Source organism: Struthio camelus, chromosome 3 (genome assembly GCF_040807025.1).
Source record: "Struthio camelus isolate bStrCam1 chromosome 3, bStrCam1.hap1, whole genome shotgun sequence".
NCBI lineage: Eukaryota > Metazoa > Chordata > Aves > Struthioniformes > Struthionidae > Struthio > Struthio camelus.
Genome location: NC_090944.1, coordinates 140,909,482 through 141,188,977, shown reverse-complemented (window position 1 = coordinate 141,188,977; position 279,496 = coordinate 140,909,482). Strand labels below are relative to the sequence as shown.

General features: G+C 46.1%; 4 protein-coding genes and 2 long non-coding RNA genes across 60 annotated transcripts; 3 read left to right on the top strand and 3 right to left on the bottom strand.

Moving 5' to 3' along the window:
• Window positions 1-9,504: 9,504 nt before the first annotated feature.
• LOC104151859 (uncharacterized) lies at window positions 9,505-13,545 on the bottom strand. 2 transcript variants are annotated; one of them, XR_011140586.1, is made up of 5 exons: window positions 13,172-13,545; window positions 11,737-11,922; window positions 11,429-11,643; window positions 10,811-10,883; window positions 9,505-10,414 (listed from the first exon to the last, which is right to left on the bottom strand). It is a non-coding gene; the product is annotated as an uncharacterized lncRNA (long non-coding RNA). The 2 variants fall into 2 exon arrangements; XR_695871.2 differs by having other exon boundaries at window positions 9,505-10,883.
• Window positions 13,546-40,967: 27,422 nt separating this feature from the next.
• Window positions 40,968-124,819, top strand: SERTAD2 (SERTA domain containing 2). Of its 38 annotated transcripts, none has more exons than XM_068940664.1 (7): window positions 102,502-102,796; window positions 112,352-112,449; window positions 112,993-113,280; window positions 113,755-113,973; window positions 117,406-117,568; window positions 118,298-118,835; window positions 119,486-124,819. In XM_068940664.1, the coding sequence occupies exon 7, from the start codon at window positions 119,490-119,492 to the stop codon at window positions 120,429-120,431; it is 942 nt and encodes a 313-aa protein (XP_068796765.1). In that variant the 5' UTR covers window positions 102,502-102,796; window positions 112,352-112,449; window positions 112,993-113,280; window positions 113,755-113,973; window positions 117,406-117,568; window positions 118,298-118,835; window positions 119,486-119,489; the 3' UTR covers window positions 120,432-124,819. The 38 variants fall into 38 exon arrangements, 35 of the variants coding, with proteins under 35 accessions (XP_068796789.1, XP_068796767.1, XP_068796771.1 ...); XM_068940662.1 differs by having other exon boundaries at window positions 102,535-102,796; window positions 112,144-112,449; XM_068940668.1 differs by lacking the exon at window positions 118,298-118,835 and having other exon boundaries at window positions 102,536-102,796; window positions 112,144-112,449.
• A 19,594-nt stretch (window positions 124,820-144,413) lies between these two features.
• AFTPH (aftiphilin) lies at window positions 144,414-194,238 on the bottom strand. 8 transcript variants are annotated; one of them, XM_068940647.1, is made up of 10 exons: window positions 193,656-193,910; window positions 179,830-181,684; window positions 167,879-168,030; window positions 167,234-167,360; window positions 166,845-166,901; window positions 164,239-164,361; window positions 157,468-157,528; window positions 155,719-155,802; window positions 151,594-151,717; window positions 144,414-145,658 (listed from the first exon to the last, which is right to left on the bottom strand). In XM_068940647.1, exons 2-10 carry the CDS (start codon window positions 181,651-181,653, stop codon window positions 145,514-145,516), a joined length of 2,697 nt encoding a protein of 898 aa, XP_068796748.1. In that variant the 5' UTR covers window positions 181,654-181,684; window positions 193,656-193,910; the 3' UTR covers window positions 144,414-145,513. The 8 variants fall into 8 exon arrangements, 5 of the variants coding, with proteins under 5 accessions (XP_068796748.1, XP_068796750.1, XP_068796749.1 ...); XM_068940649.1 differs by lacking the exon at window positions 193,656-193,910 and adding an exon at window positions 192,990-193,188; XM_068940648.1 differs by lacking the exon at window positions 193,656-193,910 and adding an exon at window positions 189,771-189,791.
• LOC138066901 (uncharacterized) lies at window positions 194,221-214,605 on the top strand. Its single transcript, XR_011140585.1, has 2 exons — window positions 194,221-195,107; window positions 211,596-214,605. It is a non-coding gene; the product is annotated as an uncharacterized lncRNA (long non-coding RNA).
• LGALSL (galectin like) lies at window positions 214,147-223,857 on the bottom strand. Its single transcript, XM_068940700.1, has 5 exons — window positions 223,729-223,857; window positions 223,553-223,624; window positions 223,329-223,417; window positions 222,743-222,920; window positions 214,147-220,007 (listed from the first exon to the last, which is right to left on the bottom strand). The coding sequence occupies exons 1-5, from the start codon at window positions 223,759-223,761 to the stop codon at window positions 219,864-219,866; spliced, it is 516 nt and encodes a 171-aa protein (XP_068796801.1). The 5' UTR covers window positions 223,762-223,857; the 3' UTR covers window positions 214,147-219,863.
• On the top strand, window positions 223,547-261,150 carry LOC104151855 (uncharacterized). Of its 10 annotated transcripts, none has more exons than XM_068940692.1 (11): window positions 223,547-223,630; window positions 231,198-231,378; window positions 250,243-250,305; window positions 250,638-253,116; window positions 254,768-254,879; window positions 255,539-255,683; window positions 256,836-256,949; window positions 257,518-257,662; window positions 258,764-258,912; window positions 259,748-259,887; window positions 260,958-261,150. In XM_068940692.1, the coding sequence occupies exons 5-11, from the start codon at window positions 254,774-254,776 to the stop codon at window positions 261,077-261,079; spliced, it is 921 nt and encodes a 306-aa protein (XP_068796793.1). In that variant the 5' UTR covers window positions 223,547-223,630; window positions 231,198-231,378; window positions 250,243-250,305; window positions 250,638-253,116; window positions 254,768-254,773; the 3' UTR covers window positions 261,080-261,150. The 10 variants fall into 10 exon arrangements, with proteins under 10 accessions (XP_068796793.1, XP_068796790.1, XP_068796796.1 ...); XM_068940690.1 differs by lacking the exon at window positions 223,547-223,630 and adding an exon at window positions 223,765-223,830 and having other exon boundaries at window positions 253,034-253,116; XM_068940691.1 differs by lacking the exon at window positions 223,547-223,630 and adding an exon at window positions 223,765-223,830.
• The last annotated feature ends 18,346 nt before the right edge of the window (window positions 261,151-279,496 follow it).

The window sequence follows — 279,496 nt, the reverse complement described above, 5'->3', positions numbered from 1 at the left end:
AGGACAGGAAGAGGTTGGTTTTATGTTTTCCTTTTTCAAGAAAAGCTTCAGTAAAGCTGTCCCGAAACATCCCAGCTGAGATGTTCTGGGAAGACCACAGTGTCCCAAGGGGCTCTACTACAGACTGGCCTTTTTCGGAGGAGAATACATGAAAAGCATGGGGGGAGAGCTTGTTTTCCGCAGCGCAAAGCAAAGTCCTGGGGGGAACCACAGCACAGCAGCCAAGGCAGGCGAGCCTCAAGCGCTTCCTTGCTGTGCAGACTTCAGCTTGGGAAGACGACTTTGTTTGGCCTGAGATGCCAAGCGATTTGGACGGGCTCCAGCCACATCAGAGACACTGTCTGTGCCATGGGTGTCCCTGGCAGGAGCATGACCATGTGCTGGGAGGGATCCCCTCCTTAGCTCTTCCCTTACTCCTGTCCTACTCTCCCTGGGACGATCGGACGGCAGCCACCAGCCACCCACGCACATTGACCTGGATTGCTTGAACAGGCCCAGTTTCAAGACGTCATGGAAGCAACCTCCCTAACCCACAGCAACGCGAGATCCCACCAATATTCTCCGGACCCGCTGCATAAAGGTTCCTGGTTCACAACCCCATCTCAGACATCATCCTATCGCAGTGTTACATGCAGATTCACCTTCTTTCTATGCTGCAAACGTTCTCACACTTGGTAGAAAATAGTCTGAAAGGAAAAAAAAAAAGCTTTTGTGAATGCATTTTCTAACAGCAGGGGCAGGCAAGGAGTTTTGCAAATGTCACTTGACTGCCCAAACTCTAACAAAATATAAACTCTGCAGACAGGGATGGTTGATCTGGGGTAAAAATTTAACTTTATTCTCTAAAGGCACATGCAGTTTTACCAACAAGAAGATGAAAAACATAGAATAATAATCCCCACAACCTCATTTACCGTAAAGCTCCTCTGAATGGCTCTGGAAACCAAGTGGAATTGAGCTAGGAGTAATTATAAAACTGAGTGCATTGCTCCCCTTTTCATAACCAGCATAGTGTAAAGCCCTAAATATAATATAACAGAGCGTACAATATGTATAAAAACAAATCCGTACGGGCTGAAAAAGAAGCAGAATGCTATTTCCTCCTTTGTAGGGTCTCTGTCATGTTTTGCAGGTAAAGGGGGAGAAGTGCTGGAAGAAAAAGTAAGAACAAGCTCAGACATTCAAGAGCTTGGACGTGCGACATCCTGTCATAGCAGGGACGCTGTCTCGAGCTCGTGGGGAAATGCAGGGTCAGGCTTTCCAAAATAAACCAATCTGATCTGAAAACAAGCCGGGTGATCTCTGCACACGATGAAGCCGTGCTGCCAGCGAAGAAAGAGAAATGAGCAGAGGAGTCGTTTCAGCTATGGGAAACGTTTGTTTTTGAATGAAGAATTTGCGAGTGCCAAGAGTAAAAGTGCCTGCCGGTTTCTCCTGTGGTTGTGGGTTGATAAAGTACCTCACTGGGGGTAGGAGGCTGGTACGGTGGACAGCTGAGGATTTGCTTGGCATGCAGGATTAATATGCAACAGAGCATGCCTTGATTTACATCAGCTGTGCGGCATATGCTATAAAAAGGCACACTATGGAGGGAAAAAAGCATGAGCAATTTTTGAGCTCTGGCTGTGATTCAGTGAGAAGCAGCAAGGGGAATATCAGTCCTTACACATTTCATTCCTGATGCTTTCCGTGGACGCAGCTTCCTGCCACCACACCGAGGGGCTGTGGGAGCGAGGGTGGGGATTGAAAAGGTCTCTTGGCGTCTTGAGAGGTAACTGCAGCCTCAGAGATCCCCTGGGCTATGCAAAAAGAGCAGCAAAATAATGTAAGAACGGTCATACTGGAAATAAATAATATAAGGATATGTGATATTTTGGGGGAACATTGTTCAAGTATCCAACAATCTGCTGCTCAGGAGTTTCCTGTGACGGAGATGGAGTTCTTGGTATTTAAAAGCCTTCCATGCATTTTTCTGCTGTGAACTTGTCCAGTGGTTTTTGACCCCTCAGTCATCCATTCTGCAGACTAAAGGAGTCCGGGTCCAGGCAGTCATTCCTGCGTGGAGCTCAGCACCTGCCTCTGCCGCCCTCCGAAACTTTCCTGGCCTTACCACACTCCCGGAGGGCAGAGCATGAGAGCTGCGGGTCACTTCCAAGATAGAGGCAAGTCAGGGATTTAAAGGACAGGAGGGAACTCCTCTCTCCCCTGCCAGTTGTAGCCGAGGCCACCACAGTCAGCAGGCTGGGGCTAGTGAAGCAGCCTGCTACAGCCGCGCATGTGGTTTCCCTACTCACGGCTGCACTTCTGCAGTAACTTCGCTGCATGCAAACACAGTGCTGCCAAGGCCCGTGGTTGACTGGTTCAGCCAATTAAGCAGAAAAGTAACCAGGGAGAGCAAACAGCAGTTTGCTAAGAGAGCTGGGCCTGTTTAGCCTGGAGAAGAGAAGACTGAGAGGCGATCTGATCAATGTTTACGAGTGTCTGCAGGGAGAGTGTCGAGAGAGCGGGGTCAGACTCTTCTCCGTGGTGCCCAGCAACAGGACAAGAGGCAACGGGCAGAAACTGAACCACAGGAAGTTCCATCTGAACATGAGGAAAAACTTCTTTCCTGTGAGGGTGATTGGAAAGCACTGGAACAGGTTGCCCAGAGAGGTTGTGGAGTTGGAGTCTCCTTTGCTGGAGATATTCAAAACTCACCTGGACGCGATCCTGGGCAATGTGCTCTAGAGGACCCTGCCTGAGCAAGGGGGTTGGACTAGATGATCTCCAGAGGTCCCTTCCAACCTCAACCGTTCTGTGATTCTGTGATTCTGTATGTTACAAAGAAGTAGAAGTGCTTAGGAGAAAGTGGGCATTTCCATTTTTTCAGATCACTGTTTCAGGACTACTTTGCCTGAGATTGTCGGGTGCAGAGTTGCTATAAACATTATAATTCTTCATCATGGGTATCCAAAATAATATTTATGCCAGTGATTAGTGTAGAGCCCCCCCCCCAAACAAGTTTTGGTATAAAAAGTGAAGACGGTTAAAGAAAACAAGTGACTGGACATTTATGCCAAGATGCCAGGACTGTATAAATCTCTTTTCTAAAGGAGAAAAAGAGACAAGTAGCTCTCAAGACCACACCTTCCTTCCTGCAGAGGGTGAATCACCCAAGACTAACCACCCATATAAGGCATCAAATTGCTAAAAACCTAGCATGTTCGCTGTATCTGTGAAACACATATATGTTTTCAGGAAAGCACTGTAGCACCTTTGTCTCTGTCCTCTGAGTCTATCTTTCAGTCCCACAGCACTACCTCCATAACAGCAAGGATTCGGCATTTGAGCCCAGGAGATACACAAGACCAACGCATCTAAGGAGGATGCGAAGTTGCTCTCCGTGCATTGGTGCCTGCTGTCGGTATCACCACGGAACAATCAAGCTCCTGGCAGAGCTGCTGCCCTCACCAAGTGCGATACCTCTGCTTCCTAGACGCCCTGTCCCCAGGCTGAGGGGCCTGTGGTCCCTCTAATAGCATAAATCTGCAGCAACAATATGAAATGGTGCTTTTGCATCCCTGTGAGAGTCTCTGGGTACGGCTGACGAACCCTTTTGTGCACCCCTCTCTGAGATTTGGCTGAAATTGCAAACGAGGCTCAAGAGCTGTGGCGAGGGACAGACGGAACCACATGGAGACACGTTCCCCAGCACGTGCGCAAAGCGTGACTGCTCGAGCCTCATTTCTTAGGAAGCTGGATCAACTTGTCTTGCGTCAACTGTTGTCCTAAGTCTCCTTGTGAATCACAGAGAAGTTGTCCTCATATCAGAGAAGAGGGGATGGGGTTTTTCTCTTTTATCCTAAAAAAACACATAAACATAGAGAAGAAAGGCAGATAGGTGATTTCAACTATTCACATACATAGGGAAAATGGAAATCACATACTGCTTGTCTTAGGCAACAGAATAAAGAGACAAAGTTAAGAGAAAGGGGAAACAGAAGCAGAAATCTCCCTACTATGGCTGAGGGTTAGTGTCAGAATAACCTCCAACACCCTGAGACATTACAGCAGCATGCTCCAGTGCTGCTCTCCCCCTGTTCTCCTGCGAGGTTTGTGTCACAGAAAACAAGCTTTTTAAATTGTCACACTGGTAAATACTGTCAATACACATCATAAGAGCAGAGGCTGGGCTTGTTGCTACTGAAGTCACATTTTCAAAAATGTTTCTAAGCCAGATCTAGAAAAGTACATAGGTACCAAACATTGTCTGGGTTAATATTGGTTATCTGGGTTCCTAATTCTCATTGATTGCAAAGCCTTTGGGAATCTGGGCTTACATGACCTATCATTCAATTTTCAAAGCTATGTAGGGTACCTGCCAATGTCTGAGATAGCTCCTGGGAGTCACCAGAGGCCCTTTTCTTAACCTGTCCAAATGAACTAAAGCAGATCTGGCTGCCTGATTAAGTAGCATCATTTCAAATCTGGAAGAAAACAAAACAAAACAAAACAAAACAAAACAAAACAACAACCATTGCAGAGCAGATTGCACACTACAGTGGCTGCTAGAGTCCTTCACTGAAGGTCTCAGATGTATGGCCCAACTGGGAACGAAGCAGAGGAAAACAAGGCAGAAGGAGCTTGCACGTTCTACCTGCCTTAAACCAGAGCCAAGACCTCCAGCATCAGGGAGATCAAGTTCAGCCCTCCGGTCTCTGGCACGGTGCAGCCACAGAGCAGGGTGTCAGGCCCAAACTGAAGACCCCAACCATCCACTCGGGCTGCCAACCCACAGGGCACAGGCTGTGCTCCTTGTGGTGGGGTGAAGAGGTCCTCACTCAGCCTCCTAATCCCAAGCTTGCAGAGGAGCTTTAAGAAAAACAAACAGAGGCAAAGGCATCCTCTACCCCTAACTTGCACACCACTTCTTTTCAAAGGTGAAAGAGCAGCTCTATTAGCAGCAGAAGATATGCTGAGCAGAGCCACTGCATTTTGCTGATGGATACGGAGAGGCAGCAGAGATGGCAGCTGGAGCAGGCTAAAAGCTTTCCAAGTGCCACAGGAAAAGAAACCATTATGCGAGCACACTAAAAGCCCATTCATTGCTAAGGAAAGGGCTACTGAAGAATGTGGGATGCATGCCGAAAGCTGCCCGGCCAGTGAAACAGGAACATTATGGAGCCCTTTGCAAAGACTCTGTCTCCTTCCTTTGGCAGTGGCACTCTTGGACGTGGAGTTGTTTCAGCTCGACCCTTTGAAATCCTGCAAAAAGCTGTCTGCAGGCACAGAGAAGCCAGGTTGTACCAAAGGGTGTTTCTTGGTGTGGGAACTGTAAGTGGAACACCCTTATCCAGGGCCAAATGCAGCGGGGGAGGAAAGCGAATGTGCAGCCTGGAAAAAGTCCCCTGCAAATACCGGCCATAACAGGGAGTGACTTCAACTTCGAAAGAGAGCTCTGCTCCACACTGCCCACTCCCTGGGCCACGTATTCAGAGGCAGGAGCACAGCTCCGGAGTGAGAATGTTGCTTCCCCAACTCTGGGAACAGCTTGGCAGGGAACCAGCACAAAGAGGAAGAGAGACAGTACCTTCGCGGGGTCGTGATGCTCTATTGACTACTCCTCATCTGCTCACTGCCATGTATTCCTGAGACTTTCGAGAACCTGAAGTCTTTGACCTCTAACTCTATGCCCATCTCCATTAAATTTGGCCAATGGGTTCAAGATCTGAGGGAACCCACAGGTAGATAGAAAGACCCACACATGCCCACACACAGCATTACTGAATATACCTTGTTTCCTTAGGAAAATAGGCCAGAAGTAGACATGTAAAATGTTACTGCAACTTTTTGGAAGGATAAAGCTAAATCTTCTCAAAGTGGAGGAGAGGAAAGACATGGAAACACTTAATGTGTTGGAAAAACAGCCGGGGGGCTGGACCAGGAGTCTCTCAGGAAGGAAGAAAGAACATTCAATAACTAAGCTCAGCTGAAGCAAAACCATAGAAAACAAACTGCTCGTGCCAGGAATTTGGGGAAAGGGCCAATACTGGGAAAGGGAGAGAAAAGAGCACAGAGAAATACTTGGTTCAAGCAAAAACGGAGACGTACATCTGAAGAACATAACAGGGAGGTGCATGTTACAACTGGCCAGGATGAAAAGAGTTTAAAAAGAAAGAAGGAGAGGCAAACGCAGCTTTATAAGTAACGGAAGGGAAATCAGATTTTCAGGCAGAGCTCAGACATGTCAGCTAAGTACAGCCTTGCGAGCACTGCACGATGCTTAATCCGAAAGGAATCCCAAATTCCACTAACAATATCCACTTCAAGCCAGCAGATGCACCGTCTCCTGTATGCCCTCAGGGCACTAAAAGTACTGGTGTTTCGGCTTTTGTCCTTCCTTCATCCCTCCTGAATCCTGGCTTACCCGTGCAGGGGCCACAGCCAGCCGCTGCTAATGAGGCAGGAAAGGGGACCGATGGCTGGACCCGGCTAACGAAGCCATTTGGAGCTTGGCCCCGCGCGGTGCTTGCACCTGGCTGCCACTGGGAGGGGGAAGGGATTGCAGGTCACTTCCATCTCCCTGGTTTTCCTCCCCAGAATTCGGTGACTTGTTTCTCCTCCATGGGGCACCTGGGAAATCCCCGCAGAGCAGCGGGGCGCTTCGGCTGTAAAAACACCTAAATCCTGCCTCGGCTGCAGCTCGAGCGGAGAACACAAAGCACACGGTGACGGGGATAGAGCCCTGTGGGTCTCATTACGCAGGAAAATTTCACTGCGGTGAAAGACTGCTGTCTCCTATTCACGCTCAATCCCAAGCGCCCGGTGAACGCCGAGGCACGGCCACGAGCCACCCACGGCGGCACGCACGCCGCTCTGGTTGATTCTGTTCAATCACGGTGGGGCAGGATGGGGCAGGATTTGGCCCTTTGCCTCTTAATGCACACACAGTCTGAAGGCTTGCGAGCAATGAACTGTAAAAAACGAAGAGCTGACAATTAAATGCTCAAAATCTGCTAGGACTTTGTCCAGAGTGGGCTAAGCAAACAAGTACAAATGTAATGACCTATGATCTGCACAGCTGAGTGCAAATCTACGCGCTACACTCTTCATTTGATTTAAATCATATGCCTTTATGACTTAGCTTTCTTGTTTAATTAGCCAAACAAAGAATGAAAAATAAATGCATAGAAGTAAGCCTAGACTTGTCCAGCTGGCCTCTAACCTCCTTTACTGAGCTGAGAGGGTTGTGTTGATCTGATGTCTGCAATGTTTAATGTGTCTGTTCATGTGGTACACAAAATGGGGAAGAATTGCGTGCAAAGAAGGGACTGAGCTGCCAAATCGCCCGTGACCTCAGGGTCTTGCAGTGAAGACAGAGGCAGTGACTATTGGATGCTCTTGGAAGGGTAATTTTGGGTGAAGGAGGACTCAGACCTCTGAGATGCTGCTGTGCATTACATGGCGTCTGACCATGGGTCTGGAGGAAGGCTCCCACTTCATCCTCAAATGATTGTCTTGGGAACAAGAGGCTGAGCACGGAGGTTTAACGTCTTTTGCAAGAGAGCATCGTCGGCTGATTCCAGTGGGTTCGGGGCACATTTTTCTTCCCGGGACATTGCTCATGGCTGACCCCACTCACGTGGAACAAGGAGACACCACCTCTCCTGTGCCACCAGGCCACTAACAGGGAATGTGGGGAAGACAGCAAAGACTCCTCTTCCCTGCGTCAGCACTTTTAGCCAGAAAATTGTTTTCAGAGATTGAATTCTGATGACAAGGGATGTTTTCCATTGTGAAACCATTTTATTTTTCTAGCTTCAAAGTTTTTTTTCTAGCTTCGAAGTTTTTTTTCCTTTCTATCCTGTCAAAAGTCAATAGGAAAAATACTCCAGAAAGATCTGTTGCAAATGCCTCGATTTTCTTTTTTACCCTGCTCTTCTTCTTTGTGCTACTTTTAATTTTCAGACTGGCTCTATTGTTGGATAATTACATTGGCTACTGACTCTCAAACAATTTCAACGATATTGGATAATTACATTTAGAGCAGTTGGACTGAAAACACACCGAATCCAGGAGAAGCATTTCACAAGAGGCTGAACAGGATAAGCAAGCAGGCACATGTGAGGTAATGTACGGGTATACATGCCCGCACACCCACGCACACGCGCTTCGGGTACACAGCCCAGACTTTGCAACAATGAAATGTTCAGGACCCTGAATCATTCCCTGCGACCTGGATTCCATGGAAAGCAATTCCGACTGGCAGCAGGGGAATTCCTAAATATATGTCTACACTTTAATTAACACAAGAGCAAACAACTCCCAAGGTGGAAAGCCTGCAGATATCTTAGGAGAGTCTCCTTGATGCACTTCAGAAGCCTCACCGGAAAATAGAGCTTTTATTTCTAAATGCATTCAGTCCGGTTCAGGTTCCAGATAAATCATCAGCTGCAACCAGCTGTGTAACTTTACTCCTGCTATTCCTTTTTAGCCAACAGCAATAGAAACATTCCCCTTTATTTTTGTGCCTACTCAGAAATAACTTTCTGGGAGCTTATAGCCCACCATGTGTGTACCAAGGGGCCAAAATGAAACCCGACAGGTTGGGGAAGTCTTACCTCCTGTAGGGTGGCTGTCTCCTTGTGCAGCCTGCCCCGCAGTGTGATCACTGCGCACATTTTCCTGCCCCAGCTCTCAAGCGGTCGGAAAGGCCAGTGGGCAACGCTACTGCATTTGGGGAAACATTTCTGGGCAAGCCCAGAGGCGCCCCAACCCCTTGGAGAGCCGGTAAAAGGGTACGAATTGCGTATGGATTTTCTACGCGTCCAGCCACCACAGCACAATTCTCGTCCAATCCCCCTGGCAGAAATCATTTAATAACGGGTGCCTGGGGGACAGTGGTATTTTTGGCTCTGAACTTGTTTGTGTTCCAGTTTCCTCGCTTGGGCTCCTATCTGCCCCAAGGAAGCTGAAGTGATGAAGATGTGGTGGAGAATGGAGCACCCTTGGACAAATGCCCTCTGGAGAGACGATGTATGTACAGCTGTTCTATAACCCCGCCACGTCCCTGACTTAGGCAGGGCGCTATATTATTTAGACAGCCCGAGCGAAGCATGAGTCCCTAGCACTGCACACACATTGCTTGGCTCCTACAATCTTATTTAGGGCTCATTCTTGTTTAGGGGGAAAACAGGACTTGCACGAATGCAAATATCATCTTGTCCTAGTTGAAGGCCCAAAAGGAAGTCATGGTTCCCCTTCCCACCTCCTGCGGCTTCTCGCTTTGCTCCGGGGGTCGGGGTAATTTGCTGCCTCTGAAACTTGGTCGCGTCGCTCTGCTGGAAACAGGGACAACTGTCCGTCTCATGGGTTCAGCTTAGCACCAGGGTGAATCTAATCCTAGTCACAGCTGTAAGTGCTAAGCAACCCCTGCCTTACACCTCCTGCAAGTGCGTGCGTCCAGGCAGCGGCAGGAGAGGCTGACACCTCCTGGTGAGGAGATTAAGTGCACGGATTCGTGAATATTGATCAGAAGACCCTTTATTAAGCGAAACCGCAGGTTATATAGTGTTGTTGTCTGTTCACGCGTTTAAGCCATCATTTGATTGGTTACTGCTGAATGCCACGCGCAATGCAGTCACATTCTATTAGTAGGTTAACAGACAGTGTCTAAAATCCGCATAATCGTCAATCCTCCTGTTAAGCTTTTGCTGAGCAGCCTGTCATTCTCCTCCAGATTCTATTTTCTCCCATAGACTTCCATTCTTCTTCCTCCTGTGTCAATCTTCAAGAGTTTCATAACCGTCGATGATGTCGCCACCTCCAAAGCCGACCACAAAGCTTTCCACATCCTGGTATAATAATAATATCACTGGCAAATGATTCACCATCCATCACTTGGGAAATGTGGATTTGGGTAGACCCTATACGCATGCTGGTTTTGCTCTGGCACATGGCCACCTTGAAACATGGCGATACCTTCAGCGGTCACAAGTGTCTGTATTTTTATCATGAATGCACAGCTGTTTTCCTTGCATATCTTTAGCATGCCACCGTTTCCCTGTGCAGAGTGTAGCTAAGGTTGAAAATATCATTCAGCTTGAAAATATGGTTTGCCAAATGTTTGCTGATATCACAGGACCTTTGCTAATGGCCCTGAGAATGTGGTTTTCATAGGGGTTCTGCAGCCCTTCCCAGCGTATCACTCCAGGCAAACGTTGCTGTGTCCTTTCTCCTAACGATGAATTAAAATCTGCCATTGCACATGTATGAAAATGCGATAGCACCCACCTGAAACCCACTGTCTCCCCATCATTTGCTTAAAATCGAGTCCGTTTAGCAGAAGGTTTGCAACAGTAGCTAATTATGGAGATCCGGCCTGTGAGAAAGTCCTAGAGCAGACGAAACCCAGATCCAGGTATCTTCCTTTCAACTCCAATAGAAGAGAAATGCAAAAGAAAATTATTGCAGCAGATGCAAATCAAGTTCCACATCTCTCATTACCAAGAGTGAGTCAAAACACTGGGTTCCAGGTATCTACCAGGATTTTAAACTTATTTGCAGGAGACAGACTGTCACAAACTAGCACATTCTGAAAAAGTAGACTGGCAATTATTCTCTGTTTCACAACAAAAAAGGGCAATAAAGTGGGAGCCATCCCAGCTTTTTCTAATCGACACTTCTTGTTTCTTGAAAAAAAAGAAAAGTTCTGAAGAGCACAACTCAAACCAGGCGCAGACTTTACAGTAACTTTTCTGTTTCTGTTTTTCTTGGGGAAGCATCACCAAGACAGCCCAGAGTTTGCCATATGAAGTCCCCTCTAACTGACCTTGTCTTTGAGATGCGATCAGAGATGGACCCATTCTCCCCAGTCCTCCAAAACCACACGGAGGAAAAATATCCTGCAGAAAAATGAGTAAATCAGCAGGCAGGGGAAGCAAAGCTATTTTGATTGCAGAGTGCCACCCACTGTTGGAGAGAGAGATGGCACCAGCTGCTGCTGGCGTGTGCTGGTGCTTCCTTCTCCAAAGGGCCATGGTTGCTTTTCAGATATCTAAGACAAACCTAGGGGCAGTCATGATAAGGCAGCTGTGCTGCTCTGCTAGAGATGCAAACATTTCTGCAGCCCAGTAGCCCAAGCCTGCGCTCAGAGGTGGCGCAGAAACCCAAAGTGAAGCAGAGATCAGGCTGGGAGGAGGCCTCAGCGAGCATGGAGAAAACTTGGGATACTTATGGGTGTTGCAAGTGAATAAATGGAGAACATGGCACTTGGACACCAGCCCCTCATGGTGGCCTGCACGTGCCGAAGAGGGTGAGGAGACGGAGAGAGGGAGACCCGGGACATACGTAGGGACGGGAAAGCAAAAGCCCACGCGCACCCTTCTGCAATGAAGACACTTAATCTGCTGTTTGGGTTTGCTACCCACTTTGATTATTGGTTACTTACGTGTGTTGGGATGGAGGGAATTACATGACGAATGTCCTCTGTCTAGCCATCGGGTGGAAAAAGATTCACCGGAAGAGTTGTACCGCACTCTGGGCTAGGACACTACGTATCTACAGCAGGGAAGATGTTTCCATCTGCCTTACGAGGAGCTCAAAGCAGAGAATCCTGACAGATCCAGCCAGCCTTAGCTCTCCAAATCTATAAAATGGTTTATTCTGGGAAGAGACAAAGTTATATTTAGCTATACAATCATCCAGCCCACCAAAGGCAAGTCAAGAAGTCTTTTTTAAAAGGGTAACAGGCCTCACCCACGTTGTTGCGGGATGGGATCTGCTCAGGCAGAGATGCCCTCAGAGCACAGATCTTTCGTCAGGATTGTCATTTGTTGCAATTTCCATCCCCGCAGAGCCTGCCTCCTCCGCAGGCGCTGTCCCCAGGGAGTCAGTGGTTGTGAAATATTCATACAGCCCAAGAATTGCATTTGCAAGTGCGGCCTGTGGAGAGACCATTGACTAGAGGAGCGAGGAGGGAGAGGCAATAGGAGAGAGGGGAAAAAAAGGGCAGAATCCAGGAAAGGAAAGGTGAGCTGTAACTCCCCACTGCTGCACTTGCTCTTCCCAGCATGCAAGCGAAGGCAAAGAGCCTTCTGCTCTGCTGGGATTTGTGTCTGGTGTCTGTGGGGTTGCTCCAGCGCTGCTTCAGGTAGGGAGCGCCGCCGGCTCCGAGCATGTGAAACTAATTGATTTGCTCCTCACTCGGGGATGGCTAAACGGCATTTGCATTCATGCTTCTGTGAGCCTGGAGAATAAGCTCACCAGAGCACCACTTCCGTAGGAAACCGAGGTAGCGCGTGGCCTGCTGAAGGGTCAGCCGTCCCGATGCCAAGCTCCTAGTGACGTGGTGCTGCTGGAGGAGGAAAAGGCAAGAAGGAACAACAACAGAGGGCAGGCCAGCCTGTGGCCTGCACCATCGTTTCTGCTGCAAGGCGGCACACTTCAGGAAAAAGCTGAATTCACCAGTTTAGGCTAGGAATTGTGGGGAGGAAGGGGATTTTCTACGGGAAGAAGAGCACGGTGCCAGGACGGATGGGCAGTCAGACAAACCGCCACGAGGAACGGCTGAAGTTCTGTCCATCCTGCTTTGGAGCAAGCCAGGAGAGCACCAAACCATTTCCAAAGACCACTGCAAACAAGTGCTTTGGTCACTGACCACGGGGCACCTCCAAGCTGCTCTGCTGTGGAGGCAAAGCTGCATTTTGCTGCCCTATAGCAGCCTGGAGCCCTTGACAGCTCTGGTATTGCAAAGCGCTCCTAAGTCAGCCAAGGCTGTGAACACCCTCCAGCTCGGGCTTCAGAAACCCACGGGCTCTGACGCTTCCCCTCTCGGCATTTTTGCTTCCCTGCTAGGTCTTGCCTAGCCTGAGTATAAGATTTTCACATGGGGATCGTTCTTCCCACGTATTTGTGCAGCGCCTGGCACATGAGCACATTTTCTATTTAGACGGCTTGGTCCTACTTTCAGCCACTTTATCAAAGTCTTAGTACGCCTGTAGTATTCAAAGGGGCTCACAATAGCATTACGAGGCGCAGAAAAAAGGAAATCAGATGGTGAAACATCCCAATAAACTGAACAGCAAGGGAAAACGCAAAAAAAAAAACCAAAACATTTAGACATGGCTGGAAGTTTCAGGCCCTGGGACATATTTGGGTGCTTGGTTCAGCCCTCCGGTATCTCAGCACATACCTGAAAATCTTTTGCAACACGATGGACCAATGTTGCTCCACAAACATAGTGCCAGAGCTGCTTGAGAAATGCACATTTCTATTCCCTCCTCAACCACCCAGTTTCTTTGCTTCCTGCGTATCACACTTAGTCGGCTGGGGCTCGAATTCCTGATCAGGGTGCGTAGGCCAGGACCTATAGCAGTGGCGACACTGAGAGCGATTGTCGGGATCCCCCAGTTGCTGCTGCTTTCTGTTGCGCGCGGCTGCTTCGTTCGCCCAGATGCAGATGTCCGGGGGACGTTTTTCTCCCCAGCAAAGGCGGGCGGGATGCTCGCAGCCCCCTCGGTGAGGAGCCGAGTCCCACCAGTTCGTTTCTCGCCCCCTTCCCGGGAAGCGAACGCACACTTGCAGAAGGCGGGAGCAAGTTTTGACTATTTTAGGGCCTGAAATTCTCCGTCGGCATGGCAACTTCCGACTCCTCACCTCTGACGGAAGCAGCTTAAAATAGCAGATCCAGAAAATCCACACCACGCTCGGCGCTTGCAAACCTGGCTCCAGCATCGCAGGCAAAAAGCCCTTGGTGGGGGGGGGCCAGGACCTGGCCTCTCGGGGCTTGCAAAACTCCAAGGCTACAGAGGACAACTTGTGGGCCATTGGCACCCACTGACTGAAGATGGAGGTTTTTATCTGGGGCCTCCCCAGGACAACGTAACTGCCAAAGTCCTTTGGGACAAGCAAACGAGAACCCAAATCCTTGCAATCTTTTCAGTCGAAAGGTATTGCTTTCTCTGTCACCAGGCAGTATCATCCCCTTCTTTGCTCAACAAAACTTTGATTTTTGTCAGCCCTGCCCATGGCCATCAAAACCTCCAGCTTTCCGTGGACCTGGCTCCATCCCGGATATATTTTCCCTTAGGCCTGCAGGCTCCGGGGCTTTCCAGTGTCGCGTGCCTGTCATTTTGAGAAAGCGGCTGCTGAAGTCTCGCCAACCCTTCGAGGTTCCTTTTTATTATTATTTTTGTTCACTTGGGAAAACCCATTAATTTTTATGACTGGTTTTTTTCTCAGCGCACATATAAACAATTCCGATTCTACGGGGCAAAGCAAGCATGTGGCGCGTCTCCTCTAATCCCCGCTTAACCTAATTCATTTTCTGTCTAAGAACAAAACTCCACGAGATTCATTCAAGGAGCCTGGATTATGTCTCCGTCAGCCTATAACACTCATGTCGGATTAGCGCATAAAAAAACCTAGAAGTCATCTGCAAGCCACTAAACCTACAGCAACCCAAACACCTAGCAAATCCCTTCCTGGGCCTGGATTTGAGTTAGGAGCCAGGACCCGCAATCAGCGCTGAGCCACTGGCCGAGGCCGGAGCGGAGCGGGGGCCGGGGCTCCTCGCAGCAGCGGGGAGACGGGTGGCACAACTGTGTCTGCCGCAGGAACGCCGGCAGCTGCTCTTGGATCTCATCACGCAAACGTCATCGGCAGTGCACAGCCCAGTGCTCAGAGCTATTTTTAGGTCTTTGAGGATCCGGACCTTGCTGCCTTGTTTTATTCCGCAGGCTTTTCTCTTTTCTCCTCTCTGTTACCCAGAACTGCCTGGAGAGTTCAAGGGGGAATCGGGATGCCTGTGGATTTTGATGGCTTTCTTGTGGGAAACGGAGGTGGTCTGTGATCAGGGATCGAGGGCTGGCAAAATACAAATACTCTCCTCCGAAGAGAAGGCGTGTTTTGTACAAGCACAATCTCTGCTGCTTGCTGCTGCTTTTAGAAGAGCTTGTTGACATTTTTCCATCAAAATACTTTCCACTCTCCCTCCAATTGATGTCTTCTTCTTTTTTCTTTTCTTTCCCCTTCCCTTTCCTTCCCTTCCCTTCCCTTCCCTTCCCTTCCCTTCCCTTCCCTTCCCTTCCCTTCCCTTCCCTTCCCTTCCCTTCCCTTCCCTTCCCTTCCCTTTGTTTTCCCTTTGCCTTCCCTTCCCTTCCCTTCCCTTCCCTTCCCTTCCCTTCCCTTCCCTTCCCTTCCCTTCCCTTCCCTTCCCTTCCCTTCCCTTCCCTTCCCTTCCCTTCCCTTCCCTTCCCTTCCCTTCCCTTCCCTTCCCTTCCCTTCCCTTCCCTTCCCTTCCCTTCCCTTCCCTTCCCTTCCCTTCCCTTCCCTTCCCTTCCCTTCCCTTCCCTTCCCTTCCCTTCCCTTCCCTTCCCTTCCCTTTGTTTTCCCTTTGCCTTCCCTTCCCTTCCCTTCCCTTCCCTTCCCTTCCCTTCCCTTCCCTTCCCTTCCCTTCCCTTTGTTTTCCCTTTGCCTTCCCTTCCCTTCCCTTCCCTTCCCTTCCCTTCCCTTCCCTTCCCTTCCCTTCCCTTCCCTTCCCTTCCCTTCCCTTCCCTTCCCTTCCCTTTCCTTCCCTTCCCTTCCCTTCCCTTCCCTTCCCTTCCCTTCCCTTCCCTTCCCTTCCCTTCCCTTCCCTTCCCTTCCCTTCCCTTCCCTTCCCTTCCCTTCCCTTTGTTTTCCCCTGAGTTTTGGCAGGAAAATATTATTAATGCATGTCATTTTTTCAAACAAGTTGCGCACTTTCACTTCAATGTGTTTTTGGAACAGCGACAAATGTCCAAGCATTTTATCCCTTTCTGCAACTGGGCAATGAACGTTTAATGCAAGGAAGTTCTTACTGGCCGGCTGTATTTTTTTCATTTCCCTCCCTTCTCACCTCTTCCCTTGCTTTCTAGCTCACAGAAGCCTCTCCGCTTGAGGAAGGGGCATCGTGGCTGCCGCGAGTCTCTCCGGTTTCCGTAGGGTGCTCCGTGGAGCCGTCCCGCTGCGATGGCAGAGACTGGAGGGTTTGGGGGCGAGAGCTTCCTGGCTCCTGGGGACCGGGAGGCAAAACAGTCTCTCCAACGCAGCAGTGAAGCTCAGGGATCAGAAGAAGCGGTGAGGGGACCCACGTGCCGTGGAGAATTGGGAGAGCGGTGGAGACATTTTCCTCCTGGAAACGCCAGCGTTCGGAGTTTCAGCTTCCTCGGGGCCTGCTGATGCCTCCAGCTCACCTGTGGCTTCCAGGGTGGGTGTTTCGGGGCTTTGCTGCCCTGGGGAGTCGGGGGATTTTCTCTCTTCAGGAGAAAACCAGACTCATGCCTGTTAGAGGATTCCTCCTCTCAACTGAGCCACCTTTAACGAGGCCAGAGCCTGCTGCAGGCTCTTGGCTCCAGGGGGAAGCAGGAGCCAGCTGGGAGCAAGAGCTATTTCCAAGCCTGGCAGCGCTGAATCAGCGCCGGCCGCGAGGAGCAAGCCGGGGCGCTGCCGCCTGCCGGCTGCCGCTCGCCTTCACCCAGCTCCGGCTTCTGCGCTGAGTGCAAGGGGGCACCGAGTCCCCCATGCAGCTCTTCTCATCCTTTTCGTGCCATACAGACCCCCTTTGCGATAGGGCCCTTTGTATTTTACCTGGCTGACATTAAACTTGTTTTTCTCCATCATGGTCCCTTAGAAAAAAAAAAAAAAACAGATGCCCAGGACTAGTATAGAGCGCTTCCCCTAGCCGGCTGGAAAACCAGGGGGTTGCAGCCCTTATGCCTAACGCCCGAGGAGATTTAAGGCAGTGCAACCAAGGTGCGCTCTGCCTTGGCCGAAGAGGCAGCAGGTCAGGGCTCCTCTGGCAAGGCACCGCCTGAGTCTCGCTAAGGCTCACACGTAAGCCCAGAGGCAGGCAAGCTCTTGCAGCCTCTGTTGCCACTGAGAGGAGACTTATCCTGACTTACAGTGTAATTCCCAGGCTGTCGTGGTGTGATCTCTGCCAGACCAACAAACCAGCTGCTCAGGAGCAATTTCCTGGGATGTGCTGCCTCCAAACACAAGCGCTCCTCGAGCCATTGAACGGTGATGCAAAGTTAACACATGTGAGTACTTGCATTTATATATGGGTCTATCACACTATCATTAATCCTGTCAACTCCCAGGAGCTTTTTTTATTGATTCTTTAGACATGAGTGTCAAGGCTTGAGGTGCTGCAGGCACGAAGGCCTTCAGGGTCAGGCTCCGGGTGGGTTCCCACAGGGGCTGGAGGGCTGCAAAGGGCTGCTGTGCTCGGGCTGCTGGAGCCGATGGGGCAAACCCTCCGGCCCTGCTCCTCCAAATCTCCCAGAAAAAGGCTAGCTTACACCCCGACTCAGTTCCCAAGGGTAATTCGGCAGAGGAGCTCAAGGTCCTGCCCCGCTGCTGCCGAGTGCGTGCGCCTTCACTGCGGCTACAGCCAGCCCCCTCCGAGCTGAGCCAACGGGACAATGTCGCTGCATTAGCAGAGGCAGTAAAAATTCATGGGAAACACATCAAAGTTATAGATCTAAAGTGCCTCCCTGGTTTCTAGCTTCTCCGTTAGCTGCACAGCCCTGCTGGCTCCCCAAGCCCCAGCCACACAAGCACTTGGGTTCAAGCTTAGGTACAACGGATGGGGTAGAAACTCGGGGAGGGTGTGTGTGTGACCAGAGCAAGGGGCTTAGGAAAAGACAGAACTGAAGCAGATTTGCCCCTGGGAAGAAAATATACGTTCCTGCGCTCTTCCCCCAAACCCCCCCCCAAAAATCAGGTCGAAATCCAAAACAGCTTTGAGGGCTCAAGCTCTGTCAGAGAGCACAGAAACCTGGCCTGAGAAGCACGAATGTTGGGATAGGGGAAGAAAGCATCTCTTAAAATGGTCATTAAAAGGCAGGCTAATTGCTGTTTGTCGATATTGCCCCTGTAAAACGGTGGCCCTTTTGGGGCACTACCGTTTACAAGCTCCACTATCCTCAAAGTGCCGGGCAGCGTTGCTGGCAGGGGGAGGCAGGCGATTTCACGTTGCCAAATGTATTATACCTATGGGAAAGCAGGGAATAGATAATGCTGCAATTTCTGGGCTAGTAAAACCAAAACGAAGGGGTACTTCTTGGACTTCAGCCTCTGCCGAGGCTCTGGTCTCTGACAGTAAAACCGCAATAACAAGAACAGGAGGCCAAATTTTTCAGTGACTGGCCCAATATGTCTCAGGCTGGAGTAATACGACAGGCGGATAAACTTCATAATTCAGTATCTAATTCTTCAGTGTAACAGGGAGCAGAAAGGCCAGGAAGAAAAAGCAAGCTGCCACCTCTAAGAAAGAGAATAAGCCCCAGGGAGCTCGAGTGAAAGGCTGCATTCAAACAAGATGCCTTGCTTTCCAGTGCTTGGGTTTCTTGAAGGATATTATACTTTTTAGAGCTGTGTTTTTCAGTCTCTTTTCATCATTCACGAAGTAGGGGAGCTGTCTCCCTAAGCTACACGATAAAACCCAGTTTGCGTTCATGCACTTAATTTCTGGAGAACAGGCTATCTAGATAGCAAAGGGTGGGCTTGGCTGATTCAGGCCTAGCTTTTTTGACAGGCTCGCAAGACACATGTTGCTTCTGTCCATCTCACATTTAGCTGGCTGCAGGTTTGCTTGCGTCCTGGTGGCACTGCAGGGCACGGGACTTGCCTTCAGACCCTGGGGGCAACGATTCGCTGGAGGAACGAAGCTGCCGTCTACCACATCCAGGTTTGTGAGTGCAGGAGAGGCAACGCAAGTGGCACCTGGACTCAGCTATTGCTTAATTAAGACCTACTTCTGAAAGAAATTCCCTGCATAAGTTTTACAGGCTACTAAAAAGCCTCTCCCATATCTCAGGGCTAGCCTAATTATTTAAAATCCACTTCGCCCCCCACTTTCCCAAACACATACCTGACTAGCTCTGGTCATAGGACATCTGCCAGGGAAGGAGGAAACAACAAAGCAGCAAACATAAATCGCGGCCGCTAATTGCGGAGCTGCGTGTATCTGTCCTTGCCCTTTTGTGCCTTCGCCGTCAGTCCGTGCTTTGCCCGTTCTGTCCATCGCCCTGCCGTTACTGCTCTTTTCGCATCTTTCTGTAGCAACCCCCTATGCTGCGTGTTGAAGCACAGTCTCTTCTTCTCCATAATCAGCTTGGCTTCTCAGGTCTCTGTCCTTGAACACCTCTTCGTGGTGTTCTTTGCTCCTCTTACTCTTTCCTTTCTGCTCTTGTGTACTCTGACATCTCCACCCCTCCTTACCTTCACGTTCGCCTCTACAGACGGACGTGCGTAACACGTTCAGCAGTTGTTGCAGTGCTTTTCAAGCATGAACTAATTAGGACCCCACCAGCCAGCAGGTCGTTGATATTATCCTTATTTTTGCAGCAGGCAATTTGTGGGCCTCCATCCCACTGTGTCAGTGCACACATTAATGCCCTGGGAGAAGGGAAGAGGCTGTTTCGGGAATTCGGGTCTGTTCCAGCAGGCTGAGGACCTAGGGCAGAAAGTTTAACTTGAAAAACTGGAAGACTCGGGTCTGCTCAAGCAGACGGCTTTAGGTGATTAAAAAAGTATCGGGGTTAGATCGTAGTGAGTGGGAAACAGGGGAACCCCTTAGGGAAGACCAGGAGCTGGTTTAGTGCTTCCCTGGAGGTGGGGAATAAATTCCTGGGCAAACTGGAGACTGATTGTCTCTGGGGTAGGGTTTGAATACCTGCAGCAAACGGTACGTGACATTTGCTGTCAGCGATTCATTCAGTTCTGAAGTGCCTCCACCAGAGCGAAGGCCTTCCACAGACTTCGAGGGCTGAAAAATCAGGGGGAAAAATACAGTTGAAACATTTGGAAGAACCAAGTGGAAAGGAAAGGTTTTTCTTTCAGCAATGTCTCCTCTGCTCCTTTTTGCTCAGCATTTTTGGCAGTTTCAGATATGGCTCGCGAGCGTCAAAACGCAGCGTGCCAAAACGTTGAGGAATGCTGGCAAGCAGGGTCACTATAAAACTTGCTTTGAAGGTTTCCGGTTTTCGACTGTCTGTACTTAAGATGCTGTGCCTTCGTGCACGATGTCACCCTGACACAGATGTGAAGGAATGAAGCTGCTTCAATTAATTGCTTAATACTCTTTGCTTTCTGCAGCGAAGAACCAAGGAAGGAGCCCGGACACAAAGGAATCGGGGCTCCTTGGGGCTGGGTTGGTGAGGCTGCATTTGGGGCTCTTTCCATCTTTTTGTGCAAGCCAAACACCGTTACGCTCTGCAGACTCGGGGCGGGAGCCTTCGGGGCTGCAGGATCCCAGCGTTACCAGGGCTTGTTAACAAGCCGCTCAAGTGTTCCCGTCAAGCGCCAGACTACGGCGCTACACGTCTTATTGATTTAACGACAACTATCACCGCTAGGAATTGACGCTTTCATTAGACGAAGCCCATTAACAACAGGCGCGTGGACGTTCAGCTAACTCAGGAGCTGGCGGGGTACAAATTGTTTCCCCTATTGAAATATAACTCACAGGCAAGACTAAACAGAGGCAGACCCTGCTAATACCATGCTGCTGCAGCACAGCCCTTGGCCTGTTGCATCAGCTGATGCCCACTGAAGACTACGGTTATGATGCCAACCCTTTGGAGAGCAGCAGGGAAATGCCTGACGAAAGGTAGTGCTGGGTGCCGAGTATCTGTTTGTCTGCACAAACAGCACAAACAGACGGGACCGTCTCAGCTTTGCTGCGTTTTCGAGTAAAAAAGCTGAGCGGCGGATGGGTGTTGTGATCACCAGGAAATCCCGAGGGCTTGTCCAGTGTCCAAAGCATCCAGAGGCCTACTCAAGACGGCTGGGGAAGCCGTGCAAAGTATGTGTGCAATCTTTGCTGGAGCGTTAATCATTTCAACGTGACAGCGTGCCTGAATCCAGCAGCACCTATCAAGTTTTATGTGCGAGGAGAAAGGAAGCTTGCAACGGCACCAACCGCTGTATTTCCTCTTAGCTCGGGATCATTTACATGTATTAGCTATGTCAGCTAATAATTACACGGTTTAGCTTGATAATGTTAAGGAAGAGAAAGGGAGAAGAATACCAACTAAAGATCTACATCAAGGACAGCTTGCCAAAGAGGAAAACGCCATAAAAACTACCAGGCTTATTGCTGCCGCTGGGGAAGAAGGCTTTTCAGGTACAGTAATAGATGGTTGCAAAGGGACCAAAGAAGGAACAAAAGATCTGTTTGCAATGAGCCCTTAAAAAAATTCCTCTCTCTTTGCAGCGGTCTATGCGAAGTTTCACTTTCCGGATCCTTTCTGAATGTTCTGCGTAGCCCACTGTACCCGGCACAAACGTGATTAAGTTGCTCCTCTAAAATCAGGAGGTCTGTACTAATTGACACCCAAGTAGGATAAGGTCCCACGTAGGGAAGAGGTTCCGGCACTCACAGGTTTCACATGATTTCTGGGTGCTGAGCACCTCCCAGGCAGGCTGTGTCCTCAAATGATGGAACCGAGAAAAATAAGCGCTCTCCAAATACGAGTAAAACATGCTTCCGACGCAAAACGAGTGTTTGGCAGAGCAATGACTCACAGTGACCGAAGGCTTCGTGCGTTCCTCCGCTGAAGCATCCAGCATCTTTTTCGGGCTCGTGAATCACCAGCAAATAACGTGCCGGCCGTGCCGCGCTTGCGTTTCACCGGGCTGCGGGGGGCCTCGCCTCAAGGAGCCTCGCTTCCCATAGCGTGGAAAAATGGTGGCGATGAACCTCTTTTTTCACATCAGGTACAATTAAGTGCCAGCTTCATTATGGCTGCCAAACCTCCTCCTCTGTTAGCAGGGAATTCCCTTTGGATGATTGCTCATGATAAAATCATCCCTTCCCAAGCATCCTTCATTACTAATCCCTCTGGTCGGTATTTCCAGGCCTTACCTAGTGCAATAATATCATCAGGCTGCTGCTGCGGTTTAATTTGAGCTCACCTTAAACAGGCCGGCTCAGAAAGCTCTGGGCAACTATGTCAGGCAAAAATCTCAGCTGTGCTCTTTCCTGCCGCAGCGGGGGGTACAGCCAAAGCCACGTGGGCGCCGGGGCAAGCGGCAGGGTAAGACCTCCAGGTGCAAAGCCCGGTTTTGCCACTTGCGCGGTGAGCTCAGGCAAATGACTTCATACGTAAATGCTTCTGCTCCTTCAGGCTCGAACGGGAGGTGAAAATCTCTCCCCACGTGCCGGCAGAGCCGCGCGACACTGCTGACGAAGGGGCACCGCGGAGGAGCCCACAAAGGCTTTCCACGAGGATGACGGGCAGATGCTGCCTGCTCTACATTTCTGTCGAGGGGCAGAAGAGCCATTTGAAAGCATTGCGGGGCCGCTGGCACACGTGAGAGCACAGAAAGCTGCCGTAGCACGACTGCCGCGTCGCGTTCTTCAGCTGAGCAGCCCAGACAGGCGAAAAAGGAGGAAAACTCAAACACTGCCGTTGCTTTCATGAGAATCAGCGCAGCATTACGCAGAAGGATTTGTAATTTTCTGTGAAGGCTATGATCTTCTGGCAGCCACCACAACTAAAACAAATGTCTGATAGTCCCAGGGGCTCATTTTTGGTGCCTTTGACAAGAACCTTACTGCAATGAGGAGCCCAAAGAGAGGGAAACCTTGTTCTGCAGTCTGTGTCCACCCTGGTGCATGCACTGTGGTCGTCCTTAGTTGCTGCTTATTATACTTGGTGCCTCCGATACGGCTTTGATGTCAACCTTACTTGAAATGTCTTTTGCACAGCAATAGAAAAAACGCACTCCGTGGATTTTGCTTGTAACGTTCCCGTTCTGTTGCTGACGCGAAGTGCTCTGATTTAGAGAGCAAGCTGTGATAAACTCTACCGCCAGACCCAGCTATGACATGAAGCAAATTCCAGATATGAACAAGTAAGGTCAGAAAAATGGCTCCTGCTTAAGTGGAAACATTTATTTTTTTAAACACCTTCTAGTTGGACGAAGCAGACAGCAAGTGCCTGGGTGATAATTGATTAAATAATGCTTCAGCTGTGCCTTCCGGATTGACCTCCAATCTTCTGAGCTTCCTTACTGCTCACATCATAAACCGTGGAGAACAGGAAAGCAAGAAGCATGAGAGAACACAGAGAATGAGAAATGCTCTATTTTGTCTTGACTTCTGTCCTGTCAAATTCTTAAAAATCCAAATCTTGAACTACGTCAGCAACTGGGAGATCTTCAGACTCATGAACGGGTCTAGTCAAGGACTGGAATAGGACCAAACACAAAATGGGATGAGGCTCCGGATCTGGAATTCCCCAGTTTGGGTTCATTCACAACATTAATGTTTCTCATGCGATGAGGTCTTCTTCCTTCAAGCTACTTGGGCTGCTTGGGTTCTCCCAGCCACCACCCAAACACCCGGTCACCCCCAGCGATTTCCTATACTGCTGTTTTTGTAACATAAGAGCTCTTTTAGGAAAAAGAGCTCTTCAGACAGTTTGAATCAAAGAGAAACTGCTTTGGTCAGCATTGCATCATCTGTGTCCAGCCAGAGCTGGTCCAGATCTGGATGTTTTCAATCACGCTTTTCATTAAAATTTCTAGTCTCTAGTTTGATAGCAGAAGAAGAAGGACTGAGTATACTTTCTAAGAAAATTTTGTAGCGAGACATTTGCATTTTTCCACCACCCTTCAGGCAAACCAATTATCATTTGCCCAAAGCTGCTCCACGCTCACAGAACTTGTTTGGTTTGTGTGGATATTTCTAGTTTTGTCAGGCTACTTCTGATAGTTTCTTTAAGGTGCTATTGGCAGGAGCGAGGCATTTCTGGGCACTTTTTTAAAGCTTGTAAAGTTTTTGCTTTTATTTTGGAAGCGTTTGTGTGCCCAACAGCTGACAAGCTGTTTCCAGCTATATCGGCCTGTCCAATAAAATATATTAACTTTCCCTACAGCCTTAATACATTTCTGTGATGCTTAGAAAAACAAAAGGCTGCCATTTGGACCGGAAAGCCTCTCACGCAGGGCCTGTGCCAGGTGCTCTGCTTGCTATGTAAAAACTCTACTCTCCTGAGATTTAAAGAGGAGAGTTGAAGGGGGTATAATGTGTTATCAACTTCAATTCATATCAGGCCAGACTCAGAGCGATCTCCCAGCAGTTGCAGTCTGGCACAGCCCCATGGCCTCGCTGTTTCTCATTTCCTGTCCGAACATTTTCGAGAGCCACCTCCAAATGAGATTGGAAGATCTCATTTTCTGCACATTCGGTCGCTCGGTTTTGCCGGAGCAAATCACCCAGTTAGCCAAAAGCCCTTTTCTTTTGCCGTGCTGAAGGGAGCTGACCCAACGTAAGGCACCTGAGATGGGGGCAGCTTCCTTGAAAGGAAACCCTTCCCCTTTTCCAAGGAGCCTTGACGAAGGCACCACGGCGTGGCCCACCCCAAACTGTAAGTCCCTTTGGAAAACCTTCCCTAGTAGCGTTCAAAGCTCTTTTCTTTAGTCCACAGAAAGACGTTCTGCAAAGTTTTCTCTGGAAATGCTTCATCGGGGTCTTTTCAGGAGAGAGAGGGTAGGCGTGAGCTTCTCAGTGTGGTGTTGCGTCCTGCCAAATATATGAAAATCAAAGTAAGCCGTTGAGTAGCCCTGCATCCCTCAGGGCAGGGGGACAGTCCCCCAGACAGCTATCTGCAGCCTGTTCCTGGCCTGGCCGTACGCTCAGATAGACAAAAATGTTCTTCTAGCGCAGACAGAGAGTGGCACAAAGGAGCTAATCGAACCTAATCATTTGGTTTTGTGGATAAATTCACAAAAACCGGAAGCACCTCAGCTATTTCTCAGGGCTTTTGCTGGTCCTAAAGCCGTAAGCGTTGGGGACGTCCTCAGCACCACGTTTCCCAAGTGCTTTCTCCACCCGTATTTACAGGCCCGCTTCCTCATGCCCGGGCGGTGCTGCTCCAGCAGCCCCGCAGCTTTTCCTGACGGACCTTTCCCAGAGCCACGTCGCTCTCGGCCATCGCCCAGCCCCCTCCTCCCCAGCTCTGTGCAGGGCCCAGGGGTCCTCTCATGTTTGAGATCTTCCTTTTGATCTCAGCGTTAGCCTTGGGAAGAGTAAACTGCTGGCAGCCTGGCTGGAGCCGGGCAGAAGTTCCTCCCCAATAAACATCTTGGCCTTTGTTTCGGGCTGGGCTGTTATCTGGGACATTGTTTTACCTTTCCTGCTCGGCTCCTGCAACAACCCCTCTCAGCCCAACAGCAGCCGGGCCCCACAGAAACGTGCCCCATATTTCCCAAGGATCATACCAGCAGCTCCCAGTTTGCAGGCTCCGTGTTTCCCAGTCCTTTGCACACCTACCTGGGATGCGCCATGACATTTCCCTCCGCAGCGGCAGATGGAGGTGAGCGGCCCCAGTCCCACAGCCCAGCCGCTTCCCGGCATGGAGGAGGGAAACATCCCAGGTGGAATAACACCCTCCTGGCTGGCTTCTGGCCACCCCTCCTGTGCACAGGGCATCTTGGAAAGGAGAGAAGGAGCAGCAGCTGCACCCATGGCAGGTGCCTCCTGGCACCACTCAACGAACCCGTGTCCTGAGGCTGCATGGGCAAGTGGTCTGCTGGGCATCCAGCCCCACAAGTCTTCTCCTGTGCAGCTGCAGCAACGTCGGCAGCCCCATCCGCTCTCTCCTCAGCAGCATGCTGGACCCTTCCCGGCAGGAGTATTAGGGGCTGGCCAGGCCTTTAGGACGGAGCCAGCAGCTTGGACTGTCTTTCAACAGGACTTAGCTCAAATCTGCTACTCTGGCAGCTCACAGAAAATGAAGATTTCCACCAAAAAGACCACAAGCTATTCTGATCCGATGCAAGGGTTGCCCCAAGCGTGCAGACAGCCTGGGCCAGCGGTTAGGAAAGAGGTGGGAATGGCCCCTTTTATCTCAGCGAATTAACTCTGAAGGCAAAAGGAGGTGACAGATCTGAGAGCAGCTGAGTTTATCGCAGCTTTTAATTTAGAAGAAACAACCCACTAATGTGTGCGCTGAGCAGATGGATGTCACAGAAGCCAGCGTTTTGGGAAGCATTCCCAATTTTTCCAGACTTCTCTTCTTAAGACCTTCCCATTACTTGTATTTAGTCCCCTTGGGATCAGCAAGGGCAGAAGTGAGCCAGTGGTGCAGCAGCCACCAGGGAAAGGTCAGAGGGTCCGGCTGGAGCCCACTGAGCCTGCAGGAGCAAGACGGGAAGCCCATGAGGCTGGCGCAGCCACTGCCCCAGGGAGATCCGCCATGGATGATCCTCTTCCACCAGCGGAGGGGTCACTTTTGGAGCCCTGCGCTCCCTTAACATTTTTCTTTTCTCACCAGGAATATCTCCTCTTTGAGAGAAGAATCTCACTTATGAAGGTAATAATTTGGCCTCAGAAGATAACTGAGAGGCTAAATTTGTGAAAGCCTCTAAAGCATTTTTCATTCCTTGAGGGGAGCATAAAAGAGCACTGCCATGTTTCCATCTTATTTTTCATGCCCTTTACTTCTGTTTACCTTCGTTTCCAAAATATCCAGCCCTACAGGAAGGTTAGCAAGGGCCTGCTTTTCACCCTAAGATTACAAGGGGCTGCGAGTGGGCACACAAGTCAGGGCCTGCTGCTTGGCTGCTTGCTGACGAGCGGAGCACGAGGAAGAGGGTTTTATTGCCAAGCAGTCTTTCATTCTTGAAATCCTCTACCCCAGCACTCTGAAATATCAAGTGATAAACGCTAATTTCAGCGATTCCCACAGCCACATTCATGAGGCTTTTACACAGCATTTATCCATACCATTCCAGCCAAAAATTGTCATAATACGTTTTCTTTGTAATTATTTGAAAGAGCCATTGCGACGTACCACCTGCCCCTCCACACAATGTTCCTGTCCTATTCTGTCACTGGCAGCTACAGAAACCAGATGCCAAGGTGCGGAAGATAATTTCCCCGTGGCAAGGAACATCCGGCTCTTTGGGCAAACTCAACCGACCATTGTGCCCATCGACAGCTTTGGAGCTGCTTTTGGTTGTTCAATGAGGTTCTACGTGAGCTGGCAGTAAAGTCTTGCTCTTCCAGACACCTTCTGTCTTCAGGTGACTTTTAAAGGCAGAGGATTTGTTGCTTTGCCCAGTAGACCTGGTTCCCTGAAAGCTCCTCATCTTACCTGTGTTGTCCATGTTTCTCAGCTGGAGTTTTCTGCAAAGCCCAGACCTAATCGCACTTCCAGTATTTACAGCAGCCTTTGTTCCATGTAAAAGGTTCGCATTCTGTACTATACCAAGATTTACCAGCCCCATTTTGCCCTGCAAATCCTCACAGGGTACTAATGGAAACTGTGTTCTTCACCTCACCTCTGGCTCGTGTTTCTCTCACCTCACTTTAAGCATTTCTCCGAGCAACCTGAATTAGGTGTTTTGTCATCCTAGGTTCCCCCCGTAAGCGATGGCCAGGAGAGGCAAGAGAAATTTCTCCCAGGAGGAGTTGTCACAAGGGGGGATTATTTTCTATGGGCTCTCTCTTCCTGCTCTGTCTAGAGGAAGCCTAGAACGACCACAGCCCTCGCGGAGACAGCCTGGCGATATGCCTCTAGCTAACCTGTAATTCACGTGTAGTGTGATAACACCAGGGAGGAGTTTCCCAGATCTCTGCCAGGCACTGGCAGAAATATTTAATAAAACACATTCAAATCAGGTGAAACACAAAGCAGACTAAAAGGCCAAAGAATCTCATGATCTAAACAGACCTGTGCAATAAGGGGTCTTCTGTCGTGTCCCTGTGGGTGGCACCTCTCTACCAACACAGGGGTTGAGTCTCCTGGGTTCCTGCCTGTGCAGGGTGCAAAGTCCCTCCACAAAACGGCAGCTGCGGAAATCTGGGTCTGGGGTAGGCTGGATTCCCGGGCCCCAAACCAGAAGGACTTTGTGGAATATCTGCTTCGGGGATGAATCACCAGTATGAAATTCAGCTCAGTTTGGTGGTGCGTGTGGGGCTTGGCCTGAGTGTAAGCAGCCGCATGAGGTGCAATGCAGTGAACAACATAGGCTTCCACTAACAATATTTTTTGGCTGATGAAAAACATGCCTTCTGCCTTATATCAAACGTCCTGGAATGTAGAGGCATTACATTAAATAATTTCCTCCATTTTTTTCTTTAATACCTAGTAGGTTTTTTTCATACATTAACATTTGCTATAGCAGCGTGGTGAATTATTGTGGCAGGACTAAACTACTGTGGCTTGAGCAGCTTTGCAAAAATAGTTGTTTTATATTAGACAAACACGGAGTTTTGGTTAATCTGAGGTAGCAGCAAATGGGGCAGAAATAAAAAACTTGGACAGTCAAGAGGCTGCTTTCTCTGTTTAGTTTGCTACTGAAGCAGGAGGCCTTCTTGATTTTGTAAGAAACTTTCTTTCTGTTGAGGAGGAATTGAGGAGCACGACCATCCCGCCAGAAGTCACCCCAACCCCACCGAGACCCTCATGCTTGGGATTTCTCCAGTGGGGCTTTCATTTCGGCAGCTCCAGCTGAGCGAGCCACTGCGGACCTCCATGGGAGCTGCCCGCCAAAACCTCCAGAGAACAGGCTTGCGCAAAGCTAGGTGTGGAATAACTTTCCTTCATGAAATGGCCGCTGGTTAAGTGACTTTCGGAGTGGAAAAACTTTACTAAGAGGTACATTGTGCTGCCTAAAAATAACTACCTCTTCTTTATCCAAACCACATCCCTCTGGAGAGCTCCAGTGTTTAAGCGCATTTGGATGCTAAGAGGAATCCTAATCAGTGAGACATTTCAATTTGGCCGCAGCCCTCTCCGAAGACCCTCAGAAGCGTGTGCAGATCCGATGGGAGGACTTGGCCTTCGCCCATGCCTACGCACTGCAGCGGCGCGTTTGCTGTTTTAGTGGTTTCAGTTAATTGGAGCAATCGCTTTCATGCAAGGGAACAAATTAAAATCTCATGAACAGGGCTATATAAAGACGCTCGCTGCTAGACTGGCATGAGGCAGGAGGTATCACTTGTCACCCCCTCTTCCACCCAGGGGAAAAGATCCACTCCAGGCACAAATTTTGCCTTTTCAAGACTGTTTGCCAAGAGAGAAGCAGCTCACCGGGCCACAGTGTCCTCCTGGGTGCTGCGGGCGGCTTCCGGGGGAAGGACACCCCAACCTGCAGCACTGAGCCTGGTCTCCAAGCTCGCCTCTCACCCTGCAGTGGTGCCAGGGGGATTTCCCAGTCTGCCGGCCCGGCACGAGCCAAATCTGAACTCACACTTAAATCTGTAGACGATAAAAAATGCAAATAAACATGACACTGGGCACATTCCCTAAGGTATGCGCATCCCGGCAGAGCAGACAACTCAGGCGCTAGGAACAAAAAAGAAGTGTCCCACAACACTTACACAGAAAGCACCTCTTCTCCCTTCCGAGCGACTTGATTTCTTTAAATTTAAGATATTGCTGGTCACCTTTGCTCCAAAAATATACAAAGCTGCTGCATAACTATTTTCCAAATAATTAATCTTTCCAGTGGAATAACTTAAAGCCCCCCGTTTCCTGTTATGCTCTACAGCTGCAATTTGTAACCAGAGATCCCGCACTGTGTTACATGGGCAGAGGGCCAAGGACATGGCGCTTTACCTACACAAGAGCCCTACATAAATAATCCTTAACCACAAGTTAAACAGTTAGGCACTGTTCAGTGCAAGCAAAAGGACAGGGAAACAAAAACCTTTCTTGTTGCTGTTGTTGCTGTTGTTGAACAATTCGGTGTTAAAATTTCCGCGGTATTTTATTTGGTAAGCTTCGGCGGATGGAGACGCTCCTTTCTCGCGTGCCCTGATTTGTGTGGCAGGGAAACACACGCTCTGCTCTGCCACCAAAAAGGGCTTTTCTTGATCAATTCGTGTTTCCAACCAGTATTTTGTCTGTCATATAGATTACAGCCCTCTACGCAGCTGCGATCGCAAGATGCGCCAAGTGCAAGCGTAGAGATCTGCGTTTTTTGTCCACAAGACCAGGATCAATTTTCATGTCGGGAGGATCTGGCCCATCTCCAGCGTGCCCGGGAGCACTGCTGAGCACTGCCGGGAGGTTGCAGGGGGGACTTGCTGCTGGCCGGACACAAGGGATGGCGAGGGACAAGGGGAGTGCCGCTGCGCTTGGGCAATGCCTCGCTGCTGCTGGCAAAGCCCTGGATGGGCCACTGCGACCAGACGTAAATCAGAGGAGCCCCGAGGTGGCGAGAACGGGTGCCAGGAGCCACCCTGGCCCCCGGCCAGCTGCGAAATTGGGACAGCATAAAGATGATGGAAAGGCTCTGCTGGCAGGCCTTGGGCCCTCCTCTGCCTGGCGCGAAACCCAGCGCTGCCACGCTCGAGCACGTGGGACCTGGGCTCCGGAAGTGCGGGAGTCTCATTTGCCACGTGCATTTTACATGCCCACGGGAACAGAAACACGTGCGTTGGTGGGGTGGGGGAAATGCAGGGCTTAGCTGTGACACTAGCAGTATTTATGCTTATTATAAATCATCATCATCATCAGACTCATGCATACTGCTATTATACCTTCGCGGTAAGGGTGCGAGAGACTGGAGCACGGCAGAAATCAGTGGTTTAGCAAAGTCATCCTAAGTCTTCCTTCTGCAGCCGAACACGGATGCATGGTGGGTCCCTGCGCTCGAGGCTCACATCCCCAAAGCGACTTCAGGCGCAGATAGGTGCTCACCAGGAGATTGCTGTGGGCTGGAAAGGTCCCAGAGCTTTTAAGCCAATTCAGTATCTGACTCCACGTGCCGTCAATGGGATTTAAGTGCCTAATGAACACAGTCCTATGGGATGCTCCCATTAGGCGTCTAGCAGCACTTCCAAACCCTTAAATATATTTGACCCAGCTAGCCTAGGACAGTCCCCATAATTTCTTAGGCCAGCTTCTGCCTGCGAGAAAAAAGCAGGCATGCAATGGTCAGGAGCAACGCATCCAAAGGGAAGCAATCTGAAATTAGGCAAATGGGAAAACAGCTTCTGCAAGGCGTGAAAATTATCTTGTTTCATGCTTAGAATAACCTCATTACCGCAATATCCTGAATGAATTATGCCAAACTTTCTGTGCACACACACACAAATTCCCTCTTTGGGCTACTTAACAACAGCAAGGAAATTCAGAAGTGGAAGCTCCCGAAAAGAGAGGATTTGAATAAAAGTATCCTTTTAGTAGGGATCCATTAGGATACCTACTCTGCGGTATCTGCTGCAAAGAAGCTATGCTAATGCTTTGACAGTTACAGTGGAGGTCGTTCTCCTCATTGTGAAATCCATTCCTCTTGCACTCAGCAAACCCCGTCGGAAGCAGGGGCATGCGATGGGGGCTGCGTGGTCCAGCCCCGCTCATGCAGCCGCGGCCGGCAGACTCCGACCATGGTCTAGATGTGGTCACAACATGCATCCCTTCTGCACAGTGCTATTAAATCTTCCCACTCCCCACTCCTCCTCCAGAGTGCGGCCAGTCTAGCATAAACTTTAAGAAAAAGAATCTTTTTTCAACAGAAACGAACATTTTCACACTACCCTTTGAATTTAAGGAAAGCATTCTGGTTGTCTACGAAGCTTTTCTCAAAAGGAATTGATTTTTTTCTTCCTTTTTTTTTTTAATTTAGTATCTTCCTTCCTCTTCCAGCAAAGAAAGCTGAAGAGAGGGAGAGGGGGCAAAATGGGGTGAAATAACAGAAACCAAAATGCATAAGGAAGCATTTAGCGAACATTTTTCACTTCAAACCAAAACGGGCACAGAGTAAGATACTGGACCAACATGAAATCCATGCTTCTTTCTGATTTTTGGTGTTAGCTTTTTTCATCGTGTGGGTCCGCTTTTTTGTTGAGATCCATCCCGAGAAGCCTGGGAGCAGGCGGCCGCACGTGAGCTCGGCTGGTATGAGACATCAGAGAATCCCTTCCAACAAGTTGTGCTGGGATTACCCCAACCCTGGGAAAAACTCCTTGTGTATCAGTAGACACTAAAGAGATGAAAATCCAGGGGAAATTCGGCATTGCTTGTTCCATGACTCTCAGAAATAGATACATTTTTTTCTTGTTTGATAGCTGCAAAACTGAGCACAGAGATCCATTTGCTTGGGGCAAACGGACAGAAGGGGCAGTGAAGGGACGGTAAGGGCACGACGAAAGATGACCTACTGCTCAGGAAAAGTGACAAAGCAGGAAAGGGGATGAATTGGGGAAAAAAAAGCAAAGCAACCCAAAAGTGAAATAAATTTACAAAAATGTGGAGGAGTTCCAGAAAAACGGGAGAGAGAGACAATCTGGAAGCGGCATCCGGCGATGCGGACAGTGTATTTGGCTAAGCCACCGGCACTTTCCTCTGGTGGGAAAAGCGACAATCGCAGAGCTTAGGTCTTAATCCAGCAAGGCAATTTCAACACGGGCTTATTTTGAAACGTGTGAGTAATCCTCACGCTTTCGGTCCAGAAAGGTAGATCCCAGTTTGTAGCAAGCCTTTGCCAGCACAGACCTCGATGTTAAAGATTTTTTTTGACCCTCTTTCGTTCCTTTTCAGTCACACGTCTCCTTTGCCCTGGTCAAAAGGCATATACAAACGCACACTAATAACGGGGGTATTACGAAGATCAAGCGTTCAAGGCCTGAAATGCCATGGCTATATGCAGCGCTGCTTAAAAAGGCGTCAGGCCAAAGTTTCCCTCGAAGGGGTCCTGGCTGCTGCCCGGGTGCAGCTCTCCGGGAACAGCGGATCTGCTGGGAGTGGGGCCAGTTTGCAACCCCCCCTGTTGTGCCATCCACGTTGAAGCAGCACAGGCTCCCCCGGACCGCCCTGGATCCTGACTTCGAGGGCGTTGTGATATATTCAGGTATAACGTGTCCCAGGGACCGGGAAGTTTATGGATCCTGGTGCAGCCGGGTTTCACGGGGGGGCTGATTTCTTCCCAGGGGCGTTTCCCCTGGGACAGCACCGTGCCGGTGCTCAGGGAGGGCCCGGAGAAGAAAACGGCTCCGTGAGAATTTCCTGTATTCCTTGAAAAGCGATGCATGCCATTGCACCAGCTCGGAGGAGAGGCCCGTGCGCATCAGCCTGGCAACTTTGCATTTGACGGATCGATTTTTGTACAAGTTGGCAAGAGAAGACACGGACAGAGGCACAGCAGAGGCCCCGATCCTGCGAACCCTTATGCATACAATAAGCTGATGAGGCTGTTGTTAAACAGCAGCTTGAGCGCTCGGGAGCTGTGACCTGAAAGATCGAGGGAAAGAGAAGTAAGTGCCGCAGAAGCAAAAAGGAAGAGAAAAAGGAAACGGCAAGATGTTAAAGAACAACTGAGTGGCAGTCATCGTCGTCCCCCAAAAAAAAACGGGTGGCAGCAGCAGCCTTGCTTGCAACAGTGGCATGCGGCGGCGGTGACAAGGATGGGAAATTTGCATGAGAAATGCCCTCTAGCATGTCCCAGACTTTTGCCTTCAGTCGCCTTCAGGAGCAATATCTAATGCCGTGGGGAAGGGAGCCGTGAAGTCCTGCTGGCCGATGGCACTGAGCTCCCCTGAGTTACACTTGCAGCACTTCCTCCTCCTCCTCCTCCTCTCACTTCTCCCCTGGCCTCTCTGTACCCCCATCCCGGCTCGCGGAGCAGGGGGAAGCTCGGTCCTCAGCCTCGGGCAGGCACCAGCCCTGGGTGCTCTTGCAGCTCCCGCCTCCGCTGGCGCGGCCTCGCCGGGCTCACGGAGGGCCGTCGTGACGCACCCCGTCGGTATTAGAAGACTTGACGGGCTATTTATAGGCCCCCGCCGACCGCAGAACGCGCTCGGCCGCACGCGTTCGCCCGCCCTGCCTCCGTCTCGCTCCCTGGCCTCGGCTCAGCGCGGGAGGGGGACCGAGAGAAATGCTGTAAATAAATCGGCGCGTCCAACTGCGACATTCCCGAGCGCGGCCAGATTGCTGCCCCTCCGCTATCAAAATCACCCGGCACGTTCAGGCTGAACAAGCTACTTGCAGCACGCTGGCTTCTCGGCGTTCGCTTCTTTTCTGCAGCTTTTCAGCTGGGATTTCTCCTTCTTTTTTTTGCTTTCTTTTTTTCTCTCTTTGCACAGTTTCGCTTTCCAGTTCGGGGCATTGGCTCCTGTGGTCCTCGGCGCGGCTGCGTAAACGCAGCACCGCGCGCGGCGGACGAGAGGGAGACCTCTCCGTTAAGCAGGGCACATCCCTGCTTCTGCCAACCGCTTGCCGTTATATCGTGTCTTCCCCGCTCGGTCCCCAGGCTGGCTCACGGACCCTCCTGTTGGCCTGGAGGGGCCCATCCAGCCCCGGTTTAACAAAATGATGCTGATTTTGGCGATTATTTAGCGTCAGGATCGTTTCTAGCAGAAGCACTCCTGCATGAACGCGGACTCTCGGGTTTACGGTGGGGGTAAGAGAGGGTGACGAGCGAGCTAAATCTGCAGACAGAAGTTTTCCTGTGCTTTCTTGTTAAAGCAACCATCGCCCTACCTGCGAGGCTGCGCTCCTCGCAGCTCCGCCAGCCGTGCAAGGAGAAAGCAATCGAGAGGCAGCAGAGGCTTTTCAGGAGAGACGAGCCTTATCCTTAAGTAAATCCCGTCGTCTCTCTGTTCCCACGTCACCCCCGGACGGCGGGCTCCAGGGCTGCGCAGCACCAAGCGCTGGGGGCTCCCGGCGAGGCCAGCAAACAGCCAAGGGGGGCCGTGTCTTTTTCTGCTCAGAGAAACTGCATGGGCAAAAGGAAATAGCTATTACCAAAACTAGAGCACTGTGTGTTTTGTGTGTGTCTTAATAAATAAATAAATAAATAAAGCTTATTGGAAAAAAAGATACCGCTATTCCGGGAGCTAAATTTGAACTTAGGTACGTTGCTTAACATTTGGCCCTAAAAGAAGGGGACGTTGCCCTCTCCTCACGAGTTCCTCCTTTTACAATTTTCCGATCACTTTTTCAAAGCTCTCTGTCTACAGCTCCTTACAGAGGAGTCTGTGAGCTGCGTCGCGACCTGGTTTTGTGGGCTTTGCGGAACTGGGCTTGAAAATGTTGTAGAAGAAACTTCTTTTCGCCGTTAACGCAGCTCCTTTAAAGGTCTCGCAAAATTGCTTTAGCTGTCTGTGCTAAGGACGGTGAAGAGGTCGCCACCGGCTCCGCTCATAAGAAAATGAGCTGATGGAAAGGGAATAGGCAGTGTCCTGGAATAGGGAAAGCCCCCCCAGCTCTCTGGCCATGCTGGAGAGTATATAGAGTGCTAAAGAGCAGTGTAACTCTGCCCTCCCCTCCGGGTTTTCATCCTCCTCAACCGGGAGGTGCCCCCATCCTGCCCTGAGGACTACGGGCTCACTCTTGGCATTCGGGATAAGCTAGTAATAGTTTGTGTCACCTTTGGAAAGCAGTTTTAAAACTGTGTCAGAAGCGACGATCTACACAGGAAAACTTTATTTTATTCTTCAGTTCTCAGCTCTTTAGTTTTGGAGACGTAAGTTCATAAACTGCAAAAGCAAATTATCCCTCCACCAAAGGCTTGACCTTTCTGTAGCATAATTAAAAAAAAAGGGGGGGGGGCTTTGCCAGCTTCACATATGTCTAAAACTGTTCCTTTCATTTATGTCCCACTTTGTGCTCACATCTGTGTGTAAGGAATTGGTGGTCTCAGCTCACAATAAATGGCTGATAGTTTTCATATGATAAAACCCTGCTTTTGAGGGTCTTGCAACTTGAGCTGAACAAACATTTCATAGGATATAATTTACTCTTGAATTTAGCTTGTTTATTTGTCCACGTGCAGTTTAAGGTTTTCTTGAACCTTTGTGTTTGAAAATTTTTCGCCATGCATTTCCTAAAACCAAATCTTGGCCTCACGGACGACACGAAAGCATCCCTGTTCCGAGTGTCCGATGTCCAACAGGGGAAGCAAGCATAGTTTGTTATTAGTTATCATATTGTGTTGCTGTCCCAGCTCTGCCGTTCTGGCCTCTGCCTTCTTTCCTTCATGGCCTCTGCCCCAAACACCCTGCAGTCAGGTGGCAGAACTGGCAATCCTGAGGTGTTGCTGGGAATATTAATGCTGCTAGCACAATTAGCTGTGGGGGTTTGCAAACAACACCAGCTAGGCGTTTAAGAGGCCCACGTAAAAGAAGTTGTTTAGTTTCTAAAATAAATGTAAAAGAAATGTAAAAAAATATTTAAACAGCGGTTGGACATTGGACTTAAGAATGAAGTAAGTGTTCAGTGTTGTATTTTAATATTAAAAACATCATGTGGTTCCCGTTAATGGAATAATAAAAGCAACTCGATATGTTACGCTTTGGTGTGTTAGATCTGAAATGTTAGAGAACTAGGCAAGAAGGCTGTTTTAGCATTAAAAGTACTTACAAAATGCTAGAGGTCAGCTGTGTTTTCAAATGACCTGCAAATCTGGTGTCTGACAATACTGCGTGGGGACCTAGTGACCCAGGATGGCTGCAAGTGTAGGGTTAACTAGGGGAAACAGCACGGCATAAGGTGCAAAGCCTCTACAGAACAGCTTACAAATACCCATGTAAAGGGGATACTCGGAGGATAAAAACTGTCAGAGACTGTTTCAACTTTAATTAGAGGAGAGGCTGTTTCCTTGAAAAGAGAGCTTTGAAATATCTCTCGTAGTCACTTGCTAAGCAAAGGGATTGTGAATGTGATGCTAAACTGTTAATGATGTTACTAACGACATTAAAATTAACCCTGAATGTTTTCAACTGCACAAGTATACCACATGTCCTGTAATGAAACTGATAATTTTCATATGACTATTGAGAAAGATTAACTTAATTTAAGAAAAACAAGTATATTATACCGGCATACTTTTGTTCCCAGTTTTACCTAGTCTAATCTACAACAGAGAAAGAATAAAAGTATTTGAAGATGCAAGCAAAACGTTTAAAATAGCAATTTACGTTATCTCAGTACACAATATTGTTGTATCTTTGTTAAGTTCAGATGGTCTCCAAGAATCTGTAATCTTGTTGCAGCTGGACAGTGTTTATAGACATATGGCAGAAGATGGTTTTCAGAGGAATTTAAATATTGCAGGGAGTGGTTTTATATTCCAGGGCCCCAAGTTTGCTTTGTGATAGCGGTTTACTTTCACTGTTGCTCAAGAAAGGAGCTCTCTGTTCAGAGGGAAATGCAGAAGGTGTGAAGTGAACAAATAAAATGTGAAATTTTCCATCCCTGGCACGGCAGAGGAGAAGGAAGCAGCATGGCAGAAAAGGAGACTAGACTGGATAAACAGGAGAGATACATGACCTGAACAAATCAGTCATGTAATACTGTTTTACAGCCCCTCAGTCAATGAACATAAATTAACACCCAGTAAGATGACTGTGTTTCTAAGATAAAACTTTGCTTTCCATGAATACCCTCTAAAACAGGCTTAAAATTCTTTCCATAAACATTTCGAGCCACGAATCGAATTGACTGGAATGCTTTCAAAAAGCAAACACAGCTGAAGGAAATTCACTGCTTTTATTCATATATAAGTGAATATTTGCAGATTTTTAAAGGTATTCCCTAGGGTCAATACTAAACTAAACAAACTTATTTTGTAAACAACTGTAGCGCAGTAAAAACGCCAGGCTCTGAGGTCTTTGCATGATACTATGTGTCAAGACTATTTCAGTTAGTTACACACTCAAAAGAAAGAATATTTTTAGCATGCGTTTTCTTGAACATAGTACAAACTTTGTGATACTTCATGAAAGGCACAGTTGAAAGTAAAGAAGTTTGTGTCACCAGGGCACCTGCATAGGAATCAGAAGATTACCAACTGCCTCTGCAGGGTTAGAAATGTAAACGCTGAAGGCCAGATTTCCAAGTGCTTAATGTCCACAAATGGGGTCATGTTTTCAAAGGAGTTTGGAGTGGAGCAAGGTCTCAGGGTCTCGCTATTGGAGGGAGAGCTGGATCTGTCCTCCCACGAGCATCACTCCAGGAAGCTTGTTCTCTTCATCGCATCCACTCTCCGTTTCCCAAAATAATGCCGGTTTTCACAATATCTATTGTCAGGATCACTCCTGCATGAATGCAGACTCTTGGGTTTACAGCAGAAAAGAGGATGATTGTGTGACATGACAACATCCGTGCAGCCCCCCCCTCCCCCCCCCCCCGGCATGTTGTGCCTATGTCACACCAAGGGATCCTCATTGCTCACAAGCATGAGCAAAGGCCACGATGGAGGCGAACGAGGGGCAGGTCAGGCCCCTCTTGTCGGAGTCCGATTTGATTTTGGTTTTGAAACCACAGTTTCATCAGCTTCAGGGGTGTTACTCCTGACTTACAAAGGTGGGAGAGTCGGATCAAGCTTGCGGGACCTACTCCTGTGACGTGTACAGCACACACTGCCATAGAAGTCTTCCAGAGCAGACCAAATGTCAGAGCTGCAGTAGTCTCGTATGCCTGAGCTGCATTTCCATCTCTCCTGTTTCTTTTGGTTTTGTGGTTTGCTACTTTCTCTTTAATGACTTCTGTAGAAGCAGCTGAGGAAACCTTAGGGTAAAGCTAGAGACAAAACTCAGATGTGCTACCTTCCTCCAAAGTTTTGCACCATACAGAAATTAGGGAGGGTGCTCTGTTGAATTTCCAAGCCAGGGATAACAACTACCCTTGCCCTGATTTCTTTGTCTAAGCTGCACTAGTTTAGCTGTAAGTGGTTTTGAAGCCATTTGGTAGAAATGGTGCAATTTCCAATAGGTAACTAAGTTTAACTGAAGAGTAGCTTGACTCAGTCCAGCTGAAGCAAGCAAGCCCCTAAAAACTGAACCTAAACAGCCAAAATAACAAAAAGCAAAATAACCCATCTCAAACAGAAATCACCTTCGGCAGTGGGCCTTGTTTTCAAACTTTTATCTGCAACTGTGACATTGAGACTTTAAAAGTAAAAGCTGAGATCTTCATATAATTGCTTTATTGCAGGTACTGGCCCTGAAGAAAAACTGCTCTATATTGGGAGAGCTGCAACACTGCAATGCTACAAAATATTACCTTAGTTGTTTTCTCTGGGAGGAAACTTGTGAAGCCCCAAAGTAGGTTGTAACAGCAGAGCAGAACGATTGCTTATAGACTTTCACCCTCCGGAAGCGATTGTGCCCAAATTTGTGAGCTCGTTTACTGCCTAAATTCGCATAGAATATTACCGTTAAAGAACATACAGCTACGGAAAGACCATCTGTCCTGAAACACCCACCTCTTCTACTTATTTGAAGGAGTTTCTTTATATTTGTATCAGTGAATGGTGTAAATGCTCTGGTCGTCTTTTTATTTGCTAGACTGCCTTGAATCTAATGTTAAGCCACGTTTTGTGTGGTTTGCAGAAGTCACGAAGCAGGAGTAGGCATCTAAGTATTGTTAAAGTTCTCAGAACTGTGCAAATATTTTAAACTCTTAGTATGACAGAAAAAAATACACAAATCTTAAATTTTGTACTTTTGCTACCAATTCAAATATGGGGATCACATATAAAAATCCTTCATTACTCCCAATGATTAGCTTAAATAAATCCCTTACTCCAGGGTAACTGTCTTGTGTTTCAATGAAAACAGCCCTGTGCCAAGCAAAATGCATGTTCCTATTTGTAAATTTTAATGCAAGCAGACAAATCACTTAGAAGAATAACAAAATATGATACGCATAAAATAAAATGCTATATACTAACAATAGGGTGGATTCGGTTCATTCTAATCCAGTAGCAATTAAAGCAAGAGCTTTTACAGTAGCAGAGCTCAATAGATTTCAACAGGAAAGGACATATTAGTCAACAAAACCTCAAAGTTTTATTAAGATGCCAGTGAGGGGTTTTGGGGAAACCTTCAGATGCTTTCAAAGCAGACTCAAGAAACGGGAAAGACGGGGTAGTTACTAAGAGTTCTTTTCCCATTTTTTTTTCTTAAACAGAATCAAAAGAATTATGATTTTACATAGCTAACAAGCAGAGCTGTGCCAGTGCCCAGGTAACGCCATGGGAAGACACTAGGACCACCAGCCTGATTAAGACAGTGTGGGGAGAAACCTCAAAAGCCTAAAGCCAGGAATGTTTTTGGAGTATGTCTGGGCAAAATAAAAATTTTATCAAAAAGGAGAGCTAAATTCTTAAAATTTGTTGTGCTCTGTGCTAGTGCTAGATGCTCCAAAGCGTATACGATCCCACTTCTTTCTTTGATGAAAGGAAGGGGAAAAAAAGCACCTAACCCTACCAAATCTTTGTGCCATCACCATTTTTTTTTCTGGACATGTACTCATGGCCTTACCAGTCCTATTTTACTTCCTGTTGTATAGTACAGCAACTTAAGGATACTCAATCCACCCTGGATTTCTTGCAAGACAGTACGGAGTACGGGACAACTAGCAGGATGTAGGAGGCAACCCTGAGGACCATTTTGTTGTCATTTGAGATTCCTGTTTCAACTGAGAGACTGTGAAATCTTCACTCCAGCTCCCTAGGCCTCCATAAAAGCAAAAAGAAATGACTGCAAATAGTCCCACTACCTCTAAAGTGAAAAATAAGAACCAATTACTGCAGATGCCAAAATAACAACAGCAAAACGCATAGATATAGCATTCTACCAAGGGAACTAGTTTTTAAAGCAAACAGAACAATGTATTTCTGCAGGTTGGGAAAACGCCAGTGGAGACCCTTACTCTGATAGCATTATCTCATGATCTTACAGAAGCCTATCGGCTATTTTATGCTTTTATGTACTGCAAAAAGTCAGGTCTTAGCGTAGAAGTTTGCGTGTAAAGATGAAAAGGTGAAAGACGGTTTGACTATCTCCTTTCCTTCGCCGGGATTAAGTTTTTGGCAAGGCTCCAGCACATGTTGGAAACAACTCGCGGGCACTACTTCCTCCCTCCACCCAAACTCAGTTCCCCCAGTTGTGGTTATTTGCGAGACTAACGCGGCATTTTCACGCCACGGATCCTGCTCCCATCGGCCGATTCCTCCTCACAGCGCCGAGAGGAATTGCTGGTTTTAAACCCGACTGCCAGAGCTCTCACAGACGCCGGTAAATTTTGTGTTTTGTTTTTTCCACACTCAGCTGGTCAGAGCTTGACCGAACACCGGAACCCGGTGCTACCGCAGCCCGCTGCGGCTCCCCTCCGGCCCCCCGCCCGCTGCCCCGCCGCCGGCCCAGCCTCCCCGCTGCCCCGCCGCCGGCCCCCGGGACACCGCGCCGCCGCCTGCCCCGGCCAGACGCCGGTCCCCGCTCCGCAGGCGGCCCCGGCGCCTCGGAGGCGCCCCGCCGCGCTCCCTCCGCCGCCTGCGGTAACCCCGCCCGTCCGCCGGGCGCCGGACCGTTGGGGACCGTTAGGGCCGTTGCCCCGCCGCCCGCCGGCTCCCAGTCACGCTCCCTCCCCCACACTCCGCTCGCTGCGTGACCAGCTCCCCGCGAGGGGGCGGAGAACGCTCGTCTTTCCCCCCCCCCCCGCCCCCTTCTCCCTCTTGATTGGACGGCACCGCGCCGCCCATCAACCCCAGCCTCCGCTCTGATTGGCCGCGCCGGCAGGCCCGGGTGCAGTGCCCGCCCCGCGGGGGCTCTCCACCCCTCCCCGACACTTCGCGGCAGTGTCCTCAGAAGACTCATTGGGCCGGAGGGGCCGCTCCGGCGTGGGGGCAGCCCCGCGCGCTCATTGGCCGGTCGCCGCGCCAATCCTGCGGGCGGCAGCGTCCTATAGGCTAACACGGCGGCCGGTGGGCGGGGCGGGGCGGTCCTCGCCCCCCCCCGACCCCCGCCACAAACACCCGGGCCCGCCCTGTGACTAACTCGCGTGTGTGAGTCACGGCGCGGCCCGTCAGCGCCGTTAAATGCCGTGTGCGGGCGGGCGGCGCTGCCTCCGCCGCTGCCTGGGCTGCCCCGGCCCCCTGCGCGCCGGCCTCCGCCTCCTCCGCCCCTGGTCCATGGCTGGCGGGCCGCGCCGGTCACGGTGTCACTTCCCCCCCAGCTAGGCTGCCGCTGCCCGGGCCCCCGCAGCGGCATGGGCTAGAGCAGAGCCGCCACAGCAGCCGGCTCCCGCCTCCGCCTCTCCCCCGCTGGCCTGGGGGGTTTCTCTTCTTTCTTTTCATTTTTCCCCTTTAAATTCCTCACCTTTCCGTCTCTGCTGCTGCCTTTAAGCCCCTTTCGCCTTCCTCGCTTTATTTCTCCCCCCCCCCCCGTTTTGGTGTTCCCTCCTCAACCGGCTGCTGCCTGTCTTCCCCCCCCCCCACCTCCGCGCGCGCGCTCCCCTCAACGGTCCTCAACGGTGCTCGCCGCCGCGGAGCCCCCCGGAGCGGGTGAGTGCCCTTCCCGGGCCGGGGGAGGTGGGCCGGGGAGGGAGGGGGGGCCGGGGGCGGGCTGCCTGCCTGCCTGCCGCCGAGTTGGACTCCTGCAACTTGCTCGTGTTTTGGGCTGTGTGTCGAGGCAGCCGGTAGACGAGCCGCTGCCCAAACCGGACCCGCGGGGGGCCTGGCGGTGTCACGGCTGTGGGGCGTGCGCTCCGCGTTGCTCCAGCTGGGGGTCTGGGGGAAGGAGGAAACCCACCTTTCCCAGGTGCCTGCAGCTCGTTGCGCCTACAGCTCTTTGACTCTCCCCGCTCCCCCACCCGCCTCGCGGGGAAGCGAGGGGTCTCCGCGCTTGCAGCCGCTGTCTGCGGTGTGAAGTCCTCCTGGCGGACTGGGCTGAGATTGGGAGGGCTTAATGTGAAATAGCTCTCTCTCCCTTTCACTGCCATTGATTTTCTTAATGTATTTTTAGCAATGTGAACGTGGTGTACGTTCTTATGTGTTGTGCATTCAGAGCGGCTGAAATAAAACAGATACGTGGAAAACCCCAGCAAGCAGAGCAGTGTTTCCATGTGCAGAACTTCTCGAGCCTTAGCACTTCGCTGGGTTTAGCTATTATTGTTAATTGATAGATCTTCATAATCCGTGTTACGAGGAGACCAACTATTGTGTTTACTAGACCTCACAGCACTCCAAAACCGCCTGTCTCAGAAATCTGAAAAATAAAGAAATGTCTGTAAAAGTTCTGTTAAAAGGCCAGTACCATCCTGGGATCCTGCACATGAAGTCAACTTTTTTGTTGTTTTTTCCTTTTCTTTTAAAGTAAACACTCTTGTAAATAAGAGGAAGTGAAGTATGACTGTAGTCAATGACTACTAAAGTGATCTGTTAGTATGTTCTAGAGAAAATAGTCTTTAACAAATCTTGTCTTGCTTAAATCTAGAGAGAGAGGCTGGGAAACAAAAAAAATTAACCTTGAGGTGGCAAGGATACTAAATACAAAATCAGCTTTTAGCCTTATCCCAAGGTTTACCCCAATATGGCTTAAAACTTCCTAAATCTCTGTTACTTTTACCCTAATGAAGAGTCTTTTAGCTGTGGTCTCTTGAATCAACGTGATGTGGGCCTGCATCTCCTCTGGTACTAGTTTAACACTAGTGAAACTTCATTAACTGTAATGGAGCAGACTGACATTGATGTGAAAAGTAATCAAGAATCCCATATTTTCAGAAAGCTCCAATATACTAGTGACGTGACAAGCTCTGATTCCTGCTCTCATCAGACCCAATTATGCCACCCTTACTCACGCTGAATGGTACTTCACTGCATAAGTAGTCCCTGTGATGCTTGTGTGACTACTCCTGTACTGAAGTACCAATGTGGGTGAGTAAGGATGGCAGCTAATTCTTTTAAAACTTTTTTTTTCTTACCTTGAAATAAGTGTATATTGGATAACTATTTTTCTTGGGACCAGAAGAAAATTTCTGAGGATTAAATGTAAAGCTGCTCTGTTAAATGACCGTACCAAAAATAGCTGTTTAAGACCTCTATGCTACCAGTGGAAGAAGAAAGTAAGTTTTCTGTGTATTTAGGTTTCTTTTGTTGCTATGGAAAATAGAAAAAAGATTGTGGCAAAAGTACTTATCTTGTCCTGAAATTCTTCTGTGCCTGAGGGAATCTATACCTACATGCAGTGTTCAAAGTTTTGTTTTATTTCTGTATTTAAAAAAAAAAATGCAAGTCACATTGTTAAATGTTTGCTGTTGAAATTACTGGTAGCAGGATGAAGCCCTCAGTTGTTTTTCTTTAAAGCAGTTGATAATGGCTTGGATGTGATGTTGTAGGAAGATAATATTATCTGAAGTGTCCACAGCTCAGATCCTCTCTCTTATTACAGTCTCAGTAGAAAGCTTTGTATTAAGCAGACTGTAGAGAAAATATGTCTAACAAAGCAGAACTGTCTTCTGCCTTTATGTTCTTATTTATAAATCTATTGAAAGCTTGGCTGATACTCTTTCCGAACGAGACACAATTCTTTCATGTTTGTTTCACATTTTCACTTCCTTGTGTGACTGTGTTCATTGCTAAGCTTTTGTGTCACTGATTGAGATGTTATTGTAATTAACATTAATTATGCAAACTAGATTGTTTTTAGAGGCTCTCCTCTAAACTCCGTATTGATACTGTCAACTTGTTTGTTTGTTAAGCAAAAATGCACACGTTTCATGACGCTCAGAGGAAATAGATCAACCACTTTCAAGGTAAAACATGCATAGGAAACCGTAGTAAAATTAAGTTATTTTAACTCAAAAGGCACACTGAATCTTGGCAATGCTGATGAATACAGTGTGACCGGATCTGAAATATCAAGGCAGAGTTAAAAGGGGAGGAAGGGGGGACTAAAAATGGGAGTAGGTACATCCATTTGGGGAGCATGTTTACACTGCAGACTCCCACTGCATTCTTTCCAGGTGGACAGTACTATATTAATTGGGCCAAATCCTGCATACCCTAATTGAGCAAAATTCCCACTGAGGTATACTGGATCTTTTTGCTTGTTTATGGACCTCTGAATTTTCCAAGAAATGGAGAAAACTAGCAGAATTTACTTTAATTGTTTGGGAAATTTGGGGTTTCAGATCCAGAAAAAGGTAAGTTCTTTTATTTATTTTAGCTTAAAGTGTTTGAGGGTATAAAAACCTGTTTAAAAAAATATTCTTTGAAATATGCATTCACTTATAAAATATTCCCTCTAGGAATGGTAACACCTTAAAATAATTTTTTCCATGTTAATTATAGTGACATTCACAAAAGTCTTTGCATCTGACTCTCATCTTCAAAACACTCCTGAGCTGAGGACTTTAGAGTCTCTCCTTAGAATTCGTAATTATTGCAATATTTATATGTTGCACTGTTATATACTCTCAGGAAGAAAGGAAAATAGGCATGGGAGAAGAATTTAAATAAGAACTCCTTGTCACGATATCAAATCTGAAAATGTACATAGACTGGCAATTATTATTCCCTGTCTTAAAAATTAAGCCTCTCTAACTTCCCATTCAAATAAGCAAAATTTGATTTGCAGTTTGTTTTGAGTAATGAAGACTAGTTTTTTTTTTTTCTGTTTCTACTTTCAACTGCAGTGGTCCTCTGGAAAGTTGGAAACAGTGCCCTGGGGCTCAGCGAAGAGGAAGATGTATAATAATATGGGACGGTTCCATAGCATCTGTGAATTAGCGTTAGCAGCTGAATGAGTTTGTTAAGCTGTGGAGATGGTATTATGGAAATCAATAAAATGCTGATTTCTTTTTCCTATTGCAGATTCCATGTTAAAGGGAAAATATGCTGTTTGTTTGTCTGCTTGCCAAAACCATTAGTTGATTTGGAAAAGCAGGTCTTTCAGTTCAGACAATAGGTAGTTTTTTTTTTAAACTCTTTTTCATCTTTATTTATTAGATTGTCTTCCAGAAATCACACTAACATCCTGGCCTGCAAGTGGCTTCAAGTGTGCCTGTTTGTCAGCAGAAGCAAGAGTGAAGGTCACTTATTTTTCTGATGACATGCAGGCGTGACATTGTTTGCTGAAGCCCAAGTGCTGTATGTTCCTTACATTCCAGCTTCTGCTTCAAATTAATTTAAATTCAAGTGTTTAGAGGGTTCTGGTGAAATCCACTGTTAAAAAAAAAAAAAGGGCTGAGGGTGGCAGGGAGTAGTGACCTTAACTGTTTCAGAGATGGGAGTCAGTGATATTAATCACTGTGAGATCTGTAATGTGTGTTGGCTTTTATTGCTTTGTCTCAAAGCTTCTCCTGCTTTTATATTAGAAAGACAAGTAACCAGATCATTTATCACATTAAGTACTTGCAGAGAGAGAAATGACACATAGACAGTCTTATGCTGAGCACTCTGTAACATGTATGATGCATTCAGTTCTGATGAGCTATATGAAATATTTGAATTGGGAGGAACAGTAAATGGGAACCGTTACCGCCTAACCCAAGGGCTTTGTGTATCTTTTTCCTTGTTAAAAACAAATTTAAGTCCCTAATTATTTTATTTTAAAATCTCCATGTTTTATGACCTTTGAAATAGTACTCCAAACCATTTTATTCAAGTGAAGATATGCTAAGTGCTTTGGGGAATCCCAGGAAACCTGGCTCCTGTCGTGGTGCATAGCATACCTGATGGCATCCATGGACTTCATGGAACTAAGAAAGTGCAACTCGGCAGCTTCTGCAGGAACACTGCAGTGAAAATCTGTTTTGTGACATAGGAGTAGTATACATACAGAGTTCAGAGATCGTGGGGCTTACAAAGCATGTCCTTGTATGAATAGGAACAGTTCAAAATGCCGGATTTATGATGCAGGCAACAGTAAAGGTCAGCAACTTGGAAAATTAATAGTATGGTTCATGTTGACATTTCAGAGGGAATTCTGATGGGGGCGTGGCTCCAGCGAACGCAAACTTGCCAGGCCGGCCCCACAGATAAAATAGGCAGCCTTCCTCTTATCTCTTTCCTAGCCCAAATCTTTTTAATAAGAAACTGGCAAAATTATGTTTATATTTTCCCTACGCTTTATTGTTTCTGCTAATCTGTAATTAAATAGAACCAGTGAGGGCCAGCATGGCGCTTTTAATGCTCAGCTACAATTTAGAAATGGCACTGTTGTCTAGTGATTGTGAGCAGGTGAAGTCGCAGAAAGGTCGAGGAAGTTGGAGTTGACCTAGTACGCAACCTAGTATGCAAGAAAATTCCTGATTCCCTAAAATATTTGCCTGTAATTGTGATCCTCTATGCTATCCATCTTAGGCATTGCTATGGGTGTCCAGTTAAGGACAGTTTAAGAACACAGAAATGAACAAAACAGGGCTGAAGAGATCCCAGCTGAACCTGAACAAACCTCTTCAGCTCCTTCAGTGGAAATAGGGGTCATAAGAAATAACAAAGATGATATTTTTCATAACTGCAAAATTGCACTAGTGACAGTGACTCTGAAAAGGTGACTTCTAAACAGAGAAGGAGTCGTAGTTACTTAGCAGTCTCTGTTTCATAAACCATTAGTAACATGGTCAAAGTATTGGTTCTGAGACTGAGTGTATTGAGAACTTGGAATCTTCCTTTTTGAAATTTAAATTTGTATCATTTATTCATTCATATATTTGCTGGGGGGGGAAATAAAATACTGACTTTGATTATCAAAGCTCAATATTCTCATAAAATTATGCACCCTCTGTGTTGAAATTAAGTCAGCTATTCATGTTCATCTCTTTCACTCTTGGTTCTCTTCTTTTATTTCTTGTGAGAGTTTTTTTTATTTATTGTTTTCCTTCTTTCTCTGTCTTGCCCAGTTTTCTTTCTCTCTTTCTTTTTTTGATTCTCTCCACTTCTTTCTGGCCAAGTTTTTCCCCATTTGCTGTTATTCTTTCAAGTCTTAACCAACTGTCAATATTGCTATTTGCTTATAGAATGACATCAACATTGGAATCCCAGCTCAGAATATCATTGCTCTAGGCAGGGTACAAATTAATGGGCAGCAGTTCCTGTCCCAAAGAGCTTGCAGTGGGAATGTGAAATCTGGGGGACTGGCATCAGCTCCTGTTTTCTGTGGGCCACGCTGTTTCTTCTGGATGCGGAGAGTGGTTGCGTTGCTGTTGCATGGTGCTAAGGTACATGCTCAGGTGTGGGCCGCCAATAAGGTCTAGCGTCCTCTGCCCTTGGCAAGGAAAAGGTTCATGACTGCTGGCAAATGTGAAGGGAGAGCTGGTTGGAGGTGAGGCATGAGTTAGTGTCTTCATAGAGGAAGAGCTGGGAGCAAAGCTGGGAATAATACCCAGGTGTCCTCAGCTTCAGATGTGTCCCCTGTGCTGTATGTAACAAAGCAGGTTTTTTTCACCTCTGGGTTTTTTTGGTTGTTCTGCTTCTGTTTATTTGGCCATCTTCTCTGCTTTAGTCTTTTATTGTTTTTAATATGCAGTGGGTACTTGTTACCTCTCAGACTGTATCTCAGGGATGATATTAAGCACTGTCGGGCTTTTCTCTCATCTTGCATTGGAATATTTGGCTTTGCCAAAGAAATTGAGGTCAGAATCATAACCTCTTGAGTACCAGGTGTCAGCAATTATGTAGCTGTATTGGAGGTATCGAAATACTCTTTTTAAAAAGAACAGATTTCATGAAATGAAAAAGATAATATTCAGTTTGCAATGTAATGTGACAAGGAGGGTATGAAACAAGGTAGGATTTCTGTGGTGATGCGAAGGTAAAAGGGGAAAACTTTTTTTAAAGGAACCTTCAACCTATTACACCGTTTTAAAGGAACTCACCAATCCTTCTGCTGAAGCTGCTAATTTGAGTGTTTTGTTTTAGGAGGTAAGTGGTCCTCCTTTCTGTGGGAGGGAATGCTTATGATAGTAAAGTTTCTAAGCAGAGCTGAATTCTTTAGGCCTGTTAGCAGTGGTCTGCATTGTCTGATACCAGGACCTGCAGTGAAGAGGCAGCAGCCAAATGTGTAATGCCCAATAATAAGTGCACAATAATAGGGCATCCTCCCAGCAGTCAGCCGAAACAAGAAGGCTATTTCAACTGCTCTTTCGTTTTGAATATTTTGAGTTCTTCCCTGTTTTCAGATTTTTTTCAGTGAAATTTCTGGGGAAAAGCAGTTCCTGCCTTTTCAGATTTGCAGATTATTGTGGTGTTCCTACCCTGGAAAATCTAGAGGGGGGGGAAAAAAATCCCAGGTATAGCCTTCCACTCCCTCCTCTGCCAGCACATTCAAAATGAGAAGTTCTTCCCTTGGTGAGAATATAAACTGTGATAATCCATTTCCATTGTGGTGATAATCCATTGCCCGAATATCCTGGTAGCATAATTTGATTGGGGTACTTGGATGGCTAGTGTATCACTCCTATAAAACAGCAGCATTTGAAATCTTACAGTCCAAGAAATCCAAAGTTACAGTACTTATAGCAGAGATTAATTGCATGCTAGTATGCATTACTGTTTTTTCCCGATTTATGTCCCTCATTGTCCAGGGCAGTCTTGCTGTTGAGCTCATAACATATTATTTAAAAAGACAGTAGTCTTCTGAGTTTAAATTGTTGATTTTCCCTCTCCCCTCTCCCTGCCAGTTTGGGGTTCAGACCTCCTCATTGGTTTTATGTGAAAGCCACAGCTCCAGATTCCTTCTGGAGCTATTGCGGCATGAATGAGCAAAGCGCGTAGGGGTTCTTTGAGGAGTTGCAAAAATAGCCTGTGCTTCTTACCCAAGGAACGTTAAAAACCCTTATTATTAGCTCTGGGATGTTTCTTTATATATATATATTTTTATATATATATATATTTTAGTTTTTTCATTCTTCCCCTATTTGAACTGCAGTTCTAAAGGAGCTGGAACAGTTACCCAGCCTCTTGCTCCTTTGCATTCAGGGGATGGAGGAGGAAAAAAGGCCTGCACTGGACTGCAAATGTTCTCTCTAGCCCTTTCCCCACCCTCAAGTCACACTATCACAGTCTGAAAAACAGCAGAGGAATAGTTCCCATTTGAACACTTTTCCCTGGCTTTAACAAGAGGTTAAGGAAAAAAATCCTTCTTTTACAAAGAGAAGAAATAGCATAGGAGGACGTATCTAAAACCCTTTAGGAAAGGGTCAGCACCGCAGAAGTGCTGTTGAGAGAAGCGTTGCCAAATCCTCCCAGACCCTGTACCAGTTTATCGTCAGGGAGAAGTCCCTATGAAATGAAGAATTGTTATAGCCTGTCTTTGCATGTGTATTTTTGATGGTTATGCTGGATTTCTGCCATGCCACAAAACTGATTAGAATAATTTATAATAAAAAGGGGGCACGAATCATTTCAGAGATGGATAACATGATGTGGAAGTAAGGAAGTGGGAGCAGGGAAGGCAAATCTGAAGTTTTTCTTGGTCGGTGGATGTACCCCAAAGCATAGATTTTTCTACCGTTGCCTGTAGGAAATGGCTACTGCCCTCACTTTTGTCAGAGATGACTGACTGCTTTGTGTTTGACTTAATATCCGTTGCATGCATGTGCATTGCTATTTGTTTATTTACCTGCAGTAAGACTTGGGATATTCCCGGTACTTTCTAAAGGCTTAAGGATAGTCTGTGCTCCAAGGACTCCACAAATTAGGGATGAGCTAGAGGAAGGTAAATGACTGGAAACTTACAGATGAGATTCACAGGAAGCAAAGCCCTTGAGAGGAGTGTATGGTGAAGGTGCTGTGCAGGTGAACTGGGAGAAGGAGCTGCGTAAGGAGCTCTGTGAAGGAAATAAGTACCATGCAGACAACTGTTCTGACCACTGAGCCATCTGTCTATTCTGTGTTTATCAGCCGTCTAGGCTAGTAAACGCTTGCATTTTGCTCACCAGTAAGTCTAAAAAGAAAAGGGATAGTTTGCTTTGCTTCTGCATGACAAGTCAGTCCCTGGTCAGTTTAGAACTCTTGACACCTGATCCATCTCTTGGATGCTTTGCCCCTGTAGTTGTCATTGCCTGGCATGATGGCAGTGTAAGCGGAGTTATTCTGTCATCTCCTGCGCAGAGAAATGCTGTGAAAATGAGAAAGCAGGGGAATAAGGCGTAGGGTTGGGGGGGAGAGGTGTATGTGTGTCATGAAGCTTGACAGGGCCAGCAAGAAGTAGCACTGGGGTTTTGAGCGTGCATTCCTTTGGGCAGGAAGTGTTTTCTTCTTAAATGCAATCTTTGCTGCGATTAAGGCCCCTGAACACGTCTGTAACACAAATAAACAATACTAAAATGTTTTCTTTTCGGCCGTCACTCTAGCATTGCTTATGTGTGTGTGAATCACTCCTCTTCCATCTGGAAGCATGAGACGCAGAGCTCTTTTCTAAGGAGGTATCTAACGTGCATCCTCATAGCAGCCAGCAATTGGCATGACAAAAGGGTTATAGCAAGTGGCTGGCACTTTTCCCATCCATCTTGCCACTGGAAACATAATGCTTTTGCAGTGTGCTGTTCTTCAGGCACCAGTGTGCATAGCCAGTCCTCAGGACACACGAACAGAGCAGTTGCATGTTGTTTGCTTTTGTTTGCAGTGCCTCCTCAGTGGCCCAAGAACTGCAGAGCAGAAGTAACTGTAATGAACTGCTTTGCTTATTAGAATGCGAGATGGAGTGGATGAGAACAGTGGAGTACTTGTAGAACATCCCCAGGTGTGGGAAGATGAGCAGCAAGGCATCTAGCACTGCCAGTATAACAGCAAGTGTGGCGGAAGCCCCTGTTCTGCTTCGAATCTTGTTTTGCACAGGACAAGGCAAAATTGTAGCAGTACTGAGTATGCTGAGTGCACAAGGGTAAAAAATATTTTTATTTTAAAGTCACAATTTTTGTTCTTGTAAATTGATCACCTTGCATATATTCTCCTCCACTTGATTTGCAAGAAGACCAAGCCCTGGCTCGCTTACCTTAAACTCAAGTGTCCTGAGAAGCCAAGAAAGAATTTTACTGCCCACTTCTTTCTAGATGGGGGTATAAAGGTGGTGTCAGAATGAGCAGGAGAAAGGTGGTCTCCTTAATCTCAGTCCTTTGCTTTAACAAGTCTTTTGTTCCAGCCGTCTTGCTAAGCATGACTGGAGATGTCAGTTCAAACCTAGATGCAGGAACTGGACGTTTCTCTGCTGAAGCTCCTTGAGGCGCTTTGGAACCACAACAAGTACATGCCAGTGAGATTGAACGCATCTGGGTTGCTGCTTTCTTTTGAAGGATGGCTTCAGTTGCAGAGCCCCTGTTATGATAGAGCCTGATAACAAGAGCACACCCTCTCTCGCAGTGTCCTGGGGTACAGGAGAGTCCAGGGTAGGCTGCTTCCCCAGGGCCCTTGATAGGTTTGATAAGGGGGCTCTGAGAACAGCTGGTCCAAAGTTTGAGACTGGCAGCTCTTCCCCCCCCCCAGCAAGCACCATGGGAGCTGGGCGAGCAAGGAGAGCCCTTCCACTCCCCTTCCCCGCTCAGAGGAGAGCAGTGCGTTTTTACCCACTGTTTGCCCCTCCTTTGTGGGTAGCCCGTCTGTGACTCTTCTCTGCAAGGTGGGCTCACTTCCACATAGGACAGTCTGGAGGTTTAGGGCACTGATCCTGCAAGATGTCAACTGCCTCAGGATGGTGTGGGAATGGTGGGGAGGGAACCCTCAGTGTGCCTCACCTGAGGGAGCCAAGTCCTGGTCTGCTGCATGGAGGACACAGACCTCTGGTTGCAATGGCTTGTCTAAGAAGTGAGGAACTTTGGCTTTGTAAGAGACAGGCTTCTATCTTAGTGCATGGACAGAGGTACCTTCTTCCTGCTGCTTTGTGATGGGGAGGGGGGGGGGGATTTAAGATGCAGCCCTGTTCCTAATGTCTCCTGTCAGCTGACTCTAGATAGTGATGTGCTGAGCTGAGTAATGTGAAGTACTGGCCTGTTCCCTATCATGTGTTGGTTTTGAGGGAAAGGGAAATGTTTGGTGGCCTCTGTAGTCTTTGTATGGCAGAGTTCCTATTTTGAGGTGAGAAGAGCTGCGGCCATCTCTTTCAGAGCTGCTGTGACAGTAGGTAGGGACTGTAAAATTCTCCTGTGCTGCTGAAATTGAAGACTATGTAAGATAAAAGTTGATCAGTCTACCTCCTCCCAAGGTGCTTTTGGGAGGACACTGTGGAGTCAGGGTAACAGCCCTCAGCAAAACAGTGTAGTAAAAAAGCCGTGATATCTGCCCTTGAAAGTGAAATATTCCTGCACAGTAGTGCTCTGTGTTAGTCTTTGTATCCGTGGAGAGCTTTTCTCTTACAATGTCCCAAGCTTCTGCTTTTATCTTTCCTCTGATATACATAGTAGCCTGGAGAAGACCCTTCAAGTAAAGATGCATGTTACTTTCTTTAGCTCCATGATTGGTGTTTATACTAGAGTGTAAAAAATGCAATTAGCATTTCTGGCTTATCTCAGGGTGTGTGCTTGTGTGTGAAGAAGACTTGGATACACTAACATCTTTCTTACCTGTGCCTGAGATGCTATCTGTGTACAATCTTTCCTGATACATAACAGCTAGTGAAGGGAAATAACACTCCCTCTGCTCTTGGAAAAGTGTCAGTATCTTGACTTTGGTAAGCAGTACAGTGGTAATAGGGATTGAGGGGTGATATGTAAAGTGTCTTGCTTTGAGAACTGGCTTGCAGATCTTGCAGCACAGGGTTTCTTGCATGGCACACTTCACCTGCAGTGTCCAGTTGCAAGATGCTCCATGTACATAAAGATGACCAGAGCAGAATTTATGTGGCAGTCCAGAGTTCAAAGTCTGGACATCCCCACAGCAGAAGAGTTGTGTTTGCATGTTGCATCTCATCAGGTATATTTCTCCCCTGTTATGTGTTCAGTATCTCCCAGCCCGAGTCATTTGTGGGTATTTCCACCTGCTGAGAGGCCAAAGACCAGATTCTCATGGCCTAAATTCTGCCTAGGGCTTTGTGCTTGAATGCCAGGAGTCAGCTGGAAGGAAATAAAAGATATAGAGACTTAGCTGCAATTTAGGGCATCTGACTCTGGTTCCTACTCCTTCTGTGATAACACTCTGTCATAAGCATCTAATGTTGGCTGGGCCAGTGACCATATTCCCATTTTCTGAAGGGTTCCCAGACACACCAAACTGGACTCCTTAGCTCTAACCCAGACCCAGTATGAGTTTGCAAGCCAAACACTTGAGTGTTATGCTAAAAACCTGATCCAAGCAGTGCAGCTTACTCCTTGAAAGGGTCTGACATCTCGCAGCATTTATCCTCTCCCTATAACTGGGATGGTGGGAGAGAGGCCTGGATGCTGTGCTGGCAGATATGTTGCTTTCTGCTTTGTCTTTTAAGCTCCTTCAAAGTTTGAAAGCTTGTGTTGCAACCGTGTCCCTGCCGGTCTAGACAGCCTGGGCTATGCTCTGTTATCTGTCAGCAGCAGGCTGCTCAGGTGTTGAATGAGGGAGAGACTTCAGCCCTGGGACAGGGGGCACTGAGCGTGCTTTGCAGTGTTCCTAGCTTGCTTGGCTGTGGGGGAACTGAGCCCTCCCAGGCTTGCTTGTGGCTATAAAGAGTCTAATCTCTCACTATGTTGGCCCTGGTAATCTCTGACTATCAATCATCCTATTCTCTTTAGGAAGAACTTTGACTTAATAATAATGAGAGATACATCAGCTTGAGTAATTTCTGTTTGAAGATATTAAGCTCTGTGAATACTGAAGAATATCATATCCTAAGCTTTTGAGCAGTTCTATCTGTAATTCAGTACTGCTCTTGAAATGATTTGTTTTAACTATAGGGCCAGTTTAAATAGAGCTATTTAAGTATATGTTGCTGTTCCTCATACATCAAAAAGTGAAGTTCAGTGAGTAATGAGTTATCATGAGGTACCACAATGAGATAAGAACTCATCATAGCTTTGCAATAAATGGCAATGTCATTAAAGGAAAAAAGTCTTCCCCCCCCCCCTCCCCCCCCAAGCTTAATTGGAAAAGCCAGAAGTCCTGAGCAGAGATTTTTAACATGCTGGCCAGCTGGAATGCATTGTAATAGGAGCAAACTTCTGTGTGCAGAGGGTGCCCAAGATTTTGATTGCTGCATAAGCCACGTGACTGACTGTGAGATATTTTCTTATGTGCCTTTTATGCAGATAAGTGACAGTGCCTGGTTTCTGGTCCTGGAGGGGAAATGTAGTGCCTTATTATTGAACAGCTTTTCAAGATGTGGCAGTTGTCATTAAAAGTCAGCAGTGGACAATGGAGCGGTACTTGGCAAGTGTTGTCTTTTTTCTTTTTAATGGAAACTGCTTGCTGTTATGTCAAGCCATAGTTTTAAACTGTGCAAGGGACTTTGCCTCATTTATGTTCTCATTCAGGTTTTTAAAGTGCACACAAAAGAAACTGGTTTCTGGAGTTGCTGATGGTGGGGACTCAGGGCAGGGATGACAACTCCTGGCATACGTGGGTTTCTGGCACTTGCTCTTCTTGTAACTGTTTTGTAACTTGAACAAAACCACCAAGCTTGAGATCCCCTCTCTGTAGAATATGGGTCCATCCTGCAGTCTATACAGAATTCTGAGAGAAATGATGTGCAAGATCCATGCCACTCTTTTCCCTTTGTGCTGCTTACTTTAACTTATTGCTTTTAGCAAGTACAATCATTGTACTGCTGTGGTCTCAGTGATAGTTAGCAGGACACCTCTGTCAGCCCATCTGCAAAAGCTCTGCTGGAAAGGTCTAATCTGCAGGAGCCCTTGTTTGCTCTTAAGATGAAATGCAATTGAGCATCTGGAAAAGTCTCCTCTATGGTGGAAATGAATGATAAATACATACCTGGGGATTTTTTTTAATCATTAGGCTTACATTGATCATTTCCTACCAGTTGTAGGACTCTTAAAGAACTGCTTCTTATCCTTCCGCACGAAAAATGTCAGTTCAGTGGGCAAATGCTGTGCTGTAGGGAAAATGCAGTAGCAATAATGTACGAGCGGTGTGAGGGAAAGGACAGCTTCCTGCCCTGTGTTGCTTCTGTCTTTTTTTTTTTTTTTCCCTCCTCTTCCTTCTAATTACATAGAGTTAGACGAATGAGCTATAGGACAGAAATGCTGCCGTCCCATGAATAAGAACTGTGGCTATGCGCCCCATGTATGCATGAAGCTGCAAGGGATTGGGATATGCTTTGAGGAAAGGGCAGGAATAATTCAGGCCTGCACATGGTTGCCTCAAGTAGGGGATAAACTCAGGGAATGTCTACAAAGCTAGTGCCCCAAGCTGGGACTGTGCTCCCTGCTCCAGTTAAGCTAATAAATAAACCAGTTCACTTGATGTTGCCATTAATTTGGACTGCTTACCTTTCCAGTTTTTCCAGCTTGTGATTTGGGCAGAATGAGCCAGTAGGGAAAATGACGTTCTGGAACTGGCTTGACTTGTCTGTGTCTCCCTCCAGAAAGACAGTTTCTTTTCTACCACCAATATAGTGACCCGCTCCACTGCTATTGTCCAGGACACCTGAGACCCAACAGTAAAATCATCTGCCGTTGCTTAGAAAAGAGACAGCAAAGGAAAACTTGCAATCCTTTGCCAGCTCCTTCTGTGCCTCTCTACCTACTAAGGCTTTTCTGCACTGTACAAATGGTGTAGCAGCTGCAGCTTTAAAATCACTGGGGCTTTTTCCTCTGCCCTGGGGTATTTGACTGTATTCAGCCCTGGCACCTTTACAAGCACAAGCAGCAAAAGCTGTGTGTGGAGCCAGTACTACATCTGTGCCAAGTACACCAATTCTGACAGACATGCTCTCCCTGTGTCTCCTTCCAAGATGACCACAGCGCACAAAGTGGGCTAGCTCATCTTTCTATTGACAAGTGCCGCTCTTCTGACTTGGGGCCTTAGGGCCTCTTGTCCCTGAAAATACTAGGGTGTGCCTTGGGGGGGAAATGGGGGGAAGCCTTTTCCTTTTTATTGGTGAACCAAACACTTTGGTTACTGAGGGATCTCTAGGACAGGATGAACTGGATTTTCCCCACTCTGTGTGTGTGTGTGTGTGTGTTTGAGAAGGTACACATTGGGGAGAAAGAGATTGGATACTCTGTATGATGTTTAATTTGGTCATGTGATTCCACCACAGCATGCTCATGAGCTGTATTTCTGACTTAACCGAAAACCACTGAAGGTGCGAAGCCCCTTCATGTCCTCCTTGTTGTGGGAGGTCCTGACAGGCTTCTGGCTAAGCAGTCAGCAAGTCCTCAGTATCACTTTGCTGTTTTGATTCCCGTGGAAAGCAAAAATTGGAGATGGGAGGTTTTCTGGCATGTGTGGCCAACTATGCCAAAAAATCAGCTTTCTTGACCTGAATCAACACTGAGGCTGTGTGCAGGCCTGGAGGAGGCAACATGGCAATGGTCTTCCTTCATGCATCTTTTGAAAGAGATTTCCTTGGCATCAAAGTAGATTGTAACCTTCACTTGGATATCCTGGTCGATTTGGGAGGTCTGTAGCTGAAATCATCTGAGGCCTGCCTTCTCAGCATCACTTCCCTGTCAGCTTGTATGTCTCTGCTTGGGCAGTAGTATAAACTAGGACTGGATGAGAATACAGTACAAAGACCTCCATGCCTTTGTATGCTGACTTCGTATTGGTGGATGTAGCTGGTAAGCTCACCTGCTAAAAGTGGTTTTTTTTTTTGTTTCACTGACGTTACTAGAAGCCATGGTCCACTACGTTCTGTCAGAATAAAGGGACTGGAAGTAGAAACTCCTGAATCTCAAAAACCTGGAAGCTGTGAAGACAAAAATGAGGGCAAATTGAATTTCTGGCAGTGCCCGGGCACTCTGATGCAAAGATCACAGCCAGGTCTCTTTGGAGATCTCGATCTCTCGTTATATTGAAGGTTGCCTGTCTCTGACCAAAGTAAAAACCAAATGGAGCGAGGGGGTAGAAGGGAGAAGAGTTGAGTTTTATCAGGAAAAAGGGATGTACTGAAAACCTGTAAATGAATCGTCTGAGGGCTTGAGCAAAAGCTTATGACTGAAACACTTGTAGTAATTGGTTGCCATCTACTATAATGTTCATGCATTGTACTGGGGTGGGTATTTTGTTTGCTTTTGGCTTTCCATTTAGTTTTGTGAATGCATGGAGAGGAGGGAATAATGCATCAGGTGACAAGAGGCAGGAAGCAATCTCCTACATGTGCTTCTAAGTGGTGGACATTCAATGAATGGAGTTGGGAGTAAACCACATCTTTGACCAGAAAAAAACAAACCGAGCAAATGAAGCCACTAGAGTTGTTTAGTGTGTGGAACAGAGCCTGGCAGAGAAGAGGAGCTGGCTGCAGCATTGCAAATCTTCCTGGACTGAGCGATGTTGTGCAGGGGAATTGAAGAGGCTGAAATCCTCTATGATGGTTCTGAATCTGGCAAGTGTGATTATCGAGATTTACTGTTGGCTCTGGTGGGAGAGGATTGCAATTTCCTCAAAGGTTGTTTGAATGCTCCCCTTACTCTCATGAGAATACTACTTGGGAATGTATGCCGCCTTTAGAAGGAACTAAAGATCAGCTGAGAGTATTTTCTATAGCATTGCATAACAGTGTCAAACTCGGTCATGTGATTTTTATTTTTGAACAGTTAGCAGATTGAGGAGTAATGATAGAACTGATTAAGAGCTGTGATTAGCTGTGGTGCTTTTGATTTTGAGGCTGTACCAAAAATGTGGGTTGGTTTGACGTGAAACATGAAAAATTTCTTTTGTTAACATCAAAATAAATGAAGATTTCAGGTAATCCTGGAACCAAAGTGTTTTGGATCATTTAACTCTCTTAACCTTAAAGAGGAACTGATTGAATACAGTATCCTTGTTTCAGAGAAAAAGGAATCTTAGAAGGCTGTTTGAATTAAAACTGATTTTGGTCCTCCTGAATCCACGCTGTGCTGAACTGTACATGGGGCAGATTCACCCAGGGATTCTAGGCCTCCTCTTCTGCCTACATTAGCAGCGAGACTCTCTTCTCTCATGGCATATGATCACAATTGTGCAGCTCCCTTATTCAGAACAGTGCTGTGCACATCCTTGAAATAATCCTCCAAACCAAGAGCTCCCCAGCATCTATAATTGATAGACAGATAAAACTGAAAGCCAGTTATAGTGAGAAATGGAGCTGTTTTTTCCCAAAGAGCAGTACGCATTTGTAGGGCTAGTGAAAATGATTCCCCAATGAAAAAGCAGTAAAAGAGCTGAAGGGTGCAGCTAAACAAAGGTCAGACCCTGTGGACAGAATGCAGACAGAGGCTAAACTTATTTTCAATATATGCGGAGGCCAGTGCAGCATAAAACAAAGGTGGCCAGCCCAAGAAATATTACTCTACATAGATAAAGTATGCATAGATGATACGTATACGTACCTAATGTGTGCAACAATACATTCTGAAAGCCTGCCATCAGCATAAATGGCAAAGCACAGAGCATACACAAAAGTTCAAAAACACATGGCTGGAGAACATAATAGCAAGATCACCACAGAAACAGTGTTCCTTGAGGGTCACTTTGTTTAAAGCAACCTTTTAAGGCTTTACTGCGCATTGGTTAGCAAACTCACAGGAAGTGAATTTCCAAATAGGTGCTAGAGCTAGGTACAGTGAAATTTCAAGCACATGAATGCAGAAAGAATTGGTGCCAGCCTTACAAAAACAAAAATTAAACCCCCTCAGTTTCACATGCTGGGCACAAGATCAACCCATGTGGCAAAGCCCATGCTGGCACGTCTATGCAAGTTTGATGTTATTCAATAAAGCTTTATATGGAACAGAAAGTCTCATGAGCCTGGCTGACAAACACTCTGCAAATGCAAATTTGCAAACATATGTACTGATTAAGGTTTTTAAAGAATATGAGGAAGCATTTCAAGGATAAGTGGATTCAGGAAGTCATATGAGATAAAGGTTCTTGTGTACCAGCAATGTATATGGTCCATACTAAGCCCCACCTTGGTCCTGAGACACGAAGCAAAAGGTGAAAGTCTTTTTTTTTTTTTTTTTTTTTTTTTAAAAAAAGTCTTGCTGATTGAATGCAGTTATCAACCAAATTGGGATGCGGTCCCTGGTTTAAAGAAATAATTGCTATATTTGAACTGCTGTCTATATACAGAAGATCTAAATGAGGCCACCTTGAGAACTCTTTACCCCAGTGTGGTTACATGAGGAAGGTACAGATATGAGAAGACTTCCAAAAGAGGAAATCATGTCTAGACTTCAAAATGCCAGTTCTCAGTTTTGTTTTAGGTGATGATATCCTGTCTGGTATCTTTGAGCCTGTATGGAGGAGAAATAATTGTCTGAGGGAAGGAAACAATAAGTAACCTGAAGAGATTGTATGTGTTATTTCAGAGTAAAAGTTCCCAAACTTAAGTACTGAAGATTGTCACCACCCCTCAAAATTTGTCATAGTCTAGAAAGGCAGCATGTATTTTACTGTCTAACGTATTAATTTAACACTACTTGTCAGCAGTGAGGGAAAGTGTTCTTGAGAAGGCAGTCTGCAAGGTCTTGGCTGCCTCGCGTGCTGCCTCCAGTGTGCCGCCGCCTTGCGTTTTGTGCTAAGGTGTAAATATTTTGGCTTCCTTCATGTTTTACCTGTCTCAAGGCTTTGGGATGGATGTGCTGGTTCCCAGGTTTGTTCGTTTGTTTTTTATCTTGATAAACTTCTTAAATATAGAACCCTTGGACCTGTTGACTAGAAAAGTTAATTTCAGTAGCTTTTCAAATCAAGTTCCCCACACTTTGCATATTTTCTATTTACACTGCATTACTGATGTTAGGGGAATCTCAAACTCATCAGTTTCCTAAACAAGGAGAAAAGCAATTATTTATATTGTTTGTGGTTAACCTAATGATCTGTAAAACCTCTTCAGGTAGCTTGCTCATTAGAAACTTTTGAGAAAACCTTTAAATTTGAAAGAGGAGTCCCATCAGGAGAGGGGATAAGATGGAGTTAAAATCATCAGGAGAGTGAGTTGGTGTCCATATGAAGATCTTCTTGTGATACACTCTTGGGAAATAAAGAGTCAGAGGAGCATGCATCTGGGCTCTCAGAGGAAGAAGCCATTAAGTGGCATCAAAACTTTTCAGTACAATTACTTCTTTCACTTGGTTTATAGCATTGTGCCATGCTTGGATGTAAATACTGGAAACTTCACTTGATGTGCAAATAATTGCATTGTGTATTCCTCAAATAGACTGGAGTGTGTTTTTTTTTTTTTTCCAAGTAGAATTGATAGTTAAAACTTCAAGTGAATCCGTATAGCTATTGAAATAATTAGATCTATAATGAATAAAAGTTGTACTGGAAAAGAGGTCTTGATACTGTCTTGTGTCTTCTGTCCTTTCCCATCAACACACACTCACAATTAAAAGTTTGCTCCGTTATTGGGAATATCGTAAGTGAAAAAATGTCATGAAAAGTTCAGACTCAGTTGGATTTTTTTTCCCCTCTTGGCCTGGTAATATGTTTTAGCATATTTTCATGCAGCAAACTTTACCTAAGTAATTTTACTTAACACTGACCTGGGGATTTCCTAGCCTTCAAAGAGGAAGGCAATGCAGTTACTCAGGAAACTTAAGTAGTCCCAGCAAAACTTGACCGTTTCCTGCAGAAATCTATTATGTCAATATTCAAATTTTCACCTCAGCCCTTTTATTGATGGGCAGGCATCAGTTTTGTTTCCTTTAATTCCATAAGCTGCTGCTTAGGGGTTTTATGGCTATCCAAAGTAATCTTTCGCGGCATTATGTTTTTGTGGTGATTTTCACCCTACTGTGATAATCTTACAGCAAAATGGGTGATGTTTGTCTTTCTCTCTTTTGCAGTTTCTCAGAGAAGAGCGAGTGTTGAATTTTTTTGTTGTTTTAGTTCTGGTGTTACAGCGGGAAAACAAAAGCGAGCTGCTTTCTCCCCACGTTTGTGTGCGCGCCCACAAACAGACCCGCACGCATGCAGACACACACAAGGAGTTTGTTCTCGCTTGTGCACAGCCAAAAGAGGCCGGACACTGCTGTCTTCAGCCCAGTGGAAATTGGCACTAACCCATCTCCAGTAAACAGCAGTCTGACGTCAGCTTGCGCAGCGCTGATAGCAGTATAACTTGAGAGATTTTTCAACTGGCCGAGCTGTTGAAAGGCTATCGCTGGGTTTGATAATCTCTGGCTACACTTTAGAGGGATCGGTGCAAAGGTGGGGGGAGGAATGGTCGGTTAACGACAGAAATAATAGAGCAATTCCTGATAACTTCACATGAGGTGGAGAGGTGATTTTAAGCACTGCACTGAAGGGTATTTTGATTCCCATCTTGGTGACTGCAGTCGTTCTCTTTTGTTATTCCTGGTTCTGAAATCCTGACTGCTCTGTAGAATTCGCATTAGTACTTTATTGGGAGTTGGAGAACAATTAAAGTGTGTAACAGTCAATCAAGCAGATGATGAAATTTGACTTTTCTATTGTGTCGAATTAAGCACTTTCATTATGATTTTAATTTGTGATATTTACTCTATTCGGTGTAGCTATAGTTCAAAGAACTGAGGCTGGCAATACTAAGCTTTTTACTAGGTTCTATATGTTCAATTTCTATTGCTAGGATACAAATGCATAAATTGTTGAGGCCCAAAATTTATACCACAGCATCCAGAAAAAGCTTACTTTCAAGATATTTAGTTATTCACCATTATCAAAAAAGGCTGGGATAAAGGGACCACTTTGTGGTGCCGCTTTCAGATAAGGTGGCTGTTTTCCTGTAATGCTACAGATGTGTTGACTGCAAAGCTAGTGAAGCTTCCATTGCATTTCTGAAACAGAGCCATTTGTGACTTAAATTTAATAACAGATGGTTTTCTTCATAACCCGACAGTTGAAAGAGACTTTTCTATTGTTCAGTACTACCACTGAAAACACATTTCCATTATGAACTTACAGTACTCCTATGCCAAAACCAACAGTTAAAAATGAATGGTTTGCTCTGGTAACAGGACAAAACAAACATGAAAAATCATTGTGTTGTGTGACAGAAAATCAGAATATTAAAGCAAAGAAGTAGATAAACCTACCAGAACAGCTCCTTATGTGATGGGCTATGCTTGAATCAGTCACTCTTCTAAGCGAGGCAAATATTCCAAATATATAAACAATAGTACATTGACTTTTGCTTTGTTTCTTGGACTGCTGCGGAGATAGCAAAAAGCCCATATTCCATCTAGGTTCTGTCACAAGGGGTTTAGAGTTTTGTGAAATTCTGGAAGGGAATGTGAATAACTGCCAGTATTAACATTTTCTAATGTACAAATTTTTACATCTGTTTTTAGGGTATATTTAAACTAGGTTAATAATAAAATCAGTCTTGGTAGGGAAGGGCGAGAGAGAGAGGGAAAGAAAAAGTGGTCCTCTTCTAGTATGGTATCTGTCCTACCTGTCCTTCTGACCAGATCTGATGGAGATGCAGAAGCCTCAGAGCTTTGCAAGTTCCATGAAAGTGGGCAAGAAAGCAAGGGTCTGTTCAAGCACAAACTTCTGGGTGAATTCAGAGGTTGAAAGCAAGTGTGGGATACATCTTGTTAAAGGAAAATGATATAACTGGCTCTTTCAAAACCAGGAGCGTCCTCCTGACCTGTTGCAAGTCTCACTGTCCTTGGAGACTAGTGTGGCTGCTTGAAATCTTGCTCCCCAGGGGGGCTGGCATGTGGCAGCACCTGACCGTTCTTGATTTATGAGAAAAGCCCAGGACTGTTTTAGAGAAGACCAGAATGAGCCGAGCTGTTGGATACCTTGTGCTTCAGAGTATGCAGTAGTGTTAAGTGATGACTGCTCAGGTGAGGAATCTGCTCCGGAGGAATTGGGTGGAGCAGAACCTGCCTAAATTTCAGGCTAAATAGCCAGGCATGCCATCGGTGAGCCAAAGAGTGGCTGTGGGCAGGACCAAAGGGCCAGAGCTTTGCTGTGAAGCATGTGACACATGAGGTGGGGCTCTGTGGCCTTTCCCTGGCTGCAGACTTCTTAGGCTTCAGGGCCACCAAGAAACTCCAGCATCAAAACTTGGTTTGGCCCTGTGCAGATGTGAACTTGGCAGTGGGTAGGAGAAAGGCAGGCCTCTTGAGCTGCCCTCCCAGCAGGTGTGACGCAGGCTGGGCAGCGTTACGTATGTGTGACGTTCAGAGCAGGTTGCCTCAGGTCTGTTTGTCACCCCTGGCTCTCTTCTTCCCTGCTAGGTTGTCAGTGCCATCTCTAGCCTGCCTTCTTTTTCTGGGGTCGGGCTTGTGTCTGTGGAGGGTGAAATTGTGACCTGTAGGACTGCAAAAGTCCTACAGCAGACTCAGCTGAGCTAGGATCTCCTCCAGGGTCACTTCAGCAGCACTCTATTGTGTGGAGCTTGTCACAACCCCCAGCAGCACTTCCCCATACAAAAACTGTACCAGCAACCAGCAAAGGCAGTTAATCTTTCAGCTGCAGCCTCACTGAAGATCTGTTATGCCGTGAGTGGGAGGAGACGTGCAGTAGGAAAGTTCCTTTTTGTTCCTTTTCTTCTCCTTCCTTTGCTGTCTCTCATCTTGTCCAACCAGCCTGCTACTGCTCAAAGCAGGGGGAGGAGCTGGTGGAAAAGGGCTGTGCACTTTGCCTCTGCCTCCAAGCAGGGTAATATTTGCACTTGCTGCCGGTGGTAAGAGTTAGCCAGAGCCGCTCACGCTAGCCCTGGCCTAAACCGCAAGGCAGAAACATGTTGCAGCATGTTTCCTCTTGCTGCAAACCTGTAGAATGGCCCTTTGGATTGTGAACACCACAGCTAGCCCCGCTTTGCTCTTTTCTTCACGTGACAAAGTTTATTGGATGGCTGTTGAGGTTATGGCTCATGTTGTTTATCAAGCAGCATATTAAGTTTAGCTTTAATTATTGGATCTCTGGCTGCATATGGTACAGTAATATGGTTGGAAATTTAACCAGTTTTTAAAAATCTTGAATTTACTTTTGGTAGCGTTGAGATAATTCTGAAAAGGTTCACAAAGAGATTGGCCTGTTATCAAGGTATAATTTTGATATGATTTTGTTACACTTCTTAAAAGGAATTATCATCCCTCGACGGTTCAGAAAAATCTTGTGGTCAGTCCCTTCAAAGTAAATTTGCAAGACTTCTAAAGAAGTGATGCTGGATGCTTTCATTTGCCCTCCGATTATTTTTTGTTATCCCTGCAGCTTGACGTTTCCAAGATTTCTCTATAACGTAAAGGGCTAAAAACTAAACGAAAAAAGAATGAAGCTAGAGATCTTCATCACTTGGCTCAGGGAGCTGCAACCTCTTACAGCAACAAAACCCTATCCTTCCTCCCTGCTCCCCCAAAACCCCCTCTCCTCAAATGAGCAATCAAATATGGCGTGAATTCTGGTGAAGTCTCAGTATTGGCAACACTGCACAACTCTGGCCTTGCACCTTTCTGTGTTTCTATAATGGTGAAAACTTTGCTGAATAGTAAAGAATCACCATAAGGTGTTTCTCCGTGCATGATTGCTACATGAGATGGGAGCAGCCTGCACAGAACAGCTCTGGGCAAGAATGAGTTCTGGAAGGAGGATTTCTTACCGGCATTTACCACCAGCACTGTGCTGCTTTGTAAGGCCAGAGCTGCTCCCTGAACTGTTCTGTGTCTACACTACAGCACTAGTGTAAGTGAGTTTAATGAGGTGCAGGAGAGTCCGCAGTAGCTATTGGGGACTTAGGGTTTTCTTGTTTGTTTTCAAGACACTCTGGCAAAGTGAAGATGCAGAATAACAACTCTGCAACTTGCACCAGCTCTGTCTAAGCTTAAAAACTCAAGAACAATTCCCAGGTCTGGTTTCACGCCTTGGCCAGGTCCTGACAGCTTATTGGCAAGAAGCCAGGGTTTCCAGCAGAAGAAAACCACCAAGAATGAAAAGGAAGGGAGCCCCAGTGCTCCAGTCTGCTTCACAGCTTAGACCTAGCCACCAGGACCTGCTCCGTCCTTGTTTCCTCAGTGGGCACCTGGCCCTGTGCAGCGTGTCGTGCCCCTGGATCTGCTCCCTTTCCCATGTCTTGCTCAACAGAGGACTAGGCCCTGCCAGAGGCATCCCAGAGATCCCCATTGCCTTTTTCTCAGCCTGGCAAGGCTTTGTTTGGCCCTTCGAAGGGCAGTATCAGGCGCAGGAAATTTCCTCATCTCTCCTTGTCGGCAACGCCGCAAAAACCCAACAGGGAGGAAGAAATCGGGAAAACCAGAGCAGAGAGCGGGGATCACTGATGAACAGGAGGGGTCAGAGTTTATACTTCCCTGTAGAGGCCCTCCCAGTTTTATCTGTGCAAATGCCTCGCGGACTTTTTCACCCTGATTAGAACAACATGGTTTAAAAACAACAACAGAAAAATCTTGCAACTGATTACTTGAACCTGAAACCCCCAGCCCTACCTCTCGATTCTTGATGGAGAAAACAAGTTGCTCCTCCTCACGATTTTTCTTTTCCTTCCCATGGGGCACAGGAGCAAGTGTCGGTAAGAGCTGGCGGCCCAAGCGCACTTCCTGCGGCAGCGCCAGTCGCCGAGACGGGGTCGCGTGCAGGAGCCGGGAGCCGCGGGCGCCCTGGGCCGAGCGCCCGGGGCAGCTTCGCCAAGCCCAGCCTTGGGCAGGACCGCGGCGCTACTGGCCTGCTCTGCTCGCCGGGTGCTAACTTCTTAGCCCTCACTCACACTTTTTATTTTTTTTTAATCCCGAATGTTATTTTAAACAAAACAGCCAAGAGGGATAAACAGATCAACATGTGGATCTGAAAACATTTTCTATTAACTTTGTTTAACTCAGGAAGTTACTATAAATGACAGATATTACAGAGAACGCTTTTCTTTCACAATCTGTTTTCTAGCTTCTTTCTGAGTTTCAACAACAGTTTGTGAGTCACTAACTGTTTTTTGTTTTTTTTTTGGTCTTTTCTCTGTAAGGTTTCTGTGATGGTGGGAGTATTTTCCACAGCAACTGGGAGGGAAAATACATCTGTATATATTTTAATGAGGACATAGTGTTTGTAAAAATTGCAAGAAAATGAGCGGACTGTAAAGTCAGATGTAAACGCTGCTTTATTTATTTTGTAGTTGTTTGCTCCAGAATTGGCTAGATTTCCCTTTGGATGGAAGGGACAAGGCATATTTTGTTTTATGTAGTTGGGTTTTTTTCAAGTAAGGCATAGGTTTCTCAGCTGCCTCCTAAGGCTGGTTGGCTGTTTACTTATTTTTATTTTTTCCTTGAATTAAAAAGAAAATTGGAGATTTGGTCTATTTCTTGTCGCGCGTGTGAAGTCAATGGAAAACATTGAGATATACATCTAAAAGTAAAACTTAGCTCAGACTTGTCAACTCCAAAACAAGTAGTGATCTGAATGCTCGCTCTCAGGTTGTGCGGTGCCTGCGATACGCTGAGGAAAAATAGCCCGTAATGCAATGCTCTGCTTCAGATCTGTTTATTTTAGGAGTTCCTGAAGTTATTTTATGTGCAATTTCCTGATGTGAGAAACTTTAAAGATACTTGTAACGATTTATCCGGAGATCGTCTTCTAGTAACATCAAGAGGCAGCCTGAAACTGTGCTTACCCTATACTTCACGCAAATCAGCCTTATACAATAATCCAGTTGTTTCTTCCTTCCAGCTGCACCTGGAGCGTGTGTGGCCGTGGTTCCGCAGGCTGCAGGCAGCCCCAACAGAAAAGGACTTTCGTGGTCTGCTTTTGCTTTCTGTTCCTGCCCCCTCCATTTTCATATATGTTTTTTACACGGCTGAGTTTCTGAAGGACTGCTTGTTGCAAGATCAGTGGAAAATGAAACTCTGGAGTGTGTATGTTTTGGGGCTTGTTTTGTTAACTCTCTTGATTTTTACATAGCACTCTATTGGAGGCACTGTTCTTACTATTAAAAACAACCCAGGGTACTGAGAAATTGAAAATGCTAATTGATAAAATGAAAATCTCCCAGCTTTATCTACTGGAAGTATTAATGAAAGAGATGCTGAGTATATCTCCCCCCAAACCCTGCCCCCCAGCAGGTTGCTAAACATGGTCACTTTGCATCCTTTAGGAGTATCTCCAAATGCCTCTAAGTAGCTGGAAGTGAAAAGATTAGAAATCCAGTTGCTAATACAGCTTCTCTTCAAACGCTTCCTCTAAAATGTTTTTAATACTGCATCCCCGAGGAAGTCCCATTATTAAAGCTGCATGACTATGGAATCATTTTGACTCTGAGGGTCAGATTTTCAAAAGAGTTTGGGGGATTTTCTTCATCTGACTCTTCCTTTCTTCACTGCAATGATACAAAGTCCTTTGCAAAACACATCCCTCACAGTTTATACCAGCACCAGTCAGGTCAAATTCACAGGGGATGCAGGAATTGCCATGTGTACTCTACAGGCATACAGAAACAATCACATTACTAGCTGAAACTAAAGGCTCCCCTAAACTTTTCCAAAAGGTTTTAGAGCTTGTTCCCAGATAAATGCTGAGGAAGTGTTTCTATGCCTTTTCAGATGCTTTTTCCCCACCATCATGTTGTACTAATAATGCTAACAAGAATAGCTCAACAGTACCTAATTCTAAGCTAATCGCAAAAGCTTCTGATGCACTTTGCAACCGATATGCATTTGCATGCAGAAACTGTTTCACTCTCTCCGATACACAGCCTAGCACGGGGTGGAACGCAGCAGCTGTTTGACAGCACGATGACACATGAGGCATTAGCACCGGAAGCAGGAAAACTCCACTGCATCCAGTAGAAACTACAAAGAATTTAAGGTAACCCAAAATGAGAGCTGATCAGGACATGAGCGTTTTAACAGTTGGCTGGTTGAGACATTTTATTTCTGTACAAAATGCATACTATATATATATATATTTTTTTTTTCCTGGGCTATGAAAGCCAGCTCATTTTTTGGCTCAGTGTTACTGACTCAGGCTTGCTTATAGGGCAGTTAGCAAGCCAAGGCACAGAGCATGCAAGGCGATTGTATTAGGCACTCTGCCTTAACCTCCTTTATGGATAGAGTGGGACCTGCTTTGAAAGTGGAGTCATCTGTGTTGCAGAAAGGCATGTTATGCCTCCTTCAGTACTCACGTAAAGAGCTGTGAGGATGTAGCTGTGCTGCGGATACACACCCGGATGCCCATATAGCAGCTTCCCTGTGTGTAGGCAGTCCCTGAGAGAGAAGAGCCCTGCTGCTACATAGCTACCAGTTCCAATATCTGCAGCACTTGGATTTTTCCCTGGGGGCCTCTCCTTCGTGTATTGACCCAACCTGACCTTGCTTAGCTTGCAAGAACTGCCTAGATCACGGCTAAAGGTGGTATGGCTGTAGGCAGTAAAGTGTAAGGTTTGACACTGATTATATCAATGAGCAGGAAGGCTTATGCGTGCTATATGTGTTCTTAATGAATGCCGAAGCCAAAACATTCATGCCTTTCTCTTTTCATCTGTTATCCATAGAGCATATTTAACAGTTGTTTGAAAATGAACCGTGATCAGAAAAAAAACAAAAATCCAGCAAAAACCCCTTAATTAAACATGGTTTCCAAAGCCTTCTCCTTACTCAGAACGGGTATGAACGTGGGCAGAATATCCTCATGGTTTTCTGACAGGATCATTCAGCCTGAAATTGAAGTGAGCTCATTCTGGAGGGATGCAAAGACCTCAGTCTCTGAATTTGTTCTTGCCATGAATGCTGATGATTTTTATACTTTTAGCAAGATTTTTGGTGAATGCTACACCAAAAAGCTTGCTAGGACAAAAAGTACCTCTGAACTTACCAAAGGAAAGCCAGGATGTGTCGTGTAGGTTGTCAAGGGAGGAGGGTGTCTTTGGATTTTGGTTATTTCAGTTTGGACTGGAGTCAAACAAGCATTATGATGGCGTGGAGGTGCAGGCTGGTTCCCTGAGCTGCCTCTCCCTAACAGTTAGTTCACGTTTTAGCTTTCTTCAGTTGATCTGATTTTGCATGATGGATCACAATTTTTCCTTAGTTATGATCAGATAATGCTGATAGGTTTAGTAGGGTGTTTTCGGGTGTAAATGAAGATATAATAACGGCCCTTTGTGTTTAGGTATACATAAGCACAGAAATATTTTTAGTGTGTGCTCCTACTTGAAGTGCATGCTCTTCTTAAAACATTGGTTTTGCGTGGTTGTTTATACCAAAAAAATAAGAAAGTACTCAAGAACATTTTGTGTTCCAGAAACTAACTGGTCAAGACCAGTCTGACTTCAGGTTTTCTTTTTCATAGATTTTTCCATTACCTTAACCTTTCCTAGGGGACAGGGCAAATTTCAGCAGTGATTTGAATGAGCCTGGGATATAAAAGTTAGGCATAAATGACACTAAATTTGATGTCTGTGCATGATTTCCAAGTAAAAACTCAGAAGCTTTCTGTCCAGATCTGGAAATATCTCAAATTGCAAGGCAAAGCAATATTTTTAATGCTGTTGAAGTTAGTGCCGCTCCTGATGCTACTGGCCGTTGAAACACGCACATTGCTCCAATGAGATTACGGTGGTTTTGGATGAGAACTGAACAACTGGTATGAAACCCAGACCCTGGAAAAACAGCTGCCACTGGCTCTAATGGAGTCAATCTCACCTACAAACTCTTTTTCAAGGGTTTAGACTTGCTCAGGGTTTAAACAGGGTAGAAGACAGTTTCCTTTGCATAACTGAAGATGTGGGTGTGTGACTATAAGAGTTGCCACTGCCCCAAGGCAGAGACTTGGGATAATTAGGCAAGAACACAGACACCTAAAGAGCGAGAGAATTACCAATAACTAGACATACAAAATTAAAACAAACTGGTGATTCTAGTTTTAAGTAGTGACTCTACTGGTTTCGCATGGCAGAGACAGTGTACACAGGGAGTGTTGTGTTTTAGTGCCAGCAATAGCTTTCCAAGTACCACTCAGACAGCCACAACTGATTGATTTTGCTCCTCTAATTTTGATTCCTTTTGATCAGTGGGGAAAAACAGATTCCTCTAGGCCAAGGCACCAAACCCCACTATCTTGCAGTTGCTGCTAAAGCCTGGTTCTCTCCAAATTACAGTGTGAATTGTTGTATTGTTTGTGACTCATGGTTTAATTAAACAGTCTTAAAAAGAATGCAATCCCAACACTAGCTGCATTTTTACTAAGCATATCCAAGTATTTTCTATCTCTTGGAAAGCCAGATAAGCGTTGTTAAATCATCTGCCTGTCTGGCATTAGATTGCCAAAGCATAAGTGATAGCTGTCACTGGTGTGCAGAACTGCGTTGTCCTGTGAGCGTACTGGGTAGTTGCCTGGGATGGTTGAATTGGAGTGGGATATTTCTAGGGCTTATCAACAAGTACCCACACCCAAGTGTTAATTGGGCCCTCGCTTCATAGATGTATTTGTGTGAGTGCATGAGAAAAAGCAACCATGGAAAGTAAAGCTTCCAATTCTCTATGCGAGTATAATGGAGGAAGGAAGCGGCAAAATGCATTTTGCATAGCAGAATGAAGTGAGGAGGCTCAACCCTACATATTCTGTAAACAGCTACATGGTAGTGAAGTGAAATAATGAAAAACTTCAACTTTTGGGGTGCTGTGCATTTGAAATGCAACATTTTGGCATACTGATTCGGGTGCTCCAAGGGATGCATAGCCTCAGCGCATTTATGATTTTTGGATATGTTGCTTGGTGAAAAGACAGACCTACTATGTAAAATTTCTGCCTGTAATCTCACTTCTAACTTGGTCGAGCTCTTAGATCTGCCAGCTTGTAGCTCTGAGTTTCTGTCTGCGGTGCGGAACAGTTTGTGCATCTTGCGCTCCTGTTTGTTCATCAAAAACCAGTTGATGCCAACAGAAATATCTTTCCAGGCCAAGGTGCTCTTAAACTGAACACCTGATTTTTATTGCTTGGTACTTAGTGCTTTATGACTACAAAATGTTGTGCGAATATTGATGATTTTGCAAAGACTTTCATCTCTTTGAACTATCCTCTTTTGAGATGTGCTTGTTTTAACTCTCTTCTATGTTATATGCACTTCTAGCTTTTCTCTGCTGCCCCAAATTTGTCATTATTATACTAAGCTAATATCTTTTTTTTTTTGCTTTTAAAGCTGTACTGCATTGTGTTTTGTTTTGTTTTTTTTTTCATTTGGGTTTCATGGCTTCTTTAGAGAAGAAAATTTGTTGGTTAATACTTTTAGTGCCCAATAGTTTAGGTGCTCTCCAGAATAGTTTTCAAAAAGCCCCCCAAAGCAGGCATCTTCCTTGAAGAACTCTTCATCTAACAGACAGGAATAAGGGAGAGCAAAGCAGGGGGTGTGCGCGATGGGACTGGGACCCAGGAGACCTGAGTGCAATGCTCAGCCCTTCTACGTACTCCCTTTACTGTTTCGAACAATTTACCTAATACCTCTGCTTAATTCTCAGTGGTAATGTTTCCTTTCTCCATCCCTCTGCCTTATCTGTCTAGCTGCAAAGATATATGGCCCAGATTTGTGTGTCCATGCATGCATGTGTTTGTGTAGAGCAGGGCCCGGTAATAGCACCCAGTGAATTTCGCAACTCGAGGCAGAGGACAGCAGTGTCAACAGTCCCGTCCTGCAGCTGCTGCATTTATATTCCCATCTTGGGGACTCCTGTATTTCTTGAGGTTGCTTGTCTTTAGGTGACCCTGCAGGGCAGGAATAAGCAGAGCACAATCCTCAGCCTTTTGCTGCAGCATATATATCCAAGAGCATCCTACCACACGCAGCCCTCTCCGCCCCTGAGGCTCTGTGGTCGCTTTGGCCTGTGCTACGCGCACAGCCTGAAAAGGTGCGGTGCTGGTTATCTGGTTCGCGAGACTCACTGGGGTGACTTTGCTGTCACCCTTTTCCTGGTGATGTTCTGGGGGTTTGCTGGCCTGTCCACAGGTGTGAAAACATTTTGCTGCTTCACTTCCGTCTGAACAGATTTCCCCCTTGAAGGGATGTATCACTCGAGCTGCATCTGGCTGAAGCTGGTGGCGCCTAATCTGCTTGCTGCTGGGAAGTCTCCTGGTTTTTGCTTTCTCCACGAAAGCAACCTCTGTTATAGTAATCCACTGTATCCGATGTACAGCTGCAGGATGCTTTTTTTTCTTCCTGCTGCATCTTTCTCACCTTTATTAAATAAATTGACAGTAGGTGCTTTTTTTTTTTTTTTAAGCTGGTGTTTTCTTCTCCCGTTCCCTTGCTATCAAATGCTCATCACATGATAGCGGGCCTCACCCAGACCCCAGCGACTGCCTATCACAGTGTGTCGTCAGCTGGCACCGTTCCCAATTCTCCAGAGCTGGCAACTGTCCTCTTTTCTTTGAGCTCCGATAACGGGAACAGATTAGCGTCGGGAGCAGCCTGAGCGCTGCTTCATGGAGCTTTACTCCTGTATACCTCCGGTTTTCCACAAATCTTGCCAAGTGAGTTTCCTGATCGTGGGCTATGTCATTTGCTATTCTCCCCTTCCCTGCCCCCACCCATTTCCTGACATCACTTTTATTTTAAATCCTTCTGTAGCAGTGGTCCAGTTCTGCCGGAGCACTCCACCCAGCACTTCCGAATGCAGTAAATCTTGCTGATTGGAGGATTTATATGGTGTGCAGAGCTAGGAAAACTACACAGCTTTGTTCTACTGAGAAAAGAAGTCCTCATAAATTGAACGTTATTAAACTTTTTGTCTTCCCAAACTGTATAAACTTAACTTGGTGATGCGGCTCTACCCTAAATAGAAACAGACAAACAAAAAGTCTTAGTTTTTCTCTTCCACGTTCTCCTGCAGTGATTTTTAAATGATCTGGTGTAAAGGAATAGATAAAATACACTCTCATTGTTTTAAAAGCGGCCCACTCACAGTGCCTGTGTAGACTGTCACTGTCATCTTATAAAACGCAGCAGGCAGCGTTTAGTTTTACAGAGGTTATGGCACCAGGCCTCGGGTGTAGGAGCTAGTCCTTCCAGGGTGGAAACTGTCCGGTATGAAGACTGGTTTTGCAGCGCAGGTGATTATGATAATCTCTTGGCAATCTTGCCAGCATATACCATGCTCTGTCAGGTTTTTTACTTGTAAGGGGAAAGCTGGGGTCTGCACTGCTGCTGTTATGGCCAGCTACTCTTTTGCTGAAGTCCCTAAAATCCAGTGACTTGGGGTTTCCTTACTTTCCTGGCATTTGGACTTGTCCCATATGCCTGCTGATTCTAATCATGAAAAGCAGACACAGGCTGTTTTTGTTTTTCAGTGAAGCATAGACACTGGGAGCAAAAAAACATGTCAAATTTTGAGCATCGTTTTTTCCCAGCACAAAGTCAAAGCCTTTCCAGCTGCCTAACTAGGGGAGGGATCAGGTGGGTTTTGGAGTGAGGTACGTTTATAACTGGTCCCAGCATGTTCCTGTTCTTAAGAAAACTAATTTATTTAAACAGTGGGCAATTGATACGATATATAGCCCAGTCCTATGTGCTATAGGATTAATACACATTGCCCTGTAGGATACCTGCAGTCTACTGCCCTGAAGACTGTTTGAGAAGCAAAGTCTTTCTGCCATATTGTCCATGAGCTATGGATGGAAACCAGACACTGTTGCAGCCTAGGAGACATTTTTGCTGCTCTGGCCCCGGTGGGGTGTGTGGGTATGTGTGTAGAGGAGGGTTAGGGGGAACTTGTATGTGAAATGCCCTCAGGTCCGTCTTCCCAGTTCTGTTGTCTGACAGGAACATGGCAAAGTCTCCAGGAAAATGAGGAAGTGCTGACGAGAAAGGGTCTTCCTTCTGCTGAGGACAGCACACCTCCTTGACTCCTTGACTTTAGGCACTAGTTAATTTTTGCCTGCCTCCTTGACTTTAGGCACTAGTTAAATTTTTGCTCACCTTGCATCTGTCTAAAGATACCTGCCATCACAGTGTGGTGTCAAAGCCCTGGAGATGATGTCCTGTGTGGATTTAACTGTCTTTGACACATGCCACAGGAGGCGTGATACTTGCTGGTGAAAGAAGGGAAAGTTTTGAGGATGGCGCAGGCTCACTTCTGGCAGAGGAGACCCTGCATGTTCCTTGGCAGGGGATCTCAACAGTTAGTTCTCCTGGGTTCTCCACCATGATGATCTGGCAAATGCTCCCTTTCGTCTTTGTCTTGCTGAGGCTTTTGCACCTTCTTCTGTGAAATATGGTCAGCTCCCTCACTTGGGGTTCAATTGTAGCATGGTACTTGATCTGAATTATTATTATTGTGTGCTATTGCAGAGCACAGCAGTCCACTGTGAGCAGAGCATGTTTGCCTGGACATGAGACCCTTGTCCTCCGCGATTTATCCTGGCTGTTTGGTTACTTCCAGGGGCAATTCCAGGGACTGGCAGTTGTGATTTGTAAAGTTATGAATAGGCTAGGGCCAGTCTGTGTCCACAGTGGTTGACTCCTGTGCATCTTCCCTAGAAGATGTGCTCAGCAGGGGGGAAGGGGGGCGGTGGTTCTGCTGTGGATGCTAATTGCACTTGCAAATGATGCCGAACTGGGAGGAGCTGTGAGCTCTCTGGAGATTACTGTTAGGATTCAAAATTATCTTGACAAATTAGAGAAACCACCTAGAATAGATTCAGTAAAGGACAAGCACGAAGTTTTGCATGTACATGGTGGGGGGAACGGACTGCCCGAATACAAAACAGGAGATGGCTGACTAAGCAGCAGCCCTGCAGAAAAGGGCTGGAGTGCCTGGTGGATTACAGGCTGAACGTGAGTCACCAGGGCTGTACAGCTGTGAAAAGGCGAGCTGGGGTTTGCAAGCAAGAAGGCTCAGTGATCCTTCCACTCTGCTCAGCACTGGTGAGGTCTCCGCTGGAGTCTTGAATCAGTTTTGGGCTCGCAGCCTTCAAAAACAACAAAACAACCCCAATGTGGGCCAGTTAAAGACAGTCCAGAGGAAAATAGCATGACTGATCAGAGATCTAGCAGGCACGACCCACGAGGAGAAAATGAAGGTGCTGGGGTTGTTTAGTCCATAGAAGAGAAAAGTGAGGGGGAGGGACAACCGTGATGACAATCATCTCTCATGCAAAAGGTAGCTGCAAAAAGGAGGGAATAAATTGTTTTGCATTTCCCTCAAGAATAGGCCTGTGTTCTTACGTGTCTCGTGGGAGCTGAGTGCAGGGCAGTCCCAGCATCAGACTTTCACCACAAATCCACTGGAGCCTCTTTCTCTTTTTAGCTAATATCCTTGTCTGTGTTTCTGTGGTTATGTCCCTTCTCTCTCATTTCACAGTGACCAACCTGAGAAACGCACAGTGCGCAGGGAGCCTGTGCTTCCCGTTGCAGGAGAGCTGTAAGCGGTGGAGAGCAGGCCAGCTGCAGAGCTGGCCCGCGCCTTTCATCAATATGTATAAGAGCCAAGCTCACCCTCTGCTTTCATGCTGAGGAGGCCGGGGATAAGTGTCCAGGTGCGACTCCACAAATGCCTGGTTAGAAGTATTTCCTGACATCATATGATGAGATTTTTGACTCCTGATGTGGGGGAAGTTTAATATTTGGCTTTGGCTTGCACAAGAAAGCCAGTCGTTTTCCTTTGGGAATCCAAAGGCAGGGGATGAGAGCTTTTAGGGTGACCAGAGTGCAAGTAAGAATGCTGCTGTAGACCTACTGCATGAATTGGTGGTAAGAGCACACGGATAAAAGCTCCCAGGGCATGACAGATGAGACAGATGCATCCTGACAGACGGCCCTTTAGCACCAGCAGTCAAAGGGTGGTGCTGGTATGGCTGCAGGGGGTTGTTTCTATATCCTGATTAAGATTTTTGTCTTGGGGACAGGCTCTCTCTCCTTCATGGTGTGGCAACTACCGCAGCAAAGCAATATTAGGAAGTAACGTTTTAGCTGTCTTCCATGTGATTTAGTCCTGCTCAAGGGAGGGGGAAGGGCCTCACGCTCTCTATTAATCATTTCTTCTTCCCTCCTCCCATCTGCTCGGTGATTCTCTTGCTCTTGCATACACCACTAATATCTGATCACTGTATTTTTTCTCCCTTTCTGTCTCTCTCCCCCTCCTTGTCAGCTCTTTGAGTCTCTGTCCGCCTTACTCCCAGCCCCTTGCAGAGATGCTGCCCAGTGACCTGATTCTCTCTCTTAGCTGCCTCTAAAAAAAAAAAAAAGAAAGAAAGAAAGAAAAAAAAGCTATCTAATGTCTCATTCCCTCCTTCCCGGACATTATGCCTTTTCCTAGTGGTCAGCGCCTTCAGCCAAAGTTGTGGAGCACGTGTGGGCAGTGCCTGCTTTCCTCTCCTCCTCTTCACGCTCTCCCCAGAGGCAGCAAGCCTGACTCCTCCTCCATCTCCTTCTCTTCCAGCTGCTTTCACTAGCCTCCTAGCTCTTCTTGGCAATGAGGAGCCCGGACATCTGTAGAAGCAGCTGGAAGCAAGATGGAGAGCCAATATCCTGCAGCTCACCAGATCTCTACAAACCTCAGCTCAGGAACCAACAGCCTAAGAGAGTGTAATGCTTAATTTGCTGTGCTTTTGTACTGTTTAGTCTGCACTGCACACTGCTTTTTTCTCACCATCCCAGCGAAGGTATGCTTCTATTGATGTGCAGTCATCTCCTAGCTAAAACACATTGTTCTACAAATCCTGTAGCCAGTCTGTAAAAATGAGTGGCCTTATGCTGTAGTGGAGGAAGGCAAAGTTAGGCTTGGTTTCCATCTGGATCTGTAACATTACCTGCCAGTATCTTCAGATAGCTCTAAGGGCAGGATGTGAATCTTCCATTAGCTAAAGATGGATCTCTGTCAAACAGCCATGGCTCAGTGGTGTCACAAATTCCTATTCCCGAAAATGGAACAAAAATATTTTGCCTGTTCACTGTCACTTTGCCACCTGATTTGCACTAAAACCTTCTCGGGCAAGTGACTGAAGTGGTGTTCTGTAAGGAGAGAGAGTTATTTTTCCATGTAAACAGTGGGAGCTGATGTTAAATTGAGCTCAGCAGGGAGGTCCCTATTACAAAAGTGAGCAAAAGAGGGACGGGATTGCTGCTACTGTTAACTCAGAGGTGGAGGAAGTCTCCTGGTGTCAGGGGTTGCAGCACTCGCTGCCGCAGGGCTCTTGGGGGTGGGCCCCCGAAGGAAAGCTTGCGAGCCGTGTTGCCATGAAAAGCCTCACAGCACGTTACATGATGCAAACTACTTGGCAAATATAGTAATTGTGTCACTGAGATGGCTGAGACGCAGTGCTCAGTGAGACGGTTTTGCCTTGCGAGCGTGTGAACACACTCTACCCGTCACTGGTGCATGAGGGCAGCCCGTGAAAGCCCAAGCAGTTATACTGCAAATTGCAGCGAGTATGGGGTTTGGATGGGGTTTCTCGTACTCTGTTTTGGGATCTGAAATTTGCCGGTTGTGTGGCAGAGAGCACATAACAAGGTAAATAACTAGGGAGATGCTTTAAAAACCTTTTCCAAAGGACCTGGAAGATAAGCGTGATGACTGGGGACAACTTTTTTATTTATAAAGACTTCAGCCCAGCTTCCCATTTTATTCCTGCAACAAGCTGCAGTTATGCAGAAAGCAGCTATTGGCATTTTTAATGTCGAATTCCCTGAGCAGCTAGCGGGAGCTGTTTGCTTTTAAATGTTGTTATTTGCACCCGCAGCAATTTGAGCCGAGAGGTCCAAAGTAAAGGGACTGGCATTTTTCAGCCTTCAAACAACCAGCTTTCACAGGACGGAGCAGTGCTTTGCAGCACAGAATTATGTGTGGGTACATGCAGCCCATATGTGTTGTTCTTGTCAGGTGTTAAAGTCCTGTGTAAAGCAAATAGCATTTGCAAGTAGCCCAGAGATGTCTTTTCTTTGGTCTCTAAACCTTTGCTGTGAAAGAGAGCTCTCATATTTTCCATTCCTAATTCAAGAGCTGGAGGGATCACTAAAGCCAGGTATCAAATTACAGGAGAAAGAGTGAAGACATTTGGTTGCAGCTTCATCTGCTCACACAGTGCATCCATACAACCACTTTCGTCAGCCCCCAGGTCTGTGTTAAAATGATGTAAGGGAAATAGCTCATCTTTTCTTTAAGTTCGTCCTTGGGAAGCGCAGTGTTTGCAAGGAAAGTTCCCACCAATAGGTGTGTGTGAGAGCTGGGAAGAGGAGGAAGAAACTCTGTAATGCTCTAAAAAGCATCTTATCCATAGAACAGGAAATGTTGTTCCTGCTCATCTGAGCTACTAAAATAAACCCCCAACAAGTTTCAACAATAACAATTTTCAAATGAAATACTTTGGATGAATAATGTGTGTAGCTTAAAATGAAAATGTGACTCAGCCAGGAATTGATACTATTACTGGTACTGTTTTAGCTTTCAAATTGAGTCTGCTTCAGATATGTGGTGTGTCCTTGGTTGGGAGAGAAGGTGACTGGAGGTGGTGGCAGAGTGTCTTTTATGGGGCTGCTAATTCAAACCTGGATATTTTCTGCTAAATTTGAGATGTGACTCTCTGTTCTTGAAGTTAAACGTGAACTTGAGCAGAGATTGCAACTATGTAAAACAAGGCCAAAATCCTATACTGTATGTTTTCCCCCTTCTCATTACCTATTTTTTTCCCCTCTTGCTATCATTTATTTCCCTGCTGGTGTTTTCCAGACCATGGTTTTTTCTCAGATAAAGTTCATTCTCTTCTCTGTTTTGACACTTTCTTCAACCCTTCTTTTTTTTCTCCTCCTCTGAAATTGGGTTAGTTTTCTCTTCCATTTTTAAACTGGAGCGTGTGTGTGCTTGGGCCTTTCCTCTGTAGTTTGTCCCACCTGATAACAGAGCCTTCTCAAGGCTCTTCATCCTGTAGGCTTAAATCACCTCTGCTTTCCTTTCTTATGTGTTTTGGTTTCGTCTTTTCTCTGCCTGCTGGTTTTCTTTGTTACCTTTCCCTGTTGTGTGTGTGTTGCTCCTTTTTGTCCCTGAGCAGCACTTGGCTAGGTAGGCGAGATCTGCAAGCAGCTCCTCAGCCTCTTCCCCACTCTGCCCGAGCTCATGGGAAACGCAACGTTTTTGCCACCTTTCCCCCCCCACCCAATATCTCCTGCTCCTTTCTCCCTCTGCTATAGCCCTGTGAAAAATGCCTAATGAAAAGGACTTTTGCTCTCCTCCTTTCTCAGCCAACGGGGGTTATTTCCTCGTGTGCGTTTTCTGCGGTCTGCCTGTTCCTGTGAGCAGGCACCGCGCTCGGCCTTTGAAGCTGGATGTTCTTGGGAGTCGGTAGAGAGATTCCTTTTGGAAAGGGTAGTAGTGGACTGACGTTTGATTTCCTTGTTAAAGTGCGACTGTTACCCATATGCTGGAGACCACATGTGACTTACAGCTCCCTCTCTCTCTGCTTCCTCAGTTTTTCTGCCCGACCTTCACTTCACATTTTGGTGGCTATCTTCACCATGAAAAGAGGTAGAAATTGTGTTCCCTTTCGCACTGAAAGTTTCGATTAAAAGTTGAGCGCTAACAGAGTCCCAGAAGCTCTGGGACTCGTCTCCTACAACCCCAAAGGCCATTTTATACAGGGGATTTTCAGAGAGTTGAAAGGGGAATTTTAGTGTTGTACGCTGGCATTTTGCTTCCTGCGGCTTCTCGTGGCAGTCATGAAGGTGCCTGTAAACTGCAGTTGTTGTCAGTGCATGATCGCTGTATTGACACACTCTGAAGTACCTTCACCCTAAATGTGAACCAAATACACAAACGCACTGAGGAAGAGGGGGGAAACGTAAATTCATCTGTGTCCTTTCAGCTTATCTGTCTTTATTTTGACTGCACAGCGGATACGTATTTGTTGCGTGTGCCGCTTGCACGCTATGTAACGTGAACAAAGAACATCCATGCAATATTAAAACAAATTAAAATTGTCAGGCTCTTTCCCTCCTTCTGCCACTTTTTCAGGCTGATATTTTTCCTGTGTGGGCTGTGTGTTGCTTGTGTGCTCCCAGGGCTCAAGGAAACACGCAGCACTTTGGCATAACAGGCAAAACAGAATTAGGTGCTTTGCTGTTACCCATATGCCTAAGACCAAGGATAAGGAAAGACTTCTGTCTTCCCTCCCCCCTTTCTGCAGACCTCCAGCTCAAGGAGTCTGAATGTTAAGAAGTTTAGTAGAGACCTGACGGGCATCCAAGTCCTTCTGTACGTGTAACTCTTGGTGGGAGCGCTGTGATGTAACACTGAAGAGAGGCCTTGCGCTAACGCAACTTTGGACCTGGGCAAAAGGAAGAAACGCTGTGAGAAAGCTTCTTGTCAGGTTTTCCCTGCAGACAGGCTGACTGCAGGGTATTCCTGCAAGACAGGTCATATCCTGCCAGACGTTAGAGATGCTGAGGGAGGCTGTACAGTCTGTGCTTCCCAGGACTGCAGACTAGGTAGGCCTTTTGAGCCTTTGCCCGTGGACACGGGAAGGACAAACTATGAAAGGTCCTTTATGCAGGTGGCCTTGCATAAGCGAGGAAAAAGGAAGCCCAGGTAAGCTGCCTCCTCTTCCATCGTGGCCGTCACAGTTGCTAGCCCTTTCCTGTGGAGCGCGAGACTCTTCCTTCCCAGGGGCTGAGGAGTGTGGAGGCAGTGAGCCCTTGTGCCCTAGGGTGACATGAAGAGCCGAGTCTGCCTTTGAGAGTCAGAGAGGTGAAAGGAGGGTCCTGGGATGCCCCGTCATGCACTCTGGTGCTCAGGAGGGGATATTGCTAGAGCTCTAACAGGCAAAGCTCAAACGGACAAATACCTGTGTCCAGCCATCCAAACTGCCTCTTCCAGTAACAGAAGCATCAGAAGGCAATGTGCATCTGCGCTTTCTACAGCCCAGAAATGCAGCCCCAAACTCTTCCCCACGGCTGGCTTAGCTGCTGTGCCAGATTGCTAGTGTGAGGTATACGTGCACATCGTCTTTTGTCAGCGTGGAAGGCTCCTGTTGAGCGGTGGAAAGGATGCTTGGGGTGGGACATCTTCAGGCCTCAGCAGAGCTCAGCTACCCATGCTCTTAGCCACTGCCCCTCCTTTATTCCCTCAATATGTGAATTCAGGCTGCTGCAGCTCCCGCCCTGACCCTCGATGCGCAAGGCTTGCCTCCTAACAGCCAAATGGAAACGGCACCATCAGATCTCCTCTGTGCTACTTCTGGATGATTTCTGCACCAGCAGAGCGTGGCTTACAAGCCAAAAGTCTGATCTGAACTATGTAGCAAGCATCAGGTGCCATGCTACCACGGCATCTTTGCCTAGCCTGGGATTGTGCAAGCTGTGGAGCAGCCTGTCCCCCAGCAGGGCAGCCTCTGCCGGCCGAGCAACCCGCTCTTTCGTTAAATGTGAGCGCGACAGAGACAGAACAGTCAAGGGCAGAACTGCATTTTAAGCTTCAAAACCATTGTGTGCGCTGTTCAGATGTCTGCAGTGTGGTTTTTACTTCCAGACCCCTACAGAACGGCCGCATTGGGGTCATAATCATTTATTTTCCTAAACACGTTTGCAGATAGTCATAAGAAGAGCCTACAGGGCATGGTGCCTGCTTGCGGGCAGCAGAAAGTTGTTGGGATTATCTGGTAATGTTTCACATTTTCTGTAATTTAGTGTGTGTATGTGTGCGAAGGGAGCATTTAAAACTTCTAGACAATAGTTTGCTCGGTTGTAGGGAATGAAACCCCTAATGAATAGTCCATTGTTTACATCCATTTGAGTCTGCTTCTTTGCTGAATTAGTGCCATGAAACATGGCTTGCAACTCTTGTTGTTTTTAACTCCCCTCTCCTTACCCATCCCCCCTTCCCATTCCTTAGGGTTGCTAAATCCTGTTGCTATCTTCTCTACGCAAGTTTCCAAACTGCTTTTTTCCTCCTGATTTCCTTCTGCTTAAGCCTCTTGTCCAAACTGGATCATCTTCTGCTTCTAGTTTAGCAAATTTCCCTATCGCTGGCCTCTTGGACTCGCACCTCGGTCCTAATTATTTTTATCCAGATGAATGCTGGGGGTGGGGGGGGGAACCAGCAACTGTTTCCTGCTGATCTAGATCCCCCTCTTCCCTTTCCCTTTTCCCTCTCCATCCCCTTGCTTTGGAGGGCTTCTCTTCTCTTCCTGCACCCCTTTGAAGCTGTGTGTTTCTTTTCTTGCTTTGTCTTGTATTTGCCTTCAAGCCCCCTGCCCAACTTCCAGCCCTTCTTTCTTCTCTCTCCAGCCCTGATTTATAGACAACTAGAGAAGAGAATTCTTGGCTGCGGTAGAGTAAAACTCCTGTAACGAACACAGCACCTAATACGAAAACAGCTCCATGCAGTTAAGTCTTCTGCTTTTCCCACTGAAAAACCTTTCTCTTCCCTTTATTATTTAAACAATAATTTCCCTCAAACGGTGCTGTAAGGGGCATAGACACCGAGGCTTGCCTGCTTTCTCAGGACTTCCCAGAAATCGGAACTGGGAAAATACCCATAATCAATAGAGGGAATGGGATGTTTTGGAAAGTGTTGCTGGGGGGGAAGGAGGGGTGTTGTTCTTGTTTTTTTGTTTGGTTTGCTTTTGGCCACATAAGCAGCATACACATGCCATGTAGTCTGACACAACCAACATTGTGTCAGGCTGCTGCCCTCCACTTTGTTGGAGGAGTAGCTCTAAAATACGACAAAATTGTCAGGTGACAAGAAATCCAGGGATGCTTCAGCCCATGCCAAAGAGAGTTCTGCAAGAGGGAGACTTAGCTGTTGCTACGGAGCCCGTTTTGTTGCTTATATTGTGTGAGAGAAGAATAATTAAAGTAATATTGCACCTGGTAAATGAAGAGAGAATATATTTGCCCGCTGTTTACAGGACATAAAACCAGAAATGTCTGGTAGCAGTGCTGAGCAGGCTACTGTCTATTAATGGTCAGCTGGGGAAGCAGAATATTTTTAAAGGAATGAATGGATTGTTGGAAAGCAGTAATATTGTGGAGGAGGAGAAATTCCTATTTGTCTTTAACCTCTTTTCCTCTGTGTGCGGAGGTGAGGTAGTCGGGATTGTGGCAGGGAAAGAGCTGGGGGGAGATAAACATCCAAAATGCAGCTCCAGATTGATTTGGGTGTGCATCGCAAGGTAGCTGTGTACCCTGAAATAGCGCAGTTTAATGCACACAGTTCTGAACGGGGAGTTTTTTTTCTTTTGTTCAGATTTTGTCAAGTTTAATCACACAATGAACTTAGACTGTGCATCTTCACTGAATTTATACTCCTTTCCTTGTGGCTTCCATTTGGGTCACCTTTTGCCTCACCCAAACTTCACGATTCCTTAAATTTGCATCCTTCTCCTGCGAAAAACCCTCCTCTAAGCACCCTTGGACTCGGAAGCAGAGACACTGCGCTTTCATTTCGGCCTGACACTTCCCTCTGAAAGCACAGAGCCAATAAATAGGTTTCATTCCTGACTTGCAATGATTCACTCCTCCTCTCTCTGTCACTAGATTGCACGTTCCTCACAAAACAAACTTCGGCAGCCTGGAAATAGGTCACACACCAGCACCTGCACCCATTCGCGGGACTACCGGCCTTGCTTGCGTCATCTCTTGGCGTGACGTGCAGCAAAACGCAGAGCGTGCTGTGCAAAGCCTCGGTTAGCAGGACCGGCGTTCTCAGCGAGCGGGATGTGAGAACGCCCCTCGTGATACCTACCATATGGGCATTTATAGATGCCGGGAGGAGAACTCTGCTTTAAAAAAAGAAGAAAAAAACATATGTGTATATATATATATATATATATAAAAGCTAACTCCATCAGCGCATGGATTTTCTGCTGGCTGGTTGGGATGATTTATAATGGTATATACAGAGCTTTGTCACCTTTATGCTGACTCGTTCCAATGCTGCCCGGAGGTCGGCTCAGCGGCCTGGACAAAATGCGTTGCTGATCTGTGTTGGTTTCCTGGTGGCCACGCTGCCAGGGCTGCCCTGCTTGCTGCCGCTCCTGCTGCGGAGCTCACCCGGGGGGCCGCCCGGGACCTCCACTCGGCCTCTTAGCGCTACTTCATTTGTGAAGATCCTCATAATGTGACCTCCGCAGGGCTCAAACAAATCTCACTTTTACCTCGTGGGTAGAAGAGCAGCAATGTTAGGGGCCGGACTTCCAGCCTTTGCACAAGCACAGCAGTTCTTGTACACGGTGGTTACTTTGGGAAGCTCACAGGAGGGGAGCAAGCTTACGGTTTTTTGAAATGGGGTTAGCATGGGACATGCAATAGCAGTGACAGTTGCTGAGACAGATCGGATGCAAAGGGGATGGGCACAACGCAAGTAACAGCAGAGACAGAGGGGGGAAGTGCATGTGTGTCTGTGAGTGTGCGAACATCGTTTTCTTAAGACTTGTACTTTCTATTTTCTTCTTCATGAGAAGTGCTAAATAAAAATTGCCATCGAAATGCAGAATACATTCATTCTGTTTTGGGCTGAGAAAAGAAATGAGGGCCTTATAGCCTGGAGAGACGTGTATGAGTCTGCGTGGGGAAAATACACTTTATAATTAGACTGGTTGACAGATCCTGTTCCTCCTGCTCATTCCATAGTTTGCAGCATCCAATGTACGTCTAGGAAACGCCTCCTGAATTCCCCCACGAGTGTCCTCACGCTGGGCCTGGCATCCTGAGCTGGAGTCCCTCGTCCCGTAAGGCTGGATGCCGCTGAGGCCCGGCTGGCTACCCGTTTGGCTGGATGGCCCGCCTCAGCCTGGGAGAGGACCGCAGCAGCCCTTCCGCCCTGCGCCTGCCGCCGTGGGTAATGCCTCTTCCCTGGCACCTCGGCGGCACCCGGCGAGAGACCGCTGCTGGGGCCCGCGCCCCAGCCAGGGCTCAGCTGCCCTGAGCCCAGGGCTCTGCCGCGGGGGAGCTTGCCACCCAGCAGCGCTTCTCTGAAAGTTGCTTAATAGACAGGCTAAACTCCCCTTTATCTTGACAATGCACCCTTTTCTGGAGAGAAATGAGAAGTTTCAGTTTCAGTCACTAACCTGTTTTTCATTAACCTGTTTTAGTCAGCAAGTCGTGGCTTTACTGTGCCTCTCTCTCAAACAGCCTCTCAGAAGCCCAACGAGACGGTGGAGCAAAACTCCCGTCCTCTGCAGAAAACACAGAGAGAAGAGGCAGTTTTACCCCAAACGTTAGAGGAGACTCAGTTAAATTAACGCTACGCTAAATGTCAAATATTTGAAATTTATAGGGTATTAAAACCCCGAGTAGGGGGTGAGGGAGGAGGAAGTGTGTGTGGGGGGGAAGGGATTGGACTGAAGTTAATAAACCTTTTACAACTTTTGACTTAATCTTTTATTCAGTGTTTGTATAACTCAGTTATCTGCTAGTTAATACCAGTGTTTTTGATACCTCTCCAGAGCCAATACACTGCAAACCTTCAGCCCTGTTGGGTATTTGTGCTACAGCATATTTAATAGCCATGACAACAATTCAACAATTGTATAGCAGCCTCCCCTCCCTGTCTGAGTGTTGCAGGCACCAGAGTGTCTCCATTGGAAAACCCCTAAACATACAGTTTCAGCCAAAACTGGTTTAATGATAGTCTACTGAGAGCTTGACAGGCTTAAAAAAAAAAAAGCAACAAAAAAAAGCACGTTATTTCTTTTTCTCCCCCCCCCCCCCAATTTTTTTTAACAACTTCTTTCCGCAAAAGCTGCCACTGTAAAATACAAGGCAAATTAAAAAATAAATTGCTTTAAATTGCTTAACGGGCTTGATGAGACAAAGCCTGGTGTGTTGGAGCGGCTGCAGGGCGCTCCGCGGCTGCTTTTGTGTGATTTCAGAGGTGAATGTAGCTGGCTGGAAGATAGATGGGTGCCAGATGCAGCTTGACACAGATTCGGGCAGCTGCTCCTGGGCTAGGTTTCATCAGGGGCGAGCGAGCCGGCAGAGGAACTCCGGCGAGGCCCCCGCGCGCCCAGATGACAGCAGGAACAGCGCAACAATACAATATTCGCTAAGTGATTTTAATCTAGGAGATTAAATGACACCCAGTCGGTTTCCAGACTTAAAAAGCCAACGTGGTATAAAGCTGTTAATAGCGCTCGCTCTCTCCAGGCCCCCTCGCCACATACGTTTACGTTGTGTTTCCCCGACCTCCCCCCCCCCCCGAAGTGAGAAGAGGAGGGTAGGTTTTGTGTCGCAGTCATATTTTTCCATCACACTTGTATAATGTGTTTTTAACTGCAACAGGAAACATTGGCCCCACTTCTCCAAATGCTTACATTGGATTGAAGTGCTCGCGTGCCTCCTGTTAAGCACGGGCATAACTGTTGGAAAGATTAAGGCCATGGTCTGTAAAGCAAATGGCTTCCTTTTTAATAGAAGGGCATGTTCCAAAATCAGGAAGTCACTGGTATTTACAGGCTTGGGGAATTCGGTTTGCTTTCAAGTGTACTATGTACCAGTGTACTATGATGGATAACATGATAGAAATGGTGGTGGAGCTGCTGCTGCTCCCCAGGCGGCTGGAGGCTTATTTGTGGAGGGACGTTACAGGTCGGGGGGTTCGGCTGGGGAAAGGAGAGAATCGTAATCCAACTTATTTGCAATGCAACCCAGGCTGGCTGCAAGTAAAGGTCATTTTGGGGGGCTTCCTGCACTGTGTTTTGGGATCCCTGGCTGTGGCAGTGCTGGCACTTGCAAATGCAGGTATCTGTGCTGTGTAGAAAAAATAACTCTGTGTTTTTCTAATTGCTTTAGCAAGTGTATCCTTGCCTAGGGGAAGAGGTCTTCTCTTTTTTATTTGGGGGAAAGTAGAGGGATGTTCTTAAACAACAAAGAAACAAACAAAAAAATCTCCTCTTTCCTTCCAGTCATGTCATCAGATTATTGCCATTACATACTTAACTGCTGGTGTCAAACGACTGTGATCACTTTGAGTCATTTACTACCCTCCCAGCAAGCAAGCGACAGCTGATTTTCAGTGAATGCGCAAGTCGGATGTGCACAGGTTGTCTCCTGAGTCTCACCAATCGTTTGTTTGTTAATGTTACGCTTTGTGCTGAGATGCCTTCAGTAAGTGACCCGTGCAGGGCTTCAATGAAACTTTCTATATTGAGAAAGTATGCCTTAATTTAGCGGGTTAAAGATATCTCTGTTGCATCAGTTTGTTCACAGTGGGTTGTGACCTAATCAAGTAGGGATGTAAGCCATTTCGTGAAGAGTAATTACTCAATAACAAAAAACGTCTCCCCTTCCTAATAGCTGCGAGTGCGTTGGCTAACTAGAATCCGCTCTGGTAGTGGCAGGTCAGCTGTCAGGAGGGGACTTTCCTGGCCGGCTTCGTCCAGCCAGCTGAAGCTGAGACGCAGAGCTACGGCCTTCCCGAGGCCGCTGCGAGAGCTGCGCAGCCGCTCGTAGCGCTGACCTGCACCCGTGTGCTGAGCGTGCCGTGCTCTAGCCCGCTTGCTTTAGCAACGGTGCCACGACAAAGTCTGGTCCAACACCTGTGCTGGACGTTTTTGAGGGAAAGAGTTTGTGGATGGGTTTGAAACACCGGACCTGCTCTGCAGACTTGCAAAATGGTACTGTTCTATTATTGCTATTACTATTGTTATTATTAGGGGGAGAGGATTGCAGTGATGGCTTTATCATGTGAGTAATCTTCCACGTGGCCTGGTTAGGCTGTGGTCAGGAGATGGTGTGAAGTTTAGGGGTTTAGTTTGGCACATTATATCTCTATTGGGAATAACTCATGACAGTGACGGAGCAATTTTTTGCTTCCAGTGCTTCATCGCGTAGCAGCAGGAATCGCCAGTCCTGCCATCAGGATGCCACACTGAGGCATCTTTTAGATGACCCCTCTGGTTGCTCTCCCGTTTTTCTACTTCACCAAGAGATATATCATGGAGGTGCATTCTGATTTCCTCCCCGCCCTTGGTTTCAAATCTTGCTGAGAGGGAGGTGGAGAGGAAAATCCTCATGAATTAACATTATTTCCCTGGTGGGCTTTGCTGCCATTTTATCTAATTACACCTGCTGTTTTCCAGATCACATTGTAAGCATTTGCATGAAGGGGCTTTCACTTACCTCCTCAAGTAAATTAAATAACAGCCCTTACGCTGGGCTGACAGCGTAATGCATTTTCATGTGGGAGATCAGCAGCTCCCATACCTTGAGATGGGAAATGCTGAAATGACGGGGAGGCTCTGCGCTTTTGTCTTGAATTAGGGCAACTGGACTGAGATAGGGCTACTTTGCTACGCCTCCTAAGGAGTGTAGTAATGAGCAGGAAGTGAGGGACGCGTGGGAATTTGCAGCAAGGGCCACAGAGAAGAGACCACGGTTTTCAGCTCACTAAGATCCGTAGACTACGTGTAAGATGTGCAGAAAAGCTAGAGAGAGTAAGCCTGTTGTCAGCAAGTTTAAACGTACATCCCTATTGGAAAGCGTGAAGGGATCTGCAAACCAGGAAAGATTGAAAGCCACAGACATAAAGCAAATGAGAGGTACAGGCCCTGCCCTGAGGACGTTTACAGTGTGACTTTGTGGATGAAGAAAGCTGAACTTGAATCCTCTGGAAATCAAAACACACGAGTTTGATTTTCATTTCCACAATAAGCTTCTACTAGCCGTCCAGTAGTTTCCCTGTGCTTCATTTCTTCGATTTGCAAAATGAGGCTGTAGCGGTCTGTCCACTGAAGTGAGAGCCCGCTGCTTTCCTTGCCTATTCTGTTACTTCCAAGGAGTATCCCGCCTAGGAACTGCCCTCCTCCTAATGTTTCAGAGTTCCCAGAGCCCTTCATCGCATCAGACAGTCCCACAGGATGGTCCGGTTCCTTCCCAGTCATATATGGTATACATCTGATGTATACCATCAGATATACATCAGCCCCCTCAGCCCCCTCCTGGCTGTGGTCACTCCTCCATTTCTTTGGATAGAATTGAGAGCTTCTGAGGAGGAGAACAAAAGAAACACAAGGAAATTTCAATGTATTTCTTAAGTTCCTGACCAGCCCAGGCTATCTTGTCCTGACAGAAAAGAGAGGGTTGGTGCGAAGGCTGGTGGGGGAACTCCAGCTCCTCCAACCATCAGGTTTGAACAGGCCTGGAGTGGCCCAGAATTCAGGTGTCCTCTTGGGCTCTGCCTTTGCAGGCATGGGTAAGTGTGCTAGAGCCCGGGTCATGCGAGTAAGCAAGCTGGTGAGCAGCGAGGCCAAACGGAGTGACCCTCTAGTGAGTGAGGAGCAGGAGATGGGCCCCTACAGCAGGCAGGGAATTTAATCTCTGCCCTGGCTTGCTGGTGTTGATCATGGATGGGGGTCAGCAACGCGAGAGTCTGCGTAGCTGGCAGGTTTCTCTGATTTGGCGAGGAGCCTCGCCCACGTATTTCATGTAAATGGAGAAGGGCCTTATGTGTCCTCTTAGTTTGCTGTAGCTCTTTTCCCATGTGGTGATGGTGGCCCTATCAGTAATTACATGTCTAATGATGAAGCACCTTCTAGTTTTTGCTGCTGTTCTTCCTTCCTGGTGTCATTGCTTAGGGATTAAAGAAGTCATGCAGATCACCAAGATCTGCTTCAAGGAGTCTGCAGTGACTCATTTTTGTCTGGGGACTTTTGCTAAAGAAATACAGTTGACTTGTTTTTCTTTCTTTCGAAAATCAAGATTTCTCTTCCATCAAAACATAGTTCCAGGTTGAGGGTGGGGGGGAGAGAGTTAGAAAAGTTAGTGTGATGGGGGTGTAAACGCTTTTTAACTTGCACATTAAAGCATCTTGGCTCCTCTGAGTAACTGTAGAGCTACTTTGTAATGCATTTCTGCATCTGAGATGTATTTTGAATGCCAGTGAGATAATGAGATTTATCAAATAAAAAGCCTGTCTTTCACTTTGTTCAAGCTTGGCCTCGTGCCTCAAATACATGGAGTTTAGCTCAGAAGCAGCTTGTAATTTGTATCGCAAAACCACCACGTGTAACTCGTGATGGATAGTAGCCACTGGAGGCAAGAGGTTTATAGCTGCGACATGATAAAGGCCTTCGCTGGCATTTGTACTTGGTCAAAGTCACAGCAACAGGACAAGTGAATGGTGACTACAGGGTTATTGTGGGAGAGGCTGATGAAGTGTTTGCCTTTATAAATCATACGATTTAATGGGTCAGTTTTATTTTGCAGTGTGAACATGCATGATATTCATGATGGAAGACATTACTGTTTTAATGCGTTAGGTGAGGTGATTCAGGATTGATGCAGCCTCTTCAGTGATCCTGTACTATACATCCCATTATTATTGTTATTCACGCCCTGCAGATGTTAGAAAGCTTTCTAACAACTCATGGTATCTCCCATCCCCTTCTTTTTTTTTTTCTTTTGATATTATTATTATTATTATTATTATTATTATTATTATTATTATTATTATTCAGATTCCTGCTGTACACATCCCTCAAGCAGGTGGGAGGGTGAGTTGGTGGGAGATGACTTGGCTTTGTTGGAACTTCACTTAATGCAGGGTGGGGGCAGAGAAAATGAAGCTAAATTACGCAGATCCTGAAGGCACAGCGAGTGTGCTACATCACTTGTGAGCATGACTAGAACTGAAAATGAATCACAGCCTTGTTAGACACTGTATGTGTCAGTGCATGTGGGCAGAAATATCATTGAGTGAGAGAGAAAGAGCGAGAGAGACTACATCTTTTAAAGCGTGCTGGTTCCACTGAAATAGTTGTAGTATTTCACCTAACGGGTGAGACCTGGGAAACGGTGGGGCACCTTCTGTTTGGTACTTTGCCCTGTTGATTTTTCTTCCTTTCTGAAAGTTCAGGAGGAGTCTGGACCGATCAGCAGTGTCATCTAAGTCTTTCTGAAATCAGAAAAGGCTATAATGGCAGGTTCAGGTTTGAACCTACTTTTGCTGACTTTGTAATACAACCATGAAGACTTATTCTGGGCTACACTTGAATGTGGAGTTGCTTCAGTCTGCATGTTCATTTTGCATTACGAAGCAAATTTGATTTGGTCTTCCTGTAAACTTCTGGTGACACAAATGCACATGCGCACCCACGTGCCCGCAAAGTTAGTTCACGTATTCCAGTTGCAAAAATCCAGTCTGGATCTGAAACCTCGATTCTTGCAGCTGTATAATTTGTACAGGGCTTATTTTTAAATGGAAATTGGCTTCAGAGGTAGGTTGTAAGGTGATTGAATCATGTCAGGTGTTGGACAGAAAGATGCTGGAATCTGCTGACCTCTAAAATCTGGTACCTACATGTTCTTGCTCCGGAAAGCATTTGTCACAAATTCTAGAAATATTCCTAAAGAAGCTATAGGAAGAGTCTCCTCCTGTTTCTTGTAAACTACGGTGTGTCTGCAGAGTGCAAATAGGATGGTGGAACATGGTCTGAGTCTGCAACGTGCTTCTTCTGGAGTTGCACTCCTCCACCGAGGGGACGATCCCACCTTTCTAGGAGGAACTGTAGGCTGTTTCCATCGGGCAGAGTGGGCTTCATCGCCTTTCTTGAAGTCTGAGATCATCTATGTTCAGCCTAAACCAGAAGCTATGATAGGATTGAGATGTGTTCCCAAATGACAGCTAATGGAAGAACTAGGTTGTTGACAGCACCAGACCACAAATGAAAACTTGAAGGAATGAAAAAAAAAAAAGTACAGATTGCTAAAGCTTGTTTTCCTGAATGCCCTGTTACGAGAATATAGGGCTATTTGTGTAGGTATTGTGGGCAGTGTAGGCTAGACAGACTCCTGTGAAAGCAGCTTTAGACTGTATTTCACAGCCTGAAGTTTAACCAGAACAAACTCTTGTTGTGTTTGGGGTTTTTTTTCCACCTCCTCCTTCTAATATTCCTGTAGTTTCTCATCCATCCAGAGTTGGTATGTCTAAGTTTCTTGCTTGTTAATTGTAGGTTTATGTTCTCTTCCAGGCTGGTCCTTGCTCCTTTTGTTCCCAGCCTGCTTTCCAGTACCTCCTAAAGCCTTTTATCCTCGTCACCCTTCTGCTTGAATCCGTACTAGAAACGATTTCTTCCTAGAGCGTGTCAAAGCACCTTGTCTTGAGGAGAACAAGGCGTAGCCTCTTCTCGCTCTCTCCTGCCTGAAAAGGCTTGAGCACATTCAGCTCCAACCAGCTCTGCTAACAGCTCAGCTCTCCCACGTAGCCAGGCACTTTTGCTGTTTTCCTACCAAGAGGATGAGCTGCAGGCTGGGTGGAGAAGGAGGGTGGCAGAATGGCAGCAGTGGGGAAGTGCTTGTTCCCATCCGTTCAACCTGTGCAGCAAAGCAGGAGTAGCCCATCAGCCCCGGCAGGTTAATCTGAATTGTAGAAACTTCAGAAATCCTGGTGTCACAGCTGAAAACGTTTCCTTCGGAAAGTGCAGTCTGTGCTTCCTGTGCATTGTTGGCTGCAGCGTTTGTCTTACCGAAGGTTCAGATCCCCGTGCCAGGCTGTTCTGCTGCATTTAGGAAGGCTGTGAGAAGAAGGAGACGTCTCTGTAGGTAGTATTTGCAGGCATTGGCCCGTAACATCTTGTATAATTTAAAAGCAGACGATTCTAGATAGTAGCCTGAGTTTAAAACAAAAAAAGTGCCTAGAGATGTGTGGTTTCTCCTTTATCCCCCTCCCCGCAGACCAGGTGCTCTGTACTTGCTGAACGTTAAGTGGTTTCTGAACGTTAAGAAGCCTAGAAGCTATCTCAAGCTGAGCATGCAACAGTGCAAGACCCCCCCCCCCCCCAAAGTAAAATTTGAAACCCCTGGTCACCATGTGGCACTCCTAGAATGTGTCTGGTTATTAAATGACATGGGAATAGCTTCTGATTTTCTCATTCTTTGGCGTGACTATTTTGGGAGAAAGGCAGGCAAGGGAGCCACACTTCCAGCAAGAAAACGTTTAATTACTTAGAAAGAGCAAGAACATGTTCTGAAAAGTAAAGATTTTAGACTTAACGTGCATGGAACAAAAGGCCGTTGTGAGCTATGTACAAGAGTTGCTGAGAGTTTGTATTCTGCCCTTTTTTTTTTTTTTCTGTGGGAGTTATTTCCTGTTGTTGACTAGAGTTCTTTATTTAGAACCACCTAGCTACTGAATGACGGCTAGCTCGCAAGAAGAAAAAGTGTGATTAAAACTTGTTAAGGCTTATTTCAAGATCTCCCTGCTTCCATTTATTCAAGGTCAATCTTTGCTAAATTAAAAAAAAAAAAAAAGGCATTTTCTCCCCATTGTTTTGCCCACATCAGCTGTGACGGCTAGCAGAAGTATCTTGGGAGTCTGAGGTCTTTCACCTGAACATCTCAGGAAAGGCAATGTTTTCCTAACAGACGTGGTTAGTTTTACGTTGTTCTGGTTTTAAAACCAAAACGAACCAAAACAAATGCGGGGCCCCGGCTGTCGCTGGTAACAGCAATGTGTTGGCGTTCTTGGGGGCAGCTTTTTCTACGAACCGCACTGCTAGAGTAGGAGAGCAGCACTTGCACTTTCTTAGCTGCAAGTTTCCTCTGGAGAACGGTGCCAGCAAAAAGAGGTTTCTGGCTACTGCCTTGCATGGCAATAGCATCTGTGTGTGTGTGTGTGTGTGTGTGTGTGTGTGTGTGTGTGTGTGTGTGCATGTGTGCGCGCAGAGTCGAATTATCATCACCTGACGTCTGCTTAACTTCTACTGTTGCCCTTATGGCCTGGACTGAACATTCAGTTAAGGAAAGCTAGCAGAAGAGAGGATAGAAAAAAAGGTTTAGCAGGAAGATTAACACCACCGGATTTTAGGTGTAGGCATACAAAGACAGTATCTGGGGTTTGTTCTGACTTTTTGGCTTAGCAGGAATCACATGAGCAATGTCCCCTGGGTGTGGATGATTAGAAAATCCACTGGGGCGTGAGCTAGGACAGGGGCAATGATGCCTCATTGCCTTGGCCAGCCCCTGGCTGGGAGTCTCTCCCAGAAGGTGGCTATTTCTGCTCAGCTATTACAAATATGCCAGGGCCTTTGTGTGAAGTACCAGGTTGCTGGCCACTCTTGTGGACAGGTTGTGGAACAACCTGTCTTGAGCCATCACAGCCATACGCATCTTTCCTTCTTCAAGTAAAACTGCTAAGAGCTGGCTTGTGAAGACGCATCTCTGCAGGCAGGTGGATGTCAGCGTAAGAGAGGGGTTTAGGAGCCTTCTGATGATCCCTTTGTGATGGGAAAGTACCATGGCTGGGAGAAAAACAAGGGACAGCTTATGTGATTTACCTCATGGTATTTTCTTCTCCAGCTGCTATCCAGAGGTGAAACTGGAGAACTCACCAAACCGGGCAGCAGCGCTGCCAATGGGGATGCAGCTCTTCCCCCTCATTTGTTGAGTCTACTCCTTGCCCTTGGCCTTTCCCTCTCTGCATCCCATCTAGTCTCCCCCCCACAGCTAAAGTATGAAAAAGGGAGCTTTACTACTATTTGAGAGAGCTGCTTGTGCCTGCCTCCGAGAGCCACCAGGCTCAGGAGCAGCATGCCGCACGCAACATCTGCTTTCTCCACACCACCCTGCTCGCAACGTGGCACCTCTCCTTCCTGCAAATCCTGTCCTGCGCTGTGGTAGGAGAGAGACGGGGGTGACCAGACAGGGCAGCCACCTCACTCTGTCCTGGTGGTAGATCCAAAATACTGGGTGGGTTTGCAGTGCTTTAGAGTTTCATCTCTGCTTTGGAATACTACTTAGGGGGAAAACTGTTTCAGCCTTTGGCTAATGGTGACTTAAAAATGAAGAGGTGCCTTTAAAAGTGAGAGCATGAAAAAGGTTAGAGGCAAACCTAAATTAATTGGTACAGTTCCCTTTTTCTTTTGTAAGCTAGAATGTATTTCTGACTGTTACAGGGCTGGTTTTAGGTAGAGCTGCGAAATGCATACTTCACCCATGGTCTCTTTACCCGCATGTACAGTATGGGCTTTTGCTGACTCTTAGCTGTGCTAGTAAGGGAATGCAGAGAGGGAAAATGAATCATTACCACAGGCACAGTCAGTAAGAGCATCTGATGTACTCATTCACTCTTTTTTAATCTCTCCTTTGCACATAATTTAAGAAATTGCACATTTTTGTAAGGGTTAAAATTGAAAGACTTTTACATTCACTGCGCTGACTCAATGAGAGTTCAGTTCTATATGGTCTTCATTTATTTGTAGTGGAACAGAATGGCAGTGGGAGTTTATGCTACATTTGATGTTCTTGTGCTAGTTTTTTTGCCAGCTACTTTTTTTTCTCTTCTAAATTTGGTCCTGCAGATTCAACTTCTGTTTTTTTTTTTTTTTTTTTTAAAGGAGAAGTTGTGTAGGTCACTCAGTGTTTACTTAAAATTAGACCCTCAGAAAACTGTGTCCAAAAGGGGTACAGAATAACATGGGCAGTAAGAAATTTTGCACTTGTGGCAATTGGAGGAAGGATTTATCATTGCAAATTTGGACTATTAATAAAATGCCATATCGCACTTTGTAAGCATTGCTTGAATCTAGTGGCCTGAAGGAGTTGCGGAATCTAGTCTTAAACAAAATGCTTGTTTAAACAAGCCCCAAAAACGTTGTGAAAGCTTAATATGCTATACAGGTGGTATTCCTGTCAGCAGAAGCACCTAGAGATGGGTGCATTCATCTGGGTGTTGATGTAAAATCTCATGTTTTCCTGTACATGAGAGCTGAAATATATTTTTCCTGGTAATGCAGCTGAGCATGAACATACTGGACTCCAGTAACACGGCTTTAAGTACTCCATAACATTTTTAAGTGCTGCATAACATCCCACTCAGCACCGTAGCCACAACATCGTTTTAGTTGTGCCATCCCAGCCTCAAACGCGGTGATACTGTTGTACAGCTCTCTAACGTGACAAATCTGAGCAGGAGCGTCCACCTCTATAAACCGCTAGTCAAATCCTGCTGGTGGCCCCGTTGGATCTAGGAAGCTTTCAGCATTTCAGCAGGCTTGAGCAGGGCTAAGCATACGACGATGCCAGTGTAGACAGGCCCCTTCCAGGTTTCAAATGCACTTAGGAACAGTGCAGGGTGCATCTACGCTCCAGAAATGTATGGCTCCATTTAGAGGTCCGCTGGAGTAGCTCCGTTTCCGTAAAGGGCTGCGATATGAGCAGCGCCTGTGATAAACTGGATTACTAGAGCCGCTCTGCTTTGGTGAGCTGGGAGCAGGTAGTCCATGGGCGTACAGGAGATGACGATGACCTCTGTACCAAAGCGAGCGTGCGGCTCTCGTGTTTGACAGCCCCATATTGCTAAGATTTTCAGGATCGTGTTGGGTTTGTACGCAGGGCTAGTGGGTGGTCTAAGTCTTCTGGCTTGATTGCAGTGACATCTGTTTACAGCAGTGGTTAATTAGGCCTGAAGACTGGCCACTCTCTGTGTGTTTTTCCCCCTACCCTTTCTGTGTTTTTTTCTTTATTAAAAGTGTTCCCTCCTCGGCTGTAAAACAGAGCCTTCAGGTTTACCTGCAGATTTTTTTCTCTTCATACACTGCCCCCAGCATTAGATGAACATCAGCGTCGCCTCTCTTGAAAGAGTAACCAAGTGTTCTGGAAAAGAATGACTCGTGCTTTTGACAGAGGCCACAGAATGAGCCCTAACAGGGAAAGTAAAGCAAATGCATCATTTCACAGCCCAAAATTGCTTAAAAACTTAGCTCAATGACAAGTGCAATTTGCTGTATCTTGAGAAGCAGGGGAGCCTTTAGAGCGGGCAGCTGAGACTGCTTTAGGAGCGAGTGTGCCGTACAGACCGCTTTGGTGTGAACAGTCTGGCCTGGGTCAGAAATGAAGCACGTCTTGCAGGTGAGACGGCCTGAAGGGGATTCGGGAAAGAAAAGGGGGGTTTATGAAAAGGCAGAAGGATGTGAGGGGAAATAGTAAGGGCAGGCGGCGAGACCGTCTGTCGGAGGAGAGAGTGTTTCGGTTTGAGCGAGGATGGCGGGCGCTAGCAGTCTCCGGAGGCCTGGGAGTGCACAGGGAATTACGGAGGGAGGGAGTCATCCCCGTGAAGGAGGAATGCAGCAAAACCTCCTCTGACTAAGCCAGCTAATGCATATTGCTTTTTTTTTTTCTTTCCTGATAATCCTGTTCCAAATTATTTCCTTAATAATTCAATATGTGAAGAGTAGCACTTTTGAAAAGCACCTAAATCACCAAGTCTCATTTTCAGATGAAACCTTGCCACCTTTGTCCTTGACACGCTCTGGGAAGCTGTACCAGGTATGACTAGTTGAGTGCTATCTTGGAGGTTTTGAGTGAGGGGTGTTTTTTTTTTTTTTTGAATTATTTCATGAATTTACCGTATGGCACAAATCTTGGTACTGTCAAGAAACACCTTTCTATTCCTAGATTTTATGGGCCTGATCCTGCATTACTGAAGCCAAAAGCAGTATTTGGGAGCAGACCTTGGCATCAAAATCTGCAGAAATGCTTAGAATAAGTATACAAACGAGGTTAGTTGCACTTAGAATATTGATTCACAAGCTCCACGCTTTTTGCGTCTCTGTTCATTTTACCCAAGGAAGATCAACTGCCCAGTTGGACATATAATATATGATACTGCATTAGAACTAAGGCTGCATTTGGTCATACTCATTAATTAAACTGATTTCTCTTGTAGTTTTTTTTTTTTCCTAGAGAACTAACGGAGAATGATAATTAAGCATATTATGCGTTCTAGGGAATGCTGTTTCTCCTACTGCCACAAAAACATTAAAGGCGAAAAATGTGAACTAAAGCAGAAAGCTTAAATTAAAAAAAAAAGGCTAAAATTGGCGTGGGAAGGGGGAATGTTCCTTCCTTCTGATTTAACTGATGCTTCTGTGCCTTGGGACACGTGTGCCAGCCTCACTACAGTGGAATAGTTGCACCAGGAAAAAAAAACCCAAAAGCCAATAGAAATCTAAAGCAAAGCAGCCCAGCTTCCACAGGTGCAGCTTCCCCGCCTATGGACAGGTGCACACTGCACTAATCCATCACCCCAGTTTTTTTGGAGGCTTTTTATTCATTTATGATCAGATCTCGCTTGAGAAAATGGGTAGCGCTTTGTGCTTCCCGGCATCTGCTGCCTGCTGGCCCTGGCGGGTCTAGGGGCTGCTCTTGAGCCTTGCTCCTCGCCGTTCCTGGGCTGCTGCTGTTGCCCTGCTCACTGCTCCACGCCAGAAGGCAAGTACAGGTGCCCGAACTGGCCCGAAACGGAGACGGCCCCAGGTCCAGCGGCGTTTACTCATGTACCTTCTTCACATCTCACTAGTGAGACCTGCATTGCTCGGTGGGGACCACTGCTCCGGCAGAACTGCTCTCCCTGGCTATAGGCAGGCCCTTAGTTTAGCTTCTCCCGGGTTATCTGGGCTGACGGGGTTTCTATCTGCAAAAAGTTGCCACCTCTGTAGGCAGCATTAGCTGCTCGTCTGTCAGCTGCTGCATGCACTAAAGCAAAAACATTCGGAGAGAAAATGAAGATGTTTTGTTCTTACAATTACCTGGTGAAATCTCACTGTATTAATGTGTACTGCAATTAAAAGGAAAAAGGCTGAGGATGCAATTAGAAGCAGAGGAAGCATTTCACTGCTTCTTTTAGAAAAGGAGCGAAAGATGCCGACATTCCAGCAGGCTGAAGGTTGCTGTTGTTTCCTAATTAGCACACATGTTGATATCCAGAGATTACCTGACAGTCTGTAATATTTCTAAGGAACTGCTCCCAGAAGTCCTCTGTATTCCCCCCTCCCTCCCCCCAAATTTCTATTCTTTGTGACTTCTTTTTGTTAATTTTTTTTTTTTTTACTACAGGAGCATTTTTGAGTGTGGCGAAGGCAAGCTTTGACCGTCTCTGCTCAATGACAGCAGGGCAAGGCTGCACGCGACCTACGTCAGGTCAATTCCCCTGGAGGAAAACGCAGTTCAGTTCCTTCTCTTCTAGTGTATCATCTTCACGTTTTAGCAGACGGGCTGTTTTATGGCCTGCGTGAAGGCTAGGGCTGCACAGTCGCATCTGCACTAATGCCTCCTGGGAAGATCTTGCGTGCACCGATCTGAAATGTGATACGTTTTGGGTGACTCCTCCTTGCAGGCGCACAGCCGTTTCCCCCGTTCCTGCCGGTTCTGGGAGCCTCTGCCGACACACTTCCTTGTGCAGCCTTATGGGGCTCAGTTTCAGGCTATTCCTCCGCCGCTTAACCAACATGTTTGGGCAAACTGCGTTCAGGCCTTGTAGACAACTTCTGGCCAGATCGCTCTTGGAGCTGCAGCACTGACTTTCCTGGCCAAAAAGGTCTCATTAAATCACCCGCGAGGCGAGATGAGAAGCAGTCAGCAGTGGGATTATTTGCCTTGTGCAGCGTAGCCTCGTGCTGGCACGGTGGAGCCTCTGTTGTGTTTAAAGCGTGGGAAGGAACTCCCTTCATGTTGATTTGTACCATGACCTATGCTCGGTTGAGAGCGTTTCTGAGTATGGATGCAGGTTGCGCTAGTTGTGTTAGAAGGAACAATTTGAGTTACAGCGTGACTATAAACTCCTGCCAAGAAAGGCCCAGGGGAGTTACAGTAGGAAACAGAAGGGGCGTGAGTTTTCTCTTACGCTAGCGTAGAACTGGAGCAACCTAACAAAGTCGGGAGCATGATGCCAGTTCCAAACTGCTACATTAAAGGCTCAGGCCTTTTAGCGCGGAGTATAAAACGGGAAGACTGGGGCCTTGGGTAGGAGAATGAAGCCCAGCTGCTTGTTTAGCAAGTGTTTGTGATTATGCCTATAGCCTCAGCGACCGTGTGCGCACACCCAAGCGCGGAGACTGTAAGCTTGCTGTGGACTTTGAGCTCCGGGAGGCAGGCCTTGCAAGGCCAGATGCATCCGCAGCAAAATTGCTAGGGGGCCAGATTCTGCTGTGGTACAAATCCAGAGTAACCCCGCTGCAAACAAATATTTCCACCCTTGCAGCTAAGAATTTGGCCTAGTGGAATTGCTCCAAAATAATATATATACAGTTCCTATCAGAACTTGCTCTCCCTCTTTGTATGACAGGAATTATGCACTGGGTGCTGGAGGGAATTTAGCAGCTGTTGAGAGACTTGCTAGCTCCATGCATTGTGGCTTCCTTGTCTGAAAGATGCTGGGCAAATACGTGTTTCAAACGGTGAGCAAACTGGTGAGGTTTTACAGCAGTGTAACTGTAGAAGGCTTTATTCTGCTCTTCAGTATGCTGGGGTGAATGCTGAGCAAGCACTGGAGTTGTTCTACTTTGGTACCGGTGTGAAAGACAGCAGAACGTGGCCCCCAAATTAGGTGGATACGGCATGCATGAAAACAGTTGTAAAAATATTCTGCATGGCTTTAGAGAACGCTGAAGCCCGGCAGACAGATACCGGCTCCGTTCAGGCCCTCAAGAAAACTAAGCCTTTTTTTTTTTAATATAGTGATTTTTTTTAATGATTACTATAGTTTCAAGAAGAGACTTGTTTCCCTGAGCAGAAGGACCAAGTTTCAGTACCCTATCTGCTGGAAAGTATCCAGCCAGAGGAAATTCTACTTTTAATTTTTGCCGACTTCCCGATCGATTCACAGGTCACTTATCAAAATTCAATAAACGGTTCATGAATTGCTCTGCAAATCCGGCCCAGGGCTACCTTTGTATCACAGTCGGAGACGATCACAGAGTTTGGGTTTCCTCAAATTAGTGTCTGATAGAAAGGGCAGTCGGGGAAAGATATGAGGAGGCCTCCAGAATGTACAGCATCGCTGAAGTTGGACTCCAGCGCTTTTCGGTCTGCTGTGCTTTCCTCCCGTTTTAACGGCTGCAGCAGAGTAGCAGCCGAAGTACCATTCTGGATGTTTAAAACTCCAATTGTATGGGGCCTTTTCGATTATAATTAAAAAAAAACAACCCATAAAATCATCACTTAATCTCCTTCTGCTTTGGCAGACTCACTATGTTAATTGTTTTTTTTTTTTAGTTTAGATTTTAGACGGATACAATTTCCAGTAGCAAGTAATTTTTCCTCTGAAAGTATCATTCTTTTTCGTCATTCTAGTTGAAAATGGAGCCTAATTTGCAACAAGACCGTCAGCTTGATTGATCACAAATCATTACAGACCAGTTTGAGCATAATGCCTAAACGTGTCGTGATATTAATGACTAATAATCGCCTTTATGATAGGTCTTAAAGCTTTATTGTCCCCAAGTACCGCTGGTTTAGTGGAACATTAAAGGCCACAATGAGCCGAGATGCTGCTGGGGTTGCAGCCAAAAGCGCAAGGTGCGCAAATCGCCCTTTACAGCGCCGGCTGGCATCACAGCCCGTTTGGAAACACAATCATTTAGGGAACTTAAAAGTAATAATGTTCTTTTCGGGTAGCGCCTGGCTCAGCGCTCTTCTCCCCCTTCCCCCCCCCCCCAGCCCTGGTGCGTTTGTGAGCGCTTCAGTTTGGCCTAATTTCGTGCCTCGGTTGTAGCTGTACAGCCCAAATGAGCAGCGAGGCTCCCAGGTGAGGCTGCCGCCGTGGCGGCGCGCCGGCCCCTCGCCCAGCCGCCCCGGCGCGGCGGGAGGAGAGGGGAGGAGAGGCGGCGGATAGCTCGGATACTTGTCATATTTGCGGTCGGGCGGCGCGGAGGGCGCGTTGGCAGCCGCCTTTGTCGCGGCGGCGGCCCCCGCGCACGGGCACGCGTGGGCAGCGCGGGCAGCCGCCGCCGCCGGAGGAGGAGGAGGAGGAGGAGCGGGGGGAGGAAGGCCGGGGCCGAGGCGGGGCTTTGACGCGGGCCGGAGGGCGAGGAGCGCGCCGGAGCCGCCCCTGTCGTCAGCGCTGGCGGCAAGTGCTGGGAGCCGGGGCTGCTCCCTGCGCCGCTGCCTCTCCCCCCCCCCTCCTCCTCCTCCTCCATTGTATAATGCTGCGTGATCGCAGCCGCCGGGGCAGAGCGGAGGCTTAAATCCTCACGCCGCCCGCGCCTGCCTCCTCCTCCTCCTCCTGCTGCTGCTGCTGCTGCTCCCTCCCGCCCGCCCGGCCCCTCCCAGCGCGCCGACGGAGCGACATATGGAGCTGCTGTAGGGCGAGAGTTGGCGGCCGCCGGCGCCCGGGCTCAGGTGGAGCCGCATGCGGTGAGTGGGGCGCCGGGGCCGCGCGCGGAGCGGAGCGGAGCGGAGCGGGCAGCGGGCAGCGCCCGGCGCCAGCCGCAGCCCCGCCGCCCTCGCGGGCTGCCCGGGGCCGGCCGCGCCCGCCCCCCCGCGGGCCGGGGCAGAGCCGAGCCGAGCCGAGCCGAGGGGGCGGCTCTTGCGTTGCTCGCCGCCTCCTAATCCGCCGGGGCTGCATCCCCGCCTCCAGCGGCTGCGGGAGCCGCGGGGAGATGAGCAGAGCAGCATGAGCGGGTGAGTTGCTGTTAAACCCCCCTCGCCCCAGGCACGAGTGGTGCGGGAGGCAGGTGCGTGCGCGCACTTGGAAGGTACTTTTATCCCGGGCTCGTGTGCCTGCCCTGGCGCTGCCGGGCAGGAGCGTTTGCAAGAGCCATGTTTACATCTGACTTGAAGAAACCGTCTTTGCTCTAGTAAGTTAGCGTGCGTCGGGGAGTCCTTTTTGAGCCGGGAGGCTGCAGCCTTGCGTGTTCGTGCTCCGCTTTCCCAGCAACGGGGGCGACTTCGCAGCAGCCCCGCAAGTTTGTGCCTTAGAGCCAGGCAAACTGAAGGGCTTCGGGGGGGACTTTCGCTGCGTCGGAACAAGCCTGCCATATGGCTGCGCAGGAGCCTGCCCGGCCCCCCTAGGGTGACTCTTGCCAGGGCTGGTGTTAGTGCGGCATCAGGGCAGGGGATTACTGTGGCTTGTTCCCGAGCAATAGTGCACTTAGGTCTTCCTCGAGAGCCCTGCCGGCGGGGGGGAGCAGGCTTTGTGGTGGGGCGGGGGGGGAGTTTTGTGAACAGGGTTGCACACGTTTTGGAAACGCTGTAAAAATACGTTGACTGATATTTATTGGGAAGCTCTTCCCTCGGGGGTGCTGGGGGGAGACACTTAAAAAAACAACAACAACAACAACTTTTTGCCGCGCTCCCTTCATTCGGAGCGTTTTCTGCTTTACTCATGCCGGCGTTTCGTGATCTTGAACGAGCGGTTCCATGTAAGCGTTAAAAGCGGAGCGCGGTTACCTGCTGTCGCTCTGCGGCGCGCCGCTGGGAACCCGGGGACACTTCTGCTGCACGTCTACGGGGGGGCGCGCGTGCTGCCCCCCAGGACCCTCGGGTGGCTCGCTGGCGTGAAACAAGACGCACCTGCCCGTTTCATCCCCGTCTCGGGGGGGCTGGGAGCCCCTTTACCAGCGCGGCGAGTCGAGAGCCGTCTGCGTTCAGGCAAGTCCAAAGCTCTGGGGATCACAAGAGTCCAGGCGTTTCTCGCCTAGCGCCTGTGAAACCAGCAGAGCGCGGCTCTCGCTGCCGGCAGTGGGTGCTGCGCTTGGCCGCCGCCGAACGCGTTATTCCTCGAACAATGGTGACAGTGGGCTTGGCTGCCCCCTAACATCAGCTTTACGCCTGCACGTTGCAAACGAAGTAGTTTCCTTCTGTTTGCATGAGTTGAAATGACAGTTTGTAGCTTGCTTTCCGACGCGCAGAGATTTACCTGCGTGAAACATCCGAAACGAAGGTGCCTTTCTTGGAGGTAGATCTTGCGGGCTTCTCGCAGGGTACAAAATTTGCAGAGGCACCTCACTTTCCCTCTAAGCGCATGGGAAGCTTTCACGTGGTGAAGCAAGCTGTAGGAGTTAGCTGCATCTTTCTTAAAAGATGCTGCCGCTTATACACGTGTGGCTTTGGAAAGTAAGCGGTTGGTTAGGCAGGGTAAAGCTAAAGTAGCCTTTTCTGCTTGAAGTAAAAAGCCATACGTTTCTGCATAACGAGACGGTGTCTTTTGAATCTGATCTGACGTAACGAGCTAGTGGCGGTGTGAGAGACGGGAGGCGGGTTAGCAGTTCGTGCTGCCGGACAGGTATATGGGAGCGTGTGCTAGGGAACGCTTCCACCGTCCGGGCAAGCGTCGCAGCATCCAGCGTTCACAGCTGGAGGTTTTCCTCCTTTCGTGACTGGCGCTGCTTGCGTTTCAGTTGGTAGCAAAAAACACCCACTCGTTTTCTGTCGGGACTGGGTTGGACTCCTAACGAATGTGGCTGTACTTTGTGCATGTTAACAGGCCGCTTTGATTTTTTGTGTCAGGCCGCGTTCTTTCTCTCTGGAGCTGATTTAAAAACAAACACAAAGAAACTTGCTAGCCGTAGGTACTTCGGGTTTGGTCTGTGGATGAAGCAGTCTCAGGCAGCGTTAAATGTGTCTATAGGTGCCGAGTTATTAAGAAATGTAATTTTGTTCCTTTATACACTTGCTATTTTTTATGGGCAAGATGAAATAGTAACACTGTTTCTCAGTGTTTTGGTGGAAGTAACGACATAAATAATCCAAGGACTTGAATCCATCCGCCTGAGAGGCGTCAAGAAGTTTGAGACAATGTAATAATACCAGGGAAAACCTCAAATTTAGTATTCTAGATCAGCCTCTTTTTTTTTTAAACCTCTGTGAAGTGCAACAGATATTGTGCAATATCTAGTTTGAAGTATTTTTTACCATCATTTACACAAGCTGCTTTTATTTTTCAAATAAATAATTCATTGGGAATTTTTATTTATTTATTTTTTTTTTCAGGAACTCTGACTCTTTTCGCAGTGATGTAAAACGCTCCTGGCACAGTTCACCTCCAAGAGCGCTAACGCTAGACAGGTGATCCAAAATACTTGTGACTATTTTTGCTTTTATGTAACGTCTTAGTGTGATCTGTCAAGCAAGGAGAACGCATTACTTTGAAAGTGTAAGTAGTCTTCTGCTTGTCTACTTTTTATAAGGTCTGTGCGGCAGAGATGCGCCTTCTTTTAAGTCGGTTCTATACGTGTAAGCGGCTCAAGAGGAGACAGCTCTACTTGCAACACTTCCTTAGCACCCAGAGGGAAAAAAAATCCACCGGTGCCAGAAACAGCAGCCTTTGGTTACCCAGTCCAAAGATCATGAATGTACTAAAGGAGAGAGCAAGGTCCAGTTTAAATGTAAGCAGGTTGGCAGTTAGCACAGCTCTTTAGTGCAGGTGAATCTCGTGCTAATTAATAGTTTATAGAAAATGGAATTTGCCAGTCCGGGAAAGGTGCTCGTTTTCTTTAGAGGGACAATTGCATATCTTCTACCACTCATTTTATTTCTAAATTTCATCAGTCAGAAAAACTGGGTACTGTCATGCAGAAGTGCCTGTCCTCTGTAGACAGAGGGAGACCCTTAACGTGTCAGGTCTCTAATTCTTTTATAAGCAAGGTCAACTTGTATGTTTGCTGTAGCAGAGGCTTCGGGTTTGGGGGTTTGTTCAGTGTTACTAGTGCAAACACGCACGCAAAAGAAAATAACAGTGCTGACTGTTTCACGCAAGCGGGGAAAGAAATCCCTGTTTGCGACTGAGCCCTCGGAAGTCGAGCGAAACCAAATCCAAAGCAAACGCATGGCTGGGAGAAAGTAGAGGGTTTTGTGGAAGAAACAGGCCCTTACGTCCTGCGTTTGTCGCAGCGGGGTCCGTGTGCTAGGTGTGAACGGCTGCGTGGATGTTCAGTAGTAACGGCCTTGTGCGGGATAGGAGTTGGGTGGCCGTGGTTACTTGGTGGGTTATTCCTAGCCAGGGCGGCCCATGCTTCGTTTGGCGGCGCGGTGGCAAGCGGGAGCCGTGAACGCCGCCTCTACCTGCACCTGGGAGATTCCCCTTGCCCCAGGGGCCTTCCTGGGCCGGGGAGAGCCCGTCCTGGGGGCATTGCCAAGGGAAAGCTGGGCCAGGCTCCCTCCAGGGGCTTGGGGAGCCCAGGGTACGCCCGAAGGGGTGCTCAGACAGAGCTTGAAGTCGCCACGAGGGGCAGGGTAGCTCGAAAGGAGCCCTGGGATTGAGGGAGCCGTGAAGGCAACGGAAAGCCAGCCTGTGCTTTTCTTGTCCCCTCTCCCAAACGAGGGGCCGGCTTCGGGGCCTGGCTCTGCTCGGTACGTACAACCGAAGGTGTTGCCATACGACGTCTGGCGTTCCCAATCTTTAACGTGATCGGTGTTTTGAGGAATAGTGGGTTCAAAGGCGAGATCCTCATTCATATGGCTTTGGAATTGAGTTTTAAGTGGCTTTGAATGACATGTGCCCTGGTCCCTGTAATTATGAGGAGCCAAAGCCTGTTTGCCTTGCTTTTGCACCAGTAAAATGCGTTGGATTTCTTCTGACAGCTTCTGCTTCCAGTTAAGTTAGAACAAAAAAATCTACTCTAGTGTATTAAGAGTACAAGACAGAAAAGTGCGAGTGTGGGCTGTTTGGTGTTATTTTTAAAACTGGGCAGTGTATGGAAGTAGCAGAAGAAAGAAGTTCCTTTTTCAAAGGAACTCCGAGTTGGCGGAAAGATCTAAGCTCGCCCTAAACCTTGCTAGGATTATCTGTAACAAATAAGACTTCTTGCTCCAGAGTTTTCAATCCCCCGAACGGTTGTGCTGTTCTCTCCGTGCTCGCCTTTACTGGAAATGTGACAACCATTGAGTGTTTTCTTAGTAGTTTCTAAACTTTTTCTTATAGTAGCCTGTAACGTGAGTCTCTGAAAAGCTCCTGGCGTGCCAGGCAGGCAATAAGGTTGAGTGAACTGCGCTATAGAAAGAACCACCCATGACTAGAGGTAAACTATGCGGATATATGTCGGGGTGGAGGTGGAGAGGAGCGTGGAGGGCATATTTGAAGCAGACTGTACAACTGCTACAGCAGGTCTGACGAGTTTCAGATGCCTGGAGGCAGCTTTGTCTGAACTTCAGGTAGCTGCAAAATCAAGTTTTAGAACCTAATTCAGAAATACATCACCGTCTTCCGGTGTCTCCCTAAACTCTTTGCTTTTGCTGTGTTTTTACAGGCAGTCTTTCGCCCGTAGAAGAAGCATTTAATAGGTGCGCGTACACGTGCGTGCGTGTAATTTGCATAGTTTAAAAATATACGTTTCATCAAGATAGGAGACTGGCATTCATGCACAAGCCGCAGTGTGCTTTCTGAATAGTGGTAACATTTTGCTTTCTTTCCGCTGCGTGTGTGCGCGTGTGAGAAAGAATCCGCTCTGTTTCAGCCTTCCCTGGGAGCAGGATTTGTTGCCCATCCGTTCCTGCCTGCTCCCTGCCCGGGGAGAGCGACTTGGCCTGTGTTGTTCCATACTGCAGGCGGAGGGACTTTGACCAGGGCTACTTTAATGCTCGCTGTCCCGGGGGGGACGATGACTTGCTTATGTTACTCTCCCGTGAGCGAGCACTCAGTCTCTCTTACCCTCCGACCCCATCCGTTTGGGGAAACGGGCTCTTCGAAGCAAACTCCCTCCCTGCCCCTTTCCTGCCCTACCTACACTGTTGATTGCACGAATGAATAAAAGGGATGTTATCTGTGTGTGTGGGTAAAATACAACCTAAAGCTGTGTGTTGTCTGCTCAGCTTCTCTGAGCAGTCGGTGGAATATACACGCTAAGTTAGGTTTTTTCTTCCCCCCCCCCCCCTTTTTTTTTCCCTCTCCCCAGGATGCTGCAGTTGCAGAGGAAACTGGTACAGTAACATCTCGGGTGAGGTGAACGGGTTGCATCTGACTAAAGACAAAATGAAGTTTAGCACAGTTAGTTTCTGTTTCCTGCTCTCTTCTCCTTCTGTATTTTCCATCCCCAGTTCCCAAAGGCATGTGCTGTGATCGGATTTAGAGCGTTCCTGCTGACTGACCTGCACTAAGCATGCTTCTGAATATGGATTTAATACATACGTTGTTAAAGTGCGCTATAAAGAGAGAGTCCCCCCTATGACTTTAAATGACTTCTTGGATAACGTTTGCATTCAAGTTACAACTTGTAAAAGTTACACAGATCAAATGGTGACCCCTTTTTTAAGGGAAGTGCTTTGGTATAGTAGTTTTTCTTGTGAAATCAAACAGGTGCTACAAAAAACTAAATCTCTTCAGTCTCTAACTTGTAGCTGTTACAGGTTGAGAATAGTTCAAGGCTGGGCAAAGTTCCCTTTATCAGGCTCCTTCGGGGAACAGGAAAACACAGGCTGCGTTTCAACAAATGCGCAGGGTTTAGTACGTTGGCTTGAAAGACCAGCAGTTACCTTCTTGTCTAACATCACTTAACACTGGCTCGGCAAACTTTAACTACCTTTTCTTTCTGTCCTCATTGGCGGTAGGGATATGTCTAACAGCTTTTCCACCCTCTTCAAAATATGCTGGGGGCGGGTGTTTTTTTTTTTTTTTGCGGGATATACTTATTTGCAGGGCTGTGTTTGTCTTATTTAAGGAAAAAAAAGCTGAAAAGGACTCTCAGTGCAGCTGCTGTAAAAACGCCAAGGAAACACCTTCTGTTATAATCTTTTTCTTCTTCTTCTTCTTCCTCTTAAAACTTTCAGTAGTGAGAAACTGGTGAACATACAAAACCTGCAGGCCACAAACTAAAATGACTTGTCATTGCTGGGATGTATTTTGCATTTTCCAGTACACATTTCAGAATTTTTTTTCTTCTCTCCCCCCCTCCCTTTGCTGCTTTTCAGTTTGACTGTGATAATTTATTCAGCACTGTTTTCAGTGCAATAACCTACTTTTTGGCAAACCATTCAGTTCTTCCCACAGCAGCGTGGGTATCTTTTTCCTCCCCATGTGTTTGTTAAGGGTCTACAACACAGGGGAAAAACAAGGCAGCTTTGGGGAGAAGACGCGACGGTGCGTTTGAAAGTAAGGACTCTATGCAAGCAATTATAAATACGGCAGAAAAACTAGCTCTCATCGTACACAAAGGGGTCTAGTCTCCCTTGGATGCACACGCAGCTCCCTTTAACCTTTATAGGAATTGCATCCAGTGCAGATAGGCCTACTGTGCTCAGTGCCTATATGTGCTAAATATATTGCCTAGACCATGCGCCAGTGGCGATGTCTTGTATAATAGAAGACAACAGTGCCGTAATCTGTTATTTGGAGGGTCGCTGCAGGGGAGAAGGGATGCGTAGCCGGCGCTGCTGTTGCCTCAGGCCCTCGCCGAGTCTGACTGGCAGCCTCGTGTGATCACAGGCAGGTTCGTTCATCTGTGTCGCTTTCTGGTGGCTGCAGCAGCTCTTTGGGATTGTTTTGGATTTACTTTACAAGTAAGGTGCCTCTTCTTAGCCGGTGCTTTTGCTGTGCTGCTGCCTGCAGGCTCCGAAGCGGTCAGAAATAGAAGACGGTCGGCTCCTCGCTGGATCAGGCCCTCGAGCTGCACGCCGCCGTCTTAACTGTTGCTGCCCTGCTGCTTGAGGAGCTTACGGTGCCGGTTCTCGCAGCACGGCGCTGCGCGCGCCGGCTCTGGCACGGCTCCGCGCTGACTTGCGCGGAGGAGCTCGTCGTGCCGCGGGTCCGCTCCCGTGCTCTGCGGGAGCTTCTTGCCTAAAGCCCAGGGAGACTTTCGCATAGAAGCCCTGGCAGGTTTTTTTTTCAGGTGAAAACAAGCACATCCTACTGAATAATCAGCTGAGTGTGTAGTAAAGTCTGAGAAGCTGGCCTAGTGCTGCGCCTGGTTTTATTTCCTGCAGCTCTCGTTCCCCACCGCTGCTGCCCGGGTGCGCAGTGCAGCCCCTCGTCCTGGCGCTATCGATACTACTCTGTGCTGGCAGCAGAATTCCTCGGAAACAGCCCCGACCGTGTGCGCGCAGCGCAGTATCATTTGATTCACGCTTGGCAGGCCTGGCTGCCTCCTAAACGCTGCCACGTGGAGACCTGAATTTCGGAATAACTTTGATGCAGCTCTCTTGAAGTGCAGAGCCTTAGCACAGCTGATTGCTGGCGAGGAGGTGCTCCCGGCCGGTGGCACGGCCGCTAGTTCGAGTCGCGCGTGTGCACGGCCATCCCGCGGAAGGGCCCAAAGAGGATTTTGTGCAGAGGTGACCCGAGGGGAAGGTGGCTTTGCCGTCTACCTGAAGAGCTCTCCCCCGGGGCGAACGCTGGTGCAGCGGTTCCCGTTTGTAGGAAGGGGGAGTCCGTCACGCCAGCCGGTCTCGGAGCGGGTGCCGCGGGGGGCAGCAGCCAGGTCTGCACCAGGCCTGCCAAGGCTCGGGGTGGCATTAGCAATGGTAGAATGGCCGTTTCCTAAAACTTCCACCAATAGACAAGGCCAAAAAAGGGCAGGTTGAGGTTTGCATCCGATGGACCCTTTTGGCCGCTGTTGGAGGGACGCTACTGGGAAGCTCCGCGTGAAGCAGCGCGTGTGAGAACTGACGTTTTGGCTGTGTGAGAGCTCTGAGCTAGAAATTACTGTCGTCGGGCGAGTCAAACCTCCTCGTTTCCCAGCAAACAGGATCGCCTTCCTGTAAGCGCATAAAACTTATTTTGAATAAATGTTTTCTATCCTCAGGATGCGATGCAGCTCTCTCACGCCTCCTCCTTTGTATTGAGACTGGTAGTCTGGTCGAGTGAGTTGTGCTCGGAGCTCTTTCGCTCTCGCCTCCCGCTTTGCAGGGCGTTTGAGATACGCCCGGATAGCTTTCCACGCGCAGAACCCGTGTAGTCTTGTGCGCCTTTTAAGTCTGTCACAGTAGTTTTTAATGGTTTAACAAGCTAACCAAGCGCTAGTCTGATTTAAACTTGCATTAAATTCTGCTGCACCGATAGAATTCCTGATATTATAAACACCCTTAATAACACGGCTGTGATCTAGAAAACCTGTTCTCCTTTTTTTTTCCCCCAAACAATTACTTAACGAGGCAGTAATTCATTCTAAGCTGTATTCATTGGAGCCCATTCGAGCTTTATCAGACCTACTCTGTTTGGTGTGTGCAGTTAGTCAAAAACATTAAAACTGCTCTGCCGCTTCCAAGAGAACATGCTACGTTTAGCAAACTGACAGTATTAGAAACTGTTTCCAATTTAATAGAAGCATATGTTTCCTGCGAGACTTAACACACTACAGAGTTAGCGATTGCCTTCCACTGCAGCTTCGCCTTTTTTTTTTTTTTAGCGGGGTAAAAATGAGCTGGAGGCTGAAGACAGAAGTGGAGTTTTTAGTTGCGTTTTGGTTGTTTTGCTCGTTTTTGCATTTCAAGGGGCTCGGTCTTCTAGTCGGGCTCCGACAGTTGGGAAGTTGAAGAAACTATCAAGAAAGCGGTGTGGGTGGCGCGCGCCGAGCTCTCGCTCGAAACGCAGTTTCTGATCGTTAGCAAACAGCAAGAGCTTGCTTTGCCCTCTGGGCCTCAAATAGTACAGTATGCAACAAGGGAGAGCAGGCAAGGCACGAGGATGGAAACAGTAGGATCAGATTACAGTTTCAAAATATCGCTGGAGCACGTTGGCCGGCGTTACGCTATTGACTGGCTTTATAATTGCATTGCTGATTTGCTGGGGAAGGCTTCACCTTACTTTGTGATTAACATGGACGTTCCTCCAGGGACCGCGGCGCTGCAGGCGCCGCGCAGCCGAGTCACCCCCGCGAGAGCCGCGCGGCTTCGCGGCCGCCCGAAGCGAGAGCCTGAGCGGCCGCCCGTGCCTCGTCTCCTGCTCGCCGCGGAGGTTTCCTCGCGCAGCCCCAGCTAAAAGCCTTCTCGGACCGGCTTCCAAAAGTTACCCGCCGCCGTTTCTCTTTTTTTCGCTTGTAGACAGAGACTAGAAAAGACCGCTGTCGCTCAGCTTACTGACTGCTAAAGCACCATCGCTCCCGCCGCGCTCTTCGCTTGCGGGCGCCTAAAGCAGAGCGGTAAGGCTGCCTCTCGCTCAGCTTTCGGGGGGGGGGGGGGAGCTGCCCCGCACCCGGTTCCCGCTCAGCGTGGCAAGGGTGGGCGCTGCCCGCCCGGGCGCGGAGCAGCTAGGCTCGCCTCCCCGCTCCCGCTGCGAGAGCTGAGGCCCACCCAAGGAAAGGGGAAGAGTAGGGCCCTCTCAAATACGGGAGAGCTACCCGCCTTTTACAGTTACGGCTGGCACGGACAGCCTCGCGGAGAAGCCTTGCGAATGTAAAAACAATTCCCTGCGCTCTCTGGAAACGCGGAGCTACCCAGGAGAGCAATTTTTTGATATAGTTCTAAAGGAGGGTTTTGTAAGTGCTTATTAAACCTCATTCTGTCCAAAAATGGCAGCCAGAAGTAAAAGAAACTGTGAGCGTCAGGAAAAAACAGACCTTGCAAATGGGAAAGCCCGAGTAGCGGTTACTAGACACCCCAGCACGGTTCTGCTCCACGTACCTCACATCTTAGGGTGGTGGGGCTTTTTTTTTTGTTTTTGTTTTCTTTTTCACATGTGACAGAGCATGGACACGTTAAACTTGAACACATAAAATCCACATCTGACGCAGAGAAGCAGCCTTGCGAAAAGCCCGTCGGTGTCCAGGCCGGCCGGCGGCGGCAGCACACTGACCTCTGCGGCGCGTTGCTGCACGGCACGCGCTGTCCTGGCTCCCGGGGACGCTGCCCGGCCAGCGTCAACGGATGAAAGGGGGGGAGCCCTTCCATCACGTGGTGGCCGTCACCCCCAAAGTCCACGTTGCTCATTCGCTCGGATGCCGGCGTTAAAGCTCACCACCTGGGCCGCTGGGGTTTGTGTTGTTTTTAGAGAGGGCGCCAGATTTATCCTGGCGTTCCCCTTGACTGTTTGCCTTCCTTTCCAGCTTAAAAAGGGGGTGAGAGGAGGATTCCTCCGCGCGAGGAGGGCAGGCGAGCTCCCGGCTGCCGGGGCAGGTTCACTCCTCTTTGCCAGGACCCTTCGGGAGCCGCCTCGCTCGGTCCCCGGCCGGCCGCCCGCGCGGGGCTCTGGGACAGGGCAGCTTCTCCGGCGCGCTCGGGTGTTGCGGGAAGGGGAGGGAGAGGGTTACACATTTGCCTCCCTAGCGCTAGGGGACGAATCCTTTGAAGTCGTGGGGACCGGTTGTGAGTTCAGGTGGTCCCTCAGGCCGGGAAGCGCCCTGCCGCGGCCCGGCCTGCCTTCGAGCTCCGCTCTGCTCGCAGGAGCTCGCCCGGCCGATGTCGCCAGTGGAACCCAGCTGGCACAAAAGACCCTTTTGGTCTTGCAGCCCTCTATGCCAAATCCTCGTCGCGCTGCAGGCGGTTGCAAAACCCTCGCTGACGACAGCGGGGCCAGGACAGAGCCAGTGGAGCCCTCGGGGATGAGGAGCGAGGGACGGAGGAGAGGGAAGGAGTACTGCGTGCCCCTGGAGGGACACGGAGAGCGCCTGCAGGAGTCGCTGGGTTGAGTGGCCGAGAAGTCCCGCTGAAGTTCCCGTACGCCTGAGGTTTGGAGTTAAATACGCGAGTTCTGTACTGCCTTAATGCTCTGCGGTTTGGGGGCTGCTTGTGTTTTTCTGTGTGTGTGTGTAGTGGTGTTTTATTTTAATTCCTCTGAGTTGCCTTCCCCCCTCTTTTTTTTTTAAAAAAAGTGCTGTGGTTTTAATTATCCAAGATTTCAGGAAGTAAGCGCTCCTGCTTTAAACAACACTTTTCACGCCAGACCCTTCCGTTAGTTTCTTCCCTTCAGATTTTGGCTACCTGGGGAGGGAGGTTGTCCCTGGACGCTGCGGTTTGATGCACTGGCCTTTTTGAACGATTGTGGCGTTCATCCTAAAAGTGATCTTTGCTGTCTTAAGCTCTTCATCCCCTAGACTGCCTGATACGGTGGCATAAAGGTGCGAGTGGAACTGTGACTTCTTAAGGAGCCTTTTCCATTATCCTTCTCGACGTTCCTCCTTTTTTTTTCCTCTTCCCATCTGTCCTGATTAGCAGGGAGGGACTAGGGCGTTGTGGAGCTGATTTTCAAGAAAAGCCCTCAGTCTTGAGAGAAGTTTTAAACTAAACTGTTAAAAGCCTTTGAGAAGTAGCATTAAAGAATAATATTTTTATTATTGGTGAAATGACCAAATCATTTTTCCCCTCCCTTTTTGCATATCCAGTGCTTCCCTATGCCACGTTCTCTATCAATAAAGACCTCAGAAATAGCGCAGCAGTGGCAAGGCATAACGTCCTAAGCATGACTGCCAAATACAACACTTCTTCCGCGACGTGCGTGTGCCTCTCTCCTCTGGAGAGGGAAGGATCCGTCACTGAGTAGGCTCAGAGACAGAGGCAGGCACTGCGCAAGCTTTTTTGTGCTTAATCGATCATGTTATGGTTGACTCCAGAGAGCCACCCGCTCCAGGCTGATTATCTTTCCTGCTAAGCCCCAGTTGCATTTGTTTCCAGCTCTGTCTGAAGAGCATGCAGAGCCAATAAAAGGACGCTAAATAACATGCAAATGAAAAAAATTATATATTACTTTTGTTTTTTAATTAAGAAAAGCCAACTCCCAAACAATGCTAGCGTTTCTCTGGCTCTGAGGCGCGTGCAATCACCCTAAATGGGCAAAAACGCAAGTTGACTTTTTCTCAGCAACAATAGTTCAGCTTTTGGGTCTGGGTCTTCCTGATCGGGAGCCAAGTTTGCGGATAATATTGAGCAAAACCTCCAAGCAACTTCCTCCTCTCCCCCCGCAAATAAATTTTTCCGTTACCTTTCTTCAACTAATTCCATATGCACAACTGGCGTTCAAAACGAACTCGCCTACCAAAAACCGGTAGCAGCGTTTAACAAACAACAACAACGACAACAAAGCGACATCCCCTATCAAGTACAACGCTTAAGCGCGGCACTACGTTTGCTAGCGGACTGATAGAAAGGCAGTGTAAGGACTTAGGGCTAGGACTTGCTGGCCGGAAAGACCCCTCGTGGACGTGGCCCGTTGCCACCGCCTGTCCAGGTGGGCGTTTGGGTGGGCTGCTGCTGTCTGTCCATCCCCGTTACCGCTGGATGACTCAGGGGGCCGACTCCGACTTCCTGGATTTGGGAGGGTGCAAGCGTATCTAATTTTGTACTAATGGTTGCCCAAGCAGACCTGTTAGTTTGGCATCTTCGTTTTCTCCGCAGGAGCTTTGGCTGGAAAGAGTAGGAGCTGAGTTTTGGTTTGAGAGGAACAGAGCTGAACTAGCCCAAAGGCTGGCCTTGTACCACTGGCCTTTTTTTTTTTTCCCCCACAGTTCTCAATATCTTAACATGTACAACAGGATTTCTTAAATGTAGACGTGAAACTGTTGTTTGAAGGAGGGAAGCGAAGGTTGGACTGGTAGAGAATGGCAAAGCAGCGTCTGAAACTGTAAGAAATGCTTCGCTGGGACCCAGAGAAAGGCTTGCAAGCCTGAGAACATGTCTGTTTTTACCAGCTGTATCAGTCGGTCTAAAAAGATACCGCCTCCTTGCTTCACGTAGCATGAATAAAGTGATTTATGGAGACCGGGGAAAAATGGTTTTACGATTCCCCTTTGCGTTCCAGCGAGGAAGGGAATAAAATAAAACCCTCTAAAGCTGAGAGCCCAGCAGTGTTCACTCGAGCCCCCTGGTTGGGGGGAGAAAACCCCCTTGCTTAGGCTGGACTCCTGCTTTGCAACTTTAATAGTTAAAACTCTTCTCATGGAGCGTTTCTGGGCAAAAGAAAACTGAAAGCGGTGCCGGAAAGCTCGGAGGTGAAATTGGGAGTTACCTGATGTGTGTTGCCTTTTAAAAGGCCGAGCGGCGCTCTGAGCCTAGCTACGTGAAGAGCGAGCGAGATGTGAAAGCGCGGCAGCCACACGTACAGGAAACCTTGAATCATTTCTAGGCTTCCTGGAAAACGACGTAGAGAAGTTATCGTTTTGTTTACTAATGATGACCCTATAGCTGTTACTGGTCAACTTAAAAAAAATGCCCAACTACCAGCACCTCAGTCTTCGATGCAAAGCAGAGAAACCGGCTCAGCGGAGTTATAGAAACGCGTGCCAACGTCCCCCGACAAAAAATAATTAATAATCCGGTGCAGAGAGCAGCCGAATAGTCTGTTGGGTTGTTGTTTTTTTCCCCCCCCCCCCCCCCCTTCCTTATCGTGGGGGAAAAGGGTTGCTTTGCACGGTCGATGTTTTTATATGTTCCTTCAAAACTCTTGTAGTTCCCCAAGCCATTAACAAATTTCTCCTTTAAATAGAGCATTGCGGAAGGAGCGTTGGTATGTCTTTAGGAGAGAGCCTGTCTTTTTTCAGGGGGAGGAGAGAGCGGGAAGGGACAGAAAGCTGCTAGCTCTCCTCCTAACCCAGAGCTTCCTCGAAAATGTGCCGGGCTCGGGTAGGATTTTCCGTTCTTGCTGGCCTAGGGCTGCCGTTTCTCGCCTTCGCTGCGTGCAGCAGAAGGAAGCGCGTCCGTCGAGAGCGCGCCTGACGTGAGAAGCCCCCGCCGGTGCCCCGACCCCGCGTGCGCGGCTCCGAAGCAGTCCGTGACGGTGACGCTAGGGAGCAGAGGGAAACCAGGCTTCGGGGGCAGCGCTAAATCTTGGCGGGTTTGTTCGCTCGAGATTCCAGGCGCAGGGCTTGCTGGTCGCTGGCCAAGACGCTTGGATCGCAGCCGGCCGGCTCCTCCGCTCCGTGCAGCTTCGCTCCCCCCCCTCCCTCCCTCCCTCCCCCCCCGCCTTTCTTTTTTTTAATTGCATAATATGCTAGAAAACGATCTGGATTCGGGACTTATTTTTAACCAGAAAAGACTGCCTTTGCCCAATCTGATTTTGACTTTAACGTCCAACAACGCTTTTTGAAGCTGTTTGCTTTTCACGTTGAAGCCCGACTCCTTTTGCCCTTTCCCGTCTCTCCTGCGCTCTAATGGCCTTTTGCTTTTAGGTTTGCCAGACGTTCCCGGGGACGTTTGCGAGGCCTTAGCTACGTTGTCTGTCTGCACGACCAGCGTACGACGAGCAAATTGTGTTAGACCTGCCTGGTGCAGTGATTTCGCAGGCGCAGATCCCGCTGGAGGAACTGGGAATTGTACTCAAATAAGGAATAGGCAAGTTTTGTCTCCTAGACGATAGCTAGGAGATAGCTGCGTAATAAAGCTCGTATGAGAGGAGTCAGGTTTGGGGTTAAAAATCTATTTATATGCCTGTTGCAACTTTTCTTCTGGGTATCTGGGGCTGGGAAGCATCTTCCCCTTGTTAATTTCTTTTTTTTTTTAAGGCGAAAATCCTCATGCCATTTTATTTGTGTTTTATTAAACGGGATGCATGGCCGAAGGGGGAGCTGGCTGTGATTCTGGGCACCGATGAGCGATCCTCTTGAAAAGGAGGAGTGGGGGGCGGTCAGCCCGCCAGCGCCTCGCCACTGCCCGCGGGGGAAACGCGAGAGCAAAGGCAACCGGCCGCCCCAGCAGCCCTGCGCCGGGAGCCTGGCTGCCGCGTGCCGCTCCGCAACCCGAGCGGCAGCGCTCCCCCCTCTCCGCAGGATTTCTCCGAGGCTGATTTGATGCAGCCCGTGGGACGTGCCACAGAAATACTGGTGGCAAAATAAGGGCTGGTCCTGACCGGGGTAGAGGAGCATTTGCAGGCTTTTCCAGGTGCTCTGTAGCACCGTGGACGAGACAGTGCTGGGGACTGAAGTGCCCTGTTTATTCTCAGCTCAGAAATGAGTATGATCCCGGGGAGGTGTGCTCAAATTCCCCTTGTGACCAGCCTCAAAATCTGTTATCCGACTGTGAGAAAAGCACGTGCGTTCATGCTGATTTGTCTTTTTCGAAAAGCCCTTAGCCGTTCTGTGGTTCTCCACCGACCTCAAAAGAAACCGGACATGGAGGTAGCCCTGAGCGAGGACCGCGCTAGGACGGGAAGGGGAGAAACGGAGACAAACGGCGCATCTGCAGGGGCGGCTCACGCTCCTCTGCAAAAGCTGCTCTGCCCGGGGCCGGCGAGCTCCTTTAGGCGCTGACGGTCTTAACGGAGGACGTGAAGGCTGCCGGCATCACCTTGCCCGAGGAGAGGCCGAGCGAGGCCCGAGCCGTGCGTCGGGGCGGCCAGCGCCGCGCACCTTCGTCGGGGCGCAGGGCTCGCGGCCGCCGGCGAGGCGCAGGCAGGGCCCGGGGCTGCCGCAGCGGGAAACGCCGGTGCCTTTAAAGCTTTGCAAGGCAGGTGCTGCGGCCTCAAACTGAGAGCTGGTCGCCGGCTGCTTTTGAGGCCCTTGGACGCGGCAGCGCAACGTATTACGGAGCGTGATCTTGGAGAGGAGACTAAACAACCTGACGGATCGTCTTCATCTGCAATTTATCTAATTCTGTGCTGAGTGTAATAACTGCATTTCCTGCTCTAGTAGCTTAGTCCATATGTAATCATTTACATAAACCCATGGGGCCGGATACGCCTGTATCGGGAATGGCAGGGCTGAGTCGCCGGCCTTTGCCGTGGAGGTTTTTCTCAGCGCATGATTGCTTGAGCCTTGCTCCCCTGCTCCCTGCAAACACTTTAAAATAAAAAGGGAAATTCATTGTAAAAAAAAAAAAAAACCCTCAGCGTATTGTGTCTGTAGTCCCAGCCATAATGCTGCATCAGACAGGAAATTCAAAGGCTCATTTACTATAGTAGCTGTAGTTTGTCCGCCGATGTGGACCAGGCGCTTAATGCATGCCAGAGTGAAATTTGCTGCTAAAAGCGCGCAAGGGCTGGAGTTTTAGAGGTGCTGTTGTAATCCACGGTTGGGAAGTACCAGCTTAGCTGTACAGACCAGAGCTCTGCAATAACGTTGTTCCTGCTTTCTCGCCGGGCTGCCGTGGGCCGAGAGAGGGCAGCTTTACGCTGCAGCGTTGGAGGCAAGCGCGAAGTGGCCAAGCTGCCCCCACCGCGTGGCTTGCGTGCGTGGGGGAATAAGGGGCCCGGGGCTGACCGAGAGCAGACTTTCAGCGTTGCTGCCTTCACAGGTCTCTTCTCCTTCCTTTCAGATATATGTTGGGGAAAGGAGGAAAGCGGAAGTTTGACGAGCATGAAGATGGGTTGGAAGGCAAAGTGGTGTCTCCTACTGACGGTCCCTCTAAGGTGTCTTACACCTTACAGCGTCAGACTATCTTCAACATTTCCCTTATGAAACTTTATAACCACAGGCCATTAACCGAGCCAAGCTTGCAAAAGACAGTTTTAATTAACAACATGTTGAGGCGAATCCAGGAGGAACTCAAACAAGAAGGCAGCTTGAGGCCTGTGTTCGTCACTGCTTCGCAGCCCACCGACCCGCTCGGGGACAACTTCCGGGAGGCGCAGCCGGCGTTCAGCCATCTCGCCTCCCAGCCCCTGCTCCCCACTGACTTGGTAAGCACTACGCCCTTGGAGGCTTGCCTCACCCCAGCCTCGCTGCTCGAGGACGACACTTTTTGCACTTCCCAGACGGTCCAGCACGATGGTCCGACAAAACTACCACCTCCTGCTCTCCAACCAGTAAAGGACAGCTTCTCCTCAGCCTTGGACGAAATCGAGGAGCTTTGTCCGGCACCTACCTCCGCAGAGGCAGTAGCAGTAGCAGCCGAAACCGCAGCGGACGACTCGAAAGACCACCCCAGCGAGTCCAGCGTGCAAAAGCCCGAGGGCGTCCCGGAGAGCAGACCGGCAGAACCGAAGCTCATGGACTCGCTACCTGGCAATTTTGAGATCACGACTTCCACAGGTTTCCTCACGGACTTGACCCTGGATGATATCCTGTTCGCTGACATTGATACGTCCATGTATGATTTTGACCCCTGCACGTCTGCCACGGGGGCGGCCTCAAAAATGGCCACAGATGAGCTCCTAAAAACTCTCGCTCCGTACAGCAGTCAACCAGTAACTCCAAATCAGCCTTTCAAAATGGACCTCACAGAACTGGATCACATAATGGAGGTGCTTGTTGGGTCTTAAAATATAGCAACTCTCTCTCTTTCTCTCTTGCTTTTTCTCTCTCTCTCCCTCTCTCTTGCTTTTTTAATTTTAAGTACCAGTATAGACACTTGGTAGTATTTCCATAGTCCCTCCCGCCCCAGATTCACAGCACTGTGCATGCGTCCTTGCTTGCCTTTTTTGCAAAGAAAAGGATCACACTAGTTTTTGCTTCAAGCAGAGTTGGAGTGCCTTCATCCATGTATGACCACTTCTAATGTATTTTTTTTAAAGTGGTTCCTCAAGGAAGACCGAATACCTTGGAACAGGAAAGAATATGTATTGTAGACAATGTTACGTTATTACAAAAAAAAAAAACAAAAAAAAATTGTAAAAGCTAAGCACAAGGATTATGTTGGGGAAAGCTGTAAATTGCATGTGCATATTTGTCTATTTTTTCTATAAGTTTTATTGCAAGAGGTAAAAAAAATTTATTATTTAGATAATCTCAATACCATTTTAGCCCTGTATAGGTTGACTTAGCAATTCAGCCTTTTGGAGGCATTAACCTGCTCCTCTTTAAGTGTTGCATTTACATGGCTGTTTAGAAACTGCTGCCCAAATTTATTTTATATTTTTGTACAGATTCTGCAGTTTATGATATTGTTTTTTCTAAAAACAAATGCTGTTTATACACACAAAAAAAAATAGCTATTTTGATAGGATTTGCTCACATAGTTCCTGCATAATTCAGATGTACAAGAACCACTTGTACTTTTATACAGAGTTGTAATGTTTTATATGTGTATGGTGCAAAGAGAAAATTGGATCAAATAAGCCTGCAGTTGGTTTCCCTGAATGCAAACAAAAAAAAAAAAAAGTGCTTTAAGAAAGGGCTGGGAGCTGCTTCTGTAGGAGTGTCACAAGTGTTTGCTCCCTGCTGTACCCGCTGCGCACTACTGTGAGTCCCGAAACTTAGAGCCATGCCCCCCCTTTTTTTTTTTTTCCCAACACGTACGTGAAGCAGTTGGCAGGAAACAGTTGTGCAACTTGGCCCCGCGCGTCCCCGCACCGGGGGCCGCCACCGAGGCCGGGCCGGCGGGCTAGCAGCCCCCGCCTCGGAGGAGCTTGTTCGCCGGAGCGGCCGGCGGCACGGCCTCCCCCGGAGGCACCGGGAGCGAGTCGAGGGGCTCGCGATTCGGGGCGGGGGGGGGGGGGGCGACGTGGCCGCCGCGTCCCGAGAGAGGGGGAGAGCACCTGGCCGGGCGCTCGTGCCCCATCGCCGGCCGCCTGCCCTCTCTCGGGGCGGTTCGCCTCGTGCCCCCCCACCTCACTGTGCTAAGTGCTGAAAAACAAAAGGCAACTTCAGTATTACTGCAGTGAAGCTCATCTCTTATCTGCACTGGACGGACTTGCTTTAATAGCCGCTGCTGGTGAAACTGGAGCCAGTCGCGTTACATCGCTCGGCAGCTCGTGTAGGGCTGGTTTCTTGTAGCAACTGTGTCGCCTGCTTTACACTTTGTAGACCTGATTTACACCGACTGTACAGACACAGCTTTCTATGCATGGTCCCGTCCCCACACCGCCCGAGACGTCTTCTCATTACTGCACCAACAGCAAGGGTTGTTGTTGTTGTTTTTTTTTAAGTTCATTGTGGTGTACATTTAATTTAAAAACAAACAAAAAAAAAGTTTGCAATGTATCATGCCTATTGCTGAAGTTGCTATGGCATTTTTAGTTTGTTTTTTTGTTTTTTTTTTTTCTTTTTCTTTTTCCAATGGTACTTTAGCTGTTGCGCGCCGATTACAACCTATATTGTCGACATGCCTATGGCTTCTTTAGGAATAACTTTTATATTTATTTAAGAAATTTTAAATTATGTTTTACGTCATTTGGCAATATTCAGTCAGTTCTGCTCCCTTCTTGTCATGGATGAAATTGGGTCTTGTCTGCCTTTTGAGGAGGCAGCTTTTTTTTAATAAATTGGCACTTTAAACCAGGCCATATATATTTATTAGTAGGTAGGTAGACGATAGCTCTGCACACAGACACAGTAGAAAAGCAAACGCATTTTTTTTGCAATGAAGGACCTCCCAATTGCGCCGAAACGCGGCCTGTACCATTATGAAACGCTTCTGGCTTCTAATTAACCTGCCAGGATAAGACGGGGGGGTTGGAGGGGGGGCGGTGGAAGGGGAGAACGGGTTGGGGGGGGGGTTGGAGTGAGACTAACTCGATGAAGCAAGGGGGAGGCTGGCGCCGGCCTCCCCAGCCCGGGCGGGCACGTCGGGCGCCTCGCGCGGTAACTTGGGGAGCGCTTGCATTACCACTAGCAAAAAAAAAAAAAAAAAGACCTGATATGCAGTAAGCTAAAGCTGCTCTTTCTTTTCGGATTATTTATGTATTTAAACAGATACACATAAAATGCCTTCTTTTTTTTTGGGGGGGGGGGGAGCGACATGCTGTTAGTTAAGTGTGGTTGTTTGAAGTTTTTGTAGTCGCAGAACGGCTCCAAACACACTTTAGCCCGCCGAGGATGGCTGTGCAGCCTTGGTGCCGAAGCCAACGCCTTCAGTGGGCACTTGCTAGGCCACGGCCGTACCCGACTCCAGGAGCGAGGCGAGAGGTTAGCGAGGCTCACGCTGCGAGCTCGGGCGCCTGTAGCCTGAGGGGCCCGGCTGCGCCTTTCCCCCTGCACCGTCACTTGGCTTTCTCGAGCGTGGCCTTCGCCACGGCCCTAAGAGCCGTCACGAGGGGCATTCCCGCGCCCCGCACCAAGGGATGGAGAGTGACAGTAACGTGCAATGACGTGACAAGACGGGAGCAGAATAAAAGAGCTTTGGATTTGAAGTGATTTCTTTTTGTTTTGTTTTGTTTTTCATAAATTATTTATTCTTTTTTTTTTCCTTCTGTAAATATATTTATTTTATTGTGAAGCTAACAACATCTGGATTGTAACATGTACAGAATGTATGGTAGGAATGTATTCTCTTGTAGGAATGTAAATCTGTGTGAAAAGGGGTATGGGAGCCAGATCCAGAGCAAATGAATTGCGTTCCCGTCAGGATATGCATGGGTCATAACGACTTTTTTCCTCCCAGTCTTTTTCTAAGGGGGGGGTCCTGCTTGTTTGAAATTTGCAGGGAAGGTATGGATGCAGGACAGTTTTATGTCCAGTATTTGTCATAGTCGGGCTCCCAACCCGTCAGCGTCTCGAAGGGGCTCCCGCTGGGCTCGGCTGCGAAGGTGCCACCCGCGGGGAGCCCAGCCGAAGGCCCCGCCGACGGGCAGCCGAGGGAGCTGCAGGTCGGTACCTGTAACCCCCGAAGCCGCAACCGAGCTGACGCCGCCTCCCGCCAGAAGGTAAGGACGGACGAGCCAGGGCCCCGCGCCGCCGACGCTTTGCTTGCTCGAGCTCCGGTTTTCCACCCTGCCGCCTGGGTCTCATGGGCCGGTCCCGGCCCGGGTGGGTCCGGATGCAGCTTTGATCCCTCAACACCACGGGTCCTCGAACAAGAAAGCTTCCTTGAGCGGTATAACGTTCAAACTGAAACCATCCGTCGCGGTCCTTGCAGTCGGCTAGAAAACCAGGACAGTAAAGCCACCGGCTGAAGCAATCACTGTAAGAATAAATTTGGACCTTGTGAAAAGGTAATTTGTTCCCCCCCCCAATGCTGTGTGTTAATAGCCTGAATTGCTTAAAAACAATGTTATGAATCCAAAGTTTACACTTATGTCACAATTAAATGGAGTAAATCATAATGGGTCCTGCGTGACAAACGGTTTAATTCACTCCAGCAGATTGTGAACTTTCTGTCGTCGTTACAGGTTTTTTTTTTTTCTTCCTTTTGTTAAACCCATCAGGTTTCAGTATCCTGCTTCTGTGCAAGTTGCTTTCAGTGCTTCTGTTAATTAATGAGACTGAACATTTTTAAAGAAATTAGTTCATTTTAAGCACTTTTTCTTTTCCTGAAAGTAAGCCTAATGCCAGTTCTGGAACTTTTTAAAAAAACACAAATTGCAGCTAAAAAAAATCCCCACCTAAACTCCTGTCTAGTTCTGAGCGTAATCCGTACTAGCGCCTGTGAAGGCTGAGCTTCTGGAAAAGGTGTAAATAGTGTGACATGGTCAGTGCATGGTTGTTTGAACAGGGCTTGTTATTGTCGAAAAAAGAAACAAAAAAAAAAGAAAAAGAAAAAAAAAAAGGAGAAAAAAAGAAAAAAAGGCTGTATTTCCCCTTCCCCTTCCCCCCCCACAGACCTTAGAGCTGTGCCTTTTCTATGCAATATTACAGACATATACATCTGAAACCAGATTACTGTATTCACATGTAGGTATGGGCTGTAATCAAAACCAATTGGACAAATGTACATGGAAATGAGCAGTCTTACTTTTGTAGTTTTATATTATACAATAAACGATTAAAATAAGTTCTGGCCTCTTTCTTTCCCTCAATACAAGAGCGGAGCAAGGGGCAGCGGCGGCGGGGGACGAGGGGGCCGCCGGGTGCCCCTCGCCGCCTGCCCCTTTTTCCTCCTGCGGAGCCAGGGGGAAAAAAATCGCCTCCTGCGAGGGCCGGATCCAGCGCGACAGCGAGGGGCCAGCGGTGGCCGCTGCTTCGCGCGGCTGCTCTCCGGCTACGCGGGCCCGGGGACGCGCTGCTCTGCGGCGGCCGCCAGCGCAGGCTTTCCGGGCTCCAGGGAGGGGAGCTCAGAGCGGGATCAGGCCACTTTTAATACATATAATGCACCTTCCGTCAGGGCATTAAATCCCAGCAGGAAACATCTGATACCTTAATCCGCTGCCGCATTTCAACCGGTGCCCTCTTTCATGCCCCCCACCTCGAGGTGACGGGTATTTGTTTTCAGGGCTCGCCACCGGGAAAGCTCACGCCTCCCCGGGCTCCGGCGCTACAAGGCAGCAAGCGCGACCGCGGAGCTCGGCTCGGGCTGGCCCTGGCCGCGGAGGCTGGGTGCCGAGCGAAGGGATCGCCCCCGCGCATCCCCGGAAAGACGACCGCTCCATTTTGCTGTTACGGAGAACCAAAACCAGAGGGGGAAGGAATTAAAAAAGGAAAAAGAAAAAAAAAAAAAAAAAAAAAAAGGCAAGCGTCCCCCGGCCCAGCATGCCGCACATAGCACCCCGGCTCCAGCACCCCGGCTCGTGTTACGAGCGCGGCAGGCAGCGGCGGCCCGGCCGGCATGCGGGGGCCGGCGGCGGCCCCGCGCACCAGCTGCTGCGTCGCGCCTCGGCAAGGCCAACAAACGGCTGCAGGGCCGCAGGCAACGCGCAGAAACGAGACGTGGGAGAATTAATGCCCGAGAAGTGGGAGAATTAACGCCAGGCCAGGGATTGAATTTCTGTCTGCTCAGCAATCGCGGCTCTCAGACAGGTGAAACGCACCCAGGACCACAGCGCAAACCCTTCGCCCAGACTCTCGGCTGCCCCGCGCGCCCTCGCCTCGATGGGCTCCGGGCGCCTCGTCGAGCATCACCAGCTATTAGCGTACCTGCGGGATGCAGGGCACGTGGAGGCTGCTGCTGCGCCCCTAAAGCTGCTCCCATCTTGGTGCCACCTCCCTTTTCAGCATCGTGCTCATCTTTCTCACAGGTGACTCAGTCGAGCAAGAGATGCAGCCAGCCCAAAATCGCAAGGCTGCACGTAGGCTCCTATTTGCCCCTTGCTTAAGTTAATGGCTGCCACCCACTCCAAACCGTTCAGCTTTCCAGCTCAGCCAGGCAAAGCCATTCCTCTGGGCTTTTAAAATAGCTTCCCCGGGGAGGAGGTTACCTGCATCTCCCTCTAGCGTCGGCCCCGGGCCGAGGGGGCTCTGGGGAGCTGCCGTGAAACTCTGGCGGCAGCTAACGCTCTGAGCTGGCCTGCACCAGCGGCAGGAGGCCCCCAGAGTCTCAGGGTTTCAGCACCGGCGTTGACATGTGGCCTCTGACCAGCCTTGGCCAGATGCGCTTTCAGAGAAGGCCACAGGCCCGCGGTATCTGACATCCATCACGTCGGAGGAGTAAGGCACTTGCCTTGTTTCTCCAGGGTTACAGGAGGTTGAGGTGCCCTCAGAATTACAGTACGCTTCTGCCTCCCTTAGAGGTGCACTTGCCAACGCGTCCAGGTCCTGCGAACACCCACACAACACTGCCGATGCCGGAGCTGGGATGCAGGGTTGGCGACGCTACTGATGGACAGCAGGCTCCACCATCCTTTTTTCACTCTCTTGAAGCCAGTGAAGAGAAATCAGCCAAAAACAGGGAGTTGTGGAGAAGTAGCCCATCCCCTGGAAAGCAATCAAAGGTGAGGGGTGGTTTCCTGGAGTGTGCAGCACTTGTGAGGAGGAAGATCCCAAACTGGAGGGCCTTTTGACATCTGGGTTGTGCAGTGGGCCCAGCTCTGGCTGCCACCGTGGTTTGCAGCCACTGCAGCAGGTTTTGTGCCTAACCCCACTCCTGGCCCTGTCCAAACCCAAAGGGGTGCTCTCCTGGCACAGCGCTACCGGGCTTCCCTGGACCACGCACGTCTTGGGGTCGCCAGAGAAACTAGAGAGGAAAAAGGCCTTGACAAAACCTCCGCGGCTGGAGACAAGGCTTCACATAGCTTCTCTGCACCACAGCTGATCAGGCGAGACAGGCCCATAGGGATGCCGGCTCTCCTCGAGCCGTGCAGCGAGCCGGTCCTCCCTTGGCTCCCTGCCCCAAGGGGATTCTCCTGCTTTGCCCCTGACGCTCCAGTCCCTTGGGTTCCTCCACCTCCTCCCGCGCAGCGCCCGCAGCCCCACTCGCCGTCACTGGTGGTCGCCAGCTCCTCTCCTCCCTGCCCGGTCCTTGCGCACGTTAGCTGCCTCAGCTCCGGCCAGCTCCCTCCTTTCACAGCTCCTCTCCCCTTTGAAGGAGCAGCCTCAGCGCCTGGCAGGAGGCCAAGCAAGATCATGTTTTATCCTCCCACCTCCCCTCTCCTCCAAATAACTAGAAGGCCAGGGAGAAGGAAGGGGCCCGGAGGCCGCAGGAGGCCTGCGTGCAGCAGCGGGCCAGAGCTTCAGAAGCTGGCGAGCGTGCCTTCCTCAAGGACTAACACTCCAGATATGCCAAGGACTCTGGGGGTCCCGGCAGGGAGGTATTTTTTTGGTCCCCGTTCCCTTTCCCCCCCGCCCCCAATGACCCCCAAATATCCAGCTGCTCCCTCCCCAAACATCTCCAGATCCAGTCCAGAGCATGTGCTAGGGCAAGGCACATCACGAAATGAGAAGGAACAGGTTTTAAATCCCCAATTTCTACAAGGATTTCCTTTCATTCTTCCCTGCCACTATGGTCTTGCTTCATCCACCTCTTGCTACTCTCCCCTGACTTATTTCCTCTCAGTTTCCTCTCCTCTTCCCCCTATTCAGTGGGCTTCCTCCCCCTCCCACCGCTCCTCCCCTTGCTTTCTCTCCTTTGCGCAATTTGGCCGACAGCCTTCATTACTCGCTGCCTTTAAGTCTCCCTTCCTGGTGCGAGCTGGGATGACATGGATTTTGTGCTCGTGCCAAGCTCTGCATTTATTAGAGAGAAAAAAAAAAAAAAAGCCATGAAGCGCTGGAAGTTTTCTGCAAGACAATGCTTGGGCAGGATAACGTCAGACCCGCTTTCCCCTGCACGCTGCTTTACTGCTCGCGTGAGCGAGGAAGCGTTCTGGCTGATCCAGCCCACGCTTATTCTAGCGCTTGCGATGCCGCTGGCAGAGCTAACGCAGGCAGCCGGCCGGCCAGGTGCTGCTCCTGCTGCTGGGAGGAACCCAGCCCCTTGCCCAGACCGGCACAGGATGAAACCACCTTCCCTAACTTACTCTAATGTCACCTACCACTGCCTTTTCCAAAGGAGCCTGCCTCTGGCAGGCAAGAGGTTAAAGCTGTTGCATCCAAGGTGGCACATGACTCAAACCAAAGGTTTTATCCTAAATCCCTCAGTACTGTCGCATGTACGTAGTTTGTATCTGTTCTGTTTAGTGGGGAAACTGGCTGAAGCAAGTCTGCCTAATACGGATTTCAATTAAGGGGGAAGAGGGTCGTCCATTCTGGAAGCGGGCTGTGAAACCGACTTCCTTGTTGCAGGTCAGGAACCCAGAGGCCTGGGGGACGTGGACGAGAAGGGCTTGGAGTCCTGACTCTTTCAGCAGACGCACCAGTATTTTGCCAGGGGCCCTCCCCGTTTGGCTCAGCACACGAACGCGAGGGGCACGGCCCCGGGCTATCGGCTTGCATCAGCCAGTTGTACATGCAGCCTTCCGCAGGGCTGGGAGCGAGGTCGGCTGCGGCTGCCGGGAGGTCTTGCCTGTAACGGTGGCATTGGCCTGCGCCTGGGAGTCGGTGCCGGTCCCGCGTCAGCTTTCACGTCTTTCACCTTCAGCAAACAGGAGCCGCTTCAGGGCCAAGAGTTGTTTCGGTCCCTGCCAGCTGCCCCCCAGCTAAAGAAGAAAGATGGGTTAGTGCTCTAATTTCAGAGCCGAGGAGCATCGTTTCTCGACGTGGAAAATACGTGTCCTGTAACTCCACTGTTAAAGAGGGAGACCGTGTGGTGCGGGTGCACCAGAACGCTCTGCCTTCGACCAGGCTACGAGCAAAACCGAGCATGAAGTGCTGCGAATTGGATCTTAAGGACGCAGCTTTAGGCTACGCCAGGATTAGAGGAGGACTGGGTAAGCTGGACTGCCTGACCTCAGCTTTCGCTGGATGAAAGCAAGAGCAGAGCCTGGACCCAAACCCACATCAGGAAACACAAACGGAAGCAACAGCAGCACCCAAGAAACGCACAATGGCGCTAGCCAACACCTGGGGCACCGTGGCCCCGAGATAACCCAGCTCTGGCAGCAAGATTCAAGCCTGGATGTGGCACTTTGACCCTCGCAAGGAAGCCCCGGCAGGGCTGGGGTCAGGACAGGAGCCCTGGCCCCAGGCTGTCGCACTTCTCCTGCAGCTGCCCACGAGCTCCGACAGCTCCTGCAGCCTGAAGCTGCCCTGACTCCTGCTCCCTCGTGCTGTCGAACAGGGAGAAAGTAAAGCCCATGGTGTCTGTGGCCACACCAGAGATGGCCCTGCTCAAACATCATCCCAGGCAGAGCTCCTCTGACCAGTTCCTCCCGCCTGAGGAACCTCGTGAGCACCTTGACTCATAAAACACCTCTGAGGCCGTACTGGCTTGAGTTGTCTTAGCAGGGGAGGGAAACCTGGATTCTGCTGCTCCAGGAGCCGGGTTGCTCCCACCTTGCAAAGGCGAGGGGTTCAGGGAAGGGGCAGGGGAAGAGCTGAGCTTGCAGCTTGCTCTGTTCGTCGTCTCCGATCGTCGTGAATGCAGAGAGCAGGAGCAGCTCGAAGCAGAGCTGAACCACCACCTCCATCCAGCCAAGGCTTCACATTGCTCCCCAAACACCGCACGGCCTTGCCAATCTCGCTGCTGAGTAACCGAAACCAAGGTCTGCTGGTTACGCTTAGCCCATCTAAAAGGGTCACGCTAAAGCAACTGAACAGTCACCTCTGCCACGCAAACTGGGTTACTGAAAAGCCTCGGTTTAATGGGACGGGGATCACCAGGACAGCCAGAACGAGTTGCAGAAAATACGATTATTCAGATGACGGTTTGCACGTCTCGGCCACGTGAGCAGGCAGCACCCGGCGCATCGGGGGGACTCCGGGGACGGCAGCAACACCGAACGACAGCTGGCGCGTTCGGCAAAATTGCAAGCTGCCGACAGACGCTCCGGGAACAAAGCGAGGGCCGGAAGGCGTCCAGTGAATCATTTGCTACGAAGAATTGGTTCAACCGGTTCCAGGTCCCACACCCGAGAGCAACGACACACCGCGACTGGCTAATCCCAGGCAAAAGGGCGGAGGGGGGAAAAAAAAAAAAAAAAGGGAGAGAAACGTGCCAGGCAGAGGGACGGCCCTGGGGATGAGCTCAGGAAGGCAGCGAGTCCCAGCTTGCCTCCTCCTGCCAGAAACTCTTGCTCTCGCCTCCCCTCCCACGCGCTGGGCTCCTGCCGCGACCTCCCTCCGGGCCGGAGCTGGCGGCCGGAGAGCAAACAGCAGCCGAAAAAACAGGTCCCCGCGGAGAGTGGAAGCACGGGGGGGGGATGAAGGGAAGGAGAACGGGGAAAGGAGAGGGGCTCCAGGCAACGGGGCTTGCTGGAATTGAAGTTTCCTCAGAAAGGAGGAGAAAAAAACCTGACCTTTCCTCAGCGTTAGGGTGTCACAGGCGACAGGCTGCTCCTGGGGTAGCGAATCCCCTTGGCTCCAGCTTACTTCACTCCGTGCCTGGGGCCACGCCAGGGTCAACGCTCCACAGGAGGTGATTAAAAAAATTAAATGAGTAATAATAAACGTCCCTCTCCGGTCAATCCCAGCAGGCGGGGGGGAACGCGGGGATCACCTCTCCATCGCCGCCCGTGCTCAGCTGCACACCGCTCCCGGCGCAGCGCCCACCGCCCCTGCTCCTCTTCCCCTCGCCCTCCCGCTCCGGAGCCGGGGGTCACACAGCGGCAAGCCCGGCTCCACGGCACGCACAGCGGCTTCAGGCTTCCCAGCACCTGCCCCGTGACAAATCCAGCTTTACGCATTGCGGTTGGGTGCCAAAACGCCTCCTGCCTGGCTGAGAAGTTCTCCGGGGGACAGTGGCACCAAGGGGAAACGGCAGCCCCAGGAGCACTTAACACCCCGAGCTGGTTTCCTGAGGCTTGCTGTGCTGTCTCAACCCCTGACAGCCTTCACCTGAGACCCATCAAGGTTTAAGCTCACAAACAGCAGGAACAAACCTATCTGGTGCGATCCCTTCCTCGCCTGCAATCCGTACCTGGCAAGCAAGGCTCGTCCAGCAAAGTGTCCGACAATTTTTGGTTAGCGTTTTGTCTCTGCGGTGCAGGGACGGATCTGGAGTTTGTTCCCTCACCTTCAGTCCAGCAGACGATTTGGCTCTATCGCTCCAGAACGCCCTGCGCCGTGCTCAGATAACCTTCTCCACCAGGAAAACGCACCTCGCTGACAAGGGTTAAAACAGCCTTTTTGAAAAGAGCCTCCTGCTACGTACAATCTATCAACCCAAGTAACTATAAGGAAAGTACATTTTAAATGTGGTGTCTGACTGTGGTTAACCCTGGAATTGGGGACTTTATCTTTATTCTTGATTATGACCCTAATCTTTTGGAGTACAGCTATTCACAGAGAACAAGACTGAGCTTAACTCCACTGCACTAGCCCATACCCTAACGCGATACCTTTTTCTAGCGCAGTCAGGTCTCCAAAGAGGTTAATGTACACCTTCTGCATAAAACAGGTCCTGCAACTGTACAGCAGCCAGCAAAGTTAATAGAGGCCATGCAACAAGAATAAAGTTGGAAATATATTTTGTAAAACACTGCCTCCTTGTTAACCAAAGGGAGAAAGAACAGGCGCTTTCTGATGGTTTACTATCTCATGCAACCCTGAGAAGCATAATAATTTACCAACATATAAATGGAGAGCTTAGCAGCAGCTGCACTATATAAACAGTCACTGGGGTGCTCTGAAGTTTGTATCAGTATATGGTATATAAAGCTCGGTGAATAACTGATTTTTCGGTTCGCTGGCAATCCTGAAAAAAGTGGAAAAAAAATTCATTTAGGGTCAACTGAAACAAGCGTTTCACTTTGACTTTAGCCGTTCACACAAGTAAGCTCCAAAGATAATTAAAAATGAAAAGTTGCCTCAAGTTGAAAATCTCAAAGTCTTTCATTTCGAATATGCTGAAACAAAATTTTCTTTTCTCCGCAGAAGGAAAATTTGCAAGTCACGTAACACAAAAAAAAAAGCCAAATTTTTCCCTTTTTTTTGGCTAGAAAAGAAGGCCCAAGAGACTCAGAGACATTAGTAACTCTGATGAGATACAGGCACATTAAAAAAAAAAAAAAGTCTCTGCCACTGCACAAATGTCCTGAAACTGAAACCTAGAAGAAGAAAGTAAGTTAAAAACCACTAAGCTTTCCTTGGCTTGGCAGGAGAATCTTATTAAGTCTCTGAATTGCCCAGCCACAGATTTGGGATGTTGTAAAAGTTAAATTAGTCTTACTTCTTATTAGCGAGGCAAGAAAGGAACCAGGAGATTGTGATACAGCAACTGGTACGGTGAGCCAGTTTTTCAGCACGTTTCTGCATTTCTCACGTAAAGCAACAATCAGTCGGCGTTCTTACTGCTCTCATAAAGGCAGCATTACTTTTAATCTCTGGGTGCAGGTTCCTGACTTCCCACCCAGACTAATGCAGTTCAAGGATTCGATACCATGCTACAGTGAGATTTGTTTATTTCGTTTCCCGATTTGTTTCATTTTAAGCCTCTGCTTCTTTGCCATTTACTCCGTGCTCTGTAGTTGCATTTACCCATGCACCAAGCGTATGCTAAGATGCAGGGCGACAAGGAGTTAAACACCAGGGTAATAGGATAAAGAGGAAGAAAAGGCATCCGTATGCCCTTCCCGAAAGAGCCGGATGCCTCCCAGCCCCCCTTGCCTTGCCTCTTGTCAGGAGCTTTGGTTTGGGCTGCTTGACAGCTCTGATCTCTTGAACCCGGGACAGAACGGTGCTGCTCATTTGGGCCCAGAGTAATAGATGATTTATCCATTGCTTTGTTCTTGCTCGACGTTTTCATTCGGAATATGATTGCTGCACACACCAGGGAAGAAGAGGGAGTAAGGCAATGTGTTTTTTCTACCTGCTGTATTTTTACATTAACCCCAGGCTTTAACACCGCCTGCCTTTATAATTCACAGCTTCCAGACATCCCCCCCCAAATCCTCAGGAGAAATAGGAGGAAGCAAAGAGCAGGTATTTCAAATGTCAAACCCAAGTCTGGTTTTAAAGCAGTAAAAAAACAAAAACAAAAGCAGTTTTCCAATTTAATAAACGTACGAGGAAGGGCAGTGACCGTTTGCTGGGAGCAGCTTTGAATCTAGAGATATATCTGTTACTTAGTCATGCTAAGAGAGCGGCCCATGGCTGAAGAGCGGACAGCCCCCGAGCACACCACCAACTGCTTCTGCAGGTTAAAGCCCGGGGCAGACGATGGCCAAGACTGGTGAGGAGAAATCATGCCGTGGCCTCAGGCTGAGGGATATAAAGTGAGAACGGAGAAAGAGAAATCCTTGGAAGAAAAAAGAAAAGGAAGAAAAAACAATAATAAAACAAAGCAGAACTTGGAACACCTCAAATCACAGCACATTGCCATGAAATCGTAGCCCTCCACGGGCAAACTCCAAAGCAATACTTCATGAGCCAGGGCTTTCATTTATCATTAGAGAATAGGTTCATTTGAATACTGGAACCCCTAAATAACGCTGTTGGCAGGCTTTTTGGTTTTGTTTCATTTTGTTTTGAAATAGCCAACGGTTTGGGGGTTAAAGGTGCTCTCAGCACGACAGATACCAGCTGCGGCTGCGCAGGGGGGTTACCGAGGCAAGCAGCAGGGCAGCACGACACCTTTGGTCCGTCAGGCAAGAGGGTGTTTCCAGCAGGTGAGGCCTGAAGGGCTGTCCCAGCTCTGAAGGGAAGCTCAGCAGCAGGTTACTTCAGCCACCGACCAACCTTTCTCTCAATCTGCTGCTGCTTCTTTTCCACAACTCTCCTTCCAGCAGTCCTCTCCTTCCCGAAGGAACTGCAGTCTAGACGTAGTCTTGGGAAATGGGCTCGTTTCCTCAGTTTGAGTGCTGAAAAGGGCTGCTCAGGTCACATTAGTTAATGCACAGTTGAGTGTTGCACTTTGGCAGGAGTAAGGAAACAAGAGGACAGCATCTCATCCCTTTCCTCCCCTGATCTACAGCACCCACTCCATCTCCAGGTTTTACGCAGTCACTTGTTAGCCTGAGTTAAAGAATAAGAAAGCTTGGTGCTGCGCAGGGGCATACGAAGACCGAGGAGGGAGCGGGGCAAAGCTCCAGGATCTCTGCGGTCCTAGGGCCGCATCCCAGGAGGCGAGACGCTGCGGGGAGCTCCCGACACCCACTCCTCCAGGCAGGCTTGCACCTAGTCCTGGTTTCACACCTCCAGCGTCCCCCCACCCCCTACCCTGAAGCTGCTGCTCTGTGCTGCCTCAGAGGAACAAAAAAAGACAGGAGGAGACATTACAAATATCTCTCTGCTCTGAGTGTTCCCTCACAGCTTTTTGGAGACTTGGCTTTCCTCTCAGCTGTGCATGTATGTGCATGCACACAATCATATATAACTATACATGATAACCACATGAGATCAGTTCCTAGCAGCAACCTGCAGACAGGGAAAAAGGTCTGCGAAGCCTAAACGATACAAAACAAAACAAACGCAACCCCCTATTTTGAGGCTTAGGGCAAAGCGTTTTAGACTCGAGAGCATCCAGTCCAGAATTCACCAGCCTCTTTCCGGAGTGACCGTGAAGAAGCAGGAAACAATCACGCTGTGACTGCAGCATTTCTCTTGACCGCGGCATTTTAGGACGACTCTCCTCACAGGAGGAAGGGCAGCTATCATCTGTGAGCTGCTTTGCTGCAGCTATAACAGCAACAGGAGGAGAGTCTTTTTCCCCCCACCCCCTTCTCTAGTTAATTAGAATTGCAGGTTGGTTTTGCAGGAGACGAGCCTGGCCTACCTCTGTCTTGTTTTCCTTTTTTCCAGTGGCAGCTCTATTTCAGAGACTCCACAGCAGCAGTGGGGCCTGCAGTGCTCCGTCAGGCGGGAGAGCAAAGCACGCTGCGTTGAAAGTAGAGCACAAACTCCCCTGTGATCCTGCCGGAGCTCCCTTGCCCGCCTCTACCTGTTTGGGTTGCTGAGAAGAAACTGGAGCCTATTATCAAGCCTGCTTCTTTGTCAGGTGTTTCTTTGATGTAAATTCAACCATGATCAAATGTGCTGATCGCAGCAAACAGCCAAGCAGTAACAAACATGCAAACTGCATGGTGACCTGCAGAGATCAGAGCAACTAGGGCTGTAGACAAATAGGGAAGATTAAACACAAATGAGCTAAGTAGTCTTGGGAGAAGTACCCAGGGAGACGAAAATAAGCAACGCAGGCAGAAAGCAAGAGAACAAGACAGACCAAAGATGGAACAGACCCTACTAGTACATAAATCAAAGTATTCCCCCCTCCTCTCAGTGCTTTAGCTTTACCCTAATGCTTCTGCTCCAAGGAAGTCAGCACTAGACTCACTGCAGGGAAGCAGTCTGAGAGAAAATGTCCTAGTGCATCTTTGCCATAGTCTGTCTGTCGCATCGTTGTCACTGCAAAATGCACTCAGCCCGTAAAGAGAGAAACAGGCTCTCTTCGTACTTCTGGAGAGCTGCTAAAGGAGCTCCTCACAATCACAACTCCCAATGTCTGCAAAGTCCACTTTCCTTTACAGCCTGGCAAACTCAAGGAAAGCCCACCTGGAGCTAGAGGCTTTATCATGGCTCATCTTCCAGTATTTTAACTTTCCCAAGAGCAAAGGACCAGGACACCACATACACCTATAAAACGTGATGCAATCTCAAGGCTGTACAGCTCCCCCTCACCAACTTTTTTAATGGGGACGCAGGTGCTAAGGTACTGTCTAAAGTTCCTTGCACGACTGATGCTGTTCAACCACACAGCAAAATCTGTCTCTGCCTGAAGCACAGCAGCATCTTGAGAGATTTCCTTAAAATTGAGGGAGCAAGGCTATTCTTTTGAAGAGGGAAATATTTAATTTGGGGCAGCATGGTATAGTATTACATTACCTCACTTTTCATCCGTTGCCAGGAATGATGTCATCACCCTGCAAGCTCTCAAATTTGTGAACTCATATTGATTTGGGGACCACTTAGCAGTATGCCAGGTTACAGAAGAGTATTAGAAACCCAAATTCACTGAGAAAACAACAGAGCACCTGTCAGAGAAGTGCTTTTTCCACTAACCCATCTTTCTGCAGCTAAACGAGATCTGCTGTCTTACTAACGACGCATCAATCTTTCAAATCCCGTCGCTGCAGATGGCAATTGCTGTATCCATCAAAAAGGAACTTCTCTAGCAGCAACATCGAGAGACTTGCAAAAACCCTTCCTCAAACACACTGAAATGCTCCTTGCCCCTGTATATCGCTGCTCTTTCCACTGTCACTTGTGAACCAGGGCAGTGAGACAGTGTTCACACTTGCAAAATGATGAATTTCCAACCCCGCTAATCAGAAATAGCAGAAAAAGATCAAGATGTCAGTGAGGCGGGTTTCTGCACATGAGGCTTATTATTTGCTAATGAGATTTCAGCTGCGATACTCCCCACTCACATCTTTGAGATCAAAACACACTTCAGAGATCAGAGCACTTGGAAACAGGTTGGCAGCAAGTCCTGAACTATCTCCCCAGTGCTGTAGTGCCATTAGACTGTCATGGGCAGCACTAAATTGCACTCACCGTGTCTCATGCTAGTGAGAGTCCAGTTTAAATATGCATCAGCCCTACTCTGATCTGACCACTTCTTCTGGTGGGCTCAGTGTATTTTCCAGCAAGTAACACAGTACAGCCCAACATATAACACAGTAGCATAGCAGAGCCAAAATCCATATGCAGTTTACAGAAAAACAGCAAGGGGATCAGCACACATTTCAGAAGGCGAAGGCAAATGCCAACTTTCTCCGCAGGACTGCAGTAAGGTCTGTAACTCCAGTAGAAGTCAATCAGACCTTCAGATATTCACCATCAAAGGGCAGGTCCTGATGCACCAGGCTGCCGCACAGCTTAGCCCCCAACACGCCTAGTGGGACGACAGTACGAATAGCACCCGAAGAGCTGAGCCTGTCTGGCTCGTTGCCTTAAAACCTGTTCAACTCAGAGGTTTAAAATGAGTGGGGCTTGGTCTTCCTCAAATGGAAAATCCAGATCTCCTTGCTATATCCACACTCGGTCTCAGGAGAAGGTGGCTTTCACGAACAGAAAGGAACACAAGTATGCACACCACAAAGCTTCACTTGTTTTCAGAGACCCGCTAACCTCCGAAGCGCCAGCACCATCCTCCAGTGGACTGCATGAGGGAAGCTACGGAAACCAGAGGAGTCCATGCCAGCCCTGACAGTCCTACAAGCTGGAAAGGACCAAACTCCCTACCTCTTTGGCCTTGGGCTGCAGGAGAATGGCTCGGGCAGTCTTCTGAAGGAAAGAGCAGCTCTCCTAATGAACTGAGCACACGCTACCAGCCTGCTAAGGAGCAATGCAGCTCCATTGACTTGAAGCCTGAAGGACAGCTGTTTGTTCCTCCCTTGCCACCCAGCTCCCTCTCTCCTTGGCCAAAGGAGGAGGAAAGTTGCCAGAGCACACTCAAGATAGGTGGATGAGGGGAGAAGAAAGAAAAAGAAAAAAACAGCCACAAACACACAGAAAAGGAGGGAAAATTGAATGCTCAAGAGCACAAAGCAGCCACACAACCGTTCACTTTGCCATTGTTACAGGGAGGCAGCTCAGTCTAAGAGAAAGCAGAGTAACTTGCAAGAGTCCTAACAGCTGCAGAATACCCGTTGCCAGCTGCATGGTGATTTTTAACTCAACTTCAGCTTTAACTAAGTCACAAAAGGCTTTAGCGCTTCTAATGAAAACACAGTCCCTGCACTCAGCAAAATAACATTGCCTAAAGAACCCCCAAAACACTCTACTTGGTAGCAGAATTCGCATGCAAACAGGTCTCAAGTCCAAGTTGCCAAGGTTTGGACAAAATGTCTGATGAGATTTGGGGCTGGGGAGGGGGAGAAAGGCAGGGGAGGACAGTTTGAAAGATTTTAGGGGGAAACACTTTGTGTCTGTTTTCAATTTGTTTCCAAAATAGCCACATTTTGGTATTTGCACTGTAGTTTAAGAGCCAAAATGGGATCAGAAAATGCCTTATAAGAAACCTCTGCATTTTCAAAGGAACCTGTTGGATACTTTCTGCTCCACTCTAAGCTCCTGTGCAATCTGCTCCGAGCACTCTTCTCTGAGTGCTGTGAAGAGCTAAAGGAGATTAGGAAGAGATCCTAAACTTTTTGCCTAGCTTTCTGTGTACTTCCTGGATCAGCGAGCATAAAGGAGTAAGAAAACCAAGAGTTCAATTACTTGTGTGTATATAAACAATGCTGATGGCATTCACTTGTTCTTTCCAAGTACTTTCTTCACATTTTTCCCTTCCTCAACTGAAAATGATGGGAGAAACGAGCTCCAACCACTACCATTCAGTAAATTTCACAGCTCTGCAGACCTGAGCAACAGCCCAAGGAGACACTAGAACAGACACTAGACAGAACGAATACTGCGATAACCAGGCGCGTGTCCTTTTACTGTAGGTCCCATCATACACATCAGCCTGCCTCTCTGACCACATAGCTCCCCACTGCCTTTGGAAAAGTAAGCCAGGATGAAGCTGTATGACAGGAGCAGCAGGACTGTCCTCCTGACATGTTTTTTTTGAGATCTAAAAGAGCAGACTGAAATTAATAATTGGAAATATCACTGGGGAACTGAGCAAGGAAATCTTCAGCTCTTAGTTAACTGTCAAAAAAACCCAGCAAAGCAAAACTAAGAGTACCCACCTCAACTAAGTCTTCTAGTCATGATCATGCTCCCTATAGCTTGGTAAAAATCAGAGGTGGTTTGGTTTACAATAACCTATTGCTCTTTGTAGATTTCTCCCTTAGTGTCGGATGAAAAAATACTGTCATGTCATTTTATGTTCAGTGCACGTGCTTTAGTCTTTCTGTTCTTTGGCAGGGGAAAGAATTAATATGGCTGGTCTAGTCCGGACAGGAAGGGTATCACTGCTAAACGGGAATGGGATAAGAAGGGGAACCACTGGGCAGGAGATAACAGGGATTTTGGCTCTGTGATACCCGCTCCTCTCTCCTTACCTGGGGAAAAGGGAAGACTTGGGGTGAGGCAGAAGGAAAACAGGACAGCATATACCCTGACTGAAAAAATACACCCACAGACTCTAGACCTTATCTGAAGAGTCGCTTGCAGTCACTAACAGTAGACTGAGTTTGGACTAGCACTGGAGGAACCAATTTACCTGTTTCTTTTACTACCAGAGCTGGACTCCAGCATAGGTAAATTCCTCAGAGAGGCACAAGATGCCAAGACAATGCCACCAAAAGCAGCTGGGGGGACTGTTCCCCCTCAGATATAAACACATGAGCCCAAAAGGTTTACTCAGCAGAGCTAGGCCAGCTCTGGCAGCGTGACTCGTTAGGAAGCAGCTGAACACCACACTGGTCTTTGGGGTTTGTACCGCAGCAAGGTTTCCACCGCTCTTTGCATTATGGCCCAAGGCCACGAATATTCAGTGTTGTTTGACACCTCCTTTCCCTACAAGGCATCCTCCTGAGTAGCTGAAGGTCAGTCAGATTAAGGTCTGACCCAAGGAACTTTGCTTTTCTCCCCTTGTGCAATACCTTCCAACTGCTGGTCTGAAGACCAACTCAGGCCAGACACACTTCCTGCCTTTATAAGGCTAAGGCTGTCTTGAAAACCACACCTGCCTTCAGTAGCTGCGCTCAGTACAGTCCTTTGCCATCTGAGGGAAACAAACACCAAGTGTTTTATCGCTTAAAGACTTAAAAACAATTGAGACACATTTCATTGGAAAAGCAGAGACAAAAGAACAGACAAGGCTGCTGAGCTGGGCTGAAACTGCCCCTCTATTTCCCCTTCTTCCCCATTTAATAATTCCATTGCTTTAAACATAGGAGACAAGGCTCACACAATGGTAACAATCCCAGTAGGAAACCTACTTGTATTCTATGGGGATTTGCTTGCTAGACTTAGAGTTAACCATGCAAACGCAGATCACTAAGTTCACTTAGCCAAACATTCAGAAATATCTATGAAACCTTAATTTGACTTCCCTTTGATTTATAGTGCAGTCTTTAGCTACACGTTCTCATTATTTTGTTTTTCACAGGACCACGGCCTCTTTCAGTTGAATAAGTAGTACTTTTTTTGCCCCTTCACATTCAATACGTAGTCCAAAGCCTTATTTAAGGCATCCAACCCAACTTCTAAATTGGGTTTAGTATTAGGAACCTCTAGCAGGTATTTGCTCTAATGTTAGGCAAGCTGGATCCCAAGAAAATCAATGCATCCACAGAGGAAGATTCAGCGCACCTAAACTAGGAATTTAACATCTCTTTGGTGATCACAGAGCAAATACAGACAGAAGACAGTGAGCGTTCTCCTACTCCCTTTAAACGTTTGTGGCACCTGTACCAGCGGCGCGCTTCCCAGACATTGCTGCAAACTACAAAGATAAGCAATGGCATATCATACCGAGCTGATCTCCGCAAAACTGCTGTATTGCATGGATAATAACGTATCTTACAAGTTTTAACCTCGTCATCTTGATCTTAAACAAGAACTCTACTAGTTTTGGGTGCCTAGCACGCGTGCCTAACCCCTGATTTTGCAGAACCCTTATTGTACATAAAAGGAGAAAAGCTCCAAATTGCTTAAGCAACATTCATGAGCAATTAGCATTTCTACAAATCCGTATCAGGCAACTCCTGCGGGGCACAAGCGGCACAAGTGACCTCCAGCAAAAATCCCTGCCATAGCCAGCCACTTCAAGCCAGGAGAGGATCACTACTTCACTGGGTCTTCTCTGTAGTTTGCACATAAAACCTGCAGAGAAGCGTTTCACTCTGTTGATTCAAGCACAGAATAAATTTGTGCAGGACATGGGACAAGAACCTGGTGAAGACAGTATGGTAAATAAGTAAAGACTGTCACATGGCAGATGCATGACAGCACATCAGGGTGTGCAGTTCCAAATCACAGCAGCTGAGCTTAGATTTTGACGATGTAATTTTATACCTATGGTGCAGATTTGTAATGTACTTTCTTACTTAACAATCATTTTTAAAAAAGGTCTTCTAACATCTGGACTTGCATCACAATGCTAGAATGTGCGTCACAAGCTGGGTTTAAACCCTTAGGTCTCAACAACCCCAGCTCTCTACAAAAAATAACTGATAGCAATACCGGGCTACTGTAATACATGCAACTTATACCCACCCAATGGTTTTGACTCATTTTCTCTGCAGTATAGTAATACAAGGACTTGGGCCTCTGAAATCCAGCTACAGATTTTGGAGAAAAGCAGCCCATGGGCACAGTCTGTGCACCTGCAATCTGTCCAGGCTTTATCTTCTCTTCAAATGTCCCTGCTTCTCATGCCTTCTGTCCACCTTCACTCCATCACCTGCTCTTTTCTATAGCTATCCCGCTACCTACGCTCCAAGTCCTGCTCCATCTTACTTGCCCTACGCACAGATTCCTCTGAGTCTTGCCTTATATTTTCTTCTTTCAGCTCCTCCTCACCATGTTATTAGCCCTCTGGATTTGAATGAGCTGGTTTCTCCCTTTCTCCTTTCACATTCCAGGTTCACCAAAGGAGCATGAAGGAACAGATACTAGATGATGAAAACTTCTCTGATTCTGTAGCAGGCACTCCTAGAGGGTGCTATGCAATTACTAGATGCCATATGCTTTTATAAATTATACTCAAGTGAATTTCGAGTGTATTGTTAGTTGCAGTTATCCTGTATTTTCAGAATGCTCTGAAATTTAAAAGATAATGATCTCTACAGATAAGGAGATACAGGACTGGCACAAAATAGGTCCACTTAGAGGTCAGTGGCTGGGCCAAAGCTGATCCACTTTTCACGTACTGAGAAAAGTCTTTCATATTGTATGAAGGCTTCTACAACTGGAGTGCAGTGGTTCTAGTCAAATAACCACCAAAAAACCCTTTGCACACAGCAATTTCATGGTAAAATTACATACAACATTCCAATGTGATGAAGGGTTAACTTCAGTACATTTTATAAATTCAGTACATAACTGCATTTGAGGGTTTTTATATACACTATTTGTAAGGTTTATTTTGGGATCTCAAAATGAATCTGTCAAGCTAATGATATTCCAAGGAGGTCTTAAAGGAGTTTCAAGTACTGCAGGAAGTACAGCACTTACAACACCTGCAGCAGGTGGTAATGCTCTCTTGTAAGTCAGTACTGAACCACTGAGTGTCAGAGTGCAGTCTTTTGGATAACACAAGCAGAGTCCAGCTCTTTTAGCAGTTATCCAGGGTCCTGTGGCACTCTTCACAGCGGGAGCCTTGGACTTTGTTTTATGGCCACGTTCCAACTCTGACAGTTGCATCCTAACCAAGTGCCCGTTGCAGCTTCTGTTGGATGTGCACATAAGCACCTCAACCATTAAATGACGCTGTGTCTCAAATGAATGTGATACGGATTGATATGTCTGATGACAGTGCATAGCAACATGTATAGAAAGCATCAATTACTATCCTGCCCATAAACCTACTAGCAAGATTAAACTGGATAGGAGATGCTGTGTCAATAGGAACAGCATGGAAAGACATCCCTAAGTAGCCAGATGTGTTAGACAGAACTTTCTGCATCAGAACAAAGCTGCCTTTACAAGACGGGGGAGAGGCAGAAGAGCCTGTCTGTCCATCTCACAATTGACAAGAGTTGTGGCATCAGCCACAATAGAAATCTCCTTTCCCCCCCGCCATTTCTCTGCCCTCCCCCACGCATGCCGAGCCACGAGTACCGCACTGGGAGACTTGGAAGACAAATGGGCAGCTGCCTCTAGAGGCAATTGTGAGGAGACTAAAGATCAGCTTGCAGCTGGCACTTCCACCCCCACCTCTCCTTACTACTTTAGTCCGCTTGCTGCCAGACAAGGATCATGAGTCAGCTCCCAAACGTATTCTCCTTGAAACAATGGCTACAGCTCTCCACTGCAGCTATACCACTACTCTGCCTCCACGGGACACGCTGCAGCTACGAAAACAAAAGGACTGATTTTAACCTACAGCAGCCTAACTACCAGAACTGAATGACACACAAGTTGCACTGAAAAATGTTATGCTAAACCTGTGAGATCACCAAAGCTAATTTTGAGGTGAAACAGGCACGAAGACAGTGCTGTAATGAAAAGTGTGCAGAAGAAGCAAATGTATATGGTAAAGCAGATGGCTTTTGCACAAGCTTTTTCAACTACAAAAGGGTGTAGTTTCATACCACAGCATTGTATGCTGCAGCACTAATCGTAAAGCAAAGAAATCAGTTTAGGCTTTACAAAGTAACTTTATCACAAGGTGGGAGCTGCTCTGAGTAGCCACCGCTCACTGAAACTCCTGTGCTCACAAAGATGGAACAGCAGCACTAATCTCGAGCATATTTCAAGAGGATCGCCTAAAAGGAAAGCGTATTTTGCTAGGACAACATTTCAGCTTATCAGCTAACGATATCAACCTCAAACTCTTAACTTTGCTGGCCCAAGTGCTTACAGACAACGAAGAATTCAAAGAAGAGCTAAGAATCGCACTGGAGATTTGTCAAAACTAGATCTTACCTGAGGAACTCGTGGTGACTACTGAACGCTTAAATAGCTGTGCACACAGTTAAGGTTAGACATGGAGAGTCTATGCTCATGCAAAGCACCCTGAAGAAACATCAGCACTCAGAGCGCGCCTTACCTGCAGACAGTCTACTCTGCACACAGTCCACCCATATCCTCTGAAGAGATGTTGCTGGAAGAGCTACAGTGCAAACTAACATATTAGGAAATTCAAATGTATGCTACATTAACATTTTTAGTTCTCGCAGGGAAATAGGCAAAACCAGTTATCCTTTCTCACCTCCACCTGTGAGCGTGAGACCCGTGTGCGTTTTTAACAGTTCAGTATGGCCAATTACTTTGAAGAAATCACTAACCCAAAACATCAATGTGTCTTGAGCCTATAACCCCAGAAGGCAAGTTAGAGGCAGAAATAAAAGACTACATCACAACACATTCAAAGAGACAGGGCAATTGAAGAGAAGTCTGGCTTCTCCTTGCGCAGGATCCAGATAGGTGAGTTTTGCGGGACTGTGCAACATCAATTAGAAGGTTCTACAGTTAGAGCGCATCAATTTTACCGTCAACGGCAACATGACTTACCTATACATTCCTTACAAAAAGATAGCAGACTATATGCATATATATATATATCTTTTAAATTATTTTATTTTGTGTAAGCTAAAAGGAAATTTACACACTTAAATCTCAAAAGACCTTGGGCATGCACATTGACCTTTTTAGAGGTTCTTCTACATAGCTCTCTTTTTTCCATAGGAATTTCCCCAAACATTTACAACCCATAGTTTTTACTGTATATACAGCCTAAAACCATAGCAATCTATGATTATGTCATTTTACACTGTGCAAAATCAAACATAGGAATAGTGGTACAACAAAACAAAAATTTTAACAGGTAAATTTCATTGTAAGACATTCATATAGTTTTGGTCCTTCTTTTCCAAATCAAACTGATTGAATGCAGACAACCTTCTAATAGCTCCAGAAATCAAGTGCTTAGACAGTGATCCACAACTGGAACGAGGAGTTACTGACAACATACCTTTCAGAAGGCTATATAGTGACCGAGCCATACTGTTGAAGTTTAAGAACACAAAAACTGATCAGCCAACCAATGAACCAGGGAGAGGGGGAAGGGGGAAGAGGGAAGAGGAGGAGGAGGAGGAGGAGAAGAGAAACACACCTTAAGGTTGTTAGAACAGAAAAGAAATGATTGGATTTTAAAGAAACAACAATAACTGAAAATCCACAAAGGGACAATGTAACCTCTTGTTTGTTTGTTTTTTAGCAACAATTGTTTTAATATATGCAAGAAAAAGATGCTCAATGCAATGTGAAAACCTTTAAAGGAGACTTCACAGATTGTGAAGACTGAAGTTTTCATTATGCATTTCTAGGTTTTGTTTTGTTTTGTTTTGTTTTTTTTAAACTTTTTAAAGTTTTGTAAGAAGGACACCACCAGTGTATTTCACAAAGACGTAAATGTATACACCCCAGCACAACAAAAAGAATAGATCTTCAAAAAGATTCACCCCCAATTATTTACATTTTTCTCTAATATAAATTTAGGACTCCAGTATGTAAATAAATATACATTACTATGTATACCTTTCTAGTGCTGCTTACCAACAAATCATCTGAACTTTATTTTTTGATTAAAGCAAGATTGCTTTTTATGACCCACAGAGGGAAGAAAAAAGAAATCAATAGAAAATGTCCAATTCACATCACTTTAGTCTACCTTTTCTTGGCAGCTTGTTGAAGGTGTTAATGTGGCTGGGAACATCAACACCTTGGCATGCATGAAAGTTAAGTCAGGAAGGCTAGAAATCACCTTGGCAGCCTCTTCACTAAGATGTTCTTCCTTTTTAGGCTTCCTGTTGAGAAGAAAAGAAAAAAGTGCTGTAATCCAGTACCTGACATCCTTTGGATCGCTGAAAGAATCACTGATGGCAGCAAGGTTCTGTCAGTTTGTCTCCCATTGACAGGCACTTCTGTAAGCTATTTGAAGCTATTTAAAAGTTATAATACCTACCTGCCTACCAACAAAATGTTAACATGGAAAATCAGCAAAGTGCTCCTGAATATTGTTGCAATGAGTGAAAAATGATTTCCTATTCAAATGTTAATTCCTCCGCCCTGCAAGATCCACTGTACCGTTCTGGGACTACTCACTTGAAGAGAGTAAGACAACAGAAGCATGAGTTCTAAAATACCCAAGTCCTTTATAATCTTTCACTATAGCATGGAAACACCTTGAAAGGACATTAAGTGGTGCCTAACTTAATACCTTTAAAATAAAAGGGACGGTACTTGCATCGCATTTCTAATACGACCTGACTTAGATTATACACCATACTGCTCTACACCATGATCCATAAGCCCTTTTTTCCCCCCCGAGGTCTCATCATCAGCAAGAAGCGGCTCACAACTTGCAGTTATTTGCTTGGAAGTGCAGTAGTATGGGTAGCCGAAATGAAACACTCACCAGTTTGGGAATCGCTATTTACTTTTCCTTTCGCATCCTCTAAAGGAATTACTGAACACAAATGAACAAAAGATGTCTGAATCCCATGTCCCTTGGTTTGCACTATTATGCAAGAAACTCATATTTCTTAAATAAAATGAAGTCTGGCTCAGACTGTTATGGAAGACCCCTAAGCACCCATACTTTTCATACTCATAGCTTGTCTTGAAGAATGGTGGCTCTTACCAGAAAAAACTGCATATTCCACCAATTATTCCAGGTCCGAAAAGGCATTTGCCACCCTCTGCAATGATATTAGAAATTCTAGCTAAATAAGCTTCTCCTCCTTTGGGGCAAAAAGCTGAGACAAAAGGCTTGAACCAAATAAACTGCCTCACTCCAGAACGTTTCAGAAGTTTCACTTCCTATTTTAGTTATAGGCTTTAAATTGAACCCACGACAGGACAATCACCACTCTGATCAAAAAGTAGCATGTGCTTGTATCTTTTTGTCAGCACCCATCAGGATTGCTCCCTCAGCTGACCAGAAATCAGGAAAAAGCAAGGGGCTATGTGTTTTGCTTCAGCAGCAGTCTCAGAATTTCCTGGCTAGGGGAGAAGAAAGAAAGAAAAAAAGAGAGAGAGACAGAGGGAGGAAGAAAAAAAAATGCTGGATTCAAACTCATCCTTGACATTGCTGCTCATCGTGTTGACACTGACCTATCACTTTTGTTTGTTACTTGAAATCTCCACTTGATGAAAGATCTCTAGATGAGGCAGCCTAGACGCTAAATCTGACTTTCCTCCATGAGAATAGCAGTATTTTTCTTTTCTCTGCTGCAGTGGAATTTCATGAGCCACTGACTAGGCAGATTACCAAATTCTGGAGGATAAACAAAGCTGTGTGCTGGATTTACTGAAGAAAGAAGCAGAGAGCCAATATGTGCCTCCTTCTCTAACAACTTCACAGGCAGCTCTGTTTGCACTCGAAGGGGACTATCTCTGAGCTGTTGAAATGCGGTTGTCACCCACCACTGTGTTATCAGTATCTGGTGCCACTATTAGTAATCACTTACCACAAGCCTCTTAAAGGTACAAACTCCTGGCGATGAAGGACTTACAGTCACAGCTAACAAAGGAGTGTTTGACAGAGGAAGCCAAAGGAAGAGGGCTGATTCGGAGATCTGCATTAAAAGGAGTTCCTGCAATTGTCACCAGGCACCAAGATGGGGCTCACACGCTCTTTGCTATTTATATGCCTTTTCTTCCTCTGCTCCACTGTGTCATGCTAAGGAATGGCACTGCTGGGTCCCAGAGGCAGCACTGCGTTTTGTTCAGTGGCATACGGAGGACCTTTATCACAGGATGATGCTACGGCTCTTGTATACTAGTCCGTGTCTGCAACGCCACCGCAGAACGCGCGCACCAGTGAGCACACTCAGGTGCTCCCTTCCCAGCTTGGAGGCCCTGTCCTATAATTGTCTACTTAATGTGCTCTGTAAACAGTACCTGATGGAGAAAAGGCTAACACACTTGTACAGTAAAAATTATTTAACTGTGACCAAGCTACAGGTATAGGTACAACCACCCGCTAATGAGGCTCAACGCTTTTTAAAGTCATCCCAGCGCAGAGGGGAAGGGGAGTGACTAGTGTCTCCATTCTGCTATAGAGGGGCACAGGTTCCTCCCGAAGACACTGAAACTGGACACTGCACGTGCCCTTCCTGGATAACGGACAGCCAGCACCTTTGGTAGCAAATATCACTGAGCCAACCCTAAAGAATTGCTCACTCGTCTCTAAACTTAAAAGACAAAGCGCCATCATCACTGCAGGCTGTTTCGACCCTTAAGACTTACCACATTGCCTAATAACTGTGTGGGGAGATGAAGACCGTTTTGATGAGAGCAGGAGAAATAACCATGTAAGCTGCATTAATTTCAGTCACAGATTTCGCTAAAGATGTTGCCATAGTCAAAAGCTTCTCTTGTTTTTCCTGCTTTCCTTCTTGCTTGCTTCCCTGGTCCATGAGGGGCCGTTGCAGAGCTTCTCCTGCTCATGCATACTTAATTTCTACCTACCTCAGCTCACAGAACTGACACTCGAATGAGCAGACTGCGAGTGACAGCTGTACTACTTTTACCTGCTTTGGAAATAGAATTGTAATTTCTAAAACATGAAAGGACCTGGTCCTGGCTCAAAGCAGGGTCCTGCCTCTTTCAGGTTTTGGACCTGCCTTCTGCAGAACGCCTTGCCCCATTCATCACTTCTCTTATGCTACACTACATTTCCTCCCAACATACTCCAGACAGAGGGAATATCTTTCCCCAAACAATTATGCCAATCCCTCTACCTGCTGGCATGAGCTTTTCTTTTAAAAAGGTATGTGTACACCAAGCTGCAAGAAATTAGCCAGACTGACAGGCAGGAAAGTTCCTGGGAGAAAATTTAGCAAGAAATATGGAATGCCTTGTATATGCATCAATTACACCCAACTGTTCTGGTTTATATTCCAACCTTTTCCTGCAGCACTCAATCTTTCAGGACTTCAGTCATCTCCTATGTTGGCAAAGAGTTATGCGGATAGTACCAAAAAACCCCAGGCTCTAAAAGCAATGAGTTGATTAAAGAAATGCACTTTAAAAAGTTACTCTAATTAAGAGTTAGCCTGCTCCCTCCAACACTGCCCACAAGGGATATTTACAGTTTAAATCAGGTTTTCAGCCATTTCTTGGAAAGGTATCAGCACTCTGCTTTCCTTCAAAGAGACAGCAGATAAACTTTGATCTCTGCCAGTTCTACAGAATTAGGCAAGACTGCAGAGTCTCAAGCGGAACGCTGTACTGGATCACTGACCTTCACCACTTAAGCTACCTTTAAGGTTTCATACCCAAGCTGGGAAATTTGGTTAGCTTTCTTCCTCTCCACTCCCAACGTTTGCTTTCTGAGAAACTGGTTTGCAGCTGCCAGTTAGCAAGCAAAAGATGGAGCTAGTTCAAACAAATACAACTCTTCACATGGCCTCCTACAGTAGAACGATGACATTTTCACTCGAAGCTTTACCCTCAAAGATTCTGAGTTCAGACAAATTACAGACAAATAAGGGATAGTTTTAAAGCAACTGAAGTTGCCCTCAGAGTGGTGTGGCTACATCGTGCCCTGATCAGTTATCAGGGGTGGCTAATGATCTGCACTCCCAGGCTAGTGCACGAATGTCAGCTTTGATGAGCTGGCTGTATCCAGTCACTTCTATTTTCAAGGCTCCAATTTGTTACAAAGAATACACATTTCAGAAAACACACACACACAATTGTGTTAAAAAAAAGAGCGCTCACACCACTGCAGGGTATTTGGCATACTGCTGAGGCCCTCTCATATCTATGAAAGCTTCCACCTCGAAAAATAGAAAAACAGACTTTTTTTCCCCTCAAAAAGCAGGAAATAGCAAAAGGGGGAAAAAAACATTTGGAATTTTTAAAATTCAGAGTTAACAGAACACTTCTAAAATTTATTTCATACTGAAAACAGCTGCTTTAAAACAGCTAATCTATGTGTATCTGAACTCAACAGTTAAGTCTAAGGTCCCCAGCCTCTCCCTACAGCCTACTATATTCCTATAGCACAGGAACCAGAATGTCTTCACATCACTATGCAACAGGCTCAAGACTGGGGGAAGAACTTTGATACCTGGATTAAGACCTTTACCAGAGCAAATCAAAACTTTAAAGAGCAACAGTAGAAGCATTAAAAACACCCATGTCCAAAAAACAACAATACAGGAAAACAAAGGTGAACACTCTTTTGAGCAAAGCAGACGTATCTTCTCATTTGTATATAAAATGCAGACTTCTCCAAGGTCTGCCAAGTAAGCAGGCACAAATTTATGAACAGATATAAAGAAGATAACAGATATACATTTGGATTTTGTATGGCCTGCTGTGAGTTTGTGGTTACTTTTTAATTAGACATTGAATAGATTAAAAAAAAAATATTTCAACTGTAACTAGGTTTTCCAATTAGTGAAAGTCAAACTTTCTCACTAGTGTATTTTCAGAAAGAGCGTAAAGCTTCAGGCATTCAAGTCTGCATTGAGGTGTGGAGTTCCCTCTACTGGTTCTCAGCTGAAATTTCATGGTCTGTTAATTTTTTTTTTTTTATTCAGTATTAACTTTGAACATTTGCACTGCCGGAAAACTACCAAGATAGTTTCCCCAGTGAAAGAACATGTTTCAAAAGAGCTCTTGCAAATTCCAGTTTTAGCTATTTTAAGAAAGCCTAGCATCCCCAATCATCACAAATCACTACATACTTGGCAATTCTTTTCTTCAGCCAAGCCTCCTTAAGTGCTACGCTCCATAGAAACACATCTGTTTAGTTTCAGAGGGTTGAATAAATTCTAAAACTTACTCAGAGCAAGGACATGTTACTGTTTATTATTGGAAATGTAACTATATTTATAAACATCTATAAAAGAAGCAGGCATTTCCTCAACAATAGGAACATTCATTCTATCGTGTCACTCTGACTCTTTAATAGGCACAGCCATTAATTACACGCTAAGCCAGTCTAGCATCCTACTGCTAACATACAAATTCAAAAAATAAATCCAAAAGGATATAAGCTTATAAATGGAGACAGTATTTTGGCCCCATTAAACGGGCCAGATTCTGAGGAAGACATTTGACATCTGAAGCCTGTATATAGACTCTACCTACAGAAAAAAAATGCATCTAGAAGAACTTCACATGAGATCCACAGAGCAGAAAGGTCACCCTAGACCAACCACACAAACTATATGCTTATTCCTTAAGAAATGGCTTGTAATGAGAAGAAGTGGACCTCATGTTTCAGTGGGGTCTTGCCAGGCACCAGAATTACATGAAAAGGGACAAACATCACTTATAATAAAGTCAGCTTTATCATTTACTTGCAGAACTTTCCATACCTGTGAATTAAGTAAAGGAGATTAAAAAGGTCTTCTGTCAAAATCCTAGCAGCCTGAGTTACATTCAGTTTAGTTCAGTTTATCCTTCCATTCTCAGAAACTATTTTTTTTTCATTCAGGTCTCCACCAATTCAGATTTTAGCTATAGCTTTTAAACTTGTGCCCTGATGTCTTTTTTGTCAGCTCACAAACTGCTTCCCAGTTTATTTTAGAGTTCTGTGATAATTTGAAATATGAACTACAGTACTGTGAATTTCATATTTGTAACATGCGACTTTCATTTACATCTTAAACGTAAACCTTCTCTCCATTCAAGAACTTCTGACCTCAAATGGCACACCCATTCCCTCCTCACATTCTGAGCCATCCTTAGCGTTAAAAATAAGCCTTAAGCATTATTTACCTTGTGGATGTGCTTGCCTTCTCTACTGTGGACATGAGTCTTGCAAATGCATCCGTCACTCTGTTGCTTGTATTGGAAGTTTCCAGTTTTGAGGTTGTCAATTCATACAACTCTGGATCCACACCTTAGAGTATAAAATGATAATCAGTGATGGTTGGCAGGCAAATATATCCATAATTAGCTACAGACCAACTTGCTACAAACTGTTTTCTGTAAACATCTGAATTGTTTAAAGTTTCAAGATACATGAAAAAGAACCTGACGGAACACATGTCTGTGTTTCTAAAACAAAGTCCTCTCCCCACCCTCTTCACAGTAGCTTTTACAGCTGCACCACAAGAAAACACACACATTGGATTAAGGCTGGCATACGAGGTCTCAGTCTGAGAGTAAATATTCAAAAATTTGGTTACACCTGTAAGAATGACAGCTGTGTAAAACTGATTGCTTAAAATAGTTTCAGCTCAATTGTTTCTATTAAAAGAAAGTTGCACGTTAACAGTGACCAGCTCTTTAATGAGAAATTACATACTACATTGGCGCGTAGTTTAATGAGTTTAATATCTTGTTTCTTATAAGTGGTTTGCTTAAAAGCTTCTTCAAAGTAAAGAAAACCAGTGTTTATAATACCTACAAGTGGAATGGCACTAGAAAAGTTACATAATACTATTTAAAATGCAACCAAAACTTTTGGTCTGGGCTCCCTTTTCATCTTTCAAGTATTTATAAAGCACCAAATATCTGGATGTTTCAGCCTTGATTTCTTAGTTTCAGATATCTGAGGTCAGATGCTGAATTCTGACATCATTTACTTTGCAAATGAATTTCAAATTTTAGCAGCAGAGGTCATTTCGAAAACGATGCAAACAATGGAAACTTCATCAAGAAAAATCACAGATACGGGTGAAATTCTGCCTGCGTAATACTGAGCACTGTTTCTCAGTAGGAAGTGTATTAGCTCTAGAATTTCTAGGTATTATCTCCAGAATTTTTTTTTAAAAGCCTCTAGAAATTAGAATGATTAAAATATATTAAGAGGAAAGACTGTTAAAACACATCTTGTTCCTCAAAAGCATTGTAAATTGGTGATATTCCTCTAGTTACAGTTTCAACTATTTTATGCTTCATGGGTTTAAGTGAAGTTCACATATACTTCATCCACAACTACAGATATTTTTCAGAAATAGTGTAAAATTTTTGTACCCAAAGATTACAGAAGTATCTTGCTTTACAGACTCCTGCATTCTAAGCAAGTGCAACATGGATGTCAGCAGGTTTGGAAAATACAGAAGCATTTCACACTACAGCAGAACAAACGTTGCAAATACTTGGACACGACAGTACCATGTAGCTACCTAATATAAAAAGCAGTATTTTTAACTTGACATGTTGATGACTGCACCCAGTCTACTTGCTTGGTTCAAGACATTTTCAGGTGTATTCCATACCAAGAAGTTAACAAATCAGAAAAATCCCTGTGCCTATTGTCCTTCCTTTTCCACCCAGTAATTCAAGGCTGCATATGCAAACAGATGAGGTTAATAATCCTCATGTGTGCTTTGCATGAACTCTTCCCAAGCAGCGTCCTGACCATTCATCATTGCTGCACAAGTTAAATACTCCTTCACTGTTAGGAAGCTAAGCCAATCAAAAAGTGAAATTAAGAATATAGTCTGGTTAAGCTGCAGAGGGGAAAAAAATTGCTTCATTTAATAGGGCTTCATTAGAAAATAATCAGTTCCCCTTCAGCCCACGTTTTTCCTCTGGATTCACAAAATTAAGTTGCATCCAGTTTCAAGCACAACATGGAAAGACGTACTGTACTGAGACCAGTATACCATGGATGTTTTTTTTTTTTTCAGTCAGATGTTTACAGAACTTGGAAATAGGAAAAAGCCCAACTATTCCATAGGATATCCACTTTCAAACAGGGAGAAGACGACTTGAAGAAATACACTTTGACTTGCAGAAGCCTGTGAAATCCCATTAAGGTACAAATTGTGAAACTAATGGAAACAAGGAGTCCTTTGACATGCAACTCCGCAACAAACATAAAAATGCAACCTTATATGTTACATCATTTAGATATCCACATTTAAGGTCCTGAATTCATTTTCACTGGAATGTGATTTATGCCAATGCTCAATTTATGGTTCTGTTAGAGATACCCTTTAACTCAGCTACATTTATTAAATTATCAACAAAAATAAAATAAAATAACATGCTAAATCTGGCAGAACATACAAGAACTGAGCCACTCCCTGATAATGACTTAGAATGAAACGTTTTATAAAAAGTTGTTTGGGCTACTGATAAGGTCAGACTGTGAAGAATATAATATGGATCTAGAACAAGTAAAACTGAGGTCTTCAGAGAAAGAATGAACTTCTACTACTGATAAAGTTTCTTCTTGAAGCCAAAAGACCTAATAATTTGTCTTTCAATTACAGTAATTAAAAAGCTCACTTTATTTTTTATTAGAGTTGCATATTCTCCATTTTATTCAAATGATCAGAGAATAGCTAAGGAAAGCACTGCAAAACCTTAATGAGATATTTGAGGAAAGTTAGCCAAATGAACCCCGCACAAAGCTCCTAAACACACACACAAACACACGAGCTGCAAGCCAAGGAACAAATGACTTTCCCAGAAACAAGTCAGGAAGAAAGAAAAGCAAAAACTAAACACAAAAACAAGCACTATATAGCATACCAGAAAAGGTGGTCATACCTGTACTCGATGAAACAAAAAAGTGCAATAAAATAAAACAGAGCAACTCTTACACAATCACTTCAAGTGAGCACAACAGCAGGATACAAGAATGCACCCGACTGTATGAGCAGTAGCAGGATACAGGTACTGGGTACTGAGGATTTGCTACTATGTTGATAAACTTGCACACTTCTAAAAGGATTTTATAACCCATCTGTAAGACTCACGCATCCTCACTTTGCTACCTACCGCTTTCAAGGCGAACCTGTGATCTTTCATCTGATAATGACATTTCCCAAGGGTGGAACAGAAGTACATTTGGAATGCAGTGCCATAAAGTGGCCTTTAACGATCGCATTCCAAAATTAAAAAGTAGGGTTTTTTCTTAAAAAAACTAAAAACACAATAAATAAGAAATCAAATTTTCAAAGAGATTTCCCTTCCTCCGCGCCCCCCCCCCCCCCCCCCAATCAAAACCACAAAGAGGAGAAGAACCCTTCCTATTAGGGAAGGGAATGTCATTGCTTCCTAATTGTAGTCAGGCACTGTACTGAAAAGATATTTATCTTATCTACTTAACCTACGCACAGGAATTAATCCCCGAGATGTTCCCTGAAATTCCTGCAGAAATTTATTCAGAGTGTAGGTTTTCACAAGCTCACACAAAATACGCAAAGCATGTCAAAACCATATGATAAAGGAATTCAATTACTTTCATATGTTATTGAAAGGAAAAAGTGGTATTTTCGTCTCCTTTTCAAGAGTAAACTGCAGATAAAGAGATTTAGTTTTCTAATTAACATACATAAACTTCTAATACTGCACAAACATGCAACTATCCTTGTTTTCTATGATGAATGCTGTTAAAACACTTTTTTCACCATATCACTAACATGAGCAGTTTCACAAAGAAAAGAATTACAGCTCCCTTGTAGCAGCAAATACCAGGTGGGTTGGGATGTATTAAGCCCCATAGCTTTATATTCACACACCACTTCCAAATAGCATGAACAAGTGTCTCCAAACTATAGAATTATTAAATAAAAGTGGGAACACCTTGGTTTTTTTGGAATAGTCGCCTCTACATTTTCCAATTATTCTCAAGTACTTAGAAATGTTAACTTTCAAAAATTTCTCATTTGAAACAAGTGTTTTAACATCCTTTTTGCAAGAGCGTAAGAGCCATTCATTCAACATGTGACAATACAGAGCTGACAGTACCTTTTAAATACTTCGCACTTGATACAAAACGTCAGAAAACAGAACACAGATTGAAAGAAAAATGCAGCAGAAAGACATTTCAGAGAAACACAATGTAAAATTGCTCCTTGTTTATAGGAAAGTCAAGTGATGTGCTCATGCTTTTAGTAAGCTGTTATAATATTACAGTTGTGGTTTTAACACTCTGCTGACCTGGGATTGTGGTGGTGCTGCTAGAGCTACTGTCATCCACGGGCCCAAAGAAATCAAGGTTCAGAAGAGTGGAACCTCCACTAGCTTGAAATTCAGTGACCGTGTTGGTAGGCAGCCATATAGAAGGTAAGCCAAGGGAGGGGTTTATGTGTAAAAAGGGGTAAGACACACACTTGAACATGCAAGTTATAATTAGTACTCAGTACACAATTTAAAAATTGACATGAAAACAATGCTTACAGTATTAGTTTGTACCTTCTAAAACGTTAACAACTTAATTCAGTGCACATTTCCTCATGTACAATGCAGCAAGGAAATCAACACTAGTAACTTTAAAATAGAAATATTTATTTCAGTCTAAAAATGAAAGAGAACCAGCAAGACCCAGAGAGAAAGATGCGACCAGTTAAAGGGAAACAATATATAGGTCGATTGGTTATTAGACTATAATGGGCTTTTTCTCCCCTCCTTGAAATTGAAAGTCATTCTTTCACCAGGAAGACTTAGCAGGTCCCCAAATAGCAAAGAACCAAAAAACTAGCAAGTTTCATTCATCATCTTTAAGTGATTAATTACCTTTATCTTAAAACAATGTAAACACAAGGTAACAAATGCCACTATTACATCCAGTTCCTTACTGGTAAACTATACTGTTCCCCTTTAGTACTAAAACAGAAATCAAACCAAGATACATTTTAAAGAAGTTGTTTGTTAAAAAGAAAGCATGATGATTTGACTGAAGTAATAAGACACCAGACAACAGCAAAAGGGTCCATCCAGGCTTTCCTTCAGCACCATGATATTGCTATCCAAATTGTTATATCCTACGTGCTCTGGAACAACACTGTGAAGCAACACCAACAGAGTAAGAGATTTAGTTTATTTTAGCCTGCTTCTGAGCAACTCATACAGGATGAACTAACTGTTGTTAGCAGGCTCCTCTTACAGGTGTCATTGTCTTTACAGGTTTCTAGTCTGTCAATCAAACGAGTTTTCAAAACTTGATTTGTTTCCTTTGCATAAGCTTACATTTCTGAGACTGGAGGTGGTGGCAAAATTCACTTGTCTATTTTAATAGACAACAGGTGAACATCTTTTATGCAGTAACTATATACACTTATAGATACAAATAAGTTTGTAGCTACCTCTGATTTAATATATTAGCTATAATTAGCTCTTGAGTTAAGCAAAAGTGATAACAGATGAAGCCACATTTTTGAAATATAAAATATCTGTAAATCTGAAAACTTTCAGGTCAAGAAGTGTATCTTTTGCAAACAGTTTTTGGTTAAAATATTGTGCTTTGAAGTAGCCACTACACATAAGTTTGTCATTCAAAGGGTATCTAAAGAGATAGTTCATGGGTGAAAAATACTTTTAAGAAGTAAAACTTGTCAATCTAAAATGCTCATTTATTCAGAGTTCCATTATGATCTGCAGTTATACATAAGGAAGTGTTAATATTGCAGCTGTGTGTCATTAGCATACGGCAGGAATCCAAAAATAATACTTAGTATTTTTAAGACCACATAATACTTCACATAGGGGCATAGTTAATCAGAAAGAAAGCCTGAATTTCCAAAGTTAGGAGTAAGAAATAATTTTTTTTTTTATATATATATATATATATGTGTGTGTGTGTGTGTGCGTATATATTTAAAAAAAATAATCAGCAGAGAGATGTTTGTCTGAACTTTGTAGCTTTCTTATCTCTAGCTCTGGTGCTAGAGGCTCTACGGAGAGACGTACCATCTAAAGGGTTAGTAAGGCCACTGCTACTCCAGTCAAACTGGACAGGTGGTAGAGATTCCTAGAGTTGAAAAGTCAGAAATCAGATTTTATAGTCAGTTCAGGTTACAACAATGCAAAGCAGTTCAAACAACAGATTCTTTAGTGCCAAAATACTAAAAAAAGACAACTGAACGAGCAAGCCTTAGTCTTTGGGAGGTGAGTATTTTCATAATATGTGCTAAAGATTCAAAGTAGATTTGTTCTACTATATGAAGTCTCATTAAATTCCAAACAGTACAGATTAGAAACTTCCAACTTAAACAAAAATTGCACGTTAACTAAATCATACGAATTGGATTAAAAAAAAAAAAAAATTAAGACATAGTTGAAAGTTAAACTAGTATTACTTCCATGGAAGATGAGGCATTTATATAGAGTTATGTATACACAATTCAGAGGCCAATTTTAGAATAGGGTTATTAGTGAAAATTGTCTACATATCCATGCTTTGACCTAATTGTATACAGAAGTAGTTCTTTACCACTAAAGAGCCCATAATTCTTTTTCTTCAAGAGACATAATCCCTACAGGTGAGGGACAAACTATAAAAAAAAACTTGTCTAAAAACATCCTGCGACTTATTATCCTTTAATGATTAACTAATTTCAATATATAAACAAACCACTAGTAAAAATGAACAAAATGAGCATGGAAACATCAATTCCTCATGGGAGCCCATCCTTGCCGTTTCATTTCCTCTTGCTCAGTCTTTTGCACACATGCACATAAATCAAACAAGCAGCAGGAACCATGTTTTACAGGAACTATATATTCAGGTATAGTGTAGCTTGCAAGTGCTGTCCTCTTGTATTCTCAGGACACGAGCCTATCGGACAGTATCAAAACTATCTGGAATAAGTAGATCTTCCTATTTCAGTCCATTTCATTTCTGTTCTCTCGCCAGCGAAGTCAATTGTCAAGAAGCACCAGGAAAGGACATGCCTTCAGCTTCACAAGTTTGATAAAACTAGCAGAACAGTCACGCTCATTATGGAAAAACAGCAACCAAAGTTCTCGGCAACTTGACTGAAAACCCATCACTCTAGTTGTCAGGCTTCCAGTGGCTGAGACATGCATTCTGCTTGTTTTTGTAGAAAGCTGGGCTATTGATTTTACTTTTAAAAGTTACAGCTATCAAGCACTGGAAAAACATGCAGATTCATGAATCAAGACTGCAGCAACCTAAGTTAGCTTTGTAGAGTTAAGCTAACTGTAAAAAGCTTCCGCTAGGTGATAGATTTTTATAGAAAGAAAAATAAAGCGAGCTGGAGGTTTCTGTATTTACTTATAGTATAAGCCTTGCCTAGAGAAATCTTTCCTACCTAATGAGCCAGAAATATTTCCAGTACTGAGGAGTATAACTAGAACAGTATTTACTCCATGGAGCTTAAGGAGCTGATGCTACATTTTTCATTTTGTTTTGGTAATGAAATTACTGGCGCTCAAATGACTTGCACAGAATAACATTACTAGTGCGGAAGCTACACTTGATGAAGTAATGATCACTACGATCAGCAGTTTGTTTGAAGTTTGTCATACCTAAAATATATTCACATGAAAAGGAGCTTTCACAAAGAAAAGGGGGCTAGTCTGATAATTTAGTAGTTTTCTATGGTGAGCAAAATGAGGTCAAAGTCAAACTAGCTTCCCACCTACCCTCAGTAACGGAGGAAAGCACTCACTACATTTTTGTCTCAGAAGATTTTTGAGTTAGGACTGATGAGTGTGACAGAGTTGCACGGAAAAGGCTGTACCAATGGCTGGCCAAAATTTTCCCCTTTAATGACTACTTGATTCTCAAATTTACCAAGGAGAGGGCAAAGGACGTGCTCAGTTCTTCCCAGAATGGGGAAAATAACTCCAAATCAGTAAATATACTATTCCACTCCGTAGGATGAGGCCATTCTGATTATTTCAAACACTAGAAATCACAAAAAAAGCAGGTGGCAAGAAATTCTGACCTATTCCATACAGGATGCTGGCAAGCTCTGGCCTTTGAAAAAGCAGTCAAAAATGAAAGGAGGGGGCAGAGACAAAACCCAGTTAAACAGAAAGGAAAAGTTTTCTGGTTTCAGCGGCCTTGGCCCTAACGGAATTAACTATACTGGGACGTCCAAACAGCCTTGAAATCTCAGACAACGGAAACATGCACTGCATATGGGAATGTAACGTTCTGTCTTTCAGAGACTGCAGGATTGTTAGGATACTGCATTTACAACCATTATTTTAATAACACGTTTTAAGGAAGAGCGCTCTACCCAGACGAATATTGAGAATCGGGACAAATCTTTCCCTCCTCCCTCCATCTTAGATTATAGGACATGGTACAGAAATGAAGCAAGCATACTTAGCTGTCAGGGTACTACTCAGACTGCTAAGGAAGTGAGAAAGAGGGAACTAAAATGCCTGCTGATTTCCCTGCATCATATTTCACTTTCTGACACAAGCGAGAGATGTTTTCACACAATAATTTTAGAATGCTATTATGTAAGAACTTCTTTAATCCAAAAGACTAAGATGTAAAAGTTCGTCTCCATGCCAATAACTACCCAGGAAAACTAAATCAAGTAAAAAAGAAAAAAAAATAGTATTTCCCTTCTTAAAGTTGAAGGGAATTAAAAAAAAAAAAAAAAAAGAAAGGCTTGCAATTCAAATATATTACCAATATTTATATAGGTCCAACAAATGAGCACTCTAAGCACGACTTTCTGAAAAAGGCTTACACAGAAGCAATTCATACATTTTTCATTTTGCCAACCAGTGCACACAATGAAGAGTTCTGAAACGTACTTTTCTCAGACACCACACCTTTAAGCTACTTCATCACATTTGCCAGAATAATAAGGTCTGTAATATTTCTTACCTGTAATTCTCTCTCTCTTACTGTCAAGACAGCAACATATATTCTTGGATCTTTCTCACATGTAAAACTGGAGAGCAATTCCATGATGGAGCCTTTGGCTGGTTGCCAATAACATGGTAGTTTGCATCTGTCATTGTTAGAAGTCCTGATGGTCCCTTATGTAATTAAAATTGTTTTTAAAAACCCTCGCCCCATGAGGTTTAATTAAGGCTCAGTCCATAACAGCCCAAAAGTATAAGATACATGTTCTACCATTACCTGATCTCTAGTTCAGGGGCTTACATGCATGTGGAAGTGCTGTAATAGGCACCTGCAGAAAAGAATTACTGGTATTTTTCTTCTGGAAAGGTCTGGGTCACTGTAGATCTCTATTCCAATATTAAACTTACTAGGCAAAACAAAGCAGAGAAGAAAACCCAAAGTTATTCTATATGCTGGGACAAAGTTGACAGTAGGAGCTACTAAAGAAAGATAGTCCCGAACAGAGAGAAGGTGCTTTGAAACAAACCAAAAGAGCAGAAGGATATCTAGGTAACATTTTACAAGAAAGCCAAAGAAAAGAGGGTATATACCTTAAGACTACCTTAACCAGAGAACAGTATTAAATCAAGAGAAACCAATCAACATTAACTCCAGACAGTAACTTTTTTGACAAGCACTAGAATGCATTTTAATGGCACTGCCTGAAAACCTGGTCAGGGACTAGATGCCCACTCTACTAGATGCTGTGAAACAGAAAAGGGTACCTGTCTCAGGGGTTTCCCAATCAAAGGTTGCCTATTTGAGCAGTCATTCTCTCATACCTAGAGTATACCTTGATAGGGCCTTGTACTTCAGACCTGCAAAGTCTTCTAGGCATCGTTCTCTTAGATCAACAAAACAGCATTCAGGGGATTATTTTATATTCTGTTTACTGCCTTACACTTGGGAGCACAGAGGAACAGAGAAATAAACCCCCCACCTGTCAAGATAAATAATGGATCAAAGAAGAATTTAGACATCACCTTCAAGTATAAAACAGGATGAGTCTACAAAAACCACCGTTATACTAACAGCTACTGTGATAGATCAGTCAGTAACTTAAATTTCTTGAGAGGAAAAAAATCATTATTTTTGAAAAAACAAAACTTTGTGCTGGCAGCTCAAGTGTCCCAGACAGAGATTTGTCCACTGTATTTCCATAGGCTGATTAATGCAATGAGATCCTTAGCTGTGAACGAGACCCCTCCAAAATTCAGAGTTTATACAACAAGTAGGAGGAATCATTGTAGATAATTTGCTTCCTTTTCCTCTTATTTTTTATTTTTTATTTCTATTACTGTCTATTTTAGAACCCTGCATGTCATCTTCCTTTCTCCTACAACCAAGAAACTGAGGGGTCATTTCAGAGTTTCTGCAAATGCTTTTCTCATTCCCACTTTTGCATCATCACAATTTCCTGCTTCCAGTGTCTCATTCCATCAGTAGGAAGTCATACGCACAGACAGACACTGACTGCATAAACAAGTCCCATAAACATTAGGCTTTCAGAGGATAACTCTTCTCCTTCCTTAAGCAAAGCACAGGAATCTCTGAACCAGGACCTATTCCTTCCAATAAGGAAGCCAATACTTTGAAATCTCCAAATACAAGAATGATCCATCTTCCTCATCTGAAAACAGAGGAATTCAGAAGTTCTACCCAGTTAATGCTTAACTACTCAGCTGAGCTTAAAGATGCATATAGTTGTACCTAAAGTTAATTGTGTTTAGAATAAGAAGTTTCAGGGTCCACTAAAATTGCTTATCGTATTTCCATTTCATAATTATCAACAGCACAGTTCCTAACAAAACGTTCACCAAAGTTTGGGCGCATCTTCTCAATACCACTACAGTCTGGAACAGTTGCAAGAGGCAGTCTGCCCCATGTGACCTGAAAGCTGGATTCTCCCAAAAGCAAACAGAAGATATTAACATCAAAGAAATAAGGTCTCTGAGGTGGACATTTGCTGACTGTCTGTGCCCGTAAGCTTTCCAAATTCCGCTTAACTGCAACCGTGCCTCTTAGCATTCTTACTAGCTAGAGCTTTAACACCTCTCTTTCCCAAAAAACTTATTTTAGTACTTGTCTTTTTGGAAAAAATAATCTAAGGCAGGCAGCCAGCAGTGCAGATTGACAGCATGGAAGCTTTTCATATGAACAACTATTGAACTGAGATAGCCTTGTCAGACCAGTAAGCTGGGGACAAGATTATCAAATTCTGATAAATAAGGGGATATTCTGTCAGAAGATTATCCAGAAGTATAAGATATTCTTAATTAGAGAGGAGAAAAAAAAAAAAAAAAGGAAAAGGTTTGATAAGTAGAGGTTCTTACTTTCAGCAAGCAACATAAGGACTGCCAGGCAACTGAGAAAACAGCACACGACAGAGATGCTGCTGGTTTAAGCTCTCGCAGCTCTTCACACTACACTACAGGGTTTGATCTCCGTTACCCCCTCTGTAAAGGATGGAACCTTGAATTCTGCAGGAAGCCAGTAAAATTTTCCAACTCTGAACAAATATAGAAACTGAATAACTGATTTCTTTAGCTCAGACTGGTTGCAATGATTGCCATTCAATATCCAGTCCAGCTGCTCAGTTCCACTGCAGAATTTGTGAGAAGTAGAATAGGAAATATCACCAAACATGTACAATACCACAAAAAGCTCGAATTCTGACCAAACTGACATAGTGCTATTCCATCACACTGACAATGGAGAAAAAAAAATTTCTCATCCGGTACAAGCCTATCACAGTTACAGCTCTGCATTACGGCAGAGCAAAATGCTCAGGGAAATCACTAAGCTCAGAAAAACCTGGTCTTATGGTTAGGTACAGCACCAGGACAATTCATTCTGGAGCACCTTCATTCAGAAGTCACAAGCGTAACAAGTCTCCGAAGATGCTCCGGCAGGTTAAACAAGGCCTGTGATAAGGGGGGACACAGGAGAGTCTCTTTCGCTGAATATAGGCTGAGTGCCATTGTGGTGGCATGCTGAAAATGAAACGTCTTAGCATATCCCACTAACTAGTTGCGAACCAGGAGCATTCTAACACCCATGCCATTCACGTGGTCTTCTATTATCAGAATATCAGGAAAAAAAAAACCCTCAGAATTCAAAAGTTCCACCCTAAACTCCTCTGAACTCATTTTGTATCACATCTATTTAGACAAAGAAGCTACCCAAGCAACTCTGAGCTGTCAGCGGATAACCGTTCGAGAAAGCACTTTGGCATAAAGGGCCAGCAGAACTCAGGCAATCAAAAAGCCAGGCATCTCTGCTTGTAGCGGTCGTACCCAAAATCTCTTTCCAGACAGCTGGGCTGCTTTCTATGTTGCTCAGAGAGAAAGGAAAGGGGGAAAAAAAGGAAAAGAGCACAACAGTATATACGTAAACAATCATCTAGAAAAACAGGTGCAGCAACAGGTAGAATGGCTTCCTATGATAAATTTTAAGGGGAAAAAAAAAAGATAGAAGAACTTTAGCCAGAGGAAGGATTACTCTAAAGTTACATCTCAAAGTTGCGGAAGCAAGCCCACTCACAGGCCACTGGTTTTTAAAGCAACTTACTTTATAGCAATAGAGATCATCAGGACTCTTAACAAATGCTGGTCTCCCTGCTGTTCATCAACTGCTACGGTGTTAGCTTGGGGACTCCTTTCCAGTCACACATGAAGACTAGATCCAAGAGCAGAGATTCAAACTGACAAAGGAACACCTGTCCTCTGCATACAGGTGTCTTTGGCCATACCACCTATATCTTTAAAATATGAAGGAAGAGGCAAGTGATCCCATTTTCTCTAATTCTTTCTTTTTCCTCTTTTTTTTTGTGTTTATTTTTTTACCTGGAACTGGTCGGGCGTACATATGTTCATCTCTGGTGATACAGGAGGTGTCTGTCCTATCGAAGCTATTTTTTCTGCTGCAGATATGGGTTTCAAAGGTTCCTTGGTAGGCTCTAACATGCCCTAAAAAAAAAAATAAATCACACACACACACATATATATATACACACACACACACATATACACACACACCAAGAACAAGACACAGAACTAGGCAGTAAAATCCTTAACTGGATTGGGGGTAAGCATACCTCTCTAGGATATGTTCAGTGAGGGGGGCAGGAGGACATGGGGGGGTAGAAACAATCAAAAGTCTCTTCTGGTTTCTTAGGCTTTCACAAAGCCTTAGAAACATTTTAGTGCCAGTAACAGAAACCCAAGCTCTTAACTGGAGCTTGCCTTCAACTTTCAAGAATGAAACCTAAGCTGGAGGAAACAGTTACTTGATAAGGTGACATTTTCCCCTACCAATTGTGTGCAGACTGTTGCAGAAGTATCAAGTGGCCCATCAGAAAGGTACAAGTGCATTTACTCCATTTCAACAATAAGGTAATTCAGAAGAAGCAAGTCAAATTATCAGTTTGTAGACTGATACCAAGAACTGTAACCATTGCCATGGAAATAAATGCATTAAAAAGCATTAGGAAAACTAATAAAACCATGTTTTAATTGTTAAACAAGCTATTTAGAGCTAAGCAGTATTATCAAAGATGTCCGAAATCCCTCATATTCCTGAATAAAAGCAAGGGTGGAAAAAAAAATACACATATAGACAGACAAAGTCTGCACTGAGGCATGCAATGAGACACTGACCAATGAGGTATGACCAAAGAAAACCCCAAAACAAAACCACTGGATTTGTTACTAGCATATTATAAAATAATTTCAGGAAATTAGCCACCAAGACTAACTGTTCCACAATCAAGCGTTTCTACAACATGCTACACAGCTTGGAATTTAACCAAGTAAATCAATTCTTTTGGACAGAGGAGAAACACGAAGCATCATAGCAAGAGAAAGCAGCAAGTCCCTTTGCTCCTAACATCACCTCTGTCCAGCTTATTGTGTGCATAAGTACCCAAGCACTTTAGGAAATGATTAATCAGCAACTGCAATCTGCTTGGGGAAAAAAAAAAAGAAAAAAAATCAAACCAAACCAAACCAAACTCCCTGCACACGTTGTGCGCAGTATAGACTTGTTCCCAAATACACGTTACAGGAAAAAAAAAAAAATAGCAACTGCTAAGAGATGTTTTATCTCTATGTTTATCAGAATACCATGCTTATACCCAAAGAAGCGCATGAGCTCACCTCGATATCTCAGAAAACAACTGCTTTAGAAACTGACTCTAGAAGTCACTCTACAACCTGAAGATTACGTCAATTTAAAATATAACAAAGAAAACTAATTTTTTTTCATATTCAATTTGTGAATGACCATGTTAAAAGAACAACAGCAACAAAAATAGGTCTCCAGAAACAAAACATACCTGTTTTGCTCAGACTAGCAAAAATGGACAATCTTATCTTTTGAATGTTTTTACTACTACAGATATTGCACAGAGACCAAAATGCCATAAAGGCATCACTAAACTCAAGCTTAAGTGAAAACGGTTGATCTCACCACACTAGGTTACTTGGATTTCCTTCACAGTCTGTAGAAGCCTAAGTTACACTCGCTATTTGTAGTTAGCCCTTGGGGCAAGTGAACAATACTGTCCATACCACCTTTCCTGTATGCATGAATAGCCTATTACAGTAATATAGTCTTTATTGGACTAGAGGGGGGGAAGAAGAGCCGGAGCAGGCAGAAACCTTAGTTTCAAACCCTGCAGAACTTTTGTTCGTGTGTGAATATATACATGGATACGTACACGCAGCCATATATATCTGGGTCCTTTATTGACTGATATGCCAATAGCACTGCAAAATATTACCAAGTTTCTCTCTTGATTTAAGGATATTGAGATACAATCAAGTAATTAATAAACAGTCTATCAGAGAAGCAGTTGCATAAAGCTTGAGAGAGCTGAGAAAACTCTCCATACACTTTCCATGGAAATCCATAACTGTCTAGCAGGGGTTTTCTTCAATCTTCCTGTGAAACATCTGGCATAATGTCAGGCCTTCCCGAGCTGCTGATGTGGACTGATGTCCCGATTCATTTTGATGTTCCACTGGCATTTTTGACAACTACTTAATCTTCTAGTTTAAGTACCTATTGTCAATTTTTAGTTGACTTTCTTACACCTATACCTTGTATTTAATAGTTAAAAGAAATTTAGTGCTGCATACGCATTAATATATCACTTTGATTCATTTTTCCTTTTTTAAAAAACGTCTCAAGCTAAGATTGGATTAGCTAGCCTAGTAGATGAATAGCTTATTTAATGAAATGAGTATTCAATACTTTTTTCATTGACAATATATCAAAATCTTTTTACATGCAGTTTTCAAGATTCTTTTCTAGCATGTCAACTGATTCCTACAATATAACTAAACTTACACAGATATCTTTCAGCATACCTAGTGATTAATGTCATTTAAGATGTTTCATTATATTATGTCGTGGGAACTATAATACAAAATAACAACTAAAAGCTTACCAGTCCTGCTGCATACATGGGTACTATAACAGGCTGTTTCTTGTTGCCTGTAAAGAGCTGATTTAAAAAGAAAAAAAAAAGGGATTACTTAGGAGGTGCTGTCATATTTCTCAGTGATGACGTTTTTTCAAAGTTTTATAAAGCTTGTGTAAGATTAGTATCGGAGAATAAATATATGGTAGATTTAACACAAGTGTGTAAAACTAATGCAACTTTCAATATTAATAGGGCTTACAAAAAATTAAATTGTAAAACAGTCTGTCATGAAAACCCATTTTCAGTGCAGCTATGCTATTAAGAGACGAGCATTCATACAAAAACACGTGCACCCGGTTCTGCGTTTAAAGCAGCTCAATGATACAGAAAACAAGTTTTATTGACAGACTCACAATATTTCTTGTGTCGATTCCCAAGGAGCACAAAAGCTTTTTGTTGCTGTGGGAGCCACCCCACTGGTATCTCAGTCCATACGCATCATGGATATCCTGCAGCTCTGTCCACACGTCCATCAGTTCCCTATACAGCCCATCATAAATCAAGTTATCAACAAGAAGAACAACTTAGCAGCTTTGAATAAATAGCCTAGTTTTTACTATGAGTGACATACTATACATTCCAATTAAACTTATGCCCAAACATAATACTCAGGGGAACTAAAATTGCACAGCGTTCTCAGAACAATTATTTTTTCAGACTTATAATTAGAAAATGATGTCCACAGCAGACAGAACAAGGCCTACTTAGACTTCATAATCACTTGAATAAAAACAGCAATTTATAGCAAATGTAAGTAATAAGCCATATTCTAATTAACTAATTCACACAGGCATCATTAAAAGAAGATGAGAAGCTGCTACGTGAAATACTACTGGTATATGTAGTCACTGAAGGATGAGCATTCACCTAAACGCCTAATTTTTACTCTACACTTTTTCCAATATATTTGAAGGTCACGTTGAAATACTGCTATATAAGTTTTTGACAAAGATACGTCTCCAATTTATTTGAGGTTTGTTGTGTTAGTGGCTTCTTACCCACTATCGGCCAACGTCTCCTCAGCTGTCATTTGCTTTTCACATGTTTCCAACAAACGATTCAAGGAACTTATTTCTTCTTCAATTTCAGGAACAGGCATGGAAGGAAAACAGACTTCAAATATTCGTTCCAGACGACTTAACAACGTTGTCTATACCACAGAGGAAAATATTTGTGTCAAAATTTGTTAACTGCTTTAAAGAAAACAATGAGTACAAAATTATAAAAACAAAGTTAAAAGACGGAAAACAACGGATAGTTCAGACAAAGTTGCACTTACCACAAGCTATATGAAAGTCACAGGATCACAAGACTCTTAATAAAACACCAAATACAAGTTGCAGCTACTGAGAAACAGTAAGGATCTTTACCCTCTGCAAAGGGAGCACTTACATAAGAGTTCAGAACAGTTCTTACCAGACTCACTCTCTGTTGTGAATTGGCAGAAAAGGTGTACAACGAGTACTGAGCCATACTTACTTCAGCTGCATCAAATTTTCCAGTTCTACACGTCCTTTGGTTTTTACTGAACACATTTTTTCAGGAATTTTGGCACGGAACATTACAAACTGAAAACAGTATCATTTCACTTGATGACAATACGCTTAAATCCAAACTCAAGACAACATGCAACGTGCTCACACTGTAATCCTGACTTTGGACTATCAATATGTTTTTCCTTCATATTTTCAAAGACTGCACACTTCCTAAAAAATTATCAATACGATTCAGATATAGGAAAATTATAATACACAGCTGCATTTTCTATGGTTCATATGATAGCTCTTCTGCTTCATACCTGACTAACAGTAAGGCATTTAAACATACTGCTTGCCAAAAAGTATTTGAAAGATTTATTTGGCTCTCAGAGAAAACTCTCCCAGACCAATTTAGCTCAAGAAGAAAAAGAGGGAATACTGAAGTGTTGAAGTTTAAGTAGCAGCGCCTTAATTTCTTGCTCTAAAACCTAGTACGTTTGTTCTTATCACACTAGAAATTTACTAATATAAAAAGAAGAATCACTTTTCTCCCAGCGATTCCCCTTTCCTCCCATTCGCAGTGAAGCCAGTCGACGCTGAACGCTGTAATTCTGTAGGGGGTTAAGAGCCAGCCTTGAGAACGTTTCTATCCTAGCCAAACAGCAACAACAAAAAAATTCCCCATTCCGTTTAGTTTAGTTGAAGATGAAGCTAACTAGATCGCAGCATGATGTACACAACCGCAACTTTATCAGCATTGCTCTCATCTGACCTTCTCTCCACTATCTTAATTGTAGATTATAAACCCGTGACAAGAGTTATCTAAATTCAAACGTTCAGAGGTTTTGGGGTTTAATACAGACCTATTATTCCATGGGTTTGAGAGACTAGGCAGGATTTCCTGCTTGTCAAAGTAGTTGCAACCTTGTCTGGATGTCACCATCCCTTCCATGTCCCTTGGGAGAAAGGGGGCTTTCATTTGGCACCCTCCGAGAAAGCCAGAAAGGGTTCCCAAGTTTCATAATGGAGGAAATGTTCCCTTCCTTTTTTCTCTCCACCACTGCTTCCATCACTGCTATCAGGTAGGATAGGGTCTCAGCGTTATACAGAGCACATAATAGTACTAACGGTTTCCAGGAATTTCAGTTCCACAACACGCATCGGAGAATGCTCAAATTCTTGCCGCTTTGGGCCTCGGCACCATAAGGTATTGCTGGATCTAACGCTGAAGAAAAAAAACCAAACCAAACCACCCCCTGCTGCCAAAAATCAGAAATCCCCCTCCCCTTTTTTGACAAAAGGAAGTTCTCCCCGTAAGTTTTCCACCTCTTTCCCTGTTGTATTTCCATATAGCCACAGAATTTCACCTTTATTATAGCTCCATGAACTGTCTCAGACTTCAAACACTTATCACCGGAACAGAGCATACATTTTCTCTAGGTCAGCCAGGTAAAAACAGGTAACCAGCAATCTCTCTCTCCTTTATATAAAACGTACTGATTGCAAAGTATGCTCATATATGCTCATAAAAATGAAATCAAAGCTTCACTTTACTTAAAAAAAAAAAAAACCAACAACAACCACCTGAATCTCCTCCCTCCTTGCTAGGGGAAGGAGAAGCAAGCCTGGCCCAAAATGAGCATTTCCATCTTTCTAGTTTGGAGTTCCTCAAGGGCTGTCTTTCGGATGCCTGGCTGCACCACCCGGGGCAGCACCCAGCAGCTCCAGCACCTGCTTTTCTGCTGGGGAAGGGGCTGAGACACCCAGCAGGTGTAAAACCCACGAGAGTGCCACCGGGCGCGCGAGCATAGCCACGCCAGCAGAGCCCTCCTGTGGAGATGCGGCAAATCCCAGCAGCAAGGCGGCATGCGCAGACACGCGCTTGGACAGAGGGGTTGCCAGCACAGCTGCAGCGCTGAGGAAGTTTGGTAAGCTGGTTTTCAACCAACAAAACTCTGTAGTCTCCAAGTGTGAACCTGGGACTCGGGAAAGATGGCCCGCCTTCCCCTGAGAGCCCCTCCGGGCGCTGGGTGAAGTTGGGAGAAGCTGGGAATCGGTCCCCCTCCAGAACCCACGCTGGGGCAAAGCTTGCCCCAGTTCAGAAGAGGTCTCCAAGGAAACCCCGCGGAGCACAGCAAGCACTGTCTCTGGCTGCCCGCCGCACAGCTGATCTAGAGATGAGAAAGGTGCCGGCCGGAGCGTACAGCAGCTGTCGGGCAAAGAAGTGACGATGGAAAGTCACTCAGCACATCGGCCCGAGTGGGCCCTCCCTGCTGGGAGAAGCTGGCGGTGCAGCAGCGAGCCCCAGCACCCTGCCGCAGGCAAAGCGCGTTTAATTCAGTGCTATGCTAAACCTGACACAGCAACGGGACAGCAGGGACTGGTCTCTCCCCAGAGCCTCTCTCAGGCATCAGTACCTCCATTAGCTGTAACGCATAAGCCTAAGTTCACAGCATGTAACCTGCTCAGGACGACTTCTACAATACCTCAGTAGTCTTTCTTGGCTAATCAAGGTGTCCAGCTAGGAGCTGGTTTCTTCGTTTTCAAGCTTTGGTTTCACGACACTGCTGTCGTTTCCAAATTCAAAATATTCAGTAGTTTCAGTAGCAGGGGTGTTATGGCTGAAACAATGTAAGGTTCAGAGAGGCAAGGTCGGTAGGAGGAAGTTATACATTTCAATTAGACCAACTGATACAGTTGAAACACATTTAGGCACACAGCATGCCTTTATCACAACTATTACAGCTATATACAGTGTTTCTCATTTGAATTTTTCTTTGAAAGTTTGTCTCATCTCTTGCCTCAGTTAAGCCACGCACTGAGCACGTCCCTGAGGACAGACAGGGCAGGAGGCAGGAAGCAGGACGCAGAGGCTAACGAGCCGTTACCAGAATACCTTGATTCTTTGCATCATACTGCAGGCTGATACGTCAGGAATTAAAAACCAAGCCTGTTCAGTCTATTCTGCCTATTCAGCTGCAAACGGCACGAAGTAGTAAAATTAACTTGCTTAACATGCCAGCTCTTCTGTTTTCCTCTCGGCGAAAGGAACGCCTGCCGCGCAGGGACAGCCACCAAGCTCAGTCACTAGGTGTTTGCAGAGCATTGCGTCGAAATTCCATAATTATTACATTATCAAAGGATCCGGCATATTTGACCAGCATTTTTCTTTCTTTTCCTCATCATTAGGTCACTGATATTTTCCGATTGTACTTTAATGACTCACAATTCACAGTGTATCATTTTCCTTCTAAGTGTAATCATGTCTTAAGCCCAATCATGTTGGCCATAAAGCAAGGCTTGCATTACTTATAGACTGCTTTGTTTTGGTTGACCAGAACTAAGATACTTATTTACAAGAAGTAAAACTAAATAGTATAACAAACTCCTTTTTTTTAAACTTATAAAAGCATGCTCTGTTTCAAGTTTAGATCTTAATGCTGCCATCAGTTGCTATTATATTATATGAATGGGTGAAGCTTACTTCATTTCAATAACACAGCAGAAATGCATATCCCCAGTGAAAAAGAAGAGGCAGACAAGTATATCATGACAATAGCAAGGCATCAGGTTTCTTGAACCAGACCAACATTTGAGAACGTGCTAGCAACTTTGAACCAGCTTACTAGGAATCTAGCTTAACTTAGGTGATAAACGAGTTAAGGGAAAGTCTCAAAGAATCAAGGAGCATCTCTGTCAGCATTCAAAATCAAATTTGAGCTAAAAAAGGAGAGAGAGAGAGAGAACTGTGTGTCAAAGTTTGAGGAACAGTTTAATTAAACCTATCTTTTCACTTCCTTTTATATCTTTGCTAATTGCCAGAACTGTTTGGTCTTTATTTACACATGGTAGAAAGAAGAACTGTTTCTATAGCAAATTAGAAGAATTCAATGTGTGCAAATGGACAGAGAGATGAGTGTACAAACACACATCTCCCTCAGGTAGTGGTAATTTCACTAAAGGAAGCAGCTGAGCTTGTTCATCTAATTGGTAATGAGATACTGCACTGACAGCGCCTGGGTAAAAAGGGCATTACCAAAAATAAAACCTTTACAGATTTTTAAATTAATTCATCTTCTACAAACATGAATCTACTGTTCTGACAAAATAGACTGTAAGCAAATACTAATTCTGTTGTATGCACACTAGTGCCATGTATTTCAGGAGGAAAAAATCCAGTCACATGTAAGTTACTGTGGGGAAATTTCCAACCCCCTTTCTTCCCCCCCTCCCCCCCCAAGATGCATCATGAAATATGCCTTCTCCTCTGTGGGAGAAGCATCCTTCCTGGGTTTATTGACAATTGTGCTTTAAAAACAAACAAAAAAAACCCCAATAACAAAAAGCAAACAAATAACCCCCCTCCCACTTTTCTCATACTTTTAGTGCCATGAAAAGCTCTGATAACCAAGTGTTTTGCACTGCAATTTGAGAAGAGTAATTCTTCAAGGCACTTGCTGAAGATGTGAACAAAGACCATAGCTACCACTCTAAAAATTAACTGTGGTGCTCCAAATAGCAACAAATTCTGGGACTGTAAAAAGTTTCTGACAAACACTTAACATATGTGGTAAGCATCACCCGAAACAGTCAAAATATCACAGACGTTATACCCTTTCAAAGGAGAATTATAAGCACAGGATTAAATTCTATCTATCTGTTTGGCCACAAAAAGAGGGTGGGAGGGAAGAGAGGTCCAGTCCTCAGAGCTAAAAACCGCACACAGCTGGGGGATACAATTTGTGTTTCCCCTTATTCTTCATCAGAAGGCTACAGAATCCACAGTCGACAGAAGGCTACAGAACCAACAAACTCCTTCAACACAAGAGATCTTCACGGACCAAGCGCTGCACTAAATCCCCCCCCGAGCTGTCTTCACGTGAACTCAGCACTGACACATCACTGGCTGTCTTCAGAGCTAGGAAAAGGACAGATATTAAAGCTTGCTATAAAAACAGTATGTTTGGGCTATGCTGCGGCGACAGCTGAGATGACTTGACGCTACCACAGCACAATTTGAGTGCAGTTACAGGGCGACTCTGTGCACAGGAGGGAAAGAAGACCCTCTTTCTCCCCACGGTCCCGAATGCCTCAGCTGCGGAGCAGACACAAAAGTTAATCCAGTGAACGTCTCTGTGCTGAAACAGCTCAAGAGCGGAGTGGCACTTTGTCCCTCTTTCCTCTCCCACTTCCCATTGGCAGGGACAGCCCCGTTTCTCAACGCAACCCAGTTCCTCCCACTCCAGCCTGCCCTCAGCCCTCCTCTTCCCTGCTGCGGGGCAGAAACAGCCACTGAGGCAGCAACGTCCAAGCTCTGGGCTGTTTGTGTCTAGCAAATGCAGAACCGGGACCCGCAGAGGATCAGGTGGCACGACTGAATAAAATCCAGCAACAGAGAGGCTTAAGAATAAAGATAAGCAGTATATAAGTTGCATCAAATTATTGAGAACACTAAGATATTCAAGTCTTAGCTGACAGAAGAACAAAAGAAAGGAGACAGGAGTGAGTATATGAAAGAAATAAGATGCCAAATGCATAATAGGAGGAAAAGTCTGTATGGACACGGTCAGCTAGTTAGAATTCAGAAGTTAAGCACAGGCTCCCAAAAGATGGCAGAACAAAGACCAAGGGCCAGAAGCCAAGAAGAGAAAGTGATTAGAGGGTGCTGGGGTGTTTTGTTTTGTTTTGTTTTGAATCATTCCCCTGCTGCTCTGGAGGAGTGCCTAACACAGGTATTTATGTCCATTTTAACAAAACAAAGCAGAGGTCAAATGAGAAATGCCCTATGCTCAGTTTTATAACTGAGCCACATTTTCATAAACATGTTTCCCTCTGCACCTTCACCCCCCCACCACGTTTTTTTTTTCTTCTTTTCTCTCCTTTTGACCTTGCCATTAACACAGCTCAGCCCAGAAACCAATTTACATGGCTGAAATTCACCAAGAGGAACAAACACACCAGTCGGCTTCAGAGGGTCTCAATATCTCCTTGGGCTCAAGCATTAAGGAACAGAGCTGAACAGTTAAACGCACGTAAACAAATCACACTTAGTTAAGCGGGGGCAGATTTTCCCTTCGGAGAGGTCTAGAGGTTCCTTAAACCAAGAAGCAGTGCGCCTTCCACATAGCAGCAATTTATTTATTTCTCTCACGTGCAGGCTCTGCTGGGTAAACAGAGCATCGTCACACAAGCAACGGGAGAAGGGCTGCAGGCAGAGAAAACTCTGAGTAAAGAGGAAAAGTAAAGCTTACAAAGAACACACATTTAACTTTCATGATCCAAATGTGATAGCTTTTCTCCTTTCCCCTCCCCCCAAAGGAAAGCTTTCAAAATGGTGTCATAAAATTTCTTAAAAGTAAAAAAGGAAATTGTTCCATTTTTATTATTGCCGATAATTTATAATGGAAACACTGGTCCTAAACCGAGATTTATATGCCAGCAAGAGTATGCTATTCAGTTATGCTATCAAACATTATGTCACAGGAGCTAAAAAAAACAAAAACTCACTGTAGGCAATGAGAAATAGAGAGCAAACTTATTCCGAAAGTGTTAGCAACTTAAGGAAGAAGAACAGGACTTCCCTGCTCTTTTACTGCTGGATGGAAGATAGTTGCAAAAGGCAGGAAAGCTAAGCGGTGCAACATGAAGCTGCCTCCTTCCTTTTTGCTGGAAGGCTCACCCATCCGTTTTCCCTCAACCAAAGAATGCATCAAATATCCTCCCCTCCACATAGGTAAACTGAAGCTTAACAGTTTACCTAGACCACACAAAACTTCCCTTTTCAGTGTGTCACATTATTATCTAGTGACATTGCAGTAATTTCTCAGTCAGGCTCCGAGAGGAAGCAGAGTAGAGAGGAAGTAGACAACACTTACGTGTACAAGATAGACAGTTTTTAAAAAATTCTGCTGTAGGTAAACAGAAATGCTAGAACCACCACAGGAAAAACCACTCCTAAACTATTCTGTTGTGTAAGACCTCCTTAGCTAGCCTGTCCTGAAACGCAGCAATTTCATGGGCTACTTTTAACAGTCTGTTTTTGTCAGTTCTTCAGCTGCACGCACTTAAGAACTGTGCTATGAACTTCAAGACCACCCTTTCCAGACAGATATATTTACACTGCAAGCTGTTACCCAACTGCCTGAACTTAATTTAGCCAACACTATCTTAATTTATCTTCGTGAACGGGGAGGCTGAAGTCTTTACGGTCATAATTACTTTTTTCCAACAGGATGACACTGCGTTCATTGCACAAGACAGAAAGTACTCTCTAAACGATAGTGATTCACTTTTTTCCCCCCTCGGCTTAATGCTTACTCGTGGCTTATTAACTGCACACCACCCACATTGTCTGCTTAATCTGAAGAGCTAGAGCCTGTGAGCAGAGGCTCTCTGATAACAGAAGGATCTTAAAACCCACTTCAGGGAACATTCACATTTCCATTCCTCCCTTTCCAGGGTTTGTTAACTCTCAGCTAAATCAAGTTTCGTCCTTCCAGCCAAACTAATGGTCATCTTGGCTGCCTCTCTAAATACTCTTATACTCCTTGAACGTAGGCACAGCTGCATTATCCATCCACATGGTTAACACAGGTAAAAACTGCTCTGGTGCTTTGCTAAGCCCTATATTATAATATTCATTAATATTAACACGGTGTTAATATACTGTAAGGCTGAATAACTTTCTCCTCTCAGCTGAGCCATGCGCAACCCTACCTCATGGAAAAAGCTGTGCTATGAGCCTCATTTCATACAAACGTCACTTACCAGCGCGTTACCTGATCACATAAATGGGATTATTACCTACAGCACAATACAGGCTCACCCAAGACCTATCGGAGCAACCAATTCATCCACCACTACATACTAAAGCAGCTTTGATGAAAAAAAGACACGCCTGTATCAGATGCAAACCTACAGCTATACTGAAACAATTTACATATTTTCAGCTAAAGACACTAAATGATTAAGGTATACAACAGTATTAACATGGGCTCAAATAACAGTCTGCATGTTTGTGTCCACCAGCCTTTGACATTGGACCCTTTTTAAAGGGATTACAAACTTTCAGTGATTTTACCTTAACCCTGTACACCATGCCCCTTCCCTTTCCTCTCCCACCCACTCAGTGCTACTGTCCAGCAAAGGTCAGCACGTTGCAAACCCTACGCTTCCAACCACGAGCAGTATTCTGAAAGTCTTCAAGACCAAAGGCAAAGGTGAAAATACTTAATGAACTTTTTGCTGTTGCACATTGCTGCATAAGGGAAAAGTCGGGCCACAAAAAGAACCTCCTTCTTCCCTTTTATTTTCCATATTTTATAAGTAAAACTGGATTAGTCAAATCTGAATTCTCTTCAAGTGACGTCTTCCAAGTTTAAATTAAGCATCCAGCATCTTTAAAACAGTTTGCTTAACATACACCTCGTGACAAAGACCATGTTCAGAACGCGCACAACGTTGCTGCCTCCTTCACATCCAAAAAGGCATAAACTAAGGAAACAGAGAGGACAACATAAAAAGCCTGTACTGGCAAAGGAACTCTAGCTACTGGTAGATAACCTTCCGCTCACGCTGCATTCTGAAGGATGAGAGTTGCTGCATACATCATTTCTACATTTAAACAGTAAAGCTGCTGGCTAAGTATACAAAAGCAATATTTGTACAAAAACAATACTGAAGAGTAAAGAATTACATTCGGGTCATTTGGTTTATATCCCATTCTTTCAAAATGATTATACTACCACATTACAGTGACTTGTCTAGCCTCAACAGTACAGACCAACTGTACCCAGTATCTTGTAAACTATCCCAGATCACCTTCAGCCTTGTGCAGAGGTCTCGATTTTCACATCTATCTCAAGTGTTTTTCTTAGCTCTTCCAGCAGTAACCCCAAGCTGTTATGCATTATAAAAAGTGATCTACTGCTCCCTGTCCCTCTTTGGCCACGGTAACAAAGACTTTTTGTTCAGTTACCTCTCTCTAGCTTCATTTTGCACCCAAGGATACCTGGTTTTGCCTCAAATAACTTCAGAAATCAACTTTGATGCATGGGAAATAAGAGATAAGCAAACACTTTGAAATGCTGTGTTTCAGGTTTTCACCTCAATGACAGCCTCTTAAGTGAAAGCAATAAAACTGATCTAAATCTGACTTTATTTTCCTAAGAATTTGCACTCAAAGTACTAGGACTGTTTCTTGGCTGATGTTGATTCAACTTATCTCAATATCTAGAAAATACAAGACAAGCAGTGTTTCTAATTGCTGTTTATTAAACTGTGGCTCCATGGATTAAATATAGAATTAGTATTTGAAGACTAAAAAAAGGGGGGGGGGTTTGCCTTTTTTTTTTTTTTTTTAAGATATAAAAAGCTTACAACAGACCCTTCCAAAACTTCAGGCACTTACTGAGTGCAAAACAAGTTTTGGGAATGTCTTATCTACTGCTTTAGGAGATAATAATTTATTATTATATTATATATTATTAGGAGATAATAATATTTTAAAAAGTAGCAACTAACTGTTGGTTAGTTGCTACTAACTGTTGCAAGGCCAAGCAAACCATTGCGACAGAGGAAACTTACCCAGCTATACTTCCTCCACAGCTAATTTGTGTAAGGCATTCTCTGAGCTGTGCTTCCTTGCTAGCAGGATAGGCAAAGCATAGTTTTATACCCAAGTTCAACTGATGGCAGTATTAATAGAAGGAATGAAGAAATATTGAAGTCTAACCAAACTGCTGTATGACTTCATGAGAAATCACTGAAGATCTTATCATTGAAACTTGGCTTATCTTCTGTTAAAGCAGACTTGGAAAAAAACAAAATAGATTACAGAACCTCTGAAGGTTCTGCTTTTATAAGCATCTGAATTCAGGAGGTTTTCAACTGAAATTTATGACTCATCATAAAAATAAAGATTTAAAACATTCAGTCTTTCCCTTACCAGCATGATTTACTGGAATACAGATCATTCCTTCTTCCTCTTCCCACCCCCCACCCCCCCCCCCATTTCTTCAGTCAAATTCAGTAGTCTCTTTCAAATGGAAACAGGAACAATATAGATTAGTTGCACCAATGACCCAAGTACTCTCCAATCTTATGGGCAAATGAGTAACAGAGTAGGCAACAGTATTAAGTTTGTGCTTTCATCTTGAAAATGGAATCACACATTAAGGTGATCCCTGTAAATAAGCAAGGTTTTGTATAGGCACAGAAATCCATCCGCAGGTTCACGTGCGAGACAAATGCCTTTTTTTGGTCTTGTGAAGTCCCTTTGAAGTTTGGTTGTTTTAGCCACCAACCAAGAAAGCAAGCAGGAAGCATCAGCAGCTCAGGCTCACACCTTTTAACGTGAGAAGAAGCCATGCTCAGCCCCAAAAGCTCCTCCATTCCACCTGCGGGTTCCTGCAAAGCTCTAGCTGGTGGCACGTCCTTCTGTGCAGGCCTTTTATCTGTCACTGACAGCAAGTTGAATGAGGCAGGGCTGTCTCCAAGTCTAGACAAGGTCTTGGAAGAAGGGACTTTCCTCGTTTGCTTTCATTGCCAGGGGAGATCCATACCTTTTAGATACATATTAGCACCCTTTACTGCTGGTGCCACCACATGTTTGAAAAAGATAAAGCAAACTCTAAGCTACTCATATGGGATGATATGATTACAAAGAAGCATTGAAAAGAATTTTAAAATTAAATGTTTGCTCTGGATTTTGAAAATGTAATATTAAATACATGTGTGTCTATATACACATGCATATATGTACGTATATACACATGCACACGTGTGTATGCGTGTGTGTGTGTATATATAAGTATATATAAAAATATATAAAAACAGGCATCTATCTTGAAGATGGCTGGTAAAGACCTAGTCAGTTAATGAGAAATTGTGTACTCAGCAACTACGGCAGAAAACTAAGGGGTGGGGGGAAAGAAATTATCCTGTCTACTTTACCCTCCCCCCGAAATCCAGTTTAGATATAGCAGCAGCTATAAGGAATCAGTTTATTTCGCTTATTTTTAAATATATATATAGACTTTGGGAACCGGTAACCTCAGCTTCCAATCACGTCATTATTTTATGGAAAGGCAACATCAGAGCACATAGAGAAGTTATATGAAGTTACAGCCAAAGTAGCAAGTCAACTATGAAGCGAAGAAATATTGCACACTGAAATGCTTATGATGGCCAATTCCTTCAATCATTTCATCTAAAGGACCACATATAATAGTCAAAACACAAGCATACAAGTCCCACCATACCCTGCCCGTTTTTCTGCGGGAAATAACAGTGCAAAAGATGCAAATACAGCATACTATTTCACACCAGCCTGTCTCATCCACCAAACAAATCTCTTCCACAAGACAAGCAGGGACTATCCAAACATACTTTGCCCATAAGAGCAGGAACCAGGAAGAGTATGCTCAGGGGCAGAACTATACTGAATAAACAAAACGAAAAAAAACCTTTACCTGAACTGAAGGCGCTGGCTCTTGAGATTGCCTACCAATAGCTCCTTGGGAAGATGCTAAAGCAAAACTGTCGGTCTTGTGGAATACTGGAGCATCAATCCTCATAGATGCATCTGTCCGATGCGACTGCCATGTCTCTTTTCTGTGATGAGATTCACCAGCTTGCTCATCTCCAAAGGCAGCCCAAGAACAGCTGTCTTTTTGTTCATCTTCAAAAGCATTCCAATCTGTAGCCTGGTTACAACCTGCTGAACTAAAGTCTGCAAAGTCATCAGAGTCCTGAAAAGCAACACTCTCATCTTGAGGTTTTGGCACTGAATCAAAATCTCCAAATTCACTATAATTACTGTTTTCTACCTCAGTAGCATGCTGGAAGCCTAAGCGAGAAATCTTACTGCTAGCATTACATTCTAAAGTGTCAGCAGTCTGATTTAATTCAGCTTGATCTAACTTCGCTGGCTGCTGACAATCAGTACTTGTGTCCCTGAAGTCACCAAAATCATCAGTAGGTTCACTAACTTGCACAGGTTGTTCAGAAGTTCCTTCTAATGCTAGAGCATTTCTTGATTCTTGAGCACTAATAAGAGTGGGGGGAGCACTGCTAACTGAGCCAAAATCACCAAAATCATCATTTGTGTCATGAGAAGCTGCACATTCAGTACTACTTCCATCTTCAGAATCACCCAAATTTTCTCCTGCAAGATGATTGCTCAGGTTTTCGATCTTATCAACTTTGATGTCCTCTGTTTCTGAAAAGTCATCACGCCTAGAAAAATCTTTGCCGTTCTCTACGTCACACTGTTTTCTCCTCTCATTGTTTTCTCCATTTTCAGTAGTGCATATTGAAGTTCCAGTTGCTTGAGGTGTACTAGAAATTGTGATTTCATTATCTTCCAGTGCTGCGGGACCCTGCTCACAACTCATTTCTGAAGTGCAAATCTCTTCCTCAATACGAGCCTCTTTTTCATAGTCATAGTTCCTATCAGATGTGAATCCCATCCTTTCAGTTCTTTCAGTTACTCTGTTTATGATGTTGTTTTCCTGAATGCTTAGAGAGTCTCTTTCATTAACACTGCATATCGTAGGCCCTGTTTCTTCCAAGTGGATTGTTTCTTTGTTTGAGAACGTAGCAAAATCAGCAAAGTCTTCACCTGAGCTAGGCATTGAGTCCAAATTTAGCTCAGTACTATCGATACTAACAGTTTTTAGTCCCTTTGAGTCACTGATGCTGTCTAGATCTTCTGCTCCCTGAGGATTTGCAGGGTCCAATGCTGCAAATCCATTTGTTAGAATCTCTAGACATGAAAGTTTCTCACCGTTACAAGCATCTAGTTGCTCATCCTGGCTCTCAACTGCTGTATCAGTTCTAACGATACCAGAAGGAAAACCCTCCAATTTCCCAGTGTTCCTTCTTTGTTCCCCTCTTTTGTTTACGTCTTCTAAACTTATATCAAAAGCAGTAACTGAAGTTCTAAACTTAGATTTTTCTTTGCTGGTACTAGTAGTCGACATATCAGAAAGTTCTTTAGTGAGACTAGGAAGCTCTGCGATGCAGTCTTTATCTTTAACATTTTTCACAGGGGTGAAAGTAGCAATGCTAGCTACATTGTCAGAATAATCACGAAGTGGGATAAAATGATTTGTGGGTATAAACTCCTCCTTTGAATTACTGTAGTCTGGTGTATCAAAATCAGCAAAAGCTACACCAGCAGGGCTCACACCAGAAAATCCTCCAAATTCTCCAAATTCATCTTCGTCGTCATCAGCTCCATTGTCTAGTGGTGGAGGGGACGATGAGTACATTCGAATAATATCTGGTTCCATTGTTTAGTTTCACTTTGAAGCTAATATATTTCTATAAAAGAGAAAGAAAAGTACATTAGAATTTTAGAGATGTATATCCTGTAAATAAACTAACACAGTCATTTGCAAATAAATTTAGTTTGGCCAAACTTTTTTTTTTTTTTTTACTGCTATCACATTTCACTTTATAAATGTGTTTAGACAGGTTAGTGTCAATATTAGATATGAGAAAGGAACCTAAGATACCACTACATAAAACATCTTCAGAATGTTTACCATAATGCTTAACACGTTGACACAGACTGTGATCTTTCTCTACAAAGAAACCACCTAAGGTTTAGATTAGAAGACTGGCAAAATACCATCACAGGCTCAGCTGAACTCTGTGACAACTAACTTTCAGGAGCAGCTTCCAGTGGATGTAGCACAGAAAGGCAGAAAGAATGGAAAGAAAGAGAAACAGCAGATGACAAAAATGACAGCAAGAAGTCACCAAACCCTTCTTCAAACCAATTTTTTTGTTTTAAGAGTCTCAAAGAATCTACCACGAACAGTTCAAGTTTCTTGTAAACTACTGTATGATCATATGCTCAGAAGACCATGCTGAAAGGCCAGAAGAACACGAAACGTGTTGACCTGTTATACAGCAAACCAAGGCAATTACATTGAGTTTTAATCCACCCGTTCTCTATTTGCTGTCGCCAGTGATTCATAAAAACAGCCAAAAATTACCCTGGTCCATCTTATCCCACAGTTATTTGTGTGCTCAGCTGATGTGTGATAGAAATTAAGCCATTTGGTGGTCTACACCTTAAGAGAGTTAAGTACTTAAGTCACCTTCCAACAGTAGCTCCAAAGACTTCTAGAGTCTGCTTCTTTAGGTTTGAAACAGTGAAGGAGGGGAGGAAGGAAGTGCTGCCATCGTTGCTAGCTACGATCTGCTGTCCTACCGTTTAAGTCACTTGATTCCAATCCATGGACTTTTATTAGATCGCAGTGTCCTTTGGATTTCCTAACTCTGAGTCAACATGTGCTGTCTCCATAGCTGCTGTTGCCAGTCCGATTTGTCTTATAAGCCACTAGTGGGGAAGTGCTGTTACGAGCACCATTAGAGCCTAGAGCAGAACAAACCTCTCCATCAGAGCTTATCCTCAAAAGCAGATCGGAGCAAGATTATCCATAAAACATGTAAGCCCAAGTCACTAAATCACACACACAAAAATATTCTCATGTCCTAGATAGAAATGGACTCTGTCTTAACACTGCAAACTATTATATGCCAGTCAAGATATGGGCTGAGAATTTTCTTTCATTGAAAAAGGGTTTCAATTTTTTTTTTCAATACTGCATGTAATAAATGTAGCAATAACTACTACTATTTACTTATTCAAAATTGTACATATCACTTAACCAGTTTGTACTTCCACCTTGCAGCCCTTTCTTAAGGAGCGGGCTACAATACAGCTCGTTCCATTTCACTTGGCATTTGTTTATGAAGATTAGTTATGTTGTTATAATTTATTATCTACAGAAAAAGAGGAGAATGGAAAATTACCTAAACTTATTAGCAAATATCTGAACTTCTATTCACTAGAATAAGTACAGCCTTTGAATACTGATTCTGAAACATAAAGATTAAAAAAAGGGTTCCTTAGCAACTCCAAAGCCTTTGGCAAACTACTCTGTATACACACCTGAGCAGCATCCCACAAAGGGCGTAACAACAAGAAATGAAGCACTGCAGTTCTTTGCAGGCACAACACACCACAGCACTTGAGTAGCTGTCAAATTCTCTTCTGCCAAACAACTCTCGGCATTCTCCAGGAAAGTTTAGCATCCTTAAGGTGACTGCAACATACCTATAAATGACCTGCTTCACAGGCTTACTCAGAGGCAACTGTTTAGCAACGTAGTTGAGAGATGGGTTTTACTTTCTACTTCGGAGGTTTCATCTCTCAGGGCACGTTCCCTTTTACGTCACGGTTGAGCTGCTGCTGGTGCCACACGCAAACGTAAAGATCCTTTCCAAGATGACTGGAGCCTGCCTTTGAGTTCACATTGAGCTTATTCCAATCTCTTTGCCTTTCAAGCTTCTGGATTTTCAATCCACTAAATGCAGTCCTAGCATTTCTTTCTTGTAACTACCAGAGCAGCCATTTCTTCTTTATATCCAAATTTCCAAGATCTGTTGTCAACCATCAACACTTAGATTAAACAGCAAGTACATCCGTACTACAACTGCGTTCTGAATATTTTACCGCAGAGGAAGATCCTTATGTTACATGCAACGATACGCCCTGGTAGGAGGGCGCGATGGCTGTTCTTTTGTAGAAAGATGATGGGTTAGGTAGGTGCTGGTATGCATTAGCTGTGCTCATCTCAAGGCACCTTCCCTCAGGAAAAGCACTATTTAAAGCTAGCAAGGAGTTGGCTAAACAGTGACTGGTATTTTATCTGCAACTCACAACTCTTAGGGTCGTGAATCAGTAGCACTTTCTTAATGCTCTGACATTTGTAAGTACAGAGAAGATGGCATCAATGGAAAAGGAATTCATTCCCCTCCCAATTCCTGGACTGGTCCTGGAGAAGGGAAGGGTTTTCATTTGTTTGTTTTTTAAAGAAAAAAAAGAGTCGGCATATTTAGCTATACCGAATCCCCCCTTGTAATTGAATTTGAGTTCATGAAGCTCCAGCTGAATCTCAGCAGACTACAGCACAAATTTAGTATTAAACCTCTCGGAGTTTAGCAAGAACAGATACACCTACTTGGAAATCTCAGCTGACACAAGACTTATTATCTTACCCCATGTGACAACAGCTGATGAGACTGTAAAGGCAAGAAAATAATTACTGAAACAAAAATATTCACCACGCTATTTCAAGGGTTGTGCTGACTGGACATAAACCATCATCCCAAAAGAAAAAGGAGCTTGAACAGAACTATGAAATGGCTGGAAAGAAGGAAGGAGAAAACAAGGGTCCTAAAAACAAAAACAACAAAACCACCACCAGCTTCTTGGGAATAATACTGAAGGGTGGGATAAGTAGCTGCTTGATTCAAGCCCCAGTACTATGATTCAAGCCACTGCAACCTCAACAGTAATTCTCTTATATGATCAGAGGTTTTAAAATTTTAACAGCTTATTTCAGCAGCACAAAGGTAAAACCAACATACCTCTTACATACTCCTTCATAGGCAGAGATGCACAAGCCCTCTAAAACATCTCCCTAAAACCATTTTTAAGAAAGAAAAGATTTAAAAATAGAATAGTTCTACAGACTGCTGATTCACATTGGAAAGAAAAAAAAAATCACATAGGTAAATCTGCAGAGATTTGAGGTAGAAACTCAAATAAAACCCTTAAATATTTCAATTACTTTTAAACAATTAGTCTATAACACAGTACCTGATTCAAAGTCAAATGCTTGCACACTGACATAAGTTAAAGCCAGGAATTCAACACTTTTCATTTTGAAAGCAAGATTTCTTAAGTTCGGAAGACCTAATCTTGAAGCTTTCAGTGCAGTATGAGTAATAAAGACCAACTTTAAATAGCTCCACATGGATACATATCAGATTTTTCTTCTTTAGAAACAGTCAGACTATCCATCAAGTCACACAAGCAATTATAATCAAGTGAAAAGAAAAAAAAAAATCTAGATAGACACGTAACCAGCGTCCCCTCTCCCCAAAACCTTAATCTTATTGATGAGGAGTCAAGTAAGAACAGAAAGAAGCAACTTAAAAAACGTTCCTAACTGGCAAAAACAGGAACTGGCAGCTCTGCACATAGAATATGACATTAAAGTACAGCTGTGTTACTGAACTCACAAAACAAACAATTCCACATTGGATTCCTACGGCTTAAAGATTTCTAAAATCTTGAGAAGTACTTTGTTCAACTGCAACTCTTTTGCTTTGCACTGAAGTAGCTAGTGCCTCTTTGCTATGTGGCCTGACTGAATACCATAGCTTTACGGATGAGAATCAGACAGCGGAGGGTGCTAAGGGGCCTCCTGATTTATGCACAATATAGGCCAAGATTACTCACATTAAATAAAAAGTTGCCATCGTCACAACTCTGATTAACAATAAGGCCAGAACTACTAAAAAAAAAGTTGTTTTTTTTTAAACTACAGCTGAAAGACATATCCTAATAAATACTACAAATCAGAGGCCTTGAATAAGAGCTTTTGAGCCTTCCCATTGAAAAGAAAATCCACCTGTATCTGTTTCACCTGAAGCATGCATACAGGTCTGGAGAAAAAAATAATAATAATTTTAAACTCATAGCTTGTAGAAGTTGTTTCTCACTTGCCTTCTTCAAGATAACCCACTCATATAGTTAATAAATGCCCCACCACCTGACATCACGAGCAGAAACGGATCACAAAAATTAACCCTTAACCTGTAGTGGGCATACTTCCACATATTATCTGTCACAAAAACAATCATACCATCCTGTCAAGAAGATGAGGCCAGTCTCTTCTCCGTGGTGCCCAGCAACAGGACAAGAGGCAACGGGCAGAAACTGAACCACAGGAAGTTCCACCTAAACCTGAGGAAACCTCAGGAACCATCTAAACCTGAGGAAAAACTTCTTGACTGTGAGGGTGACAGAGCACTGGACCAGGTTGCCCAGAGAGGTAGTGGAGTCTCCTTCGCTGGAGATATTCAAAACCCGCCTGGATGCGATCCTGGGCAATATGCTCTAGAGGTCCCTGCTTGAGCAGGGAGGTTGGACTAGATGATCTCCAGAGGTCCCTTCCAACCTCAACCATTCTGTGATTCTTTGCTGTTGCCCATCTATTGTATTGCTATCTAAACCTCAGCTAAGGATAAATCATAACTCAAACAGCAGAGTTGAGAAAGTTCTTAGGGGCAAGGGCAACCTAGAAAAACGACATACAGCATTCAGAAAACACCTAAAGCGAATGATGTGAGAGCAGAAAGCGTTCCACTGGAAGGGAAGTTACCGACTAGACCACTTTTCTTTCCAGTTAAGATGAATAAAAGGGAGGCAAGAATGAACAAGAGTAAGGGCAAGCACAGAACACTGATAACTTGAGGAGGCTGCAAGAGGGCTGAAGCAGACAGCCAAAGCTCAGACTTGTAGGAAAGATCTCTCACCATCTAAAAATTCTCACTCATGCAACTTCTACCATAAAGGAGAAGCTCCCTTCGATTTTCATTTCAAAGCACTTTCAAAACATCACAGGGATGATTTACACAACGGTTCAGTAGCACAACGCTCTGCTCCAGATATGTTTCAAGAAGACTTGCCAAAATAGGGCCTGCAAGAAGTGTTAATTGTAACAGACCATCAAAGCTGCGATCGGATTTTCAAATCTGCATCTTGTATTATTAGTTGAATTAGTTAAGCCCATAAAAACTAACTGCATAATCAATTCTATGTGCTTGTGAGTGCACCTTTTTTTTCCTCCTGAAAGTCTATTTCAGATCACGCTATGCATTTTAACGGCCCAAATTAAAGAGCTCCAAAATGTATGATTCTGTATTATATATATGTATGCTTATGATTTACTTATTAATATATTTTAATTGTTGTTTTAAAGAACTCATGAGGATGTAATACTAAAAGTTTAAGGAAGTAGGGAAGTCATGCCTCTCTTCCACCTCCCCATGGCAGATTAATTGCTGATAAAATTTTAAAATGGGGCATACTCTCAACTCTCCTTACCATATAAAAAACAGCATGGGAATTTTCAGCCTTAATGCAATTTTCCTCAAAAACAATGTCAGGACCTCCTTTCTTGATTTTTAAAAGTGTTCCACCTGCCAACCATAAACCATTGAACTAAATTTGTTATCTTTCACTGTAATGTTAATATGGTGGAAAAAAAAAACCAGGTCTTCGAGAACAACAACTTTGTTCACTAATTCCTTTAGTTAATCCCTGCTTTCTCTTACATTTCAAATAGAGTATAGAAACTGTAACTGTGACTTCATCTTTTGTCATACAGAACTCTATACCCAATTCAAATATTCTTGGTCACACCGTTAAGCTATGCAATTTTGTAGAACCAGTACTTCAACTGACTGAGCCCAGACCCAACATATTAAACCAATTCATTTGAAAAAATGTGATTTCACTCACAAAGTACCATTTGAACAAATCTGTGACCGAGATGCAATTATCTACTTTCCTCCTCACTTTTGAGGAAATTGGCTCCAAAACTGAAAAGCCAGCTAACAGGTTAACGAGGGCTTTTGCATTCATCTATTCAGTTAAACACTCTGGAAACATGCAAGCTTTAAACAAATGGAAGACATCAGTTTTTCAGCACTCCACACAATAATGGCGGTTCTTCGAGGGAAATTATACCACTTTTTGCTTGCAGATAACAGCAGCTATTTCTATAATGTGTAATATTTAAGAATCTGGCAGCAGACTTTTCATCTCAAAGTGACGAATCTAGAAGTGTTTAACTGTTCATATTGGATTATTTTAGCCACAACCCCAGACTTATGTCAACAAGTGTCAGCAAGGTTGTTTGAATCACAACAAACATGGCTTATAATATTAGAATGATGGCGGATTTCCATTAATTCTTCATGACCCTCAGTTGCCCAACATTTTCTAGGGAGGGGGGAAAAAAAAAACCACAACTGTGCAGGATGCAGTTTTCTGCAATCTTTTACCCATCTTTCAAAAAACAAACAAACAAAAAAACACCTGAAAACACTAGTTAACTAATGTCTTCTTGCTTACATGTGTTTTTATATTCATATTTTGACATTCGTTAGGAAGGAATTTCATGAACAAATCACAGTAATGCAGATGTAAGCCCCCTGCTAAAGTCGTGCTATAAACATAATTAATCAATAGAGCACCTATCAACAACTCATCTTAAAGAAAAGCATTGCTGATTAAATTGGTCAGATTCTATTCTGTTGCAGCAGTTCTTAGTTTACAGCTTTTTTCTATGGCCAGAAGCAGTTAAACATGTAACTCAAGTTAACTCGGAACACAAACATTCAACAGAAGAGAGAAAACAGAAATCAGTAAGGTTGGAAAAGATGCGAGTAGTAGTTGACAGAGTTTTGAAAGAGAAAGGATTTGGGAACACACAATTTTCTATTTTATGTATCAAGTCACTAACTAGGTTTCTAAAACGTTCACTATGAAGCCAGGGTACTTTATTATTTGCTTGCAGTATATAGGGAACAATATCTGCTTTCCTTATACAAGGATCAGATCCTTGTTCATTATGTTTTTGCAGAACAATAGCAATAGTCTAACAAAGATGTGGCAGCAAAGAGAACAAGGTAATTACAATACACAAAAGCAGGTATAAATAGTTCCTTGCCTGTGTGTTTTCTAAGGCAAAACTTGAAATAGCACGTTTGATTCTTACATAAGACCTAAAAAAACTGGGGGCCACAAACAAAGAATATCTCTAAGTAAAGAAACGTTTGAGACATGAAAACTCAAAGAAAGAAACTCTTTGCAGAGCAAAACATTTCTTTTAATTTAAGACAAACATTAGCAAAATAACAGACAATCTCTCAGTTGTGGATTATTCTGAAAGGAGTTAAGCAACGCATCACTTCACAAGATTCGAAAGAAAACATTAAATAACCATGAAAGGCACGACCAAGACCTTGACAACAGCAAATACAATGATACTGAAACGCCTTATATTCAAAGTTTGCACTGGCAAGGAGATGGACTCAAGCCATTAGCAGCCAGTATCTTTTCTTTCCAAGAACAGTTTAGCTGTTCTACTGCAAGGGAAATCCTCACACAAATATTAAAAACACCTCAGTAAGGACCAGATTTAGACTCCCCATTACAGGAAAACATTGGCTTCCAGTCGGAAAAGCTGTCTTCTGTTGTAGCACTGCCTTTTTATTGACTTATTAACTATGGATAATGGATTTACAGTCCTTCTGCACTGCATCTTAGAACTTATTTCTAGAAGGGCTGTTACAAATGAGGAAAGTCTGTGTTTTAAAATAGCATTCTTGCAAACAAGGCCCATTCTGGAAAGACAGTCACTGCCCTAACTGAAGTCAGTATGTTCCTAAATTGGTTTATTGAGCTTACTTTTCTTTCCAGAAGTTACCAGTAAACAAAATACAGCAAGAAAATATTTACTTCATAAAGCCTTACCGAAATCGATGCCTTCAATTTCGATTCTTGGGCTGTTACAGCCAGAAGGTCCATTACTCACAGCAGGAATTTCAGAACACTGTTTTGGCTTGGACATATGCGAGTTGAGGAAAAATGTTCTCCAGTTCCAGAATGGCCAATACATCTAAGTATATCTATCTATCTATCTCATCATAAGCCTCAGTTCTTATTACCTAACATTTGGAATTAATCAATACCATTGTACATTACTGTGGTTTCTGCAAACACCAAATACACTAGACACCTTCTATTAGGAGGTGCTGTACTGCAAAAAGAACATTAAAGTAACAAAACTCAGGAGACGTTCTTCAGGATTCAGGCATTTATCTCGGGCACCTGAGTCCCGGCCAAGCTGCCAGTAAATGGTAGGCACGCTCAAACTAACAGCTCAACCTATATAACATTCAAACCTCTTTGACAGTGCTTCCTCTCATCACTGACAATATAGGAAGTCTAACGGAGGTGGCCCAAATGTGAAATGTAAACAGGTCTATGATATCTAGATATCTTCTTTATATAATCTAGGAAGCAATTTTAAGGAAGCAATTTTAAATAAAATGTGTACTTTCACTAGTTGTGCTGCTTCACTTTTCCCCGTTCAGGCTAAGCAAAGGAATCCGAGGAAGAGTTGAAAAACATGAGCCTAAACGTCGTGTTAGTTCATGAAACTTTTTAACCAAGAGTATCATAACTTCCTCAAAAGAACACTAGGTTATTTTATAAATTTACTATCACCAAAAAACCTGGATGTTGCAACTCAGAATGAACTGCCTCACTTCTTTAACAGCTGCAGATAAAGGTGCTGTCCGTATCTAAATCGGTAAATAGACGTTGGGGAACATTTTATGAGAGCATTTCTTTAATTCATAGAGGCAAGCACACGCAGCTGGGAAAGCTCATCAGCTTTAAAATGTGGCTTTACAGGAACATTGTATTTCTGTGTTCAATGTACAGTACACATCCATAAAATGTGTAAACATAGATGTCATAAACAACACCACTGTTCTTATCATTTCTTAATTTTTAAAACAGCTTTCAACTCAGTGAAAAAATACATTTCCGTGTGTCACCCTGAAAAATGTTATTTGGGAATCTGTTCCAAATTAAGATGAAAAGTTGATGGATTAGAAAGTAGGAGAAGTAGATTACCTAAGGTCAACCGTTCTTACAGTTTTATTTACAGAGCAGTATGTTCTACACTACATATAAACCCGTCAAAATTTAACGTATCCTACAGTAAAGAGTAGATTACAACAGCCCAGAGGTGTATTCTTATTTGAAAGGTTCTCACAAAGCTTGGCAGAAGGATACAGTTACACAGAGCAACTATAAGTTTTCCCTCCGCTACCGCAAACTCTTGTTTATTTTTAAGTGAACAAACATTATCTTCAATATACAAAGCACAAGCGTGTGAGAAATACAAAGTTAAAAAAAAAAAAAACAACTGAAATAAGTTCAACACACTTATCAAGAACAAACATACATTATCCATTATTTATCTCATTTCGTATTTTTTAATACGTGAGGGACATCTAACATACCAATAATAAGACCTATTTTCCATCGTCTTCCAACAGACATATGAACTTGAGGTCTCACGCTTCTTTCCTCCAGGTACCTACTCCAAATTATATTAAAGTGAACAAAGGATTTGCTTTCCTCCGGGTTGTTCCAAAACTGGATTCTTGGACTTAAAAGCTCTAAAACATTTGCCTTACAGAAGTCGACTAAGTCACCTTGCAACTAGTGCCAATGCAGAAACGTTCCTTGCAGTATCAATCCAAAACTTTAATTGCTAAAGATACCAGAATCCAAAAAAGTCTACTAGAAATGAAACTGTCAGTTTTAAAACAAGGCACTGCTCTGATCTTTTTTTGTGCACAGGAGCAGCTTGCACAGTGTGTTTTCTGCACAAAAGGAAAATAAAATTAAAAAACAAAATTTCTGAAACTTAATGATGAATACAATCTGAGAAAGACACTTTTCCTGGAAGGACTACCCATGAAAGCTGAGTGTTTCGAGTCCCTACGAAAAGGTTACCATGTTACTGCACTGAAGCATTCACAATGACATAGTTTAAGCTGTCAGTCAGGACAACCATACAGAAAGGAATGAACGCTTTGTAGAAAAAGATAATGAATATCTGAAAGAAGACTATGCTGTTGTGTATAGTGAAAACAACCAGATCTAGCATCAGGTTCTTTACCACAGCTTTTCCAACTGATATCACTATATATTTGCAATAGTAAGGAGAGCTCTATGAATATTTCAAAAGGAAAGGGCAAAGAGTTGACTGAAGTCCATCTGAGCTGGCCTGTGAAAGACAAGTCTTTTGAACGTACTTCCAATTTCAGATTATGAGTTATTTTATGTAATGAAGGTATTGAGAGGCTGACATAACTTAGTAAGTCACTAAAGCAGTTTTTGATTTTTAAGTACAGACACGAGATCATAGACTTGCCTTAATAGAAAAAAATGTAAGCGTAAAACCACCTGATTCACCTCAAAATTCTGAATTCCGTAGATTTACGAAAACCCTCTGTGAAATGAAACCATGATCGTGGAAAAAAATCACAGTCCAAACCAAAGCATGCAAGCCCAGAGCCTTCCACGGCTTACTTATAAGCAAATTAAGGAAGTCAAAAGCAGAGGTCATACTCTTATATGACCTTAAAAGGTCATACAATGTGTATTTTATACAAACATCCTGTGGAATGGAAACACCGTATTCACATTACCTTTTCTGAAAGTATCTTTACTATATAGCTGAGTGGCATTTGAATTTACATTTTCCTACTCTCACATTTATAATGTTTGTTTTCACCTATGTGAAAGGGATGTTTACTGGAGGAGAAAAAAAGAAAAACACAACCACAGTTACTTCATCTCTTCCTCCCACCAGTAATACTGTACTCCCCCAGATACATCTCCAGCTTCAGGAAGAACTGCTACACTTAAATTTTAAGACAAAAGTTATCTACGCATTAGTTGGGCGTACAAACTTCTGCAGCTGCTGACGGCACAACCTAACATTTTTAAGCTTAAAGTAGGCTAATTGGTTTCTAAGTCTAGTTCATACATCCAGAGAATAAAACAAGGGAAAAAAAATACTTTTAATGAAGTTCAACCTCTAAGGACAAGCCCAGTTAAAAAAAAAAAAAAAAAAAAAAACCACAGAATCAAGCAAATTCACCGTACCACGAATTCAGCAGCCAAAGAAACCTGTTCTAAGGCAACGCATCGCGCTGCAAAGCCGACACAAAACCAACCAACTTCTGCAGCCAACGCCGTACAGCTCTCGTTAATGATGTTTCCTGCCCCAACTCGGTTCGTTTATGAACAGAAGTTTACTTCAACAGAAGCACCAAACTTCTCGAAAGTTTCGATTTCCACGCAGAGGAGCTGGAAAGAAAAAGGGGGCAGGCACCACCAAGGCGCTAACTTGCTCCCATGCCATGGCTTAACCCTGTCGTTAAGGAACCGCCTCCGTGAGGGAAACGATTATTTCGGCTCACCCGGGAGCCGCTCGTAACGGCGAGCGGGAGCGCCGGCCACCGGGAAGGTAAGCGTGCCAGCAGCTCTGGCCCGGTGTAAAAAGGCTTTTAAAGAAAACCAACCGATAAATAAATCTGTTTAGCGGCTGACAACCTTTACCCCGGCGGGAAAGCAGCCTAACCAGCCGGAGCCCCCTCGGCCGCCGCCCGCGGCCCGCAGCGCCGCTCTGCTCCACCTCGGCGGCCGCCCAGGCCCCGGCCGAGCCGGGCCGCTCGCCGCCGGCCTGTCCCGCAGCGGGGCGGCGGCGGCGCCCTGACAGGCCCCGGCGGCCCCTCCGCGGGCCGGGCCGGGCCGGGCGGCGGCTCTTACCTGCGGGCTGCGCGACGGGCGGCGGGGCCCGGCTGGGCATGGCGGCGCCCGCACTGGCTGACGGCGGAGGAGGAGGAGGAGGAGGAGGAGGACGGGGCGGGACACGGCGCCAACGGTTATCTGCGGCCTCCCGCGGTAGCTGCCGCCGCCGCCACGGCGAGGGGACCCATGTCACGGCGGCGGAACCGCGTCGCTGCGGCCCGGCCCGGCTCGGCCCCCTCCCGCCGCCACCGCCCACTCGGCCGAGCGCCTCCCGGCAGGCACCGCGGTGTCGCGTCACTTCCAGCAGCGGCCGGGCTTTGGGGGGGGAGGGAAGGAGGCGAAGAGGGGGGAAGGAGGGGGGGAAGCGTCGCCACAGCAGCTTTATTTATTTATTTATTTATTTATTTATTTATTTGCCCGCGGCGACGCTTTCACCCCCCGGAAAAGGCCGCCGGCGAGCACCGCGGCGGAGCGGCGGCCATCTTAAGTGCTGGTAAGCGCCCTGCGCCGCGACCACTCCGCCATCTTGGGTCGGGGGGGGGGGTGCGGCCGCCATCTTAGGTGCGGGCAGCCGCTGCCCTCCGAGGGGCGGGGAGGCAGAAGGGCAGCTCGGAAAAAGCACCCGGAAAAGAAATGCGGAATAAAGCAGGGCAGCCGGGAGCTCCGCCTCGGGCTTGGCCAAGGAAGGGTGCTGCGGAGAGGTGGCAGGGGAGGGGACTGCGCCGAGGCGGCGTTTCAGGGTGCCGCTGAGGTGAGGGCTCGGCCGGGTCCTCAGGAGCTACCGGACTCTGCTTGTGCCTCGTGGCGGCGTCGTTTCACTTCTCGCTCTCGAGGGTTAACACAGCGTTTCTGCGTAGATAATCGTTTACTGCGGAGTTTTGCCCCTTTGAAGTTTGCTGGGGGGGGGGGGTCTGATCCCATATGTATGATCCCGCAGTCCTGTTCCCAAATCCCTCTCCGGAAGAGGCTGCGTGTCACTGTTCCCCTGTTATGTCCCTCTCTGACCACGAGGTAAACTTCCTGAACATCGGAGTTGGCAAACCGCTTAATCTGAGCGGGGTCCCCGAGGGCCTGTCGGCATCAAGCTGAAACCTCAGCTGATGAGCGCCAGGGTCTGCCCGAGCTACCACCTTCCAAGAGCAGTTTGGTGCAAATTTGTTTTTGGAAAAGGAGATTCATCTGTGTCTACACTTCATAGAGAAGGTGTTTACATAGTCTAGCTGAACGTGTAAGGGTCCCAACAGTCAAATCATGCTGTGGTTGACCTGGCTTCCTCAAAGTTGTATTTTTACAGTTTCATTTGGTTCTGGATCGTGCAGACTCTGCAGAGAGGAGCTGAAAGGCTGTCAAGGAGACATGCAGGGAGATGCTGTACTTTTTATGGATCTTTTATGTGCTCTTTTGCCCAAAGAGAGCACAAGCAGGCAATGGTTTGACCTCACAAATGAAAGAACATTTACAGCAAAATCAGTAAGTAAAGTGCTGAAAAATAACAGACCAGCTCTCTGTTTCTCATGTTATTTTTTGTTTGTTTGTTTTCTGACAGCTGTTTACGCTATATTGGTAGATATTGCTGTAACTCCAAGCACATTAGGTATTTTAAAAAGCATAACGTGGTTTTAAATAATGTGCAAAGCCTGCCGTATGTCCTTTGACTGCAGTGAACACTGTGCAGCAGTTAAAACATACGAGCTGCTATACAAATTACAATAATAAAATAGTAATTAAAGTGTAATATTGAAGCTTTGTTCCTACAGAGACTTAAGCATACATTTAAACACAGTTCTGCTGAAGAAGGCTTAGAACACAGTTACGCGTACAACTTTTCATGTTTGAGATAGGTTTATGGAATAAAAATAGAATAATTAATCTGCTAATTTAATAAATAATATAATGTCTTTGACAAGTACATGGAAATTATAATGTTTCAGTTACATTAGGAATCCCATTACAGTAGCTGAAAATAATCATAGGTGACTGTTAATGAGGCTCTGTGACATTACACTTTGCCGCCTGGTGGCTGTTTTCTATTTTCAGCATAGTGTCAGAAATGCAGCATAAAGCTTGCATTGACTTGGCAGGACTGAAAGAAGCAACGGGGAAACAGGAAGCTAGGCAGTCTAGGAACTGAAGATCTTTTCCCTCATTCAGTGTAAAACGTTGCATTTTACAAATTGTAAGGGCGAGGAGAAAAATCTGCAAAAGCACTGAAAGGCTTAGTTGTAAAGCAACAGGCAAACTAAACTAGATCATTTCTTCTTCATATTTGGCAGTAGTTGTTAAATTCCAGAGGCCCAAAACGTGCTTTGTGTGTGGTACTAGACCATGAAAAATCGTTTCCTATTTCAGTTGTGTTTAGTTAATGGTGATTGGCCATTAAGGGTTAATCAATCTTAAAACAGCATTGCAAATAATAGAGTTAGAGGAGCTATTTCAATAGATGTTTCATCTTTCACAGCTGATGTAGCAGTGATGTGGTTGAACTTAATGAATATACATGCTGCCCCCCTAAACAACCCAGGCAGCAATCTGAGCCCCAGCCCCCTAAAAGAATTGAAAAGCCTTTCGTGGAAAAGACCAGTGTCACCAGCACAACTGTGTGCCACAGGAAGGCAGCCAGAAAGATCAACAGTGTCAGTGATTAGGCCCTAGAATAGAAGGGAATTTGTTAAATAAAATTCCCAGGTGATTTGAGGAGGTGAGTCATATGCTAAACTACAAAGAAAGGGAAAAAATCTCTCCAGATGGTGTCTGCCAGTCTGACCAGAGGGAAATTTCCTTCCCTCCTTTCTTGGTGGTACTCAGTAGCTCCTAGGACCAGAAGCTTTAATCAGTATGCAGTTGTGAGTCTGTAAAATTCATTTAACTAGAATTAAATGAGAGGTGAGTGTTCCCCCAGAAAAATGAAGTGATCTTTACTTCTTATAAACAGTGTGAATGACTGACAAGATGTGTGAGGTTTTTAATCATTTCTGTATAAGCTTTGCTGATTGAAAGGGATTACATTTGCCTATTAGGAAGGCAGAATGACTCTTTATAATAGAATTAACCATATTAAGTATTTGTTCCATGAAACGGAATCTGTAGGTTACAACCCTAATTTCAAGGAGCTACTTTCGATGCCTGAAAGTTTCTTTTTCAGAATAGCATGGATTGTGAACACTATTATCTGAAGATTTCTAGAGCATTGTTCTGTAAATCTTCAAACAAGAACGCTTTTAATAGCTTAAAAAAAAAAAAGTACTTCCAAGCAATTTCTTTTCTTATAGAGCAGCAGGGTGAAGAAACATAATCTTGAGATAGCCATCTCAATGTAAAGCCCCATCTGTGTAGGACAATAGAGGTTTTAAGTCGTGTGGGACTGGTCTTGGTAAACCCTAGATTCAGAGGTGACTTGAGTTCGCTGCAGCAAAGAAGCTTTATCAGTCACTAGTGCAAAATCCTAATCTGTCAGGAGAGGGCGCAGCCTTCCTAGAAGTCCCAAATGGAAAAAAGATACCTTGTGGTGTCAAGGTGGTTCAGAAGTCTGTCTCCCCAAAACCATGCAGTCTGGTGGTTCAGAGACTCCTCCTGCTTTGGGAATTGAGGATGGCAGGGAGTAAAGAGTTCTCATGATCTGCATACATGTCTTTCGTAAAAGGCAGTCATTCATAATTCTCAAGAAAATGAACTGTTTTTTTCCTCATTGTGGAGCCTGCAATATGGTTACAGAGGAATCACTACGTGGTTAGCTATAGTATAAGTTATAGTATATATTACATCATATAATATAGAATATCTTCTTAAAGGTATTGGATTGCTGGCAGTAGATGGTGCACTTCTGTGCTCTTGTAAAATATATACAGTATAGCGTGGCTCCTGGCAGTGCAGGCTTCTCCTGGCTTCCCTGCCAAGTGTATGGGGAAGAGTCTTGTTGTAAAGAAAAACTAGATAAATCTTTAAAGTTCAGGCAGTTCACTTCCTTCTCTGCTGAGTCTGGCAACGCTGCTGCTCAGAAACGAGGTATTCTGTTTCCTGAGAAATTGTAATACTTGGCTGTTGGTGGTGCGTTTTCTTTTTGTTTTTGGAGTTGAATCAGATATTTGAAGATTTGAAATAATCCATTGAATGAATTTAAAGTGTTCTTTGGACCTACTAGATCGTTTCATTTCACTGATGCCAAAGCCTTTCCTTTGTGCTATTGTCGATGAAATGTGAACTAGTTTAAACTTTTTCTGTGGAAATGAAATGTAAAAAGTAAATTGAAAACAGGAAGTCAAGCCAACACATTTTATCTTAACAGACTGTTTTGACTTTTTCCCCCCTCTTAAAATGAAACTGAACTGACACGTTTCCATGAAGTTTCTTTAATGCAGTAAAACCACGTTTATCTTGGACCATTATAGCTGAAATAGCCCCTACTACAGCGTTATCAGGCAAAAAGTGTGTGACTGAATTCACTAATCAACATCAAAAGCATTACGTGAAAATGGCTTCTGGCTGTGATTTCATAAGGTGGACGTTGTGATAGCTGGCTGAATAAGTCGTATGCATTTTCTTCTGGCTTCTAAGTAGGCAACAGTTAGTGAAAGAAAATTGTGCTGTTACCGTTGACCTAAGTTAAACAAAGCTGCAGCTGAACAGAGAATGAAGTAAGCTGCCCATTACTAAAGTGCACTGCTGATCTATCCTTCAGCATCAAAAAGGTAGTAAAACTGATCCATGAGCAGCTGTTGGTGGGTTTTTTTTGTCTTCCCTCCCCCTTTGAGTAGCAGGTAGTGTCCCTAAACTCTGTCCACCATCAGTACAGACAGCTTGGCTCTTCTGTGGGCAATTCAGAGCGCCTATCTGTGCCAAGTGAAGGACCCAGGAGTGCCCCTCGACCTGGGAACCTGGGGCTGGAGTACCTCGCTCATCTGTTCAGAGGCACTGAGATACTCTTCTGAACATCTTGAATGCTCATGTCTTCTGCATGGGCTGCTACTTCCCATTAGCACTGACCTCTTGGCATGCAGAATGACCAGGCACTGGTTTATTTTGTTTTGGAGATCCACAGAAATGTCTCTGCTTTTCCCAGCCCTTCGAGGAAGGCTCTATCTCAATCTGTTTTAGTTGTATGGGCATGAAATACTAAACCTGCAACATGTAGCAATTTTTTTTTTTTTTACTGTTTTATTTAGATCTTAGTTGTCTTTACAGGAGTCATAGATATGAAAGCTAGAAGGCATAACTGCATCAACAGTCCAGTCCCTTGTGATTCACAAGCCATTAAGAATCCCACGATTGTGCTTAAACAATCCTAGATGTGTTAACTACAAAGAAGCCCATTTAGTTACACAAAACAAGTGTAGCTGCAGTTATTTTATGTGGGTCTTAGAAACCGCCTGCATCCAAAAGGCCCGTAGGTTCTTTGACTTCGCTCAGACTTATTTGTGCAAGGATGGGGTTGCTGACACTGAGTACAGTTTTGTTTTGGTTTTTTCCAAGGAGCTCCTTTCTGAGTCTCAACCATGCCTGCAGCTGGATTACAACCTCTAACAAGGATGCAGGCACTCATTCTTGCGATAGGAGGGCTACCCAGTGGCTTAACCAGCTCATGTAGGCCAAAACAGCTGTGTTTTCCCTGCTGTGGTTTACCCCATACCCTCAAAGGGGCAGGAGTGAGGTAATGCTATGCGTACATCTGGCCTCAACATGCTTTTGTACAGAACTTGTCAGCAGCACCTGCGAAATGTATTTTAGCATATATCTGTTTTAATGAGGAAGGCAAAGCTTGTGAAAAGAGGCAATAGACAAACTAATACAGCTGGTAAAACTCGTGAGCTTTCAGGGATGCTGGCACTTCCTCAGGTGTGAGGGAGAAGCAGCAAACTTTAAGAAAAATGCAGGCTGAAAATCCTCTGACTTCAGCCATAATTAAATTATGTTGCGCAGCCAAGCAGGGAGGAAAAAACAGCTGACAGCTGTAGCAGCCCAGAAAGCTATGATCAGTTTATTGAGAAATGGTCATCCAAATTGATGTATTGGCAACACTTACCGTTTTCTCCCAGGTCTGACAACGCTTCCTTCTCCCATAATCTCATCCTCTGGGAGTACCTCAGCTGTTGGCAGGAGAGCAAGAAGACTTCTGGCTCTCCCAGTGGCAGAGCAAAGCTTGCCAGTGTTACTTTTTTGTTCAATGAAAGCTCTAAATGTAGAAAGCTAATAAGAAAATAATTCAAAATTATTCATTTAAAGACAATCCCTTGCTTTTCAGAGGCCTGGCTTGTGAGTTTGGTGTGTTTAAGATGAAGAGTGCTAAAAATGTTTGAAGACCACTATTCCATTTTAATGTTACAGTTCATAATTTATTGGGCAAAAGAGAGTTGATTCCTACAGCCATCCTCCTTCCTTGTGCTTCAGCTCCTCTTTGTGAAGACAGGAGGCAAGAGCTACCACGCTCCTTCATGGGTCAGGTGCAAGTAGAAAACTCTGAGGTACAAACTACTAGTACTCATCACACACTCAGCACTATCACGGTGATTTCTTCCATACTGAGCTGTTCGGGGTGATAAAACACATGCCCATAATCTTTATTAACATCGGTTTTTAAGGCTTTTTCACATCTCAAGACAGCTGAGCTTTCTTTGGAGGCTTAGCAACATTTAAATGTACCTCTGCAGTTGGTTTTCTTCTTACAGATATTAATGTTCCTATATTTAATAAGACCTGCAATATTGTGTTGTAATTGCACAAGATCTTTTCACATCTATAGGTCAACATGGCCAGGGAAATTCAGATGCCTCCCAAAACTGCCCAGATGGGCAACTCAGCATAACGTGATATAAGTCCTGAGTGCAGGAAGAAAGATTTTGGCTAAAAAGCCAAGGCTCCCAGTCTGGCCTGGCAAAAGTTTTAAGTGTTGCAGGTGTCTAGATCTGAGCAGTAAATAGAGTGGAAACAGGAGAAGCAAAAAGCCTTGGTGAATGACAGCATGCAGGCTCAGCTTGGGGAGGGGGATACCTTCTGCTCTTCAGGCGGGGGTTTGCGTGAGCCCATCCAAACCGCTGGATCGCTGAGGTGCGGTGGGTTTCTGCAGATTGCTTCCCTGCAGGGTAGGAAGGGATATGGATGGTTCGGGTTGGGCTAGTGACGCATGGCCTGGCAAATCATCAATCCACCAGCAAGCACAAACATCTTGCTGGCCACTGGGCATTTCGTTTCTTAGCCTGACCGTGTGGGAAGACGGGGCTTTTGCAATCGTGCTGGTTGACTCATTTCAATCAAGTTTGACAGAAAGCTGGAATTGCTAAATATGCCTTTCAATGTCCTCTCCCACCTGCGCCACTGAGGAAGAGGCCTGTGTGTGAGCTCAGACCTCATCAGAAATCCAGGCAGAAGAGCAACAGCCTAAATCATTTCGTAGCTATGGGATAAGGTGCACCATTTTAAACACCAGACTCAATCAACTGCAAAGCATTAGCTCTCAAGAAACTGGAGCTCCCTACTTCTGGTGCTCATAGGATTTTTTTTGTTAGGATTCATTCCTTTTCTTGATTTTGTTCCTCATGAAACTGTCGTAGGCTACAGAGGTACTTTGGAGACATCCATCGAGACCCCATCATGCTTGTAGCACCCAGGAGACTCTGACCACAATTATTTTGGGTAACATTGCTGGAAGTTGAAGCTCTGTGTACAGTGGGTTTCCAAAAACAGAGATGGTCAAAAACAGTCAGAATGTTATGGGGAAGCCCCAGATAGCTAATATTGAGGTACTTACTAAATTTTCAAAAATATACAGCACTGCCATCATCAGGCACTTATTTCTCTGAGCTGATGTTAATACACAAAGATAATCATATTGATGATGATGAAGAAATTGTTTTGGACAAGTTTTCCTAGTGAACCAACATTATGTGATTAGCAGTGATGCAAACTGAGAATATTTTTTTTCAAAAGATCATACCCTTTTCTCGCTACAGTAAATAGCGAAACGTCCATTAAATGTAAGTAGAAGTAGGATTGAGTTCCAACTTTAAAAACATAATGGCTGAGATTTTTCTGGATAAATGTGAACTTCTGTGTCAAAAATGCAACGGCCATGCAAAGAGGGACCTTTCACAGATCCTCGTCGAGATCCGTATTGTCTCTGCTACCTGCTTTCAGAACAGGTAAAAGTGATCAGGAAAGCTGCTCAGCGAGAGAAACAGTAGGACAATGAAGGCAAGCACAAGGACAGCAGGATTTGGGAGGCATATGGAAGTCCAACACCCCCCACCCCCCCCCCCCCAAAAAAAAGTCCAGGATCCCCTGAGAGTGGCAGGATCAGGTTAATGAGGAGAACCAGTAAATATGAGATGAGTAAATCCAAGTGCTGAGTGATTTGCTTGAATTCACCAGGATCTAGGTGAAGGGATCCTCCTGGATCACGATTAACTCCGGGCTTCAGCGATGGGGTAAGGGTGCTGTCGCTGAGCCAGCTGCTTCGCTCTTGTAAGCGAGAAGGATACCTGCAGGTTTAGCTGGTGTTCTTGATGTGCCCTGCAGAAGCCCTCACCAGGGTGCACTTACTGTCGTCATTCCCTGCACATCTCTGCAGCCACCATACAGTCTAAATACAGCCCATGTTAGCCAAAGGAAGTATATATGAATCGTAGAGTAGTAGGCCACAGCCACCACTTCTCCAATCTTATTGGAGTCAAGGGGTGTGCAGTAGTGGTGAATTTGGCCCACGTTTTTGAGGTTTTAACCACTGAACTCAAAAAAATGAATGAGCAGAATAAATCAATTTACATGGTCTAATCTCGGTGCAAGAAGCGTGGATTCCCGTGATAGGCAAGAGAGGGCTATTCAGAGCACACAGGCTGGGCTCCGTATTCACCTCTGGCTACACCGGGATCCAACAGATCAAATCTAAAGCAGATACTGAGGAATTCTCCTCGTGCAGCCATTCATCCACTTGAGCAATGCTGAGGAGTTGGAAGCACAGCTCCAAACAGCACCAAAAGCGCCAAGACCTGTCTTCCCAATGCAAGCAGATTGTCAGGTGTTTCAAAGGAGTAACTTTGTCTTCATTTTTCTGCATTTACGGAATTTTTTATAATGTAGGTCAGAGGGTGTTTGCTGTCTCCTCAGTCAGTAGCAATTTGGTGCATTTAAAGGAAAGACTGATTACTATTTACAGTCCGTTTGCATGCAAACGGCATTGGTCCAATTGCCCAGTTGTGGAATGTTACATGAGCAGAGAAGATATAATTATATACAGATTTGGCTACAATCCATATTTTGTCCATATTTATCCATATTTTGCTGCAAAGGGTCCTGTTGTCTCCTTTGGCAGGAAATCCCCTGGGTAGAGAACGTATCCTCAGTAACTCGCTAGTTTGCCCTATACTGGGTGGAGTTTCCAGCAAATCCTCCTCTGTGGCAGAGCCAAGGGGCATGATCCTTCCTAGTGATGCAGCTATCGCCAAAAGTCAAGCCCTTGCCTCCCGGGCAGCCCAGCGCACTTAGGAGATGTTGCAGCTTATGAGATCATTCACACTTCTCTGAGCAGCACTAATTCCTGATGCAAAATCTCTTGGCGGTAGCCTAGATTTTCCGAGGAGCAAAGACTCGCTCCTGTGCATACTGTCATGCGGTGGAGCAGAAGGGAGTTTCTGGAGCACTGCAGAGATTAAGGACTTCTCTTGCCAGTCAGGTGCTTGCTCCTGCATATTCAGAGACATGGTGGGATGTGAACCAGCTCTGGTTCAAAAATAATATGGTCATTTTAGCACGTGACTGCTCCCCCTCTAGCAAGTCTTCCCATACGTTCTGGGACCATTTTATCTGAACTGTGCTGATGGCGCTCAATTTCTGTCAGTTGTCCCTTTGCAGGGTCACTTCAGGGATGAGGAAAGCATAAACCAGGCCTGCTGGGGTGGCTGCTGCAAACTGACCTATTCCTCTGCCTTGCCCATAGATGGTACATCTACTTTGTGGCTGCAGAGGGTGTCTTCTAGTCTTTTTTCCATATAAATGTTTTCAGATGCAGTGTGACAGCAGGTTACACTGAGAAGATTTTTCCACTCTGCAGTTCTACACCATCAAGATGTGCTTAAGTTACCCTACAGGCTGAGCCTTCAGATGTTACTTACACATCTCTGGTTTTGGCTGACTATTTATACGCTGTTACTAGCTAGGACACTTCTCTGGAGAGTGCCTCTTTCTCAATCTGAGTTGCAGGCAGATAGAGCTACAATTTTATGCTACCTAAAAAAAAAAAAAAAAGGGATGCCAGTCCTCTGCAAAGCATGACAAAGAGCCGTTGTGCGCTCAGGTTTGCCTTGGGCTGATTTGCCTTTACAGAGCTAGGCCAGTGTTGCCTGAGTCAGATTCTGTTTTATGCAAGTTATTGTAGCGCCTGTAATTCAGTTTGAGTGGATCAGATAGGTTTCTTCCCCCTTCACAATTATTACCTTATTATTGCTCTGTTTGTTAATGGCTATGCTGGTAGCATCACATAGCCACAAGCATGCCCCAGGGCCCAGTGCAGTAAGTGCCTGTGGTGTGTGTTTCTCTCCTGCTTGCCTAGAAGGAGCCATCACAGCATTATAAGCTTATCTCTAGACTTTCTTCAGGCTCGTTCTTGCCTGTAGGAAAGCTTCACGTGTAGGAAGTGTCAGGCCTGGATTTCTGTGGCAGACGCTGGACCGTTACATCCTGAGCTGAAAAATGACCTGTTCTTCTCCTGCAATGGGAGTGGTACGAGGAGGGAGATGGCAGAAGGTTGGAGCTGTGCAAGACCCAGGACCAACGCTGGCCCTAGGTACGGCCCTGCAATGGTCTCCAAGTTTCCCTTGGGAGTTATAATTTGGTTAGAGTAAATAAGATGGTGAATGAGTGAGTCCCATGAAAAGTGGGAGATAATCTCTAAAGTTATGGGAGCTAGTGCTAGTCTGTGGAAAATACACAGCGTTTGTGTGAACTTTGGAGTATCAATGTTATTCCCGTGTTTCTAGGCAATCTAATACCTTGATGTTGAATTTGACCATTTCATGTGCCAGAAAGCAAGCATTGCTTCCACATGCCCTTTTCCAGAGCAGGAAGGTACTCTTCGTATTTCTCACTGCACTGGTATCACTTGACTATGAAAAAACAGTACCACTTTTGCCAAGGCAATAGTTGCCAGAAGAGAGGGATCACCTAGAGGATTAAAAGTGGCAAGGTGCTCTACAGGCAGAATACAGCAACTGCAGTTGTATCTACCTAACACACACGTGTGTAGGCTTTGGACTCATTAGCATTAAAAACATTTTGAAGGTCAGGAATAAAGCTGTGTGCGTTTGCATGTGTGTATTTACACTTTTCCTGCAAAGGACGAGGAAACGAATGCGATGCCTGCTTTTCTGGTGATGAATATTGTTTGTCTGCATGAAGAATATTTTCTCTGAGCCTTAAGCGCCTGGTCTTTTTAAAGCTAGTGGGCTGCTCCTGTGTAAAATTCCTTTGCAGGATATGCCAGAGGAGCCAGCTGCAAGTAAAACCCAGAGGACTGTGCCCCAGTCATTCTTTGACTGCTCCTTCTTTGGCTTGCTTTATCTTTAAATTACATCCTCAGAGCTGGCAATCTGTTGAAACAGGACCACAGTTGCCCAGATCTTTGCTCATAGAAGGTGTAAAATGATCCTAACATAATCAGGAATCTGTGGGTTTTCCCCTCATTTCCACTGGGGTGTATCAAAAGGGACTATCCTGATATGGAGAGTATAAAATAGGCAGAAGTGAAAAAAGATTTAGGCTCTGACTCTGTAAGCTCTGAAGGCCTCGCTGTCCCCTACCCCACAGGCAATTAAAAAGCACACGCACACACGCTCAACAACAAACCTGTAAATAGGAAGTGTAAATGGGAATTTTTCAGGTTTAAGAAAATGTGTGAACATACTGTAGTCACTCTATTTTTGTGGTTTCTCGGAGTCTTTATCCTCAAATCTTTCCTCAGCCTTTAGCCGGACAAAATAGATACAGAGATTGAAGTGAGTAAGAACACATCAGGACTCCTGCATTTGGCTAGGACTGCACATAAAAATAATATTGTCCTAGAAAATGAAAAGCCTGTGTCCTGAGTCTGCTGAGCAAGAGGTTTCATACCCATGTTTTTTTCCCTGTGTGCTGGAGGAGTCGCACAGTGGGATGCATCCAGACTGAGGCTAAGTAATCAGCTGGCGGGCTGTTATCTCTGTGCTGAAACACGGGCCTGTTCCTTTTCTGTTTCCAGGAGCTCTACCCATTCCTCCCTCCTTTGTTACAGGCTTCCACATTATGGGAGGGTGAACACTTTCACATAAATCATAGCGCTGGTGCTAGCTGAAACTGAGCCTAGCACATTGTTTTCGTCTCATCCTCCAGAGGCCGTCATTTAATAATTAATACCTGGTATTTTAACCTTTTGGTAAAGCACTCCAAAACACCTGATGGACTGACTCATGAACTTAATGTATCCAGTGAGCTTTCACTCATCTGTGGCATTCAGCTGTTTTGGTGACAGAATTTAAGGTTGTGCACAAAACCGGGGGCCCAGAATAGCTCAGGCCAGATTCGTCTGCTGCTGTAACATCAGCAGAGTGCCAGCAAGGATAAATCTGGGTTTATTTACTCTACGTTGAAGAGTAGGAGTCTTCCAAGGAATGAAGGCTGAATATCGAAAAAGTCAACATCACCAGAGCTGTTTTCCAAGAAACCCACCAGCCACCGAGTTTGGTAGCTCGGTTTCTGAGAAGGTGCTGTTCTGTGACTTTTCACGTGCAGGTGCTGAACAGTTCAAAAGAACAGGGATAAAAATTACCCCTTTCAGTCTGAGCAAAATGATCAGTCCGCTCTCTCAAAATACAATTGGGCTTTATCTGATTTTACTTTTGGTAGAAGGGGAGGCAGACAGCGTTCTCCTATTGCCACCTATTTCTGGCAACTCAGCACCTGGTTGAAAGCCACTGAAGATTCCCATAACCAATAATTACTTTGGATCTGGTTCCTAGGAAACTCTGTCGTAAACAGCATTGGAATTTATTAAAAATAAAGAGGGCCACGTGTTTATAGAGCCCTTTCCACATCCTTTGGCAGTTCTGGTTGATAGTGTGTGTTGTGTTTCTTACTCCTACGTGCAGAAGATGCTTGCATCACCTGTGGGGTGCTGCAGAGGAATGTAATAGAACTACTGTCCTAAGTGCCTCACTCTTTGCAGGGCTTTCTAAGCCTGGCAGAATGGTTGAACCCCTGTGAAAGCACAATTGCCAATATCGTTTTTGTTGTGCGAGCGATTCATAACCCTCTGCCTTCAGCAGTGAAAGCCGTTGCTGTTCTTTACCACCCTAAGAGGGTAGTTTCCCTCCTGTTAACAGGTGCTTAAGGAAATGTTTGGCGTCGTCTACCTGTGGCCTGTTGTGCCAATGCTTCTTTTGTGGCCTCAGCTACAGGGTGTACACCTGTGTGAAGGAGATCAGGCACGTGCATTTGGGTGTTTGTCGGAAGGCGAGAGTCCTTAAGGTCTTTTTATAGACATTGGAGTTAGGTCTTCTGGAAGGCCGTTCAGGGCATCAAAACTGGCTCTTACAAATCATCCTCTGGAGGAGTGTCTCTCTTTCCACTGCCTGTGTAGGGAACTCACAGGGACCAGACTCAATTACCAAAGTTGGAATTAGATGCTGCGGTAAGTGGTGTGAATACCGCACAGTTTCAGCTGCTACTCACCCACAAAAAGGCTTCTGGTTTTCCCATGAAAGTAGGAACTCAGCTGGCATAAGCAAAAAAGCAATCTTTGTGGAAAATGGTGTCTTAAACATCCATCTTTATTGCACCAAATAGCTTTTTGAAATCCTCCCCCTGGGAAGTTGTTGACACATGTTCGAGTCACTCTCCCACCTTCTCCCAATAAATGCATGCGTAATTGTGTTTGTGTATACTAGTTACATGTTGCTGTGGAAGTTTTGGCATGCTGATATATATCTGCATGCCAACCACAGCCATCACAGTCTGTGGCTCTGTGGCCGTATATGGAAGTTCACCTGTGAAGATATTCAGAATTTCCCTTTGGACCGACTCGATGTCTAAGCCAAGCAGCTCAGAGGAAGGCAAGCAGAGTTGCTACGTGCTCAAGATGGGTGGCAGCCTCTGGCAGTGAAAATGGTGGCCTCCCATTTGAAACCTGGTTTGCGTTGCCTTGAAAGCTGCGAAGGACATCTCTTCCTGCCATGCCCTCCCCAGAACAAGACGATGCCTGTGGAGTGGTACGTTTTCGGAGGCCAAATCCGGCTACTCCCTTCCAGCACTGCAGGTGAAAAAAAAAGCTGGCTTGAACGTGAAGGAAGTGACAAAAAATATCTGCAGGTTGGCCAGAGGCAGGTGGGAACAGGCTGAGGAGACAGAGGTCCGTTCTGTCTGGTGCCACGGCTGCATAGATTTGGTGTCTAAAATCCCTTGTGGGCAGAGAACAAAACGGTAGGAGTCATTGGCTGCAGTTAACTCGGGGGGCTTCTGTGAAGCCAGGTGTGTGAAAGCTTGAAAGCACACATTTTTAAGCATTATTTAAGCGTTATTTTCTGAAACGAAGATAAAACTTGATATGCAAAGTCTGCACACTTAGATTTCATGCTACACTACACCCCTTGGGGTGGGCCTTTATCTTACATTTACATCGGGATGTTAGGCAATATACCAGCACCTTCAATTTACTTTGACTCTGGTGACTGCTAGTTCTTATCACGTGGACTGATGCAATGTGCTAAAATGTTTTAGAAAAGCTTCCTATCTGGTGTTTGGTCACTAGGTTAAAACGCACTATGTACTTGAAGCAGATGTTAATAAACATGATGAAAGAGTATAAAAAGATAAATGATACCGAGAAGGAAGTTGAGAGTCTTTTCTTTACCCACCCGCCTATTACAGGATTAAAGGGCGTTTAATGAAACCAGTAAGTGGTACACTAAATTGGAACAGAGAGGAACTTTCTTTGCAAAAAGTATTGGTGAACATTGGTGAACAATGTCAGCATGCGTGAACTTAACAGATTTCTGAAAAAGACCAGGCATTTAAAAGCCCCCAACAGCAAAATGTCCTATTAGAACGTTAATTGTATACAATTCAAGAGTACTGAATAAATTTTGAACCAATTCTACTTAAAGAGGATTAAAAGAAAAATCTATCTGGGGCAAGTTATGCTACAGCTCTCTGCCACAGCGTCCTCCAAAGCAAGTTCTAGTCAGCACAGCCAAAGGCGATATTGAACTATTTGGACTGTCAGGTTTATCAAGTGTAGCAGTCACTGTGTTCCTATGATGGGCTGTGATCATCAGCTTATTTATGTTGAATACAGCTTTGGTCTACTGACCTGAACCCAGATCATGATGTGGCTGAAAACTAAAGGGGGATATCCGAACGGGAAGTGGATGGCGTCTGAATGGCCTCTGACACCGACCCGAATGGTTGCTGGAAGCTTCGAGTGTGCAGTGTTTAGTTCTCCTGCAAGTGAACCCAAGTTCTGCTCCCTTTGAGAGACCTCAGGTTGGCTCTTAGTGGAAAGATTAAGACCCTGATGAGTAGTGTACTACTCCTGCCTGAACCAGCCCAATGGCAGGGCTGCTAGCCTGACTGAAACTATTCCCAGACAGTCTGAAACAGCCTCTTCTGCTTTACAAGACCTATAAATGCTTTACAAGCATTTATACATGTTCCCAACAGATGCTGCTGCACATCTGCTCCACGCAGGCAGCACCTGCTTACATCCCAACCAACTCTGCTTAGAGGCAGCTGAGGCTTAACAAGTCTACGGCCACAGCTGGTATGGCCACACTGATCTGCAGCTGCATTGTCTCTTCATCCTGGAAAGTGGGATTCTACTTTTCCCTAGCTTCCCTTCCGCACTGGCCAGAGGGAGCCACACAGTTTTCAGAGGACATCCTTAGAGGTAAAAGCTCTGTGCTTGTCAGTTGTTGAATTTCTGAGCTGTTCGGTCTTGTCTTTTCCTCCTCCCCCAAACAGTAAAATGGTTGCTGGCACTGTCCAGGAATTCATCTCTTGGCATTTTAATATGCATGAGTATGATCATCCAATTGCTACAATTACACTGTGGGAATCTGTTTCTAAAAATACACCAATCTCTGCTGCCCTTCAACACTAGCAAGAGATAATGTATCATGTTTCCTAGCTGCCAGCGGCACGGAGGATGAAGCTAATCAATACAGTTGGTAATAACATAAAACCAACAACAACAATTATAATTGCAACTGATTTCCCTTTCATTTGAAAACATCATCTTGTAGCCTGCATTATCACAGCTTCAACTGAACAATGCATTAACATGATCACGTGCTTCCCTTTCCGTGTGCTAATTAGAATCCTGTTGTTTAGCTTGAGAGCATCTTTTGAATAGCATGAAGGGGTTAGGTTTGGTATGAGAGCCCTAAACCAGTTCACCCTCTGGCAGGTGCTCAGTTGCTATCCATCAGCGTACTTCCACTGAAATCGGTAGGAATCTACCTGGCTGCAGCACTCAGGATCTAATGGTGTATTTTGTCTAAGGAAATGTGTGCGCGCATCATCTTTTGAATGCAAGGTGCAGCAAACTGCTCCCTGCTCAGAAACCTGATCTTCCATGTTCCAGCTTCTCTTCTGCATTATTTAAATCGCAAGCGAAAGCACTGTCAGTCAGTGGAGGCTGCAAAAAAATTAACATAATGCCAAATTCAATTTTTACCCTTAGAAAAATCATATTCTGAAAGGATTTTGTGTTACAATAATCGCTCTGAGCTTAGATAAGCTACTCGCAATGTATGGCATTACTCAATCTTATTAACAGTGGATCTTCTGGTCCAAAATAACATGTTTGTCTGGTGAGTGAAGTGGGGGTCTGGGAGCCTGACCTTCTATGTTCTGGCCAAAAGTCACAGTGTTTAGGACATTAGACGTATGCAAATAGGTATATTCCAAGTTACAGCACTGACTGCTGAGAAAATCCTCTTACATCTCTATTCTTCACTTTTCCTGTCCATAAATTGACAGCAATAATATTAGAAATGGCAAGGAGCATTCATGAATTAACATGAATTATAAAGTTTGTCAGTGCTTCACAGTTTTTCGGTGAGTGGCACTAAATCAATTACACCTTGGTCTGCGTCTATCAAGGACATCCATTTTGAGGCCAGGATCCACGGGTGAATTCCTCTGGATGTGGGATTTCCACCAACGGTTCTTGCTTGTGGAGAGGACCTGCCACCGCTCAGGAAAGGCAGTGGGAATGAAGGGGAGTGGATGGGGAAGCTATGTGCTGCATCCATGCAGTAATCCGGAGTTGCACCCAGCTTTGCACCTCGGCTTCAGTGTTTCAGCCAGTACAGCTCGTTGTACTTTTATTCCAAAGTTGGGATGTAAAAGGAATCTCGCTATCCTCCACGTGGCCTTTGTACTTTTACATTCAAATATTTCATTTTCCCCTGGAGACTGTGAAAGTCTGTTGCTTTGCCAAGAATGTATCTTCTACAGAGAGCCATATTTTCTCCCTGATTCTCATCTGGATCTCTTCTAGGCAGTGGATATCTTTCCCATTAAATAGAAAATTTCTTAGAGAGCAGCCAGGAAAGAATCCTCTCTGCCTCTTTGAGCATGCAATGCTAGAGCTGCTACTGCAGCTTGTCATACATTACGATACTGTCAGCACTGGCTCTTCTCCCTGCACAAGGGCTTTAGGGGCCAGATGCTGACAGAGCCACTGAGCACATCTCGGAAACATCCAGCCCAGCGTCTCCACCAGCGCTTGGTGACGGCCAGCTCTGCGGCATGAGGGTCTGCCTCTCTGCTCATTCAGAGTGACGCCTGCTCGCAGTCCCCGGCACCAAGGGAGCGCGGCTCTTTGCCATTAGTATTTGGTAGACTAGTACTGAAATACTCTTTTCTCTGCCGCTGAGATTTACTGTTCAGCTTCAATGAAAGTTTTTGCTCATTAACCAGACTTTTATTCCTACTTTTCAGAGTCATAAGAAAGCCCCATTCTGCAAACTAGGAGTCAGCTTAGCTCTGTTTTGCTGTCGCATCTGCCTGCCAAGAGAGACTTGCAGATCTCCTTCAGCCACCTGGGATAGAGCTGCTGGAAGATAGCTCCTTCTCAGGGCTTTTCGTGACGTGACCCCTTGGCATCACAGCCCTGGTCTAGCAGGGCACCAGTGTGGAAACTGAAGTTTCAAAACCTGAACAAGACAAGAAATGTGTAACCTTTGGAGAATGTTGGAGCCAAGGTGGTGTTTCGGAGCCAGCTACTATTCTTAGAAGAGTCGTGAAAGTCACCGTGTAAAAATAAGAACCAGTACAGTATTAGCAAAGAGTTGTATTCATGGTATTTCTGTGAGTAAATCCCTCAGCATTAATTGGCTTGGCTTCAAGTTCAGAAACAGTTCATCAAAATAAGGCCCATCTCGGAGATTTGTGTATGGGGTACTTATCTAAATGGGAAAGAAGTGCCTGTATCAGGTGCTCTGAATGGAGTGTACCACCACTTCCCTTCCTCCCCGCAAAACTTGCCTATATTTCACAGGTCAAGAGGAGAGCTTTTCCAAGGCCTCTGAAAGAGTTAGCCACCAGAGAATTGCCGCAAGACAGCAACATTGGATGTATATATTCCCCCTTTTGAAAATCCCCCCAGCCACTTACCCTGCTGTTGTTGTTCTGCTGTCTGGCAGGGGCTAGATGCTGGCTTTACACGTGGTGGGTGCTCTGCCAAGGTACAGCCAGGCTTCGAACCTTGTGCATTTCTAACGTGCCTATGCCTGAAGATATCAAACGGGTGTGGGCTGACCAAGCAGGGGCAGCTGAGGGCTTACGTTCCACATATCTGGATATGCCAGAGCCCTTTGGGACACACTTCTTAAAGGATGCTCACGTTATATCTCTGCTGAAACAGAACAAAATTCAGAGTGGTTTGGTGTGTGTGGTGGGGGAGGATATGATATTATATATCCTCCTGCTCAAATTGAGTGCCAAATGCAAAATCCAGCCCTCAGAAACAGCAGACAGGACTTACTCTAAGGAGGACTGTACCCCTAAGTGAGAGGGTAGTTTGAGTGCATCCGTACACACAGTTTCATCATCTATGGTGAGTGTAATGAAGGCAATTTTTCAACTAGGGAAGTTTTTGCCTGCTGGAGGCGATATCAAAAGACCGCAGGGCAGTAGGCCTTCTCCTGCTCAGGTGAAAGTTGTCTGCAGGAACAAAATACAGACTGCTCTTGGGGACTGAGAGCACAGATCCTGCCAGGAGGACAGGGTCTGAGGGAAGGCAAGGTGAGCTTGCACCTCTACAACCTCCCTTAGCCACACTTCTGCAAAGGGGTTATTGAAGCCTGAAGTTTGCTGTACGATGTTGCTCCGCACGGTGGGAGGGCTCCTTCCTGTAGAGACTGCGCTTGGCTCATTTGCCCAGACTCTATGCTGGGGCTACTGGAAATGCCCTCAAATGTAAAACCTTGTCTAAAGCCCATCAAAGTCACTGGGAAATTCCTGCTGGCTCTGAACCAGGTCAGTGCCATACAAATTCCTGGCTGTTGCATTTATCTCTGCCCTCCTTATTTTTGCTTTGCATCTGGGTTACCTGGCACTGTTCTTTAGCTTGGGTTCCCAAGATGTTTTAACATACCCCCTTTGTTTTAAGATGGTGGATAGTAAATAAAGGGCTGGTTTCAGGCTGGCTGTGAGCAGGGATGGCCACAGATCCATGCTGATGGGTTAAAGCTAGGATGAACTATGTGGGGAGTACCTGTCCCATTACCATTTTGTTGAGAAAAAAATAGAACTAACTACATTCAAATCTGGTTCATCTGCTATTTCAGATTTTGAGGTTTGCCTCAGAAACTTAACTCATTTCTTACAGCTGCAATCAGATATTGGGCATCATCCTTTCCTACTTGGGGGTCACATGAAATTTTTCCAATGGCTTTAGCTAGAAGAAGCTGAAACCTCTTGCACTTGCTCAGGTCAGTGTGAACTTTAGTCAGGATCACGTCGAAGAGTGAAACGCTGGATCTCATAATGCCGTGTCTCTAGAGCTGGTCTTGTGGTTTTACTCACCATGCAATCCTCACTCATGAATCTAGTCCCACCAGAGTGAGCTGACTCCGCGTGGGTTACGCTGCAGAGACAGGCTGCTTTATCTGACGCAAAAGTAATCAGGCATCCGTGTCAAAAAACCTGATGTCCTGGCCCTAAGGTCAGAGCCGTGCGTGTTAACTCCCAAGACTTACGCTGCCCAGTGATGTCAGCAGCATGAACCTTGCATGAGTAAGCAAGCTATTCTTTCCTCTAATAAAAGTTGTTTGATAGTTCTGCACGGTGCATTTAAACTAAGAAGTAGTTTTGCAGAAGCGGCTATCAAAGCTGCGCATCTCATTCCAAAATTTCACACTACAGTTTTATGAGCAAAAGTTAGCTATATCTGAAAAACAGTCAGAAGATAAAAGAAGCCAGAAGTTAAAGAAATAAAGAGGGTGTGTAATTAGGATTAGCAATTCAGATAAAAGACAGAACCACCTAGTGAAGATTTCACATTTTATTGTTATTAAAAGTTCATTATCAAATTGGCACAACACATAAAAATAGATCTGTGGTGAATGATACCTATTATTGTTATTATTATTGCCAGATCATTTCGTGCACACCCTCACTTTTTAAAATCAGAAGGTAACAAACATAAAACATTTCATCGGCTAACTGCGAAACCACTGTTACTGCAACAAGGAGAGGCTGTACTTTCTGTTGACTCTACTCAGATAATGCAGACAGAAATATTCCTCTATTCATACTTAAAAATAAGCCCAGGAGAATGAATAGACACACTTTCAAATATATCCCAGCTGAAAATATGGACTGGAAAGTGAGGGCTGGAAATACTCCTTTTTCCTGTGGACCCATTTCCATTGAAGTCAATGGGAGTTTTGCTGTGGTCTTTACAAGCAGCCTGATGTAGCTATTTGTTGACAGATGGATCCAATAGCCCAGCAACAGAAGCTAGGGAGGACCTGTGGCAAAGTGTCAGTTTATTATTTTGATGTTGCACATGCTGCTGAATCTCCTGGTTATAGTAATTGTGCATGTTCTTAACAGCAGTGATTGCCGGGAGGAGCTGGGAGGGTGTATCAAAGCCAGATAAAGCGTCTGCAGCTCATTTCTTCTCCCTGTTTGGGCTGACTCTAGTTCTGACCCTGCACGCCATTCATTGCAAAGTGACCTGTACCGGTAAGCTTTCTGACCCACAGGAGAAACTCGGAACAAAACTCGCAATTACAAACACCTGCTCAGGTCACTAGCTCTTAGTAGACTTGTGTGGATGTAAAAAAAGCTTTTCCTCCTAACTCCTATGCTTATGCAAATAAGCATTTAGGGCGGCCCTCAGCCTGATGCTCATCCACATACTGTCATATCAGTTCTGTGGGTGCCAGGGAGGCTGCTTAGAGCGGCTGCCAACAGGCTTAACAGAATTGCAGTTCTGCAGTTTTCTGTGTAAAAGCCAACCTCAGCGATGACAGCAGCGCTGGGGATTTCTGCAGGGAGCACCTCTCATGGAGGCAGGACGAGCCTCTGCCCAACACACTGCTTGAGTGTCTGCAGGAGATGATATCTTAGTGGCATGGCTACCCCTAAATTTTCCTATTATTTATTTAGGACCCTCTTTCAAAGAAGGAAGGTAAGAACATAGCGCCAGTTCATACCTTCCAAACTCGGCCATGCTGTTCTTTGCAGTATGTTTTGATATGGGGTTGCAGAAGGCAGCAGCTAATGGTATGTCAAATGCACATCCTTGGGAAACTGTCACCCCATCCAAAGCCCGGGCTCTTGGCTGGCTCCGAAATGCCCACTACCTCTCCTCTGAACTCACGCTCCATTAGGACTATACTACATTACGCTACCACAATGCTACTAGCAAGCTTGGGAGTACTGTGGCCACTTCATTGCCATTTCCTCCCTGGTGACTAGCTTTAAATCCTGGAAGATAAAATCACAATGCTGCTCCCACACGTTAAAATCTCTAGGCTTTACTCTCAGCCTCGCTTCAGGAGCATGACAGGGGTGGGAAACTGGCAGAGCAGAACGGTGAATCAGGCTCTCTCTTTGGTTCTCAGGCTGAACAATTTACTCAAAACAACCCTCGAGAAAGATGCTATGCCTCAAGCAGATGTTACATTCAACCGGTTTAGCAATATTATGCCTATTTCTTCTCAAGCTAGTCAAGGAGAGGAGAGAGAATATAATATATGTCAGTGCAAATTCACATAGACAACATATGAATATTTAGTACAAAATGTTCTTTCAAGGTGGGGCAAACATTTCTAATTGTGACACAAAAAGAAGGTATTGCGTAACATTTTTAACAACTTGGCTGTGAAAAAGCATTTCTGTGAAATATGTTTAGACAAAGACTATCTCACACAATACCGAAGTAGTTCAAGGCTCCTTCTGAGTAGGCAATAAACTTAGGTTTTTAAAAAAATAAATTATATCGCTTTATCACAGCCAATTCTAAACATAACCGAGTAATTTGGGGGCAGGTTTTTTTGGTTGTTTTCACTTTTTCAGAAAAAAAATAAAGCTATGCTAAACAGAGGGATTTCACTCTACATGGTTTTTACCCATTCAAGGCTTCCTTCATTTCAAGATTAATTTCCTGATTCACAGGAAACAAAGGAGATATTCAGCTAACAGATTCTAGCCAGAGATTTCCAAAGTCAGTTTGTGCATTCCCTTGTTCCTGAAGAATCAAAGCTTCCAAGAAGCTCACAGACTGTCTGTCCCTGCTGAAAACAATACAAGCTACTGGGAGCAGAGCATGTTGAAAATCTGGCCCAATTTGGAAACAGTCTGATTTCAACTCTGGTAGGGCTTATATCCCAAAATGAAGGTCTGAATAATCCCTCAATTCTGGAGACTAAAGAATTCAGATACAAATTTTGCAGCACAGTCTCCCATCTTAAATTCTTAGGCATTTGCATTTGGCTCTAAGTGTAACTGAACTTTTAAGGCCTGGGTGTCCTCTGACTTACACTGTGTGTAAAAGCGTTCGGTGGTAGCTTCTGCTGCTAGCCAACGTAAACCGAGCATGCATGGAGCAGCCCTTGGTTACATACAGACCTCATCCTTCCTTCACCTGCCATAGCCTGGTACTACCCAAGAGCAAAAGAAAAACAAAAAGGCTTCTGAAGTTTTTTTGCACAGACAACTGGACGTGGACACCCTAAACTGTGATTTTTCTGCCCTTTTCTGAGCGCTCAGCCAAACCACAATACATTAGAAGTGGGTTCCCAGCCCTTTCCACCTCTAAGCCCAGCTTGGAAAGCACAGCAGGCAGAATCAGGTGGCGGGCACTGCTCTCGGTAGAGATACGCAAAGGTAAAACCTGAGTGAGGCTCAAAAAAGCACTTACTCAAGACAGACAACTACTGGAGCAGGAACGCACTGGAGTGCACAGCACAGCAGGCAGTATCCTGGGGTCCTCGTTCCCGATGGAGATGCCACTGGCACAATGGTGCTGAGAGCTCATCTTGGCACCCCTTGCCTGTCCACTGTGCTGTGCCGAGCCCGTGCAGGATAAGAAAGGTTGGAGGGTGCCCCAGCCTGCCTCAGCTACCAGGAATCCTAAGGGGCAGGAAATACAATTCAGCCAAATCCCTTGTTCTGGGCTACAGCAAAAGGTATGGAGGGGAAATCCCTAATTGGCTTTGTGCTACCAGGAAGATCTCTTTTGGTTTTGCGCTGTCATAGGGTCACGGTGCTGTTCTCTCCAGTCTGGTATTTATGGCCCACCGAACTATCAGGGGGACCTCAGGCAATGGCACCGCATCAGGAGACCCGACTTTACAACTATGTAGTTGGAGAAAACACTAAGCAAGGTGGGTGCTAAATATCTCTCCAAACAGAATTTCATCTTCTACCTGCATCTGCTTTAGAGCTACAGACTTTTCAAAGCTGGAGAAAAATCCAAACAGCTCATGTAGAAGCACCTTTCCCTTGGATTTTTATTATTATTATTATTATCATTATTATTATTTTTAAAGAATATATTTTGTACCAAAACACTGTCAACATTCTTTATACAATGGAAAATGATGCAGTCATCATGTATCATGTAAAAGAATAAAAACAGAGCAAGACATTTCATATCGAGATTCAATCTAGTGCAGAGTCTGATGTAAATCTTAAAGCCACACACCACATAAAAAGATCATCTGAAAAATAACAGACTCTGGCTTAATTTGGAAAAAGAAAAAAAAAGTCAGGGAACTTCAACGTTAAGGCTAAAACTTCTGGTTTTAACTTTTATTATGTAGGTGGCAGCCTTATTCTCAATTCATTCACACCAGCAGCACCCCATTGGCTTTACAAAGAGATTTATGCTTGTGTGAAATAAGAATCAGGCCTTTATGCCTTTGTGCTCAGAGGACTCTGATTGACCTCAACAGGCTTTGGACTGGAGCCACAGTCGGAATTTCAGCTTGCAGTCTAAGGCTTCTTAACTGCAGGCCAAATTAGCACAAAATGAGGCTTTGCAACTGGCATTCTATCCTTAACTTCGGATATTCCAGTTCTGGTTGCCTTAAACCACATCTTTATTGCAAGCTTAACATAGTTCTATTTGTGAGGTTCTTCTCTGTGTTTTTTTTTTGTTTGTTTGTTTTTAATACTGTGCTACAAAAATCATGTTTGTATTCTGTGTCTGAGAAAGTCCCTGTCTTACATGGTTTCAAAATTGCCTAAATATACATTTATATCATAACTACTCAGAAAGACCTGCTATAGTCTGTTGTGAGCAGCCAAGGAAAAAGCGTAGTCCTAAAGAAGTCAAAAAAAGTGATTGTGTTCATTTATAGTGTAGCACAATTACTGTGTTTGTACAGCTCTACCTACTATTTAAAAAGCTGCTTTAAAAGTTATTATTCATGTGCAGTAGCTGATTTTCAAGCATTAATAACTTGGCTGTCTAGACAAGTTTTAATTGTCATATCAAAGGCCGAATATGTTCTTAAATAAATGCAGAAAATCTCCCGTCTCCTCTGGAAAGAGGCTGGTTGCTGAACTAAGAGACTGCCAAATTTAAAATTTTTCTTGAGTTATAAAAGCACAGCTAAACCTACAAATTTGCTATTTAAGTTTTAAAAACAGACTGACCTTAATTCAAACCTATCCTGTGCAGCAAAGTTAGAAAGCCCTGAAAAACAGTTTCTAGTGAATATGCAAAGAGTTCCCCCCAACCCCCACCAACTACCACTCCCACACTTTCCCAGGGCCTAGAGGGCTTCATTAAAATGTAACTAAATGTTCAACAGGAAACATGATTTTTTCAAGAATGATATGTTAAGTTTACCCAAAGAACCTAAGACATTTTGTACATTCAAAATGTTTACACTTTGCTGTTCTTAACGACCAGTAATATTGTTCATTTTTACTAATAATACATACAATGAGTATAAATAAATAAACTACAGATAAGCTTTAAAAATCGTATTAACAATACATTGTGCAAAAACTTGTAACGATCTACATTCTATGCAAATACCCTGACTAAAATATACAGGCTGTGTCCTGACACCCTCATTCAGTTTTTGCATGGTCCTTGGGCCAAATCAGCAGGTGGGAGCGATCAGTGAAATTCCACTGCAAACAATGCAGGCAAGCTGATTTACACCAGCAGAAGAGCTGGCCCCCAGGTATGTGCAAAAATCCCACAGACATCAATGGGAATTGTGCTCGACTAAGGACTAGACAGTTTGATTGTACCCCATTAAAGTGAATGGGAGTTTTGTCACCGATTTCCATGGAACCAGGCTCCTGAGGACCTCAGCATGTGACCCTGTGTTGTGCTACACTACTCCACTTCAGTGCAGAAACAGTATTTGCAAAAGAAATCTTTTTTGTTGTTGCTGCTCTTCAGTAACTGGTTTTACCACTGCGTTTCAGAAATTGCCTTTCTGTGAGATTTAAAAAAAAAAAGACTGCAAGTCTTTCTGAATCCATTCCAATTTGATTATCCAGCACAAGTGAGCTATTTTGATCCAAGAAAAATGGCTCAGTGTCTATTAACCAATAACGTTCTTCATTAGGATAAACAACAGCCCAGTTCATTGGCATATGAGGAAAGGACTGCACACGGGGAAAGGAACGGGGCAGCCTTCCTACTATAGTTGTCTCCAGAGCCGGCTGTCACTTCTCCAAACAGATGATGGCACCTGAGCCGCTTTGGATTCTACAGTTCTAACAAGGTCAGCCAAGTTTTGTAAGCTGAAGATCTCCATTTATCTTTATTGTGTCAATTGCTGACAGTGTTTCAATACGATGGTAAAAATCAAAGAGCTGATGTCCATCCACAAATATTCTAAAACGGGGATGCTCACAAAGTATCTCAACCTGTAAAAAATAAAATTATGAGCCATGTTCACAATGTAACTGGGAACTTTTATTTCACAGGACACAAAGAGCACTCAGTTTGCATTTAAGTACTGTTGGTATTGTTGCACATTTTGCTACTTACATACTATGTAACAGAAAGGGCAGAGAGCAATTTGCCCCCACAATCCCAGTTACACTGTGATGAATCTGCTCCTACTTCACAGGGGCATTAATTCAATCTCACACTGTCATGGCCAGAAGGACTCTGGATCCCAGTCCTGTGGCTCTGCAGGCTACAGTCCCTTTGACATTAGGGAGGTTTTGCCTCTTGGAATAATGCCAGAAACAGACCTAAATTGCTAATTACAGTGGGAAGAAACCGTATCTCCAACGCACATTTTGCACATCTTGCTACAATTTGTTGTGGCAGAATGAGCAGGCAGTTCCCTCTGCAACACCCTCCAGACTTTGATAATTTACTGGAAAGGAGCAAAGATCAGTGGAGGAATAGGTTTGCCCTCTGCTCTCACACACTAGTGCTGCCCACGCTCACACAGCAGCTGCACAACCAAAAAGGCTTGACTGTTGTGGAGGTGCCCAGCCCAGGAAGGGACTCCCTGTCAGACTAGACCCCATACGGGGGGCTGGGGTGAGGGAGATTCAGTGCAGGATGGCCTGAATTCAGTTTGACCGTTGAGAGGAGGTGCAAACAGGATCAGGGAGGGATACAGCTCCTCCTAGAGCCCTGCAGAAATGCTCTGCAAAGGCAACAAGGCCTGGAATTGGACCATCCACTCTGAACAGGTCCGGGGATTCCTGATATTACTGTGGCTCAAAAGGGTGCCCTGTAGTTAAGCTTCGCAGGAGCTGCCACACCAGGAAGCAGGGAGTTGAGGGCACAGAATGAGTGGTTATAATCCTAGCTTGTACGCACCCTTGGAGACCTCTGGGTTTGGACAGGCTAAGAAGAAAACACGCAGGGAATCCATGAGTAAATCCTGGGTCATTTCTAGAGGCTGGTGGTCTGCAGTGAAATGCTGCTTTCAGGCACGTGACTCTCCTGCTAGAGCCAGTGATAAACTGGGTGAGTCCAGACTTAGGGCATGCTGCACTAGAGGAAGTGGCAGTGGACAGTCTAAGAGAGCTTAATTTTTTCATAAGCCTTGTCCCAGGGGGACCTGGTAGCGCACCACGAACCAGGGAAACACCCATGCTGCTGTGTAGCTCCTGTGTCATTGCGGCAGGTGCATCCAGCCTGAGGCCTTGTTATGTAAAAGATATGGTTAGCCTCAACACTGCTTACGATCCACTTTTTCAGATCACCCTGGGCAACACCAGAATGATAACTGAACTGGATCACAAGTAATTGGCAAGAACACTTAACTGTCCATTTAATTTATTCACTGAGAGGGAGACTATCAAGGTACAAAGTCAACTGGGAGCCTAAATTCCATTTACGTGTTTGGGGGGAAAAAAAACCCTTCCCCTTCTACAGTAGCTCATGCCAAAGATGTGTGATATTGCTGTCCTCTAATGTAAATTTTGATTAGCGGGATATCCACAGAACATGCTCTGGATAATTCATCTAGCTTGTCTGAAGGCCCAGCCACCACCCACTGAAGCTAGCAGGATAACCCTCTCATCAAGAGCGGGACCAAACCTCCAAGCCCTTTCAAGCGCGTTTCCCACGTGCACCAAAGGGTGTTGCCAGTTATGACGGGAGAGTTTGTAGGAGCGAGTGGAGCACAATCAATTCACAGCAAAACCAGTCACAAACACCCTTGCAAAACCCAAGCATCTGGGGAGACAGTGAGCTTTTGGGGCTGGGGGAGATTATCTTGGGGGCAAGAAGGATTAAGAGAGTTTGGCAGCTGGTCAGAGCATTGGCATTTATCAGAGGGGCCACCAAGGTTTCATAAGAGGGACGGAGAGGAGGAGGAGGAGATTTTTTCTGGGTCAGCCGCATGGAGAAGGCATGCAGCCTTTTTTCTCAATGTAGCCAAACAGCTGAGAGAGGAGAAGCCCTCTGCAGCTGCATACTTTGTTAGTCCTGATTAGCAAAGACATCTTCACATAACCATAAACACTACAGATGGGAAACTGCTTCTAGGTCAACCCAGTCCATCCCTTGCACCACAGCATTTCCACGTACACCATTTTCAAGTGACTACTGACTCGCACTTGACACGAGATTTCATCCCAAGGGTCAGAAAAGAATACCACTATCGCTTAGTTATTTAATCTGCTAACACAAAGGGCTATGGTCAACCTCAGTGTAACATCCCTGCAGACAAAGGATGAGCAAGTTCCTCATAAGCTGCACTAAATTGCCAACAGTAGGCCCATTAAAACAAAACAAAACAAAACACACATCAAAATACATGGCAGTCCAACAGAGTATTTACATTCTCCAGTAATAACTGGAAATGCAGTAATAATATGGAGGTACTTCTTAATTTATAGCTATAAAACTAAACTCAGGAAGTGTGCTTCATCGCAGAGTGTTACTGTCTCCAGCTTGTCATAACACCCCCGTGATGTGTTTACGGCCCCACGTGAAGTGCCTGCGGTTGCAAGCGGCAGCAGAAGCAGGAGCCCCACGCAACTTTTGGTCAGCACAGCCAATCTGGCATCCACGGCCTCAGCCAGAGAGAAGCGCGGGCCACCCTGCGATTCCACAAGGGCCAAGTCCTACCCTGCGGCAGCAGCTCTGACCTAAGGACACGTTGTGAGCTACGGATCTTAGTACTCACCCGGAAGGGCTGGTCCGGTATAAACGGAAAGTAAGGAATAGACGATTGCTCTTCCCCCCATTCTCCGGCCACGCAGGAGTTTCTGACAAACTGCCTGTCGGTAAACACCGCTTTCAGTTCAATGGCCACGTCTGCAGGAGGATCCTCCGACTCCCCGCAGGTCAGGCTGATGCCGAAGCTGCAACGCCAAGAAAACTGCTCTCATCCAGCCAGGAGCAAGCAAACGAACCCCAAGCGCCGCCGGCCTGTTTCCTCAGCTTATTAAAACACGCGGCGGGGGAACGGCAGCTCCCCAAAGCTCGGCAGGGGCAAGGGCACGACTATAGCATATAGAGCATACATAGGTGTGCGTGTGTGTATGCATATACACGCATACACACACGCGCACGTATACACATCTATATGTACACACACACACACACATATGGTCTAACGTGCGTCCTCCTTCACCCCAAGCGAAACGCCGGGATCCCCTTACAGAAATGCCCCCTCTATGGGTCAAGGGAGAAACCAGCACGCTCTATTTAAAATGATAAAAATAATCCGCCTTGGGGAAGGAGGGGATTTCGGGCGCGGCGGGTGTCACCTCTCGGGGTTGAGGTCCACGATGCCCATCACCAGGATCTTCTTCCCCGGCCTCATGCCCCCTTTGATGTGCCCGCAGAAGGGGACGATCTGCAAAAAGCGGGGGGGGGGGGGGGGGGGGGAAGGACACGGCGGTCACTCGGCGTCGGTGGCCGCCGCGCTCATGCGGGGTGGGGTGGGGGGGGTGTTAAAAAAGGATTAAAAACCAGAAAAAAGGAGGTTTACCAGGCGAGGGAAGTACACGTCAGCTTGCACCGGGGATCCCAGGGAGTTGTTTAAATGCCCGTCCTCGATTTTCTACAGGTAAAAAAGCAAGCGGTGAGGCCGGGAAGGCGCCGGCCAGCGGCTGCCGCCGCCCTCGCCCCCCGCCCGCGCCGCCTCCCGGGGCCGGCGGCACTCACCGGCGCGTCCCGCTCCGCCACGGTCCCCGCCATCTTGTGGAAGCGGCGACGGCGACGACGGCGCGGAGCGGAGCGGCGCGGAGCGGAGCCGGCGGTGCAGAAGTAGGAAGGCGAGAAGGAGGAGGAGGAGGAGGAGGGGAGGGAGGAGGAGGAGGAGGAAGAAGGGGAGGCGGCGGGCGCTGTCGCGGCTGGCGGGGAGGGTGGCGAGCCCTGCCCCTGGGCGCGGGGGGGCGGGCAGGGCGGCGGCGGCGGCGGCGGCGCGCTCCGCTTCGCCGGTGCCCGGCGGCTGTTGTGGCGGGGAGGGATCCGGGGGAGAGGAGGGATCAGAGAGGGGATCCGGGGGAGAGGAGGGATCCGGGGGAGAGGAGGGGATCGGGGAGAGGAGGAGATCGAGGAGAGGAGGGATCAGAGAAGGGATCGAGGGAGAGGAGGGATCCGGGGGAGAGGAGGGATCCGGGGAGAGGGGATCGAGGGAGAGGAGGGATCCGGGGGAGAGGAGGGATCCGGGGAGAGGGGATGGAGGGAGAGGAGGGATCCGGGGGAGAGGAGGGATCCGGGGAGAGGAGGGATCAGAGAGGGGATCGAGGGAGAGGAGGGATCCGGGGGAGAGGAGGGATCAGAGAGGGGATCCGGGGGAGAGGAGGGATCCGGGGGAGAGGAGGGGATCGGGGAGAGGAGGAGATCGAGGAGAGGAGGGATCAGAGAAGGGATCGAGGGAGAGGAGGGATCCGGGGGAGAGGAGGGATCAGAGAGGGGATCGAGGGAGAGGAGGGATCCGGGGGAGAGGAGGGATCCGGGGAGAGGGGATGGAGGGAGAGGAGGGGTCGAGGGAGAGGAGGAGATCGAGGAGAGGAGGGATCAGAGAGGGGATCGAGGGAGAGGAGGGATCCGGGGGAGAGGAGGGATCCGGGGAGAGGGGATGGAGGGAGAGGAGGGATCCGGGGGAGAGGAGGGATCCGGGGAGAGGAGGGATCAGAGAGGGGATCGAGGGAGAGGAGGGATCCGGGGGAGAGGAGGGATCAGAGAGGGGATCCGGGGGAGAGGAGGGATCCGGGGGAGAGGGGATCGAGGGAGAGGAGGAGATCGAGGAGAGGAGGGATCAGAGAGGGGATCGAGGGAGAGGAGGGATCCGGGGAGAGGGGATCGAGGGAGAGGAGGGGTCGAGGGAGAGGAGGAGATCGAGGAGAGGAGGGATCAGAGAGGGGATCGAGGGAGAGGAGGGATCTGGGGGAGAGGAGGGATCTGGGGGGAGAGGAGGGATCAGAGAGGGGATCCGGGGGAGAGGAGGGATCCGGGGAGAGGGGATCGAGGGAGAGGAGGGGATCGAGGAGAGGAGGGATCAGAGAGGGGATCGAGGGAGAGGAGGGATCTGGGGGAGAGGAGGGATCCGGGGAGAGAGGAGGGATCAGAGAGGGGATCCGGGGGAGAGGAGGGGATTGGGGAGAGGAGGGGATCGGGGAGAGGAGGGATCTGGGGAGAGGAGGGATCAGAGAGGGGATCCGGGGGAGAGAACGGATCCGGGGGAGAGGAGGGATCTGGGGGAGAGGAGGGATCCGGGGAGAGGGGATCGAGGGAGAGGAGGGATCGAGGGGCGGGAGGGATCCAGGGGAGAGGAGGGATCAGAGAGGGGATCCAGGGGAGAGGAGGGATCTGGGGGAGAGGAGGGATCCGGGGAGAGGGGATCGAGGGAGAGGAGGAGATCGAGGAGAGGAGGGATCAGAGAGGGGATGGAGGGAGAGGAGGGATCCGGGGGAGAGGAGGGATCCGGGGGAGAGGAGGGATCAGAGAGGGGATTGAGGGACAGGAGGGATTGAGGGACAGGAGGGATCTGGGGAGAGGAGGGGTCGAGGGAGAGGAGGAGATCGGGGAGAGGAGGAGATCAGGGAGAGAGAAGAGATCTGGGGAGAGAAGAGGGATCAGAGAGGGGATCGAGGGAGAGAAGGGATCGAGGGAGAGGAGGAGTCGAGGGAGAGGAGGATCGAGGGAGAGGAGGGATCAGAGAGGGGGGTCGAGGGAGAGGAGGGGTCGAGGGAGAGGAGGAGATAAGGGACAGGAGGAGATAAGGGACAGGAGGGATCTGGGGGAGAGGAGGGATCCGGGGAGGGAGCAGGAATCAGGGAGAGGAGGGATCAAGAGGGGATCAAGGAGAGGAGAGATCGGGGAGGGAGCGATGGAGGGAGAGGAGGGGATGAGGGCGGGGATGAGGGCGAGGGGGGATGGGGTTGGAGGCGAGCTGGGGCTGGCACGGCGTTGGGGTTGGCGTTGGGGTTGGCGTTGGCCAGAGCAGGGCGCTGAGGCGTGAGGGCCGCGGGAAGGGCGGCCGGGGCCGGGGCGTAGGCGAGGAGCCCCAGCAGCCCTCTCGGGGGTCTCCTTTGGGGCTTGGGGAGACACCACGTCCTGAAACACTCCCGTGAGGCAGGTGCCCCCCTGCCAGGCGGTAGCACAGCCCGCGGGACGAGGCGGCGAGCGTGCACCCAGCGCTGCGCGCTGCTGGACGGGCAGCTGTCTCCCAGCCATGTCGCCCAGCAGGTGCTTTGAAATCCTCACCACAAACTTCATAATGACTTAAGCTAATTGTGTAAGCCGGTCGGCTATCGATTGCTCATTGCAGAGGGGTCCTGTTTGCGTGCCTTGTCCTTCCTTATGCAATGTGCTGTTATAAAGGGAAGTGGCTCCCATTTTCCCTCAGTGGCGTTTGTGCAATCCAGGGGCCTGCCTAGGACTCCTCGATACTTTATGGAGAAAATTGCAAAGCTGCCTCTAAGGCCACCGGCTCTCCTTGTGGCTGTCTTGCCACACTCTGCATCCCTCACCTTTACCACGGTGCCGGTGGCCTGTCCCAGGGAGCATGCAGTAATGATGCCATGTGTGAGTGTAGGGTCCTGGGGGGGATTTCAAGAGGGCTTTATTCTCACTTCCCCACAGCTAGGGTTTGGTGACACAAGCATCCCTTTAGCAACATGATGTAGTGAGTGGGCTCAGCTTGTTTTCTGCCCCTTGTACCGGAATGCCAAATTCTGGAGTCATCAAACCCAGTGTTAATTCTGGAGTCATCCAACCTGGTGTTAGTTCTGGAGTTGTCAAACCTGGCATTAAGTTCTGACTGCAGGACCTTACTCGGGTCACTTGACTTCTCTGCGCCTCCATTTACCTGTGCGTTGGGTTGGGTTGAGGAGTGTCCCTGTCCTTCCTTCACTGAGGCGCTATCAGGATTGATTACTTACCTTGTATAAAGTGATGTGGAAGGACTAAGTCATTGCAATATTTCGGGTTTCAGTATGAAGGTGTGTGTCCGTGGGGAAATGCGTGGGGAAATCATGAGGTGATGCCATTCGAGGAATCAAGAGCTGCTGAGAACAAGTAAAGATTGTGCAAGTGTTGAGATGCTTGGTTACTTTTTCGGTAATGCCCACTCATTTGGGAGTATTTTCACTTCTGGATGCTCACCTGGGAGATGATAAGGCTTATAGACAGAAGTTTATGCTTGTACATACAGCTCTGCAGGAAGTCACATACTCGAATCAGGTCTTCTCTACTTGTCCCAGTGCAGCTAGACACAAAGGCAGTGGGGATCCCCGTGGTGCTGTCCAGATCTCAGTACAGAAAAACCACCGGCCTGCTTTCTTCTTGCCAAAACATTGGGTGTCAGCTGTGACCACATGGAAGAGCACCTTCCTCAAATAATGCCAGGAGACTGCATTCATAAACGATGCAGTAACACGAAACCATCACACATTAAAAATGGTTGGCTTTTGAGTGGTGAGGAGAGTGCATTCACAAGCTCATCGCAAAGAGGAACTGGAGTGAGTTTGATGGTTTTGTCAGCTCATGTGTGCTGCTCACCTCTGCCCTCACCAATGCTGATGCCAGCTGCATTATGTTTTTTTGTCTTGGCCTAAGAGAGAACAGAAATCACCCTAAGTTTTTTGTTTTTCTTTAGTGGTACGGTGTTAGGTGATGCCCAAGGAGCTCTTCTTAAAACACATCATCTTTCCCTCTGCTGTAGAAGGAGCCACTTTATTTATTGAGTGAAAATAAATTTAGTGGACACAAAATCAGGTCCGCCGGTCCTCTGTGCCAAAGCGTGAGTTCTTGTGAGGAGATTGGTTATTATTATGTCTTTGTTTTGTTGCTCTTTTTAATTGAACTTTTTCATTTCTGAATAATTAAAGAGAAAGACTTAGCCCTTTGGCTAGCTGCTTTGCCTTGTGTTTGTCCTTTTTGGCTTGTTTTCCAGAAACTAGAATAAAGGCCACATTTGTTCTGTTGGCCTCGGAGGAATTGATTGGGACAACCTGCAGTATGAGGGTATGATGGGGGGAAGGAGGTCCCATACTTTTAAGGAACTGACCGTCCATGCCTTTCTGTTTCTGTGCCACGTTCTCCTCTCGCTCCACAACAGCCCAGGAGGGTGTTGAATGGCCTGATTACACCACCAAAAAGGCAAAACTGGAGGTGAGGGAGCCAGGAGCTTTGCCCCTGCTGTCAGACTATGGGACAGCTATTTCTGTTTCTTCTAGGGAGGCGTTCTCCTGCAGAAGAGGTCCATCCACCTTTGCACCGCCCAGCAGCCTAAGGAGCAAAGTTGCCTTCCTGGGCAGCACTGTGTCATCCACCCCAGTGGGAGCTTCCCCATGGTCCCCCTCTGCAAAGGCCCCGGGTGGGTGTTGCAACCTGACCTACTGTGTTTGTTCTTCTGAAAGAGGGAGAGGTCTGAGCCAAATCCATCCCCTCACCCTTGCGGTTTTGTTAAATCATCCATGCAAAATGGGCACTGCTGAATATTTGTACCAACCTCCCTGACAGGAAAGCTCTTGAGGTTTCATGCTTATTCCTGAAGGCCTGAGCTTACAGATCTGATGGTAGCAGCTGGAGTGAGATGATAAATATTTGTGTCCCACTGAAATAAAGCTGAGAGATATGAGTTACTGAACTTGACTGGTTGACCAGGTACAAAAAACCTTTTGCAAAAACGGTTTGCAACTAGCTATTGCCTTCCTGTTCTGGGTTTGTACAGCCCTTTGCTGGGACTCTTAAAATATTGAGAATTGTATATGAATTAAAAAGAAGTGGCACGGTGCGTACACCATTTGGGTGGATCTGCCCAGCCACCAAAGCCATGGCTGAGAACTGGCAAACCCAGAACTTCATCTTAATCCGAGCACCTTGTATCTTACAGCCACTCCCTTTGATGATTTAAAGAGGTGTATCTAATTCTTAGCTGGCCTTCACCGAAAAGGAATGCAGCACGATCGCAATTTTGGTGTGGTGTAATTACCCTGCCTTTCTTGCCCCATTACCACTGACATTGCTCCTCATCACGCCTGGGTTTATAGGCTGACTTGCAACCTCTCTGCTTTGGTTTTTTTTTTTAATGACATTGGTGAGAAGATGGGAGGTGTTTGCTGGTTTCATGGAAGCTTCCTTTGGTTTCTGTGTGGCAAGGCACTGAAGAAGTCCTGGTTTTCGTAAGGCTCTGAAAAAGCTGAGTAATAAGATAAAGAAGAAAGTCTGGCAGTAAGTTTTATTCACATGAGCAAGCAGTGGCTGGAGCCAAACGTTTTACGATGTTTTAACTGCAAAATAGTCCAGAGGATTTCCTCCCTTTCAGAGTTACTGTTGGACTCTCGCAGTGCTGATATACAGCTGGCAGGTTTGGGGCACCAAGCCCAACCTTGCAGAAACTCACCCGGTGCCCAAAGCAGGGGTTTGGAGTGGCTGGTGCTGATGACCTGCCATCCAGTTGAGGATGGAAGTCAGCGGCGGACGGGAAAGCAGAGTGGGAGACGCTGTACTTCCCCTCTTGCTGTTGCTTCAAAGCGTTCAGCTACTGCATGCCAGGACTAAAGTGCAGGGTGACCTCTTCACACACCACATACCCATGGAAGTGTTCATAAGCCTGCCCTCCCACGCTTGCTCACAGGAAATACAAATGACCGATATTGGTATGGATAGTGCCGGGAGGGTGTGTGATGCACCTGTGCGTTTTCACAGGGTAATGCTGTCCGGTTCTCAGGGACGGATGCAGGAATCTGGCACCCAGAGCAGCACCCACCTCTTGATTTGCCTTTTTGTATTGGCTAACATTTATACAGATCATTTCCCAGTTTAAAAGTTAAAACTTGACATTTATTTCTTGTGACTTTCTTTGTTGTTGATCACTGAGATGTTCTGGTCTGAGCCTTGCCCTTAAGGATTCAAACTCTCACTGTGCATGAGTTCAGTAGTGAAGTCAGGTTTCTGGGGCTCTCGGGAACAGCGATCGAGTAAACTCGTGTGCAGAGGTGGGCCTGGTGAGTGAGTCATTTGATCACACACAGACCTGCTGCATGTCTGCTGCAAAACGTATATATCAGAAATATTTGTCTTGCAGATTATTTACTGGACTCTGCACCAGGAGCCAAGGGTACATGCTTAAATGCAGATCAGATGAGGCATTATTTATTGGCTGATGACTGATCATATTCAGGATCTTTTAGCTCTTCCAATCCCTTTCACAGAGAATCGATACCCAAACGCATGGGGCAGGCGGCTGTACTACCTGCAAACCTGTGATGGGAACTGGAGGCATCTGCAAGGGACAGACTGGGCTTGGAGGCTGGTTTTTCCTACTGTATCTTATGTAGGGCCTCCTGTGTGTTGCCGCCTCTCACGCTATTAATGTGACTCTCATGATTTTAGCTCTTTTTCCTTTCAGTTTCAGTTCTGGGGTCTTTGACATTTCACAAATACCTGGCGTTTATTTTTTCACACATTTATTTTTTCTGAAGAGGCAATTTCTAGCTTTCGAATATGGAGAGCAGTTTGAGAATATAGCTACTTTCATAAGAACTGAAATCCAGCGGCAAATAAAGAGGAGCCGTTACATATATATTTTAAAGATTGTGATTTTTAGGCTGGCCTCATGAATTTTGGGGAGGGGTCAGCTCATCATGCCTGCAAGGTATCTGCCAAAGGATGTGGAAGAAGACTGCAAAAGGGCTTTTACCCGTTAAGCATCAGCATGCCAAAAGGTCTTTCTACATACGTTTTGAATTACTAGTGATTGTTCCATCTGGAAGAGGCTTCCTGTTACTTTATATGATCTGAAGGACAGGGTGGGGGGTGTTTACTATAATTAGAAGCTTCAAAGAAAATATTCTCTATTTATAAGTTGAAAGACCTATCTTATTATTTCAATTTTTACTATGCTTTTCTGCTGACAATTATTTTCTCTTTCAAATGTATTCCGGCAAATGAAAGCTTGACCATGAGAGGATCAGATCTCTACATTTTAACTGCCAGCCCCAGCAGTTAAAGCTATATGCAGAGGAGATCCTGCACTCAATTGCATGTGGGCAAGGCAGTGTCTCAGCGGATATGCTGGGGTATATGCTGGTTGGTCCAAACCGCTGTGCTGGTTTTGTGCATTAGGAGCAGAGCCCAGTGAAAATGCAGCCAGTATCTGACTGAGTCCCAAAAATCTGCAGGTGCAGCTCTGAATGAACGCACAAGACTCTGGTGACTGCTCCTCATTCTCCAAGAGCGACTTCAAAAGACCTGGGCTCAGTCAACACATCTGCCTTGGCGGGAACCAAGGCCAGTCCTGAGAAGAAATGGGTAGATGGAAACTCTGCTTTGGACCAATGCAGCTTTATTGCGTCTCCCTGGGTAGGTAATTAAGCAAGGGTTTTACTGCCTTTGCACATAGCTTTCTGGTGCTGAATTCTCACTGAGGTGTTGTTACAGTCTGAACTCATCTTCCCGTTTGGATCATATGAGGAATCGTCCATTAGTAACACTTTGCTCTGACAGGCGTCCTGCTGTGTGCTGCGGCAGTTGAGAGTAAACTAAATAATTAACTTAGGAAGCAAGTTACATTGAGTACATGACTTAGAAAATGGAAAAGAACAGGACTATTGCAACAGTGAACCATAGGGTAGATTGCAATTGCAACCGTGGACAAATGTGTTCTTCCCTATAGTTTCTAAGCATTGCACTTGGCCATCTGTTGTTTCAAAATTACTTTCTGACCCACAATTATCTTCACAGGGAAGGTCAGTCTAAAGTGTTTTCTTTCTTTTTTTTTTTTTTTTTACCTCACAGGGTTGTTTATTGATTTCCATTTTTAAAAATAAAGTTGAATAAACAAAAGAAAAATATGGCAATGTCTTATCTAGCATTTAAAATAGAGAGAACACCTATATGTGCTACAGCACGCTTCATCGGTGGACATCAAAGTGTCTTACAGAGGTCATAATCCTCATTTCCAAGATAAGGAAACAAAGGTGGTGAGATGGAAAGTGAGTGGCTTAGCAGGCCAGTGGCAAAGCGGGACAAGAGTCTCCCGAGCCTGTACTGCGGGCAGAGATGAGGGAACAGAGGAGACCAAACCTCTCCTAACTTAATCAGGACAGCTCAGGTCCCAAGTGCAATGAAGGCACAGTGACACTGCAGGAAAAGTAGCATATTGTGCCACAAGCTGTGGAGCCAGCGAAGCCTGATTTCCTGTAGTTTTGTGTCTAAAGAGTAGTCTGGGGTTTGTCTGATGTTGGCTTTTGATGGTGCGGTCATGGGGTGCCACTGTGGCCTTTCCCTCACCAAAGGCTCTCTTGGAGATCTGGCTCCTCAGCTTTGGCGTCTGCTTTCACAAAACTTGCGGGTGCTTGAGGATTTTTGAACCCTCTGCCTTTGTGCCAGACATAATCAGAATGAGCCAGTCAAGTCACAGGGTACACACGCTTGCATGCACATGCACGCACACACAGACATACATGTTTTGGCACCATAATATAGGATATATATATATTTATCATAATGTATCTTACCCCACACAACTTTGCAATCAGTCAGCACTTATTGTAAAGTCTGTACTTTTAAACTTATTTTTTCTTTGTAGAGTCCTGCAAGCAGATAAAAGGTGGTACAGCAAGGATGTTCATGGTGTTGATTTGGTAGCCAGCATTGTTTAATCTTACTGGAAAAAGGGAGATGCTAGGGGACTTCCAAGGGGAGACACAAAATTGGACTTCCAACTCTATGTAACTGCATCTTTTTTTTGAGCCCTCAGAGGCTCACTATGAAGTGAGACCCACTTAAGTTATTCCTTTGATGAATGAATCCTACCTTTTGGTGAGCAGGTTTATGTATGCCTGCAACCATACTGCCTTGGGACTTTGTCCTGTTATATCTTGTAACCCAGAGAGGGGGAGGTTGAACAAGGTTTTGGTGAGAAAATCCGAAGTAGTGATTTTCAACCCTTCTTGATTTTGAACTCTGAAAATGTTTTGAATGGCTGTTCAGCCTCCTTGACCGTAAATTGAAACCTACTGGTAATAGGTTGCTTTCCTTTGCTTTAATGGTCTCCTTGAAAGTAGGCCATGGATGCCACAGGTCAGCAGACCAAAAGTTGGAGACAGCTGCTCTGAAGAAAACCCACGGTATTTCGGGAGTGCTTCCAGTGGCTCAGCTGCGCGTATGCAAAGACGGCTGCCCCTCGCGCCGCTTCCTTGCGCAGGGCGCAGCTGGACGTGCTGTCCTTGGGAGGTCAGCTCTTGGCGCAGGGAACAGTCTTGTCATAAGCTATGCTACACAACTGATAGTTATTGTTCATGATAACTGCTTTGAAATAGATTGCAGCGTAACCTTCTGATTAACAGCACATCCCTGTCTGCTTTCTGTTTCTGCAGACAAGTGTTGCAAAAGATGGGTAGCAGAGGCAGGTTGTCTACCTTTGCCGTTCACCTCCTTTGACCTTCAGCTCTTTCTTCTTGATGAAGCCCACGTTACCCATCAATTAAAAAGACGCAGCATTGTGTTCTTAGCCCACAGGAGCATTGTGAGAGTTTTCATAATAAACTTTTCAAGATCATCAAATGACACGTGCTATATAAATGCGGATTAATGTTGCTAGAAAGCCTGCCGGTTCTTTACCTTGTGTGTCTCTTCTGTGGTGTCTGCCAACAGAACTGAATACATTTGCTGCTCAGATTAATAGTCTCAAATGTAGTATCAACTGGACACACTGTTTTTTCTTTATGTTTTAAATATTATGGCACATTGTACCATGCAACCTATAATACTGTTTAGCATCTCTGTTATTAGTGCATCTCCTCACATTTTTGTGGTTACAGGTCTCAGAGGCGTTATTTATGGGCAGACCTCAAAGACCTAGTAGTACTTCAGTTTTACAGATAGGAAAACTGAGGCCCATTTTCCAAGCAAAAACTCTGAGCCAGTGGCGCTGAAACTAGGTCTCCTACCTCTGACATGCTTTCTGTCCAAGCACGTAGAAACACTGTGTTTTCAAAAGCACTGAAGACTCTAAATTATAGGACGTCAACACAGAGTTTGCAAGTTAAAGTAAATTTGCTAAACAAAGTTGTTTCTGTCTGTACGTTGTGAGTGGAACGTTTACTAGGTGCTCTGGTGGGTGGGATCCCTGTGTGTCTGGTTACTCTTGGAGAGGTGTTTCATCTGGAGGGGAAAGCCTCCCTCATTACCAGTGACTCCCACTCTACTGGCTGGCTACTGAATGTTTTAGATCCCCAAGTACTTTATTAATGATTTTCTCTTAACACAGAGGCTTTATACTAGTTACCACTATGTTCCTCAGACCAACAATGCTTTATAGACTTGAAAGCTTGAGACTGTTGTTCATAAAGAGTCATTTGGAGAAAACGTACAGATGATAGTGGAGAAGGGACAGCTACCTAGAGGCCTCTCTTCTCCACACCTTACCAGGAGAACAGCCATGTTACCGGGCTAGACATCTTTCTCATCCTTTCCCTTTCACGAACCTTACCTTCTTCGCTATCCTGTGGCCTATGTCAAGAGAAGCGGGGGAATATTTCCCTCAGTCCTGATGATAAGAATGCTTTGAAAGGAGATGCTAGTTCAATCACTGCTAGGCTGAGGATGGCATTTCCTATCTCCTTCACCTTTGGTAGCGTCCTGATCCTCTTGATCAGCACTGACAATGTAAGAGGTAAAGCAAGGAACAAATCTCTGGTCTTGTGCCCATATACCAGAGGGATTCAAAATCCGCCTCAGGGAGGCAGGGAGGCCCCTTTTCTTAGCTTTTGTTACTGGTTAGGTGTTAATTGCAATTACCCACCTGTTGCTGCAAATCCTATTTTTAGATGCCTGCCTTTCCCTGTGGCTTATATCAGAGGTGCAGGTGATTAGCCTGGGTTTAGGACCTCCACGTCTGGAGCCAGGTACCTCAAAGGAAGGTGTGGAAGCTGCTGTCACCTACCTAAACCCTTTGCCAATCTGAGGCCCAAACACCAGAGGCGAGTAGTTGTTATTGATGGAGGACCTACCTTGTTTGCTTCTATAGCACTGAATAAATAAAGCCGGTTTCCCAGCTGTTCCTTCCTCCGAGTGTCTTCCAGCTCCTACCAACGTGTCCATGTCACTCCTTTTTCCTGATCTCCCCATCTTTGCTCTGTGGCTTCCTCCTGCACTTTGAGCTCTGGCAGGCAGCTCCCAGAGTGTCAGTATCTTCTCAGCTGAAGAGGGCTTTCCAAGGGCAACCTTGCTTTGAGTTGCTTGAATGTCCTGAATGGTGGCCTCTACAACCTTCTTCCCAAAGCCATCTGTGGTAAAAAAATGAAGTTTTTGCCCTGTGTTGCAACGGCCACGTTTAATAGTTAGTTTAATATTGAGGTCACTAGCTACTCCTTACTAGCATGCCCTATTCCTAAAGAAGCACTATGCCTTTTAAACTAGGACTGCTGGAAGGCAAGGGCATTTACTGACCAAACCATCTGCAGAAGAGTTGATCTTTCCATTTGCCCTTCAAAGCCAATGTTGCGATATTTTCCCAGAGTCCATGTCCTGAATAGCACATTACAGTGGTCCAGAAATGGACGTGGTTCCTGTTGCTTGTTTCAGTAGCTGCAGTGATTTCAGCGACTTTGTAAAAAAGAATTCAGATGATCCATCAAGGTATTTCCAAAAGCAGAAAAGTGGAGTGATGGGGCACACAAAACCCCATTATGGAAGTAGTACAGTAGTTAAATGGACGGACCCTGTGAATATTCTGTGTCAATATAAAATAATGATGGTGCTGTACTAAGCTTTTATTCCGTTAGAGCAACTCTATCACATTAATCTCCTCAGTGTTGTGCCAGAGAATGCTGCATAGCTTTTTTTTTTTTTTTTTTTCAAATGTGTAAATCCACATCCTAATCTAGCAGGCTTTCTACAGCACAAAAGTGTCAGCAAGATACAGGTGAATCTTTCTCCTGTGTGGTCTGACAGGGATATATATCTTGTCTTCTTTGCCTGTGGTACAGCTCCTTTAGAAATACTTTTTGTGGAACAATGTTACTTGGGGAGATAGTTATTTTTAATGGCAGTTCAATGTTGTCTGTTAAAGGCCTAGTATAGTAGGGGCACATGTGATTATGCTGGCATAAAAACGTTTGTGTGGTTCGGGGAACCACTATCAGTTATGCTAGCAACAGCATTTTTTCTTTGTATGTCGGGAAAGCTGGTACTGTAATTGAATAGAACTGTAAATAAAACAAGCCTGGCACTACTTTTCATTCACAGGCCCCCAATTCAGATAAGTCCTCACCATCACCATACAGACAGGGAAATGGGAACTGCGAGGGGTCAAGTGGATTGGCGTCCAGCTCATCTCATGACCTTCAGCTATCCACAGCGGGCACCAACAGCTAGATACCAGAGACTCCCTTTAAAGAGAAAAATTTCTAGGAAGTGAAGAGCCTGATGTATTTTCAACACCTATTTTAGAGCGGGATGAACTGTGGCCTAGAAAAACCCATTTCTAGCTGCTGAGGATAAAAGGAGCCCAGGGGAATGAGATCAATTGCTTACGGTGTAAATGCCCAGCGTGCGTTAGATGAATCTCCCTTTGGATCTATCAGACTGAGGTCCTCAGCACATCCCCAGACTGCCACCCTGCTTCCCACCCACCCGGGCACGGTGCCCACTGCAAGTGTTAGACATCAATCTCTGCTCAGCTAGTCTTAATTAAAAACAGCTTTATTGTTTGATACATACCAACAGAATGTGCAATACATCCGAGACACAGAAGGCTCCTACCCTGAGGACGTTTCCCTGTAAACAGATGACAAGCACAAAATACACCAGGAGAGCCAAAAAGCTCTGTCTTGAAAGGTTTTGGGTTTCTTTCCCCTTTGGACAGACATTATTGCTGGCTGATGTGGGCTCCAGTTGCAGGAGAGGTCTTCGAGGCCAAGGCAGCATGGGAAGCCTGTGAAGGAAAAACGTGAAACCAAGTGAGGGAAAAGACAATCCATTAGCATTCTCCAGTGGGGATTTTATTTCAGCCCATCCCTCTCCCTCTGCACTTAGCGCTGTATGGATATACCTTGCCAGGGAGCAGCTCTGCCCAGGAAGGCGTAGAGTCTACGTAGGCAGGAGAGAGGGTGGGGGACAGGAAGAATTCAGCTTAATTTCCCAGACTTGAAACAGATTTGCCGACTGATGTCATGACTTGTACAAGGTTGCCCGGGATGTTGGCGGTAGAGCCGGTAATTAAACCCCTGGCATCCCAGCCAGAGGCGCTGTCATGTCCTTCTCCCACTGAAGCAGAGCTCGTCTGACACAGCAGAAGTCTTATGTAACTAGGCCAGATTTTTCATTTTGATAGCGACAGTTTCTGAAGAACTCATATGTACGATTTTTGCTATTTCTAAGTTGGAGAATGAGCTTCCTCCTTTCCCCCAGTCTCCCACTTTGCTAGGTTGCATCCAGGCTCAGGGAGTGAGTGTTCGTCTTCTGAGCAAGGAGGCAAGGCTGTCGTTTGCATTCCCTCTGTTTCGTACTGCAGTGACAGAGGCTCCCACTGGCATGTGAGACATTTTCTTACTGGTTGTGTACAACCACAGTCACATCTCAGAAGCATTTTGGCACATTGCCCTGCTGGCAGTGAACGATCTTAGTAGCAACTTTCCAGGCTGAGATGTTTTTGTTGAAATGCATTAGCACGTGTCTGTTATTGCACAGCCTTTTCCTTTCTCCCTCGTCTCTTCTGGCCATATCAGAAGGTGTGAAATCTTTTCAAAGAGTCTTTAATCTTTTTCAACATTTGGAGTGGGCCTGAATAAACACTTGATAGGGAAAGAAAATATTATGGTGTTAATAAACCCCTTCCCTGGGAAAGACTTAATGTGTGTCTTGGCTTATTATTCTGGCTGACACAATCTCTTAGAGATGCAGTATTACAGTAGCAATGGTGCAGTAGCAAACCACGGTTTTTCTGGTAGGAAGAATCACAGTGACATACCCTAACGTGTTCATTGCCTACCCTGTGAGTGTGCTTTTCTTGTAGACACACTTGCCATGTGGTTTGCTGGAAAACAGAGGGGTAAAGCTGATTGATTGACATTTTCTACCACCACCTGAATAACGCCTAAAACCGTGGGATAATTAAGATCAAGTTTTACAATCCATTGGTTACCTTTTCAGGCAAAACTCTTTGTTCAGCCAAAGATAATAGATTATCATCAGTGAGTTCATCACCTATAAATCTAAAGGTGTAAAGTAAAATAAACACATTATAAAATTTCTGCCCTGTTTCTTCCCACTAGTTCTTAAGACTATTTGCTTATTTTGGAAGGTGTACCACTTCAAGGCTTCAGAACCACCGACTACATATGGGGAGCGAAATATGAAACATTTTGGTCTTTTGTACACGGAGGAGACTGGAAGTGTTGATATGGAGCTGTGGTGGGAAAGGCAAGACGCCGGTGTCCTTGGTGAGGAATGAAGAGAATTGGAGAGTGGGTTGGGGGAAGGCAGGTGCTTGCCTCTAATTAGGTGTTTAAACCCAGACCTGAGGCGGTTAAATACCTTCACAAATATAAAATTCAGTGTCACCTAAACATGCACCTCTGTGCTTTGCTGAGTCAGTCTGCAAACTATAGGTGGGTTGTGGCAAGAGGATTTCTAGTCTGCAGGTTTAAGCTGACTGAGACTATCAGGTCAGAGCTAAAGTATTTTGTAGAAACGTAGCTACCAATGTCAAAGTCTGTGTGAGTGCAGCTTCTGCAAATGTGTCCAATTAACATCTTTAATTTTACTATCTCAAGTCTTTTATCTTCAAATTTTCTTAGGTGTTTGTTTTCTTTACATTTGTTTACACATACAGAACTGAAAGTTTTTCTGGAAATGCTGGTATGGCTTTAAACTATAAGAATGATTCACTGAGAATAATTAATTCAAAGATCTTGGCATCTCTTTTCCTTGTAATCTGGTGGTGGATATTCTGTGATTTTCTTGGAAGTATTTTTCCCCTGAATGTGCATGTGTACACTCACACCCACGCAGACTCGCACACATTTGCAAATGCAGATGCTTCCCTCTTCTTCCTTTGGAGCTTTTAAAAGGCTCCGTGTTTCTCGAGCAGGACATATCCGACCTGTCGAATTTACACTTTCTGCTACATATCTCCTTTATGTGTGTCCAGAAGCAGGATCAAGCTTTTGAGATTTGCAGGACCCGTCCTATGGCCCCACCAGCTTTTGGTCCATACTATATAACTCCCTGAGCTTCCAAAGCAGGGCGGTCGCACGCAAACTGTGTCTCGGGGAAGGTCTGTGCTCTGCGCCAGCTCCTGAAGCGTGTCCAGGTTTGGTTTGGGAGATTACTAGTTGGCCTGGATTAAACCAGGCCAGGCACTTTGCTGAAGGATTAAACAATACATACGATTTGCTCCCAGAAATCTGTCCCGTGGCACTGTTTAATTTATTAGCATTGGTGCAAGTATTGTTGTCAATGCAGAGGCTATAGCTCGCTCACATTTTGATGTTGGCTGGCAGCAAAAGCAGTGAGTTCTGTATGTCTCACACTTTGTAAGCCCTCAGGAGTGTTACTTACATCTAGAATTAAGCATGGACCTTATAGACTGTGAAACAAGCTCATCCAGCGTGTAAGGGGTAAGCTATCCCTACCAGCCTTGGAAAGGAAGTCTCCCATGAAACTCGCAGTGGCTCATCACTGGAAACCTCGGTATCGCTTGAACTATTTGCCTTGTAGAGCTCCCAAATTTCCTGTGGAATTTAGGCACCTAAAGAGAAATCGGGGGGCATTTGAAGTGCAGTATCTTATATTTTTTCTCCTGTTTTGAAAAAGATCATTTTTGGCAATTCCAGAATTTCCTGTGCCTTAGCACTTTGCAGTGTTATTTCAGGAGTTGAAATCAGCTGTTATGATGCTTTTTAATCACCAGCGTTCTGTGACAAAAAACCGTAGTTGCTTTGTGGTGATGGTCGTGTCATTGCGATGCTGGTAGCTCCTCTGGAGCCTGTGCAAGGTAGCTAGCGGGCTAGCTGGGTTTAACCAAATCCGGGTAATGTAAGGAGCCTGCAGCAGAATATGAAGCCACTCTGTAATTATGCTTCTGGTTTTTCTGCCTTGTATATGAAACAGAGTCGTCGAAACAGGACAATTTTATAAATTCTGGGAGGGCTGACATTATTATAAATAACTATAACGACACTTGACTCTTTGAGGGCTTTTATCCAAATGTCTCCAAGCCCTTGCTCTTCACAAAGAGAGATAAATATAATTATCACAGCTCTAAAGTGGGGAAAGCTGAGGCATGCTGAACTTAATGAGCTGCTCGTGGATATACAACAAAGCAGTAGCAGAGCTGGGAACCGAAACCAGCTTTCCTGACTCCCATCCGTGCCACCGGGTCCCCTTGCCACCTCTACTATGGAGCAACAGCAGTGGGAGAAACAAGACAAAAGGTCCCAGGGGGGCAAAGCTGAGCATGGCCATGGGCCACTGAGACAGCCCTGTGCCCCACTGAGCTGTTTGGGTGGACGTTGGGAACCTATATGTCGGATGCGTGACGGTTCCTCACAGTTTGTCCCTGCGGTAATGTTAAAGTTTGTTTGCAAACAAGTGCTCCTGTCACGACGCCATTCGCCAAGCCGCTCTCTGCCCCTTTGCCACCGTAGCTGCACTGACCCAGGAATGGTGGGTGCTCCTCTTTCGTCCCTCGGATGACGCCCCAACGATATTCACCCTGCGGCGTCTTCCTTTGCAAAGCGTGTCCTTTTTTGCTCTGACCCTTACCATACAGGGCAGCCCAGCTGGGACCTGCAGCTGGTGATCTGTGCCGAGGGACTCCCTGTTGCCAAAAGCTGAGCCACGTGCCTGAAAGGAGAGTTTGTACTCAGAGGTGCAAAGATGAGATAAGCAAGGTACTGATCCTTCAAAGGCAGCGTTTAGCCATTGTTCTCGCCAAAGGCTGACAACAGAGAAGGATAGCCTTAAAATGCCCTGTTCTGAATAAACGGTGTCAAAGCAGAGGAAAGGATCTTTTTTTACCCCTCTCATTGACTCCAGGCCAGGTTTATTCAAACCCTCTGTCTCCTAAAGGCCTGCCCAGCCTGGGTGCAGAGCTACACCGAGCCATTTCCTCATGCACTAGAGCTATTATAAAAACTCAGGAAGTCAAGGTGCTCATGGCATCTCCACAGGCTTCCTGGAGGTCTCTCCACCCATCTGGCTTACCGTTTTTCTGCGGAGTTGCAGCAGAAAGTGTCTCAGCAAGTGAGCTGAACTCTTTGCTACATAAGTGACATCACCTCCCTATTTTGGGTCAAAATGTAACCCTGACCTTTCCAGCGTCTCGGACCCTTCTCCTGGTGATACCCTGAGCATGGTGGCATGTGTCTGCAGGCGTGAGCTGGCAGCCACTTATCTGTCTCCAGGAAGCCAGTCGACTCTCTGGGTGCGATTTTCTAGCATCTTAGCTCATTGCATTGCAGCACCGGGAGGCTTTCAAAACTGGAAGGTATTCTTATTCCTAGCAGAAATAACACGCTTTCGCACAGTCAGCAGCTGGCTTGCTGCTCACGCCCTGGTCAGTACCTGCCTTTGCCAAGAAGGGAAGCAGGCACAGCGGTGGCAAGGGCTGCCTGGGATGGCAGAGAAGGTACCTGTAACTGCATATCGGAGGTTTTGTTTCCAGCCACAGAGAGAGAGACCGGTTTAGCTCAGATTACTGGAGAATTTACTTGTCATCTTTACTATACTGAAGCTTAAGGGCAAGTGAGTCTGGGGCCCAGTGTGCCAGGCAAGCGTGAGGGAGAGCGGGCAGTCCTTGCCCCAAGGGCTTCCCTGGGAGACACCCAGGACAGGGCAGAGGGACTGGCAGGGGCAGACTTGCATGAGGGCAGAAATACCCATGCGCTGCTCTGCCCGGCCAGGCAGAGTGCTGAGCCCAGGCTACCTGTTGCAGCAGTGATGAGGGCAGTCACCAGAGCCCTGGGAACAGACTGGCTGGTGCTGGTGCTGCTGGCAGAAGGATGAAGTAGCCCTTTGCTGCAGCAGTAGTCGCTCCCTGCTGCCCATTTCTCCAGCAGTAGTAGTAAGCCACGCTTTTGAGGGTTTCCCATCCCAGCTCCTCCTTCCCCTCCTGGACAGGTCCCAAAGATGGCAATGACCAGCTCTGTGGCTGCAGGGCTGAGAGCCGCATGGGCTTATGCTACTCTTACTTGTTGTCCAGGACAAAAATGCACATGGCAGTCACTTCTGCCCCTGCTGGATGGAGGTGCTGGCTGATATAAACATACCTCAAAAAACTCAGTGTCTTAACTAGACCGAGCTGAAGTGGTCATTGACATTTTTGGGTGTTGTGTGTACACACACATAGATATACACACATGTAAATATATGGATCTCCTGATTAAAATTATCAGGCGAAGTGCGGCTTCAGAGACATGGCTTTCAGCCCAGATGTTGCCTGAAGATATCTGCATGCTGTTTTTCGCCTCGAGTGCTTCACCACAGAAGTGGAGACCCTGGCTCCTTGTTCCAGTGCTAGCCTCATTTGTCCCCTAGATGCCTTCAGCAGGGGAGAAACCTCAGGAGAAAGGAGCTGCAGGAGCAACGGCCAGCAGGGATGCTGATCTGTGGAGGAGCAGGCTGAAAGCAACCTGGAGATTGCAGGAAGGCAGTCACTGTCGCTCTGAAGGTGCGGTACAAGGAGACGCGTCTGCAGCTCCCATCCGCTTTCCCCAGAGCAAAGCAGATGTCAACAGCTGTACAAGGAAGCCCTTAGTGCAGCACAGGTTTCGCTGGCATTACTGCAGCCAGAAGCTATTCTTGGACACCACCTACCGGCTTTTCCTTTATTAACCTTTCTCAGATAAGCAGTCAGGCGGCGTGTCGGCTGCATCCCAAAGCTGGGAGTGAGGAGACAACCTTGCCTGGCTCAGACCTCTCCAGCGAATAGTCAGCTGGTTTTGCTGCGAGAGGGGAGCTGCCTCCGTGCCAGCTTAGAAGCACTGTTACCTAAGGGAGCGATTTTTACATGGGTCTGGGAAAGGGGATGCCAAAAGAAGCACAGCGAAAGGAGATGGGCAAGAGAAACAAAGAAATATATATAAAGAGAAGAAATATCTGCAATCAGTGGTGAGGAATAAACTGAAGGACTTACCTACCACAGCTCAGTGAGAGGGGACATTTTATATCTATCCAGTGCTGGTTTAAACAGCTTTTCAAGACACAGAGTATCAGCCATTCAGGTCCATGGTTTTTTCATTTTTTTGTTTTTATTGTGGCACGCCTCAAGATTTATGTGCCATAGGGAAAACACCTTTCATTTTCGGATGCCGCATTTCAAAGTGCCAAGGAAGAGGAGGTGCAGTTTCTGCTTGCTCTGCCTTTTGGCGGTGATGCCAAAAACCGCAGCGTGGATGCTTATAATCCCTGGCCGTCGCGACAGCGAGAAGGCGAGTGCCAAAGACTCGGCGTGCTCGGCTGCCTTCACACACCCAACCCGGGTCCGTGCCTGACCTCGACGCAGCTTCGCTGCGCATTCGAAGGGGGACGGGATGCCGCGCGTGGCTGCAGAGGTGTCGGGACGAGACAGATATGCCAGAGAGGACAGGAGGTGCTTTACACAATGCCCTGCCCAAAGGCAGAGCCCCACTGAGGAAGGGCTACCAGGCCAGCAAGGAGCTTTCCAGCATGCAGTGGCCTGTTGCAGCCCTGCCTTTTAAGCAACAAGTCTTCAGGACTGTCAGTGCACCTGGGGGCCCTAATTGCCCAGAGTAGCCTCACCTCCTCCCCTTCCTCCCCCCTCCCCCCCGACTGCCTGGCAGCAATATTTAAGCTCAGTCCTGGGCTACCTGGATAAGTGGAGTTCCTGTGGCTGCCCAGAGTGGCATGGGTAGGAGAGTCTTTTGGGGGCATCTTGTTGGCTTTTAAATGTTAATTTTCTTTGGCTGTTGGGATTTAGTGATAGGAGGCATTGCAATGTGGCAGGTGGAACAGCTTTCTGCAGTGGAGTTTGCTGAGTAAAGTGTACAAAGGGTGTAAACCTGTGGTGTAATGGCCCATGATATATAGTGACTGGTGACTAGAGAGGTCTCTTCTTCCAGTAAAACTTCAACCCTCTTTCTTCAAATGCTTCTGCTTTTTGTTGTATAGTATGTTGCAGCAGGCTTTTGTTGGGGTGTGATATCACCTAGGGCTGCTCTTCTATGTGACTGCTGCTGAGGGAGGTGAGGTGTGTGCCTGGAAGGCATTTGTATGGCTGAGAGTATTTCTCTGGCTCAATAGCTCCCTCTGAATGGGCAAGCTTTCTTTTCATGATGAGTAAAACCAGCAGTGACTTATAGCCTCTATTGATACAATGTGACCCAATCATGATGGACAGTCTTGTAATCACAATGAATGATGACTCCAGGGGTTATTACTTTGCCTTGTTATTGCACTGTATAGTTCTGAACTGCTGTTCCTGCAAAGGATAAGCATGGTAGGCTGGAAGCCAAATACTGGAGTTGTTGTAGTGGTTCAAATCCACCTAAGGAAGAAAAAGCTGCCTTGCATGCTGGGAGTGTGCTATCCTACCTTGTAGAGAAAAAAAAGTACTGTTTGGTTTGTGGTTTTTCTAGTTTAAAAAGTGGAAAGCTGTGATTTTTTTCCTTCTTGTGTTGTTGTTGAGGTCTTGCAGAGAAAGCACCTGTGGTCATGGCAAGTGTTTTCATAACTAATGCTAGCTCTGACTCACCTTGATTCCCTTTTTCTTACACTGGTGCCTGTTCAAAGTGGGCCTTATCTGCTGATGTGTTTACACAGGAGCTTTACAGGGCCACATGGTACACTGATGGATTACACAGCCTATAAATAACCTGTTTTGCAGTAATAATCTCTCTATCTCTGCAAAAGCAAAGAATATTCTTAGCAAGAATGATCCTATATAGGGCTGTAGGATATGACTGTCTTTTCAAAAGACTTGAATAAGTTGTCACATCCTTAAATTAGTGTGACAGTCACAGCTTCTAAAACTGATGAAAGGTGTTGGGATTGAATGGTCAGTCAGCCAACTGTATTGTGTTGTGTGTGACCTACGTGACAAGCCAGTAATGTGCCTTAGACTGCAATGCTACCAAAGCCTTGTGCTGATGGTGCTTCCAGCCAGAAGACATTTGGAAGCTGTAATGAAATAGAAGAAGGATGTTGTCATATTATCCAGCAAGCTGGCAATTCAGCTGATTCCCCAGGCACTGGAGTGAGCTTGCAGTGTTGGTACTAAGGCTTTGCAGATCTTAACTGTAGACAAGCCTCAACAAAATAACCAGGCCTGGTCAAAACTGCTAACGCCATAAGTTTCACTAAAAACTAATTAGTTGGAAGGAAGAAAAGGAGGAAGGGCAGGCTCTGCTTTGAAGATTGTGTTGCAGAAAGGAACACCGTGGTAACCCTGAAGGGTATGTGGACTAAACAAACATAGCTCCTGGTCCTGAGTGGAAAATATCGCAAGAGGCTGGTGTTGGGGGGTTGAGATTGCCTCCTCAAGGCTGCAGTGCTGAGGCTGTTATGTTCTGGAACTCTGGGTTAAGTCCTCATCAATCTGCTACCAGTGCCCTCAAAAGAGGTGCCTGATCTCTGCTGTCCTTTCTGGATGTCTAATCTTTAGACACCTTCCGATGTTGCCTGACAAAGGAACTCTAGCCAGTCTAGAGACCAAGACTTTTGAAAGCATCTCAGGTCCCTTCCTCAGAAGGAGGTACCCCGCATCACTGGATGTGCTAGGAATAATCCTCTACTGCATGAGTGAGCAAGCTTCAAACGATGCCTTATGGGGCTGGAACCCTTCACAGGTCAAAGCTTCTGTGAGAAGCTGCATTTCACCTTCATGAGATGTAGAGCCCCTGTTTCTGTACTTGTTCTCTAGTTTGAATGAGAAACGGTCTATTGCATGACCTTGGAAAGGCTGTGGACCCCTGAATGAGGGTATGGATAGATATGTGGGTGTGCTGTATGGATAGATATGTGGGTGTGCTGTATGGCTTTGCTAATAAAATACTGTAAGCAAAAACTACAATGGTATCTGTAGTTCAGGCTGTCCAATGCCTCCTTTTAAACTCCCTTTCCTCACTTAGTCTTTTTTGGGTGGTGATTTTTCCCTTGTGGCTGCTGTTTTCCATTGTTTGTCTCTATCTTAGTTTTTTTTCCTGAAAAGCTGCAGTATAAAGGGTCTCATGCTTTTGACAAAGTTCAGGGGGAAATTGATGCTTTGTCTTAAATTTGAATGGAATAGCTGCTCAATTATCTAATGCTTCACTGTGCCTGGAAGTGTGGCTGGAAGACTGAATGGGAGCACAGGGTATGCTCTTTTTTGCCTTGGCAAAAAACAGCCAAACAACTCTATCAGGCTTTAGGCTTGTGAAAATTCTTGTTTCCCTCATCCTTGCTGGGGGAGAGAGAGTAGAGGCTGGCAGAAGCAGCCTTTACAAATCCTACTTCCTTGAAGAGGAAGGGAATGGGAAATTGGGGGTAATGATGAGAACAGATAGGTGAGTAGATGTGCAAGCAAGGATGAAGTATGTGGAAAAGGGGATGAATGAAGCCTGTATGGTAACATACAGGCAAGAGAACCAGGTCGAGGGACTGCTGCCTACAACTTGTAACAACCAGCATACAGGACTTCTCAACCTCAGCTTTTCTGTAGGGGCAGTTGAAAGCTGTGCAGCTTGGTGACAAGGTTGTCCCCTGTCTTGGCCCACAGAAAATGGAACAGCTTCTGACTTGAATTGGCTGTGTCAGGAACTTGCATGGTTAAGGCACACACAGTGAAGACGTCTTAAACAAATACTAAGACTGATATGAGTGGAAATGCATGTGTGAAAGCACCAGAGAAAACAGCACACTGAGGTAAAGCAATGGCATGTAATTGCTGTGGAGTATTGCATGTGTTGCTTCAGTCAAATGACCAGGGGACAAAAAACAAGTTGAAACCTTAGAGGTGAATTGATAAGATGATGATGAACAATACTGGAGCCATGAGATAATCAGATAAGGGTAACAGGACTCAAGAACCTTACCTGAAACTCTGAGGGGTTAAGGCAAGATGAGGTGGCACAAGATCCCAGTATCTTCTGCTCCAGTATATAAAAGACGCATCCAAAAATCAGCTTGTAGTTACCAGCCGGGAAGAACCCAAGAGATGCAGTGAGGGCATGAGGGTGTTATCCCGTGTGTGTCTTGTTGCACACAAGTGATCCTGGCCAGACCTTTTGGATGCACACAGCTTGGTGCCTGTGCATATGCTGCTGGGAGAGTGAGTGGCAGAATCAACTTATTGGAGATTAATTTAAAAAAAAAAAACTTTCCCCAGCTGTGAGGTCTTGCATTGAGTTTTGTTAACACTGATTTCCTACAGTGGTGGAACTGAGTGTTCCAGTTCTAATGATTCATGTGGGAGGTGATATATTTCCCTGTGATGGCATTTATAAATCTTTCAATTTACTTAAAAAAAAAAAACTAGATAATGGCAAAGCTGCTATATTAAAGAATAGTAATGACCAAGTCAGGCACTTTTCTCCTGCAAGTTAAAGTTTGTTTAAGCTTCATGCTGCCCTCTCGTAGGAAAGCTACTTCAAGCAAAATGTTTGCTGTGTGTTCCTTGGTTCCTGGATGCCCAGCTCAAGATACCTGTTGTCTAGCTGGTAGGTGCTTGTGCTGCTGGCAGTTACAGGTGACACAACTGAACTGAAGTATATAAATTACCACAAATTCTATAAGGAAAATCAGGCTGCTGGAATTGCAAAGCAGGCTTTCTGAATTAGAAGCTCTTGGCCACTTGGATGCTGCAGCTATAAAAATGAAGGCATTTCTCTCCACTCACAGGTTAGAAGAAAGTAGAAAGATCTGTACTCTGCCTGAGATCCAGGTGCCTTCTCCCCCTTTCTAACCCACCTGTACCCACTCCACACCTGTGCTAGGTGGCCGCCTAGGCTCTGTGATGTCTATAGACCCTCAGTGGGTATAGATTTTCTGCTGTGCTGCTGTCAGGGTGAGCAGCTTGTTTCCTGCATGCCTTTTGCTTTTTCTCAGAGTTGGGGGGGAAAAACTGAAATGCTTGCAGAAGATTCAGATGGGATAGTGGTGGGGGCACAGAAAAGCCGGTCAGGAGGCTAATATGTCTTCCCCTAACTGATCTTAAAATCAGTAAAAGATATAAAGGTGGTGCTGGCCAAGCAAAATACTGAACAGTGCTGTTGGCTGAATGCCACCCTTTCAGTGATGTACAGGAGGAGAGGGGGTGGTCCTGCCAACCATGATAGCATCATGTGATTGAATGAAATGAAAGTTCACAAAATGAAGGCATCTAGCAGTGTTAACTGTTGGGTCCTCATCCTTCCTTGCTTAATTTTGCTCTCTTCATAATCTCTTTACAGCTGGCCTGCTTTGAGGGGTGGGTTGCAGAGGCAAGTTTTGGGTGTCTCATGCCCTGCCTGCCAGCTTCTCATCTGCAGCTGTGCTCCTGGAGTGACACAGTGGATACTGCTGCAGGCTCTTGGGCTGCCCTTGAAGTAGGCAAACTGGCCAACAGTTCAGCAGTAAGTGAGAACATCTGTGGAAAACATACTTTGTCTGCCTCTCCTGAAGTTTAGCTGAGCAGACAGAAGGGCATTGTTGCTAGGATTTCCTTCCCTTGCAGGAAGGGAGGGACAAGGGCTAGTTTCAAGTTACTTGAATGTTTACTTGAACTCTGGATTAAGCACATTGTTGTAAATGGTTTGACGGTGATCAGATGATGAATTTTGGCATGGCAGCCGCCTTAAGACTGGCGAAATGCGTGGGTAGAGGGCTCTTAATGCTGTTCTCACTCCCTCAAACCTGCTGAGATGCCCTGTTGCCAGTGGGTGGATCCGTTCTGGTTTACGACAATAAAAAGCAGATGAATTTCCTTCTTAAAATACCCAAAGTGGATTGCTAGCGCAGATCCTCTTCCCTGCGTACCTATCCTAGGGCACCCGCTCAAATCCCATCCATTCTAGCGGAACAGAGAGGCTAATCCCTGGCACTGAAGACACCCAGATTAACCCACTGCAGGATTAGGATGCTTGAGCTGTTGTTAAAAGATTAGTATGCTTGGTTCTCAACATTTGCTGAACTTGCCCTGAAAATGATTTCCAATGAGGTCACTGACTCCCAGCTGCCAGTTGGCCTGGTGCTTTAGGAAACTCTGGATTTAAAGCAAGGGCTTGTAAAGATTAGACTGGAAGAGGTCAGAGCGTGTTTCAGATTTAAACACTTGCCATCGGTGCTGATGGGAAGAGTGTTTGCCAGGCCACTGTTGCTGAGCCGCTACCTCCCTGGGGAGGTGCTGGGGGCAGCCAGGGCTCCTATCTCCTAGTTTGGCCTAGGCAGGGTGAGGAGGGTCCCTAGTGTGGCCTGGGGATCCCTCTGAGAGGCTCTACCTGAGACCAGGGATCATATCGACCATCTCTCCTATCTGCTTTAGGACTTTCTATGTGGAGCTGCTTTTCAGGTCAGCTTGTTCCTGCCCACGCTCTCCCTCCCAGGCTGAGACTGTTTCCCTTAAATAGGCTAGCTTGTGTGGAGCTGTTTGGCTTGGCTGGAAGTGACTATAACCAGTCCCCTGGCACTGGTTTTGTTCAGCCGTTATGCTGGTCTCCAAATCTGAGATAAACACCCCTGTGCTAGATGGCATTGGAGTTTTGCTGGACGAGGACAAAAGGCCTGTTAAATGGCTTTTCTGCCTTGCTTTATGGAGCTCGCTGCTAATGACAGCATGCACCGCTAAGTGCGAGCTGCCCACAGAGGGACTTGTCTCAGCTCCCACACAATGCGAGGTGAGCTTGTGGGAGCAGGGCCCTGCAGTGGCACCTGCGGTGAGAAAGCAACTGCCTTCTCCTTGCTGCGCTCCAGGATGGTGCTCGAATTCCCTGCGCTCAGTGTCTTATTTCAGCTACTGGCAGGAGCATTCATTTCTTTAAAAAGCTCTCCCTTGTCAACAGGGCGCTAATTCCAGCAGGAGGACTGCTCACACTAGCTCAGCACCTCATGGATGCTTACACCGCTTTTTAGTGCACAGGGGAGTGACAGCCAAGCTGCCGTGGCCCTGCAGTCCCTGGTGTCTGAGGCGTGCTGACACTGCTGGGATGCACCCTGGTGCTGCAGGGAGCCTCTGGCCACTGACAGGCATGGCAGAGCCCCTTTCTTCCTGAAAAGCAAATTTTTTCCTGTTTCTTTTTCCTACAGGAAATTGCAGGTAAAGGGTTAATCCTGTCCCATGATGGACCTTTCTTTGAAGATTTCGGTAAGGTAAGAGGAGAATATGTGAGGGTTTTCTGGCAGTTTTCCCACTAAAAGCGGGATAGTAAAAACTTTTAGCTGGAGACTGTTTTCCACTAGCATAACCCAGGTGAATGGAGACTTACACTTGCTTCGAAGTAGTTTATCTTGTAAGTACTGAACCTGGAAGTGGTTTCCTTCTGCATTGCTGATATCTCAGTTTCAAGATGCAACCTTTTGCAAATGTGTGGATTGTATCACACATCATTGTTTCCCACGAACAAGAACACTAACAGCAGTTTCAGGTGAGGTATATAACTGCCTTCATCACTCTCACCTGACAGTATATTCCTCCTGAACAGGCCAGTGGGGATTATCAGTTGAAACCCATGTGGGAAACACCTCTTCACTGGTAGACCTGCTAGGATAATCAGAAAAGTAGGATCTTTCTGTAAATGTCTGCTTGGAGCTGGACACTGCAGAGCTGATATCTTGGAGCTTGGCTGTGCTGAGCATTCCCCCTTCTGGCTATGCTGGGCCATCTAGAAGCAAAAATTGTTTGTTTTAATGCATGCATTTATAAGCAGCAAGTTCTTTCCCCTGCAGTTTAGAAACATACTTGGAAAGTTACATAAGCTGCATGATAGCCTTAAATTTTAAGGCCTGTGTTACAGTTTCTTTAGAAGAAACTGCAATATCTTGAAACATAGGATGTGGACCTAAAGCTGCTGCTTTGCTTGCTGTGGCATGAGGACAAGGCTACTGCTGTAACAGCACCACTTCCAGTTTTCTCACTGAAACAAGATAGGTGCGTTATAATAATCAGCAAGAGCGTGGGATGGCAAAATGCATTGGTTCTCCCAGTTGGCTGATGTTTCCAGCATGCAGAACTTACCCTGGGTTTATGTCAGCATGGACCTGGCTGATCACTGGTCTAATCAGCAGGTACGTGTGAAATAAAGTTGACTGTAGGAAGTAAAGAATTCTGGAGTGCCCATTCATTGGATGGAAATGTAATATATGATGTTATACTGCAGTGGCTTGGGCTATCTGAGTTGGAAAAAAAAAGTGGGCTCCTAAAGACTGGTCCAGCTGGGGAAAGGGTGCCTTGTAAACAGTATATGAGGAACAGAGCCCTATACAATGTAAGTGATGGTCCTGCTTGTATTTTAGCCCATACTTGCTGTTACAAGACTTAAACTTGCAACTCGGGTGAAGGCAGTTTCCAGGACGTGTGGAGAGTCACTGGGTATGCATCTAGAGGGGTTTACACAAAGGAAGAAAGGATGGAGAGAGAAGGATATTAATGTAACCTTGCTGCAAGCTCAGGCCTTGGTTCTCTGTGTCTGGAATAAATATATTGTCTGATCAATATGAAACAAAAATCATGCTTAAACTGCTTTCCATACTGGAAAGTTATCAAAGGCTGGACCTCAGGCCTGCACTGGAACTGGGCAACAGCAGAGTTGGCCGGATGCACAGCCCTTCCCCACAGCTGGTGCAAAGCAGATCCCTGTGCATGCAGGTTCCCCCTTCCCACAGCCCACCCTCCTAAGGAAGCCCTGGGAGGGGTCATTCCTAGTCCTGTGCTGTTGCTTTTAATGGCTGAGGTTGTGTTTCAGTCCTAGGCTTTCACTTGTTTGCTGGTCTTATTTGGCACTGGAGAGTTCCCAGTGCCCATTTGCTTTGCACTGTAGTTTTTCAGCTTAAAAGGACCCTGGCTTGAATTGCACAGAAGACATGTGACTTGAAGGCTGAAGCACACTGGGACTTGGCTGTGATAGCTTACGTTTGAGGGGAAACAAAACAGAAATATCACTCCCACGAGTGGATGAGGCATGACTGCAGCCCTTCAAGGGCAGAGATGCCTGCAGAAGCCCATCAGCTAGTGGGGCTTGTTCTTCTGCGTGATTTTCTTGTGGGCAGGGGAACTTCTTTGTTTGTGAACCAGGCTGTTTGAAACCTATCTCTAAAAATTTTGGAAAAGTCCATTTAGGGCTTCAGTTTTTTGGGGTTACTGTCAGAACTAGAAAGAAAGGAAAGGTGTGAAATCAAAAAGGCTGTCTGCAGCATTTCTTGAGCCCATGAGATCTGGGAGTTACTTCACAAAAAAGGCTGCCTTTAGAGGCCCATTCTTAGGGATTTTCTCACCCAAGTACATATAGAAAAGCGCTGCAAGGAGTAGCTGCCAGTTGTAACAATATTAGGCTCCTATAGGCACATGCTCATGCAAGGGAAGTTATTCACGTCATGCATGTCTGGTGCCATAAGGCTTGCCGAAGAGCTCGGTTTTCAGCTCCCTCCAGGGCTGGAAGACCTGAGGCTGCTCAGCCACTCGCTACATCCAGACTGTGCTATGAGTTGCATGTCCAGGCTCCCCTAAACCCCAAATCTGGGCTGTTTTGCAGCCACCACTCTCCCGTGCAGGAGTGTTGCCTTCGCTGCAGTAGTGCAGTGTATGTTTGTAGCTGGAGCGCTCGATTCCCTTCTTGTGGCACAATATGTGACAGGGTGAAGCGCTCAAAGCAGGCACTTACCAGCTTTTGTCAGTCAGCAGGTCAGGAGCGTGCAGTGCTCTGGCTGTTATAAAATACCTTCATTAAGTAATTGTTTCTCTTGCGTAAGTGTTTGGTTTCAGGAAGTTTTAGCCAATCAGTGGCTGCAGCCCACAGACAAAACGTGTGTCTGACTACTGTGATTTTTTTTTAAATAATGCATGATTGTTTATCTGCTGAAAGTTGTATAAAATCTTTTTAAGTTTGAGCGGTGGAGACTCCAGCTCTGGTAGCTGAACTACAGCTGTAAGACGCTGCCAAAAATCCCCGTGCTGGGAGGATCACTGTGAGTAATACTTCTAATTCTTCTCAAGGGTGTTTGTGGCTGATAACTGCAGGCAGGGAGATATTGTTGGCAATAGATGTCTGCAACAAATTAGACAGCAGCTGAAAGGACAGGTAGTGGAAAATATTGACTGGTTTTAAAATAATGCTTCCCTCTAGACTTCTGCAAGCAAGTATGTGTTTCTCTGAGGCTGTGTAACCAAGTCTCTTACAAGTAAGTTAATGGAAGTTGGTGTCGAATTCAATTACAGAACTGTCTGAAGAACATAGATTTGGCCAGACGGTGAGATTAAAGGACCATCTAGCCCCATATATTTGTTTGGAGTGGCCAACAGCAGATGTTAAAAGGAAAAAAATGTAAGAAGAGGACAAGCATATAATAAGCTGCTCTTTCCTGGCTTTCAGAAGTCTGTGGCTCAGTGATTTCCTGAGCCAGAAACAGTACCTTTAAGAGTACTAGTGGATCTTTCTTTTAAAAACTTGCTAATTCAGCATATCTCTGCTGAGGACAAACTATTTGGGGATTTTGCCAGATCCTAATTAGATTAGTCAGTATCTTGAGTGAAATGAGCTCTTCCTCATAGGATTTTTCACGAAAATAAATGCGTATTTTTCCATTTAGATGGAATGGAAAAGGCAAAGCTTGCATGAATTTAACAGAAAACAGTTTTCCCTCCCACTTCCTTCTGATGTGTCTGGATACTGCTAAATCCATGAACAAAGCCTGGATCTATAAAACTATCCACTGAAGTAGGAACTGGAATTTATTAGTTAAGCCCTGAGCAGCCTGGAACAATTCAGTCATTATTCCTGCCCACCCTAGAAGGCATTGAAGTGCAACTCCTCAAAGAAGAGCCCAAGTGCTGCAGGGAGGGGGAATGAAGTCTTTACCCGCAGTGTGAATGCCTGTACATCTGCTCTTGTAGGTGGCACAGAACTCTTCCCTGATACAACAAATACTTAACTAGTAGAGATGGAGATCACCTGGGAGGACTCCAGCTGCTACTTACAAACCTTGAAAATAGTATATGGACTTTATAAAGTTCCTGAGACCTGCTAGAGCACTTAAGTCTTATTTACAGCCGGTAGATGAGGAAGCAATACTGCTGTGGAAAGAAGTGTTTATTTTGTAGGAATTACAGAGTTAGAGGTGGTAAATGTGAAAACCGTATTGAACTAAAAAGGCACTCAACTGCAAAGCCAGGTCAAACACTTTCATATTTCTCCCCTAAAGTGGGCAAGATGATAGGCTGGTTTGGTATAAATGCAGCAGTGATGTAAGAAGCTTGAATCCCTCTCTTTACACTTGCTTGCTAACTATTTAGAGCATAAAATTTGCAATACCTCCACAGGCAAATCTGAGCTGTAAAGCCTCTTGCACTATGCAGCTAAATGATGGGTGGTGTCTGAGCAGGTGCTCCGTGGTCTGTCACTTGGGTTCTACAACCTGTCGAGCCCTCCTTGCTCCTGTGGCTCAGGGTTGTTCAGAAACCAGGACAGCCTACCCCACTCTCTGTTGGTGGGGACCAAACACTACAAAAGTCAGCATTTAAAACCGGGGAATTTTACACCAACTCTCCTTGTTCTAAAACTCTCAGGCCTGGTAGAGTCCAGGCCTAAGTTAGATAGCCAGACTTTCTAATTTATTTTAGAATAAAATGGACACTACACACAAGCTGAAGATTTTTGTGATGTTCCTGTCTCTGGCTACTTTCACAGTCATGGTGATACTGAATGCTGGCAACGCCACTGGACTATTCAAAGGTAATGAAAGCAGATCATCCTTGCTCTGAGACGTGGCTCTCAGGCACTGTATTCCTTGATGATTTAGCAGTGCCTTAGATGGGATAGATCTGTCATCCCATCACTTCTCCAAATACATCTTCATCAGAGCAAGAAGAAAATGGCTAGTGCCTCCCTCCTGGTGTTACAAGGGCATATCTAAGCCCTCTCCAGGGCCCCTTGAAAACCAAGTGAATGTCTCTGGTGACCCTCAGTCCAGCTGTGGGTGGAAGAGAATCTGTGCATCTGCTGCCCTTATATGCTGGGTGGCAGCTGGTCAGGTCCTGCTCTGTGGGTATATAGAGTGCAATGCTGCTCAGTTTGAATGCTTTCCAGCTGAGTGTGTCAGAAACAAGTGTTATGCTGCTGTCAGGCTTTTGCATGTGACTTGCTTTTCTGGTTTTGTGACATAGGGACTTGCTCAAGGTTCCCCATGAAGGGTAGTTATTCCATAATTTTTTTAAGGCAAGGCCATTGCAGCACAGGGATTGTTTTTTCAACAAGGGCATCTTTTCCACTCCCTCAGATCTGAGGTGTGGGCTAAACCTTGGGGCAAGATTGCAGGGCAAGAAAATCAGCAGTCTTTCCCTATTCCAGGTGTGTAGTAACATGTTCACTTGTAATAACTTTCACCACTGCAGGTCTATTCCAGAGCACCCCAGGAAACATCTCGGGGAAGTACAATACTGACTTCACACCAGCTGGCAAAACTTTCCTCATCTGGAATGTCATCTATGCTTGGCAGCTTGCGTGGCTGCTCTACGCATTGTCAGGGATCTGTCGAAGGTATTTCCCCTGTGTACAGTGTAAGTGAGGGGAGGGGGGCTCTTCCCTTCCATAGCCCAGTCTGTTATCCCCTTTTCTGGGATTTCTAGTCAGAATAAATTCCTGCAATTTCTCTTGACCTGAAGTGACCTGAAGTTTAGCAACAGGAATGTGCTTGAGGCTCAGCATCCAAAGCTGTGACTGGGATCAGTTTGGTGGCAATATATGAACGGCTTTAACTTGTGGACAAGTTACAAAGCAGGTGAATAGTTTTGTGAAGCCTGACTTCCACTGATTTATGTGTTCTGACAGTTATCCAGTAGTTGCTTACTCACTGCTAGATACTGAGACTCTACAAGGGCAAAACTCATGGATCCTGAACCTAATGCTTTCTGAGTCTATGCCCCATTGGATATCGGAATCTGCACTGGGAAGTCTCCTGTGTCATTGAACTGGACTTGAAGCCTTTCTTGGGGCTATGAGATTAGTGACGTTACTGCCTCAGGCAGTATCATGCAATATCAGTGATGCCCTCTATCTTCTGAGGGGTAAACTTATGTTGCAGCTTTTCGGTCGAGGGTGAGCAGAGACTGCTTAATCGAAGTCTCTTGTATCGGTAGTTTTCACGTGCCCTGTAATAAATCTATCTTAGTGATCTCTCTGAGATGGTTGAAACCAGCAAACGCTGGAGGCAGGATGAAGTGTGTGTCTATACATTACAAGGTTATACACACGGACTTTGTTAATTGTACATGTATGTATGAACATACACATCCATGCTATGATCCCATAAGCCTTTTTTCCCCAGGAACTGGGCTAAAATAACATGACTGTTGCCACTGCTGGTACCACCACCAAGAGCGCAAGTTCTGTAGCCCTCATTGAGAGGCCAAGAATGTGCAGCAATCCTCAGCACCCCCTGGGCCTATGACACCACAGTGGTGGTGTGGGGACCAGTGAGCAGTCCTGTACCTCAGCAGATCACTCTGGGCAGAGCCACAAGGACTGTGTTTTCCTCTGAAAAGGACATAAAGGAGAAAGAGTCTGATTTAAACTGAAACACTTAACTCCAACATCAATTCCCTGGCCAGGAATGAGAAAATGAGGCCAGGAATATTTGTTCTGTGCAGGCATTGCTTATTTTCTTTCTCCATGTCCACTTTTCACTGGCAGGAATGAACTTGGATGTGTTTACCTTGAGCCAGACTTGCTGCCAATACCTTTTTACGTGACGTGGATACTAAATAATGGCCTGAATGTTGGATGGCTCTTTCTGTGGGACCGTGAGTAAGTCATCTCTGCTGCAGAAGCTTTCTAACCCTCTTGCTGGAACTGCCCTGACACTTTGTTACACCATCCCCCCTACCTGTATCAACACACTTAATCACGTCAGTGTAAAACTAAGGCAAGTTCCGACAAAAGCTGCCTTTTATAAAATTTGGGGGATTTTGTGCAATGATCCATCTCACAGGTAAGAGGGAAATGGTTATTGGATCCAAGATCTCTTCAACACTGCTGCTCTTCAGCACTTTCTTCTACAGGTAAGTCAGGAGCCATGTCACAAAATACACTTAGGCTCCTTGCCTTTGGATTGTTTTCATAATCATGCTCTCATGAAGGGCATATAATAGCACTACTGTCAAGAGGTGTAGAAATCAATTGTAGTTGGGAAATTAGTGTCATGATTAACAGTAAAATAGCAGTATGTCAAAATAAAGGCTACATGTAGTGATTAGCTTTATTAAAGGCTGATTAACTTTAAGTCAGTGAAGGCCAGACACTGAAGCTATGAATTAAGGCGTTATTACACCACTGAGCAAACGCACTGGATATTGTGTATGTGTATTTGTCCTAGGTATCTCCTCCCAGCCCTGGTGTTCCTGGCTGCCCTCACTTTTGCCACGTGTGCTGCTGTCTTCATTTCACACAGAGCCTTGAATATCCATGTCATGTGGTTTGCAAAGGCCCACAAAGCTGAACTCTGGCTCATCCGAATTCTAGTAGGTGCTGTTTGAGAAGCTATGCTGTTGATAAAAGCTTAAAAACAGAAATACCTTGTGCAATGCTGAAGGATGAAAGATTCAGTGGCAGGATATAGATGGGGAAGACTCCAGCCCTGACTCTAACTTGTGCCTGTTGCAGGCACATGGAGGCTTACTTGCACCTCAGTCTTCTATCAGATGTCATGGGGATGAATCAGAATAAGGCCAGATCCCTCATCCTTCTCCAGCTGCTACAGAATACACACACTTATAGATTGTTTTTAACATATAAACATATATAGGGGAAGGTGCAAAAAGCATACATTGTCCAGGGTGTCAAATGCAGCCTTCTTCCTGACTTCTACCAAATTCTCAGGGATAGGAAAAATCATTTTCCTCCAGAAGAGCAGCTGTTCATGTTCAGCAAACGGCACAGAGGAAATAGTGGAATACATCTATCTTGTTCCTTGAATCTTCTCTGTGCTCTAGCTCAAACCTGCTACCTGATCCTCCTTCTCCCCACCCAGAAGACCTTGTGCTGCAGTTCCTTCCTTGGCTGCTGTGTGCATTTTGACCCCCTTTCATTCCTTTGCTGCTGGTGTTGCTCAGTGAGAAAGTGAGTTAGCTGAAAAAGTGCACCCAAGGAGTTAGAAGGGTCCTCAGTGGAGGAGGTGTCTGCAAAGCTCTCCAAAGGAGTCTCTCTGGATGAAAATTCCAGCCTGGAGGCTGGAAATGCTTCTAAATCTCAGCCCCAACCGGGCAAGGGTGGTGTTCTTTGTCCTTGTATTTCAGTTTCAGAGGCCCAAGTATAACACAGACAGGAAACTGGGTGTAGCTGTGTTTGTCGTAATCATTCAGGAGTGATGCCAGCTTTTGATGCTGCTTGCAGTAGGCTCCATGTGATGAAGCTGTCCCCTGGGAGGTAGGGGAGATTCAAAAGCTCTTCTCCCTGCTATTAAGGTGGCTTAAGTCTTCCCTCATAGCAACTGCTGAGGTACTTTCCCTGCAGCTAGGTCAAAGTCTGGTTTAACTACCCCGGGAAGTATAGATACCGTCTGCCTTTTTCAAGGAAAACTGGGATTACTTTATCACCCTTACTTTCTCCGTACTGCACGGCAGGTCCAGAATGGCCTGGTGCTGTATGCAACGTGGACTACCATCGCCACTCTGCTGAATTTTGCTGTCGTGTTGATCTACAAGTGGAATGTGTCTAACGAGAAAGCAACCACTGCCTCTCTGTCCATCCTTGCTCTGAGTCTAGTAATATGGTAAGTGTTCTCATGGGTTCCCTCTAGGCCTTAAAGAAAAGCCCTTCTACTGCTTGCATCTCACAAGCAGACTGGACTGTCTGATTCATAAATGGGCTCTGTCCCAGTATCAGCACTGCATCCAACAGCCCCTGTTGTAATACATAGAGCCTGTGCAAAACACTGCTACTTTGGCCCTCAGCAATGCCAGTAAGCATACGCTGTGGAGGAAGAGCAGATTGCCATGGCTTTTGTGAACCCAACCTGTTCTGGGCTTGCAGGTGAGGATTTGTGCAAAAGTAACTCAAATCCCTTCAGTGTCCCCCTCCCTTAGCTACACCTGATGAGCAGCAGTTCAGCTGGAGTCTCCAATAAACTGCTGAATCTATTCTGAAAAAAGAAAGTTAACCTGAATGTGTTCTCTTTAGCAAACTGCTTGCTTTCCACTAAAAGTTCATTTTTCCTCAAAGAATGGAAAAAATTTCACTCAAAAAGCAATTTTGATTCCTTCATGTTGCCAAACTATCCCATAGGGTATTACATCAGGCAACAAATGCCCATTCTCCATGGCCAAGCCCCTTTGTAGGAGAAGCAGGAAGGTTTTTGGTTTTGAATTAACCACTGTCCTCTCTTCCCCATTAGCCTGGCCACCCCCTGTCTTCCCCCTCCCCCCCCCCCCCAAAACAAACTTCCGATAGATAATAACATCTTGATAAAATTATTTTAGTAAATAAACAATTTTGGACTCTGGTCCAAGCTGGCTTGCAAGACAACCATTCTTGTTCCAACTCTTCTTAAATTTTCTGTGGAAAAATTGTACAGAGAAAATGTTTAGTTTGGTCACTTTTCTTTTCAGGTTTTATCTAGAAAACTTGTTCCTTGACAAGTACGTCCATTACAACCTCACAGTCTACCCAGTGATCATAACAGCTCTGACTGGCAGTGCATGCAAGAACTTCTCGCTTTCATCCCCAACAACCAATGGCATTTTTATAGGTGAAACTCTTGGTCCATTTCCAACCCTTACAAAAGAAAGCCAATAACACTTCTACATCTTTCCTGTGTGTTATAAACAGTTCCCTTTTAGAAAATGTCCTTTTCAGGAAAGGCTGAACTTGGGGTTTATTAGAAGCTATTAATTTTGCCAACTAAGGAGTGAGGCACTTTCCTTTGCAGTTGAAATCAGGGCTCAGGAGCCTACTATCCTTGGGGTTGAATCCAAACCATGTGCTCACCCCAGTTCACGTTCTGGTAATGTATTTGCCCCGCAATTTCCCATCTGTCCTGTCTCATAGAAGCTTGCCTGCCCTGTGAGTGTTTGGATCAGCTGTTTGTAGCTCCCTTCCCTTTGACATAGGGCAGTCCCAAGGGAGAGCAGGGCTGGGATCCTCATTTTGGATACTGGAGCTGCACATGAATACAACCCTCTTGGATCAGAAATTAAACTTCCATAGAGCAGAACTCTGCGCATGCTCCCTTCCTCCTCAGAGCCCAGGCTGGCCTGAATCTAAAAGCGAGTAATGCCTAAAAGCACTCAGCAGGATTTACTGGAGCTTGTCTGCCAAAGCCATGAGGCCGCTAAGGACTCCTGTCTGAACAGTTGTGGCCATGAGGCGCGTGAAGGTGTGCATGATCAGTGACAAATTACGTTGCTGCAGTCAGTGCTTTGGCAGCATTTCTCCCAGCAGATCTTCTTTCTTACTGGTTCAGCTTGTTTGGCTGGTAGGGCAAGAATGTGCTTTCTCCCAAACTAGTACATGTTTCTTTATATAGCTTCAACTATTCTTGGATTGTTTTGTTAATGTAATGCATCTTCATTTCTGTGTCCATAAAGCCTCCCCCTCTAGATGTCCCTTGACCTGGAAGCATAGGGTGAGTTTTACTAGATAGCGATAGAACTCTGAACTCTCACTTTGCCCCACAGCAACTCCCCAAAGTATATTCCTGACAGGCGATAATGGCTCCTGTAGGGAGCTCCATACGTTTCCTAAATGTTGGAAACAGGAAATAGCAAGAGGCACTGACTTTCTCTGATGCACTGACATACTCCTGTGTTTCTTTTCTAGTTGTGCTACTGGCAATGACTAGCGTTATCTTTGCTGTTCGGCTGGGACTCGTCATATGGAGACGCCGTAAGCAACTACTAGACCCACCAGCAACCCCAGATCCATCAGGCACAGTGGCCTGAGACTTCTGATGCAGTGATATGTCACTGTGTGTGGCAGGTGTTTTGGAGAAATAATAACTGGGTGTCCTGCATACGCTGGTCCTCTTCTGGTTCTAATTGCTTTGTATTTTTTAAACTATTTTTTTGTATTCCAGAGTAGGATGGTTTGTCTGCAAACCCATTCTGCTCCTGTGTTCTCCCCTCTCTGATCAGTCCCCACCCTGAATCTGCACCTTCCCTGGCTTGTTCTGACTGAATGGAGTAGTGGCAGGAAAGGTCCTTCAGATGAACAGTCCTGTGCCTGTGTTTGACTGAACTGCAGCTTTCTGCTCCTTCCAGTGTGATGAGGGCTGCTAACAGACACTTGGCAGGTTTGCACAGATGGTTGTTCAGTCTTTCCTTGAGACCTCATTTCTTCAGAAGTTAGAGTGCAGCTCAAACTGAACTGTCTGCAGGAGTTGAGGTGAGCAGTGGGAGATCTGTCACTCCTTACTGATCTTGGCCACTGGCCTCTTCAGTGATGAGTATCTGCAAGTCCCACTGGCATGAGCAGATTCCCTGCAGGAAGCCATTGCTCCCCTTCCTGCTTCCATCTGTCATGATAAAGAAAAGATGCTGCAGCTCTAGAGACCCACTTTTGTGGTGTCAGCCCTGAGGTTCCACATCCAAGGGGATGCTGGTGGGGCGGTGACTGAATCCTTTGACACAGCTGCAACAGTCTTTAACTGATTTCAGCATGTGGTGGTTCCACTGACTCTAGAAATGGAAGATGCATTCACTTTTCAGCATGAGACAGTACAGCCTCTGGGTTTCTGCCTTATTTTTTTCCCCTGACTCTTCTCAATGAAATTTTTTTATTGTCAGGGGTTCTGTTTGTGGACCCACAATGGGCAATAGTGAATCTGTGCAATTCTTGATCTGCCTATGAGACAAATGAGATCTAGGTCAGGTGAGAGCAGTGGTTTGCTTTTCTCTGGAGCTATGCAGTGCGAGCAATGCAGAATTTGTGCTGGCTGGATGCCTCCTGCTGGAGGGTGGTTTGTAGCCCTTCTCACAGAAGGCTAGATGTACAGACAAGATGATACCTGATCTAGGGAAAGCCTGCTGCTTCAAAGGGAGCCTGTTGAAATTTTTCTTGAACTGGCAGAGTGAGTTCATCCTAGATCAGTGCTTTTTCATGTAGCTGCACCACTTCTGGCTTTATTAGGAAGCCTAAGAGTGGATTGACTGAATTGTCAAACCACATCCTCTATTTCCTCTCTCTAGTGGAAGGATTAATGGGGCTTCACAGGCTTCTACTGGTGCATGGAAAGTGTTTGGAGATGGCGAAGTTCAGAGTAGCATCTCTGTAAGCTGTCATCTTTAACAGGGGTTTCCAGCCTGTGGATTAAGGGGTGCAGGTAAGGGAGCTAGATGGCAAGAGGCTGTACTGCAGTTAATGCATGGGCAACTGTGCTGTCCTTCCACAGGACTGGGCAGGAAGCCTCCAGGGCTCTGGGAAAGATATGCAAACCTGATGTCTGTGCTGGACAAACTACCAGGAAACTATACTGCAGGATACAATTAATATACAAATTAGCTGGGGAGAGTCTCCAGGATGAAGCTATGCTTCACACACCTCTTCATCTCCTTTGAAGGACTCAAAGCCCCTAGATAAGGGTGAGCTGTTTTATTTCTCCTGGCTTCTGAGGAAACTTGGCAGCTATGGCCTAAAAGGGAACATCCTTCTCCAGGTAGCTAGGAAATAGAGGGGCAAAGGTGCAGGTCAGGTCTCTCCCAAAAGGGACACTGCTGGTGTGTTTCATGGGACCTGGGCTGGTTAACAAAGTCATTAGAAACCGAGGGAGGATAAGCTAGTCTGATGGACAGTCCTCTAGGAGAGTGAGGGGAAAGGCCTTGAAAGGCTGAAGGGTTAGGCAAGGAGTACATGGAGATCATCCTTATGCCTCTAAACAGAGCCAACCAGCTTTATGGTGCTGGTCCCTGCCCTGCCAGAAGGGGATAGAGGGTTTGGATAAGGCAATAGCAATGACTGGAGGCTTGGAAAAGCACCTGCATGAGGGATGACTGAGCAGGCCAGGAGGTTTCGAGGGAAAGGAGAAACCTCCCTGGGGGGACTAGCTGAGCCAAGGTGGATCTTGACCCAAGGGGCAGCAAACTGAGGACGGGGGAAGGTGAAGAGTTAGTGTGGGCTAAGGAGAGACTTGGCAAATGCGAAGAAGAGATGCATAAGGGCTTTACTAGATAGATGCTGCTCTCCACTCCACTCCTCAATGAGCTGCAAGGAGATTTTCAAAGGCCTCTTTTTGAGTGCTGATGAGGTGCTGCAGCAGCATTGAGTCAGTCTTTTGCAGACCTCACCAGGAGAAAGCCCCTGGCAACTCCCCCAACACAATTAGACTGAGCCAGCGCTGACCCTGGCCACACGCAAATAAAGCTGCTGGCTGCCAGATTCCCATCGAGCAATGTTTCCCCAGAGCTGCGACAGGCCTGGGAAGGGGCAGCCTGGCAGAAAGGAGCCTCCAGCACAGCCCAGACCTCAGTCGGGGCCAGATGGCTGCCTGCAGCAGAGGTTCACACAGCTGTGGCCCACTAGCAGGGCTGTCCCAGCACAGAGCTCCAGCTGGTTTTGGGAGAAGTGCGTTCCCTTGTGTTTGTGACGGGAGCCTAAAACTATTGGCACTCTGCCTTTGCCCCCTTTCACTAGGGGGAAAATGAGAATGAAAAAGTAGAGTGTGAACTCCCCCTTCTAGTTCACAATGCACTATTTTTAAAAGCCTTCTCTCTGGAATGTCTTGTTTCTATTTATTTTGAGTTTTCAAAAATACCAGTGATGTTGTTTTCCCCCACAACAGATCCTTCTCTCAACAGCGCTCTGCTTTATGAAGCCAAAAACCTGCCAACTTTTTCACAAAAATAATCTCTCCAGCCTTTGTTTCCATGAGTGATTATAGGATTTGGGTGAATTTTAAAGGCTTTAAAGTTTCTTGGAAAGCTGTGGGCTTTTAGAACACAAAGCCTGAAATGTCTGCTCCATTTCTGAAAGTGCAATTCAGCGCCCTGGCAAACACCCCTATGTCTCATGTCCCAGCCCAGGATGCTCAGTGCCACAGTTTCTGGGGACAGTGACTACCACAACACATGTGGAGTCCTGCAGTGGTCAGGGATGTGCCATCGCAGCTCCGCTCGCTGAGACTGGTTGTAATGAGTTGCCAAGGCTCCCTCTCCTCACTGTGGGGCTGAAAGAGGGGTGGTGTTGGAAAAGTTAGACATGAAATTGTTCCTGGGACCACATTGGCCAGTGGGTGGCTGTTGCCCCAGTACTGAAATTCAGCTTTAAAGCAGTGTTTGGTGTTTTCCTCTGCAACGCAGTGCTCAGGGGAGGTTACCTGAGAGATGTCCCACAGCACTGGATAGGCAGGACAGCCTGTTGCTCAAGGGTAGAAGGTCCCTGCTGAGATTGTGGCCCCATGCAAATTTCTTGTGGAAGTGGAAACATTTCAGTGACCCTTTTGGTGTCTGTTCAGCTGTGAAACCAAGGAAGAGTGCTCTGGGGGGGCTGGAGGGTGAATGCCAGGCAAGCTGCTGAGAGGCCAGAAACGTGTCCAGGTCAGATAGTGTCATGCTACCGCTGAGTCTGGCGGTCTCCATGGAAAGAAAGCAGGGTGGTTCCCCACCAGTTTGTTAGTATTTACTCCTGAAGGCTCTAAAAGATGGGCTTGACATAGGTCTGGACGTTAGTGAAGCTGCAAGACCGTTGTTTTTAGTAAAAATTCCTGGGCAAATCTCACTTGGAAAAATGTTGAATGGAACAAATTGTGGGTCAAGGCAAACATGCATTTGACTTGAGAGAGCAAACACATTAATTGCAAGGGAATTTTAAAAATCATGTTACAAGGTCCAGGGTTGGGCTCTCATTAAAGCCTCTGTGGCTTTCAGAGGAAAACGTGCCTCATTTCTTGGATTGGGGCTTCAACTGCTTAGCCTAGATACCTAGGGTCTTGCTGCCAATGCGGACAAGCAACACGTGACTTTTCGGAAGGGCTGTCTGGGGTAAAATCCTCCCAGAGACCAAGCAAACCAAATCCCCCTGAGGAGACAGATGTTGAACTGTGGTGAGGCCTTGTCCTGCGTGAGGGCTCTCACATTTCCCCCTACCTCCTGCCAGGTGTTTTCTACGTCTACATTGCAATGGGCAGAAGCGTCTGGGGTAGGAAGACTCAGCTGTCTCCTCCTTGGCTACCCCAAGAGCAAAGGAGATCCTGGGCTACAGGCAGGTTTCTCTTAGACAACATGTGTCAGTAGAAGCATGCACCAGACAAGTGCTCCCTGGAGCCCAGTCCTGCCTGCAGCCCCGGGGCCCGTTGCTCCCTCTCCTGATGCTCTTTGCCATATAGTTTGGGCACTGAGGGCAGGGAGAGCACAGTCAGGAGGCTCTCCTGACACGTTTCCAAAAACAGAGCACCCAGGCAAAGGAGACGTTGTGTTATGACCTAATTTGTTCTTGGCTTGATGCTACCCTCGGTGCTAATTATATTATATTACACTACCGGTGCGAAAAAAGAAAAAGAATTGAGACTGCTGAAGAGAAGAAACGTTACAATATGATGCAAAGCACCAAAGCATAAAGCAGATTTACCTTTAATCTGAAATTCAGCACAAGACTATCGCAATCCCACTGTAGCGCCACAGCCAGAGGCTGTGGGAGTAGCAAGTGGGTGCAAGGGCAACGTTGTTTCATGGGACTGGGGCAGCCTGGAGGTGAGATGCTGAGATAAGGGTGCTCAGTTGGGCAAGTGGCACCATTTCGTTCCCTACCAGTGATGCTGGGCCACCAGCGCCAGCAGGTAACGCAAACGAGTCCCTCTAATGCCTTGCCCTTTCCTAAGGCATTGCACCAGAGCAGCATCAGCCTTGTAGCTGGGATGCAAAATAGCCTAGCCGTTGTGCCTCCAATACTCGTTCTCTGGGCTTGGAGCAAATCCTTTTGTTCCCCTCTGTGCCGCCATGTCCTTATCTGTAAAACAGAGAGGAACAGGAATAGCATCTTCACGAAGGACTGTGAAGATCTTCAGATAAAAGCACAAAATACATATGGCGATGATTAAAGGGCTCTGCACCCTTTGCTATGCACAGAATCTAAACATGCTTAGGCCACCACTGGGCTATTCCCTTTGAAAACTGTTAGATGTTTTGAAGTTAAATATTTATTTTATCAGCCCAGAGCTGGGACAGCCTTGTGTCAGGAGATTAGCTCAATGAGCTCTGTCAAAGGCATCTCAGCAAAGAGTTACAGGCTCAGGCATGACTCATGCATGGGCTGAACATATGGGAAAAAATGCTGAAATAACCCAAGATCTTGACCCTATTCCCAGCAGAGCTGGAATTCCAGCAAGAGCATACATGAACTTTAGGACCAAGTAATGGGCTTCCCTGTTGGAAACTTTGACTCAAAACCTTGAATAGCCACACGAGAAAGCAGTGTTTTTCCCTCCTCTTTGGGAAGAAGGAATGTTGAAGACCCTTGCCCAGGTATCAGATAAAATGTAGTATTGGAGCAACTGAGTAAGAGTATGGCTTGCTCTGGATAGGACTGACTGGGACTAGGGATCACTAGAAGCGATGGTGACGTTATCTAGTAACTCGGTTTGTCTTCTTAATGTTATTCTAATAAAAGCTCGAGCTTAAAAGGCTGAGCAATACTGGAAAGTATTTAGCTTAAGTGACCCATGATACAAATTATTTCCACCAGAGACAGAAAAAAGCTTGTGCGTGTGTGTATGTGAGTGGGTATATGCACGTGGGTGTGAAATCAAGAGCAGAAAGTCTTGTTTCTCTCCAGCGTTGGTGTTGCTCTGCTCTAACTCTGAGAGCTGGGAGCGTTTCGTCGGTGAGCGTAGCTCCCTTTCTGTGCCTTGCCACGAGCTGGAAACTACAGCTCTTGCTTTCCATGAACACAACGCATATTTTGTCATGGGTTCTGCAGGAATAGAGAAAAGACAGGAAAGGAAAGCAATTAGGGCCTCCCTCAAAACCCCCCAACGGCAGTGGGGCTCGTGCTGCAACCTCAGCCTTAGTGACATGGCTGCTTGGAGGACAGGTAGATCCCAAGCAATCATTTGCTAATAAAAGACCTCTGCAGCTTAGAGAGGAGCAGAAACAACCAGTTAGGATCAAAATAAAAGCCAGTGGTTAAAGAAAGACCCCAGCCGGATGTGGTGCCGATGGCTCAAGCATGCGCCCGAGCGGGATTGGTTCACACCAGCAGCCGTGGCCATCTCTGGGACTCCCTTTTACGGGTGACAGCTACCCAGCTACCACAGGGCACAGTGATAGGACTGCAAGAGACTCCGCGCCAAAAGGTACGTCACACTAAAGCATAGCCCAGACAACCAGCACGTCTGTGCCACCACTCTGGGCTCTAATAACGACTCACCGGGTGTGAAGCGCGAGTGTTGCTCTTCAGAAGCTGCTCATTCATAGCAGGTCCCATGGCATTGCGCCTGCTTTGAAGTCCCCTAGCAGTGAGGCCAGCTGCTTTCACCGCATGCAAACCCCAGGCATCTGCTGGCCTCGGGCACTTCTTTAGAAGTTCAATTTTAAATTACCCAGAACTAATTAAAATCTGTAAGTTTAAAACAAACTGCTGTGAGAAAAAAAAAACTTGAAAACATTTTAATTAAACCATTTGAAAAGAGCAGAAATCATAAGGAAGCATCCATTGCATGACTGATAACAAGAGCAGCAGCAAAGCCTAGGTCTATTTCCAACATGCCCTAATAGTTTTCATCCCGTATGCTGGGAGCGCTAGAAGAGACCGGTGTGACAGGACGTTGCTGGTGTCTCCTGGCAGCACAAAGTCTCTGCGGAAAGCTAAAGCTCTCAGGGCTGTGGGATCAGGTAGTTCTTGTGCTGTGTTGGGGTTTGCGAGGGCTAGGGCTGGTAACAGCTTGTGCGCATAATGGTTTCTGTCGACCGCTTTTCCAGGTTTCTTACTGGGTTTCCTCTGGCCTGAGCTCATGCATTCGCTAATTGGGTACTCAGATGCAAAATAATGAGGTGTTCACGCATGAATTAAATGGGTGCATGTGCGTAAACTAATCAGGCGCTCATGCATGCACTAACTGAGCACCTATGCATGCACTAATTAGGTGCCCATGCATGAAAAATAGGGCTCTCACGCCCAAACTAGTTTGGCACTCATGCGTGAGCTATGTGGTTGACCATGCATGCACTGCCTGGGTGCCCTTGCGTAAATCAATAGGATGCTCACACGTGAATTGTTTGGGTGCTTATATGTAAACTAGTTGAACGCTCATGCATAAATTAATTGGGTGCTTATGCATTAAGCACCCAGTTAAGGTCATGCATGAGCTAAGTGGGTGCTCAGGCATAAATGAATTGGGCACTCATGCATGAACTAACTGGGTGCTCATGGGTGAGTGCAGCAAACCCTGTAGTTTATACCTGAAATGCCACCGACCAGCAAAAGCCAAACAAGCTGAGGGTCACACACATCCTCCATGACCAGCCAAACGGGCACAAGTGTGGTATGGGACGTTTTTGTCTGATCACGCTGGAGGGGCCCAGGACAAGCCCCCACACCCTGGTGATGCTGTGGGCATTTCCACCTCTGTGCAAGAACCTGCTATTTGGATTTTCCTGCTGTCTCAGGGACCATGGGCCAGCTCCTGACTAGCTGTGAGAGGCATCCAACAGCAGGGACGCTGCTGGGGTGTCAGGTGGATTGGCTTTCTCTGAGAAACATCACACAGTCTGCTTTGGGATACTACATTTATGCATCTCCTCATGCTGTTACACCAGCAAGCAGCATCTCTTTGATGTGAAGAGTTGGGCTCACCTTGCAATAAGCCAACGCAAAATGAAGAGCGCATTCTCGTTGCATATAGTATCAGCCAGAAAAATACACCCTACTCAAAACGGTTGGAAGTGAAGCTGCCCTCCTCACTTGACTGGTATGGTTTACAAGGATGGGTGGAAAACTATGAAAAATACTGTTGAGCTTCCTCGAACAAGAACATCTTGTTCAGTCAAATGCAAAGACAGTCCTTGAGGGCGCTCCCAAAGAGCCACGGAGACTGGGTAATGGTAATAACGCCAGTGTCTCACTAGGAAAATGGAAGGGAAGCATTTGATAATTATCATAGAATTACCACAAAACTCACACATTCAGTGTCATAATGATGTCTCTGTCAGGACTTCAGTGGCAGTGGCCACCAATAAATGATAGAGCCTTAAAAAAGGTGCTGCGCAGGTTGCCCCATAAAGTCCCCTCCAAAGCTGCAGTGGGGTATGTGGGTCGCTGCTGGGCAGGAGAAAGGAAACATCCTTGTGTACAGCCTATGTGCAGAGATAAACACCAAACAGAAGGGCTCAAGCCACCAGAAGCGTTGGGCTCGTGCTCAAGATGCACCAGGGCATCAGCCCTCCTTGCAGTGGAGAAAGCTAGCAGGGAATTTTGTGTGTGAGCCCAAGGCTGAGTCTCCTGATGGTCTGAGCTAAGACATGAGATGTCCTCTAAGCTGTGGCGGAGTGCGCCACTGAGCCAGCTCCAGAGGTCTCAGCTGGCCTTTAGGGAATTTGGTCTCAAAATTGCCATTGGACGGAGATGTACCTGATGCTGGAGCAGCTCCGGCCTCCAAGGGCAGCTGGGGACACAACACAAGGCAGCAGCTACTGCCTGTCCCTGCAATGAAGTCAATCCTGCAGTGTCACCTAGAGCTACTCATGAATTTCTCCACAGCAAGTTTTACAGCTGTTGAGCGCAATACCAGTTGTTAGTCAGCAGCCTGCATAGGCTAAAGAAAGCAAACAAGCAAACAAAAACCTCCCAAATGTGAGTTATGCCTCAATGCAGTGGTTTGCGCTGTAGAGCTCTCTGGCACTCAGGCTCAGATATCCCTCCTCTCCCATCACAGGGGTGCTGCTGCACTGTGCCCTGCAATGGTTACCTGCTCCTCGCCCCTGCCAGCACTAGCACGCATCTCCGTGGGGAGATGCTGTCCCTTGGCACCCCAGCCCTGCGAGGCACTTGGGCTTTTTGCTGGCAAACCACATAATTTTTCTTGGGAGCTCTAGCCAGTAAAACTGCACACCCAGAGACGCTCACTGGAGGTAGTGACGCTGAGATCTCTGCTGGAGCAGCAAGGAGGGATGGGTGGATTGGGCTCAATTTGTTTGCTGTGGGGTGTGTTTCTCCATCACAGGATGGTCTGAGAGAGCAGAGCTTGTGGAGAATCACCCAACAGAGCCTGCCCCGCTGCTCTGGCATGCATTAAAATCTGGCTGTGTCTGGAGAGAAATGCTCCCTCCACGTATGGAAGGCATTTTGCCTGGAGACATCCACGTAGGGGTGCGGAGAACCTGACTGCGATTGCCTCAGTTGGTCAAGATGATCTGAAGTGGCATGAGAGCACAGCAAGATGCATTTTTGTTTAAAATTAACACTCCTACACGTGTTTCACTTCTCTTAAATGAGAGAAAGCAGACAGCAAGTTGTGTCCGAGGGCTGGTTTACGCCACCACACATGCTACGTGCAGCTCAAAGTCTGTTGAGAGGAATCTTAGTTTCACCTAAAACTTTTCCTCAAGCTTAAGTGAAAATGTGCTTTCCTCCTACTTGCCTGGGTGACCGCAGAGGCTGGAGTTGCCAGTAGGGTGTGGAGGTAGCAGTGCTCCAGGTTACAATGCTTCACCGGGTTAACTGGTCCCCGATGCGAGGGGAAATGGCTTTCTGTCCGTGGCCTTCAAGTGAGAGTTTCCTCTTTGCACTGGGCAAGCCCCACCAAGTAACTTGAGCTAGCAATTAGCTGAAGCCACAAATTAAGACCAAAGGACTTAAGCCCACATTTCTCAGAGGGAAGGTGGGTGGGAAATGAAGACTTCCCAGGGTGACCCTTCCTGGCGGTCTTCAGCCCACCCTGAGAGGTGCTTCACCCGCTCTGGCCTTCAGCTGCACAGGAGTACGGTTCAGATCTGCCAGGCCCCCAAAGTTTGGGGGCTGGCATACTCTGGTATCCTCATACCTGCTCTTAGCTAATTACCAGCTGTAGCTGCGTTGTTGTCTTAAAGTCCCAAGCCTGCTACCAGGACACCCAGCAGGATGCTTAATCTCAGCTCATGAATGGCTCCTTGGGTGCCATGCTCCAAGGAAGATATCTCTTGATCAGGACTGTGATCTTCTGGAAAATGTCATGGGCCTATGATAGCTGAGAGCATGGCTAGAAGGGCTGTGTGATTCCCACTTCTCCCTACCACGGAGCGCACCTCCCTGTAGCTCTGGCACCTGCAGCCTGCCCCAGGTGACATTAAGTGGAAGATATGTCTGGTAGTGTTGCAGGTGCTGGGAGAAATGGTAAATGCACAGCTGCTTTCTGCAGGGTTGGGGTAGGTGTTTTTCTGCATTGTCAGCATGACATTAGACGTAACCACACAAACCTGGCAGGTGAAACCCATCCAGTCTGAGGCTGCTGGTGGTTTCACTGGCAGAGCCAAAAGGGAAGATGGTGACACACGGAGTGAGGAAGTAAAAAGAGCACATGATGGAGTCCCAAAATCACTCCTCAGCAAGAGGATAGCTTGGACCTTGAGCTAGGGTAAAGGGAGTTCATATCAGGAAAGCCCTGGACAACTATAATATGGAGCTTGCTAGGATGTGTGACAGCATTATAGGCTTTCCAATGACATTGTCTTTGACATGTAGTGCAGAGAAGCTGGTGGGGCAAAATGAGCTTCTGCTTCTCCCCCTTCACCAATGCTATCCTTTGGCATAAACCTGTCAGATACAGAGGTTGCTGAGCCTTTTGGAAAATGTAATAATTGGCTTAAAGAATTAAATAGCTTCCTCAAAAACCGCAGCAGGCTTCTGAAGGTTGTTTCCTTATTACTCATCTCCTCACACCCCTCTATAATCCCCTTGATCTTTAAACTTTTCTAAAAAGGCAATGAGCAAGTAAACATGGTGTCAAGGAAGACTGGACTGGCTGCCAACGTACTTCCTTCCAAGGGGCTGGGAAGCTGTTTAGGGAAATGGCTCCCACTTAGTTGGTGAAATTGTCTTCCCCTCCCTGCCCGCTTCTATTGGCAATCTTCTGCTGCTCTGTGTACCCAGAAAATGATTTTCAGATGGCCTGGAAAATGCCAAAGCTGGAGGGGAGCACAGTGAGAGACCCTGGTCAACCCAGGAAAAATTGGGGATCTGCTGCCTTAGAAGAAAGACCCATCTGAATCTTTGTGGAAACAACCTCATTGCCTGCGGCAGCATAAAGCTACTGAGAAAAATAAGCTTGCATTTTTTTTTTTTTTTTGCCCCTGTACTGAATTGGTCTCATCTGAAACTGTACCCTCTTCCACCCACTTACAGGATTAGAAATCCAGGCTTCATTTCTCACTCTGCAATTGAGGCTGATCTTCAATACACAGTGTTAGAAGGCCCCAGGAAATGCCTGATTAAGATGCCTTTAAGGCTGGGCCCAATTCTTTGGTTCCACAAAAATTATACTAACTAAGGTTGAGATGGTCCCTGTGCCTTAAACTCCGTGTCTGAGCAGAGGACTGGCTTTTGACTCTTGCAAAGCCAATCCGCTTGCTCAAGCTTTCCCCAACAGGTTATGTAAAGGAGCAAAAAGCCCTTTTAAAGCTCTTGACAGCTTGTCAAAGGAGATGTCTTACTCTCCTTATGTTGAGAGTATCCACAGTAGAGTAAAGGCAGCCTCTCCTGGCTTTTGATCATGCAGCTCTGGCTTTCGGAAAAAGCTTTTTCTGAGCTTTTTGAGTTGTTAGGGAGTGTTTTCTGGCTTCCCTCTGGGGGCTTAAGCATGCTTAAAAATGGCAACAAATGCAAAAGTCTTGACTCTGGGGCCTGAAGCTTTAAGATGAACAGCCACCCTTGGCAATGGCATTGCAGGAGGTGGCATCTAGGCAAGAAAACTCATGGTGTGTAGCTTGAAATCCTGTTCCTGTCTGAAGTAGGACCATCTCTATTTGTCTGATAGCTCTCTCGTATAGCCAGTAAGCAGTAGGGTAGCCTTTCCACTTCCTATCCTGTGCATAAACACATGAACTATTCCCTATCAAAGAGTGATAAACACACTTAGGGTGTTTATCTGTTGGCTGACAAACTCCGTTTAAGAGCTTAGTTTGCTAAGCTTAAAGCAGGCATCTTCCCTCTTGGTGCAGCAGGAGGCTCTCTGGGCTTTCTGTGGACTGCTTCCAGCAGGGTGCTGGAGAGTGTCTGCTTCAGACAGAGGCAGAACTTATAATTCAAAGTAGTTAATGCTTAAGTCCTTGAGCAGAGCTCTCTGCAGCACTATGATCTGTATCTGATGCAACAAACATTAGATTTTATTTGACACAGAAGGAACGGCACAAGCCCTTGGCTTCAGCTGTGGGAAGGAGGGCAGGCCGGTGATGACACTCATATTTTGAAGGGAGAAAGGCTGTGTCCCACCACCCTGAAAAGGCCATCCAGTGACCTGAACAGGATTTTTGCTCTTTGGGCATGCGACTGGAGCAAGAGCAAGTCTCGGGCCTTGCTTGCCAGGAAATCTCATCTTGGACTCGAGAATCGCTTGTTGCTCTTCAGAAGTCTCTAGACGCTCTGCAGTAATATCTGCCTACAGCTGGAGTTTGATTTCCTTTGGCCGGATCCTGATTTCTAGAAAATAGATAGTCTGCTCTTCTGCTCTGGCCAGGATGAGAGGTTCCTCCTCTTGAGGTGGAAGGCCAAGGCCTGAATGAAGGAGGATGACACCATGACTCAACTCTGATGGCTCTTTTCAAGGAGAGGGAAGGGTAAGGGCTTGCAAAGATCTGGTCAAAGGGGTAGGGCAGCTTCAGGATGGCCAACTCTATGCTGAAGTTGTGACAGTTTCCTGCAAACACGTGCCACCAATATACTGCTGATGGAAGGGAGGGCTTTTTCTCCCAACACCTGCTACTAAGCGCAGAAACTTCTGATTATCTTGGAAGTTTGGATTGTCTTGAACTCAGTCCAAGCCTCCAAGACCTGAGTTCCTTGTGGGCTCTAGGTCAGTCTTGCTTTCTGCACTGCTTTAACATCCGGGCAGACTTGGGAGAAGACACTAGCAGTTTGGTCCTAGCTGTTCCTGCTGTGACTGAAGGAATTGAAGCTCCCAGGACACTTCTGGAAGCGGTTACAAGGAAATGCGTGCCTATGGAGAGTAGAGAGTAAAGGGTTAGAACGCAAAGTGTCCTCTTCTGTCTGAACCCTGGTCACTCTCTATTCAGGAAACAGAGGTTCTCTCTTCTGTGGCCCTGCAGCTCATGCATGGCCTTCCCTGGACTACAGCTAAACCCACAGACTGGTTGTATTTTAAAGCTCATTCTACAAGGATATTGAGGGCAGGTCTGGGCTTCTCCTTCTGCCAGGACAAGATTCCTCTATGGAGCGTGAATCCATGCAAACCAGGATAACTGGTCCTTCCGGGCAGGCTGCAAATGGTCTTGCCTTTTGCCTTCTCTCTGGTTGACCTCCTCTTCCTCTAAGCTTCAGCATTTCCCATTGTGTTTTAACACAGCTGGGACCTGACCTGACTTCTCCAGATCCTGCTGCTGCCACCATGTAGTGTGTGTGACCTCTGTACGAAATCTCCCTTTCAGAGTCCTCTTTCCTCCCACCCAAGACTACAGCTGCTAGGGCTGAAAATGCAAGGCAGAAGAAACCTGCCCTTGCTGGCAAGGAGCTTTCAAGGCATGGTGTAGAGCACCATCTAGTGAAGGCTAGCAAGGAAACTGTCAGCTGCGAAGCGCTGCTGCTCTTGGACGGGAGTCAGGTGCAAGATCTGCCTTGCTCTTCTGCTGGCAGCAGCTGCATGGAGAAGTTAGCTGGCCATGGAGAGGACACTGGTCTCAGCAGCAGAGGGAGAGCCCTGCCTGTGAGTCAAAAACCCAGGAGGGAGTGCCACTTCTTATGGCTCCTCTCTTGGTTTTCCGCTGTCTCTCCTAGAGTGACCTAGGCAGCTGGGATTCGCACACCCGCAGGGAACGTTGTGCTACTGTCCATGTTAGTGAAACTCAAAGTTTTGCTTAGAAGAGACACTGTTTCCCTCTGCCTCTGTAGCTGAGTGAAGCCTGGGCAAATTTCAGGTGTCCAACTAATTCGTATGTTTGAACCGTGTATTGTAGGGGAGATTTTGTTTCATGAGACCTTAAAAATGCCCAAGCCTTCTTTCCTGGGTGCTGAGTCCCAGCTGAGACAAGGGTTGTCCTCCCAGCTCGCCCATCCTGCTGGGTTACCCTGGGCTGGTCTCAGCCAGCAGGGCCACCTTGCTTCCCTGCTAAGGCTGTCTCATAGCCTTTTTTTTGAGGCATGACCTCTCTCTGCCCGTGACTTTGACTCTAGCAGTTAGAAGAGAGTCAAGATCCCCCTCCCTAGGGCTGTGAGATATTGTAGATCCATCTACCTGCCACCTGCAGTCGCTCTAATTAAAAACTTGAGGATGAGTTAGCATGGTTCCTTTTTATTTTTTCTTAATGGAAGTGTTTGAAGTCTCTTGTTGCTTTGGGCAGTCTGTGCTGTAATGAAGTTATTAGCAGTGGAACTTAAGCTTTAGGCTTACTTTTTATGGCAAAATAGAGGGTTGTCAAATGAGTTTATTAGAAAGTGAAAACATCTTTGGATGCAAGAGCAGGAATAGATGTCTGAGGATAAGATAGTAATGGTAGATCACTGCCACCACTCCCACCTGCGGACAGACTGGCCTGTAATGACTTGCACAATGGGAGTGGTGGCGGTTGCTTGCTCCGTAAGCCTTAAAGGTTGCTTCTTTGTGTCAGCACAATTTCGCTCATATGACAAATTAAAGTCAGGGATCTGCATGTACTCCGTGCATGTATACGTACCCTCTTCCCCAAGGGATCTGCGTTGCCAGCCCTTGTCTGTGTGGAGGGAGAGATCAGCCATGTGGCACGCTGAGATCCCTGGGCAGGTTTTAAGATTTATAGTATAGCCAGGGCTCATGTTCAGAGAAGCTTAATTAGAGGCCACCTGAGGGGAATGGAGGGGGGCATTGCATGTTAGGTAGGTAGTTACTGATCTTTGGATTATTCCTCTCCTGTCTGGGATGTGTTGCCACAAATGGTCAATAGCAGCATTCAGGCATTAAATGTTTTTTTGAAGTAGAGCAAGCTAAGAGCTTAAGCCCAAATGTGATACGCAGTAAGCTGAAAACTAGCCTGGTGTTAAGCAGCCCAGCTCTCCTTGGCTGGCTTTCTGTGGCAGTGTGTGAGCTGAGAGGGTATCTCCAGTGAGATCTGCCGCCGTCTCTGCCCCAGGTCCTGCTTGCTTTAAGCAAACCACCGAAACAACCTTCCAGTGAGCATGATCGACGCGTGGCCTGTCGGTAACGCGCCTCTTGGGCCGTAGTGTCTCTGCACAGGCAAGACGGTGACCGAGGTCCTTGGGTCGGGTGGTCCCTGTGCACAGCGATACGAGGTTCCCACCACTTGCCTCCCAAGGGGCACGGTGTGGCCTCTCGCTGGGTGAGCACATCCCTCTAGAGGGAGCACCGACCCCAGATATCCTCTGCTGAGGCCTCAGACCGCAACCACGGCGCCGTGTGGATGTCCAGGATGCAGTTTTTTAGGGCTCCACGAGGCCTTCACGACCTCACCGACTCCAGCTCACTAGCTATCTCTTCCTGAGGCTCCTGGATATTGCAAATATTTTGGAATGACTTTCCGTTTCACTCGGAAAAATAGCTGCTGTTGCCAAACTGGGCTGGTGGAGGAGGCTCCCGTCTACACCGCAGGTTGCACCCTGCTCCAGCTGATGAAAGTCCATGGCGCTCTGCCAGCTGCTTCCGTGGCAGGCGGGTTCGCCCGAGTGGCCTTTGCACCAGCCCGGTGCGCACCTGCTGCCAGGAGCCGTGGCAATTGCGATGCAGGACACGTGCCTGCTCCGGCCGAGGCTGGATCGATGCCATGCAGCGCTCCCTTCCCCTTGCTCAGCGCTGCCGCCACCTCCTTTTCCCATCCACTCCTCCAGTGTCTCCTTTGAAGGACGTTGCACTTGCTGACGGCCAGCGCAGTGCTACTCTGAAGCTCGCTCATGCCTGCTCATCCCTGGCCGTGGAGAGGACTTTCTGCGCGCCCCAGGCCTGCCTGGCGATGCATGGCAGCCCCACTTGCCAGTCGTGGGGATCGATGGTGCAGAAATAGGCTGAGAAGTGCCCTTTCCTTCCCTGCGAAGCTGCTCTTGCCCGCCTGGTGTAGCTCACTGGCCACAGGGCTCAGCCCGAGCCCTGCTCCGCTCCAGGTCCTGCCCTCCCAGGCTCGGCAGAGCTGAAAGCAAACTGCGTGGGCTTCTCCGCTCTGCTTGAAGGTGCTTTTTGTGTTGTTTTTTTCCCAAGGCTTGTTCTGCCTCTAACGAATTGCAATCCATTACGTGGTGTTATCGCTTCAGGGAGACCATAGGCGCTAAGTAAATCCCATTAAGGCTAAATTGCATTTTCTAAATGTTTGCACTTTTCCCTCCCTCCGCTTCCCGGCTTTTCGAAATGAGACATTCAGCCTCCTCTCCTGAAGGAGGCATGTTTCTGGGGTAAACCTCCTCCAGCAGAAGGATGAATGCTGTTGTCCCACCGTGGTGTGTGGCCATGCAGAGGCAGAGGAAGCTTTTTCTGCAGGTGTAGAGGTGTTTTGGGGCAGGAGGAGGGACAGAGAGAAATCCAGTCCAGTGCCTCTTTGCTAAATGGCTAGGCCGGGCGCCGTGCAATGAACCCAGTGCAGTCCAGCTTGCTTGGGTTTCTTCTGCCGGGAAGCATGGGGCAGGGGCAAATGCACTCGCCATGGCTGCAGACATGCTTCAGTCAAGGATGTGGCTGAAGCCATTAAAAAGGCCCAGTGAGTCAACACTGGCTGCTGGATGTGTTTATTTAGTGATCTTTAATCTCGCAGCTCCTCCACGCTTGTGGTTGGGGGGTGCATAGGCTAGGGTCTGTGGCCAGCCTTCCCATAAGTGCTTATATTGGCAGCGCCGTCCTAAAATGCGTTTGTCCGCTTCATGATCGGGCTTGGCCATAGGAAGACGACTGATTCCCAGGATGACTGTGCAAGACCTCTGCTGTGCGGCCACAGCAAGGCGACGCTCCTTGCTCTGCAGCCATGCGCGGAAGACGGAGGCTGCACGTGGCCACAACGTGCCTAGGGTGGAGGTAGCAGGCCTGAGCAAAGGGAACAGGAGTTAAACTTTCTGAAGGTTTCTTTAGCCATCTCTGCCACTTCTTGCCCCACCTTCACCATTTACCAGGTGGGTATAAACAGGAGGCCCCACAGGAGAAGCTCGATCCAGCTCTATCCCAACTGCGCCAAGTGAAACAGCCAGGCCAGGCCTCTATGCTACTTGTGTGTATGTGTACGAGCAAAACCCTGCATGGGGCAACTGCTTTGAGGTGTCTTAGTGCCCAGTTCCTGGCACGTGTGCCTGGTACCAGGGCAAAGCTTCTCCCAGGGAAGCCCTGGAGGCTCTTGGAGGTGCAGCCTCCCTGGCAAAGCCCAGCGCTCCTGTGACAACCACCAGGCACTTCTCTCAACAACAGGTTTCTGCTCTTCTCTCAACAACGGGTTTCTGCTCTTCTCTCAAATACTACCTGTCCCATTCCTGCATCTTCTCGCAGCCGCAAGTACGCGCTGCCCCAGGACGCACCGCCTGGCAGGCGGCGTGCTCCTTCACCGGCGTAGTGCTGCTGGGACACTTGCACTAGCTCTTCCCATGTTTTATTTGTCTTTTGCAACTCTTCTAACTGGTCAAAACGTTTCCACACTCGTTTTGAGTACGTTAGTAGTAAGCTAGGGCTCTGGGACGCGCTGGCAGCACGGCTCGTGACGATTCCCACCTGCACTGATGCCCCCCCTCTTTCCCTGCTGCTTGCAACGTCCAGGGCCCGAAGCCACCGTTCTTCCTTGCTCGAGAGATCTCGTTTAACCTTCCGCGAAAGATTCACTCTGTGACAGGAGACTCGCTATTGCTTGTAGGAATAATTCCCATGGATACACACCGTGTCAGGCCCTGCCGCGTGGCCTTCTCCAGCCTGGCTGGATATTCCCTCCTTTCCTGCCCGTTCCTTTGTTCATTTACAAGTCTCGTGAAGTCCCAGTGTGACATCTGATTACCATCCAGTTGGACAGAAAACTGACATTTTTCTCACGGTCTCTGTGCTCTTGTGCTTTGGGTTGCTGCCAAGCACTGCAGATCTGTAACTTTTTTTTTTAAAGTTGTTCTATTCTTTCCTCCCCCCACCGTCTAGAGGAAGTGAAAAAGGTAGACAATAAGACCCAGTCTCCAAGAGACTAGTGAAGCTGGAAGACTGAATGTGGCAAATCATGCAATGGTGCAATCTGCTTGAAGCACTTTTCCAAGAGGCTTTAGAGATGGCAAGACCCCCACCGAGAGAAACA

Excerpts from the sequence above, each read along its gene's own strand:
- SERTAD2 (XM_068940653.1), top strand. Across the intron at positions 105,449-119,485 it reads AGAGCGCTAACGCTAGACAG|ATATATGTTGGGGAAAGGAG; the intron begins GTGATCCAAAAT and ends CCTTCCTTTCAG.
- AFTPH (XM_068940647.1), bottom strand. The coding sequence starts at position 181,653 with ATGGAACCAGATATTATTCGAATGTACTCATCGTCCCCTCCACCACTA. Across the intron at positions 157,529-164,238 it reads GTACGCCCGACCAGTTCCAG|GAATCTCTACCACCTGTCCA; the intron begins GTAAAAAAATAA and ends TTTCAACTCTAG. Across the intron at positions 145,659-151,593 it reads AAGGCAAGCACATCCACAAG|GAAGCCTAAAAAGGAAGAAC; the intron begins GTAAATAATGCT and ends TCTTCTCAACAG.
- LOC104151855 (XM_068940689.1), top strand. The coding sequence starts at position 223,607 with ATGCCCGTCCTCGATTTTCTACAG. Across the intron at positions 256,950-257,517 it reads CTCTTTCTGTGGGACCGTGA|GTATCTCCTCCCAGCCCTGG; the intron begins GTAAGTCATCTC and ends TATTTGTCCTAG. Across the intron at positions 259,888-260,957 it reads AACCAATGGCATTTTTATAG|TTGTGCTACTGGCAATGACT; the intron begins GTGAAACTCTTG and ends TTTCTTTTCTAG.
- LGALSL (XM_068940700.1), bottom strand. The coding sequence starts at position 223,761 with ATGGCGGGGACCGTGGCGGAGCGGGACGCGCCG. Across the intron at positions 223,625-223,728 it reads TGGCGGAGCGGGACGCGCCG|AAAATCGAGGACGGGCATTT; the intron begins GTGAGTGCCGCC and ends TTTTACCTGTAG. Across the intron at positions 220,008-222,742 it reads TACCGGACCAGCCCTTCCGG|GTTGAGATACTTTGTGAGCA; the intron begins GTGAGTACTAAG and ends TATTTTTTACAG.